Below are 215,987 nucleotides of genomic sequence, written 5' to 3' on the forward strand. Positions count from 1 at the left end.
GTGAATTCAATTATTGTAATTCAAGACATCATGATACACGCAAAAATTATGTCGAAATCTGTTAAAGAATTCCAGGATCCTAAGGTTAATGAAGCCAGCAATCATATCTTTGGGCCGGAGAATAGCAATTACGTGAAAAGGATGTTGATATATATATATATAATATCTTTGCGTCAAGAGGGCATTTAAAATTTCGTTGAGTCGAAAGTCTGTTCAAGACTTTGCTACTAGGGAAAGAAGGGGGTACTATTGAAAGACACTTGAATTTTTTCCTCTCAGTTTCTTTTAAATGCCTTGTACGAAGTATTCAGGAAGTATTGTAATCGCAAAAAAGGAAGTATTGTAACATTTCGATTACCAAATTTCAACAAAAATACCCATTTTGACTGGTCTCGAATCCATCTCAACGATTTTTTCTATGACATCTGTACGTGCTGACAGAATAAAGGTCTCTTTTTTTCAAAACGGATTGTAAAATGGATTTAAAATGCATTCAGAAGGGAGATTTCTTTTCGTGACATCTGTACGTACAGGTACGTATCTCGCAGAATTCAAAAATAATTAGTCGTAGAATATTGAATTTTTGTATATTGAACTGTTATACCATGTAGTTGTGCATCTCCATTTTTCGTTGCAATCCGCTGCACCAAACTTGTATTCTAACCCTCTTACCCGGCTCGGTGAGTTCAGTACTTTTATTCTTATATGTTGGTAAATTGTTCATTTTTTGCTTTAAAAGTGGCTGAATTATGTTGTTCTTATGTTTCGGTTGAGGTTTTATACCTTTAATTAATCTTCAAGCAACAGCTGTAGAATTGTCAACAATTTAAATTTTTAGATGCGCTAGGCCTAACGAGGTCGCCATTTGTTACATTTGAACTCTTATTAAAAGAGTGAATTAAGTCAGTTGGTGCACCAACTGACTTAATTTAAGTATCTTTTTGCACAATGGGACCAAAAGTTAACTTTTAATTTTATGTACCGAAAATGTTGTCTTCTTGCCCTTCATGTCGTACTGTCATCTATATTGTACCCAAGTTCTTGGCCAAAGAATAAAATTTATGGATCTCTGATTCAGGTCGGGAGAATAAGTAACAGTAACAACAGAAAAATCATTATTATTCTTCATAATTTTCATCAAGCCTGAAGAAACACAAGCACTTAATGCCAATAACTTAATTCGAATTTGTTCTTTTCATTACCAAGGAACAACTAAAATCTGTCCACCATGAAAGTAGTTAGTTATTCGATCCACGTAAGTATTTATTCTGTTCACATTTAAGCAGGCCGAGCATTCAAAATGTCACAAAACTGGGATATAGCTGATCGGGTTAATAGATAATGGAACTCAAAACAGCAGTCGCCAAAAGTCGTATAAAACTAACACTCTCTGACAAACTTGCAGCTTTTTCTATTCTTCTAGCATTCCGAACATTTCTACTTAAAGTTATTTTCCTGTACTAGAAGATTCGATTCCCAACGCCGTAATGATCTGTTCAAATGCACGTACCTCATTAACTCATAAATACTAAACCTTCTCGCATCAGTAACTTAGTGCTTCTCCTAGTTTGTAAATTTTAGGTATATTGCGGCGGGGGGGGGACTGGGACAGTTCTGTATCTCCTGTTCTACTAGGCCGATTGACTAAATTCAAATTATCTTTGTCATGTCTCGAAAGCGCGATTTAGAATATATATTAGGTTTATATATAGCTTTGCTCCAACATAGGTATTATGACACAAATATATGCAAATTGATATGCTGTTTCAGATGGATTCTACGACTCAAATTATGCCTAGATATTAAATTTTGTAATTTCTGCTGAGAAATTTATGGAGAAATTTAAAAATTTATCTTGGTGATTTTTTTTTTTTTTTTTTTTTTTTTTTTTTTCTCCCCCGTTTTGCGCAAAGAATGGCGAACTTCTTAATTTATAGCAACTTATTTTCTTTTCCTTTTTCTTCATTATCCACGAGCGGAAAAAAAAGTCATCGTTCATACTTTCAAATAATTTTAACAAAAGTGCGTAAACCATATTTTCGTTATTATTGCTTGTAATAAATACGCCAAATTTCAAAACGCGTAAATTCGCGTATATCTTAAGAAATTTTGAATAAAAAACTCTAATTTTTCGCAGGTGTGCTTAGAAATGCATCTACTTTAAGATGATGGCAAAACTTTTATAGGTTATAATTCAAAATTGCTTTCGAAAAATTTATAAAAATTATTTAAAAATACAAATTTTTAAAATAAATCATAAAAAGTAGGCGAATTTTATTTGGAATGAACCTAAATTTTGAAATATGAAAGTTGTACCAAATAAGTTTAATAAAAAAGATATATTAATAAATATATATAAAATTCAATTAACATTGAGGAGCTAAAATTTTGAGAGTTAATTTTTTAAAAACTGCTTTTGCGATTTTTACAAAACTTGGCAGTTTGGCATATTTGAGTCGTAGCATCGAAATATGGAAAATAGTTGGCATGTCATTTCCGAAAAAGTCCGATTTTGTGTCAAAATAACTATATTAGAACAATGCTATATAAAAATCTAATGCATATACTAAGTCGCGCTCTCCAGATATGAGAAACTCAAGTTGAATTTCGTCAATCCATCCAGTAGAACGGAAGATATAGAACGTTATTTATTCCCCCCCCCCGCAGTGTACATTCGCTGATACCATCATAGTTTTTTTAACTAAATGATATTTTTTGAGCAGTTCTTATAATGGCATTTTGATTTTCACGTTGAATATTTCGCCTTATACTTATTTCTGAGTATTGTTCTATTGTTAAACTATGGTTTAAAAAACTTAATTTGGAATATGCATTTTGTTGTAAGTTTACTAAATGATAAAATTTCTTGGTTAAATACGTTTCAAGCTTAAATATAAAAATTTTAAGTTACTCAACTTTCTATGATTAACAGAATATTGCACGTAAAGAAGGAAACAAAATTCTATTAATCTTCTGACTATAATGTATAAAAAAAACAAGCAAAAGAAATTCTTACTGAAAATTATTGGCTTCAACAAACTGAAATTGAGATTAAGGCAAATGTGAATAGAATGAAAGTTGGAAGAGGAAAGCTGTGAAGAATATTATATGGATATGTATCAATGTATGTACCAAAAACGTATAATAAAAAAACAAATTACGAAAGATAACGATCTACGCCAATATTCCAGCTTAAAAATTAACAGAGGTAGAACTCGCATCGCAATAGATCATATATTAGATTAATTTAGGAAAAAATGATAATAAAGTGTAAAAATTCGTTTAGAACTTTAAAGACTTGAATTTCCCAAATTCGAATGGAAGCAGAGAGTGCACTTCTTCAGCTTGCTTTGGATCGAATTTGCATGCTCTGTTCAGAAGGTGCTTACTTATTTCTTATTGTCGTTGTATGTGCATTAAATTAAACTATGCCGCCCCCCAAATATTTATTTTTAAATGACACAAACGGCGCGATACATTGCAAAAGTTTTAGGATGAACTACTCGTATTATTCAGAGCAATAATTCCCTCGGCATCATTTTTTTTTTTTTTTTTTTTTTTTTTTTTTTAATCAGTATTCTTGCCGTAGCAATAGAAAATGCTGTTTATGTTGTAGCTGCAGGGATTTAATACCATCCTTAAAGCGTGGCTGAAGCTATTGTCAAACCCCAAAATACCAAGATAATAAACCTCTCTCTCCAATTCAATCGCTGTTGAACCACAGAATTACTCTTCGTGACAAAGAACGTGTTTCTTAGGTCCTTATATCATATATGATGATTATACCCCGTGACTCGATTTAAAACCTGCGGGTAGGTCTTCACGTCAAAACGAAAAAAAAAAAAAAAAAAAAAAAAAAAAAAAAAAAAAACAATCGTAGAAATTACATACCAGGTTTCACATTCGAATCGGGGGGGGGGGGATATAACTTGAGCGACGTAAGCGCATGCGGGAAGGGCTTGGCTTCCCGAAGAAGGACATCTGCGTTTCTGCAATCGTCAATCATTAAATGCGTTTTCTCTAAAAGGACAGTTCGAACCCAACACAAACAGAGACTAATTGACACGGCCACACCTTTCTTCCCTCCTACTTGAAGCGGCAACATACTTCGCGGCACCCCTTGCAGCAATTACCTCCCAGCAATTACTTCTTCGGTTGCCGTCATTAGGAGTCTGTGCCTTCTGAAGTCCTCAAATGAGGCATAATTTGCTTTTTTGTTCCCCCTCGCAGAATGGGTGCGTTCCCCAGAAACCACTTAGACTCTTTCTTATTTAACAAGCGCTATTCTTGATTTTGTTGCTCTTGTTACTTCTGAGGCACTATGGTTATTGGTCATTACAGTCGGCGGAGTGAAGGATACATTCGTTCTCTATTTTTTCCTGCAATTTTTTTTTTTTTTTTTTTTTTTTTTTTTTTTTTTTTTTTTTCCGCTATGCCTCCTGCTATCCTATCCGGTTTATGGATTACGATCCGACATGTGATAAGAGTAGCAGGAACATTCAGTTTGTCTCGCTTTAATAACTACGTGTTCATTTCGGAAACTTCGTTATTTTAAAGCCAAGCGCTGCGTCCTTCCTGACCGATTTACCATAATTCGATTAAGATTACAGATCGATTCCTTCTTTCACTGACGCCAGTGTGTTAATAATATTCTTTTTGAAATATAATTATTTTTTTTTCCCACAAAGCATATTTTTTTTTTTTTTTTTTTTTTGTTATCTCCTTTTTTTTACCTTTCTGTTTTGGACTTTAAGGTTTATAACACACCCTTCAAATGAATGAACATAATAATGCATTAATGAAATAAAAGCCATAATGTTTTAAAATTAAAGTTTATTATTATTATTATTAATATTAGAAAGACTTCTTGTATGGTAAAGAAAGATAAATAATTAAGATTCTTTTATCTGATTAAAAATTATCTAGAGAATGATTTCATAAAATACAATATTTCAATTTATTGGTTAATTCATTGCCTAATAAAGCAATCAATCAAGGGTGTTATTCTTCTACTCTGATCAAAGTATCGCGCATGATTCTATAAAACACAATTTATTGGTCAATAAATTGACCATTAAATTGAAATCTTGTGTTTGTCATTCGCGATAGTTTTTAATCAGAGTAGAAGAGTAACACTCTTAATATACTTAAAAGTATACTAAATATACTAAGCATACTTAAAATACCGTCGAGCAGGAATTTCTCTCGATTGATTGCGGAAGAGAAAGAGGAACGGAGCATCCTCAGATCCGTTCGCTGTAATGTCTTCCTATCGCCTATGAGGTGCCAAGCTCCAAGATAACGACAGGCGCAGAAGCCCACCAGCGCCAAAGTCGCTGAACGCTGGTTGTTTAGTCCGAGGTTCGAATACTACGAACGAGCTATCTGCATAGCCGTTTTCATAGTTTCCCCATGTATAACGTGTGTACGAGCCAGTTTTCCTTAGAAAGTCCTCCACGAAGGCATCCCTACTCCCAGATAGATAGCCTTAGTGTGCTTTGCCATAATCAACTTAGCCGAAACCATAAATCACTTATCAGATCTATCGACACGAAACTCAATGAGATACTTTTCTGAGAAACACGTTCTCCCAGAAATAAAACGATGACCACCCAGAAGTATACTATACAGAAGAAGGACATTCGTATCCTGCGCGAAGCAGAGCAGTTTTACCTCTCGCTTGCTGCGATGTAACTAAAAGTCTTCTCATGTCGTTGAAGGGCAGAGAGAAAAAGTAAACAATCCTTCGATAACGTTTCTTAGAAAAATTGAAACGGCACTGAGGGAAGAAAAAGTTATCATTTATTCGGGTATATATCAGAACACTAAGATATCTATGTAGAGAAATAACTGAAAATTGTTTAAGTAAACGAAAATCCTTGCTGTCGCTCAAACAGAGTCGTAGCTAGGGTTTTCAGCGCCCAGGGACAACTGAAGATTTCGCGCCCCCTACTGCTTGCCAAGGATAGAAAACATTTAATTCTAAAATGTCGTAGCATCAGTTTGGCGCCCCTTGGATTCCGCGCCCGGGGACAGATGCCCCCTTGCCCCCCCCCTCTAGCTACGCCCCTGCGCTCAAATAATACCCAAGCATGGAAGAATTAACCCATATTTTTCATTAGCCAAATCCTGAGCATTTATTAGAATATAAACATTTATACAAAACAGAAAAATTAAGTGAAGGCATACTACAAAATGCAGTCAATATGGTATGAAAAACGATATCCAGAAATAACAGTGTTTTCTGTTATGAGGAATTCCTTCATTTCCACTTCCGTGTTTTGAAGTGTGTTTTCGCTTCCAGCACGTCCACTTAGGAAATGAAAAATCCGTGGTTTGATTCTCGCGAGAGAGCAAATAATGTTCCATGTTTCCTACTTCTCCCTCGTTTGTGGAATTTACAAGTCAAGAATTAAAAAAAGTAACTATATTTTATCATGATTTCGGTAATTTTTGACTGCTTTGCCGATGTTAAGAATATTATTTTCACCAGCAAGTACAGTAGTTTTTAGAGAAACCCCACGACAGTCTCCTACGATAAAACATTGTAGGAGAAAAAAAAGCGAAAAGAAAACATCGCAGTCAAAAAAAAAGCTGTTCAAAAACATCGCCGTTTAGAAACATCGTCGTCGAAAATATCGTGGTAAAAAATAAAGCACCTACATATTATCGCATGACGATAACATCGCACACATGCGTTTTTCAAATTCCATACTCACATACTATGTAACTGACTTTCGTCATATCGACATCCAAAAAATTGATTGCACACTGTACATGAAAATGTTAATGACACTTTAAGAATAAACGGAAACAAAACAAAATATAATTTTCACTAAAACAATATCATATTAACAAAGAGAAAGAAAATAATTTTATAATTAACTAAGCAATTTTTATAGAGGTAAGGTCATGCAGTTGTTTATCAACCTTTTTCTAAGCGTTTTCAGACTGTATTCTTTATTAAAAAAAATTATCAGTAAAGCCTTATAAGAAAAAGTTAATTTATTAATGAGCATTGTTTATTAACTATGTAAATTTAAAATTCTATTCAGTTCTATAAGTTGCATTAATTTTCCACTCATTTTCAATTTTTAAATGCTTAAGTTTCTTTCTTATTTTTTCAGCGAAAATTTATTAGTTCATTCAAAAATATTAAATATAGAATTAAAAGAATCCCCCTTTCCTTCTTGCGCTCCCAAATCATTATGCGAACATGCATTTACAAATTTGAAAATCTGAAAATGCATGTGTGCAATGTTATCGTCACACGATGATTCGTAGGTACTTTATTTTGTACCACGATATTTTCGACTACGATGTTTTTTTAAACTGCGAAGTTTTTGAACCACTTTATTTTTTACCACGATGTTTTCTCTTTTCTCCCACGATGTTTTGTACACGACGTTTTCGCCTTGAGTTGTTTTCTCCGCGAAGTTTTCGCCGGTCACCGCTTAGTGCCTTTTAGCATTTGGGCTATTTTAAAATTTAACTTAGCTTAGTTTGAAATTCCTTATCTTTTAGTTACGGCATAAATGCTGGCTTGTTTTATAAGCATAAGAACAGCCTCCCTTCTTACGCTCTCTGTTTTATTTACTGGGTATAGCGATAAATCGCTTGGCACCATTTCAGCGTCTCGACTTAGTGTATGCTTCCCAAAAGGCTCTACAAACTTTTTCATCGAAATTAGAAAACTTTATTGAAATTAGAAGAAAATTCTAATTTTAATCAAACACAAGACAATCCAACGCTTATATTTCAATGGATCTCCAACTCACGGTAATGAAATTAGCAACTACCAGAAATGCATTAAGTCACGAAATAATATTTTTTTTTTTTAATCTGATTCTAACTTCGATTACAATTATATCTGCTAGGCAGCGTTTTGCATCGGAATGCTGAATATATGACTCTACTTTTGAACTATCATTATCACAAATCATTAAGGTCAGATCATACGATGCAAAAATTTCAAGATAAGATATATGGAATTAGTGAATAGTACAGCAAATGGAAACAAATCGCAATTGCTTGTAATTGGGGTAGACGAAATTCTGCTCTCGTTTACCAGTGAATTATATCTGCTCAACTAAGCTGTTTCTAGTATCGTAACTAAGATAATCTACCAAATCGCAAACATCGTATTCATCTAACTTAACTTCCCAAGCACGGACAATAACTACTGACGCAGATATTCCTCTGAACTCCAAATGGTCCAAAATTGTGTCCTTCAAATACCATATTTCCTGGCTTATTTTTATCGTCCGAAAATCAAGAGGGGAAAATTATGCCAGTAATTTCATTTCCGAAAAACGCGATTTTACTAAGAACATAACGAATGAAAAATAATCATGGTAACTATCACAATATTATTTCTTTAAAATACTGGTAACTATCACAATATTATTTCTTTAAAAGAAAACTGCATTTCAATAAAAATACATAATAGTATTAACATTACAATATCTGATATATACTGAGCCGAACGCATTGCGCACAGAGCAATATCTCTGGCTCAATTACTGTCTGTCTACGAGAAGAACAGCTCCTGCCACAGTGTGTTTCAGGTGGCGGTCGCTATAGCAACAGGGCTAGTATATTTCAAGTAGGGGCGAAAGAAGGGTTGCCAATTCATCTTTAAATACGCCCAGATGACAAACTGAAAATTAAATCTTCAAGACACCCCTACGGAAAAAGGGTCAAGACTCGTTTCTACGGCAACAGACAGTTGCAGACTAACTGGCGAGAGATTTTTTTTTTTTCCCCTCTAGACAGACTGTACCTTGCAAAGCCTCAAGAGCCGCTCACATGAGTGAGTCTTGATCGTAGTTCTCAAGAGGGATATCGGAACAACGAAGGGGGACGAACAAGATTCCAGATTACGAAAGCTCGAAGACATCAGCAATAGATAAGACTAAAATGAGCTGGAACATAAATTACAGAAGTAAGGTGTGTGTGCTTCGAAAGTGTTTCAAAGTGTCAGAACACCTGCCACGTCTGCGTAGCTTGACAAGAATCTCGAAAAATACGTTTGAAATAACAAATGCAAAGGAAAATAAAACAGATGAAAGGCTTAAACAAAAATGTGAATACAAAATGAATAATCAAGGAAATACAATTTACCAATAAACCAGCCCTCAAAGAGAAAAACAATGTGTGATAGGGAAAGGAGTAAATTGTGCGATTATTTTTAAAATTTTCAGAATATAGTTCTAAAAGCTAGGAGGACAATACTCGAGGAAATATGATAATCAAAAATGTTCTTCAAGAATAGCATATTCCATGGAGATCTCGAAACTGATATTATTGTTGAACATCTACATCAAAATATAAGCAGAATTTTTGCAACAAAGCAAGCAATTATTCTAAAATCCATTTTTCAGTAGTATACGAAATAATTGGCCCTTTAGGTTTTGGGGTCATTTGCTAAGTGATCGTAACTTTACCTTTGTTAGTGCCTTTTAATCAAATCTTCATTTGATCGATCATACGGGTGAAGATCATGCTTCAATCCTGTCATGACTAATCATTTTCGAAGGCTAAAAGTTGTTCCAAATGAAATAAATACCTAAGGTAAGATAGCATATCAAGAACACCCATGGAAAATACGTCCGCGCATTTTGTATATCATCAATATTTCAAAGCTCTGAAATATTTTAGATCACGAAATTCCCTTTTACTGACTACTGAAGGAGGAACAATGGGCTCAATCGCCAAATGCAGCAACCGCTGCGTCTCTCTTTCAATGGGCTGACCTGAACGACCTGGGAACAATAAAAAGGCGAGAAGCCCTTAGTGAGGCGGGTCAAAACACGCGTGATTCGCGCTATATCATGCCGAGATCGTAAAACAAGACAGTCACGCAGGCACGCGACGGTGGCTCCCCCTCTTTCTATCTGCCCCATCGAATAAAAGGATGACCAACTGAAAAAAAAAAAAAAAAAAAAATCGTGATGCCGTACATCCGACTACTCACGTCTGCAAAGTAAATAGTGGCTACCGTTGTCGTGGGAGTTCTTTATGAAAATTAAGGTCTAGATATACCGACGTTTCCTCCCTGAGTATAGGTAGGAAAATTAAGGTTTGCATATACCGCAGGGGACTCCTCCCCCTTTGAGTTACAGGTGAAGCAGTTAAATTATTTTAGTTTTCTTATTAAGCCTTTGAGCCGTTGTACTTACGTAAATGGAGATAAGTAAAAGTGTTTCTTCACTCTTCACGTTGCTAAGAGAAGTGACTTTTACTCGTCCTCAGAATAGCCCCCCCTCCCAGTTGAGTTACAGGTGAAACAGTAAAATGATTCTAATTTTCTTGTTAAGCTTTTGAATTGTTGCCCTTACGTGAACTCCCAGCGGGAACATATCTCTTTCCGTTGCTAAGAGAAATGATTTAAGAAAAACATTAATGAATTTTACTTGTAAATTTTTCTCAGAATCTTACGAGAAGTAAAGAACTTATTCAGAGTAGATGCTTTGTGACTTTCTGACCAGATCCTTGGTAATTAGTTAGCTATGAAAGGTTACCTCCGTTCTGCTCGAGAAGCTTAAATTAATAATGTATGAAAAATTCCTGTTAAGAAGTGCTAACTATTAAAATTATAAGTCTGAATTAGTTATAACAGCAAACAATGTAATATGTAGTAGTATTATAACTATTCAGAATAAGTTATATCATTTCATAATGAGTTCTGTCACTTCTCTTGATTTATATATAATAGTCTTAAAATTGCAAAATAATAAGTGCAAACTATTGAACCATTACTGCAACAGTTCTAAATGTTATTAACCCTCGTAATCATTCTGATTATTAAATATTGTGAATGTATCTCAACTTCTATAACCCTTTTATAACCTATATTTTGTAATTTTTAAGTCGGCAGCTCTAAGTATAGAAATCTATGATTTTCTGTCGAAGAATTTTTCAGATATGCCTTCTTTAAATATTCAGCAAAGAAACAATTGCAAATACAAAAGCATAGGGCAGTTTAAAATCGTTAACAAAAAGAATCTGATGTGTACACCACATGACTTTCTTGTACGGAATATTAAATTATACGCAATTTTCCTGCATTTCATTTAAACATACTGAATTAACATTTAAGGAATTTGGAATTAAATTTACTTCGTCGAAGAGCGCATAAACCACAATAGAATAAATGCACTCTTTAAAGTTCACTATATTTATTTACCATAGCCAGACTTCGGCGCTAGGTTCACTTAAGAGCTTTACATCTCATTCATTTTATAACTCAGAGTTATCAAAAATTATATCATCTGAAGAATTTCTATGTTCTATTGAAATACTATAATAAATCTAAAACGATGATAAAAGAAATTAAACAAATAAAAAAGAAACAGTTTTTCACAGACGATCCAACGCCGCTTACCTAATTGCTCATGCGCTACTAATTAATTCAGTTCTCACTTCGCGGCAAGACAAAAATACATAAAAATTCAAAATATTTTCATTAAAAATTGAAAGATATAGAAAAACATAAAGCACAGTTAAAACAGTCAAATAAAAAACAATTTTTACAATTAAAATTACAGTTTCTCCGCAAAAACAAGCTAATAACTTAAATGATATTTCCAGAATGAATTAAGCATAATTTAATTCGCAATAATAAAAGAAGATGTTACTTTGTTGTTGCCAAGCTTAGTTTCTCTAGACTGGCAACAAATCCACTATTCTGCTAAGTTTCAAATGTAGACAAATATGGCTGCTATGCTAAACAAAAATTGGGCTTAGCCGCACTTAAAAGACTTTTAAATTGTTGATAATTCCACAATTATTGCATGCAGGTTAACTAAAGGCATAAAAACCTTAACCAGAACATAAGAACAACGTAATTCAATCCTTTTTATAGCCCCCCCCCAAAAAAAACACAATTTACAAACATATAATAAAGAAACTGCGCTCGTTGAGCCGAATAACAGTACATATATTTATATAGTTTTGGTGCGGCCGATTGCAAACAAAATGGGAGGTGCACATCTACATGTTATAGCAGTTCTACATACAAAATTTCAACGTTCTGAGACTGCTCGTTTTTGAATTATCCGCAGACACCCGCGAAAACATCTCTTCAGAATTCATTTTAAATCAGTTATATAATTTTTTGGGGGAAAAGAGTCCTTTATTCTGTCCTTACGTACAGATGTCACGCAAAAGCATCGTTAAATAGCATTCGGTCAAAATGGATATTTTCGTTGAAAAATTATACCCGAAATTTTTTGCGATTACTATACTTCCCTTTTTAAGCGTACAAGGAAGTAAAAAAAAAAAAAAAAAAAAAAATTTATTTGTGACATAACGCCCAACATATAGTGTCAATAGTGTCAAACACTGAAATATTAAATTAACCACAATCACAACTATTAAATACATGTACCATAGGTCACAAATCCAGGATAATCAGATTCATCCTAAACTGGGTGTATATGTCCGCTCTGGACTGTAGCATGTGTATTATTGGATCACGAAGTTCAGAAGCAGAACATGAAGTTCGTAGATGTATATGGGCAATAGTGGTACGCAAGCATTTGCTGTAAATAAATTCCTAAATAAAGAAATCGTACGTTTCAGGATCCACCGAACGATGTGAGATGTTAATCTCCGTTTACCATATGTCCGATCTGCCGCTGTAGCTGGTTGTAGTTACTTCAAGAAGTAAAATACGGCCATATACTTTCTTGCAGGACACCCCATACAAAACGCTGACTTTCGAAAAATGATGGTGGTGCATCATTTTTAAACCATGCACGAAACGCAGAGCTGTAATCACAGATATAGGCATCTTGAACCACAGCAACGAAAGCCGGCTCGTGCTGGACATGATCCTGGAAACTGGCTTCGCAATAAACACGAACGCAAAGCCGTTTGAGTTCTATTGTAATAATCTTGCGTCTAGGACCTCGAAACTCCTGTAGTTCAGGGATAGGAAAAACAAACTTTTGAAGAATTGTCATATGAGGTGGGCAAAAGCCTAAAATATCAGACCTATATTGTGATCTTTTTGTGCCTAAGGGGTTATCATGCCCCGCTTTTGTACCTTCCTCGACGATGAGGATGCTCAGCAAAGATCATCCTCAGTTTTAATCTTCCGATGAAGATCGAGATAGCTTTCGGATAATAAATGGAGCAGCAACATTTCAGGAATATATGCAGTTTTGGCTTTTGCTTCTTCTTTTCATTTCTGCATACATGCAAAAATCAGACGACTCTTATTCTGTATGAAACTGCCTTATTTTTAAGTGTTGTACAAGTTACACGTAATGTGTATTGTTCAGCTGGGAAAAGATCAAGATTTTAAAACTCGAAGTACGATTTCTATTGAATATGCTTTAATATTTAGATCTATTTAAGTTTTTAATCTTTAAAATATACCTTTACTGAAAACCTGTTTCGTTTAGAAATCTTTTCCCTCTAGGCAGCCTTTAAGTGATTAACGTAATTGATTATTGATAATACTAATGTTCATTTATGCTTTCAGAAATAGTGGTCACTTTTAAAAGTACCATGAGAAGACGCACAAGGTCCTCTCATGGTCATTTCTAAATTAAAGAATTTTGTTATAAAAAATATATGTAGCATTTTATAGATTAGCATAGGAGTAAAAGGGGTTTAAATGATTGGGAAAAGAAGCATAACAGTAAAAAATACTAGATAAATTAAAAATTTTGCAAAGTAAATTAAAAAAATATTAATACTTTTGCGTGCGTGCGAGTTTGTAATGGACTGAATGCAGACAGAACCGATTATAGTTTGCTAAAATGTATAAAGCTTTTATTATTAGCTTGATAAAAAAAAACATTTTACCGTTCTGGAACTTTCCACAAAAATACTCGTACAGCTCTTCTTAGTATCACAGAATACAATCCATAGTTACACTCCGAACTACTAAGAACGTTAAACACAACGCAAAGCGTATCTAAAGAACGAACCTCACACGGAGCTATCTCAATACTCCGTAGTCGACTCTGAATTGAGAAACGGAAAGCAGATGCTCTTTCTAGTCTTATGTAGTTTTCCCATGGCAGTCGAGAAATCTCTAGTACCTTCACTTCTAGAAATTAGTGGAAGGCATTATACGGTGAAAGTTACATCTAAGGGCAGGATCCGGCTATTGTAATAACTGTAATTGATGATTTTATGTAATAGGGATCAACTGGAGTTATACGTGGTCGCAGTTCAGTACTAGTTACAGCCAGTCACCGGGCAAATTCAATTACAGCACCACTTACAGTCGGTCACCGGTCCAAAATCTCTTTAAATGGTCGCCGTCTTCGAAAGTCATTTAACTCAAATAGACTTGCCCTTGTAATCTTATTTTTCCAGCAGAGCTTCACCTCTTTTAAGTATTTCACATTACATTATACAAACAATATTACAGTTTCACTAAACTTATTTCATATGCGACAGGATAAGATGCTTTCATTATTGAGTAGAAGAGATAAGAAAATAACGGCTTTAATTCTATCAAATACAAACATGTTTTGTTTGCTTGACATTTCGGCCATGATTCAGGTATTTAAACGCCCACAAAATATGATGCTTTCCAATTTGTTTCAAATTTCATATTAAGGATAAAATCAGCACTTTTTATTATAAGTTGGACTGTAGAGACATTAGGTATTTTTTGGAAGCAGGCAAGATGAAAAATTAGCAAACGTTTTCGCCGGGAATCGAACCACGGACCACTGGAATACCGGCCCAGTGTGCAAAACCACTACACCACGAAAGCCTGCTAGGAAGGCGGGAGAAATACCTTACATAATCCCCCTTTTAAAGAGCGAATGGGGTTTTTGGGGAACCCAATCGCCAAATTTTGAGTGAGGAGAATTCATCATTCAACACCCTTTTAGTTCGGGCGCCACTGTAGAGACATTAGGTTAATTGGAAAAGCCGGAGAGATGAAAAATGAGCAAACGCCTTCGCCGGGAATCAAACCACGGACCTCTGGAATACCAGCCCAGCGTGCAGAACTACTACATCACGAAGGCACTCTAGGAAAGCGGGAGAAATACCTTATATACTCCCCCTTTTAAAGGGCGACTGGGGTTTTTAGGGGACCCAGTCGCCAGATCCTGGTTGAGGAGAATCATCATCCAACACCCTTTTAATTTGGGTGCCAGTGTAGAGGATTTTTTTTTTTTTGGAGGCCGGAGAGATGAAAAATTAACAAACGCCTTCGCCGGGAATCGAACCATGGACCTCTGGTATACCGGCCCAGCGTGCAGAATCACTACACCATGAAGGCACGCTAGGAAAGCGGGAGAAATATAAATTCATTTACTGTTACCGTCACTGGACTGTATAAAAATTAATTTATGCTGCGCATGGGCGATTCGAAAGTTGGGCACGTTAAAATTTCAAAATCTGTGAAAATTCCAAATTAGATATTAATGGCAAATTGTATCAATTGGTCACAGCACTGTGCTCCTACAAGCAATATGTCACTTCAAATTTCAGTTGCGATTTATGCTGTTAGCTGTAAAAATCGTTTGCTTCGTGCAAAAGATAGAGACGAATTATTCCCAAACAGAATAAATTTTGATGAGTGAGCATTACTTCGCACCACAAGCGAAACAACTGAAACTGTTTAAAAAGATATTTAAAGATGTTCGTAAACCTAACAAGACAATAATTATCCGCTTGATAACCTGATTTCGAGAACTGAAAGCATTCGCCATAAGAGACGACATGGCATCGATCTCTTCTGAGAGTTCAGATAGAATGGACAAATTTAAGAATAAAATGTTGCAGCCAATAAGAAATCAAAGTAACAAGTAAATTATTATTTTTTGAAAAGAATTTATTTAATTTTCATATGTGACTTTGATGGAATGGATACATTAACTTATGTAATTTTGCATTTATATTTCATTTTGCTACTCTTTTAAATTTAAAATTTAAAAAAATTCTCATCTTAAATCGTGTTTTACCACAACTTCCATTTATCGAAGTTTTTCGCAGGCTCCTGCAACTTCGTTAAATAGAGGTTTGACTGTAGTTGCTTTCCTTTATGGTCACTCCCGATATAAACTTGTCTAGAATCAGCTTATACTTGACTCGTATGAGAACAGATCAAATATCCCCTTTTGTCGCTTCTGGAAATGATGTTCACAATACTACAAATGGATAGCTGATACGTTGGAAGAGAAAGGCATGCGCACTTGTGATTTCTTCTCCAACAGCCATCTATATTTCGCTATGGACACTATTTATTTTTCGACTAAAGGTGACAAAGCAACTATACAATTAAATCGTTAGAAAATTTAATTTTTGTGAAAGGCCCAGACGGAGCAAGAACAGCAGCAATTTAAGATAGCTGGTTAAAACAACTAAGTATTAAGTACAAATAGAAGAAAGAAACTGTTTATACACATTTACCTCAAAAACCATTAATTTTATCTGCATGCCCAAACTTTACTTTGAATGAAATGTAATAAATTTACAACAGCTGTTTTTTTCCCGAAAGTAAAGACATTTTCACGGTCGTGCCATCATATCCGCTGATTCGGTATCAGCTATTTATGATAAAACGTGGAAAGGGCACCATTACTTATGTTTCTAAATGCACTCCAAGTTACACTGGCTAAACATACGAGATACTCAGATAAGCCGCTCAAACACATCCAAAAATAGGACTTATCATAGAAAAGAAATTCGGAAGATTTCGGAACGACGTAATCAGATATGAGGGTTGAAAATGCTCACTTGCACAGAACTTTACGTTTATCCTCAACTAACAAATAAACCCTCGGGTTCGAGGGAGGGCAATATTTTTCCTCTCTCGTATTCCAATTTGACAGCTAGAATGCAGAGATTTACAATAAAAATATGTTGAAGTCATCTCTTTGTTTCCGAACCTGTACAACTCAATTAAAATTTTTCTCTCCAAAAAAATCCTTTCTCTCCAATTACTTTTAGCGTTTTCTCTATTCTGAGTAGAGATGCTTTAACCCTTTTAATCTTTTTTCACTGGTTTGCTAAAGAAAGAATGATTTAGAGATTAAATTCAACCGGAGGCCGCTACTGATTTTCAGTTTCTGACAAACCATAATTCTGACCCGAGATCTAAATAAGATGAAGTCCAATAAATGTGGGTTTCCCCATGTGTAACGTGCATACGAGCCAGTTTCCCTTAAAAAGTCCTCCATGAAGGCGACCCTCCACTTACGTAGCTAGCCTTTGAGGGTTTGCCGTAATCACATAACCCAATATATGTATTTTATCACTTAATCTATAAAATTATTTGAGTCTATATTTTATTGAATTTTAATTATCTATTTTTGTTCACCTTTCTATAGGGTTCCAGCACTCATAATTTTAGATATTAAACCCCTATACCATACATATATATGTTTTTAAGAGACCTAAAGCCACCAGGTCATCTCACTTTCAAAATAAGTAACCTCAAGTTTGACAATGGATTTTCATCTCAATCCATCAATAAAATTTTAGTAAAAACTCATTTCATCAAAATATCTATCTGACTACAAAAACTTATTAGAAAAGTCGGACTAGTAAATACATCACTTTACTGCCTGCTTCATAAATTACCAGTTTCCACTATTTTCGTATTAAATTGAATTTGCAAATTACATTCATCATCCAATGTTGTACACACATTCGAATTTGCTTTTTGCCCAACAGGTACTTTGGAAAAAAGTATGACAATTCTTTAGCTGCCATTGTGTTTCATCTAGCAAATGCTTATTTATGCTGGTAAACACTCCTCCAGCAGAAAACATATGACAGTAGTTTCTATTTTACGCAGCTTAATGCTCAGCTCATTTATTGTTTCAAAATACTAAGCCACAAATGTTCTTAAGATTTGATATTTAAAAATACACATGATTTACAATAATTTTCATTTTAAATACTTACAGCTCTCTTTTTCAAAATTATGGTTACACTACAAATTAATTCATTTTGCAAGGTTTATTTTCTTTTAACTCCATTTATATGCCTCAACTCAGGTAGTTAGGGACTAGGAATGGAATGCAAAGAATATAATGCTTATTAGAACTGTGAAGGATCTTCAGCATAAGCTGGAAGAAATCCAGGCTGCAACTAAGCATTGGTATTCCATTCAAGTGAGGTAAACAGAATTGGCAGATCTGTCTGATGACAATGTCATGTATTGTTTCAGATGCAACCTCAAGATGAAAGAAAAACAACCGCATTAAACAAGTTCTTGAAACTAGACGTTCCAAAAAACCAAAAGCAGATGTATGAGAAAGTTGAGGACAGTTTAGTAGAAGACTGGAAAGACTCAGACTAATGTAACTGAAACGTTTTGAGAATATGTATATACAACATATGTAATTAAAAACTTTTACCAATTTCTAGCATCTTAAACAATGGTGATGTTTTGAATATTCTGCAGAACTTTTCCATGATGCTTTGCAATTTGGATTATTCTGCAACAGATTGTATTCATTACATAAGACAGCCATTGTACATTAATTTTTAACATAATCACCATGCTAGAATAAAACATTAGAAAAACGATGGTCTGCTAAAGACATGGGCATGTAAATTTGTCAGTCATAAGGTTCTTGAATGTTTTCTGATACAAAGAGAGATAGATTAGGAGATTGCTCGATACCATTCCACATCAGTTTCTTGATCTAAGCTCAGAGGAGGACTTAATAATAGTACTTGCATCTTAAGTCACGCATACATTTGGATAGTGCTAATTAACACGTTGAGCCCAGCGGCAGTCACCTGGGATTGGCAACGGAATTTTCGTTTGGCTGGCGTCTGTCTTCAGGGTTGATGGTATAAACATTTGCAACCACGAGCTTTGTCATGCACAGATAGGGCTTGTATGTCAGTAGCTGGCAAAGCTCACCAACAGATAATCTCTACTCAGTGCATGAAGTCTCGGATCACCCTGCAACATTGCACCGCTTGATCGCTTGCACCGGCTGAACGGAAAGAATAGCAAATTCGACGCTGGGCTCAACATGTTAAGTAACAGTTTTACTCTATAGCTTTTGGGTTACATGACCCTGCGGGAAGTTTTATTCAATACTTTTGTTGAACCTTTGAAATAGTATCTATCTTTGATACAGAAAGGTTGTCAAATAATTAATTTTATTTTAGACAGAAAAAATGAAAAATTACCCCATGGTTTGATTCACACATTTATTAAATCAAATTTCAAAAAGTAATTTTGCTACAAAAAATAGACTTCTATTACATATTTTTCAGATAAATGTGGTATAAAACATGTTAGAAAATTAGAACTAAGACAGAAATGAAATATAAAAATGAGCAGAATAGACAAAGGATTTTGGAATAATATTACTACATAAAAATCTATAAAGGAACAAAGAAGGAATGAGATAACACATGCACACAAGTTCAATATAATATATCACTATCAAAAACATTGCTGCAGTACATACATTGCATCACCACATTCCACATCAGAAAATAGTCATTTATAACATATCTTTAAAAGGAACAACACTCACACTTTATCAGTACTGTAAATAAATTAATAAAACTTAAAATATATGCACATATCTATTATGACTAGCACCAATATAAGAATCAAGATTACACACCACACACTGCAATTCAAGCATGTAATAATTGTGCTTTTTGCCATATGCATATATTTCTTATTGCACATACAGTTAATATTTTATGAAATTATCAAAATCAAAATTAAAAATTCATATGGAAAATGCTTTTAAAGATATAAGTTTCTAAAGTACACATTTGAACAAAAAATTCCACACTTTGAATACGCATTCAGAAAACAAATTTCTTACAAAATCATATTTAGTAAGAAGAATCTTGAGCTGAAATCCAATCTATTGATCAAAGTAGAAGTAAATTTCTAGCAAAACGTCAATTAAAACAAATACTGACATAAAATCTATAACTATTATAAAATAATATTTTAACAAGTATATATATACAGTACAAAGTCCGTAATCCGGACTCGTTTCGATTTCGGCGATTCCGGATTATAGATCATCAATTTAAATCTAGTAAGATGGCATGCAGAAATTATACAATTAAAAATATGAAATCATAATTTATGAAATAAAGAGCAATTATGATTTAAACGGTATCAAAATTTACAAAAAAAAGTGTAATATTTATTTGTTTACTTTATTAAACATTTCTATCAATGTAATATATTTGAGTGTAAGTTGTTTAAGTTGCTTTGTTTTTTTGTGCTTTCTTTCTCTTTAATTCTATAAACAGACATAATTTTTTGTTCAGTTAGAAAGTTCCACTGTTCGAGTCCTGTAATTGCTGTGTCGAGAATACCGACTAACTTGTCAAACGAAATTTTTTCGTTTTCAATAACCTCTCTGTCACTTTCTTCACTATCGGAAGCACGAGGGTAAACGCTTTATGTACATGCGTAATTTTGTGGCTTTGAGGTCCGGATTATAGATCATTCCGGATAATAGACGTCCAGATTACGGACTTTGTACTGTATAAGTACTAGAGGAAGTAATGAGAACATAATTAATGGCCCGAAAAGAATTCATGCAGAATATTTAAGATTATTTCCAAGGGAGAAGATTTATGCTACATAACCCAAAAAGAAAGGGGGTATTAGAATAAATTACAAAGCAATTAAAAATCATAACTAATCTTTCCTTAATACAGTATAAAGTCCGTAATCCGGACTCGTTGGGACTTCGGCGATTCTGGATTATAGATCATCAATTTAAATCTGTAAGATGGCATGCAGAAATTATATAATTAAAAATATGAAACCATAATGTATGAAATAAAGAGCAATTATGATCTAAACCAAATTTACAAAAAAAAAAAGCTTAATATTTATTTGTTTACTTTATTAAACATTTCTTTCAATGTTTTCAATAACCTCTCTGTCACTTTCTTCACTATCGGAAGCGACCCACGTGCGCATACATATTGGAAGCGCGCATTAAACGCGCATGCGCAAAGCATACAAAAAATTTTTTTGCGGCTTTGTGGTCCGGATTATAGATCATTCCGGCTAATGGACGTCCGGATCAGGTACTTTGTACTGTATGTCCTTTTTGATAATATATTAATAAGATAAAAATTAAGATTTAAATTAACATTTTTTAATTAAAAGGGGAGAACCTGTCAGAAAATCAATGTGGACAAAAAGTCATATTCAAAGCCAATGATATTTTTCTTTTAACTGATGTTTTCCTGTGGATTTGAAAAGAATTAAAGCAAAAACATCTCGAAATTTTGAATGGTCTTATGAATCTCCAATAACTGAGCTTTGAGTGAAAGTTTTCCATTGCTTTTAATACCTTAATATATATATATATATATGCAATAACTTGTAGAGGTTTCTTGTGTAGATAGAACAGTGACACTTTCAGACTTGCTGTAGATTCAAAATAATTATATATATATACAGTCAAAAGTCGTTAATCCGGACCTTTACGCATGCGCATAATACGTATAACGGACGGTATAAGCTAAGCTAAAATTATCTAATTATCTATTTCAGTTGATGTTCCAGATTGCGTTGTTCCTTAATCTTCGAAATGGACCCAGCTTATTATTTTTTGCAGACTGTTAGAGCAATTTTATATAAGTAAGCTTGAACTTTCGATTATGTCAAATAGAATTTCCGATGCTGGAGCTGCCAAAGGATCTACAAAGCGAAAACATGTTTCGATGTCCATCAAATAAAATACGGAATTGCTGCAAAAAAATGGATAAAGGCATATCTTTTGTTTCTCTAACCATTCCGAAATCTGTTTATCAATTTCACGTTGCTCTGCGGGGGAGGGGAACGTTGCGGCACGCAATGAACTGGAAGTTGATCTGTCAGCACTATCTTCAGGGCAGATGTTTTTATTTTATTCGGCTTATAATTCATTACTAAATGTAGAATTTCATCTTGATGTACTCTGATATGATTTAAATCAAATTCATTATAAACATTACGGATACACATCAAATAGTTTTCTGGTTGCAATTTTCTAATTTCGATTATGCGTAAGGTATGCTTTACGCATGCGCGCGTTGAAAGAAATGTTTAATAAAGTAAACAAATAAATATTAAGCTTTTTTTTTTGTAAATTTTGATACCCTTTAGATCATAATTGCTCTTTATTTCATAAATTACGGTTTCATATTTTTAATTGTATAATTTCTGCATGCCATCTTACCAGATTTAAATTGATAATCTATTATCCGGAATTGCCGAAGTCCCAACAAGTCCGGATTAAAGACTTTGTACTGTATCTTATTAGTTTAAGTGATCAATACTGATTTAAAAATAACCATGAATCAATAAACAGATAAGCAATCAATAAATTTCCAGAATATATGGAAACATTAATATGAAATATATATTTTTATATGAAAAAATTGCTGCACATTTTTTATCAATTTAAGCAATTCACATGAAAGATCTGCAAGAATTTTCAACATCTGAAAATGTATTGCTCAGCACAGTCCTAAAAAATGGACTTGAAATGATCCATTATGTTAGCAATTTAAATGATACAAAACAGAAAATGGAAGTATATACTAATAAACAGCTCACTATTATTAATCTAAATAAATTTTTAAATTCTAATACAGATATAAACATTTATTATTAGCAATATTTTCAAGAATGTTTTTACCTTATGCATACTTTTCTGAAAATACTGCTGCATAACAAAATATTATTTATGTTCTCAGCATTTCATATCATTGGTATTATCTTCACCTATTTACAATGACTGATAATGATACAAAAGAAGATGAAATAAATTTTGCACATGTATTTTTTAAACCAAAATTAAAATTACAATGAGCAATTTCCAACTCTGAAATGTTCCAAAGACAGAAGAAAACACAAATTACTTAACTCACAGCAGTACTACGCAATTCATGAGCATTTAATATAAATAAAAATTGAACATCTTGGTGGAAATAAGGCACATGCAAGAAAGCCATATTTTACAGAAGGAAGAAAATGTGTGAAAATCTTTGTCTCGTAGAAATATGACAATAACAGAAATTCAGCATATTGCTGATTCTGAATTATATAGTATAGATGATATCCTAATTACCAATTATTAATAAGAAATTCATACATACATATAGCATAAGAAACCCATTACATTTACTACATTTATATGAAAAATATGTATTCATGCATATAAACCAATCATGTTCTAGGATTTTAAGTTTAAAACTAATAGAAATATGACTTATCACATGATCAAGAACAACTTTCAATACAAGTAGAATTAGGTTATTTTCTTAAGGTACTACTTGTGTCGACTACTTATATTACTTCTAATATTTTACATTATAACTATTTTAAAAGAATTTCTTTGTTACCATAAAAATAATTGTAGGTCACACTGATATGATTTAGAAAAATCTTAATATTTTTCAGTTCATTTTAAATTCAAATTTATCTATATTTTTTCTTTTCTTAAGTTTTTAACTATGAAAAAGTTATAAATTAATTAATAATTATTTTACCTATTTTGTAAGCATAATTGATTATAGCACACTATAAATAGTCATACTTTAATATCAATACAACATCTATTAAATAAATGGAGAAAGATAAATTTCATCATTTAAATACAAATTTTGGCTTCTCATTTAACAGCTAATATTAAATTAATAAAAAATTTACATTACAAAATAACTAAAATAATTACTACAAAGTTTAATAAATTGTAATAAATAATAATTATAAAACAAAGAATTTTATTTAATTATTTTGACTCCTGCTGCCTAACATATCTAATGCATGAAAAAAATGAGTCAAAAATATTTGACAGAAATGAGATTTCATAATTTATCAGATGGATAAAATATTACACAAATGAATTAAGGAAATTCAATGAATTACACAAAATTTAATTTTGTGCTCACTGCTTTCCAACCTTTTAAACAACCAACCATACAAAATAAATACAATACCAGAACTTGCATTCTTCAAAAATTTGTACAAATATATTTGCACATTCATATGATAAAATGCATTTGTTTAACAGATAAATTTCTAATTTACTTTGAAATAAGTTCAATAAATTTTTAATTTCCCTAAAATATAATAACTGCTATAAAACATTCCTTGAAACATTTCTTTCTTCAAAATGCAAGAAAATTGTAAATGAATTCTTGTGCATAGAGTATGTACGTTTGCACAGCATATCACTCTGTCAAGCCTTTTTAACTTCATAGAATACCCAGCTAAGAAAACATGTTAAAGAAATATTTATTTTTGATTATGTAAATGCAAATTTTAAAAAATACATTCCAACTGAACAGAAACAAATTAAGAATATAAATAAAGCCCTTATGTTAAAAAATACATGGATATTTAACATTAATCAAAATGCTATGAAACATGAGATTGAGTGAATCAAGTAAGCGTTTGGAACTAACTCTGAAGTTAATCAAATGAAATCAAACTCTGTTATCATCCCAGTTATGGTTGGAAAATAATGCAGTATTTGCTTTTGTATTTCCCCATTACAAAACATTTAATGCAAATACCCCTTTCTTCAACCCTCTGCCCCCAATTTTCAAAATAATTTTACTTTCACTATGCAAACCACAATCTAAGATTGTTAGATTTTTCTGTGAAGGTCAGGCAGAAAAGCTTAAAAATCTCCTCATGCCACATGACTCTTTTTTTTTTGGGGGGGGGGGGAGTAAAATAAAACAATTTTTTGTCATTAAAAAAAAAAAATCCAGGACTCTTCCTATACTCAGTAAACACATTGAGGTATGCAAAAGAACATTGCTTAGCTACAGTAACCTCTTCCAACAAGCTTTCAAATTTTCTATGGTTCAATTCTTGTGAATGCATGAAAATCATTGTACTTATTACAATTTTTATTAAGGCATATTAATTCAAACATCAAGATACATGTTAAGCAAATTTTCTTGGTAAATGATACAGTGAAAAGCACTACGATATCTATTAAACTATATTTTTGTTTTAATATAAATTAAATCTGTTTTCAGATGCTTTAATTGAAAAATATGCATCTGTCCACATATAAATTAATCTCTTTATAACTTATTATATATCAAGCCATCTTATAAACTTTTGTTTAAATATTATCAATTAGATATGCTACTGCAAAAAGCAAATTAGTTGTATGTAATAATAATATTAAATGGTTTTGTTTTCTGAAACATTTAAAAAAATACTTTTAATGTGTATATCAGTTGTATTACATGTAATAAAATATTTTGGTAATTAATTTACAATTCTGGGCATATTTGTTAGCAGGTGGCAACAAAGAAGAGCTACAAATAAACCATTTCAGAATGCTAATGTACTCAAGAGTGTTATGCTGCAATACCTCTAAAAACTATAAATAATCCCTTAACAATTTTAAACCAATTCTACAACAATGCAATGAGCAACATATTAGCATCCTACAAGTTACAACTGCTATGAGACCTCATGAAAAGCTCTTTATGAAACTAAATAAAAACTGTAATCCATTGTTATATTAAAGTACAAAATTGTAAACTTCTATGAATGTTGGCTTTGTTTTATTTTTAATTCTACATCAATGTATTATAAAGCTACTTATTTTGCTGTGTTTATCGATATAATTCTTTTCCAGAAATATATAAGTAATATCAAGATAATCATAGGATATTTCAAAAATGTTTCAGAAATTAAATTCTGCTCCTATAAAATGAAACACAGTGATATTGTTGAAATGTTAGAACTAGAATCATGCTAAAATTCATACAATTTTTTTAAATTGTCTATGATGTAATCAGAAATACGTTTGGCAGTACTTTCAATGTGCATAATATAGGTAGAAGCTGAGAGCTGCATATTTTTACTCTGAATAATAATTTTGTTTTTACAGTCAAAAGTCTTTAATCCGGACTCGTCGGGACTTCGCCGATTCCGGATTATAGATCATCAGTTTAAATCTGGTAAGATGGCATGCAAAAATTATAAAATTAAAAATATGAAACCGTAATTTATAAAATAATGAGCAATTATGATCTAAAGGGTATCAAAATTTACAAAAAAAGAAGCTTAATATTTATTTATTTACTTTATTAAACATTTCTTTCAACGCGCAAATGCGTGAAGCATACCTTACGCATAGCCGAAATTAGAAAATTGCAACCAGAAAACTATTTGATTTGTATTCGTGATATTTATAATGACGAGGAATTTGATTTAAATCATATCAAAGACGGAGTACATCGAGATTAAATACTACATTTAGTAAGGAATTATAAGCCGAATAAAATAAAAACATCTGCCTTGAAGATAACAATAGTGCTGACAGATCAACTTCCAGTTCATTGTGCTCCGCATCGTTCTCTCCCCCCCCCCGCACAAAGCAGTGTGAAATTGATAAACAGATTTCGGAACGGTTAGATAAACAAAGGATATGTCTTTATCCATTTTTTGTAGCAACTCATTTTTTGTTTGATGGACATCGAAACATACTTTCGTTATCTAGATCCTTTGGGAGCTCCAGCATCGGAAATTCTATTTGACATAATCGGAAGTTCAAGCTTACTTTTATAAAATTGCTCTTACAGTCTGCAAAAAATAATAAGCCGGATCCAATTCGAAGATTAAGGAACAACGCAATCATCAACATTAACTGAAATAGATAATTAGATAATTTTAGCTTATACTGTCCGTTATACATTAAACGTGCACGCGAAAACGTATTCTGCGCTTGCGCAGACGCATATGCGCAGTCGTAAATGTCTTGCACGCACGAGTAAAACGTCTATGCGCATGCGTCAATGCGGCCCATGCGCAGAAAGATTTTAGCTTTGAGGTCCGAATTAATGACTTTTGACTGTACTACTAAACTTATAAAATAATACATTGGAAGATGCCAGTTAAATGATTTCCTGTGTTTTCCAGGTACATACTAAATTTCAAATGCTGCTCTTTTGTGAAATCACCATCAACCATAGGTTTTGTTATTTTTATAAAAATTTCTGATATATGTTAAAAAGTGGCATGAAATTAATTGTATTTTATAATATAATGGCAGTCAGTGTTGCGGTTTTTTAATATCACACTTTCACAACAAAGTAAAGAAGCTGTCTAACCATGTTTATTTTGCACAACAAAATAATGTGGAAGCCCTAGGAGTTTGAAATTTCTGAATAATACAGAATAGGCAAAGAAAGGATTTTTATGTATCACATAGTTTGTATTTTATTCAAAAAATATAAACTGAGAAATACCAGGAACTAAAATCAATGGCAAACCAATAAATACTACATTTTTTTTATAGTGTCACAAATCCATATATTCAAATATTCTTATATTTTCTGATTATTTGGGTATAAAAAATATTTTTTTTTACCAGAAGTCTTTATCATTATTGTAATAAGTACAAAGATTTTTATCATTACTGTCTTAGCATCTTTGTTCATTGATTTCTATTCTATTCGATGGTACATCAAATGTCAAGGATACCTAACCCATGCTTCCTATTTGTACTATTTAAAAGCACTTTTTTTTTCCCAATTTATGACATATTTGTAGAATTCCATAACTTTTCTTTTGTATTCAAGTGACAGTTTTTATGCTATTGCGGTTCTAGTACGCATGCACAGACCATTTTTCTTCATGAATCTCTCGCACCATGATGCTCACATCAGCAGCACACATGAAATATACAATATGCATATATACAAATATCAGCATACATATATCAAAATCCACAGCACATGTATTTATCGCTGATTTTTCCCTTCAGTTACAATCATTTTTGTTGAAACAGTAATCCCATTCTTCTTGTGATTTGTAATCCAATTCTTAACCTGTTCCTCAAGCCATTTAAGAGCACATAAAGTTCTTTTACTTTATGTTAAAAAAATAAATATTCTTATAAAGAATTATAAGTATTATTATAAATATTCTTATAAGAATTCTTATAAAGTTCTTTATCTGTATTCATTAAATCCATTATCTGCTTCTTCCATTTTCATACTATCTTCTCAGTCGGGGATAAGTCAAAATGCCTTTCGGCTGCTCCGTTTCTGTGCTCTAAAGCATAATCCATGATTTCAAGCTTAAATGCAATATTATATCACAATCTTCGGTATTCTCCCAATGCAATCCCAATCCAATATGCAATGTACCTAACATAATTGTGTAGTTACTTTATGGATCAATAGATGACACCATTAAAATTATTGTTTTTACACATTTTTTCTTCTACCATTTTATTCAAATTTACACGAGCAAATTTACCATTATTTAATATTAATAATTTTTTACCTTTTGCAAAATATTTCTTTTGCTGTGTTTTATGCTGCAAAAGAAAAGTTTTTTTGCTTCTTACTTCAACTCTCTGCAATGTAACGTGAAAAAAAAAATTCTATTCGAGAGTAAATTGATAACAAAGTTTCGAAGATAGCCTTTTAAAAACTCTTTGTAAATTCAATGGAAAAATTGCACGTGAAAGAAACAATAGGCATAAACACTGTTTTTACAAACAAAATAGTCTGAAAAAGAAGTGATAAAACTGATGAACTAACTAATAAAATTTGGTAGATCAACAGTTGAGACAATACCCAATCTTTTCTCCTTAGATCACATGAGGGTATTCTATTTTTAACATTTTATGCAATACTTAGTTTAAGCAGATATGTACACTGAAGAGAAAGAAACTTATTATACATTGAATGACACTACCATACTCCTTACGCCTGACTACTGGTAGACTTTGAGTTTACCACAAGAGATATTCCTAATGCCAATGAACCAACTAATGAGACGCTTACATTTTCAACTAGTAGAAATTGGCTAACCAAAACAGCCCTTTTATTCTGAAGTGCCAAGCACAATGTAAATGTACAAATGTCAATTGTGAGACATGATAACCCCCATGAATTGTTGCTCGCATTTTAAAAGGTAATAGTAAAAAAAAAAATATTACCATTTTTAAATGTAACTTGGCTAAAGTGAGTGACGGCACAGAACGGTGGAAATAATTAGATGGTTTTGAAAGTGAAACTGCTTCCGCACCACTCATGGGATTGGTGGCTGTGGTTTATAATATGTCTTGTTATTAATGCAGCATGTTTTCAAGCAGGAAGTAACACTATTTATTTTTTAAATTTAAATTTAATGTGCATATTACTAAACCAAAACTTTTTATAAAAATGATGCATCCGAAAGAAGTTTGGGATCGCCCCAAATTAAATGCTACAAAAGTTATTTCCTAAGGTATTTTCAGTGTCGTGGCTCACAGTCTAACATGCGAGATAAAACTACACTGCATTATGCTATATAGTTTACATACATAAATGCTACATTATATGTAGATATAAGATTTATTTGTGAATTGTTTTAGGAAATACTTTCAAGGAAATATTAAAACTCTATTGCTTTCTACTACTGAAAACAGTGTTATTATCAATTTGCAATAAAGGCAACCATTTCCTATGATGTGGAGAAAAGTGTTTAATAGTGTTCTCCCTTGCAAATCAGCTAGCATCTTAGAAGCAAAGTTATAACTCGGTCCATAAGATGTAGCCTGAATTTAAGGATCACTTGAGTGAAAAAAAAAGTGCTACTTAAAGCCAGGAAATAGAATACATTTTTGATGTAGAAATATACATTAAAAATCTCTTTCCTTCTAATTATAGACAATTAAAAAATGTTAAACTATTAAATACTTAAAACTAATGAAAAAGGATACTTTTCCATGAAGGATGGCACATAAGCTGAATGACTTTCAAATGTCACTTTAATTGGTAAGTTAGAAAGCACGTTTTCATATGTTTTCAAAGCTTCAATACAGCTTTCTCCTAGAGCCTAAAAACAACATTCATCACAAAATAAAATTACAGATCAAATTATGACTTTAAAAGAAAAATGCATAAGAATCCATAACACCACGAAAGAAATTTTGCAGAGTTGTGAAAATTACAAGGGCATTAGAAGTAAGTGCTACATAAAAGTTTTAACAAAATGAGATCATATTGATGGAAACAATGCTTTCATTTAATTCCTTTGTTCATTGTTATACTAATGACACTGAGTACCTATCATCATAAAATTAGGAAATTAGCAACCTTGTGTAATTTTATGTTTTACTTTAGTGTGTTTCTCTCCCGTCTTTAATCATTATCATGTTGGAATATATCTCAGATGCTCCTTGGCTATATGGGCAATACATATGGTTTCGCAATCATCATACCATACTTTCATATTGTCTGAAATGTATTCCAGAGGTCATATGAAATGCGGCCTAACACCCTTACACCTCATACTATACCAGTCCCGACGGGTCTGGATTTCGGACTTTGTACTGTAATTATTTAATCATGAACTGGCACATGAAATGCCTTCGGCACGACAAAGCACCATTGCATCAATTTCAGGAGGCCATGCCATTTGATGCAGAATTTGGTGCCTCAAAATATATGCTTCATTGGATAGCGATTCCAGCACAGGTGCACAGAGACTTGTCTGTTGCAATCAGGAATTCCATATTCATGATGAATATCTGCTTACACCACGTTTGTGAAACCTTCGATTCTACTACCTCTGAGGGTTGTTGATGAATGACAATTTTCCTATGTGGTTGTTTTATTAGTTTTCTATCATGTTATGATTGTGTTTCTGACTCTGCATTACTAAACGATACTGATTCATTCTCCCAGAAGTTTGAACACTTGGTAGTGAATCTGTTTACATATATATCATAGCTGCCAACCTTTAAATATGAAAAATCACGAGACTTATGCCCCAAAACTGGGAGGTTTTCATTTTGCATGGAATGCAATTTCAAGAGAATGCAAAACTGAGTTAAATTTACTTTGTAATGCATGATTCAGGTTATTGAACTAGTTATAATATGATTTTGATGTAAAATAAATTTATACTTAATTAGATGTCTATGTTTAATGTTCTTTGGCTGATTTCATTTTGTAATACCCTTATTTCTTTTTTCAAGAATATCCTGAAAAGGGAATGAAAGCCTACATTTATCAAGATATTTTTAAATACGATGAAAATAAAACTAGCAACTAATAAATATCTAACATTGTGTGGATAAACTTAGTTACGTACCATATATTGATGCAAAATAACTTTAAATACACATTTTAGCCGATTAAACTTTGCTTGAATCTTCATAAAAAGTTCTAAAAATATATACAGTGGATTAAAATAATTCAAATCTAATCAAATTGAATAAGAAAAATTATGCTGAAAATCACTAAGGATGGGTAACGGAATCTGAACACTTTCTGTTTAATTAATTTTCAAAAGCTCATTTATTGCTGGGAAATGTTTTCTTTAATAATGACTAAAAATAAAAAACTGGGAGAGTGGAAGAAGCACGGAAAAATCGGGAATCTCCTGCAAACAGACAGTTGGCAGCTATGATATATAATGTCTGTGTGTGTGTGTACAAATTAATTAAAAGTTAAAATACATCATCATTAATACATCACATTAAAATATTATTTCACCACAATGCAATAAAATAAAAGTTTTAAGATTAAATGAAACAAGATAACACAAAGTGGACTCAAGCAACTTACATGATTCAGATAACTACCATCATCTTTCAATACTGCTAAAGACATATTCACTATTTTCCTAACAAAATCCCATAATTCACCTGCAATCAGTATTCAGGTAAATTTTCTTTTAATGAAACAAAATGGTATCAATTGAGAGATTTATAAAAATTAAAAAAGGGATACAGAATACATGCAAATTACATTAAAAAATGTGTTATAAGTGTTTCAATTGTAGTTCAAATTACTTTTACCTTGAGGTGAAGTGGCTATTGGAATGTCAGTTAAATCATTAATTATGACATCAAATTTTCTGCCTTCTGCTTTATATTCGTCAAGCTTCTTCAGACAATCATCAACAATGACCTAACATTGTGGAAATATTATTAGCATGTTGGTTTAAATTTACAAGCTATTACATAATTATATGCAAAACACAAAAGAATAAGAAAAAGTTAACATGCAATTTACACATGTAAAAAATAATCACACAATGAAATAATATTCTTGCTTTTTGAAATCTCATTTCTACATACAGTTTTCCAACCATTAATTTTGTGAGATATTTTTGAGGAAAAATAAAATTTGAGTATTTTTCACACTGAAAATACATAACTAGATACATTATATGCAGTACACATACAGAGAAGCAATAAAAGATTGTCCAAGAAGGGATGAATGACTAGAGTTCCTGCTGGCATAACATCCCATTTCAAAAATTCATCATGCCCAATTTAATAAATTTCTAAAACAAGGAATGCAAAGGTTTTTAATGTAACTGACCATAACTTGAAACCTGAGGTAAAATGTGATGCTGCATTTGAAGATATATTAATGGCTCACAAATGTACAGAAAGTAATTTCACTGAGAAAATAACCCAAAACAGCTTTAAGATACTCAAATCTTCCAGAGCAGCTATAGAAGGTTTTGATTACGATTTAAGCAGAAAAAATACTGAAAATAATGAGACCAGTGAATTGCAGTATTGGGCAGAGAAAGCCATACATAAAATTAAGGATTTGTTAAAAATTTAAAATTGACACAGTGACCAGCAAAGCTAATTATCCCACTCAATAGCTTTTGTTTGATTCTTGTAAGTACCAATTATCACCATTACTTTAACTTTACACATTAAACAAAAATGGATTACTTTCACACACTTTACTGAGAAAAAACAGCCAACTGTTTGGAAAATGTAAGTTAAATTTTAAAATATCAAATCTGCATTTTTTCACTAAATTACAAAACACTCTAAAGAAATAAATAAAATTTCCACATTTTTTACACCTTAATTTTTGATTGGCATGCAACTGAAAAAAAAAAAAAAAAAAAAAAAAAAAAAGTGCATAAAACATATAAATGTGGTATATTACATTAATCTACACATACATTAAAAACACTTTTTATAGCTTTTAGATTGCTATTTGTGAATAGGTAAGAGATTGCTTTTTAAACACCTTCATTTTTATTAAATACACAGGCAACCTGAATTAAAATTTTATAAAATAAATTGCAGAGCAGGCTTTTACTCTACGAAAATGTATTCTGACTTGAGTGTAATGTTTCCTTTAAAAAAGACCCTTATATTAAGTTTTTGGTAAATATGCTTACACAAATTTTGTAATTACTTTATATGCCTTGGAAAGCACATAAAAGTAGGCTAGAAAATAATCTATAAATGCTGATAATTAAGTGTTATTCTTCATTTAAGGAAGACATGAAATGATTTAAAACTAAGATTATAATTTCATTTCACATTATGCTGAAAAATTATGATAAAAAATGATCCTATGATCATAAAAAACCTTTTAATTAGTTAAGCTATTTCTATAACTACAGGTAAGTGCTAGTAGTTTAAGTAACTAGTAGTAAACATTTTAAGAATTTATTATTTTTTTCTGTATGTGGAAATCATGAAATTACTATTAGTCTATAATATGAACTAGTACTAAACTTATGTATCAAGATTTTAGATTAAACTGCATGACAAACATATAAAAAACAAAACATGTGCTTACTTTATAATTTGGTCCCTCTAACTTGTCTAAGGAATCACCACAACAACCTCTAAGATGTATACGACAAGCATCAATAACCATTTGGTCTATTTGTTAATGTTAAGGCATAAGTTAAAATTACATTATTTCATTCATATTCTTTGTGACTGAAGTTTCGTTTATTACAACAATTATTTATTTTTATTTCAATAACAGAAAATTTAATAAAATTAGTAAGTAACAAAATTGAATAGTATAAAATTAAATGAAAGCATATTTGATGCACAATAAATTTTAAGGAATTTAGTCAAAAATGCCTAAAAAATTTCCCAACTTTATGTTGGAATTTTTATGAAAATAAAAACACTACATCAAATAACATACCCTAAAAACTTCAAAAAATTGTTTCACAAAGTTTTTTTAAACATATTTGGAACGAGCAGATGTTTTACTTTTTATTATGGCAGAATACTGAATACCAGCAAAAATAATGAAATTCTGAAGTTGGTTGCCGAAAACTTGTATCTTTACGGTTAAGATAAAAACTATAAAATATTTTTTGACATATCAATGCTGGAAATATGTGTTGTTTAAAAAAAAAAAAAAAGATTTTCATAATTTGTATGCTAGCTTTTATTAATCTTACATATTTAATGTCTGTATTTGAAATATGAATTGGTCATTGACTAATCAATGGTAAATTATGCATAGAAAAATAAGAAATGAAGTTTAAAGCATAGACTTATTATAGCAAAGTTTAAGCATATTCAGCATTGACAATTATATATCTTAAGCACAGATTAAAGGATATATCAACCATAGTAACAAATTTTGGATTTTCTTTAAGAAGTTCATGCAACAAACCACCATCACCACCACCAAGAATTAGAACTTCTTTCCCAGTATAAGAAATAGAGCCATACTTCATCACACCTCTAGTATAATTCAAGTCACTTTCTGCAAGGTCTAAAAAGATTATTAAAATTTTTACTTTTTTTAGCCAAGACCAGCTAAAGTCATTGTTAGTATTAAAATGCATGCATAGCAACCAAGCATTAAAAATGTTTAATTGTGTTAAAAAATAATGATTTTATAAGAAAACTTTTAAATGAATAAACAAAAACACTGAGTTTACAAAAAAGAATCATGAATAGGATAATGTACAGGCATTATTTATCATGTTTGAAAAATGCAGTATATGAAAAATATGGACACAAAAATACAGAATTCCTTTCCTCTTTATATCAAGTTTTAAAAATATAATAAAAAAGGGGAAAAATTAACTTCCTTAAACTTCAGTGTCATTTTAAAAATTTTATAGTTGAAGATTCTTCTTTTGAGTAATATACATGGTGATTCAGTTAATCATGTATAAACTTTTGGGAGGGGATAGGTTACACTAAGACAAACCACAATTATATACCAATAAGGGTTCAAAAATGCTATCATCATACAATCATATATTAGATGACACTGTTCAGCTGCAAGATTTTTTTAATACTCTTAAGGATACCATCATTTGTAAACTATCTACAGAAGTAGTAGGATGGCTGAGTTCATGAACATGAAGATGGCTGATGAGTACCTTACATACAAAGCAATAATCAAGTCACTATGCAATCATACCAGAAACACTATCTAATAATGCAACTGCAAAACCTGATGCATTTATATGATTCATGAAGGGCACTGATTTTTTCCTCCCCCCCCAAAGGTCTGCTAGGAATAAGAGCTATGGATACACACTTTCAACTTCAAAGTCATTCAGCTGACACTTTCAAATACCAGCAAATGAACCATTAAATGTCCACTGGCTTTGTCTCCCTTGGTCCAGTAAATACCAGATTCTAAATGAAAATCAACAAAATAAAATTTGAGCACCATGCTCAAAACAAGAACTGAAGATTATCCTCCATACTGCATTTGCTTAATGATATATGTAGAAAAGTATAGCATGATCCATTTATCCTGCTTCTGTATTATTTACACAAAAAGTATGCTTTGAAGTTAGTTCAATCCCCATAATTTGCCTGATTAGGTGATAGAAAGAATCCTCATATTGCACAAAACCAATTTGCTTTTAATCTTTGGGCTGACTTAATAAGGACCTTTTAACTCACATATACACTCTTTCGGGGGGAAAAAAAAAAAAAAAAAAAAAAAAAAAAAATCGAAGCAGCATGATGGAAGTGGTTGTTTTTGATGAAATTGAATATGTGTATAGCTCATACACAGATAATAAAATGATTAAAAACTCAAGGTCATAGTATTTGTTCATGGCTCCCAATCACCCACTGAGTGTTCAAATTAGTAGTTGGTCAAAATACCCCTTGCGGCAATGCATGCTTGAATTCATCGAGGCAAGGAGTGGTAGAGGTTCCTAATGTCATCCTGCGACACATTCTACCAGGCATTCATCAGCTGTCGCTCCAGATCTGCAATATTTTGTGGTGCCGGAATCTGGCAGCCTACCATGTCTCAGACATGCTGCCAAAGATTATCAGCCACATGGAGACAGTCCAGAGATATGCGAGCAGTATGTGGCCTGGTATTATCTTGGAAAATAGCCCCAGGATGGCAGGTCATGAAGGGTAATGCAATCAGCCGCAGGATCAACATATTGTTGAGGTGTTAAATATGTATGGAGGATGACTAAAGATGACCTCCTTTGATAAGAAATAGCACCCCACACCATAACACCAGGGGTTATGGCTGTATGCTCTTGTAAAACAAAGGCTGATTGGGACCGCTGACTCCGTTCTTCCCAGACACGAACATGGTGGTCTTCTGCTTCAAGAGTGAAGCGGGATTCATCACTGAACACTATACAATGCCAGTCTGATGGCAGCCATGATCATCGGTTGTGACACCAGACGACTCCCCCAATGCTGTGGGGTCAAAGGCCTTTGTGAGCATAACCCCACCTCAGACAAGCATCGTGAGATGGTGGACGGTACCATGGGAGGTATAGACATGGCTTTATTGCTTTGAATAGTCGTCAATGATACTGTTGGGACGGTTTGGGCCTAGAGTATAATCATCCTATCTTGCCTCGCATTTGTGCTCCTTGGCCTTCCAGAGCCTTCATTTTGTCGGCAATTTCCTTGCAGCAACCACTGCTGCCAACATCTATACACAGCAGTGTCTGTACGCTGCAGGTGGCGGCCTATTGCTCAGTATGACCACTCAGCTTCACACAACCCTACAATGCAACCATGTTCGAAGTCGTTTAGTTGTGTGTAAGTTCTTCGATATCGTTGTAATGCCGTCTTTAGTTGCTTCTTTACGGAATTACAATGGCAGCAACAAAAAGAGATAAATTTTCAGGCTCTGTTACTGGTTTTATACTTTGCAAATTGCGCACTAGAAATGTGTGCTATGATCGCAGTTCGTGTTCATTTGCCTTGAAACTTTGATCATTTGAACATTCAATCAAGATGTTTTTGCATACCAAATTTTGTCATGATTGCAAAAGTCCTCAAGGAGCTTCAATTTTTTTTTGCAAAAGAGTGTTTATTAGGTATCAACATCTGTCTCAGTATCAGCGGATTGGGTGAGCTAACTCCTTTCATCGACTTGCAAGACCACAGTACTTAACATGCCTTGAATATTTTTACTAAATTACATCAAAGGACCCTTGAAAGTGATGAGGACTTTGTAGCATGCATCTCTACAACTACTTGAGAAGTTTTAGGCATACCACATATGTTTCAAAATGTGTATAATTTTATTCATTAGCATTTTCAAATGTAACAGTTTGTGGTCAAAATTTTGAACACCTTTTGTAATTTCAGTACATTTTTCAAATGCCATCTAATAAATAAATAAATAAATAAACTGTTATTTGTGATCTTTTATTTGTTGTCCTCTCCTAATAATAACACATGAAAATGATGTTTCCAACTTACAATGCTACATGATTTCAATTTGTTCTTCATACAACCTACACCTCGAAAGAGTTTGCACATATTTAGATGAATCACCCTGTATATTAATATAAATAAGATTAATTACATTATTATGAAAAACTGAAAATTACACATGCAGTGTGATGTCTTGTACACTATGCAGAATTTTTTTAAATAACTTAAACTTGGCCCCATAAAAAAAATCATAGCTGCCTCAAAGATCACATTCTTCAGAGAGAACATCATCATCACAATTACATAAATTTTCACTTTTTGCATACCTGTATATGAGAGAATAAAAGCATCTAAGTTTAAATTTTAAATTAGAATGAATAGACAGGCAACATGGACATTTTTGTGGTTTTCTTGGGTAAAATGTGAATTAGAGTAAACTTTTTCTGAAAAGAAAGACCTTTTCAAAGGCATTCATTATGCAGATTGCCTTAGTGTGCTCACCCCCAATCAAATACCAAATCCTTCATTTTTCAGTAAAATTTGGTTTCCCAGAATGTCAGGCACTTGCTTGCATTATATAATTCACTCCCATAGAATCAGCACATATGAAAGGAGAATATCTAACTATATGAGCTACGAACATGAAATGAACATATACAAACTTTATTTTCAGAAGTTTTGAAGAAATAAAAATCATTTAATGAGTCTAACAATAAAACCTGTGATGTAAGATATTGAAGTAATTGTGATTCAGAGCTTCAGAATAAAGCTATATCTGAGAATGATCACTCAATTGGATGAGAAATAAATGAGAAATTTTCCATATGAAAATACGAAAGAGTAGAAGACTGAAGAGGAAAATAAACAAGTTTCTAAATATTTCTTTTTTTTTTTTTTAATTGAATAATGCAAGGAGTGTGAAAAATCTGGACAATACACAGTCCCTTACCGTTAATGAAAATTACTAGAAGCATTAATACATATTACTAAATTAATGTGTGAACATTTACATTATTAAAGTCAAGGGCAAATGAGTAAACACTAAGATGACAACATAAAATTAAAAGTTTCCAATGATTTATTCTTTTAAAAGAGACTTAAAAACCATTTCATGCGAATGCAAAAGTTATATGAGCTACAAATGATGCTCACTAAGAAAATAAAATAAAAATAGCTGAATATTTAGCAGAATTATATTTATAAATAATTCTTTTTATTACCATAAGTCAGAATTGTTAAATCGATGTAAATAACAGAAAAATTAGTGTGGAATCAGACATCCCTTTATGTTCATAGTGTATATGTATCCATCTACCATTCTGACTTAAATAAGCCAGTCAATCATAGGAATGTATAACATATATGTGTATATGTACAGTACAAAGTCCAAGATTTGGGATTTTTCCAGATATTTGATCATCAGTTTTAATCTAGGAAGACAGCACGTAGAAATTATAAAGTTAAAAACATGAAATGGTGATTTATGAAACAATGAAGCATTTATGAACTAAAGGAATCAAAATTTACCAAAAAAAAAAAAAATAATAATATTTCTTTATTTTACTGAACATTTCTTTCAATGCGAGTTCTTTAATTTGCATTTTTTTTTTTTTTTGGTGCTAATACTTTCTCTTTAATTATAGACAGACATAACTGGTAGTTCAGTTACTAAAGTTTCAACATTCAATTCCTGTAATTGCCATGTCGAGATTTCCCACAGTTGAAATTGAATTTTTTTCATTCAATCGTCAAATTCAGACAAAAATTTTTCATTTAAAACACATCTCTGTCACTTTCTTTGCTATCAATAGAGATATTTTCTGGATTTAGAACCATATTACAAATTTCCATAAGCTGACTGATGATTGGAGCATTGTCATCACCATGAAAAACTTCTGTTACCTCAACTTCATTTATTACCACTTCTCCACATTTCTTCACAAATTCCATTAACTGGAAAAGTTTGCTTTTTGTCTGCAATATCTGAAAACCTTCAGATTTGAAGCTGATGAAATTAAGCCTGAATTATATCAATTTAGTTATTTATTATACTTACAACTATTTCCTGCACATACTTAAGGCTTATGCGAGTTCCAAATATATAAATTAAAACATATACTTAAGGTTTATCCAGGACCAATGATAGACATTTTTCAACCTAATGTAATCGCTGCAAGACCAAAATTCTATTGCCAAGTGCCTCCCTAAATTCTAAACATTTTGCCAACCTTAAATTTTACATCTCAGTGCCTTCCCTAAATTCTAAAGATTTTGTCATCCCTTAATTTTGTTGCTCAGTGCTTCTCTAAGTCCTAAATATTTTGCCTTCACTAAATTCTGCTGCTCATTGCGGCCGCACCACCTCTGGCAAGAGCCCTGGAAAGGTTTCTGGCAAGAGTCCAGATCAGTTATTCTCATTTGAAACAGCACTAAATGTAATCTTTTGGCTTACAAGAATCATTATGAAAAATATATTTTGCATACAGGAAAAAAATTCTGTTAAATTTCTGCTCATTAATGCACTGAACACTTTGCAGTGGAATTAGCTTAAGTTTATAATCATGGATGGTCAAGTGCAAAACACGAAAGATTACCATGCTCTTCGGTATAAAAACAGGAATATTAAAATCTAAAAATAATAATAAAATTGTTTAGACATCGTAGCGTGAATAATTTTTCAAGCTGCGAAGTGTTAATAGGCATGCAGTGGCAGACAAAAGGGAAAAAATTTGCATCACCTACAAAGGGCAAATAGCGTGTTTCACATATGTTTTATGTTAAAATCATATTATTACGATATCATGCATAAGAATCATTTCAATATTTAGCAGATCCTCCATGAGATGTGATAACAGCCTTGCAGTAGTCCCGCACAAAAGATAACAACTTCTGAATGCAATCCTGGCCAATTTAATGGAACTAAACCCTAATAATGCTTTCATGCAGTTTAATCTTAGTAACAGGCTTCTTAGCATCAACTCTCGTAGCCATAATATGGCAGCAATTTTTAATAAGATTCAGATCAGGGCAATTCCCACGCTAGTCCAAAACTTTAATTCCAAATTTTGTCAAACATGACTGCACCTCAAGGGCAGAAATAAGGAGAAAATTACCCTTATTTTACCCTACCAAATGTTCATCTTTGAAGATGAATACTTGCAAAATGAAGCAACAAAATCATGCATAAGTTAGATCGTTGCGATTTCCAGCACCTATAAAATGATCATAAATAACTGGCTTTAAATACTCCTCCAAGATCTGGGTATAAACTGATGCGTTTACAGTTCCAGTAACAAACAAATTTCAGCCATCTAACCACTTTCCTGGATATGCATGCCCAAACCATTTGGGTCACAGGGAATCTCACATTGGGTAATATGGATCTAGATAAGCTTCACTTTTAAGTCTCCGAACAAACCACTTATTGCTCGACCTATGTAGGATGAATTTAGATTCAATCAAAAGTGTTACAAAGTCCCAATGAGGCTTTGCCCTTTTGGGGAAGAGGGGGTAAGTAAAGGCTTTTTTGGAGGAATTCACACCACAAGGCATCTTTGTACAGTTTTGCACTTAAGGCCACAGTCTTTCTCAAATTCAACTTTTAAAACAGCAGTACTTGCATGATGGTTATGAAGAGATATCTATTTTAGATACCGATCATCAGATTTTGTGGTCACTGTCTTTTGGCCTGATTGAGCATGTCTCTCAACATCACCAATTTCATGCTTCAATTTAATTGCTCTCAAGACTCAACTGATTGCAGCCAATTTTTTAGTGATCTCACACTTTGAATATTCTTTAGCTAAGGCAACTGTTGCACACATTTCCCTTTTTGTCAAATTAACATACAGAGGCATCATTTTATCGCTCAAAGGACAAGACCAATGACCAATGACCAATTTCCCCTTTTGCTGTGCTAGTTACACTAATTGGCTGACACAATATATTTGGAAACATTGTATGATGCAATAAAAATGTGGAATGATCTCGCATCTTGCATTGCAGCAGTTAAGATAATCTTTTTGAACAAAATAATGTGTTAACATTATAAAATGTTTGTTTTTCTAGGTGATGCAATTTTTTGTCTGTTGTATATATAGAGAGAGATTTATGTAAACGGTTTAAAAGTAACTAGTACAACCAAATAGAATTAGTTAAGAAATTCATACAATTTCTGTCTATTCAATGCAAATAAACTATATTCTGTTTTATTCTCATTTCATAAATTTCATTTATAATACCAGTAAAACAATATAAGAAGCATAAAGTATTCAACTAAATATGAAACTATGTTCAGAAGAAATCTGTTAACTAAGCATTATTAAATTTCTAAAATAAGATCTTAAGTTTATTTGTTTTCAAACTAGATATGCTCCTGATGAAACTTTATGCATATAACATATTTAAGTGGAAAATGTACAAACAACTAATTGGTTGAACAAATATTTCACTTACTTTGTAGATCATCTAAAATTAAGCAATTTCCAAGAGTAGGCGAATGTAAGATTTTAATATTTTGATAAGGAGAATCTTCTTGGAAAATCACTTTATCAAAATCATATTCTAATAAACGCTCATCAGCAGTTGTGAAATATAATGGTACTTCGGAACCTCTTTTAACAATAGGTATCCTAAAATTAAAGTAAAATCAGTAATAAGAATGTATTATAGAATCTATAACATGTTCAAATTACATGACACTGAGGAACACTATTTATTTGATGACCAATCATATATCAATAATAGAAATATATTATTTTTAGCATTAATATATTTTAGGTTTGAAGTAAAGAATAAAATTTGATCATAGACATAATTAAAAATAAATTTACAAACAAAAATTTAAAAAGTTATACTTTATAAAAGGTAAGATGAACAATTTCATAAACTACTTTTCTATACATAAAAAAGTCAGGAGTTAGGACTAGAGATGTGCTTTCTACTTACAAACTGATTCACTTTACGGACGAAGCAAATACATGATTCATGAAAAAAGATACCGTAGCTCTTTTGCAGTTCATTTACTGAAAGCTTTTGCTGTAAGCATGCCAGGAAAGTTTGATTCAGATTTTAGGCAAGAAAAGAATATTTATACTCCCATGATTAATGTATTTAATTTTTATCATTTCCAAAATTTTTTAAATTTTATTGTTGGCTCTATGTAGAAGGAAAGTTTTAAAGAAAATCAAAACAATAGTTGAAAGAAATCACTTCAAAGGATTAGTGTTTAATTGAGTCAATTCCACAAATCCCACTGCTTATTCGATTCTTTTCACTCCATCATCGCTAATTGCTCTTGATTCACTTCTCCTTCCTGAAGTTTTTCATCAAGGTTAATATTAGTGAGCAGCGAATCATAAAAAAGAACTGATTCAGTTCAACAAGCAAATGGTTCAGATCTGATCCCATAAAAGAACAGTTTTGCCCATCTCTAGTCAAAACTAGTACTCATGTTTGCCATATCATTATAATTAAATCAATAACAGGATATATCAATTATATGGATAAGCTTCATGGATCAGATCAATCAAAAGCATTAATTATTTTAAAAACAACAGTTTGTGGCGAGCAAGTGGCAATCAGCAGGTACATGCGTATTTGCTTACGTGCTTAGAATATTCTGAAATACTTGAAAAATGCATATCTGCATTACACATGAGAAAAATTATAGAAAGTCCCATGCAAGCAGTCTGCTCACCAGGATTTGAAATAGTGTTGAACTACCAATACAGTCAAAAGTCGTTAATCCAGACTCATCGGGACTTCGGCAATTCCGGATTATCGATTTTTCCGGATTATAGATCATCAGTTTAAATTGGTAAGATGGCATGCAGAAATTATAAAATTAAAAATATGAAACCGTAATTTATGAAATAAAAAACAATTATGATCTAAAAAGTATCAAAATTTACAAAAAAAAAAAGCTTAATATTTATTTGTTTACTTTATTAAACATTTCTTTCAATGTAAGTTGTTTAAGTTGCTTCGTTTTTTATGTGATAATACATTCACTTTAATTCTATAAACAGACATAATTTCTTGTTCAGTTACAAAGTTCCGCTGTTCAAGTCCTATAATTACTGTGTCGAGAATACCGACTAATTTGTCAATCGAAATTTTTTCGTTTTCAATAACCTCTGTCACTTTCTTCGCTATCGGAAGCGAATTATAATGACGAGGAATTTGACTTAAATCATATCAAAGACGGAGTACATCGAGATGAAATACTACATTTAGTAAGGAATTATAAGCCAAATAAAATAAAAACATCTGCCCTGAAGATAAGGAAGTGCTGACAGATCAACTTCCAATTCATTGCGCGCCGTGGCGTTAAAGATAAACAAAGTATATGCCTTTATCCATTTTTTGCAGCAATTCCACTTTTTTTAATGGACTTCGCTTTGTAGATCCTTTACATATTAGTAAATATATATCAGAAATTCTATTTGACATAATCAAAAGTTCAAGCTTACTTTTATAAAATTGCTCTAACAGTCTGCAAAAAAAATAATAAGCCTAATCCAATTCGAAGATTAAGGAACAACGCAATCTGCAACATTAACTGAATTAGATAATTTTAGCTTAGCTTATAACGTCCGTTATACATTAAACGCGCATTCGTAAGTGTATTTTGCGCACACACGTATTCGCAGCTGTCAACGCGACGCATGCGCAGAAAGTTTGCAGCTTTGAGGTCCGGATTATGGGTGTCCGAATTAATGACTTTTGACTGTACTCATTAAATTTACAACTTAACCGCTTATAAGTAAATACTGTACATCAGTGCACAGAATCAAAAGTGTACAGGTTTAATTCAATTTTTTGTTATATTAAACTTTAATCCAGGGCTTCTTAAATTTTTTCATTCATAATTCCTTTTTATCATCTAGGTTTTTGCCAACCCCTGGTATTAAATATAAAATACTGGTATAAAAATTAATATTTTTAATTCCCTGGTAAACAATACACACATAAAAAGAGGTAGTTTATTTCAGGTATGCAAAAATTATTGCTTGCAAATAAAATTGCTTAATTAAAATTTTACAACTGTACTTTGTGCGCAAGTTCGTAACCCAAAACCAAAAGAAATCATTACATATATACAGAAAAAAGTAAATACAATATTAAAAGATAAAACAAACAAAAACTGTATTTCTTTTCACTGTAACTATACAAAATAAAATGGATGGCATAAGTGTAAAATGATGTGGAAGATATTGTTTGGATGTGAAATTCCCTTCCATAACAACTTCCAAGTTGCTGCCTTTAACCCACGGGAAGGCGCGTGGGGTGTATCATACCCCAACCCTACATTAAAGTGGAATATTCCTAACTTGTGAAACTGAAATTCTGTGCTGCTTTCAGTAGCTGAGTTTCTAGTTGTGGTTGACTTTTAGAACTGCTTTTTCTTTGCCTGTGTGTTTCAGAAAAAGATTTATCGGTATTTTGTTGGAGCTGGGGTATGACACACCCCATGCGCCTGTCCGTGTAAGTGTTTTTCTGACTGAATATTTAGTTCAGAAATTTATTTCTAGAGTGTAACAGTAAATATTTCTACTCGCAAGTGATTTTAAAGTACTTGACATTAAATTCTTAAAATTTTTTAACTGCATTATGGTAAAAAGAATGAGTCCCTATGAACTGGAGATGCAACACATGTGAGATTTATTAGAAATATTTGAAAGCGATAAAGATTGCATTTCGGAAACTGAAGATGAAACTAAGAATATTTTCTACAATGTTTTGGTTTCGAAAAAGATAAAACATTAATTCTTGATGTTCCTAAAAAAGGAAAAACTGTTCTTATGCTTTCAACATTATATAACGATCATACTATAGATGATACTATTGGAGAAAATAAAACGTCAGGAATTATATGTTTTAATAATATGACTAAAGGAGCAGTGGATATGGGGGATGAAATATCAGCCAATTATTCAATTGCCAGAATAACAAGAAGGTGGCCAATGGTAATTTTCTTTCCTGCACTGAATATTGCTGTAATAAATGCTTGAATTATATTACATTCAACTGCTAATCCACCAACAAGAAACAGAAGTCTGTTTTTGAAGGACTTTTAGCATTACAATTAATGAAAAAAAGTTAATACTTTTCCAAGAAATTGACATACTGCATGCAAAACAAAAGCAGAAGTTTCAATGAAGAAGTAAAACGAATACATGAAATTCGAAACAACTAAGTATGAAAGATGTGTTAAATTTTTTGCCCTCGTGCCAAGGACAGAAGAACGTGAATGCAATGTTTAAAATGTGAAAACATTCCGTGCCAAGTACACATGAATGTATTTCGTTCAAAGTGTGAAGAAATAAAATAAGCATGGTGTATTAGAGATGCAATGAAACTTAGAGGCATAATGTTTATTATTTTCATTTATCTTAATTTTAACTCTAAGATTATTTCGGAAATTAATTTTTTGGAACCCAATTATTCTTCACTTATTTAAAATACACGAGAACAAAAAAAAAAAAAAAAAAAAAAAAAGTTTTAAAACTAAATAATAATATTTTTATTGTATTTTAAATATTGGGGTATGTGATACCCCACGCGCCCACTCAAGTAACTTTTCTTGGTGCGACTTCCGCCGAGTTAAGGAACATTATCTTTTAACTTTTCTTTATCTCTAAGTACCATTCGACTATACTTGAGATTCCTCTGTTTCACTCAAAGTTTGTCCAATGCGATGTTGTTCATATGTTTTAAGATATTGCTTAAAATGTATGCGCATGAATGTATATCTTTTAAGCACAATGTATATATTTTAAGCAAAGTGAGACGTGGTACTCTTGTTGAAAATGTTTATGTTGTAGCTTATTACTGCTTTATCAGGGTAAAATATTTAACACCCAAAAAAAAAAAAAAAAAAAAAAAAAAAAAAAAAAAAAAAAATGCAGTTTCTCCAATTTTGCACAAATTTCACAGACCAGGTCATTTTTCTTTCTTCCTCTTTTGCAGGCATTTTTTCTCAAATTGCCTTTTATTGCTCCTTCTAAAGCTGTAGTTCTTTCTTTTTTACATCATCTTTGTGATCCTCTAGTCACTTCTCCATGTTAACCTCTTAGTACATGGTTTTACTTAAAAACACCATATCAAAGCTAACAAACAAACGAAAAAAAAATGGTGTCTTGAGGCATCATTTACCATCTGCAGCGTTTTTTCTTCAGATAATTTGTTTGTGATCCGAGATTCCTATTCCTTGTGCACTGTTCAATTCTTTTGCTAATTTTGTTACAGCAAGGGCCTGAAAGGTTTCAGATTTTAACAGCTGCCAAAAAGGGTTTGCTAAGGTTTCTTATACAGTCTCTAAGCTCGCAGTCTGCTTTTTACTCACTCCTAATAACTTTTTTTTTTTGTCTTTTTAGCTTTTATTTTCTTTGTATTTACACCACATACAATTAATTCAACAGCAAAATTTTAAAAAAAAATTTAAAGCACCATTGTACAGTACAAAGTCTTTAATCCGGACGTCCATACTTCGGAATGATCTATAATCCGGACCTCAAAGCTACAAATTTTCCGTGCATGCGGAGCGTTTACGCATGCGCATAATACGTTTACATATGCACGTTTAATGTATAACGGAAGGTATAAGCTAGGCTAAAATTATCTATTTCAGTTAATGTTGAAGATTACATTGTTTCTTAATCTTCTAATTGGATCAGGTTTATTATTTTTTCCAGACTGTTAGAGCAATTTTATAAAAAGTAAGCTTGAACTTTTGATTATGTCAAAAAGAATTTCTGATTCTGGAACTGCCAAAGGATCTATCTACAAAGCGAAAGCATGTTTCGATGCCTATCAAACAAAAAGTTAAATTGCTGCATAAAATAGATAAAGGCATGAAGAAAGTGACAGAGAAAACGAAAAAATTTCGATTGACAAGTTAGTCGATATTCTTGGCACAGCAATTACAGGATATGAACAGCGGAACTTTGTAACTGAACAAGAAATTATGTCTGTTTATAGAATTAAAGAGAAAGTATTAGCACATAAAATAAAGCAACTTAAACAACTTGCATTGAAAGAAATGTTTAATAAAGTAAACAAATAAATATTAAGCTTTTTTCTTTTGTAAATTTTGATACCCTTTAGATCATAATTGCTCTTTATTTCATAAATTATGGTTTCATGTTTTTAATTTTAAAATTTCTGCATACCATCTTACCCGATTTAAATTGATGATCTATAATCCGGAATCGAAGTCCCGACGAGTACGGATTAAAGACTTTGTACTGTAGTATACATTTAGAATTCTCGGTGCTGCTTTAAGTGTTGCCATACATTTTTTTTTTTTTTTTCTTTTTCTTTTTCCAGTCCTTTCTCAGTTCATCATATCATTGTTCAGTTTTCTTACTAAGATGGCTTTACAAAACTTTATTTTGTCTTTTTATTAATAATTTGTGTGTTAATTTTATTTATTAAATATCATATTCTTGGCATTTATGCCCAAAACTTGATTCAACAGCAAAATCACGAAATATTTAAAAACAGCATATCCTTATAATTTCTGACAGACAATCTCACGCACTGGAGATAAAAATGTTTTTCGTACAATGTTGCCACTGCTTGCTTTGAAACCGTCATGTTTGTTAATAACAAATTCATTTAAATTTTAGAAAATATGAAACAAATTCAAGATTCAGGTTTCCAGGTGCCCATGCTCGGGTGGAGGACTACGTTATTTGAAATTTGGTGGCTCTAAGTACCATTGTTTTTCCACAGTGCGAGAAGTATACCTACTTTCATGCATATTCTTCATGAATAACTAAAGAGAAATATTAGATAAGATTAAAGATGGGATTAAAAAAATTACAATCTTTAATATGTTTTTTTTTTTTTTTTTTTAATTTATTTATTTAATACCACCCTGTTTAGTACAGCATTCTACAATGACCGGTTAACAATTATGCAAGAGATTGCTAAAATTAATGTCCGAATTTTAAAAAATGTAGTTATTTTGAAAATATTTATATCAACATAATAAAGGCATTTTCTATTTGAATCTTTAATAAAACAAAATAACAACTGAAAAGATATTACCTAAAGTTTGTGAATTTATCAATTCCCCCCCCCTAATTAATCATTTTACAAACATGATTTAATTTGCAGCAATGAATTTAAATGCTATTTACACATTTCTATAATTTTTAATACAAGAAATGGAGCAGTTTTTCTAACTAAATTCAAATCTTCAGTTTGCCATTTAAATCATTAATAATGCAATTATTAATTCAACAGCAAAATTTTAAAAAAAAATTTAAAGCACCATTGTACAGTACAAAGTCTTTAATCCGGACGTCCATACTTCGGAATGATCTATAATCCGGACCTCAAAGCTACAAATTTTCCGTGCATGCGGAGCGTTTACGCATGCGCATAATACGTTTACATATGCACGTTTAATGTATAACGGAAGGTATAAGCTAGGCTAAAATTATCTATTTCAGTTAATGTTGAAGATTACATTGTTTCTTAATCTTCTAATTGGATCAGGTTTATTATTTTTTCCAGACTGTTAGAGCAATTTTATAAAAAGTAAGCTTGAACTTTTGATTATGTCAAAAAGAATTTCTGATTCTGGAACTGCCAAAGGATCTATCTACAAAGCGAAAGCATGTTTCGATGCCTATCAAACAAAAAGTTAAATTGCTGCATAAAATAGATAAAGGCATGAAGAAAGTGACAGAGAAAACGAAAAAATTTCGATTGACAAGTTAGTCGATATTCTTGGCACAGCAATTACAGGATATGAACAGCGGAACTTTGTAACTGAACAAGAAATTATGTCTGTTTATAGAATTAAAGAGAAAGTATTAGCACATAAAATAAAGCAACTTAAACAACTTGCATTGAAAGAAATGTTTAATAAAGTAAACAAATAAATATTAAGCTTTTTTCTTTTGTAAATTTTGATACCCTTTAGATCATAATTGCTCTTTATTTCATAAATTATGGTTTCATGTTTTTAATTTTAAAATTTCTGCATACCATCTTACCCGATTTAAATTGATGATCTATAATCCGGAATCGAAGTCCCGACGAGTACGGATTAAAGACTTTGTACTGTAGTATACATTTAGAATTCTCGGTGCTGCTTTAAGTGTTGCCATACATTTTTTTTTTTTTTTCTTTTTCTTTTTCCAGTCCTTTCTCAGTTCATCATATCATTGTTCAGTTTTCTTACTAAGATGGCTTTACAAAACTTTATTTTGTCTTTTTATTAATAATTTGTGTGTTAATTTTATTTATTAAATATCATATTCTTGGCATTTATGCCCAAAACTTGATTCAACAGCAAAATCACGAAATATTTAAAAACAGCATATCCTTATAATTTCTGACAGACAATCTCACGCACTGGAGATAAAAATGTTTTTCGTACAATGTTGCCACTGCTTGCTTTGAAACCGTCATGTTTGTTAATAACAAATTCATTTAAATTTTAGAAAATATGAAACAAATTCAAGATTCAGGTTTCCAGGTGCCCATGCTCGGGTGGAGGACTACGTTATTTGAAATTTGGTGGCTCTAAGTACCATTGTTTTTCCACAGTGCGAGAAGTATACCTACTTTCATGCATATTCTTCATGAATAACTAAAGAGAAATATTAGATAAGATTAAAGATGGGATTAAAAAAATTACAATCTTTAATATGTTTTTTTTTTTTTTTTTTTTAATTTATTTATTTAATACCACCCTGTTTAGTACAGCATTCTACAATGACCGGTTAACAATTATGCAAGAGATTGCTAAAATTAATGTCCGAATTTTAAAAAATGTAGTTATTTTGAAAATATTTATATCAACATAATAAAGGCATTTTCTATTTGAATCTTTAATAAAACAAAATAACAACTGAAAAGATATTACCTAAAGTTTGTGAATTTATCAATTCCCCCCCCCTAATTAATCATTTTACAAACATGATTTAATTTGCAGCAATGAATTTAAATGCTATTTACACATTTCTATAATTTTTAATACAAGAAATGGAGCAGTTTTTCTAACTAAATTCAAATCTTCAGTTTGCCATTTAAATCATTAATAATGCAATTAGCAACTCACTTAGCAGAAAATTTCAATATTATTATTTTTCACTCAATAATCAAATAATAGAAAGAACACATTGAAGGATATGACAAAATATATTTTACAAAAAGAAATAATCACTATATTAATCTGTGTTTATGTTTCTATAACAAATAAAACTTACTTTTCAGTTCTGAATTTCAAACTGTTATGTAGACTTTTACGCAAATCTTCCAATTTCTAAAAAGGAAAAAAAGAAATTAGTCTACGTACAGACTTTATGCCTATATATAAAATCAGCTATAAGAAATACTTACTGGGTTTGTAAATGCTGCTTCTTCTAAGCAGTCTTCAAATGTTAGAGTTATTAAACCAAATGGGTATGTTTTCACTATGCAAGTTAAACTAAAAAGGAAAAAAACTATTAAATGTTGAAATATTTAAAATTTGAAAAAAAAATCACTCCTATAGTTTCTTTGCATAAAAAAGATTGACAGTTTCCTGTTATGTACCTGCCATGCCTTTTTGGCAGAATTCAAATACATGTGAAGACTAAAAGGTTTAGAGGGCTGTGCACATGTATACATGCATGTAAACAAGAATAATTAAACACGTGCATATTATTACAATAGTACTGCAAAATGGCATGGCAAATGCATAATGGAAAAGTACCAACAAAATTAAGGTGAATCTTTGAAATATGGTAACTTGGCGATTTTCTGGCGAAAATTTGACGACCAACCCTGCTACAGCAACCTGCTAGGTTTTTTTTTTTTTTTTTTGGATGCCATTTTGTTTTCACAAAGTAAAGGCATTTTTTTTTTAACTCAACATTTTTTCCAAAAATCTGCTAGCCGAATTACACTTATGCTAGAACTTTTATGGAACAAAAGTGCTTAATCATGACGAAGATTAGGTGCGAAATTGGGAGAAAGTGCAGAATCACCACTGCTTGCTGCGTTTTTAAGAATTGCACATACACAGTATTCATGTACACGTCGACCTATTTTCGCTTAAAAAAACATCCCAGAATTACACAAAAGTGACATTGCGCACACTCTTGACTTTATCCATGTACACATCGACCTCTTTTCACTTAAAAAGTCAAAGAAAATTGACAAATATCCAATTATTACTTTTGTAAAAAGCGCCAAACAAATAAGTGGGCGATTCTGCACTTTAGCAGGGAAATTGTTTCTAAGTGCTTATTAGCTAAAATCACGATTGTAATTTTCCAGAAAATGTCACATTACATGTCTCATGTTCTCTCATTTCTCTGAGACAAAATAATCTGCGATTCAAACTTTGTACTTCTCAGATTATTGCTAAAGTCCTAGCTAGTAACCTTTATCGCCTTACAAAATGTCGCCAAACTACCTGTTACCATATTCCAAAGATTAGCCAAAATTAAATATAATTGCATTCATAAAAAATAATGTAAATATATATGAATTTATTATATGCAAGACATATTTTAAAAAACACAATAGCAACACATATACATGATGTGAGGGGCAACCAAATTGTTTCCATTGGAGTGCGTCGCTGCAGTATATATGCAAAACTTGTTGCTGATGTGAGTGAGTATATAAGCATTGGCATCTTGGTATGGGATTATGGTGGCATTCGTCTATTTCCAAAGAATGTATGGAAAATGCCCGAATGTTAACAATGGTGACGTTATTACCAATGCATCCAGACAGGATCAACATGCTGTTATTCTTTTCATGGCTGCTGAAGAACAAAACCAGTAGATATTGAAGAATGTGTAAGGAGAAGCATGCCTGTCGAAAAGCACCATTGTGGAAAGGTGATTTATGTACGGTGTTGAAAACGATCTTTCAGCAGTACATGTTGTTACAGGCAAAGCCAATAAATTTTTAGAAGTTTATGGATATCTAAGTTGCACTCTTGTAAAGCTTCTATAGCAGTTAATCTAGTTTATTATGCCAGCAATTTCTTTTTCCGTAGCTGATATTCTGCAGTCAAAATACTCATACTACAATTTGACAAATTTGAACAATATGTATCTTTCAGAATTTCTAATTTATTTTCATCCGCAGATATGAAGTCATTCTCCAGTATGATTAAAATATTTAATGAACTCAAAATTGCTTTATGTTTTGTAAATCTTTAAGATGTAAAATTAGAGCATCCAAAAATTGATTAAAAATTGTCACCCTAAAATAATATTTGGATGATTCTGGTGGAATATTAGAATGATTTTTTTGGGAGGGGTGTTGTTTTCATGGCTAGTCATGGAAGAATTCTATAGTCTTCATCAATTTTTTTTTTTTTTTTTTTTAAACAGCTTCTTACTTTAGGAAAATGGAAAATAGAACTGAAACCCATCTCTAACTGTGAGGTCCACTGCCTTACCTGCAAAATCCTAAATTAGAGCAATGTACGAGCATCCTAAATTAGCACTTTTTGTATCGAAAATAAAGTAATGGCAAAACTGGAACTCCTTAATGAATTAAAAAGAATGTAGGCCCTGGCAAATGAATTTTTATCAAACAAATTTCCAATTAATTCAAGAGCATGAATCAAAGAATGGATAAATTCTACCATCACCATATCCATCTACAATAGCTAAATTTTCAGAATGAAAAGTTCAATGTACATGTAATTTTGTTTTCCTTTTTTTTTTGGCTTGTACACCATTAAATGCACTAGACAGGGCAGCAGCACCATCATATCATTGGCCTCTTAATATATCTTAAATTCAAACTAAATTATTCTTATGTTTTCAAAATTATGTTTGGTAGATCTTCTCCTATGTTGAAACTACTAACTAGCACAAATGCCACTGCTGCAAGTCAATATCATATTTACTTATGCTTTTCATAAAAGTGTTGAATAAGTATATTTTTCATTGATATTGGTTCTAGTGATGAACAAAATAAAATATCTTCTGTAATAAGATTCTTTGCATCACATCTTATGAATGTTATGAACTGATATATCTGCTACATATATTAGAATATTTGTCTATCTGTACAAAATGCATTTTTTAAGATTTTTCTAAAATTCGAGTTTTAATATCTTCTGCTATACCACTTATTCTTTTTTTGAATGGTATTATTTAACAGTGGTATTGCTTTTAATTTTGCAGCCTCCTTTTTCACCAAACATTATTTGCACCATTTCAGAAGCTGCTAGCAAAATAAGATCTTCAGCAATTGTATGTGGTTTACTGGTTTTGGCAATGCAATATGCTACTCTAATTAGCTTAGTAATGCTTTCTCATTAGCAGTAGTTGCTGATGGAAAAAGTGTCTTGCTCCTTGTGAAAGAAATTTAACTTTCTTTCAAAAAATTCCGTGTGTTTTTCTTTTTTGACATTAAAGGAGCATCCAATTCTACACAAACAAAAAATATATAATCTCAATAAAGTGCATTTTAATCAAGAATTAATTAACATAAAAAAGCACTATGCGCTACTATCGCATCTACGTGCTACACAAACGAAATATCCACTTACCTTATTTAGAAATTTCTATGTCTTTCTTAATATCATCCCAAAACCAAAATTCCTTAATAACATCTAAAAACCAAAATTCCTTAATAGCATCCAAAAACTTTCCTCAAACCATGTTCCTTTTCTAATGGAATGCTTTATATGGTGAGTATTTGAACCTTTCTTTGCGACAAACCCATTCAAAGCCATCTGAATGATCTTTACGTTCGACCATATGCATTTCTGTCATACAAAGAACACACTTATAATTCCGTTGAATTACATCCAATAGAACTTCTTTTCTTCAGTCCTTAACCACTTAAAAAATAAAAAAAAACCCTCCGCTCTCTCATTCTATACCACCAAACACCCATTCACCACCAGCAGCCATTTTTATGGTGCATAGCACACAATACACAATGTTGATCTAACAAATATTTTTCCATCAGTCAAATTCACTGGAATCACACAACCAGTCACGTCATAATAGGGTTTCCATAACATTCAACTACTCAGGGTTACCATTAATGAAACAAAACTTGGAGATAATCCAAGGTGCACCCTAAAATAAAGGCTAACCCAAAATTTTAATAAATAATAATAAAACTCACCTTCCATTTTCATTTCCATATATTAATACTACAGTATCACCAAAAACAGTTTCGTGTTTCTTTTGTATAAAAAGTGGTAGCAAAATTTCATCAATACTCTTCAGAATGTTAGATCTCTTTTCTGCAATTAATAATTCAGCAACAATTAATAAATATATAAATGAAAATACATATATTATCAAACCACAAAATCAAGAATTAAAAGCCAAACACTGATTTTAAAAACAACACAGTAAAAATATACAAGTGAAGAAACACTATATATATATGAATTTTAAAAGGTTAGGATTAACATACTTACAAACACAGTATATGTATATATATATATATGAATAAGTATTAGATATATATATATATACATTACAACATTTTTAATCATCTTTTATTTGACATCATTTACATTATCAATAGCACCAAGTGTGTCATAAATATATCTGCCTGGTCACATTTCAAAATCTTGGACAATATGAAATATTTTAGACTTGAAATTTTAAAATTTCAGTTTGCTTACCTCTGGAATATAAATCTCAGTTATATAATATCCATTCAGATTCATATGAAATAATGGTACTTTTCCGTTTTGCCGGCGCAAACTATAAAGTCGCCAATAATGGTACAACTGATGCCAAACGGAATATCTTCGCTGGTAACCTTTTACACCTCATTTTCAGAACAAGTCGCAGCCATTTCTTATTAGATTGATTGTTTTTTTTTTTTTTTTTTTTTTTTTCCAATACTGGCATACAATTTTACATAGAATATTTACAAAGATAATTAAATTTTATGCCTTAAGACCATCCTCGGTAATTAAGTCCATTAGGATGCAATCACACTGCTCACCCGAAGGCGAAAATATAGAAAAGACAAAATCAAGGGTTAAATTTATCAAGTCTAATGAGAATGCACTAGCAAAGTAAAGCATTGCGGATTTACATAATTTCTGAGTAAGCTATTCGTATAAATTGAAATAATTCTTGCATTTAAACTTGTATTCCAAATTAAGATTTAACTTGAAATTAATGTAGAAAATTACTGAGAGAATTAGATTTTTGTAGCGTAGTTTACGTGAGATGAGATCACTTGGGGTCACGTGATACGAACCGGCGAGTCAGGATGTTGAATCATGATAGCATAGTAAATTCTTACATTAATGTCTTTTTAAAAGTTTATTGTCTTTATTTATTCGATTTTTACAAAATTTTAAACCATATTAAAATGCTTATGCCTTCAGAATAAAAAATTCTTAGAACTAACATTTGTTAACATTTTTTATGTGTATACTGTATGTTGTTGCCAACAAAGTCTGCTTGGTGAGATTTGCGCTAGCGAAACCGAAAAGTACCAAAATAATCAATGCATTTCATTTAATTTAATATTCAGCACTTTGTTTCAGAAAAACCAATGGAATGGTTTTTCTGAAACAAAGTGGTATTTCTGGTATTTTAGTGGCACTTTTCGTTTTTAACAGAAAATCTCTGTTTTTGTTAAGATCAGCCCAATACCTCCTTTAGATTTTATTCCACTTTCATGGTATACATAAGTCATTTAATAACTGCTGGAAAAAAATTTCTCTTATTGATGTCACTCTTTCAGTATTATGCAGGGAAGCCCAAAATCATTCTGCAAAAATGAAACTTTTTCAAATTTATAAAACTTCAGTAAAGCACCACAGTGAAACTCCAAACATAGAAAAGGTGTTTAAGTTAAAGATGCTATTAAAGAAACAACTCAAAGGAAGTTTCATCTTATGTCATACATATTACATTCTATAATTCTTATTACCTAATTATATACACTCATTTCAGCTAATTTTTTCTTAAATGTACAAAAAAAGAAAATAATTCTAAAATATTCCAATCAATATACACATAATAATTATTAATTCTGTTACCCATATTAAAAGAAATGAAATTATATTAAAAATATCAATATTTCTACATTTTATATCATATTTTACTATAAATTATTTTCCCTTTCTTTCAGCTGCTTTTTAATTTTTTTACAAATTGTCTTGGTAAATTTATTTTATAATCAATATTTAAGGCTGATTTTAAACCCCTGTACTTTTCATTCATGAAATTAGGTTTTACATACATTGACAGAAAGGAAATGTAAAATCTAGGTTGACTTTTGTTCAGTTTGATAAACATTTACAGCTGCTTCTTATTAAAAATAGCTGTTTTGTATTTGTATTTACTGCTGGTTTCTGTAATTTTCATCTCAGAAATTTTTATGTGCATTAAAACTTTGTGTACATTAAAAGAAAAAAAGGCATATGAAATTCAGGCAAAATTTTATTCAGTTTGATAAATATAATGTAATATTTTTAAACAAATTATTGTCCAACTCAGAGTCTCAAAACTAAATGAAAATTACATACCTGCATCTGATAAAATAGATGAATCGATATGAAGATCAATCATAGATGTTCTTGCTTCCTTCATTTTGCTAAAAGCTCTTTTAAACACCGCCGTTATTTTCCAGGTATTTTTCTCAATTATAAGAAGTATTAATTAGAGCTGAAAAAGAAAATAAAAATGCAAATGGATATTTTACGTAAAATATAAAGGTCGAGAATTTTTTTTATTGCACGAATGCATTAATAACTTTCCAAGAATAATTGAGCATCAATTTTCAGATGAATGCAAATAACTCGGAAAGAGCAATTTATGTAATATTTAATTATGTAAAATCTCTAAAATATGATCAGTGGGATATGCATAATGAATCCAATGGCGTTTCCCTAATCTGCTCCAAACACGTGCAATGAACACTTCAAAAATTTTTGATTTTATTGTCTCCCTTTTACCTCTTGCAAATATATATTTTATGAATTACTCCTGTTTCTTTTTAAAAATAAACAAAAAATTATTTTAGAGTGCCTTCCTAAATATAAAAATACTCCTTGTTTTTTTAAATCACTAACCTTTCAAGTTGCCTTGATACATACCGCCAAAATAACAATGCTGATAACAAAAGCAACTTCTATTATTAACCTTTGGATGGTGGCGTCATCTACATATAATGAAATGAACTATGTTTATTTCTCTTGGAAAAAATGTTGCATTGATTAGCGACTTGTATTTCCTTCTGTAGTCACGTTTGACCCCTACTGTGAATATCCTGAGGGGGAACTTTAAAAGTAAGTTATATATATATATATATATATATTTGTGTATGTTTAATTTCACAGAATGATCAATTAAGGTATTGCAACATTTTGGAACAATTGATGATATAAATCTCCTAGATTAAAATCGTTAAATTATGATCCCCACACTGAAAAGAATATATTTAAAAACTCCCATTACATCTATAAATAATTCTAAAATCGCTTAGCAACTGATCCATCATACATTTGATACAACAAAAGAAATTAAGCATAAATCGTTTATGACATTAAAAAAATAACTCATACGCTTATGAAAGAGGTGTTAAAAAATACACTACGAAACTAAAAATTAGGAAATAAGTTAGTACGCTAATATTTAGCGCAAGTATTTTTACGACCGTTTCCTTATGAAATGATAAGTAGAAATATATGTTACGAAACAGGTCTAAAAAGGAAGTAAATGTTCTAAAAATTAAATATTATTTAAAGTTTGGTACAAGTGCCAGTTTTATAGTTGCTAGTTAAATGTTTTTGAATTTTTTAAACAGTCAAATAAAATACAAGTCTTCTTAGTGCGATGTACGTTTGCAGCGTAATTTGGACGACGGGTGTGATGTGTTACAGTGGTGGCACCATCTCTCGAGACAGCAGACACATGAGCCAAAGTAGTATAGCAATTAGGATTTTTAGTAGTATAGTATAACAATTAGGATTTCTTTTAACAACCGAATTTCTTATAAAGAGCCATGTTTTTAGGAATCGGTTTAGAATAATTACTAACATTAAATAAAACAAGATATAATAATAATAATTTTATTTATCAATAAAAGTATGACAAAACACATATTTAATGTGAACAATGACACTGGATTTCTTTGAAAAGTCTGGTTTATATGTCGCTTTTTTATTTCAAACAGGATTCTCGGTTTCATAAATAATATATCTCAATTTACTTTTGATGAGTTTCATGCTTGAAAAAGAGTCTTCGCATGAATATGTACAGTTGTTGGCATCTACTCCGGTAAAAGAAAAAGAAAAACGCGATGAGGTCTCATCGAGTATACACTAGTTGATTTAAAAGACACGAAATAATTTGCAACCTTCTGATATAATTGACACAATATTTTTGATCAATCGGACGATACGTGATAATATTTTGTTGTGCTATGGATGACGATAAAATTTCCCAGTCGAATGCTGAAGCTAGCAAGGTTGTAGTGACATTAGTTATTTCGAAGCAGGAGACATGAAAAATGAGCAACGCTTGCACAGGGACGCATATAAGAATTCTGTACCGCGCCACGCGCATAGGGAAAACTACTATAAATGGACTTGTACTTGTAAATGGACATTCTTTCCGATGACATCAATTGCTCTCGGCGTAATGACACTTAGACGGGATTCTTACCATTTTGCTCTCGATGAATGACTCGCATGAATGACACGGAAGCGTGAAAATTACCGTTTGTTTTCTTTGAAACGAAAACATTTAGCTGCAATGTTCTAAAGATGGCTTCCTGTTTCGTGGAATTATGAAATCATAAAATCTTTCAAAGATGCTGTTAATATCAGAAGCAATCTTAAGCGTTTAGATTATGTAAATAGCTGAGTTCTTAAATTTAGTGCAAAAACCAAAACAGGACGGTCTCAATCCAACTATAAAGGCATTGTGCGCTAACAAGTATATTATTATTATTGCAACTTTGTTGCATTCTGTTCCTTACACATTGAAGAAAATATTTCCTTTGCAAATGTTATGTTATTTCTATGTTAACGTCCATGTCATTTCTAATGTTCTGTTGCCTTAAATAAAAGAAAAAAAAAGGGCATTCAGTATTGTCGCTGAATTTAATACACATGCACTTAAAAAGGAATTTCTATTTCTGTCAAACTTTATTTTTATGCAAAGGTAGAAAAGATGTTGCACAGTAAAAAGGGCAATATTCATAAAGTAATATTATTCAATTTAAAATAGGTATCTCTGTTTATCTGTTTCAAATCTATATTAGTTTAACTTCAAAAATACATTTTGTGAATTTACTCTGTACTATGTTAGCTTCCAACGTCGTCTTTGCTATGTCCGAAAAGTGACTTGTCTTATGCTTTCGGTGGCTGCATCTGCAGAAAATGGATATATAATAAACATGAAATAAGGACTTAATAATCGTGACACTTTTAAGATGAAGGGTTTTAAATTAATACATCCATTAAAAATCTCTGCACTTAATATTAACGCACATTTACCGGAGTTAGCGCAAGAAAAAATAATACTTTTTCTCTCTAGGGGGGGGGAAAGAAAAAAACCCCTCATTTTTTATATTAAATTCACAACAGTGTTGTAAATGTAATCTCATAGTAACAAAAATACAACGCACGTAATGATCTTTCCGGTACTGCTATCAAAATGTAAACAAACGGTATGCAGTTGTACCTTCGAGCTCAAGCAAAGTCAAGGCGTTCCTAAGCGCAAAAGAAATGATGTCATCGGAACTCATATCCAGTCACGAGGAGGGATTTTTCCCTATGTGTGTGGCGCGGTACAGAATGCTTATATGCCACCGGGACGCGTAATGGCAAACCGCACATTGAGTTGATCAATGTTAGGGGAATTTCGCTTACTGCGCATGCCCAGAATATAATTTGGTGCAATTACAACTTTGGCGCATTTTTAAAAGAAGATAAATTCGGTATATGGTTCATATTGTGTTATCTGGGCGTAAACAGTTCGGTGTTTTAAAACTTGTTAGGTTGTAACTTGCTTCATTATATAGAGTGTACACTACGGAAATTTTAGTTTAAGAAATATTACAAAACAGGAAACATTACAAGATATAGCTGAATGCTTACTTTTTATAATTCTGAGGAATAAAAGCAATTGAGTATTTATCATACGTTCCATTTCTATATACTTTAACAAATTAAGGAATTAAAGTCAAATAACTGATATTAAATGTAATATTTATAAATAAAATAAACCAAAATGAAATGAAACAGGAGCACACGCAATAAGTACACACAAATTTACGGAGTATTTCAATTGTAAACAGTAAATCCAATATGACAAACAGGCTTGTGTAAGGGTTGCTTATGCCCTTAGTCGCCAGTATTTCCTCCCACGCTAACGTTAGACCATTGAGCATGCGCAGTAAGCGAAATTCTTTTACATTGATCAACTCAATGTGCGGTTTGCCATTACGCCATCGGGACTGGAACTACGGACCTCTCAAATACGCATCGAACGCGCTGACCATTACTCCACGATCGCATGCTAAGAAGGCAGAAAAAATACCTTATAAGGTGAGTGTGAAAATTCCGCCGTTTTGGGTCGAAAGACTTGAGATATGGTTTATCAGGTAGAGGCCCAATTTCAAATTAGTGAAATCAAGAATGAAGAAATGATGTTTAATTATTTGGTCGCCCAATTAGAACCTAGATTTGTGGAGAACATCTGGAATATCATAAAAAAACTCTACGAGCAACAAATATTCGGCTGCTAAGGAACGATTACTCAACACTTTTAAGGAAAGTGAAAATCTCCGCATTAAACGTTTGCTCACGGGGTTGGAACTTGGCGACATGAAACCCAGCCAGCTCCTTCTCAGAATGAAATCTCTGGGCGCAGACATGTTGGAGAAAACTTTGAGATCTCTCTGGTTGGAAAAGATGCCAGATGCTGTGAAAAACATTCTAGTGATTAGTGATGAAACGCTGGACAAGTTGTACACAATGCCTGATAGAATTGTGGAACTAAACTGACGCCAGGAATCAGCTGCCGTCAGTAAAAATACAATGTGGAAGAACTACAGCAGAAAATTACCTCATTAGAGCTCCAAATTGCCAGCATGACTGCCCGGAACTCCAGACCACGGACTCGCAACTTCATTAGGAATCGTTCGAGGTCAAGAAAGAAATTTGAGGAAAAAGGTAAATATTGTTATTACCATTTTAAATTTGCCACTAAGTGCTATCCTGAAAAATGTAAAGAACCTTGTGAATGGAAACAGTAGGGAATCGTAAATCAGCAGTAAACTCCGGGGCCAGTTCTACTGCAATGAATTATAATTGCCGCAAATTCCGACTATATGTCACCGACAGAAAATCGGGATTACGGTTTTTAGTGGACAGGTGGAGCCGACGTAGTACTGATACCGGCAACTACAGCAGGAATTATGCCTTGTTCCTATACATTATATGCTATCCATGGCAAAGAGATCCCAATTTATGGTGTAAGAACTCTAAAGGCTCGTTTCCACTACTGCGTACGAACGCGTTGCGTCAATTGAAGACACGCCTACGGCATCCGTACAAGCGTTTCCACTGCTGCGTATCCGTAAAATATTTTCAGTTTACGCCGCTAGGTGTCATTGTAATATTTTGGCGCAAACAAGCAGTTCGCGAGTTACGACGCTGAACTTCTGAATTTTTCCCGCTTAAGCGAGTATTGTTTGTTTTGGATTTGATATGGATCCTGACTTAAAACGCAGAAAAGCTTTGTTTACTAAATTCCATGTTATTGGAAATTTTTATTTCTGCTTATGACCTGCGAAAGCAAAGTACGCTAGCAATTTTTAGATAAGTAAGGTTATAAAGCACATTATGAACATCACTAATTCCATGGAAGCTGAAGTAAATTTAAAAAAAAAAAAATTGTCTTTCTAGAAGCCTTAAATATTATGAAATAATATATATATATTATTAAAACTAAAATGTACTGTTAGTGAAAAAGTAAACAAATAAATAAATAAAACAAAAGAGTTAAAGGAATTAAAAAATAGTTGGTACTTTAAAAGTACAGAGCAACTGTAAAGAAAGGTTCACAATATTTACACAAAATTTGCTATGCTTGTATACCGCTGACTTCAGGGTCATAGCTGGATAATTTATTAAAAATCTCGTTTGTTTTAAAATGCACTATGGGCAGTTATATTTTATGCATAATCCATAACATATTATTTTTAATTTAAACATTTTTAATTCATATCTCTTTTTATAAAAGAAGTTATAAAAATAAGATTTTTCTCTTTATATATATACACATTAGGTAAAGAAAATGGAAATATTTAATTAATTAATTCCTGCGCTTCTGCTGGAGAGGACTGAATTTAAAAGCAATTATTATAGTAATTTTTTGTTAAAAAATGTTTAGTGCATTAATACTGTCTCATGTTAACTGGAATGAAAGTTTAGAATCGTAAACATCCCAAAGTCTGAGCACATGTATATACATTCACATAAAAGTGAAACGAAAAAATATATATATATCTGCAGGGTTTCAAAATAAATTAAATTTAAATAATTCTCTTGCGCCATTGCTGCAAGGAATGAAATTTGAATTTAACAAACATTTTCTATTCGTAAAAAGCAAATTTAAAGTTAATTGAATTTAAATGAAATTTAATGCAAACAAATAAATGATTAATTATTGCTGCGAACTAATATACAATATCATTTAAATTCTGAGAGCATATGTAAATCAAGTGCAAGTATCAAAATCCATGAATAAATATATATTTCCAAAAATTTATTTATCCTATTATTCACTTATGCATTTTTATAAATTTTTTAGGATTAAATCTATTCTATTATTCATTTATGCATTTTTATAATTTTTTAGGATTAATAATCTATCCCATTATTCACTTATGCATTTTTATAATTCTTTTAGGATTAATAAATTTTTGGAATTATATATTTATTCATGGATTTTAATACTTGCACTTGATTTACATATGCTCTCAGAATTTAAATGATATTGTAGATTAGTTCGCAGCAATAATTAATCATTTCTTTGTTTGCATTAAATTTCATTTAAAATTAATTAACTTTAAATTTGCTTTTTACGAATAGAGAATGTTTGTTAAATTCAAATATATATGTACAGGATATGCTTTAAATTAGTATTATATAATTTTCAAACTTTTTTTGCGGGAAAAATTTAAATAAATAAGAGCATAAATAAAACAATATATTTAATGCATATAATAATAGAAATAAATTATAAAACACAAATATAGAATCAAATTGGAATAAAAAGCTAAAAAAGTTGCAGACAGGGTGCAAAAAGCTTATGGGATTCGAACTCACGACTCCAAAAAGTGAACATCGTTACCATCAGCTTTACCGCTAAGCTAGGATTGCACGTGAGCCTTATGCATATTTTGGCTTATATACATCATCAAGTGAATCAATTCTTAAAATTTAAGTTTTTTGGTCCTATTTCAGTGTGCTATCGTCTGAAAAATTCACCAGAGTTTGTTCTTCAGCTTCTAGTACATTTTTTACAAAAATCATTATCTTTTAAAGTGGCGTTCCGATTGAAGTTAAATGGGCTGCTAAAAATATATTTCATGTGCTTACAAATATATGTTAGCCAAAAAGATATATTTATAAAGGGAAATACAAATTTAACATATTCTTCAATAAACTGGAGTATTTAAAAGGCTATCAAATTTAATTTATAATTAGTGTTTTTAGTTTTTACCTGTTTCAAAAGAAAAAAATAGCAAATCTTTTAATCATATCTAATTTGCTATAGCAGTTTGATATAGTCAGACATTCATTTTCATTAAAGCTAAATGAGTATGCAGAACTAGGAAATGATTATCAGAACAAATTTTGCTATTTCATGGACTTGGAATTATAATTTTTGCCGCTGATTTTCTTGAACGAACAAGTACTGTAGTTGCAGTTATCTTGTTTTTCTTATCTTTTTTTAACTAAATTCAGCTGATTGCTATCTTTTTCAGCACGCAGATTTCTCGCTATAATATTAATTCAGAAATAAGTATTTTTTAGCAAAACGTTCTTTTCCTAAGCGAGCGTTCATCGCTCTTCTGCCGCCATTAATTTTTAGTGACTACACATTATTGCTCCTTTTTCACCACGTGACCCCAACGCATCCGCAGACATACGGATAGAAGTTGAACATTGTTGAACTCCATCCGTATGTCATCCGTCACCGCACCCCAACTGGGCTAATATAAGCATAAGCAATTAGCATTTAAGCATTTAAGCAAGCCGTCACCGCACACCGACCGGATTGCAGATGTCAATCAAAGTGAATTCGCTCGCTGATTGGAGAAACGCATACGCACCGCAACGCATACGCAGCAGTGGAAACGGGCCTTAAATCTTGAGTTGGGACTCAGACGACAATGGCCATTTATCGTCGCTAAGGTTAATAAAGGTATCGTTGGGGCTGATTTTCTAAATCATTTTCAAATACTTATTGATATTCATAACAGAAAATTGATCGTGCTGTTACTCAGTCATTCGTAAAGGCTGCAGTTAGGTCTTTTTCGGATGAACACATCATCAGCCCACTGAATAATAATCATAAATCAAAGTTTTATGAATTATTTAAATCATACCCAAATTTAACTAAGCTATATGTTTTCAATACCTCATCTAAACATCATGTGAAGCACCACATAGCAAACAAAGGGATACCTGTGCATTTACTTGCCCGTCAACTCGATCCTGAAAAACTTGCCGTAGCCGAGCAAGAATTTCAATTCATGTTGGCGATGGAAATCATTCGACTAGCAAAGTCTCAATGGGCTAGTCCTCTACATTTAGTCAGAAAAAAAGGATGGAATAGTTAGAGCCTACGGGCAAAGAATCTCTAAGGAGAAGAAGTAAAGGTTCCCCGAGGCAAATGTGACTCCGTCAGACCGAAGAGACACATTATGTATATCCCTGAAGCTTACTTTAAAGGGGCAAACCATCCCAAAGCTATTCACTCTCCGTACCTCACTGCGCATGTGCGAAATAACATCAGGAGGCAACAAAGCAGCATGCCGTCGGCCATATTAGCAATCTTTTACCACGTTGTTCAAAAAGGTTCTTTGTTGTTGTAGTCAGAGGTACTTGGTTTTAGTTATGTGAAATTCTTTTAAAGACTTTTTAAATGTAATGCTGTAAGTGAAATGGTTTTGGCTATTGGGGGAAAACTTTGCTCTTGGTTTTCAAGATGGTCATTCCAAATAATTGTCTAAAAGTTTTCATGGTAATTTGTTTTTAAAGTTGTCAGATATAATGTATTTCAGTGTTTTCAATTTATTTAGGGGTGCCTTTAATTATTTTTTCTGTTTCAGTTAGTTATTGCAAATTTTGCTTTTAAAATTTCACTGTAAAATTTTAACTATGGATTCATAAAAATTTATTACGTTTTGTATGGCATGTGTTTCCCCCCCTTTTTAAGTGTACACAAGAAAAGAATTAAGAAATTTATTTCATTTAAATTTTGTCTTCGTATGGCTCGCTGTTTAAATTGAAAGTGAAAATTGGGCAGGATTTCTATAATTCGCCCAAAATTCCAACTAACATCCTTTTGCTCATAAAACTCCAGAAATTTATGAAAATAAAACATTTTGAGTTATTTTAAAGTAAAAAATTTACTATCTCCTCGAACTGCGCTGTTTAAATTCCACCCTGCGCTGGTGTTTCACTGTATAGCCGTGGTTCTTCGGTACAACGGCGCAGAGGCGAAACAGGTTTACATTGCGTCTATGGAAGCTTTCATTCTTCTCCTTAGAGATTCTTTGCTACGGGGACTATAGACGATTAAATGACCAAACCATGGCTGACCGTTACCCGATTTCCAGAATCGAAGATTTTCATCTTATCTTGCGAGGTAAAAAGATTGATCTAGTAAAAGCATACTATCAGATAACAATCACTGAAGAATAAAAACCAAAGACCGCCGTAGTTACCCCTTTCGGATTATTTGAACTCAAATATTGTGAGTTTCGGACTCAGAAATTCACCGGCTACCTTTCAGCGTTTCATTAACGAAGTGTTCTTCAGTTTGGATTTTCTATTCCCATACTTAGACGATGTGCTAATAGCATCATCATCCGAGGATGAACACAAAAAACATCTTCAAATAGTTTTTGAGAAACTGAGCAAATCTGGCCTTCTCATTAATGTATAGAAATCCATTCTGGGAGTAGATCAAATTTAGTTTGTGGGTTATCCGATTGCTGTTAAAGGCTCATGTCCTCTGCCTAGCAAAGTTTAAGTCATCTTAGAATACCCACTGCCTGTGACCCTACAAGACTTGCGTACCTTCTTGGGTACGATAAATCTTTATCGCAGTCTTTATCTTTATATACAAGCACCACCGCACGAGTTTTTAAAAGAGGCAAAAAAGAAAGATAAAATAAAAGTTCCATGGACTGCAAGCATGATTTAATTAATGCTGCCCTTTTATGTTTCCTCTGACTTGTACGTCCGTTATTATTGTGCACTGATGCATCAGCCTGGGCTATTGGATTACTGCAGCCTGGGCTACTGCAACAATTTGAAGGAGGAAACTGGAGGCCAATTGCTTTGTATTCAAAGAAATTTAATGACTCTCAGAAATCTTACAGCACCTACGATCGTGAATTCTTGGGTGGTCCTCCTTTCAGTGAAACATTTCAAATATATGATAGAAGGTAGAGACTTTGAAATTGTAACGGATCACAAGCCATTAACCTTCGCTTTTAAGGAAAAAAATGAGAAAGCATCTCCGAGACAACTGCGTCAACTACAGTACATTTTGCAGTTCATCACAGATATTCGGCATATTAGTAGACAAGAAAATGTGGTTGCGGACACCCTATCACGAATTTCTATTATTGATTATGAACGAATTGCCGTAGAACAAAATACGGATCCAGAATTTAAAGATGTAATGGAAAGTGACACGACAATTAAATTTAGGCAGTCCGTACTTCCATCTTCAAAAGTTTTATGATGTGATACCTCACGAAAGAAGATTCGCCTTATATTGCAGCTAGTTTCAGAAGAAAACGTTTTGATCAAATTCATGGTTTATCACATCCTAGCATTAAGTTTACCATTAAACAGATGACTGCTAGTTTTGCGTGGCCTGGAATGAAAAAAAAAAAATAATAAATAAAAGACTGGACCCAAGCATGTATCAGACGCCAAAAATGCAAAGTTACTAGGCACACCAAATTTAAATTTGCGCAATATCCAGAACCAGATACCCGTTTCAGAATAGTGCATATCGATCTCATTGGCTCATACCCCCTTCAAATGGATATGTATATTGTTTAACCTGCATCGACCGATTTACAGGCTGGATGGAAGTCATCCCATAACCATATATCACTGCAAAAGTTGTAAGCAAAGCCTTTTATAAGTACTAGATTTGCAGATTTGGCGTTCCATATAAAATTATTACGGATCAAGGAACCCAGTTTCAATCACAGTTGTTTAGTTGTTTGGCTGTAATATGAGGGGCTACAGTCCTTCGCACTACAGCGTACCATTCCCAATGCAATGGGAAAATTGAGAGGCTTCATAGAACGTTGAAGACTAGCATAATAATAAGCGCTTAATAATACTCAGTGGACTGAAATACTACCAACAGATCTGCTGGGTTTTAGATCTGCTTTACGATGTGACACACATAACTCGATAGCCCAAATGGTATATGGAACAAACGTTAAACTACCTGGTGAATTTTTTTATCCACCCAGTTTCAAAGTTGATCCTGCTACCTTTCTGGGTAAGCTGCTTAACTACACGGATAACTTAAAACCGATAAAAGCACGGTGTGCTATCCACCAGAAAGTTTTTGTCCACAAAGTTTTAAAGCCACGCTCGCATGTTTTTGTGAGAACAGACAAAGTGAAAAAGCCACTTGAACCAACTCATACGGGACCGTTTCAAGTATCTGACAGAAATGAAAAATATTTTTTTTGTGCTAGTTAAAGGCAAAACAGTTAATATTTCTGTTGACAGACTAAAGCCCGCACATATGCTAGCTACTGATTCTGATGCTGTTACTGACAAAGTGATTGTGGATAACAAAACTAACCCACATTCAATCGAAAAGTTTTCTCAAGCTATGGAGGACAGCAAAACTCTTACAGCCCAGACCCGTTCCGGTAGACAAGTATTGCCCGTCCGGTTTCGAGATTGAAATTAAGCCAACAACTGTCTCTCCGTTACTTAGCGTCGTAACTTAGTTACTGGTGAGGGAATAATGTTCGGAGCTACGCTGGTAAAAGGAAAAGAAAAAAAAAAAAAAAAAAAGAGGGGGGGAGAAGAAAACAGTTATTTATTCAAGCGTTTTGGCAACAGAGAGAAACCAGACGATAATCGTAAAACTAGCATTTTTTTATTTAGAATTCTAATTTGAAGTCGATTTTTGGGAACATTTGAATCAGCTGTAATCGAATATTGTTGTTTAAATTATTATTCTTTTAAATGAAAAATGCAAATAATATTATGTCAATATAAAACTAAGAAAAGCTAAGTCATGTCTATGAGTACTGCTACGTGATGAATGATTTATTGAAAAAGATGTTAGTTTTTTCCTAGGAACTATCCGGAATGTTATTCATCATCAAGAAAATCATCAGAAGGGTAAGTCTTGAAATTTATTGAGCCTTTATATTAATAGATTTAATACAATAGTATATACTATTTCATTTAAAAGACACGCAATAATCTGCAAACTTCTGATATAATTGCCGCAATACAGTCAAGAGTCAAAGTGCAAAAGAACAAATGTTATTTTTTTTTTAAATGATCATATGAGTCAGGAATATTATCCCAGGTGTTGAACATTATCATGTTTTCCTTCGACGAGGCCTTTCAAAGCAAACTACTTTTGCTGTGAACTAAGATCGCATTTATTTTTCTCCATTTTTCCATGGTAGATTTATATAGCATTAAGGTCTTAAAATTTAGAATTCCATGATTTTTTGTTTTTCAACTCCAATAATTGCATTTCAAAAGCACCAGTCTCAGTATTAAATTGGGAAAAATTAAATTTTGCTATGTTAACATTCAGAGATTAAAAAAAAAAAAAAAAAAGGCTAACATCGCCACGCTATTTTTGAATTCCTAAAACTTCCATGGAAAAGTTTCCCTCATATTTAAAAGTATTATTTCGAAATAGTAAATGTCAATTACTGAAGGAGTTCCTCGGCGAATCCTTCTGTAGGCCTGGAAAATTAATTATTTTCTTTCAAAATCGTGAGTAAAAATGGATAATTGTTTTTTCGAATGAAATGAATTCTTCCAACATCGAAAAATTTCCGCTTTCTTTTTACTTCCTTGTACGAAGTAAAAAGGAAGTATTGTAATCGCGAAAAGTTTCAGGCAGCATATTTCAACGAAAATATCCATTTTGACCGCTATCGAATGCAATTTAACGATGTTTTTGCGTGATATCTGTACGTAAGGACAGAATAAAATACTCTTTTCCTTCAAAAAAATTATAAAACTGCTTTAAAATGAATTCTGAAGAGAATTTTTCGTGGCGTCTGTACGAACGTATGTACGTACGTGCGTACGTACGTACGTACGTGCGTACGTACGTACGTACGTATCTCGCATAACTCTAAAACGAGTAGCCTCAGAACGTTGAAATTTTGTATATAGGACTGCTATAACATGTAGATGTGCACCTCGTATTTTGGTTGCAATCGGCCGTACCAAACGTATATAAATATATTTATATATATATCTACTCTATTACCCGGCTCAGTGATCTCAGTTTCTTTACTCTTATATGTCTGTAAATTGTACATTTTTTGCTTTAAAAATGATTGAATTATGTTGTTTTTATCTTCCAGTTAAGGATTTTATGCCTTTAGTAAATCTGTGTGCTATATTTTTAGAATTATCAGCAATTTTAAAGTTGTTTAATTGCCGCTAAGCCTGTTTTTAATGGCGGCCATTGATGTTTACATTTGAAACAGGAGACTAGTGGATTTGTTGCCAATCTAGAGAAACTTAGCTTCGCAACAACAAAGATAACGAATTCATTTATTATTGCCAATTAAATCATGCTTAATTCTTTCTGGAATTTTTTCGAGGAAATAAGCGTTTGACATTTACTTCGTAATTTTTAATATAGATATTTTGAGTTTTTATGTATTTTTGCCTTCTCGCGAAGTGAGAACTGAATTAATTAAATGAGAAATACTCAATCGTCTGTGAAAAGTTTCTTTTTTGTTTTGTTTGCTTAATTTCTTTTATACATCATTCTAGCTTTATTATAGTATTTGAATAGAACATGTGGCAACGATTAGATAATTCTTTAAATGATATACATTTTGTGCATTCTGAGTTATAATATGAATGAAATATAACACTGTTAAGTAAACCTAGCGCCAGAGTGTCGCTATGGTAAACAAAGTGAATTTTAAAGAATGCATTTATTCTATTGTGGTTTATGCGCTGTCGGCGAAGTAGGTTTAATTCAATCTAATAAGTTTAAATAAAATGCAAGAAAAAATGCGTATAATTTAATATTCCGTACAAGGAAGTCATGTGGTGTACACATCAGATTTTTTCCTGTAGTTTACGAGTAAGATTATGTAGATAAGACCTAACGTCTAACCTAAAATAAAATTTTTGGATTAATTGATCTCTTATTAGTTAAGATAGTCAACACCCTTCTCAAGGATAAATGCTTTAATTTTTAATACTAAGAAAGCGAATTAAAAGATTTCTCCTTGAAAGCCAACCTGCCTTATTATGCAGTAAATTATCTGTGTATTCACTCTTTAGCTCAAGTAAAAATTCTTTAAATTGGGGATGATAAAGAAATTTAACTGCTATAATATGCAGTTGTACAATTCCCTTTTTCGTTGCAATCGGCTTCGCCAAGCATATATTCTCACACTGTTACCCGGCTCGGTGAGCTCAGTATTTTCATTCTTATATATTAGTAAATTGTGCATTTTTTGCTTTAAAAATAGTTGGATTATATTGTTCTTATGTTACGGTAAAGGCTTTTTATGTCTTTTGTTAATCTGCATGCAATAGTTGTAGCCGACCAACAAGGATAGAGGTTAATGACTCTGCCATACCGAAGGTTCGGCTCGAGTCCCGGAAAAAGCATGGATGTTAGTAAATGTATAGCGTCTGTGCGGCATGGGGGCACTCTAAATATGTGGCTATCCAAACGTCCTCTCGAGAGGTTGGTAGCAGGGTAAGAGGGGTGGTAGACCCTAGGACCAGTATTCCACCCCCGTGGCCCTCTCCTTCAAAATTGGGGGCGGAAGTGAAAAAAGTCGTACTGTCACCTGTACGATTTCCAGAGTTCTTGCCAACGACAGGCGTAATTTTGTCTCCTTGCCACGATGAATTTAGTGGACGTGTTTTGATATCAGACAAGCCAGATTAGTCACAACATCAACAATAACTATAATCGTATTGACATTCTTGACCACCAATTCCATAATATCGCAAATTTCTCTGGAAATGTCTGCGCACAAAGGGCTTCTTAATGAATTATGCAATGGTAAACAAGTATTTCGTAGTTAATTTTTTCCTTCAAAATGGAAACAAAACCTTTTCTCATCCTCGCTACTTGTTTTACTTTCAGTGGCAATAATCCTAAAAGCTCTTCTTTAGGACACTCGGATGAAATAAATTGAACAAAAAGTGAAACTTGCGCTGTGATATTTATATCACAAGCTTCGTCAACAGCTATTGATGAAGATGAAACCAATAGGATCTTCGATGCGCTGATGGATTATATTCGAAGACAATTGGATAGTTTTAACAAATTTTAATGTATTCACCGTCTTTGAATGGTTTGCTTTCCTACCAATCTCTCGACTAACAATAATCATTCCAATATTAACATTGTTGAAAGACTGCATCCAATCAATTAAATGCAGAACTTGGTTTTACTTAACTATTCTGAAGTTCTTCAACTGTTTTCTAATACCTCGCGTCACCGCCGGAATATTTGCTGTCAAACATATATTCAATTTAATTTTAAATGGGTCTAAAGGGTCTGTCTAAATTTGATTTATTATTATGCGCCAATTTTTCTTGACAAATAAAACAGATAGGAAGGGCATTTAAGTTTTGTAAAAGCGCGGAAAGTTCTGTTCATTTAACTTTAAATTCACGGTTTTTTGTCTAAACTATGGTCTACATAATCATCGTTGCCTGTTTTCTGTTCCTCGAATTGCTGCAATTACTGGTGAGTTCTATCACTCGAGGATACCAAACATTTTTGCAGCCAGATTTGGAGAACGTGTGGTTCTAACAACTCGGTGCCCCATGTTATACTGATAACGCCACTAACCAACATGTTGCAAAGCAAGTTAATTTACCGGAGAAGGAAATAATAGAGAGAATAATTTCACGAAATGCAGCTGTTAATTTACCTCCCAAAAGGTGTGCTTTAACTCCAATGGAATACATTTAGTGGGCTTGTAGGGTTTATATTTATTTTAACTAACATTTATTTTAAGTTTAAACTATCTTTCCTGTCAAGCCTTACTTTCCCCTGGAATTGCCAATGCCAGAATATGTAAATTTGAGTAGAACGCGCAAGCATTCAAATTATCAGCGGAAGTATTATGATTTAAATAGAAGGGAAACGAGTTCGATGTGTGAGATTCTTACTTCACGAGCGCGGAGGTAGTTTGCGAGAAATTGAAGAACCCCACGTTTCGGCCTATGTGCTTGGCGGGAAGTAGTGTTAATCGTTCAAGTGAGCTTCAAGTCTGCTGAATTAGCAGCGGTATTGTAAAACGCGGTGAGTTAGGTATTTTAGAGAGCCTCGTAGTTAGAGTCTTGTCTTTCTTTTCAGGTTATTATTTTTATTTGACCGCCGAGTTGGCGCCGTCTGTAGGCGTCAAGAGCACGCAATTGTAATTTATTACGTTGAATAAAAAGGGACTTAAACCCTTTACAAGACTCTGTGTTTTATCCTGTTCTCACAGTCACCCCTTGGTTGCGTGCAAGTTGGAGGCGCGCAACGTTACAGGCTTATTTAAAATCAATAGCCTATGCAAACAAACCATATCGTATTTAAACGAAAATATCCATTTTGACCGCTCTCCAATCTATTTGAACGATTTTTTTTCATCTGTAGGTACGGACAGACACAGTATAAAGGACTGTTTTTTCCAAAACGGATAGTAAAATGGATTTAAAACGGATTCAGAAGGGATTTTTTTCGTGACGTCTGTACGTATGTACACTTACATACACGCTTACACTTACATACATATACACTGACTACCAATAAGTATTTGAACACCTTTGATAGAAAAGAAAAACTAACTTTATTCAAAATCAATAGTTGGTAGAGCCTCCACGAGAGATAATTAAAGCGTGGACCCTCCGGGGCATACTTTCCACAAGTCTTTGTATGACAGCTAGTGGTATTTTCTTCCACTCAGCTTGGAGAAGACATAGAAGTTCCTTCACCGATTTTGCACGGGTAGTGCACCCCTGAAGTCATCCAAAATAGTGCAGTAGGCATCGGAGTTGAGCTTACCATGAAATGGAAACCAAGGGTCCCAGCCCATACCAGGAGAAACACCCCCAGACCATAATTCTACCTCCGCCGAACTTGACTGTTGGCACAATGCATTCTGGCAGGAGACGTTCTCCAGGTAGACGCCAGACCCAGACCCTGCCATCCGAACGGTAAAGGGTGAACCTTGATTCGTCACTCCAAAGAATCCGTTTCCACTGATCTACGGTCCAATTTCGATGTGCTTTGCACCACATTAACCGAGCAGCGCGGTTGGACTTTATGATCAAAGGCTTATGGGCAGCAGCACGACCATGAAAACTAAGCAGATGTGCTTCCTTACGGATGGTATTCATTGAAACAATACTCCCGGATGCCTGTTGAAACTCCTCGTGGATGAGGGCCATCGGTTGGGTGCGGTTCTTCCGAATTTCTCTGGACAGCACTCGTCGCTCTCTATCTCCCAGTTTCGTTGGTCTGCCGATTCGGGGCACATTCCGACAATCACCGCTCACCTTCCACTTCTTAATCACATAGACCACTGTCGATTTTGGGTACTTCAGATCGCTAGATATGTCCCTTAAGGATCGGCCACATGTGTGATACCCGATAATTATACCTTTCGCGAAATCAGAGAGCTCCGAACTGCGAGGCATCTTGCATGCGATCCCTTCTGAATCCCTTCTGAATGAAAAAATCCCTTCTGAATCCGTTTTAAATCCATTTTACTATCCGTTTTACTATCCTATGCCGTTTCCTACACGATATATACCGGTGGAGTCCGTGACGTACCTTAGGACCGCAGATATCGTCATTTGCATAGGTGTCCAAATACTTATTGGTAGTCAGTGTATACATACACGCTCGTACGTTTGTATGTATATGTACGTACCTATGAATGTATCTCGCATAACTCAAAAGCAAGTAACCTTAGAACGCTGAAATTTTGTATATCGGGCTCCTATAATATATAATTAGGTAACTCCCTTTTTAGTCGCAATCGGCCGCGCCAAACATATATTAAATGGCTAATTATGAATTAACCGTTGTTACCGCTGTTAATTTACCTCCCAAAAGGTATTTCGCCTCTGGCTTAGTATATTGAATATTTTAAATATACGTGAGACAAAATTATTCTAAAAGTTGATATTTTATCCTGAATAGATTTTGCCATTTGTTATATATGTGCATTTTGTATTATATTGGAAGATATACTTTTGAATGAACCTAATAATTGTATGCACTTTCCCTCACGTGCGGGTCTGTCTCGCCCGTCGTTGATCTCGCCAGATCATCTGTGTCCATTCGATCGTTCCAGTTCCTTAATCGATCTGAAATCGTTCCGGCCCACCGGGCATCTGCCCGGTCGCCCGCCGGCCCTATCCGCCACTGGTGGGACCTAAAGTTAGCTTGCAATTCTGTACACAGAAAATTTTGTCTTTCTTCCCTCTGTCCAAATTGCTTTTTTAAGGGTAGAAATTCTATTTTTTTTAAAATCTGTTTTTAACTGTATTTCATGATTTAGGTTTTTCTGTATTTTACAATTTTAAATGAAGATATTTTATGTATTTTTGCCTTGCTCCAAAATGAGAACTGAACTGATTGAATGAGAAATATATCTAATAATGAAATTCAAGGAAATAAGTGCAACAAAAATGTGTGTAATTTATTAGGCCATGCAAGGAAGTCATGTGGTGTCCAAATCAGATATTTTAAACTAATTTTATCATCCAAAAATCGAGAGGGGAAGAATTATTATGCGATAGTTTAATTTCCGAAGAACACGGTAACAGTAAGAACATAACAAATGAAAATTAGTTATGGATAAACTACAGGTATCTATCACAATATTGTTACGAATTTGGTATTTAAAATCTAATGTTAGTTCAATTATAAATTAAATGGTTTTATTTCTCGCGCAGTGCAGCGCGTGACGAATATTAAAAGAAAGCTAAGCCGGAAAATTGAAAATACAAGAGCGCGTGCATTAAATAAATAAATAACTTTTTTTTCATTTCGAGAAAGTACTGGAAAATTCTAGCGCGTGATTTTAAAATGTTATAAAAGGAGGAAAACATATCAGTTTGTAGTAGTTGCTTAGTTTGTTGTTGTTTAGAAAACTGCTCTTGTTGATTGTAGCGAATTCGCGGATTAGCGTTCTTTAGCTGTTTTGAATTACGTTCTATTGGACATTTGAGTAGTTAAAAGATAACTACTGTGAGATATTGTAATACTGCATGACAATTTGAGAAAATTTAAGCATTTTTGTTGTGATAATAATAAATTTTTGTTCATTTTTCATCGGACTTGTGCATTCATTTCATAACGAACCCGTACGCACGCAACAATTTTTGGTGTCAGAAGTGGGATTTGAATGCCAATAACAAGAGCGATGGAAGAGTACTTAAGGCAGTTGATATCAGCCTTTGCCTCGTTTAAAGAAGAAATGAAAGAAGAGATGTAATTTAGCCAAGGAAAGATGGAAGGGGCCGTCAACTCCGTTAAGGACGAAATGAAAGCCATTCAAACTGGTCAAGAAGAAATGAAAAGAGAAATTACTTGCATAATAGAAAATAAATTTGAAGCTATGGAAGGCAGAATTGACGCAGTTGAAAATAAAGTTGGACAAATTGAAGAAAAAGTTTCTTCCGTAAAAGATCAAATTGAAGAAAGAGTTTCTTCGGTGAAAGAAGAAATAGAAGAAAGAGTTTCTTCTGTAAAAGAACATATAGAAGGGAGAGTTTCTGCTGTGGAGGAACGAATTGAAGGAAGAGTTCGTGCCGTCCAACACCAAATCGAACAACAAATTGATGAGAGAGTTTCTGCATTTGCAAAAGAAATGAATACTTTAAAGAAATTCGTAGCGTCGGCAGGGAGCAGGAGTGATGATTTTAAATTCTTACCAATGCCTGCTCGTCCACTCTGAAGCTATCCACATATGATGGGAAGACCTCCTGGCAAGTGTATAAGACACAATTTTCTATCGTGGCGGATGCGAATGGATGGGATTCCCAAACTAAGGCCTGTCATCTCGCCGCTTCTCTGAGAGCAGACGCAGCGGATATCCTGCAGACACTTCCCGAAAACAAAAGGTTAGATTTCGAAGCTCTATCCGGCGCATTAGAGCTGCGCTTTGGCGAGAAATGTTTAAAGGACTACAGCAGGCTTCAATTAAAATCCCGTCAACAGAAGCCCACCGAATCACTCCAAGAACTCGCCACGGATGTTGAAAGGCTGTCCCACCTCGCATTTACGGAGTGCCCGAGAGAAACGAGGGAAATTCTGTCGCTGCAATATTTCATCGATAGCATCCGGGACCCTGAAATACAGAAAGCACTGCGAATGGCAGATGTAAAGGATGTAAAAAGCGCTCTGTTGTACGCCGTGAAATTGGAGGCAGCCCAGCAAGCAACTCTTAGGGATCGCTACCCAGTCAGAGCTGTGCGAGTCCACGACCCAGGGGACCAATTGATGGCTCGTTTAGATGATTTATCCAGACAAGTCGATGCTTTGATACGGAGTAGCAGTGAGAACAAAGTGGCTGTAAGATGTTGGAGATGTGGTTCTGAAGGTCACCTACGACGGCATTGCAGAATACCCCAGGGCACGGATAATGAAACGGATGAGTTGACAAGACCAGTGAATGCTTTAAGACGGAATAGTGGTGAAACGAAACCGACCCTAAAGTGCTGGAATTGCGGTGTTGAAGGCCACCTACGAAGGAACTGCAGAACTCCCCAGAGCACGGAAAATAAGGCATACGATTTAAACAGACAATTAAATGCCACGGGAAGTAAAAGGACTGACAAGAAACCAAAGTGCTGGAACTGAAGGCCACGTACGAAAGAATTGCAGAACACCCCAGGGTACGAAAATTGAGACAATTTCTGAGCAACGACGCAGGAAACAAATTAATGACCATATCAAGGAACGGAGGTTGCCAGATAATGAAAAACCCTGTTTTAAAGCGCTTAAGATCTCTATAGTGAGTGGCAACAATAACAATAACGGACTGTCCATTAATTGGGAATATCGATGGAGTTCCTTGCAATATGATCATTGACACAGGAGCTAATGTTACCATCATTAGGAAAGATTTAGCTGAAGAGTTTAAAGATAAACTTATTTGGACGCCATCCTGTGTTACCCTTCAGACTGCGTCTGGTGATAAGATCGATATAACTGGGAAGTTAAACGTAAGCATCACGTTTGGAAGTGCCGCCTACCATCACACGGCCTATGTGGCGGATATCACAGATCCATGCATACTCGGATTGGACTTTTTAAGGAAATACAATTTTTCCTTAGACTTAAAAAACAACAAACTGCTTTCAGCATCTGATGGCATGATTATCCATCCTCAAAAAGGATGCTCGCCTGGAAATGCCGACGCCTTGTCCGAAAGATCCAGCTTGGGATGCTGCCGAAATCATACTAGGGTCGAAAAGAAACGCAAGACTATCAGCTCTTCTCCAGCCCAGATGCTCTTTGGTCGAGACCTTCGTCTGCCTTGTGACCGCCAGTTTGATCGCCGTACGGATGCGCCTTCATCGCCTGAGGAACACATCCAAGATGTCCAGGCCCGTTTTGAAGTGATGCCCCGTCTCGCACGAAAGCGAGTGAACTTGGCGACGGAGAAAGTGAAGACCAGATACAACACGAGAGCTACTGGACATAGATCCAACGAAGGAGACAAGGTGAGGTTGTGGAACCCGATTCAACGAAAAGGACTCAGTCCTAAACTACAGTCACCTTCGGATGGTCCATGTACAGTGCGGAACAGACTGAATGACGTCTCCGTAAGTCTTCGAACTCATACTATAGCCATAGCTCATTACTATGGCCATAGTACGTAATGTAAATAATTGTAAATAGTATAAGACCATGGTCCTTTTTGTTTTTAAATTTGTATTTAGTATTTGATTTGTATTTGATAGCATTTGATTAAGTTAGTTATTGCATTTATTGTTCATGTTGTTTGATATTGTAATGTAATGTTTATGCCTCAGTTGCATTTATGCCACAGTTGTAAGTTTAGCTTCCTTTCCAGGGATTGTACTGCCCGGGACGTGCAGTCCTTGGGAAGGGAGCAGTGTTACGAATTTGGTATTTAAAATCTAATGTTAGTTCAATTATAAATTAAATGGTTTTATTTCTCGCGCAGTGCAGCGCGTGACGAATATTAAAAGAAAGCTAAGCCGGAAAATTGAAAATACAAGAGCGCGTGCATTAAATAAATAAATAACTTTTTTTTCATTTCGAGAAAGTACTGGAAAATTCTAGCGCGTGATTTTAAAATGTTATAAAAGGAGGAAAACATATCAGTTTGTAGTAGTTGCTTAGTTTGTTGTTGTTTAGAAAACTGCTTTTGTTGATTGTAGCGAATTCGCGGATTAGCGTTCTTTAGCTGTTTTGAATTACGTTCTATTGGACATTTGAGTAGTTAAAAGATAACTACTGTGAGATATTGTAATACTGCATGACAATTTGAGAAAATTTAAGCATTTTTGTTGTGATAATAATAAATTTTTGTTCATTTTTCATCGGACTTGTGCATTCATTTCATAACGAACCCGTACGCACGCAACAATATTATTTCTTAAAAGACGTAAGCTTGTGTGTAAGTATTCAACTGTATGACGATCGATTAGACTATATATGTTGTCAACTACATATGTTGTTGACTACATTACTAAGACTAAATATGTTGTTATTTATATTAACTATATAGAAATGTATATATTGTTAACTATATTACATTCACAAAAATAATTCTTCTTCAGTTTATTCAGCTATTAACAGATTGCTATGATGGCATTTTATCGATTCTGGTAGCCTTTCATCATATAAGAAGACTGGCCTTCAGGGAAAAGGAATTAGAAATCAGAAGGTGATAGGTCAGGATAATATAGTACAGCATGAACAAAACTGAATCTTGAGATTCCGATAGAGAAGATTAGTTTGCTCGTGAAAGTAAAGAAAAATACATTCATGATGGCATCCTATTATCTGGTAGCTTTTCTTTATAGTATTTGATTAAAAAAAGCAGTTGCTGTTAAATCAAGAGAGCTTGAACGCGATAGGACCCTAAGGCTTCATTGGAGAGGACCATCTTGGGCAAAGCTTGAAGGAGATTGCCTCCATTGGAGAGAGCCATCTTGAACGTGAATGCAACAAATGATAGTGAAACCTTATTAATCATATGTTCTTTATCGTGATTCTTGGAATAGGAATCTTGATTTTTAGGTAAAATTTCAAAACTAACAGCTTCAGAAAAATAGGATAGACCTTTAACTGTTCAACATTTTGTCCGTGAGTTTAAAGAACAATGGATACCGGATGACGACATGCCGGTCCCAGTAGATTTCTTTCATGCATTAAAGCCTTGAAATTCAGGAAAAAATCCAAAATTTTCTGGGAATCTGAATGAGGAAAATACGAATACCATAGAATTTGAACAAAACTGAATCTTGAAGCTCCAATAAAGAGGATTATCTCACTCTTGGAATCAGAGAACAATGGAACCGTGATGGTATTATGATTCTACTAGATTTACCTCACATAAGAACATTCACCTTTACAAAATGCCGAAAATCAGCTCTTGTTACATCGAAAAGATAGGATAGACCTTAAACAAGACTGAACCTAAGGATGCAATGGAGAGGACCTTCTCACTCGTTAGCGCAAAGAATAATGAACCCATGATGGCAGAATATCGGTCTTAATAGTTCTTTCCTGGCACAAGAACCTTAATTTTCATATAAACTCGAAAATTAATTTGTGTTAGCGATAGAAATAGAAAGTTTGATAGAGTATGAACTCTGAGGCTCCAATGAAGAGGACATCTTGTTCGTAAAAGTACGAGTAAAAACAATGGAACGAAGATCGCAACATAGAGTTTTGGTGGTTTTGACTTAGTACATTCAGGGAAAAAAAAAATTAGAAATGAGTTGCTATTAGATCAGAAAAATGAAGCGGAACTTGAATGAGATTGATTTTCGAGGCTTCAAGGACAGAATCCTCTTGTTCGCAAATGACAAAAACTTCTGAACCTTCTTCTAAAATATTTAAAGAATATTAAATGAAATCAAGTTAAAAAATGGGAAAAAAATTCTGAAAGGTTTCAGATTTTAAATTACCACCAAATGGGGCGTTCTTTTAACATTTTGTGTGTTATCTTTATTTATTAAATATCATGTTATTCGCACTTAAACCATAAAATTCCATTCAACAGCAATATCGCAAAATAATTTTAAATTGAGCATATTTTTAGAATTTTCGATACACAGTTCTGCGCGCTGGAGATAAAAAGGTCCCCTTCCTTAGAGTGTTGCCATTGCTCGCTTTTAAACCGCTGAGCTTGTTAATCAAAAATTTTTTCAAGTTTTACAAAATATGAAATCAGTAATAAAATAAATTCCAAATTTTGTCTTCCAGATACCCATATTCGCAGGAGGATTACGTTACTCAAATTTCGATGGCTCTAGGTACCGTTGTTTTATCACAGTGCTAGAAACAGACTTACATTTATGCAGATTCTTCATTATTTAATTTATTCAAATATAATACAGGGCGATAATATTTGGTGGCAGCAGTTTGAAAAGTGAAACGGACATTCAGAATGATTCGACGCAAAATCGCAACACGAAAACAATAGTCCCTCAGGGACAAAGCCCTTTTGGACTTTTATTAGTTCAAAAGAAAAGATTATTTGGATATCTAAATTATTTCTGAAAAATAAGACAGGCTTCTGGATCTTCTGACTTATTTGAAAAAATTGCAACTAATCTAATGCATTAAAATTTAAACTAAATCTAGATCGATAAAAGTTTTTATCACAGAAACACAAACATATCGGATTAAGGAGCAGGACTGCTTTTTCATGAAATCGTTCTCAACAAAAGTAATGAAAAACACTGGAATGACAATCTAACATCTTTGTCATGCAAATAGTATTACACAGCTGCCTTTCTTGAACCGCAATAAATTACACACGGTAATTGTAATATGAGTAATATGCTTGATTTCAACCATTATTGTCTCAGTAATTGTTTAACTGTGCTTTTCTGTAAGCTATTTGTAAACAGATTTGAAGATTTGAGTGTCATTATTGTTTGTAGAATGCGTGATAAAGTTTTCAACAATAGTTTCAATTTATCTATGTTTTTAAATGTAATCTCATGAATGCATTCCAAGGACGGGATAGTGTTTTACATTTCCGCATTTGGAAGATGACATTTCTTAGTGAATTGTCCGACAGTATAACTTTATTGGTCCAGTGGTCTTGCATGAGAGCATTTACGTCAGACCGGATTTCAGTATTTTGCGAACGAAGGTCAGGACAAACAGAAGATTTATGCGATCACTGTCAAGAGGGATAAAGGCATATTTTTAGTTGAAATTTCATTGTCAGCCCAGAAGGAAGTTATTAAAGCCAACAACAACACAGAAAAAACATTTTTGAGCATGCTAATGAAATTTGCATTTAAATGTTTTTTTTTTTTTTTTTTTTCCCAGTTGCTGAAAAATTTTAGAAGAATCCAGGTTTAAGTCAGTATTCTTGTTGAAATTTACTATGTGTGATATTTCAGATAGTTTGAATTGCAAATTGCTTAGAAATGCAACAGAATTATAATCGCAATTAAATTCTCATAACTTTTATTCTATAATGTAAGAGGTTATTATGAAAAGAAGTTACAGTGTCATTCCAATAGCACGAAATTATCTAAATTTATAAATTCTAAAATATCATGATGGTATTAGTTGATCCTTTGTCTACTTATACTCGAATGAATTTAGGTAGTTTAAGTTTCAGAATTATCTGGTCTAAATTAACTACGTAAGTCTCATTCGATTCCAGGTGAAAGGGCCGGCTGCATGGGCGTTTTCGTGGTTTTCCAATGTGTAACATAAATGCGAGTCAGTTTCCCTTAGAAAATCTTTTACGAAGACATTTCTTCCTTTGAGCAAATAGCCCGAGCGTGCTTTACTGTGATTCAATAAACTAAACCATACTTAGTCTCATAGTATAGTTGTAGAGACATTAGGTATTTTTTTTTTTTTGAAGCAGAAGAGATGAAAAATGAGTAACGCCCTCGCCAGGAATCGAACCACGGACCACTGGATTACGCGCCCAGCGTGCAGACCACCACACTATGAAGGCATGCCAAGAAGGCAGGAGAAATACCTTATGTAGTCATTGACTCTCATAGTTTTAGTAAGTACAGTAAGCGTTTTCTTCATTGCCACTAGATAACAACTAATTTCATTTAATTTCAAAAGATGAATAAATAGAACAACAATGAAATCTTTTGTTGAAGGAAAGAGAAATCAACAATCCCGTTCCAAAGCAACAGGGAAAGAGGAAGGGATGGAAAACTGTTAACACAGAATTAAATTGCTTTGCTTAATGTTCCTGACTAGATATTTTACGTTTAACAATAAAAGAACGAGAAATAATTTAAAACAACCTCATAAGAAACCATTCAAGATAGATCCTTAAAAAAATTCAGTGTTATTAAAAATACTGAGAAAATATCTTTTGGAGAAAGCAAATTTTGAACAAATTATGGTTACCTACATTTGAAACGATTTCAGGATAAAACCTTAGGATATCCTCAGGATAAGAATGTCTTTCCAATTTTGAGAAAGAATAAGCAACAGCTTTCACTTTCTGAACACATTTCTATAGAATGTGATAAAGAATAGGATTAGGGAAAAAAAATTAACATAAATTTCTGCTAATATTTACAATCTGAAACTGTATGATATACATGCACATATTTTAAAACACGATTTAGTTAGATTTTGAAAAGATTTTGAAAGTTTGCGAAAAAAAATCAAATAAAAGAAACTCACAGATTATTACACTGACTCTCAAACACAGAATATTTACACACCGAAAGCGCAAATATTATACATAATCGATTTAGAAAATTAAAAAGTTATGAAATATCACTAAAAGTCAAATTTTACTTAAGAATTAACTAACTAGTATTTTAAACTAATTATTAAAATATTTTAGACCTTCAATCTCAAAATAAAATAAGCTGCGAAGAAATAAATTTAATATCATTGACAGTTACTATGTAAAGTTGCTATCATTAATAGCTATTTTAAGTTATATTCACAGTGTTATAATATTCAGATTAGGGATTCTGTTCTGCGAACAAACAAATAAACATACATTCTTCTTCATATGTATAGATATTGTAAAACTTAACCTCCTTGAATAAAACAGATTTTCATCTCCGGCTTGCAAAACTGTTGCCACTCAGAAAAATGAGGAAAATGATGGTTTTTCCGAGTTTTTAATTAATATCTCTGTTTTTGTTTTTTGGGGAGGGACGTTGACCTTTTCCAGGACCCAGAAAAGATTTCCAGAAAGTTTGACGATGACAGTAGTGACTGAGTTATTAGAGGACAAATACACGGACTTCTTTATATATATAGATAGATAAACGAATTGGTATGGCTTTATGCTACTTTAAAATGCATTTCTTAGAATCGTCTTACCTTCTGCTCATGTTGTGATTAATATCGCTTGTCTGATATCAGCCAAGCCCACGAAATTCATCATGGAAAGAAGGCAATATCGTGCCTATCGTTGACAAGAGTCTTGGGAACCACACAGGGGACAGTACGACTTTGCTCAGTTCATCTCCCGATTCTGAAGCAGAGCACCCCGGAGGGGACGGGCCCCATGGTCTTCCACTCCTTGTCCGCTATTCCCAACCTTTCGAAAATACTTTCGGCAAGCCGCATATTTTGAGTGCCTCCATGCCGCACAGACATTATGCATTTACAAACATCCATGCCTTCTCTGGGATTCGGATCCAGTTCCTTCGGTACGGTAGTCACAGTCAGTAATGACTATCCCGGCAGGACGGCTATCTTACCTTCTAAGAATACACAAATAGAATAATACACTTAAATGAAGGTTTTGAATAAACTTATACGTTAACATATCAATCTGACGATTATACATATCTGATACAATAGCAAAAACTCAATATACAGATTACTTGAGGTAAATGTAGGGTTACTCAATTAAAAAGCAGATTAAAATATGAAATATAAAGTAGTATGCACCTCAATAAGTTTTGGCTTGAGCTGTTAATATTCACGAAGCAGATGCGGCTTCCGAAATTAAAGCCGAGCATTTAAGTCAAGTAGAAGGGAAGCATAATCATAGTAGCGGGTCAACGAGGTTGCCTAAAGCTTTCTCAAGAACTCTGTTCTAATGCATATTAGTTAATTCTCATTCTGATGAGCGTTAAAGAGCGTAGAATAAATAGTAAAGCCAAACAAATAAGATAGCTGACTTAATTAATAACAATAAATTCAACCACCCGTTTCATAGTATTATTATCTATTCATAGCGGAATACAAAACATATTGTAAAAAGTAGAGAAAATTTCCTTTTACCCATTGTTACTCTTTGTTTTATTTTTATTTTACTTTATTCATTTATTTTTTGCATTTTTTTTTTCAAGTATTTTAACCAAACTGGAAAAAAAAAAAAAAAAAAAAAGAGAATAAATAAATGCTGCCCATGCCTAATGCCCATGCTGAGTCATATCACACGGCTAAGCAAGAAATGGCTACTTCTTACTATTATACATTTCGCGCTGTCGAAGTTTGTTTCTCAAAATCTGGTTACTAGTAAACTCAATTTTTTAAGATCGGTTACCATTGACCAAGGATATTCTCCCTTGGTCATTGATAAGGTCTTTAAAAAATTTTCACCTTATCATCAAAGAAGACATTCCGCTATTAAAAACTGCATTAATAACCTTGTCGTGCTTCCTTCTCATCTTCTGTCAGTTATAAAATATCACGGGATTCTCCAGAACTTCAGTTTCCAAATCAAGTTCTAGCCTATCAATAATATCTGTGGTACAGTTCTTTCCGACTTTAATTCTTGGGGAACTTATAGCATACTCTGTCAATGTGGTTTGAGACATATCGGCCAAACTAAAAGGAGAGTTAAAGTTTCGCATGAAGGAACACGAATCTTCATCATCAAGGAGGTCATCATCTTCATCAAATCATCGAGGAACATGAAAAGGCGAAATTAACAAGTCTTCGATAGTTAACCGTAGTTGACAATTTTATCATAATTTTGAATTTGAATCTTCAAAGATTATTCAAAACGCTTCTTCAATTGGCGAATACGGTTTATTCGAAACTTTTCACTTTTGAAAAGATTTAGCTTGTTTAGTTAATGATATTAAATGAAATCCAGTCCTTCCTAACGCTTTTAAAATTCTATTATCTTAATTTTTCAATATTATTACTATTTTTGCTGATAAATGGCGCTACCTTCTCGTTCACATTATTGGCGTAGGCTATAAATACAACCGTTGCGCGCGCTGCTTTCCCAGTCTCGCAGATTTCTTTGCTTCTGATGAAGAGGAATCTGTACCTGTTTGCCCTCGAAATCGATTGAGTTCTTGACTAAATACACTCCAAACACAAGGCTGTTGCTTTACTGATGATTTTATATTTCAATTTGGCGTGTTTCTCATCTAGTTTGACTATAGGCTTCTGTTTAACAATGAATAATATTAGAATTTTGCTGGTAATCTGTAGGTTTTTTTCCTTCCTTTTCCAAAGTCTGAAATTCAGGTGAGAAGACCGCGTCTCTTAGGTCTGAAATAAAGGAATAAATAATTTTAGCTCAGAATTATGCCTATCGTATAAGGAGTTTTAAACTGTAAAAGGACGCTAAAGAAAGGAATATCCTGAAAAGAATTTTCCTTCTAACAGAAATTCCTTAAATTCATTCATAAATTTGAAATATTTATTTTTTTGAAAATAACCGCAAAAAATTTCGATTTTATTGGTTCTCATACTGAGTATGGTGTATTATAAAATATGTCTGCCTTATACCCTATATAGAATGCATATTCTTTAGAAAGGGGTAAAGCCGTTGCCTCATGGAATCGAGTTCTTAAAGAACTGATGTTTCCAGAGTAATCAGTAAATAACCCACAACATCGCCGGGAAGCTATTGAGAATAAAACATCATTGACCAGCTGTCGGTCTGTCCGTTAATTACACGTCAGAGCTTAAATTGAGGGCACCGGCACTTCTTTTATGTAAGTGAACCACAATTTTATTTTATCAGATAAATTTTGTTTTAATAGTAAACATGCCTTAAAACAGTGGTGCCCAACCTTTGGCCTCTCGCGAGCACATTTCCAAAACATCAATATTTTTGCTAAACATATTTCCAATCTTATGTGATATATCTGAAATATTAATTTCGGCAAATGGCTTTGAGATGAATAATAATATTGGTTGAACTTTATGGAAATCAGAGAAGCGGAGTTCAAAATTATTTTTCAGTGCATTTAGGTTTTTCGAGTATTTCTCTGTTTCAATTGCCTTGTGGTTATTAATATGGCTCGATAAATTCTGAAAGTGGGTGAAATTTGTTTCTTTCATCTGATTTATCCACAAATTTAACTTTATCTGAAAAGCAGTTACAGTCCCAATCAAATGAAAAAGGGTTTTTTCTTTTCCCTGGAGATCTTCGTTCAGTTTGTTCAGTTTAGCTGTTACATTCGTGAGAACATGCAGATCGGACAACCAATTATTGTCGTCCAATTCTTTATAACTTTCGTTTCCGGATTCCAAATGCTGCTTTATTGGCGAAAGAAGTTCTACAAATCGTTGAAATACTTTTCCTCTGCTGAGCCATCTAACATCGGAATGAAGCTGTAGGGTTTATATTTATTTTAACTAACATTTATTTTAAGTTTAAACTATCTTTCCTGTCAAGCCTTACTTTCCCCTGGAACTGCCAATGCCAGAATATGTAAATTTGAGTAGAACGCGCAAGCATTCAAATTATCAGCGGAAGTATTATGATTTAAATGGAAGGAAACAAGTTCGGTGTGAGAGATTCTCTTACTTAGCGAGCGCGGAGGTAGTTAGCGAGAATTGAAGAACCCCGCGTTGCGGCCTATGTGCTTGGCGGGAAGTAGTGGTCATCGTTCCAGTGAGCTTCAAGTCTGCTGAATTAGCAGCGGTATTGTAAAACGCGGTGAGTTAGTTATTTTACAGAGCCTCGTAGTTAGAATCTTGTCTTTATTTTTCTTTTCAGGTTATTATTTTTATTTTGACTGCCAAGTTGGCACAGTTTGTAAGCGTCAAGAGGACGCAATTGTAATTTATTACGTTGAATAAAAAGGGACTTAAACCCTTTACAAGACTCTGTGGTTTATACAAGCTTTCACAGTCACCCTTGGTTGCGTGCAAGTTGGAGGCGCGCAACGTTATATTGGCGCCCGAACACTTATCGAACTGAAATGGCCGAAAACTGGATGGAAGCCGCTGGACAACACCAAGAAATGACAACGCAGTTAGAAGGATTTGTATACCTGGTCCAGACTTTGAGAGCATCAATCAAGCCAAACGTCTATTTCGACGGAAAAAATTCGGTGTCCGTATTTTTAGAAGGTATAGAAAACCACTTTCAGCTCTACCCTGTGCCTGAAAGACAAAAAGTTGCCATCGCCACATCAGCACTAAGAGGACAGGCCGCGCTATGGTGGAAAATATAGGCAAATTTCTTCTAGGTGAATTTGGAAGCCCGACGTATACATTTGAAAATTTCAAAAAATCGTTAGTAAAGGCCTTCCCCATAGTGAAAGATCGCGCACGGCTGGAAGCCGAGCTATATAGTTTCTATCAACGGGATACAGCAGATTTGACGGACTTTATTTTACGAAAAATCAAGCTAACGGATATGCTGTATGGAAAAAACCCGATGCGGAGATTATTGAAATAATATTACCAAGATTGTTACCCGCTGTCCAAGACTACTTTGAAATTAGAAACCCAAACACATTGCAGGAACTTTTCGAATTGGCGGTGAAGTTTCAAAATCGCAGAATAGCGGAAAAAGCGAGAGGGGAAACATATTCTCAACATACCCGAAGGAAGGAGGAAACCAGAAATGGAAATCGCTCATATGGGGGAAAGAACTATCAAGCTAACGCATCGAAACTCAAAGGTCAAGGCCCAAAAAGAAAATTTGAAAATAAGCATCCGCGTACCCAGAAGACACAGATTGAAAGGAAAGCTTTAAACGACTAGAGGGGCCTGTGAAAGGGAGGGTCCAGACCCCGGAAGTTTTAAAAAAAACCCTCAAATAGACATTTAAATACAGTCATCGTAAAAAACTCACAGCTACCAATTATACAAGTCCTGGTTGGCGATGTACCAGTAGAAGCCCTCATCGATACAGGAGCAGAAGGAAATTTCATGAGTGAAAAGTTCTTCAAAAAGAATTTTTATAGGATACGACTCTTTAAAACCAGAAATACGGAAATTATAGCGGCGCAAGGAAAAACATGTCACTGTATCGGGAAAGTATCATTAAACGTACAGGTAAAAGAGGAAAATCTCAAAGTATTAATTTTTGTGGTGAAACACCTGCAACACTCTCTTATTTTAGGTATGGACTTTTTAAGGGCCGCGAGGGCCAAATTGAATTTTCAAGATAGTTCCGTGGTGCTGGAGATGGACCAGAGGGTGGTGGAACCTGTGGAGACACCTGAATTGGACCTTAGCCATTTGAATGACCAGGAAAGTAAAGCAATACAGCAAGTGGTGAGTAATTTTTCTCATTTGTTTTCAGAAAAACCAGGAAACTGTCAAATCGTGACTCACAAGATTCAATTAAATGCCGAAAAACCTTGTAGGACTAAACCGTATCGCTATGATAAACAAAAAGACTTAATCATCGAAGAACATATTCAGGAGATGTTAAAGAATAAAATAATAACGCCCATAAATAGTGAGTACGCGAGTCCAGTCGTACTATGTAGGAAAAAGAACGAGTTTCCTCCTTCAGATAAAAGGGCTTGGAGGTTTGCTATCGATTATAGAAAACTAAATAGTATCACTAAATTTCCAGTTTACCCTTTGCCGGTTATAGACGAGATCATTAGACAGATCAAATCGACAAGATATATGTCTACTTTGGACTTAACGTCTGGCTACTATCAAATAGCTATGAGACCCGAAGATATACACAAAACCGCGTTTATAACAAAATCGGGCACTTATGCATTTTTACGCATGCCCTTTGGGTTGTGTGGGGCCCCATCAACATTCCAGAGAGCTATGGACATTGTTCTAAAGCCTGTCCTAGGAAAATCAACTTTAATTTATCTAGATGATATAATTATAACGAGTAGTACGTTGGAACAACACATTAATGACCTCGAACAAGTTTTTAAATTATTAAAAGAGGCCGGTCTTACAATTAACGCCTCAAAATGCAAGTTCGCAACTAAAGAACTCAAATATCTCGGTTATAAAATTTCGCAAAAGGGTATAGAAACGCAAGAATCAAAAATAAAAGCTATTAAGAATTTCCCACCGCCCAACACCGCCAAGAAACTTTCGTCTTTCCTTGGATTATGTTCTTACTATCGATCTTTCATAAAAGATTTCGCTAATATTGTTGAACCACTCTTAGTAATCAAAAGAAAAAAGAGTAAATTTACGTGGACAGCGGAAGCTAACACAGCTTTTGAAAGATTAAAAGAAGCGCTTATTAATGCCCCTGTTTTAAAATTCCCTGAGGGGGACGAAAACCTGGAAATTGCGGCAGATGCGTCAGACTATGCGGTGGGTGCGGTTCTTATGCAAAATAACCATCCGCTGGCATTTTTTAGTAAAACATTGAATCAGACACAAAGGAATTATACAGCTACAGAAAGAGAAACATTAGCCGTATTAATGGCTGTACACAAATTTCGAGTTTATTTCGGCAAATCGCCAGTAACAGTCTTTTCGGATCATGCGGCTGTTGGTAGACTTTACTCGGGAAAAAACCTAACGCCCAGGTTAATAAGATGGGCTTTAAAACTCCAAGAATATAATATCACAATAAAATATAAACCGGGTAAGGAAAACAATGTAGCTGACGCACTTTCTCGTATAAAACTGGACGACGAAGGAAATGAACTTAAATGCGCTGTGTTGACTTCAAAAATTTTAGATTCTAGAGATACGGTTATTACTGAACTGAAAGCTGATCCTGAATTTGGAAATATCTATGCTTATTTGAAAGACCCCGAAAGCTTTGAGCACACAGATATCGATGCGATAAGAAATAGAGCAAAAAACTATGAAATAATAGATAATTTATTATTCTATACGAAAACAACAAACGAAAATCTTGAGTATAAGCCAGTCATCCCAGCCTCGCTTCGATTAAGCATTTTGAAGGAGTTGCACGAAAAAAAAACAGCGGGCCACCTCGGGGTCAGAAAGACTATGAAAAGGGTACGCGAGGCGGTATATTTCCCGCAATTATACAAAATAGTAACGGCGTATGTCAGGTCCTGCAATCAATGTCAGTTAATAAATGATATTAATTACAGCCCGGCCGGGTACTTAAATAGCATTCGCGCTACATTTCCGAATGAAATTTTAGGCATAGATCTCCTTGGTCCCTTACCCCAGAGCGAGTTAAATAAAAATCGTTTTCTTTTAGTAATAGTAGATCATTTTTCAAAATGGATAGAAATTGTTCCTCTTAAACGCGCGTCAGCCAAAACAGTCGCAGATGCATTCTTACACAGATACATTTTAAAATACGGTGCACCGATAAAAGTCATTAGCGATAAAGGAAAACAATTCATTAGTCAAATATTTGAAAACATATGCAATGGACTTGGCATACGCCATATCAAAATGGTTCCGTATAGACCACAGGCTAACATAGCAGAAAGAGTTAATAAAAACATTGTAAAAATAATTCGCAGTTACGTTAGCACACATCACAAGCGCTGGGATGGCTACATAAATGAATTAGCTTATGCTTTAAGAACGGCACATCATGATACTACGGGAAAAACTCCAGCAGAATTATTTTTAGGCAGAAAGTTAATTACGCCTTTATATAAATTATTCTTTGTGCAACAAAGAGAGCAGGAGTTTAAACAACAAGATGTGCAAAAGTTGATTGATCAGGCGCTTAAAACCTCGGATACGGCAAGAAATAGACAAAAGTTATATTATGATAGAAAACGCCGTGAAGCAGATTTTAAAGTTGGGGATAAAGTATTGAAGCGGAAATTTTCTTTATCAAGTGCGCCAAAAGTTTGAAGGCCCCTATGTAATTCAGGAAATCAAAGGGGTAGTATTATATCTTAAGAACGACAGAGGGGAAATCTGTAAAGCAAGTCCCGACCAGGTGAAAAAATAATATAATCCAAATGATTTTGAAATCCTTAAAAGTTTCTTGCTGGACTCAAGTCTAAACGAAATAGAAGGGCCAGAGACTGCAACAACTATTCCACCACCCAAGAAACGGAGAACTGAAGAGAGACCTAGCACTTCTACAACCCGGACGTCGGTATCAAAAAGAAAAAATGATTTTCAAACTCCGGCGTTTAAGAAAAGCAAAAATACAGATGAACCGGGTAAAGAAACCGTGGTAAAGACGAAAATACCACCTACAAAGGATGGCAGGAGAAATTACACATCAAGGAGAACGCGCACACGGCCACAGAGTCAGGTGCCAGCAAGGCCGCCGTTCCGGAAACTGAAACGACAACAGGAGGCACAAAAATACGACGAACAGAAGAAATTCAAGAAGGACTCCAGACCGGAGGACGTCAAGACCAGCCGTCCCAGGCAGAAACGCAAAGGCCAACAACCAGACGATTACTCCGTCAAGAGGCCAGCATGTAGAGGACGCAAAAGAAAAAGCAACGGGGACGACACTCGGAGATCAATAAGGAGAAGATTGACATCCATGAAACCTCTAACTTGGGATCAATTTTGCCAAAAACGGATGACGGAATTTCAAGCATCGAAAACTCAAAGATAAGTTAAAACCTTCTATAAATATTTTTCTCTTTTGTTCCGAAATGTTATGCATAAGTACGAAGTTCTATGTTTTGACGAAAGTCAATATGTCTCGGTTGAGACTTTGTTTTGTTTTACTTTATTTAGCTAAGGCAAAAGTATTATTTTCTTTAAGTGTAAAAGCTAAAAACAAGCATTTTCTGTTGGTCGAAAGACTAATTCTGTTATGTTAAAGCCAAAATTTGGCCGGAGATAAAAATAACTTCGTATTCTTGTATTAATAAGAATTTTACTTTCAGTGCCGCCAGCTTGGCGAAGAATGAGTAAAGTAAAAAATTTATTTTCTCTTATTCATTTTATGGTAAATTGTAAAAAGCATATGTATAAAATTTTGTAAATGTAGGTAAATACTTGAAGGTTATGTAAAAGTAGAATTTAGTCTAGAAGCATAAAATTGTAGATGCTAAAAGTGAATGCTTAAAAGCAATGAAGTCAAAATTTAAGTAGTAAATTGTAGATAAAGTCATGCTTTAGAGCGAAAGCCTGCATGTTTAAAGATGAATGAGGGGGAAGTTAGAATGAATGTGTTTTGTAGGGTTCTCCACCTACATTTGAATTTTTAAGAATATTAAAGTAGCTCATTGAGTTGTAGAATGTCGAGTAAGGTGTGTCTATTTGGTTGTTGAATTCTAACAAATCATGGTGGTTAGGGGAAGTGTTGTAAGACTAAAACACGAATATTCCCGTTTGACACCACACACGGTGGAGAGCCAGGGTAAAGTTAAATTAATGCTTGAAAAATTGAATGAATGTGAAGTAAGCAATAACTAAGAAAAACGAATCGTTTAAAAACAAAAATTTATTGTGTCAAGAAAGTGTAAATTATAATGTATGTAGAAAGATACTGATACTTATTCCTTCCAGATGCTGGAAGGAAAGACCAAGATTGATTGATGAAGTCCAGGAAAAGTTGCTGTAAGAAGAAAGCTTTGTAACGAGTAACAGAATTTTAATATATAATTGTTACATAAGATTTTTTTTTTTTTTGTAAACGAGGTTCTCGCCAGTTAGTTCAGAATTAGATAAACTTACAACAGGTCGTTTGTAGGACCTGCTTCCAAGTTTCCAAATTCTGGCAGCGGCAAATGTAGGGTTTATATTTATTTTAACTAACATTTATTTTAAGTTTAAACTATCTTTCCTGTCAAGCCTTACTTTCCCCTGGAACTGCCAATGCCAGAATATGTAAATTTGAGTAGAACGCGCAAGCATTCAAACTATCAGCGGAAGTATTATGATTTAAATGGAAGGAAACAAGTTCGGTGTGAGAGATTCTCTTACTTAGCGAGCGCGGAGGTAGTTAGCGAGAATTGAAGAACCCCGCGTTGCGGCCTATGTGCTTGGCGGGAAGTAGTGGTCATCGTTCCAGTGAGCTTCAAGTCTGCTGAATTAGCAGCGGTATTGTAAAACGCGGTGAGTTAGTTATTTTAGAGAGCCTCGTAGTTAGAATCTTGTCTTTATTTTTCTTTTCAGGTTATTATTTTTATTTTGACTGCCAAGTTGGCACAGTTTGTAAGCGTCAAGAGGACGCAATTGTAATTTATTACGTTGAATAAAAAGGGACTTAAACCCTTTACAAGACTCTGTGGTTTATACAAGCTTTCACAGTCACCCTTGGTTGCGTGCAAGTTGGAGGCGCGCAACGTTATAAAGCAATAAGATTCCATGTTCGCTATCAAGTTCATCAGTCCAGCAATCAATTATTTTATAATGTCTTGCAAGATATCTCTTATGACTATAAATGCTTACCATAATTTTAACAATTATGAAATATGGTTATTTTTAAAATATTTTTTGTTCATAGTACCTAATCGGGCTGGCGAGCACATACAAAACGATCGGCGAGCACACTTGTGCTCGAGAGCACAAGGTTGGGCACCGCTGCCTGCCTTAAAACGTCAATTCTAACTTCTAAACGCAGGCCAGTCTTTCCCTCGCACTCAAGCCTTGCACAGCTGACAGTCGAGAGTTCCGCAACTATCCGGGGCAACACCTCATGGGCCCTATAAGGGCATACATTGATCCTGCATAGATGCTTACATAGTTCATACATACACATGCTTATATAGTTCATAATATATCCTTAGATGGTTACATAGTTCATAATATATGCTTACATAGTTACATAGTTCATGGCAGACATAGTTCATAGTACATGCTTACAGAGGTTGAGACTTTTAAGGAAAGAAAAGCCCCCCAATTATATGTCAAAGGCCTTATTCTCCAGGATATGCAATGAATTTATGAGAGCGGGTGAATTTTGTATTCCTCAAAGAACTAAAAGTGATATCCTGGTCGTTTAAGTTGCACGCTAGTGACTTCCTATTGCAGAGCTCATGTAGACTTCCTGAATGATGTGACCAAACGAGGGGGGGGGGCATTACTTGTACAGAGAAGTCTTACGTTTATTCTCACGTTGTATTCAGGAAAACTTATTCATGCATAATATTCAGGGAAAATTTCTGCTTGACGGATAGAATTATATCGACAGGGCATCGCGATCAGAAAGTCTTGAATTTTTCCCTATTTATTTTCAAAACTACACTTTTCCATTAAATTTCTTTCTATATCCTCATACTGTTTCTAGAATTTTCACTATTCTTCTTAATGGAGCTTTAATCGTTTTATCTTTTTTCTTGGAGTGTTGCAAAAAAAAAAAAAAAAAAAAAAAGTGGTACCTGTCATTCCTTGGAATAGAACATTATGCGTATAATCAGGGCTTGAACTCAGACGGAGATCGGCTGAGCTGCTTATTAGCATCTAAGCAGAATTGTAATTCCAGCCGATACCTCAAATAAGACAAGGTCCGATACTTTTTTTTTTTTTTTTTTTCTATTTAACTATTTAAAATTAAATTAATAATTTATTAGATTTCTCTTTATCACGTTACATTTTTATTCATTTAAATTTATTATTTATAAATCTGCTATTTAATTATTTTTACTTTTATCTATTTTATTATTTACTTTTTTTTTCCTTTCCTTCCTCACAGTCTTTCATAGCGTTTCGGCTTTTCTAATTTTACAAATTAAGCCCTACTACACACCATTCATTACAATAACTATTTAAAACCAACTTACTGTTGCAGAAATATGCAAAACTAATGAAAAGGGATATTTACACATGCATCCAGCAGGTGAATAAAAATGAACGAATAAAAAATGTATCTATGAACAAAGAAATACAAATAGACACCAAGGCATTATTATCAAACGCTTGGGCGCTAACATTACGTGATGAGAAAGTTTTGAGGATTTTTGAGAGAAGGATTTTGCGTTGCATATTTGGTGGGTGTGAAAGAAGAGTGGAGAAAATCTAATTTAGAGCTATATAAGACTTATAGACAACCTGATGTCGTAAAATTTTTCAAACTGCAGAGACTTAAATGGGCTGGTCATTTGGCCAGACTGAGCGAAGATCGGTGCTGTAAGAAAATATTTCTGGCAAAGCCCATGGAAACCAGACATCGGGGTAGAAGCAGAGATACCTGGAGTAGACTTCTGGAGAAGGATAGGGCCTACCCTCGGCTGTCGAGCCCATGAAGATGACGAAGAAAATATTATAAAATAACAATTGGTTAATTTCAAAATATTGTTACGTTTTTCTTTTCTGACACGTTCGTACGGGGTTCGTAGATTTGGAGTGCATAACGACGACACTTGATGAAGTATCGAAACACACTTTATTTACCAATATTAAACAGATAGCTCCAAAATCACTTTTACAATCGTCGAATTGTTATAAACACGCTGACACGTTCAGCGACACAGTCTTCACACTGTCGGGCAATAACGGTGCTCACTGCAAAGCACCCGAGTACAGCTCCCAACTCTGCTTGGTCGTCCTCGGAACTCCTCGTACTCTCGAGACTCTCCACGCGATGCACTCAACGTTACACAAAAATATAGCTCTCGACTCAGCACAGTCTAAGACAAAACTCGACGATGCACTAATTCGCGACGCACTAAAAGACTCTCTCGATGCACTCGACGACCAACTCGGCGCTAGACTTCGAGACACTCGCTCAATGACTGACCTATCAGCTCGCTAGACGAGGCACACACACACTAACTGACTACGGAACCAGCAGGGTTTATATAGCTTTCGGCTTGTGTTCGAGAACATTCTGGGCTAAACCGGTAAGAATTCGTTCCAGAAGTTTCTCCCTTCGTCCATGACATATCGCCAATTTTGACGGCAAATATTGCCAAATGGGCGATTTCTCACCAAATGTGGCAAACCTGCCTTTCCTTGCCTTTTTATGGCAACCCTAAAACTGCTTTGCGGGGAAGCTATCTTACCGCGGCGCGCCTGTACATTTCGTAACAATATAATAATTAGAACTGTATATAAAGAAACGAATGCATGGCGAAGACCGGAAACATAGTAGGGGCCACCTAGTAGGAGAACGCTGTACACTATGTAGCGGATTTCTTGCTGAGCTGGTTCCCGGTGGGACGCAGTATGCCCCTTAATGACTGCTATGCTAGAACAGTAGTGCAATGGAGCAAAACCTGTAAATCCGTAGGAAAAGTTCTAGTGCTCCGTCCTCTTTTCCTTACGCTGTTGAGTTGAAAATAATTCTCTCCAGTTTTCTACTTTGCATAAGAGCTGTTTCAATTAAAAAAGAAAATGGTACTGGACAATACAACCATAAAAATGTTTCCTCTTTGCTCGCAAGCAACGAAAAAAATTCACATTAAGATAAGAACAAACTGTGAAAATATTTTGTTAATTTAAAAAGCACAAAAAGCACAAAAGAAATAGTAAAAGGATTTTATGAGTATTTCTGACCTGCGTAATGGCAACAGGCTTTTTAAAATCAGGCAAATAGATGGATTTTATGCAGTAACACATTGCAAGGTTCTCGCCCTTGATCCTTGATATGCGAAATAAATATTACTTGATGCAAGGCTTGGATATTGAGAGTTAATAGGTCAGGTTTTCCTCGTTGTCCTTGGACTGAGGATCATATTTAATATTTTATCCTCAAAATTCTCAGAACAAGAGGAAAACAGCCGTCGGGTTGAAACCTTCAATACAAGGTATCGTGAGGTCATGATGAAAGCATCAATAAACAATCATTTTATGCGTGCAATTAAAGAATAATAAAGAAAGAAAAAAGAGAATTTAGAAAGATCTCAAGAAATTTGAATAGTGTCGTTTTTACGTTTTTCAAGGACCGTTCAAAAAAGACGTATAAACTAAAAAAGTATGTAATATAAATTTTAATTAAAAATATGATAAGCATATTTTAGAATGTTAATACTACTACCGCTATCTTACTGGTGTTATAAAAATTTAATTTTATCTTTCTTCTGCACCCCAAAAATTCTGAATTTATGATGTTATCAGGACTGTCTTCCGTATTTCGAGAACCGCCCACTAAGTAGAAGAATGGAAAAGAATTTTAAACACCGGTAGTTCAACATAGTTCGAATGCAGGTGGACGGATTGGCAACATGAGATTTTTCAGGGCTCTTCATATTTATAATACAAAATACGAACCAGTCTTCCTGACAAGGAAAGTCTCACATTAGATTTATTTACATATTATATAAATAAACTTAATGGAAAATTGTTTATGTATATGTATACTTTCAGTAATTTTAAAAATACATATACACACATAACTTATTTTAATATTATTGTAATTTAAATAAAGTTAATATGCAACTCAACTAATTCAGAAGTCTGAAATATAAAAGTCAGATTGAACTAATGAATAGTAACCATTAAAATACTATTAAGGTTTGCCTGAACATATGTATGATACTTTATAAAAATATACAAATGAAAGAGAAATGTTAAAAAAAAATTTTGCAATGGAAAATAAATGTAAATATCTTATGTGGATACCATATGACTTCATTGTACGGCCTATTAAATTATAGACATTTTTTGCTGTTCAAACTTCAGTTAAACTTATATCCTCTAATTTCATCAGAAATATATTTATAATTCAATAAAGTCAATTCTCACTTCGCAGCAAGGCAAAAATACCCCAAAACTCTATCTTCAATAAAAACTGTAAAACAGAAAAAAACCTAAAACACCAAATACAGTTATAAACAGTTAAAAAAAAAACAATTTTTAAAGTTTCTACTGAGAAACAAGCAATCCGGCTAACGCGTAAGAAGACCGAATTTTCGGTGGACAAAACTGAAAATTAACTTTTGGTCACGCTGGGCAAAAGACACTGAAACTGATGCACCAATTAACTTAATTCACTGCTCTATTAAGAGTTCAAATGGAAACAAATGGCGGCCTTCATAGGCCTAGAGCCACTCAAACTTTTAAATTGTTGATTATTCTACTACTATTACATGCAGATTAACTAAAGGCTTAAAAGCTTTAACCGAAACATCAACATAATTCAACAAATTTTAGTGAAAAAAATGCACAATTTACCACCATATAAGAAGAAAAATACTGAGCTCACCGAGCCGGACGTTACAGCAATCCCCATATACAAAATTTCAACGTTCTAAGGCTATTTGTTTTTGAGTTTTGCGAGATACATACATAAATACGTAAATACAGACGTCAAGAAAAAATTCTCTTCAGAATTCATTTTAAAGCAGTTTTGTAATTTTTTTTGGAAGAAAAGAGTCTTTTACTCTGTCCTTACGCAGATGTCACACAAAAACATCGTTAAATTGCATTCAATAGCGGTCAAAATGGATATTTTCGTTGAAATATGATACCCGAAATTTTTCGCGATTAGAATACTTCCTTAACTTTGTGCAAAGAAGTATAAAGAGGGGGAAAAATTATTTTCTAAAAAGGATTTGTCATTAGCCATTAATCATCTCGTTTGAAGAGTGAATTTGTTTGATGATATTTTAACCAAAAAATAAAATAAAAGCTGAATAAGTTCAAATTTTAATGTTCGCTCAAAAGGGTTCTTTTAGAATTTAATATTGTTTATCAGTAGAGTCTATCAATAGACACAGATTGGAACAACAAAACATTTTATGTGTAGATATTAGACGAATATGGATTTAGACTAACATAGGAACGGTACATATCTTACGTACATTTAAAAAGTGAAAAATACGTAAATAATATAATTCTATAAAAGCTCTTTTGATTAGATGATATTTTTTATTAGATATATCATAAATTAGAGGCACTTCTATTTAAATCAATCGGATTAAAATTTTAAAAATTAATATTCTTCTGAGCTGCATCTATTGCTTTTAAATAGATTAGTTTGTTAATTAATAACAGATTATATATGATAGAATAATATATTACGTTTTTACCGAATGGCAAACAAACTCAAAAGTGAAACAACGCAGAATCACGTGTCAAGAGTAATAACTCCTTTTTGGAATAAGTTGCATTTATTTATTAATTTTTTTTTCAATTCTTTGGACGATGGTCAGAGAGAAAGAAATGCTAAGAAATGATTTTCATCCATTCTGCACAGGTGTCCTGCCCATTTAATTCTCTGAATTCTTATATATTTTACTATATCTATTTCTTTAAAGGATTTATAGAGTTCAGAGTTAGTTCTGCTTCTCCAGATATTGTTACATTTTATGTCACCAAAAATACTTCTCAACATTTTTCTTTCAAAGACAGAAATGATACTTTTAGCTTTTTCTGTCATTGCCCAGCTCTCAGCAGGGTATGTAAGAATGCGTCCGATTAAGCTTTTGTAAATTAGAATCTTCGTTTTTCTGCTAGTGAAGTTAGACTTCAAGTATTTTTTGAGACCGAAAAAACATCTGTTAGCATCTGTTACTCTACTAGGGATCTCGGGCATTAAATCATTGAGAGTATCAACTTCTGATCCTAAATATTTAAATTTGCTAACAGTTTCAAATTTGTAATTCCCAATTTCAAAATAGGAGCTGCTGTTATTACCACATGGCATGTATTTAGTTTTATTTTGGTTGACTGTTAGATGCATTTTGCTGGCTGCTGCCTCTAGAGATGTAAAAGCCTCTCTAAATGACTTTGGAGTTTGCGAAGTAATGTCTAATCATAAAAATTTGTTCTGCTTGGAAAAACGATGTACCGAGATCTTGCACTAAATAAACGATTTTTAAAGCTAACTGTTTTAAATGGTAACTAAATTTTCAAATGATATATTACTTGTAAAAGGCTGCCCATACGGGAAAGTGGTTAGTGATTCTGAGTGCCATATCAAAGAGTCCGGGCTCGAATCCCGGAGAAGGCATGGATGTAAATTGTCTTTGTAGGAGGCAACGGTGCCCCACTATAGGTGGCTCCATAAAAAACAAAAGACCATCGCTTCCGGCCTTAGTAATGGTTAACGCTTATACGCTTATACGACTAGAGTCCAGCATTGGAAAAAAAAATTACTTGTAACAATATAGAGGCGTTATTCTCTGAAACAATTTGCTATTAATATCCATTTTGGGACTTCCTCAATTTCTGAAAATTTTATGTGCGCAAATTTTGAATGATCCTGCACTTAGAAGTGTCAGCAAAAGTATTCTTGAATGTATATGTATGGTTTGACTGGTTATAGAGTTGGATGTTATAGCAATTGCCCGAGGGCCCCGAGTAAAAGGAACAAAATTTTCGCAAATGTTTTACTATTGTTGGAAAATAATGTAGGTAAAAGCATCAGAATAGTACACAAGCTCACATTTATGTTGAGACGGCTCTGTACAGGCCAGTTTTTAAATACAGAGGTGCCTCTGGAAACGAGTGTATTTGCATACTAGGTTTTTGGGATATGAGCCAGCATCCGAGCACAAGTTTTGTTTCTGGATACCAATAAAATTCGGAATATGAGCCTAAGCGAGAGGTTCGCTTAGTTCTTGGAGTTGCTTTGTACTAGAACATCACTCTAATATTTCGTGCTCACTTTCTCGCATTCTTCGGGGATTTGGGCAGTTATTTTGCCATTAAGCTACATTCGTAATTAATGTAAATGTATATTTATAATTATTATTAAGATACCTTTATAACAATCGATTCTAATAAAGTGAGTAAGAGGAAGATGTGTCTAGAATTACGTTATGAAATCACTGATAAACAAGAGCAAGATGAAAGCAAGCGCAAGAGCAAGGTGTGAGTGTAGTCGACTTGGTCAAGCAATATGAGGGTAGTACAGTATTTCCATAAAAGAATGTCCCAGTTATAAGTTTTAATAGTATCAACTGTAAGCCTTGTAGAGTGTTAGTTAAAGGTCAAAATTAAAGAGTAACTCAAACAGTTTTAGATATTTACGTGAGCGCCGCTGTGTTGTTTACTCGCTTGCAACGTCAATGTAAGCAAAATGATGACTCTTGAGCGTAAAGCGTTTTGTGTTCTGCAATTTGCTAAGAGTGAATCTGTAATTTCAGTTCAACGCGTGTTTCGTTTAAGGTTTAATTGTGATTCTTCATTTGGCAAAAACATCCGCCGATGATATAAGGAATTCTAAACGACCGAATGTGTTTGTAAAGGAAAAAGCTTGGGATGATTAAATGTGGACCGTGTAAAAGCATCTTAGCATCTTACCTTCGTAGTCCCAAGAAATCAAGTCTAAAACTTGATTAAAAAAAAAAAAAAAAAAGTTTGGAAGGTTTTTAAGAAAACGTTTATATATGTATCTATACCGATTACAGTTGGTACATGCATTTAAAACCAGGACTATGCTATACATTTACCTTTGCAAGTGAAGTGTTAGAGCGGGAAGATGACTTTATTGATCGTGTGGTTTTCAGTAATGAACCATCTTTTCATCTGAGTGGGCATACCCATAATGTTCGTATCTGAGGGTCAGATCATCCCCATGAACTTGCAGAATACCAAAGGGATTCCCCCCCCCCAAAAAAAAATTCCCAATTTATTAAATGTTTTCTGCTCTGTGTTCTGACCATTCTATTTTGCTGAAGCTACCGTAACAGAGATGGCTTATCCGGATATCTTACGAGAAGGGCTGCTTTCCCCATTAGTAGATGGTGAACCTGTAAGCTTTATTTGGCAACAATATGGAGTCTCTCCCCATTGGAGTCTCTTAGCAGTACGAAGAGTGAACGAACGTCGAAGTCCCTGACCGAAATGGTCAAGACGACAGAGGTCTTTCTTCGCCGGCATACACATTCACCTGACGTAATGCCATGCGAATTTTTTTCTTTTGGAGCTTTATAAAAGATCTTGTCTACATTCTGCCGCTAGAACTGAGACACAATTGAAGAAGCTATTGTTTCCATTAACCGGGACTATTTAATGAAATTGTGGGTAGAATTGGACTATGGGTTGGATATGTGCAGTATGATTAAAGGTGCGCATACTGAACGTTTGCACAAAAAAAAAAAAAAAAACTAAATTAGTTTACCTTCAATTTGATGTATGATTTGTTATAAATAGTCTAAATTAAACTGTTATAACGCACTACTGAAACTGAGACTTTCTTTTACGGACACCCTGTATTTCTACGATATGTACGATATTGAAGTTGAAGGAAGAAATAAAGACTATAGCGAAAGGCCAAAGGGCATTACAAACAACATCGAAACAGCGGGCTTCTGTAAATGAAAAGATGGAGAAGTTGCTGTTAGTTGGATGAAGTAAGAAGTAGCTGAAAAGAGATTCCGTGACTGAGGCGATCATCTGAAAAAAAGGCACGAGTTATATATACACTGATATGCTTGAGACGGCTCAAGGCTCTTCGAATAATAAATCTGATGAGATATTCAAGGTAAGGCATGGCTGGTTGAAAAAATTTAAAAGGCGAACTGGAATTCACTCCATAGTCAAGCATGATGAAGCAGAGAACTCAAGAGATGAAGGCAGTGGAGGAGTTTCTCGAAACATTTGCGGCAATGATAGAAGCCGAAGGGTACACCCCTCCCCCCCCCCAAAAAAAAAAAAAATTCTTAATTACCCCAAGGGCGTTGCGTCGATTCACTTTTCAAACTTTAGCCACCAGATATTCTCGCCATGTATCATAAACTAAATAATGAAGAATCTCCATGAATGCATGAATGTTTCTCGCATTGCGAAGAAACAGCGGTATCTAGAGCCATCAGATTTTGAATAACGTAGTTTTCCAACCGAACATGGACACCTGGAAGCCTAAATTTTAAATTTCGAATTTGCTTCATTACCAATTTCATATTTTGTAAAACTTTAACGAATTTTTGATTAACAAACTCAACGATTTCAAAGCGAGCAATGGCAACACTGTACAAAAAAAAAAAAAAAAAAAAAAAAAAAAAAACTTTTCATCTTCCGCGCGCGAGCCTGTGTATCGGAAATTCTAAATTTGTTGTTTTTAAGTATTTTGTGATATTGCTGTTGAATTGAAATTTATGGTTTAAGTACGAAGATCATGATATTTAATAAAGAAAGGTGACATACAAAACGTTGAAAAAAAGCCCTTTTGGGCGTAATATAACATCGTAATATAGCTTTGAGATTTTTATTTATTTATATGTTTGGATTGGATTGGATTGGATTGGATTGGATTTTATAAAGTTGCTATTAACTTCCTTTCAAATACAGTGCGTTTACTCTTATTTAAAAATATAACAAAGAAAAAACTGAGAGGGTTATTTGGGAAAATGGAACGGTTTAACAATATTTAACGTATATTCTGGCGTATGACGCGTACTTTAATACAAAAGTAAGATCGAAATTTACGGGTATAAGTTATATATAAAAATAGTAAATTAAAAAATAAGGAAAAAAAATCAGCATACAAAAATTAGATTTTTACATGGACCTAAATGCTGTTTATTTAAACGAAATGACATACCTTATATGAACTTAAAATTTTTCACTACCGGATAGCATGAAAAATTCGTCTTCTTCCGTTACATCTTCAGGCACGTCACCGAATTCTGTTTCATTTTCACTATCATTGTTACTATGATCCATAAAATAAATAATCATCATCCCTTCAATCTTTCATCAATACCAAACATCCTTCCTGCAGCACGATTTCTATTTTATTTCGCAATCTAAATGACTTTGCACTTGAAACCAGTATTGTGTTGTTTCGCTTCGCAGGAGCCATTTCTGCTACTAAAAGGAACACTGTATTTCAACTAAAAGAAATGCGATTTAGATGTTCGCTTCAAAATCACGGCTTCAAATGGCCATAGAAAGAGTTCCACATTTGACTCCTAATACCGCAAATTCATTCGGGTCGGAAGAGCATTCTTACCCTGTTCAAATTTCTCAAAGCGTTAGAATAATATTCTTGTGCACCTTTCCATTGAATACAACCCACCGTCTTTTCAGAATTATTTAATTCCCCAAGAATTTCCTCCCACACACATATTGTTCCCCTTACCGCTTGTCAGTTCAGCATACCATTGTTCGTAGACAGGGAACATTTTTCTTATCTTTTGTTCTTATCAAAAGATAAGAGCGTCGCACATGTACCTTTTAGGTTTCTTCGTAAAGAAAAGGATACGTGTTATACTTCGAATATACATAAAAATTAATAAATATAACTCGAAGTTATAGGGGCGAGTAACAGGTAGGCATTATACGCCGTAATACATGGTAAATTTATTTCAAAGGAAAAAATTGTTTCAGGATACGAGTAGATCGATCAGCTTACAAGTTCGATCAGGGAAGAATCAAACTCATATGCTGAGGTAAAAATGTTTATTTTTATTGTTTAAGCTGGTTTAGGTAAGAATCTCATAAGCGGTACAAAAGCCAAGCCCCCCCCCGATTCTGCTGAATGTCTCCAGTAAGGCCCTGTACAGAACCCCCCCATGATCTTGTACAAGTTTCTCCTTTGGTTACTTGATCGCACCTCTTGCATTAATGCAAAACATCGTATTTCGATTAATACACATAAGAGTAATTTCCATGATTTTTCCATTAAAAAATGGCTAGAAAAAATTATTACAAAGTTAAGCAAAAATTTCATGAGCTAAAGGGCAAATCAGTGAAGGTTATTAATATTGCGGAATATGCGGAAGGAAATCTGCAACGCAGAAAAGAAAGTGAAAATTCCCAATCGAAAGTAGCATTTTCGTAATAATAACCAAAATGCACCTTAGAGTGCTTTCTGTAGAACAGGAACCTAATGGAATTAAATAGAGAGACAAAAAATCTGGTTACTAATATGGTAGAAGTAAGAGATTTATTTAAAAAGAAAAGATGAACTTCGACGAATTTTTTTTTTTTTTTTTTTTTTTTTTTTAAATCAATTGAGGGCTTTATTTGAGGAAGATGAAGTTGAGGCTTTTAGTTCCTTGAATGTATGTATCGAATAACTTGCCCCTTTATTTCATCACATCGATAAGATTTGAATAACTAGGAAGTTGTCATTCGAGTCACTCTCATGCGTAACGAGGATGAAATGTGGTTCTTATCACATAGGCCATCAAAAATCTCTTATTAGATGACGCACTTCCATTTTTCTCGGCATGATGCAGATGATCGATTTCACTTTTGCTGTCAGAGATTTTAAGCAGAAATTCTTATTGATACGAAATGAAAGGTGGTGTGTTTCCAAAATTCAAGGAATTTAGTTCTAGTTCAGTTCCTTTCAAATTCATAGGCAAAGCTATCGGCCAGAGACAAGTCTTGATATATTTATTCAGCTATCCCCATCGCAGCAGTTTACATCCCTATTTATTTTTTTGACTGATGCAGACTTAGTTTTGTAGCACTGTTTTTGCAATTATGAAAGGTGCGAAAAGCAATCATTTTATTTATTAGTTCAAAGGGAGGATTTCCTCCGAAGAACTATTCATTTCGTTTTGGCATTTTGCGTTGATTCACTACAAGCAATGATTCGCTTTTCAAATTGTTGCCACCCAATATTACCGCCCTGTATTATAATTTAAGAAATTAAATTATGAAGAATATGCATAAATGTAATGTATGTTTCTCGCACTGTTATTAAAACAACGGTATCTATAGCCATAAAATTTTGAATCCCGTAATCCCCCTGCGAATATGGGTATCTGGAAGCCCAAATTTGAAATCTGGAATCTGTTTTATTAACTTTAACATATTTTATAAAACTTTAACGAATTTTTGATTAACAAACTCAAGAATTTCAAAGCGAACTATGGCAACGTTGTACAGAAAAAAAAAAAAAAAAAATCTCCAACGTGCGAGATTGTGTATCGGAAATTCTAAAGCTATGCTCATTTTAAAATTATTTTGCGATATTGCTGTTGAATTGAATTTTATGGTTTAAGTACGAAGAACATAATATTTAATAAGTAAAGGTAACAGACAAAATGTTAAAAAGCCGTCCCTTCGGAAGACTTTCAGATTTATTATTTATTTATTTATTTTAAGGACGCTGTAAAACTTGAAAATGTGTTCAAATTCTGGAAGGAATGCTCTTGTTCCCACCTCTGTTTCCACATTTGAAAAAAAATCTTTACCGGGTATTCGATTATGTCATAAATAGGTGGATTGAGGAGGCATCGAAAAAGTTCTTTGAAGAAAGAAGTCTTAAAAAAAATTAATTTTCATTTAGGATGAGTATATTCGATTAAATGGGGATTATGTTAAAAAAACTGCATTGAAATATTGATGAAAACTGACGACATAAAAAAAAAAATATACCTAAATTCCTACAGCTTTGAAAACATGCATCGTATACTGAAAAATTAGAAGTTTCGAAATGAAAAAGTGTGCATTTAACATGAAATCTGCTTACAAATCACATATCATCATATGACATATTTTCTTCCCCCCTTTCCGCGTGCCTTCGTGGTAAAGTTCGAAGCATACTTGACGCGTATTCGAGAGGTGCAGTGTTTGAGCCCCGGCGAGAGCATTGCACATTTTTCACCTCTCCTGCTTCAAAATAACCTAATGAATGTACAAGTGGTGCTCAAACTGAAAGGTGGCGGCCGATATATCGTCACCACCAGGATTTGGCGACGGGATCCCAACGACGGGAATTTACAATTCTACAAAATTTTTTTGTAAGAGCGGAGGAACAAATGCTTACTTAAACGTTTCAGGAACTTACATACATATTATTGTGGGGGACAGCAGAATAATCAATTCTTGAACGTTTACTCTGTCAAACATGATCACAATAGTTTTCATTTATTATTTTTCGGTCTTGTAAATTTATACACTATGTCACTCCAGAATCTTTCCAAATCTGAAGAATATTTGCATGCCTATGTGAATAACTTCAGTTTCCTAAAGCTAAATAGCATTCGAAACGAATTTTCTTGACTTCATTCCTTGCAAGTCCTGCAATTTATTTCGCTCGTCATCTAATTACTGACAGCAAACAAATAATAGCATAAAAGTCTTGGTAATACTGATGTTATCTGAATGCTGAACAATGATAGCAAATGTGACAATTCGGCAACTGAAGAATATTCTGAATAATCAAAATTTAAAGAATTATGTCTTTCATTCATGGGATCAAAGTGACTACGTAACCCGCAGGAAATCTATCATATTAACAAACAAACGATAGGAAGACTCGGAAGACAGAAATTCAACAGAAATAAATACATAAGGAAATACACTAATGTGCTTCGCTAGCAAAGGAAAAGTGTTCCTGAGCGTCTCAAAGGACAAGAAGAGCGCACGTTTTGGAAACTTTGTGAATATTCGATGACATCACGAATTCCTAAACTTCGAGGAATGTGAAGGTGTTCAAAGATCTATGTTTGAAGTCGTAGTTCTGTTCAGAAAAAAAAAAAAAAAAAAAAAAAAAGAGAGAGAGAGAGAGAGAGAGAGAGATTATAAGATTATGTGTGATGCTCTAACTTCTCGAAAATCTTCACCTATATTCTGTTTTGGGCTGCAGCATTGACAAGTAGGGAAAACAATTGGGATATATGAAATGGATTTAAAATAAGTTTGACGGTAGCCTCTCTCTTTTAGTTTAAATAGCCGGTGGTGTTTAATGCGTAGGATTACTGAGGATTACTAATGAAAGTTTGAGAATGTTATAGAACAAATAAAAGATTTTACACGCGGGAAAAAAAAATCAGTCTAAAGGAGCAACTTGTCCTGAAGGACTATTATTTTCGTTTTGAATTTTTGCTTGTTTCACTATAAATGAAGGTTCACTTTTCGAATTGTTGCCATCAAATATTAGAGCTTTTTATTATATTTAAAGAAGTTAAATAATGAAGAATCTGCATAAATGTATGAATGTTTCTCGCATTGTGATAAAACAACGGTACCTACAGCCATCCAATTTTGAATAACGTACGTTTCCACCCGCATCTGGAAGCCCAAATTTGGAATTTGGAATTTATTTTATTGTCGATTTCATATTTTGTAAAGCTTTAACGAATTTTTGATTAACAATAAACGATTTCAAAGCGAGCAATGGCAAAACTGTACTCAAAAAGCAAAAAACATTTTTATCTGTAGCGCGGGAGACTGTGTATCGGAAATTCTAACGATACGCTCACTTTAAAACTAATTTGCGTTATTGCTGTTGAACTGAATTTTATGCAAAGCACATAGTATTTAATAAATAAAAGTAACTCACGAAACGTTAAAAAAAGGTACCCTTGGGCGTAATGTAAAATCTGAATGTCTTTCAGATTTTGATATTATACTAGCAGGCAAGCCCGCCTCCCGCTTTTCATTGTTCGTTTTTAAAAGAATTCCCATGTTAAAATTCGCCGGTATTCGAATGTTGGACCAAAATACCAGTGTTCAGCGATTTTACCTTTGCTGCACCCGCTTTATTAACGTATGCATTCACAAGCTACTGCATACACGATACACATGCATAAAATCACGAAAACACCCATGCAGCTAGCCTGTTCGCCGGTATTCGAAAGTTGGGCCGAAATACCAGTGTTCAGCGATTTTACCTGGGCTGCGCTCGCTGTATTCACGTATGCATCCACAACATATAAAATCACGAAAACACCCATGCACCCAAGCTGTTCATCGGGAATCGAAAATTGGACCGAACTACCAGTGTTCAGCGATTTTACCGCTCAGCCGCTAATGGGTGCTTGTACGAAGTGTAATCACGAAAAATTTCGGGTTTGATATTCCAACAGTAGACTCGTTATTAAATTTCCTTTATTTAAATTCTTTCGGTAAACTCCAACTCCTGTCTATAAAATTTATATTTAACACCGCTTTTGTAATTATGTTACATAACAGTAAATTATGTTACATAACAGTTTTGTAATTATGATACATAACAGTACCTTTAAATGTTTGTAAAATGGTAGACAAACATTTAAAAGCGTTATTTTACAATTTTTTCATTCTCGGAAGTAATACTTTTTACTGCGAGCAAACCTTTGATCTTAGTCGTAACGGCAACTGCTTTCGGCGCGTTTGTTTACATTTTTCAAGCGTGGGTTTTAGTGCTCAACAGTTATCTTTGTTTACCTTCTAAAAATGTTGTTCTAAGACTCTTGATAATATTTTATTCGTGAATTTGTTTTATTTTGATTATACTGGTAAATTTCTTTCTTTTTTACTTATGCTATCATAATGTATATCATTTTTACGTATGCTATTAGCAAGTGGTATCATAGACCCAAAGCATCAGCGGGTCTAAAAAAAACTCGTGCGTGTGTGAAGAATATTCATCTGTACATGCTGTTACTCCAGAAAAAATTGCTGACACTTAAAATAAATTTCCTTTAGCGGATATGACCACTAAAGTCCAGCGTCAAAATCAATTGTGAATACAACTGCGTGTGTAAGCGCAGCTGAGTTGAAAACAACTTTCCAATCTGCATCAAATTCTACTCAAAATGTGAGTGAAAATTGTTCCTATATTTTAATGAACAGCGGAATGTTTGTTGCATAATGCTACAACAGTTCTTCAGATGCAATTTCAAAGGGAATGTTTGGCTATTGAAGTCATTTGCAAATTGTGTAAGAAGGTGATAATTTTTAAAAAAATCAAAAATTGTAAAACCGAAACTTGCAGATTATAAAATTGCTGGTAAACAGCAGAATGTTAAATAATATGGGTAATGTTATGAAAATTCTAAGAACAGATAACAATTATCAAAATATTTTTAATAATTAGGCAATGACCACAGGAAGTGTCATTTTTACCTCCTTGTGTGATGCAGCGTATTCAGCTACGGCAAAGCACTTGAGTGCAATCTGCCTTCTTGTCGGCTTTTTAAGGGAAAGTGGCTCGTATACACATGGGGCAAAAATCACGAAAACACCCATGCAGCCAGCCCGTTCGCTGGGATTCGGACGTTGGGTATTTATAAAAGACTCAACTTTGTGGAACATACTCATTTGCTCATTACAGTCCTATCCCTTGAGTATATTAAATATCATGTGAATCATGCCCATGTCTTGCATCTGCTGCACACCTTGTCCCATCACTGTGTGGATATAGCTCGTATTGTGTCAATAGTTTTTTATGTGTCAAATATCCTCTGTATATACATTTGAAAATGAAAAAATATATACATACATATAAACAAAGTTAATTACTTAGTCACCTGTTTTTATTGCATTCAAAATAAATAAATAACAGAAAATGATTTTTTAAATCTACCGAGTAAGTATTCCAGATGGGCAGGCTGCACCCACTCAATTCATTGCTGGTGTCTAAAATAGTTTCCATGTGAAATTTGTGGAAATATTTTACATTTAAATGAAAAACAGAAAAATAATTTTAAATCTATGATTATTTAAAATATATATACAATGAAAATCGTTTAACACGAAACTAAAGGGATTGAAGTATTTTTTCGTGTTCCTGCAGGATACTGGGGAAAAAACATATTTTCAACAAAATTAAGTTTATTAAGTACATTTTATTTACATAGATATGCATATAGGCATGTATTTAATCAAAAATCAATGAAACAAAAACATCCACAAGAACTGCATTATTCATTTCATTTTTTTAGTCGGAATCTGCATCAATGATATTTTTTTTAGTTTTGAACAAACTCTAAAATGTCCTTGTCTGCCATTATTGGGGCTGTACGCACATTATCATCAACTACTGCAAGTGTTGTTCTTTGGATAACACAGTAGGGTAGTCCATTAATACAGAAATTTTTTCAAACGTTTCATAAAGTGTCGGCTGCGTGAACCAGTAAAATATTTTACTCTACCTATGTCTATAAAAGAAATAACTTTGGAAAGACATATTACACTTATTCACTTATTACAGACCTATCCCTAGAGTATATTAAATATCATGCAAAACAATTTTTTTTTATATGAATGAAATCAGTTATTGCGTCAATAGTTCAGAGAAAAACAGAAAATAATTTTTAAAATCTACCGAGTAAGTACGCCAGATGGGCGAGCTACAATCTGTATTTATCTGAAATGAAATAATAATAATAATTAATTAAGTTATAAGTTTATACTGAACTCAAAAACTTGCACAGAAAATAATTGTAAACAGAAAAAAATTGGTGGGCTTTTGACGGCATGAACTGCCTGACACCTGAGGTCTCGTCTGCAACGTCATTGACTAGGGGGTTATTTTTTCTCCCAGGTATCAGCCCTTCCCTGGTCTGCTGTTACAGAATCATAGACAAAATTGCATCAATATATGTAAATATGTATATATATTGATACAATTATATATATATACACACAATTAAGGTATATATATTTGTGTGTGTTTACAAAAATGCATGCAATGAATAAGAAAAAGTATTTACATCTGAAAAGAAAAATTTACATTTTCTATGTACACCAGAAAAGAAAAACATTTTAATTTGAATCAAATCATTTCTATATACACCTGAAAAAAAATATTTTTATGAGACTGAAATCAGTTCCATAAATACCTAAAAAAGAAAATACATAAAACTTTTTAAAATTAATGACCGTAATTGCATGTAGACCTGAAAAGGAAAATTTATAAAAAATATTTACAACATTGAAAAAATAATACAGCTTCCTATTCCCTAACTACTCCAAATTCCACTTTGTAACGATAGGCATAAAAACCGACTAATGCATAATTCTCAAACTGTTTCAGCTTCATCTTGACTTGCGGCCCACCAGCGGCCGAGCGGTAAAAGTCGCTGAACACTGGTAGTTCGGTCCGAGGTTCGAATCCCGCGAACGGGCTGGCTGCATGGGTGTTTTCGTGGTTTTCCCCATGTGTAACGTGTATACGAGCCAGTTTCCCTTAGAAAGTCCTCCACGAAGGCATCCCTCCCCTTAGGCAGATAGCCCTAGTGTGCTTTGCCATAATTAAATACACCACACCACACCATCTTGACTTGCTTCAATTTATCCCAGTCATCCAAAAATCTCAAATCTTTTTCATTTTTACGTTGGCTTGATTAACTTCATTTTGTCTTGCAAAAATCTCACTGTTTCAATGTCTCGATTAATTTTTTTACTGCAGAACCTTCATGTAAACAATATTTCTTGTGAATACTTTAGAACATGCGGGTATCAAACGGCCTTGCTTCTTGGTGTCTTTCGCTAAAACACGAACATTCCTCATAGACGAACATCTTGAAAAAGCTACATAAAGCATTCCATGACTGAAAACTGGTTGCGGTAAATTAATTCCAACTTTCTTAAGCGTCTGTCCCTGTGACTTATTAATAGTCATACAAAACGCAAGCCTGATAGGAAACTGTCTTCGCTTCAGCCGAAAGGGGAGGTTTGAATCTGATTGTGAAAGTTCAACACGTGGAATGAAAACTCTTGATCCAGCATTCTGTCCAGAGATGACTTTACAATCTAAAACGTTTTGCATAATTCTCTTCACAATGAGCCTTGTTCCGTTGCAGAGTCCAACCGATGGATTTAGATTCCGTAGAAGCATAACTATAACTCCAACTTTCAAATTCAGACGATGAGGTGGCATTCCAGAAGGCGTCAGGCTGTGGATGAAATCCAGCTGATACATTTCTTGTTCTTCGTCGTCATCGCAAATAACCGAGTCTGCACTGTAGTGTGTGAAAACTTGACCTGGAAACATGGAAACAATTTCTTCGTTAAGTTTCAGAGCTTCCTCGTTCTTTGGACATAAAATCGCTTTACTGGCCAAGTCTTGTAAGTCGAATTCATTACCGCAGCCAAACATTTCTTCTACTATTGATCTGTTGACAACACACAAAGATGGAATTTCGATAATGTCTTCATCCAAGCCACTGTCATTTTTAAGACGACCATCTCCCAACTGCAGAAGCCATTCTGAAAATTCTTGTTCTTCCGGACGCAATCGCATATTCGTGGAAAGCGTGCACTGTTTAAAATGTGTCCACAAAAAGGAATTCCTGAGGCAGCTCTCGATCGCAGAAGTTCGGTTTCTGTGTGCGACAACCGGTAATGTTTGTCTCCAGTCACCTCCTAAAACTAAGGTTTTACCGCCAAAAGGAACATCCAGTCCGGTCAAGTCTCTCAGCAATCTGTCGACAGCTTCCAAAGCGTAATGAGGCGTCATGGTGCATTCACCCCATTTGAAAAGTTTCGCAGTCTTCAAGTCTGCAGAGCTATCTTGAAATCTTCAGAGCTATCTTGTCTGACATGGCACGAAGAATTTTTCAGTAGCGGAACGGGCAACTTGAAAGTAGAGTGTACAGTTCTTCCACCGGTCAACAGCACAGCAGCAATACCTGTCCACGCAACGGGAACGGAAACGTGGCCCCTTCCCCGAACAGCATGAAAAATCGTCCTAAAAAGGAAAGTTTTTCCAGCTCCGGCAAACGCATTAACACAAAATATCTTCGGTATGTTAGGATTCTCATCTCGCACAGCTTCCAAAACCAAGTCGTAAACAAATTTCTGTTCAGGATTCAACATCCGGTTCAACACTTCGGCTCGTTTTCATACTGGACATCAAACTGCGAGATGTCGAGAAAAACAGCATCAGTCAATATTGGCTGCGGGAGACCAAGAGACAACAACGAAACGCTGTGCACTTCTAACTGGTCTTCTATGCTTCTCAGTGCAAGGCTGAAACTGTCTTCTAAGGAGTAAGATCTTGCAAAATCTTCAGAAAGGGACTCTTTGAATTCATTCCACAAAGCGACGGGTTCCGCAGGGTTGCAGAAAACACAGATGAAGCAAAAAAGCTGTCTTAGCTGAGGTGGCATTCGAAAAGCCGATGCTTCTGCCAGAGAATTTTTCCATTCTTTATCGTCTTGCAGCAGATGCCTCGCACGGCAGGCTTCCTGGAACGTTGAATATTCCCCACCTTCCTAAGCTCTTAAGTCGGCAAAACTCTTTGCTCCTTTAACGTGATACAGCAGCAACCTCAGATGGAAACGCTCAACATCTTTTGGGCTAACAGAAAACATATAAGCATCTGCGCACACCTAAATTTTTTTGCTTTCAGACCATTATGAAAAAACGTTATCTTACGCTTAAAATAAATAGTAATTTTTTTTTAATATTTTGTGGTGTTGCGTGGCTCCAACTTGCCCGCAACAATAGTAGTGACTGCTATGAACTGGAAAGTACACAAACTCTTAAGAAGGGTTTAACTCCCTTTTTATTCCACTTTAGAAGTTACAGATGCGTTCACTTGACGCTCACAAACTACGCCGACCCGGCGGTTAAATAAAAATAAGAAAGTACAACTAAAAGTGAATAGATAACAAGTCACTACCTACGAGGATCTCTAAACATAACTAACGTAACCGCGTTTTAAGATACAGCTGAGATTCAGCAAACTTTCGGATTGAGAAGTTGAAAGTTTCAACTAACTGCCGGAGTAAGCACACAGGCCGAAACGCGCGGTTCTTAAATTTCTACCTAGCAACCTTCACGCTCGTGAATCCAGAAAAGCACACTTACGAACTCAAAACCCTTCTATTTTAACTCAAAAATACTTCTGCTAAAAATCTGAATACTTTGCGCGTTCTACTAAAATTTACATACTCTGGCATTGGCAATTCCAGGGGAAAGTAAGGCTTGACAGGAAAGATAGCTTAAACTTAAAATAAATGTTAGTTAAAATAAATATAAACCCTACAATTTGACTGGGAATAAAATTTCATAGGATCAAAAATTAACCAAAATTATAGAAAAGTATTTGTATAAATTATCTTGAGAGTATGTTAGGAATGTTTTCTTTTGAGTAAATATAGCTCAAATTTACCAGATTAGTAAAAAAGTATTCAAAAGACGTATGAATTGGATTAAACCCTCGTTACCTAATTGTGATTACACCTATATCAGAGAAAATTAAGACAAATTTGTTTTTATTTCCAACCTTCTTATTTAAAGTTATAATAGGCTGAAAGCAATACAGGGCTTAAAAAAAACACTTGAAAATTTAGGAACTTTCAGCCTTAAAAAAACGTAAAAGCAGATAATATTTTCTAAGTGTCCAAGATGTTATGGATGAGAAACTTCCTTTCAAGGAAACCATTTTTTGAAATATGATGATATTAGTTACGTTTAAGATTTGTGCTTCAAAATTTAGTTGTGATGCAATGAAAAAAGTGCTAAAGGTTTAAATGAAGGTACTCGTAATAAGTGTTTCAAAATAAATGACTAAATTTCGGAAAATTTCACATATTTTTCTAATTCAACTGTAATTTTGCTAAGTTGATGGTGTTTCCTAACTCGAGCGTATATTAGATATAAAACGCAATCGAAAGGGAAAATTGTAAACATTTCACTCTGAACGCATAATTCTAGCTGTAAAAAAAATTAATTGTTATTTAAACGACGGTTGCAAGAAATCAAATGGTACAGCCTAGATCATGCATAACGGAAAAAAGTTTCTACGTAAATATTAAAATTAACGAAGAAACCTAGGAATAAAATGTAAAGAAATGTATATTTCATTGATTTAGGTCTAGAAAGCTTCAGTTTTAAAGTTTCAAGAAAATCTTTTCTGTCCTGAGTGAAAAATCTCGTTCGACTTTCGAAATGAGAAAAGAAAAAAAGAAAAAAAAATCATTTAGATTTTGCATTTTTTCTAAAGTGTCAAAATGTAAGCAGAAAATTTACACTTTACAAAATCGGAAAAAAAGAAAAAGAAAAAAAAAAAAAAAAAATCATTTAGATTATTTCTAGGCCGAAAAAGTTTCACTTTTATTTTTTAGGGAGAAAAATCTCCATTTTTATTTTGACTACCGGAAAACCCATGTTAATTTCAAAATGCAAGGAGAAAAATTTATACTTGAATTTCACAAATTCGAAAAAAAAGTCATTTTTTTAGATCGGAAAAGTTTCACTTCTGTTTAAGTCGAAAAATTTCGCTTACTTCCCCCCCCCCCCTCCCAGGATGAAAATATTCCATTTCATATTTCATTTTACTTTTTTCAAAGACGAAAAACATTCATTTCAACTTCCTCTAAGACCAAAAAAGACTTTTTAACTCTAAGATGTTTCACTTTGCATGTCTTCTAAGACGAAAAAGTCTCTTCTATATGTTTTCCACGATGAAGATGTTTCCCTCGCATTTTCTCAAGGAAAGCACCGTTTCATTTCAGTTTTTTAAGGTTAAAGAAAAGTGTATATATATATATATTAAATCTTTATGACGAAAACATTTTCCTTTTATTTTATTTGCTTTGCAAAAGATAAATGGAAAGTACGTTTGAAATAGTTCATTGTTTAAATATCATTCTTTAATTACTACTCTCTTTTACAAATAAATATGAAGCACGCTTTTACATAAATGTGTGTGTGTGTGAATATGGCAAAGCCTCAAGGGCTATCTGCCTAAGAGGAGGGATGCCTTCGTGGAGGACTTTCTAAGGGAAACTGGCTCGTATACACGTTACACATGGGGAAAACCCCGAAAACGCCCATGCAGCCAGCCCGTTCGCGGGATTTGAACCTCGGACCGAACTACCAGTGTTCAGCGATTTTACCGCTCGGCTGCTGATGGGCTTTACATAAATGAGATTATATGAAGTTTGTAGATAAATAAAAAAATATATTAAACTTCAGATATAGTAGAAGTTAAACTTTCTAATGTAACGTTTTTGAGTGATTTAAACGGAAATCACTTTAAAAATTATCCATATGAATCAAATCTTTGTCTCAGTAAATACTAATTACCCGGATTTCATTCACAACAAAAATGGTTCATTCTGAAGATAGTTGTAGTTATATTTCAGTATTTCATTGTCGTAATAACACCATTTCAATACAAAATTTCACCCAAATAATATTCCATTTTCTTGCAATTGGTGTAATTTAATTAATGTTACTAAATATTACTTTTCCAGTACGAAATCTCCAAAGACTAACTAAGCCATTCGAATTGTCCTAAATTACTTTAGTACAGAATACCCATCTTAGAATAGTTTTCTTAACATAATGTTAAAAACTAAATACGAAATACGTATGTTTCAGTGTTTACTGTTTTACTCAAATGAGGAAGGAACATTTATCGAATTTAATTTACTATTTACTCAGAATTTCCAACAACTTTTAGAAAATGTACTATAAAAAGCAAACATATGTACTTAAAAATGAGTCAGAAAACCTGAAATTCACGTTGTAGAATCATAAGTTTTTTGTTTTGTTTTGTTTTGTATGTGGGAGACGTGAAAAATGAGCAATGCCTTCGCTGAGACCTCTCGAATACGCGCCAGTGTGCTACCGTTGCACTACAAAGGCATGCTGGAGAAAGAGAGAAAATACCTTACATACTACTTCTTTTAAAGGGCGACTGGGGATTAGGGGACCCAATCGCCAAATCCTGGTGGTGACGAATTATTGTCTACCACCTTTTAATTCGGATCCCACTGTAGAGTCATTAGGTTTTTTCTGGAAGCACGAAACGTGAAAAATGTATAATGCCCTCGCTAGGACTCGAACCTTGGACTTTTCGCATATGTGCCGAGTGTCCTACCGTCACACCACGAAGGAATGCTGGAAGGAGGGAGAAAATAACCTTACAACTTTATCTAGCCTCATCATTATACACCAAATTACGAATCATTTAGCACGACCATCAGAACTTTAGATACATTTAATACTAATTCAATTAACTTTAATTAACTTTTAGTTAGGATTTTTAAAAGATAAGCATATTTATGTTACATATTATTAGATTAGTTCCAAGTATTATTTGGAGAAAATGCAATAAAATACCCAATATGCGCTCATTAGGAACAGTAAAACTGCCTATTTTTTAATGAACTATAAAAATCTTGTAATGCATTAGTATAAAACTGACCGAGTTATTAAATTTCAAAACTTGCGATATTTGACATCATTTCGAATTTTTATTGAGTTGTCGGTTAATAAACAAATTAGAATAATTCGAGGTTAATTATTTTTAATTTTAAATGCCACTCAGTGATATTTTTTAAAGATCTACCAGCGTCTTTAATTTATAATTTTGCTACAGTTAGTTAAGCCGAAAGAATTTCATACATGTAATACTATATAAGTTCTTAAAGTCTCTAAAAGTACTTCATGAATATTTTTATGGAATTTTATTATGTTAGAATTATAAGCTAGTAACCGTGCAAAAATTCATTATGCTACAATTTTTTTAATTAATGAAAATGTTATCACAAGTAGGCTGTGTGCCAATATTGAAGCCTACCAGTTCTAGAACACGAACTGTGCAAGATTCTGTGAATAAGATCCCCATTTTGAAAACAATTGATACTGATTAATATTTTTCACAATAATCAGCATTGAAATGCACGTTATTTAAACTTATAAGATTAATAACTTTTTCCTAAACTGATATTTTGTTTAGTTACATGTCGTCCAGACGGGAACACTGACCACCGTACCGAAAAGCCCGGGTTCGAATCCCGGAGAAAGCGTGGATGTAAATTGTCTGTCCCTTCATAAAATGCAGTGGTAGCCCACTTATTAGGTGCCTCCATTGGACACCATTGGGCGTTGCCCGCCATTGGGGGAAACAATAAAATAAAATTCTGACACGTTTCAGATTTTACATTACGCCCCCAAAGGAGCATTTTTTTTAACGTTTTATGTGTATCTTTATTTATTAAATCTCATGTTCACTTAAACCATAAAATTCAGTTCAACAGCAATATCACAAAATAATTTTAAAATGACTATATCTTATATACCAGTGCGCGATACACAGTCTCGCGCACTGGAAATGTTCCCCCTCCCCAGTACAGTGTTGCCGTTGCTCGCTTTGAAATCGTTGAGTTTGTTAATAAAAAATTCGTTAAAGTTTTATAAAATATGAAATAGATAATTATACAAATTCCAAATTCCAAATTTGGGCTTCGAGATGCTCATATTCGGGTGGAAACGTACGTTATTGAAAAGCTGATGGCTCTAGGTACCGTCGTTTTATCACAATGCGAGAAACATAAATACATTTATGCAGATTCTTCATTATTTAATTTCTCTAAATATAATACAGGGCTCTAATATTTGGTGGTAACAATTTGAAAAGTGAACCGGCATTTATAGTGAATAAACGCAAAATACCAAAACGAAATTAATAATCCTTCTGAGCAAATTGCCTCTTTGGACTAAAAAAAGAAGAAAAATAGTTACGTACAAATACACACATTACAAACTCGACTGAACTGAAATCGGTTAGAAAGTTTTGTCTTTTTTTGCCGGACTTTTCATAAGGTCAATGATCTTATCATGCGAAGAATCATACAAGCTCTTATTAATTATCTTCCCTTCCGTAAATTGGGAGTTGTACTGAAGAAGTACATTAATTAATACATGTGCAACGCCACACTAGTTAATATATCTTTATTTTATTCATCTTGCTGTTTAATCCCTGACGTGGACATTTTCATGTATGTCCAAAATAAACCAAGTTTTCCACCGCTTAAAAATGACAAATATGTCATCACATCCGGACTTACTTCCTTGTTTACCATATTCAGAAACACAATGCAAAAGCTTGATAAATAATCGCTTCCTTTCGAAGGAGTTAACTAGATTAAATTAAAGCAGTGAGAACAAGCTAGAGGTCTCACTAACTATAAACTGTGTGTTTACTTAAGATTAGCTATCCATTTTTAAAGTAAAACACGAAGTATACATATATCTCAAGACCCTGGACATTCGGTCTTATTCGACTGCGCAAAGCATTAGAACGCGTCACCTATCTCCTCAAAGTTTATAAAACGTACCTTTCTACCTTAAATTATTCTAGTCTATAAAGAAATATACTACATGTCTTGTCCACAGCAAGAAAACGACTAAAAAAGTACTGCAAAAAGATATTTCTCCATTTTTTAGACATTATGTGTCTGAATGCATTCATATTATATAAAAAAATAATGGAACATTGTAGCGTATCAACTTTTTGCTCAAATTTATTGAAGACACTTTTGCGACGTATCCAATTGAAAGAAATAAATCGACACAAACACGGCCATTTAGATCTAATACAAGCCAAACGCGCAGGTGTTCGCATTGCTACAAACGTAAGATCAGGAAGGAATCGCGTTACTGAATGCTTATAAGTTTCTTCATTCAACTAAAATTCAACTAACTTTCTCAGAGGAGATAATATACTCTAATTACATTAGCAAATAAATTATTATACACATATATATGTATATTTTCCCACTCTGTTACCCGGCTCGGTGAATTTTTTTTTTTTTTTTTTTTTTTTTTATTCTTATATGTTGGTAAATAGTGACTTTTTTGCTTTTAAGTTATTGAATAATGTGGTTTTTATGTTCCGGTTAAGGTTTTTATACCTTTAGTTAATCTGCATTCAACAGCTGTATGATTATCAACAACTTAAAAGTTTAAGTGGCGAGTGAAGCCTAACGAACCGCCATTTGTTTGCATTTAAAACTCAGTAGAATAGTGAATTAAGTCAGTTTCTGCACCTTCAATTGCGGTGTGGGACCAAAAATAAACTTTCAGTTTTGTGCACCGAAAATTCTGCCTTCTTGCCCGCCGGCCGAGTTGCTTGTTTTTGTCTAGAAACTCTAATTTTAATTGCAAAAATTGTTTTTTAAACTATTTAACTGTATTTGGTGTTATATGGTTTTCTGTATTTTACAATTTTCAATGAAGATGTTTTGAGTTTTTGAGTATTTTTGCCTTGCCGCGAATTGAGAACTGAATTAATTGAACGAGAAATATATCCCTGATGAAATTCGAAGAAATAAGTTTAAATGAAGTGTAGCAAAAAATGTGTATAATTAAATAGGCCATAGACAGAAGTCATCTGATGTCTACAACAGATTTGTTTTTTAATTTGTTGCATTTTCCTGGTGACTTCTCTTTCGGTTTCCCGACATTGCATGGTTGTTATTCAACTCTCTGCACGAAATTAGCAGACATTTTTTGGAAGTATTTCAAAACTCATGGTTTCACTCATACTAACCCGGAATTAACAGCCTTAAAAATGTAATTCTTCAAGTGACTGGGAATGTTTTTCAGGAATTTATACATCGCATCACGACGAGTGCACTTTGAAAATGCCATTGATTATTTTACAGGACATCTCCAAAACGTTGCACTGAAGGATAGAAGCCTGTTTTATAAGTCCATGACACTGGCTTACCTAAGCGCATTCAATGGTTTTTATTGATGTGTTATACAAATATATTTTAAGGTTTGTAAAAAAAAATGGGCAACGTTACATTCTGTTTAATGCTAGTATTTCTCACATATCCTTGCTTAACTACAGTCATCGCAGAATTTTGATATTTGCTCTATCGAACACAAAATGTCTTTCGACTTATTAACCATAGCACATAAAGCAATTAAAAAAAATTCTGCAATAAACTTACATTTTATCTATCCACTATTTTTGCTGAAATTTAGAATATTGAAAAATGATGAAGGAGTTAATCTCGAATAGGAGACACAGTTACTTCTAAAACATTAACACATGCATTTCAAAATCAGGTGTGACATTTTCTTGTTCAAAATGGATTTATGGAATTTACTTAGACATGGATTTTGTATGTAATAAACACAAGCAACACATATGAAATTGAATATTATATGCAAATTTTATATTTGATTTGCATTATCATTTTCATTATCATTTTCCAGTATTATACTTTTTATAATATTTCGATTAAACTATTATTTAAATTATTTATATGGGTACATAATAATTTAATTAATTAATTAATTAAAAATTAATTTTAATTAATTAATTAATTAGATTTAAATTATTTATATTGGTACATACGTATTAAATCAATAATCTCAGAAAAAGACGCCAAATTTTGAAATTGCGCCAGACATCTCAGAAAAAGACGCCAAATTTTGAAATTGTGCATCGTCGCTGCAATGCCAGGTTGCCTAGGCATTGCAGTGACGATGCACAAAACAATTCTTCAGGCAACCATGCGCATAAAAATTCTTCACTGTTAACAAGAAATGAGTACGCCAACGAAACAAAGGTCTTTTAATGCCCTTATTAAGATTTCAAACTCTAAGTTTAAGAAGCCAAATTTTACATTCCAAAAAGGTAAACCTAAACTAATATTTAAAGTATCATGCATTACAATCTTCTGGCAAGAACAACAATTTGTAATTTCTTGACACAGATGTTTTTCTTTCGATCACCTGGAAGGAAAATACATTAGTACAGTGGAGCCCCGAAATACAAGCACTTCTATATACGAGAAATTCCAGGTAAGAGGAAAGTATGAGGGGAAAATTTGTTTCTAAATACGAATATTGACTCGAGTAATAAGCAATGAGCCAGGCTGTTGGTATGCGTGGCGCCCTTTCCTGATCCGGCTCGACTCGGGGAATCCTATCGTCAGATCACTCGGTGTTCTTTGATCTACGTGTTTGTGTGCTTGTGAGTTAATTGATTATTACATTTACATTTACGTTCATTTATTTCAAGATGCCTCCCAAGACAACTGTTACCTCAGATACTGCTGCAAAGAAAAACAAGGAAGCTATGGCTGTTGAAATTAAGAAAGAAATCATAGATAAACAGGTGTGGTGTTAGAGTGACGGAGCTGGCGAAGACTTACGGCCTTTCGACATCGACGATCTGCGCTATTCTGAAGATGAAAGAAATTCAGAAACTTGATGTAGGCAAAAGTGTTACGGTTATTTCTAAGCACCGTCCAAAACTCCTAGACGCTGTTGACAAGCTGTTGTTGGTGTGGATTAACGAGAAGCAGTTAAGGTGGGTGTCAAAAGTTATCATAAAGGTAAGCTACGGTTATATTATTCAGTGTTATTTATTAGAAAAATTGATTTTTATGTTGATATTTTTGGGGGTGTGGAATGGATTAACTGGATTTCTATTATTTTCAGTGGGGAAGTTAGTTTCTAGATACGAGAAATTCGCTATACGAGCTCAATGCTGGAACGAATTAAACTCGTATCTCGAGGTTCCACTGTATTTCTGCTCAACATCGTTTACAATGATTCTTAATTACATCAAATTTTCGAAAACAAGTCATTTGACTCCTAATATTTCATTTCAATTTTCACTCAGTTTCATTAATTGGAATATTAACTTAAATTCCCTCAACGCTCCGGGGAAATGTTCTCTAAAATGTTTCGCGCATGTTACTGAATGTATAGTGTTTCAAACACACTACCTCCTGAACCTCCTCCTAAGTGTTAAAAACTTAGTAAACACACCAGATCTGGATAACACCTTAAGTTCAATCTATACCTAATATGCTGGCGACATAGGTGATTTAAAACTTTATAGTAATCTGGAGAGTCCAACTTTAGAATTCCAAATATACTTCTAGCTTGCTTTGCATTTATTTCATTTAAATTCCTCTGAGACAGTTAGCTAATCTTTTAAACATTTCTCATTCTCCTTTAACTGCTAACTTCACATAATGCACTAAGAAATTTTAAATGGCCATTTACACTTTACATTAACCGTACATAGTTGTTTTAGCATTTTTTTTACAAAATTTTGCAGTTCTCAATTTCCTTCTCAAAATCTGAGTCTTTTAGACTAAAATCAGCATCTCCAATAAATTAAACACTTCGCGAATACTCGAGAAAACGATTTCAAAGCTTCTTGCTTATAAGCAAAACCTAGCAATGATGAACTCTCTTGAGATTAAACTAAATTACGTAGAAACTTCTGTACACGATATAAATTTAAACTGACTTTTCGAATCAGAAAAAGAAAAATACAATTATCTTTTTTCTCTTTCGAAGTTCGATATTCTGTTGGTGATGAATTGGTCACAAGTGGGCTATATGTTCAACTGTTGAATCCTAAGTCTCCTTTGGGAAAGAGCTTCTGAATCTCGTTGGTTGATTTTAGTCCCTCTTGTTGACGAATTGTCCGACCTTCCGCCGTCGTTGCGGGAATTGAAATTCCGGACCCTTTTTTCAGGCCCGTGTCTAGCTCTAGCTGTCGCCGTTTCTAGTTGGCTTTTCTATTGAACTTTCTCTGGGACGGATTTTCTCTGTTTCCATGTTCTCGCCTGTGCAGGCGTCACCTCAGCTGGCCGCTTGTGCGGGCGGGAACGTCGGTGACTGTTGGAGCTGGAGCTTGATCTTTTGCACATCTGCCTGGAAGAAGCTTTTCTGATTTCTCGCCCAGTTTTCCGGATTGTTTCCTCTTTCGTTGATTTTTTTATTGCCGTCTCTGATTGTTTTGGCCTTTTTTGCCCGTCCCTGGCTGAATCCATCTTTGCTTTTTTTTTTTTTTTTTTTTTTTTTTTAAAGCTGCTCTGCAGTTGAAGTTGCCCTTCTTTGGCTTTCCGGGGGCGTAAGCTCTTGAAATTTCTATCCCACTAGTATTAACTTCACTACCCATTTCCCGCAACAAATCCTCAAACATTGAAAATATCTTTATGATCGAAATATGGCTTGACCTAGCTCCTATTTGCCACACTTTGTTGGCCATTTCTTTCTCTGAGATATAGAGTCGTTTGTCGAACTCTCTCAATCATGAATGGAGCTTCAAACTTCGGCAAAAATTTAGTTACTCTACCTTCTTGAGCACACGATAACTCGTGCTTTACTTTAAGAATTTTATCTCACACCTTATATTCCTTCTGTCTTCGTTTTTTGATTTAATATAACTTCTGTTCCCCCTTGCCATATTTGAGCTTTTCACCGCTTCCTTAATAATTGTTTGAATATCTTAGATTCTGAATTACGCCTCTCTTTGCTGTGAGAAGAATAACTTGCCCAAAGGAGTTAACAATTTTCTCCAGAAAAATAGTTCAGCAGGAATTCTGCCAGTAATATCATATTTTGCTGCTCTGAACGCAAAAGCTAGCTCATTAATACAGTGTTATCCCAGCGACTATGGTAATTTTTCGCATAACTACGAATAATTTTTACTATACTTTTATTTACTCGTTTCGCTTTGTTAGACTGCGGATGATACCGGAGTATCTTTAAATGCCTTATGCCAAGCCCTGCGCATAAGTTTTCGAACATTTGGCTAACAAACATTTGGCCATTATCTGAAATTACTTTAATAAGGTTCCATATTTAATATATATATATATATATATATATATATATATATATATATATTGAATAACGAATCAGAGACAATTTTTTCTGAAGTTTTTTTGAAAGGAACTGTCTCTACCTATTTAGAAAAAATGGTCCACGATAACAAGCAAGTATCTATTTTTATTAATTTGGATTCGTGGTACGGCCCCAATAAGTCGATTCCGACTAATTCATTAGGGAAGGTGCTCGTTATGCTTTTTAAGACCTGGTCGGCCTGTAATTGATATCATTAACCAGCTCACACGTATGGCACGACCTGACATATGCACTTCCAAATTTCTGTAATTGCGGGAAATATACCGCCTCGCAGGCTCTTTGTACCATTTTTCTTATGCCGAGATGGCCTGAAATAGGCGAATCATGCAATTCCTACAAAATACATAGCCGTCAACTAGCTGGGATAACTGGTCTTAACTCATAGCTTTCATTAGTTGGTTTGGTATAGAACAATAATTTATCGATGAGTTCACAGTGCGCCGCTCTATATAAAATTGCTTCAGTACCTGTATGCTAAAAATTATCACAGTCTTCGAGATAAGCATAAATATTTTTAAACTCGAGGTCTGCTTTCAATTCCGCAACAGCTGTATCTCATGAGGCAGTTATCTTTGAGGTCAACATAATATATTTAATTGTGTTTTCCTTTTCATTTACCTTTATTCTAGATAATGCATCAGCGACCACTTTTATTTTCCCGGTGTATGTTTAATAATTAAACTATACTTTTTCAGTTTAAAGGCCCATATGATAAGTGTTGGAGATGAGGTTTTACCTGAATATAACTGACCGACATAGTCGGAAGCATCTGCTGCGATTTCCAAGTTCTGATCCCCCTCCGAGAATTTCAACACCGGAGCCTGAATTAGCGCTTGTGTAATTTGTTAGAATGTCGATTAGCTTCTACAGTCCGCTTAAATCTCGGTTTTTTTTTTTTTTTTTTTTTTCTTCTTCAAAATTAGTAAGGGTTCAACGTTTTCGCTAGGTCCTTTATAAACGATCTATAATAACAGCACATGCCAAGAAATGATGACGATTTTTGCAGTTTTTTGGGGGGGGATTCTTTGCAGTGTTTGGTGGTGGATAATTTTTAATGGCTATTTTTGAATTCTCTGCTTCAATACCTTTTTGGGAAATTTTATACGTTATAAGGTATTTGTCCCACCTTCTTAGCGTGCCTTCGTGGTGTAGTGGTTCTGCACGCTGAGCCGGTATTCCAGAGGTCCGTCGTTCGATTCCCAGCGAAGGCGGTTGCTAATTTTTCCTCTCTCCGACTTTTCCAATTAACCTAATGACTCTACAGTGGCGCCCGAACTAAAAGGGTCGTGAATGATGATTCTCCACACCAAGGATTTGGCGATTGGGTCCCCTAAAAAAACCCAGTCGCCCTTTAAAAGTGGGAGTATATAACATATTTCTCCCATCTTCCTAGCGTGCCTTCGTGGTGTAGTGGTTCTGCACGCTGGGCCGGTATTCCAGAGGTCCGTGGTTCGATTCCCGGCGAAGGCGTTTGCTCATTTTTCATCTTTCCTTCTTCCAAAAAATACCTAATATCTCTACAAGGTAACGAAGTTCTTTTCCGGTGAATTTACACTTCGAGGCGTTTATTTCGAGACTAGATTCATTTAACAGTAAAAATACTTTCTTTAAATATTCAGTGTGTTCAGCAGTCGTTTCACTAATAGTAATTTATCGTTCAAGCATATGAATGTACTCTGTCTTAGAACGGACCTTAAAAGTATGCCAATAGCCCTTTGGAATGTTGCCGGAGCTCCACATAGTCCAAATGGCATCCTTAAAAAGGTATATATGCTTCATTTAGTGATGAAAGCCGTTTTTTGGATATCAGCGGGCCTTAAGCTGATTTGAAAATAGCTAAAAATTAAACCTAGAATGGTTATATACTGCATGGATTTTACTTACCGTATGATTTCTTCTATTATTGGCAGCGGGTATATTGTATATTTAGTAATAGTCTTTAGTTCACGATAATCGACAGCAAATCGCCATGATTTATAGTCCGAAGGTGGAAGATTATTTTTCTTACGGCTAAAAGAGGTAGCGACATCTAGCGACGGTCCCTGCTAGATGGAACTTTTCTGAGAAACGAGATTATAGTATTATTGGTTTAAACGGGAGGATTCCTAGAAGAAAATGCTCCGCTGGAAACGAAATCCCGCCTAGCTACGGAAACCATGTCCCGGCTACGTGGGATATTTTGAAACTTCGCCTAAAATGTACTGTCTGCAGCTCTGTCCCGCGTAGAAATCAACCAATCAGACGAAAGTTCTGCTTTTGAAGGATCACGTGATCCCAATTTCAGCGACAATCGATTGCTGTTTGGCGTCCAAGTCTTTGTACTAAGCGAGAATGGTAACCTAACTACTTGGGTTTCGTAGAAATGTGCGGATTTTTGGAAATGTCATTTTCGACATATGTGATAGGGGTAGTTTCGAATGAATAGTGAATTTGCAATAATAATCAACCAGAGAGAATATAGAATCTCCTTATAAGTGGACACAAGAAGCATAAGCCCAGTTTTAGCGTAAACCAGGCTGTACTGAAAGATTCTATTAATTAACGTTAATGCAACTACATGTAAGAAATCCGCATCGTAGTCGATAACAATGTAGGAACAACTTTCTAGAATCAAATATCTCCAACAGTTAGCAGTCTCTTGTGATACAACGTAAGCTGTAGTTAAGAAACTTCATATCTTAAAGATCTAAGGATTAATTATTTCGAAATGCCTTTGGTGTGGTACCAACTACCTCCACATCGTCAACATTAAACAGAGACCAGAATTAAGATAAAACAGATGATAGATGTTAAGGAAAAGTATAAGAGAAAGTCAAAATGAGTTGAGAAAGTTTAAAGAGGAGAAATAAAACTTTTAAGCATACTTATAAGTTTGAAAAAATTAATAGAGGTTAGAAAAATTAGATCCCGGAATCCGACGATAACAAGTTTGGCACCTTAACTACTAAGGTATGAAGGATAACGGATATTATTAGCCCAAATAAGATGTTAGCTCCGGATGGGCTATTAGTCGCGAAACGGCATTTTGCATCGAAACACTTAAATGTGTTGTACCAATTTTCAAACTATTGCCACCAAATATTATCGCCCTATATTATACGTAAAGAAATTAAATATTTAAGGATCTGCATGGAGGTATGTACGTTTCTCGCATTGTGAAAAGACGACGGAATCTAGAGCCATCCAGTTTTGCATAATGTAGTCCTCCACCCGAGCATGGGCACGTGGAAGCCCGAATTTTGAATTTCGAATTCGTTTTATTATCTATTTCATATTTTGTGAAACTTTAACGAATTTTTGATTAATAAACTCAACAACTTCAAAACCAGCAGTAGCAACACTGTATGGTATAAAACATTGTTATTTCTATTGCGCGAGACTGTCTATCCGGAATTCTGAACATTCGCTGTTTTTAAATATTTTGTAATATTGCTGTTGAATCGAATTTATGCGGCGCCAAGAACGCGATATTTAATAAATAAAATAATCCCACAAAACGTTAATAATAAAAACTCAACAGAAAAATTTTTTAAAGCCATCTTAATAAGAAAACTGACATCGATATGATGCACTGAGAAAAGAACAGAAAAATATATGCCAATACTTAACGCTACGTCGGGAATTCTAAACGCATACTGCTATCTTGCTTTTGTAATTTTGCGGTTGGTTTTATTTGGCGTAAGTGGGAAGAAAGTAAATAAAGCAAAAAAAAAAAAAAAAAAAGAAAAGTTTTAGGAGTGAGTGTAACAGCTGGTAACCTGCGGGTTCAGCGAGAGCGAAAAAAACCTTAAGACGCCCTTTTGGGTGACCGTCAAAATCTGAAACCTTTCAGATTTATTTAAAAAAAATTTAATGCTAAAGCTAAATATAAAGCTGCAGATGGGAAGTATCTTACGATTAATAAATTTCTTGATCGCATGGACATAAAGGCACTGTAGTTTCTCTAACGCGAGGAAATATCCAAGGCAGAATTCAATCAGAAGAATTAATGTGAAAATAGTGTTGTAAAGATTGATGATAATGGATGATGAAAAAAGTTATGATACAGTTCTGGTAAAATATCTATTATCAAGAATCAGGAGCTATGGCAAAGAAGTCCCTCACTGAATTTCAGATTTTTCCTTACTTTCACGTAATAGAGATTTGCATACAACGTATGTACTTACGAAAGCCAAGGAAAAATAGGACAGTGCGAGAACTTGAATTATTAACTGTTAGGAAATTGAAACATAATTATCTCAAACTGCAGATTATGATATCTGTATTGACATCACCGCAGTCAGCAATCGAAATAGTCTTTCGTAACATCTGTACGAACAACAAGTACAAGTAAAGATGGTACAAAAATATTACTTGGAAAAAATGTAATTCACTGTTAAAAAGGAATTAAAAATTAATGCTATTTATGCAAATATTCCCTAACTGTTAAGTTTAAAATGGTTAGAGTCCCACAGCAGGCCATTGCTATATAAATTGATAAACACACAAAGTTAATTTTTTTGGATTCTTTTAAAATTCTTACTGTTAGTTTTTTAAGTACATATTTTTCAGTGTAGGGAATTTTCATTATGGGGAAAAGACATAGATAGTAGTTTTGAGATCGAGTGTCCATCTTTTCAGATAATGTCCTGTGCTTATTTTCGGTATGCTTGCATGATTAAACACCATTATTCATCTATGAAAAAGAAATATATCATCATACATTTTTCACATCATTTTTTAAAACTAATTATAGATTTCTAAAGAATTACATTAATTCAATGTATAATTTATTTATTGCAGAAAACTCAATACAACTCCAAATATCCGATCTAAAATTAACCATATCTTATCCGGATATTAAAAAAGTAGTATAATTGTTTTGTCTACCTGATTTTTATTTATTAGTTTTGCAGGACAAATGCGTATTTACTATACAAATGCCAGTATTTTGCTTTTTTGTTCGTACTATTTTATTTTATCAAAGATTTTACAGTTAAAGAAATAAAATATTCTTATATTTTTGATACAAAATACGGATTTTTCGTAAGAAAGAAAAAATTCAAAATTAGTTTCATTTGCAAAACACGGTCATCTTTTGCATAAAATAAAATTTTGCTATGAAATAAAATTCCATTCACATAAGCCTTAAAAGTAAATATATAAGAAATTATCGCCATTCCCATCTCGCGAATGCTTTAATGGTGTACGTGGTTAACATGTCCAGCTAACAATTGGCAAATTCATGGTTCGAATTCTAGCGATATTATGTCCACATTTAAGTTTTTACCTTATGCAATTATAACATCATTACGGGTGTTCAGAAAGCAGAAGGTTAGAAGTTACGACCCAATGAACTACGCATTCCATTGATAAGAATGAAAGAATGAATGTTCTATGACAGCGGTTCTCAACCTTTTGACTAAAGCGTCCCATCTAAGCAAAAATTGAAAACTTTTAGTACCACCACTACAAAGTACTACCACCACCACCCCTCTTTAACAAAGTTCAGATCGCATAAATTTACGAGTGTTAGAGAAAAAACTCAATCAGGATGTTGGTGATTTAATTTTTGAATTTAATAGTTAAAAATACTTTGCTTCTTTGCGTACCACCTGTTTTTCTCAACCGCCGGTTGAGAACCCCTGTTCTATGAGATTCAGCCTGAACTATTACGTTTAACCAATGCACTGGTGAACTGTAATCTTGAAACAGCAATCCTTTCAGGTTTTATGGTAATTTTTGTTTTTAAGAGTGTGGATATGCTGATTTTAGATTAAACGTCACATTTAGTTTAGTATGGATAAACTAGATATCGCGCAAATGACGGAAAACAAATCATGCGCTTTATACGAAAACAGTTCAAAATGTAAGCTAATAAGCCTTCTCAGAGACTTTATTCCATAGGCAGACGTGTAGATACGCAGTAGTAAAAGGGCATTGATAAACATTAATTTTTAACATGCTACTATGCCAGCATGCTTACTAAGTTACTATGCTTGTAAACCTTTGTTCCAATGGTAAATCAAAGCACTGTTTCCTTACAAAAGAAATCAGCGTCCGGTCTCGGAAATCACATCATGATGTCTTCTAACGTCTGTACTGGTTGTGAATCGCCTACCACACAAATAATTTTTCAAAAATCCGAGGACGAAGTTCGAATCCCGCGAACGGGCTGGCTGCATGGGCGTTTTCGTGGTTTTCTTCATGCGTAACGTGTATACGAACCAGTTTCCCTTAGAAAGTCCTCCACGAAAGCATTTCTTCCCTTAGGCAGACAGCCCTCGAGGCTTTGCCGTAATCACATAAACCAAACGAGAAAACCATTCAACTGCACACTCTGATGGACTCAAAAGACAGGTGACACAATTTTCTTCACGAATGGAACTATTTTGAGTTCTTGGAAAAGACTGATGAATGTTCCGTTGATTTTCATCCAAATGGCCGTGAAGACTACGATGCTGAAATACTATACTTTTCAGTGGTGAGTCTCGTTTTTGTCTCAGCAGGCATAGTTGAAGATTGATTTGGACAGCAAATAGCCAATGCTATCAACAGGTCTTCGCAAAATGACATCCGAGTCTTCTCTTACAATAACAGTGTGAAGTGCCATAATATACATATGGTAGGTGGACACATAATATATATATATATTGTAGTTTAGTTTTTCTTGTTGGTATACAAACGGCTCAATGTTATATTGTTTTAATTGTGGAGCCAGTGGTTCGGCCATTCCTCGGGAGCGCCCCAGGAGCCAACGACTCCTGCGTTGTTAATGCGAAAACGCTAACCATTGCTTGCTTATGTTGGAAAAACATACAGGGATTTGACATGCTGACGTAATTTGCTGCATCTCGGAACACGTCACCCAGGAAGCACGTTGGCTACTTGCAAAGGAAGAGTTATTTGTTACTCTTAATGCTCTACATGCCTGTATGTTTACACCGTAGTTAAACATACCACAGGCAATGATTTGCGCAGTTAGTCAGAGTTAGCATGCCAAGGCGTGTAATTGCGTGCACTTCCTTGCCTGTTGCATTCCATACTAATTATTTTAACACTACGTTTCAAATTTTTCAGCATTTGCATATGATTAATATGTGTACCGATCTTGTGAATTTCAAATATCCACGGGCTTTCCTTCTTGATGAGGCGATATAAATGTTTTTTAGGGGACCCAATCGCCAAATCTTGAGTGAGGAGAATCATCATACAATACCCTTTTAGTTCGGGCGCCACTGTAGAGAATTAGGTTAATTGGAAACACCGGAGAGATTAAAAATTAACAAGCGTCTTCGCCGGGTATCGAACCACGGACCTCTGGAATACCGGCCCAGCGTGCAGAACCACTACACCACGAAGGCACGCTAGAAAAGTGGGAGAAATACCTTATAACGTTTAATTATTATTTTGGTTCTTAGTCAGTTTGCTTTCTAAATTTCTCAAAATTCCTTTTGTTTAAAATTTATTAGTAATTCACTACATTTGGTTTATTTTTGGTTTTGAATATTACTATACCCATGCCTATATGGATGACGAAACACGAATTGAGTAATTGAAGAATTAGGTTTGGAGGCAACTTTCCCCTGATAAGATCTGTCTCCTGCCTGCTCAACAATTATGCACTAATGCAAATTAATTTAGTGTTAAAGTTTTTTTTAAATTTTTGAATTAATTTTTTGGAATATTATATATTTATTCATGATTTTAGATATTTGCACTTAACTTACTACATATGCTCTCAGAATTTAAATGATATTGTAAATTAGTTCGCAGCAATAATGAATCATTTTTTGTATGAAATTAAAATTTCATAATTTAAAATTTAATTTTAACTTTAAATTTGCTTTATACGAATAGAGAATGTTTGTTAAATTCAAATACACACACATATATAAATATACTATATTGAATTTAAAAGTTTTATCACTGAACTAAGGTTCCCTTTTTAAAATCCATGAGTTATTTTCGCGCGAAATATTTCGATTTTTAAAATGAAGAAGAAAAAAAAAATCATTGGAACTGTCCTTTCGCGATCTCCAAAGTTGATCGTTAATTTAACAAACACGTGCTGCGGATATCATCCTAATTCTAAGAGAGCGCGCTTTGAGAAAAGCAGCAGAAAGTTACGCGGATGACGTCATTGCGCAGTTTCTATGGAAACGATGCAGCTGCAATGCCGCTTCCTTATCTGCACGTGATCAACTGCACTGCGTACTACTGACCTAGAGCAACTAATAAGTAGTCGCATGCTGAATAGAACAAACATCTAGGCATAAGGGGTGCACGATCTTGCATCCGTTATTAATTAGCACATGGCGAACATGCAGCTTCGGTAGGTTACCGTAACGCCCGCACTTAGCAAGGAATAAAACGTCTGCTTTTTCGCTAATTACTCCGAGCGTTACCTTACAAGCGTATTTAAACCTTTCTTAATATTATGTGCAACGCAAATTTTTTTCAAAATTTTAAATATTTTTAAGCATGCTTTAAAAATATTTGCTTTTGTGCAAATATTAATATGTTTGAAACCATTTATTCTTTCATGGTGGGGCAGAAGAAATAAGCTACAAATAATCAAATTTTTAAACCGTAAAGAATGAAGAATTGATGGTAAAACTGCACATTGTCGTGCAAATTTTAGGCATTACTTTCTGTTGCACAAAATCTCTTCTTTGATATTAGAAAAGACTTTTCATAAATCTTTTCAAAATTTTTTAACCATTACATTAAATTACCCTTGCATTTATTCCCTATTTAACTTCTTCGCACCGAAAATAAAAAATCTAAAAGATGTTCTAACGTCACCTGTTATGCATCTTAGAACATAACTGAGTGATTTCACACATTTTTTAAACTGAAATTTACACGTTTGAAATCGCGAGTGACTATATTCAGGTACTTCCGTGTTTGTATCCATGAATTTCGAAATGTCTTTTCTTTTTTCTCATTGCAAAAGATATCACAAAGCCCCTAACATTACAAATGCATTATTTCAGCCATATTTTGTTTTCTTTATGACAAAAGAAATTCACATTTTATGTAGTGTCCGAAAAATAAGTTGTATTCTTTAGGGAAAAAAGCCTAACTTTAATACAAGAAAGTAAACACTAAAATAGTATTTACGTAATAAAGACGTGAAAAAAGGCTATAAGGCAAAAATAGATAATTTTTACTCCTAATATTAAATTTGCTTTTTTCTTTTTCTTTCTTTCTTTCTTTTTTTTTTTTTTTTTTTTTTTTTTCCCGCAGAGGTATTTTTAAAAAGCTAAAATAATGACGCTGATTTCAGTCCTTTACTCCTTTACTTAGAGACAACTTTTCGACATAAATATTAGTAGAAAAAGCAAAAAGAGATGTAAAGTTGCCACCCAATAAAATTAAATTAATGAGTTAACTGCGCTTTTAAAAGATTATCACATTTCAAAATTCTCTTTCAGTGCAAATGAAAATAATAAATTCGCTGTATTGCAAAAGAATTTTCTTATATTTTTCCCCAATAAAGTATTTTTGTTTGAAATCTATTAGATAAAAACCTAGTGTCTATTTAAGAGAAAATACCCGGATGATAGTAGCAGCGATAATAACCACAAAATGGAAGGCAGGAAAATAACATAAGTGCGGGATACAAGTAAGAAGTGCTGTGTGTATGCAAATATTGGATTACCGAAGTTATTCGTCACGTATTAGCGCTGATAAGAGATACAAAGGATTTGACGCTTACTGATCGTTCTTGTTCAAAAACAAAATTTAACGGGAAGCATATTTCACAAGTGCACATCTTTGTAGCCACCGAAGGAGTGTCTTCTAGGATGGACCAATGGGTATCCGGTAATATTTCTGTCATGTCACATGACCTTTCGCGTGCTTTAAGCAAGATGTTTGAAAATATATGCCGTAATAGTAGAAAATTTCGTAGTGCTTGCAAACAACACTGAAGCTTACTTCGAATTCCTCGTATTGCGAAGGCAAAATAATTAACGCATCACCGATTTCTTCTGAAAATTTTCATTGCGAAGTTAGATCAAATATAGAGGATTTCACTATCTGATTGAAAGAATTTGATATAATAAATAAAAACACATGTTGGATACTCCGCAAAAATATCCATGTGAAATATTACTTAATAAGTAGTAAATAAGATGAAGAAAGAAATATGTGATAAACATCTGAGCCCAAATGCTATCTTTACATAAAACTATGCATTATGAGAAAAATATTTACTCCAATTATATATGTAAATAGAAATCAGCTCTTTTTATTGCAGTCTATATGAAAAAGATGTTCTATAATAATAGCTAATGCTAGTGAACTGTACTAATTTGCATTCGTATACATTTAGTGTGTTAAATTTCACATTTAATAACTGCTCACTCTTAAATGTACTGTCTACATAAGAAATGCTCATCAAACAGAATGAATTTATCTTATTCACAACGAATATATTCACACATAAATTTTAATGTTAACAATGGATATAATCAGATCATACACAATATGTATTCTGAATCTTACACTTTAAAAATCAAAAGAATGCAAGCACTGGAATAAGAAAACATTGGATTCATTGTAACACTTTCATTCCTTCTCAGCTCAATTGAAAAAAAATATACACTAAAATTATCTTAATCCACGGGTGTTAGTAAATGCATAATACTCGAGGCTCATTGTAGCTTGAGTCATTTTCTCGATGTAAAGAGCGATAATATGCTGTGAACATCAATCCAAATATTAATGCGTGATAAAAATCGAGAAAGTGAAATGTCAGAGATTAATTAAAATCAGAAAACGAAAGCACTACGAGATTTTCTATTATTACGCCATATATTTATAATTGCGAAACAAATCCAATTTAAAACGTAATCAACATACGCTCACATGCACGAAGATTTAGCGTCACAAGAGCAATAGAAGCTCACTCGTCCATTTTCGAAATCCTTCCCTCAGTGGCTACGCTGATGTTTACTTGTGAAATATGCTAACGGGAAAGAATGTTCCACAATGGAATGGTCAATTGACGAACTTACAATTTTCAGTATGTCTTCCCGCCATCACTTAGATGATTTTACGCGTGGCCGTAATGTTGGCAAGACTGAAGAAGGGCGAAAAGTAAGAGATGATACTAAGGAATTCGAAGTAAGCTTCAGTGTTGTTTCAAGGCTTTGGAAACCAAGGTTATGATCGTAGTAGGACGTAGGCAGATGATAGGTACGTAGTGCTATCGACAAAACAGTTACTAAGGTAGCAAATCAGTTACTTGTTGCTACTAGCAGACGAATCTCCTAAAAAACTGTAGCCAGACGTTGCATCGAGGAGGACCATACGTCCACCGTCCTATTACGTTCATTCCATTGTCTAGACGTCATCGTTCCACACGTTTATATTGGTGCCGTCAGCACTGCAATTGGAGGGAAGACAAGTGAGCTTGTGCACTACTCTCAGATGAAAGTAGGTTCAGTGTCTCGTCTAATTGTGGACGACAACTAATGTGGCGTGAGAGGTATACTGCATATAGTCAGGCAAACATACAGGAAAGGGACCGATATCCTACATGTAGTGTCATGGTATTGTCTGCGATCACGATCAAGGGCCGTACGTTGCTCTGTGTGCTTGAAACTAGGACTATGACTGGCCACTGATACATTAATGATGTTCTGCTGCCTCATGGTCCTATGTTCTATGGTGCTGTCGGCGATAAATTTGTTTTCATGGACGACAACGCAACATGTCATCGAACAGTAGCTGTATAAAGAGCGAGAATATTCAACGCCTAGTATGGCCAGCACGTTCCCCAGATCTGAATCGCTTTGGAAATGTTTGGGATGCTTTGGGAAGGAATTTTCCTGGTCCACAATGGCCTCCAATAAACAAGTACACCCTCATCCGTGCATTGACAGAGAAATGGGATAAATTACCTTAACAGCTGCTGGATAATGTTGTACAGAGCATGACATGACTGTGGAATCTTGTATATCTCTAATTGACATCTTACGCCAGAATGACTGAGGAGAGTAATTGAATTTTTTTCACTTTTACCTATTCAGCACAAAATGACCATTTTGTTCCTTGAACACTTTTCAAAGCTTTCTAGATTTCAAAGTACAGTAAATTATCTTTATTTTTATATCCTAGTATTCTGAGCACTATTTTACTTCATTTGGCAGCGAACCACACTTACTTTTTTACGCTCTATATAGCCGTTTGTGATCCGTCCTTAGCAATTGTCCACCAGTGTAATAATAATAGGCAAACTATCAGTTTTCTTGAATATTGTGTGTGCTTTTTCCTTTTAAAAAATCAATAATTTTATTTTGTTTTTGAAAACGTTTAAAGATTTGTCGAATTTCCCTGTGAAATTTTTCGAAGTGCTGTTTTATCATTGAATTAGAATCTGCTTTGGTCGATGAAATCCAGTAGAGTTTCAACAGAAATCGTAGCTTTCTTTTGACAAAAGTAATTATCAATACTTTCTTCGCTTGTTCTTTCAATATCAATCTCTGTCTCTTCTGTTCTAGTGACATTTGAAATGATATCCCACTCAAGCACTGAAATCCCAGCTCAGCCGAATCGTCATCGAATAATTCCTCGATGTTTTCGCAATCGACATTTACGTCGCAGGAATTAACCAAAAAGATGCCTTCGACTGTTAGATAAAAGGGAGGAACACCACAAAACTAATATTCCAAAAAAAAAAAAAAAAAAAAAAAAAAAAAAAAAGAGTATGTGAACACTTTTTACCGTATCGGGTGTTTTAAAGACATGCTGTTTTTTTTAAGTACCAAATTTACCTCGCGTATCTTTCCCCCCTTTTCCTACTAATTATACCGCTTAAAAACTGGGGAGAGAAAAATACGCGGTGCATACTGTTTCTAAAGAGGCCGCTCAAATGATAAATATAACATAAAAAAGCACATATAAAGACACACCAATATTATATCACGCATTTCAAAAAACATCAATTTTGATAATATTCCTTTTTACTTGCTATAATTCTTACCATAAATTAGAAAAAAGTTTCTAAATCATATACCGAAAAAACTAAATACGCGAAAATCAGAAATATGCCAGTAAATACGATATTTTGGGATTTTTCTGTTGGATTTTATGTGGCGTTTGGTTCTTTTCACGTTCTCACTTTTCCATCTTATATCAAAATAAATTTCCAACTCAAATATTTATTTTAAAAATGATTTTATTAATAGCAACCGTCTATTTAACCTCTTAGCAACTTTTGCATTGCTTTCCAAAGTACCCCAGTTTTTGAACTACAAGATATTTTTAACTCAGAAAAATCAGTTTAAAATATAGAAAAGTTTTATGGTCTAGTAAAGCCTGCTGTCATTATAAGACATATTGCTTCAGGTTACAGAATGAATTCAATCAACGATTCTTAAAAATAAATAAATAAAGAAAAATGTTATTAGGAATCTAACTGCATTTTTTGCAGATTAATCTAGATTAATCTAGATAATTAGTTCCCTGGGTTACGTAAATTTAATTAATATTTAAAAAAGAATCTGAAAGCTCTCATATTTTACATTATGGACGGACTTTTTTAACCGTTTGTGTGTTACCTTAATTTATTAAATATCATGTTCTTCGCACTTAAACCACATTAAATTCAATTCAACAGCAATATCACACAAAATATTTAAAAACAGCATATCTTTAGAATTTCCGATACAAAATCTCGTACGCTGGAGATATAGTTTTTTTTTTTTTTTTTTTTTTTTTTTTTTTTTTTTTTTTTCGTACGGTGTCGCCATTGCTTGCTTTGAAATCGTTGAGTTTGTTAATAAAAAATTCGTTAATGTTTTACAAAATATGAAACAGATTAATAAAACAAATTCAAAATTCGGGCTTCCAAGTGCCCATGTTCGTTTGGACGACTACGTTATTCAAAATTTGATAGCTCTAGGTACCGTTGTTTTTTCACAATGCGAGAAACATTCATGCATTCATACAGATTCTTCATTATTTAATTTCTTTAATATAATAAATGGTGATAATATTTGTTGGCAACAGTTTGAAAAGTGTACTAACGCAAAAAATGAAACGACGCAAAATGCCGTTTTGAGACTAATAATAACCATTTGTGTCTAACGCCTGGGCTAAAAAACATAGAACTTTATTCCTGGTATTTTAAGTCTTTAGGTTACCTACAACTTTAGATATATCGACTGATAAACCATTTAAAGATTCTACAAAGTATGAGAGGTAGGAATGAATCCCCAAAATAAATCACAATTTCCCAGCAATAGGAAGAACGAAACTATCAGCGATATCAGAGGTGTGTGCATCTAGGTACAAAATTCTCAAGACATAAAAATGAAATAAATCTAAAAGGTTTTAAGAAAAATCTAAAAGGTTAAGAAATTTGCATAAGTACCTCTTGGATATGATACCGGAGGTGACTTCGTATTTGAAGAAGATGATACCTTATCTCGGATAATTATAAGATAAGTGACAGTAACAAGATTGAGAAGAGTGAAAATAGCCTAAATGGCACTGATTCAAGTTATAGAAATAGTAATTAAAATATAAGGAGCTTCTAAGTACTTCAGGGCAATAAAATACTGTTTATAAAAAATTGCATAATAAATCTGGGATGCGTCTTATGATCTGGTACGATTTATTTATAAAATTTACTGAATCTGTTGAATTTTGTTTTCTATAGTGCAGGGTTTCTCAACTGCGGGGGGGGGGGAGGAATGCGCTCAGCCTTTTATTTACCTGTTAAGTATTTAGTTTATGAGGTACTAGCCGCTACGCGACCAGCCTTCGTCTTTGCAGGTACATTTCTTCCACCTGGTATATTTAAAGCCAGACGAAGGCTGGTCGCTAACACCGAACATTAAATTTAAAAACTGCACAGAATTCTATTCTGCAGAACAACTTCATATATATATATATAAAACACCCGCAAACTTCAATCAAAATGTATTACATATAAAAAAAATTACAATGAAATAAGCAATATCCCTTACCAGAGCCGTGCCTACATATTTTTTCACCTGAGGCAAAGCGGTAAATGTGCGCCCCTGTATACAATGCAAGATTATTTATTTACCTATTTGTGGGGGGATGAGAATAAATTAATAATAAATACTAAATGATGTTTGAAAAACATAACATTATACATTATTGATTGTTTAAAAGTTTTGGTTTATTACATTTATTAAATTCTTTGTTGCATTTATTAGATTATTTGAAATTTATTAATTATGAATTTCAAAAATTTTCGTCTTTGTGAAACATTAGTTCTAAATTTCTTACTTTATATATACTATAATCATACATATAGAACAAATTAACTATATTTCTATATATTTTATGCTCCTTAAAAGTAATTATTTCTAGTGAAAGTACAATAACTCTTAGAGTAAAATTTAATTACAACTTTGTATATTCCACAAAGTGAAACATATATAATGATTAACAATTTTGAAATGGAAAACATTAAAAATATGCTTTTTGAAAAATGGCAAATAATATTAAGTATGAATAAAATATCTGCTCAAAAATGTATGGCATAAACATTTCAAGCATATTTATAATTTAATTTTTCTTGCTTTTAAAGAAGCAAAATCATCAGTAATTTTTTCAAAATCTATTTGATTACCTAACTCATGTTCTATAGAGAGAATGACCATGCTTGAAAGTTTTTCTGGGCCCAGTGAAGATCTCATATAGTTCTTTATTATTTTAAGTTTGCTAAAGCTTCTTTCGCCACTAGCTACAGTAACTGGCAACGTTAAAAAATTTTTTAAGGTTGCTTCTAAATTCGGATAGGACTGAACTAAATTATAATCGTAAAATATTTATTAAAGTTCTAAGCTTGTAGCTGCTTTTGTGTCGGGAATTATTGAAATAGCATGGTTTTTAAAACTAGGTATTTCTGGTTGAATTTCTTCAGAGTTCATATCATTCGGATATTTAAGTGCTAAGTTATAAGCTGCTGCCTTTAAATTACTTGAATCTAATGACATTAATTGTTCACCAGTTAGAAACTGAAAATTGGAAGAGATTTCATTTAATCTTTCGTATCGCCATTTCAATTGTGAAATTGAAACGTGGAACACTTCTTCAAATTCTATAAAAAAAAAAAAAAAAAAAAAAAAAAATTCTGAAAAACTACAATTTGTATCAATTGATTTCTCACAATTTGATTTATTAACTTTTCGTTTTCGTTTCTCTTCAAATTCTGATGATATATTCATCTCTAAAGCTGAAGTTTGCAAAAAGCTCAGTTTTTAAAAATGCATTGAGAAATATTTTCTCTCATTTTCTGTAATGAAAGACATAGTCCCTCTATTAAGCGTGCAGATTTATAAACAGTTATAGTTTTTGACTGCAAGGCTTTATTTACTTTTTCGATTCCTTGAAGTATTAAATTACACGCAGATAACAAACATAAGAATTTAAAATTGATTTGTTTCAAAATGCTGTTTCATTTCAAGGAATTGTGATTTAATGCCATATCTTTCAATAATTTATATACTTCTGTTATTTGTAGATCTAATTCCTTAACAGCATTTGCTCTTGATGACCTTTTAATGTTGTTTTCAAAATGGACGTAAGTGCATCCCATCTACTTGTTGAAGACACAAAATAATTATAAATCCTCTGTACAGTGCCAAAAAATATTAACATAATTGAATTTGTTGAAAAAAAAGAAAAGAAAAAATGAAATTGCAAAAAGGAAAATCTGAAAAGTTTCAGATTTTAAATTAAGGCAAGTTTCTTGTGACTAAGTAAAGAGCTTAAGTCCAACTTAAAGGTACTTTCAATAACAAATTTTAATGTTAAAAAATATTATATACACTACCGTCAAAGCTCATGTCTTTTGAGAATTTTTAATGTTAAAAAATATTATATACACTACCGTCAAAGCTCATGTCTTTTGAGAATAAATTAATGCTATAGCGTTTTTTTTTTTTTTTTTTTTTTCTTATGCTGGATAGTTTACTGTTGTATTCCGAAATTAAAAGTTAAAAATCATAAGTTTTAAAAATAAATTTCTGATTGTTTTGATCGAATAACTAATTTGGCGCCCTTTCTATTTGTTCATCCGAGGCAAGTGCCTCACCTGCCTCACCCTCGTCCCGGCCCTGTCCCTTATTACGAATATTAATTATCTTATTAAAGTAAATTAACCAACTTCCCGTTGCCTTCTTTCGACAAACGCCCAGTATTCAAGAGAAACATTAAATTAAAAAACTGTACAGAATGATCGCCCTCATTTTTCCGAGTGGCAACAGAGCTGATATCAGCAACAATGGCAACAGTGATATATCAGCCACAATGGCTCGCAGCCATTGTGGCTGATATAATGAGAGAGAATTATCGATTTGATGCGATCATCAAAAATTTATAAAATAAAAATAATAATAAAAAAAAAAAAGATAAAAACAAAATCTGAAATGTTTCAGATTTTAAATTACGTCCAAAGGGACGTTTTTTAACATTTTGTGTGTTACCTTTCTTTATTAAATATCATGTTCCTCGCACTTAAACCATAAGATCCAGTGCAACAGCAATATCGCAAAATAGTTTTAAAACGAGCATATCTTTAGAATTTCCGATACAGAGACTCACGCGCTGGAGATAAAAATGTTTTTTCTGCACAACGTTGCCATTGCTCGCTTTGAAATCCTTGAGTTTGTTAATCAAAAATTCGTCAAAGTTTTAAAAAATAGGAAATCGATCATAAAAAAAATTTCAAATTTCAAATTTGGTCTTCCACATGCTCATATTCGTTGGAGGATTACGTTATTCAAAATTCGATGACTCTATGTACCGTTGTTTTATCACAATACGAGAAATATACATACATTTATGCAGATTTTTCATTATTTAATTTCTTCAAATATAATGCAGAACTCTAACATTTTGTGGCAACAGTTTGAAAAGTGAACCGACATTTATGAGTCCGACGCAAAATGCCAAAACGAAACTAATAGTCCTTCGGGATTCAAATCCCTTTGGACTAAAAAAAACTCATTCGAATTTTGAAAAAGTCGCTTCGAGGTCCACTGGCTCTTGTCTAGATGCACCTAATGTGCCAAATTTCTCAGCCCTGCGTCTATTAGCTTACGCGCAGCACGAACGAAAGACACACACATACACAGACAGACTCTTCCTTTTATATATATTGTTGCGTACATACGGGTTAGTAATAAACAGAATGCACAATTCCGATGAAAAGTGAATAAAATTTATTCTTATCACAACGAATAAAAACAAAACGCTGAAATATCCCCAGAGATATTAGTACAATATCGCAATATCTCACAGTAGTTATATTTTAAACTACTAAAATGCCTCACACAATTCAAAACACAAAAAACTAATCCGAACTTGCGGCGAATTCGCTACAGTAAACAAAAGCAATTAGGAGATACTATCTGTTTATTAAATGCGCGTGCTCCTGTATTTTAACTTTTCCGGAGTAGTTTTTTTTTCAAAACTCAAGTCTCGTGCAGCATTTCACGGGAATATAAAACAATTTTAATTACAAATACTCCTTAAAATAGCTAAATAAACACAAAATCCGTAACAATATAGGTTTTGTGCGTCTTTTTCGCGTGCCTTCATGGTGAAACTGAAAGGACGTCCGACTCTTCATCCGGAGGCACGGAGTTCGAATCCTGGCGACAGCACTGCGGATTTCTTCAGTTTCTTGAAATCGAAAAATTTTAAAGAACTCTACAAGTGGTGACCGAATTATAAAGCGATGAACAGCAATCCGTCACCACCAGAATTTGGTGACCGGGTCCCCTTCTCCCCAATCGCCCTTTAAGACGGTGAGTATATAAGGTATTTTCTCCCTCCTTTCTGCATGCCTTTGTGATGTAACTAGAAGCAGATCCGACGCGTAATCTGGAGATCCAGAGCTTGAATCCTAGGCTAGGACATTTCACATTTTTCATTTTCCTGCGTCGATATAACCTAATGACTGCGCAAGTTTTAGTTTATGAATATAAAAAATTACTTTAGAAATGTTGGTATTCATAAATATTTTCTATACTTTTTTTAATTTATAAAACGTATTAAAATTAATCTAAATATAAATAAATGTATATGTATTTTTCGAGTTTTGGTAAGCAGGAATGGGAATGATCGTCTAGCGATGGTGAAACCGGTGCATGAGGCAAAAAAGGCTGAGAACCACTGCTATAGTGTTAAAACTGTTCCGCATTACTTAGTTTTATTAAAGGGAATTAATATCTTGTAAGAATGCATTCAGGGCTTAATTTATAGAAGTGCCGTAGCCCTATAGAAGATCGTCAGGAAAGAGGAACAAGAGTAAATAAATAAATAAAATGACTACGAAAATCATTAATAATTTAAAAATTAAATAGTTTAAGAGTATCGTATTAATCATTTAATTCATATTAATAATTAATGTTTATTAATTATTATTTAATTGATAATTGTTATTTAATTAACTCATAATTAATTAATTATTATTTATAAAAATAACTCAAAATTAAAGTAATTAAATAATTAAAATTACATAAAATGTACAGAGATAAAATTTAATAAGCGATTTTTAATATAATTTTTATTATATTAAAAATAACAATATTATTATATAATAATATTACTAATAAAATATGTAATAATATATTTTTTAAATTTTTAATAATGAATTATATAATAATAAAAATAATAATAGTATTATAAAATAATAAGCTTATTATATATATTATAATATTTATTATATTATTATTACTAAAAATAAAATTTTCGACATCAAATTTCTACTGCAATAATTGTTCAGTTACATAAAAGAAGTGCCGGGGCGTTCTTATTTAGGGCTCAATTGAAGGTATAATTTACAGATGTTTTGCTTATTTGAAACTTAAACATAGGAAGAAGTCCTAATTTTTAATAACCTTTTAAGCAGAAATGAATAACACAATGAGTTTTGCTTTTTTCTCATACGACAGTCAGGACAGTGAAAGCCTGAGTAGAATCAACAGCCGATCATCTTTAACAGTTTCTAACCAACAGAAAAATGGCAGGCCAAGTACAAAATTGTTCAGCACAATCAATAAATTTCTAATATGAGATATTTCACAGCTAATCTAGCTGTATGTCATTCCTCTCGGACAGCACTGACGTATTGCTTGATTGATTGAAGATCTGATATCACAATCTCGGGAGAAGTGTATTACACATTTTCGAGATAAGTGTATGACTCCGTTTTCTGGGAAAATCCAAGCAAAATTTTGTGAGAGTTTACTGTTATAATTCTTTTTGCCGGGTTAAGTTCAAATATGTCTTCAAACAGTTGATATATTTTCGGTTCTTTATATAACATTAACATTATGACTACACAATTGTAACTAGCATTGTTTTAAATTAAGTTTTATCAGTTTTAAAAATGATTAGTGCTAGCTTCTTTCGCGATGCGACAAAGGTCCAGTTTAAAATTCATCTGATCAAATAACTCACACTTGGATGACTATAGTGTTGCCTCATATTAAAATTCGGGTATTTCCACTGGTATCCAAATTTCGTATGCCTCTCCGATTCGTTTATTTAGCAATTGTATGTCTTTATGTGTACTTACGTAGTATCCTGTCAACCGTGAAACTGTCATCTAGCAGCAGATTAAGCGCCAGTTATGAATAAGAGTGACGTCACAACACACTCATAACACCTGTGGTTTTTGTTTGATGTAACCTCGATTGATAAACCACCTTTTGTTTTTATGAACGACTATATAAATTATCTACCGTATATTCCGGCGTATAGCGCGCACCTATAATTCCAAGCTACATTTTTTAATTTTTAGGCGTAGTCGCCGTATAACGCGTGCTATTTTCTTTGTGAAGAAAGCTGAGAGATATACAGGTTGTTTCCGAATTCAATGGACAAATTCAGTGTGGTGAAAGTAGGCATCAAGAGGATCAAAAATTGCCGTAGAACATGGGATCGATAACCTCGTTTAATGGATGAAAATCGCAAAAATATTTTGAAGGGTGTGACGCCGAAACAAACGGAACAAAAAGAGTCAATAATAAACAGAAAAACATTTATTTGAAGTTAAGCAGGATTACGATGTATCGCAGTTCAACGTGAGAAAGAATAAGGCGACCAGACACTTTTATAGGAATTGCTCTAAGTTGAGGCCGCGAAAGTCATTGCACAGAAGACACTGTTTCTGTTTCACGTGTGCGCACACTGTGTTCTTGCTCTGTATTATTTGGAATGACCCCGTCTATCAATTGTTTGTGAAGATGTGTTTGATGTTTGTGTGTGTTGTGAACAGCGCTCCTTCGCCGCTCTTGGAATGTCCTCTGACCTAGGCGTCCATTGCCATCCGCTCGGTTGTAAATCAGATGCAAAATCGTATATTCCTTGTTCGTATAATCTGAGATGGTGCTTCTGAAGGAAGTTTAATACCGCAAATTCTGCAATGCCCAATAATGAATACTTGCTCGCTTCTTTTATTTTCCCCTTACGCATTGGAAATTTGCAATTGAAAATGTTTCTTCTTCTCTACAGCAATGCTCCTGATACTCGCATTTACTTGGTCACTCAGTCTGTTCTCTCGGCGTCTATTTTTGAGATTTTCAGAACATGTTCTATGGTAATTTTTTCTCCTCTTGATGCCTATTATCATATTCCCCCTCAATATGTCGGTCGAGTTCGGAAACACTCTGTAGTGTGCTGCTCTTTTTTTGAAGTTCCTTCGGAGATTTTTCCCAGGCTTTCGAAGAATGGTACACTGAACTGACAAGCGATAAGAGGAAATACATGTGAGTTGGCTAAATGCTTGAGAGAGGAAATAATTCTGAAAAGAGAGTGGATTGTATTCAGTGCATATATGCACAAGAATGTCATAGAGTTTTGAGAAAAGGCGGACATAATTTGAGGTAAGAATGCATTTTCAACCCAAATGAATTCGCGAAATTGGCAGTCAGATATTTACTGTTTCTGTACTCATTTGAAGTTGCGATTTTGAAATGAATATAGAAGATATTAGTAAATCGCATTTGCTTTGGTTCAAATACAGTTGATCCAATGTTCCTTTTAGTAGTAAATATGACTCCTTCCAAACTAAATAAACACAATGCTGATTTCACGTACAAAGCGATTCAATTTGCGGAAGAAAGTAGAAATTATATTGCAGCAAGGATATTTGATGTTGGTGAAAGCTTCAAATGTTAGTGGAAGAAAAATAAGACCACAATAACTAATATGCCAAAGAATAAATGTGCTTTGCGTAAAGGTGTAACGAAATGGTCCACCCTAGAAGACAGTGTTTGTGAATTGTGTTCTAGAAAATCACCAGGATAGATTAACTATAAGAAGAAACAACGTATGTTTATTTGCCTTAAAGTGGTTAAAAAAAAGAATGCAAATGAAAGTGAAAAGTTTATAGTAACTTTGAGTTGGTGTGGTCAATTTATGGCATTGAATAATTTAGTTCTACGAGAAAAATGAAGGCTTCGCAAAGACTTTCAAAAGATTTGGACAACAAATGGATAAATTCCCAGAAGTATGTTATTAACCTAAGAAGGCAAAAAAATTGTTTGCTATCACATATTGGAAAAAAACGAAAGACACACACATACACGTAGACAGACAGACAGACTCTTCCTTTTATTATATGTAGAGATAAAGTATTAGTTTCTTTCTACCTCTTTGGTGTACTTTAAAAAAGATGTCTGTGAGCCCGAAACTTGCAACAAGTGATATCACTCTTTTCTATCCATCTTTGATCGAGTGGTATCAAGTGGTCCTTATTTACTTCCCTGGCAGAGCTGCTGAGTATTTCATCAACATATTCCGCAAGCCGTGGAATCTACAAACTGCCAAACTCCAGCAGAGTGATAGCTTAAGTAACAATTATTGAGAGACTAATATGTTACACAATAATTATACGTGCATAGGTCAAGACATACCAATGTTAGGGTTTATTCTTCTTCTTCCTTTTTCACTAACTCCCTCTCTTGAGAGATAATTTTTGGATCATATGATTTTCGAATTACTCTGACAAAATGTTGTCCACATGCAGAACTGACTTATCTTTCTGCGGAAATTTTGAGCCCTTCATAAGTTTTTACAGTTTGCTAAAATTTATACAATTTCATTAACCATTATGTTAATTTGCATTTTAGTCCTTCTAGTTTTCCATTTTTCACCCGGAATGTAAATTTTCAGCTGGCGCGTATTCAAATGAGATAGAAAGGAGACAGTACTTAAAGGAAGGTTTTAATGTAGAATTACAGCGTACTCCGCCTCCTTAAGGACACGTTCCTAATTTGATTCGCTTGGGAGCTGTATTCTTCAGAGTAGCGTTATTCTTCTCATTTAGGTTTGTCGCACCTACTTAAGTTAGAGCCAACTTGCGTCTTTTACTTTACTTTTGTAAATTCATTACTTTTAAGCCATAAATGCTGGCTGTATTGTGAGCACGAGTGATGCTTTCTATTAACTTTTTTGATTTAAATAAAAGGATCATTTACATCCTTTTTCAAACTTTGTGGTACTTTACTTGTGGTAAGGTCTTATACCTTAAGTGCCTTAAGTGCACTTAAGGTATAAGACCTTAAGTACACCTTAGAAGTTTCATACACTTGATGCTACCAAAGAACACGAAATTTTATAATTTTTTAGCATAATATAAAGTTGGTGTCACTCATGCTGAAGTCTCGATGTGATGGCAGCTCATTATGTGGAAGACAAACTTATGACACCAAGAAATTTCGCTCCTTGAAGTGTAGCCTCCCTTTGTATTGCTCTTAAAATGCATAAAGATTTTCTTTAAAATCAAAGCTAGTTTAAGGTTAGATATTGCTAAATTTTTAACTTTTTAAATGTCTAAAATTACGATTTTCTGTGCACGCAAGTCAAGCAGCAAAAATTTTTTATGCATTCTTTTGCAAATCTGAAAATATTAAACATTTAAACAGTTAATTAAGTGTGGTTAACCAGTGTGGCGCTCTCGTTTAAGAGTCCGCACCGTTTTGTGTCGCCAGAATCGAACCATGACGAGTATATTCGTCAATCACAGAGTAAGTTGCGCTGGTAAGATATTGCATGAAAAAAATGGGTTTAATTTCATAAAATTGAAAATTTTATTACTAATATTTACTTATTTGGTTAATATAAGTATATATTACATACATATTAAACTAAAAACGCAATCAATTAAATTAAATACATATAAAAATAAGAATTTAAATTCCTGCTGTGGAGTGATATTCAGCGAAACAGGGTACTATACACAATGGGACTTTGCAAATCGAGCACCAGTAACGCGATTCCTTCCTGATCTTGCGTTTGTAGCAAAACGAACACCTACGCGTAGGTTTTTTTTTTTTTTTTTCCCGAAGTTCCGAGTATATAATCCGGAACATGATTCCCGCCTAATTGGCTTATATTAGGTCTAAATGGCCGAGTTTGTGTCGATTTATTTCTTTCAATTGGATACGTCGCAAAAGTGTCTTCAATAAATTTGAGCAAAAAGTTGATACGCGATAACGCTCCATTATTTATTTTTTTTTTTATATTATATGAATGCATTCAGACACATAATGTCTAGAAATGGAGAAATATCTTTTTGTAGTACTTTTTGAGTCGTTTTCTTGCTGTGGAGTACGCTATGATAATTCCATCGCTCATATCCACTCCACCCATTTATATATTATAATCAATCACTAACTTCGGTTTTTTTTGTTATTATTTTTCTTTTCTCTGTTTCTATTACGTTATCATTATCCACAGAACTTCTTTCCCGCTGGCCGAATTGCTTGTTTTTGCGTAGAAACTCTAAATTTAATTGCAAAAAATATTTTTTAAAGTGTTTTTATGTATTCGGTGTTTCATATTTTTCTATATTTTTTAATTTTTAATGAAGATGTTTTAAGTTTTTATGAATTTTTCCCTTGGCGCGAAGTGAGAACTGAATTAAATGAAGGAGAAATATATATCTAATGAAATTCGAGGAAATAAGTTTCAATGATATGCAGAAAATATGTGTATAATTTAATAGCCCATACAAGGAATTTATGTGTTTCCCATATCAGAATTTTCATTCTTACGTTCTATTTAAATCATAAGAAGATAAGACAATTTACAACATTTTCTTCGATTCCTGCCATTGATGGTATCAATAACATCTATTTGATATGCTTTAATAATTAATATACAAAATTTTAATAAAATCTATTTAATATGCTTTAATAAGAATTTAATAACATCTATGTGGTATGCCTGAATAAACATCTATTTAATATGCTTGAATACATATCAGTTTTTTATGTCATAGAATACTTATAAAACTAAACAATTTTAGAAATAAACTCACTTTACAAAACTTAGTTGTAACAAAGGGAATTTCTGTTCTTGCAACAAAATTCAAGAACTATAATTTCAAAAGACGGAAATTATTGTTTTTTTCCAAGATTTTTTGCTATGCAAAAAGGAAATTAGTCATCTGCATTTTATATTATGGACGATAACGTTTCTACATATTAGAATTTTACCAGCGGAACTGGCAAGCTACAGTTAGATAAAAACAAGGTACCATTACGAAATGAGAAAAATAGTTGCTATGGTTACATAACCAAACCAAATGTTCCGAAGAGAGGAAATGTTAGAACAAAAGTCATTAGTAGAAATGGTAAAACAATGTTAGTATTTCCGACAAATAAAGTTACATTTCTTGTGTCATTTTAGCTGTATAGTTTGTAAGTTTAATTTTCTTTCTTTAAGGAGAATCATAAAAAAGATAAAAAATGAAAGTACGAAGTGATTTAGGAAAATAGCCATTCTAAAAATGAGTGGACCCCCCCCCCCCAAAAAAAAAAAAATTAAAATTCAGAAAATTTATATTGACGTAAATTTTATACAAAATCCCAAATACTTCGAAAAACGGATCCTTATTCGAGCAAGAACAATAATATGAAACTTTCGGCTGAATATTTTTGTTATTTGAAGAAGAGAGACGTGTTTTAGTCTTTCTTGAGATTTTTATTTAGGATTTTTATTTCAAATATGTCTATAAACACCTTTTTAATAATAGACTTATATAATTTTTAATTAACATTTTGGAAAAATATGAGATTCTAAATATACACCTCTTTTTATTGACATTTATGGAAAAAACATTGCGCCTCAAAATCGATATTACGTGGTCAATACTGCAAAATTTCTCTTCCCCGATGAAAGAGAATATTTTCAGTCAAGAAATTTCAAAAAGTAATATAATTTCAATATTTATTATGTAAATTACTAAAATACACTAGTTATCATAAATTAAAGAGGAATCACAAAAATAGCGATAACTCCCTCAAAAATATGCCAAACCATGTAAAATTTGAATATGTTGCCAAGTAAGAGTAGCTGAGTAAAACTGCAATATTCAAATTAGTGGCGCTGCACTCTGAATACGTCATCTGCGAGGAGAATAAAAGTCCATGTTTGAGAGCAAGCCCACATATTTCACTGTGATAGTGACATCAGAAATCTGAGATAGCCAATTCGTAACAATGACCTCCAGGCATCATTTGCCTGCAGAACTACGATGGAGAGCCATTGAGAGACTAGAGGCAGGATAAAGTCAAACAGAAGTAGCCAAATGTCTAAATGTGAGTCCTTCTGTGGTTCAGAGATTTTGGAGGCGATTTCAAACCACAGATTCGGCCTCTAGGAGGTTCAGCCAAGAACGGCCAACTGCTACGACGAGCGCTGATGACGGATATTTGATATTATATGCACGCAGGAATAGAACCGCTACTCCGACTCTTCTTAGACGCTCCCTTGCTGTAGCCACCGGAAGGTTGGTGTCAACGTCAACTGTGCGTAGAAGGCTTCACGAAGGTGGTCTGTATGCGAGACAACCAGGCATTTGCGTGCCGCTCGCGTCACGCCATAGGAGGGACCGTTTGCAGTATGCACGACAACATGTCCACTTGGACGCTTGATCAGTGGAGGGCTGTTCTCTTTACGAATGAGTCCAGGTTTAGTCTAGAAAGGGATAGTAGGCGTTATTTGATATGGAGAGAACCTAGAACCCGTTATCATCCGTCAAACATCCGTTAAAGAGATGCATACGGAAGAGGCAGTGTTTGTGTTTGGGGTGGCATCTCTTTGGGTGGGCGCACAGACCTCCATGTCTTTCCAACGGAAACCGTGAATGCTCCGGTTTATAGAGATGACATCCTTGATGCTTATGTGCGCCCATGTGCCGAAACAATAGGTGATGCTTTCCTGTTACAGGACGATAACTCAAGACCACACAGGGCTCGCATCGTAGATGATTATCTTCAACAGGAAACAATTATGCGTATGGAGTTGCCAGCTTGATCCCCAGAACTGAATCCTATCGAGCACGTTTGAGATTATTTAGAGAGACGTCTATAGCTGCTCTCAGTCTGCCCCCTCAGACCCTTGCCGCGCTTGCAACAGCTTTGCAAGAGCAATGGCTCTCGTTTCCTATGGAACTGATAGACCGCATAATTGAAAGCATCACGCATCACTGTATGTGCTGTATTGCTTCTAGAGGCGACCATATTCCATATTGAAGTACTTTTCCTATAGCAAACTGACACCTTCGATTTGTTCATTTTATACATGTGCTAATTTCTATACTACCATAATTGTCTGGTAATTTCTTTTTATGTTATTTGATACCTTACTATGTGTTGTATATTGTGGGTAAGTTTCATAAAATTCTACATATAACTTTTTCAGTAATCATGATTTTTATGATTTTTCTTTAATTTATGATAACTAGTGTATTAAATGTATTCCAGAAAAATTTTAATTAGTTATCAATGAAAACACGATTTAGATTAAACTATGGAAAAAAAGCAAGAACAAGTTTTGCTTAGTAAAGTTTTATCTTTTTCTTGTCTGTAGTATCTAAAATCAGGGCACTCAGGGCTTAATTTCTAAAATCTGAAGTGCCGGAGCCCTATGGAAAGTCGTCAAGAAGAAGGCAAAAAATAAATTAATAAGATAACTAATAAAATTAGCAAATGGCTAATAATTAAGTAATTAATTTAAAATTAAAATTTAATAAAATATAAAGATATAAATAAAAATTTAATAAATTATCAAATTCGTGATAAATAGTTAAGTAAAAGGAATAAAATATCGGATCTCTTTTATTTGGAGCACGGGCGGACTTACAATATCATTCAGAAATTAAGCAATAGCTTAGCCAGCCTCCGCCTGAATTCGAGCCTTGAATATATGGTATAATATACTATTTAAAGGGATATAACACACTGTGAGGGAAGATGGTGTGTTCGTGTATTTAATTATGGCAAAACACACGAGGTCTATCAGCCTAAGGGGAGGGATGCCTTCGCGGCGGATTTTCTAAGGGAAATTGGCTCGTATACACGTTACATATGGGGAAAACCACGAAAACGCCCATGCAGCCAGCTCGTTCGCGGGATTCAAAACTCGGACCGAACTATCAGTGTTCAGCGACTTTGCCGCTCGGCCGCTGGTGGGCCACTGTGAGGAAGGAAGATAACACACTGTGAGGCTAAGGCCAGGTCAGTGGTCTTCCTTGGTGACGCTCACTCACTCAATATTTAAAGGGATGAGAGGAAAAAAAAAAAGAGCATTCTTTTTCCAGCACACTAATGAAAAAAAGTAAAACAATTAAAGCGACACTAAGAGGTTATAACACGTGGCTAAAGTCTCTGCTAGACGGGACATTTCTGAGAAACGAGATTCTGATAGCACTGATTTAAATGGGAGGATTTTAAGAGAAAAGAGCCCCGCCTGAAGCGAAGTCCCACCTAGATACGGAAGCAATGTTGCGGCTACGCGGGCTTTTTTTCAAACCTCACCGAAAATGTCTCGGGTCCCGGGTAGAGACAACCAATCAGACAAAAGTTCTGCTTCTGAAGGATCACGTGATCCCGGTTTGAGCGATAATCGATTACTGTTTGGCGTAATCAATTATCGCTCAAATCAATACCATTCTCACTTACTACAAAGACTGTAAGTCTTTGTAGTAAGTGAGAATGGTAACCTAGCTATGTGTGTTTCCTGGAATTGTGCGGGTTCTGAGAATTGTCCCTTTCGACGTCAAGTCCCGGGTAGCCGAAACATAATGTGATTAGGACCTAATGAGAGTATAGAGAATGCTGGAAATAATATGAGAGTACAGAAAAAAAATTAATGGAGAAATGTAGCTTCGAAAACATTTCTGACCGCTATATCCTGGCTATATAAGTCTAGCTGTCAAGAAGAATTCGACTGGACAAAATCCTTTCGTCCGAATCCGATCCTTTAAGTACATGAGAACAAGGTAAGCCTTGAATGTGCTTGCAGTATTCCCTCTAGGGCAGCCTTGAGTCACAATAAATTACAAGTCTGCTGCTTTATCATTATCATTTAAGTAATGCTTTATCATTATCATTTAAGTAATGCTTTATCATTATCATTTAAGTAATGCTTTATCATTATCATTTAAGTAATGCTTTATCATTATCATTTAAGTAATGCTTTATCATTATCATTTAAGTAATGCTTTATCATTATCATTTAAGTAATGCTTTATCATTATCATTTAAGTAGATGTATTCTCAAGACCTCCTGGATTGCTCTTAATTCATATGTGAAGTAAATTCTCAGGACCTCTTTAATTGGGCGGTGGTTACCTACAGTGACCACCTTTTCTATTGAACGTCTTACTCACTCGTGTGAGTGGTTTTCAAGACTGACCGTTTCTGAAGTTCTCTTGTAACTCACTAGATGCCAATCAAGAATCATAAGCCAATCAAGAAACATAAGCCAGTAGTTGATGCAGCAATTCGTCTTCAAGAAAATAAGCATCAGCCATCGAAGACAACATCACGACGATGTGCACTCTGCAGCACCAAGAAAAAGCCTGTAAGAACAGTGTGGAAATGCAGCACATGCAAAGTTGCACTCTGCTAGAAAAAGAAAAACTGTTTCCATGAGTACCATAGAGAATGAGTTGTCGGGATGTGTTCTGTGGGCGGTGGTCACCGGTCACCGACACTAACCACCAGAAGTGGTCATTTTTTTCACGCGTCTTGGACAAAATATGTGTGATTCTCACAAATAATTTCATTGTAAGACCTGATATAGTAAATAAAACAAATTTTTTGCTGAAAAAGTTAATTGCCTTTTCCTGCCCCTCAAAGAGGTAATTCACATGTGAAGTTGGAAGCGATGTTGCCTGCTCCATAGCTTTGAACTATAATTGCTCCATTTGGTAGAGTAATGTGAATACCGGCTCCACCCTGTTGAATAGTCTCATCGGATGAACCATCTGTGTAAATGCTTACCAAATCAGCTCCCAGAAAGGACTCAATTGTTCGAGTACTTTTGCCTTGATAACGGCTTCATTTTCCTTTTTTGTACAACGCTCCACCAAATCGAAATTTATTTTGGTGTTAACAGGGATGTAAGAGGGCAGTTGTTTAAGTATCTATGTCCGAAATTAATGCGTTAAACTCCAAACTACTTCCACTTTAATTGATAAGTGGGGGTACGAGACAGTTCTATAGCTCCCGTTCTACTAGGCCGATTGACGAAATACAGTCTGCCATTTTCATATCTCGAAAGCGCGACTTACAATATATTGTTCCGTCATATTCTTCCTTCTGACGTGCGGATTTGGAGTGAATAACGACAACGCTTGATGAAGTATTGAAACACACTTTATTTAGCCAATATTAATCAGGACAGTTCCAAAATCACGTTTTACAGTCGTAGAAGTACTACTATCAACACGCTGACACAATCAGCGATACAGCCTTCACACTATTAGGCTATAACGGTCGACACAGCTTCGCTGCAAAGCACCAGAGTATAGCTCCCGACTTTGTTTGGTCGTTCTTGGAACTCCACCTACTCTCGACACTCTCCACACTACAACTCGCGATGCACTCGACAATACACAAGAGTATAGCTCTCGAATCAGCAAAGTCTAAGACAAAACTCGACGATGCACTAACTCGCGATACACTAAAAGACTCTCTTGATGCACTCGACGACCAACTCGGAGCTAGACTTCGAGACACTCGCTCAATGACTGACTATCAGCTCGTTAAACGAGGCACACTAACTGACTGCAGACCAGCAGGGTTTATATAGCTTTCGGGTTGTGTTTGAGAACATTCTGGGCTAAACCGGTAAGAATTCTCCATCCGTCCATGGCATATCACCAGTTTTGTCGCCAAATGAGCGATTTCTCGACGAATGTGGAAACCCTGCCTACCCTTTCCATTTTATGGTAACCGTAAACTTTCTTTGCGAGAAAGCTATCTCACCGCGCCTGTACATTTCGTAACAATATATTAGATTTAAGGTATTTCGACACAAAATCAGACTTTTTCTGGAAAGACGTACCGATTTTTTTCCCATATTTCGATTCTAAGATTCAAACTATGGCTAAATATTAAATTTTGTAAAATTTCGTGAGAAATAAAAAAAATTATCTTGGCGCCCTTTTTTTAGTTTGCGCCAAGAATAATTTACTTGGCGAAATTCTTAATTAATGGTAACTTATTTTCTTTTGCCTTTTTTTACTAAGAACGAGTGGAAAAAAAGGTGTATCGTTCATTCTTTCGAATAATTTAAATAAACTGCGCAAAGCACATTCGGCATTATTATCATTTATAAAAAAATATGCCAAGTTTAAAAACCCGCCATTATAAATACATCTACGTTAGGGTGATGGCAGAAACTCTGTAGGCTATAATTCAAAATTCCTTTTGAAAAATTTATAAAAACCACTAAAATATACAAACTTAGAGAACAAATCAGAAAATACCTGCGAATTTTAATTGGATTGAACGTAAATTTCGAAATGTGAAAACAGGAATCGATGAAATTTAATAATAATAAAAGAAGAGATATTAATAAATAATATGGTAAATTCAATTAAATTTGAGGCGCTACAATTTTAAAAGCTAATTTTTTAAAACCTACTAGTGTGATTTTTACAAAACTTGGCACTTTGGAATAATTTGAGTCATAGAAACGAAAAAGCGAAAAAAATCTGTGTATCATTTCAGAAAAAGTCCAATATTGTGTCAGAATACTTATGTTAGAATAATTGGCTACGCGTAAATCTAATATATATCCTAAGTCGCGCTCTCGAGACATGAAAAGCGCAAGTTAAATATTTCGGCAATCGGCCCAGTAGAACGGATGATATAAAACTGTCCGTTTTTTTTTTTTTTTTTTATTATTTATTTATTTTTGTTGTTTTTGTTGTTGTTAAGCAGAGTGTACACTGCGCAAAAAAAAAAAAAAAAAAAAAGGGGGGGGAGAGGGGAAGTTTTATATGTATAACCCAAAAATTTAAAGTGCCCGATCATTTGTGTGAGCCACTGTATATACATGCATACCTGCGTAATAGACCTCACAAAAAATCCCTTATGAATCCATTCTGTAATCTGTTTTAGGAAAAGGAGTCCTTTATTCTATCCGTAAGTACAGATGTCAGGTAAAAATCATTCAAATGCTTTTGAGATCGGTGGAAAATGGATATTATCATTGAAATATGATACTGAAAATGTTTCGCGATTACAATAAATCCTTTACTTCGAACAAAGAAGTCAGGGGAAAAAAAAAAAAAAAAAAAGAAAAGGAAACTATACCTTTTTATTCTTCTAGTTTATATTATCGTCTTTTTTCCCCTTTTAAAATAATTGAAAGTCGAAAGGGAGTTTTACGACATTGAATTCTTCTCTTACATCTCTAAATTTTATGCTCAAAATAAATATTTTTAGAAGGTATTTTATAGGTAGAAAGCTTTATATGCAGCAGGCAAGAAGATATATTTGCTGCAACATTTAACTAAGTTCTCCTACAATCGAATTTCTTACCCAGACAATAATTTCTGGGGGGGGGAAGTTCAAGACTTACCTTTCCCTTTTTCCGATGAAATGCGGTACCCTACCCCGCAATGCACCAAATTTAGCAGCTACAGCTATATGAAGAAAGAAAGTACCATTTTGAGCAGAGCTTCCTGAAGGGTATACCGTAGCTCCAGTGGGGACCGATAAAAAACAGGGTATCTGGAACAAACGCGGATATAAATCTTTGGAAAAAAATTAAATTGTTATGGGCATTATGTGAGGATATTGTTTATAAGATACGAAAAAATTGGAGATATGAAAAATTGGATGTAAAAAATTACTATGCAGAAAAAAAATTAAACTAATTTATTCCATGAAAATAAATGTAAAACTGAAAATTTTATCCAGCGGCTGCTTGTCATGAAACTTATTTATAGTCTATAAGGGACAATTTGCCAAGATGGGCTATTAATTTCGTTTTGACATTTTGCGTTGTCCACTATAAAACGGCGTTTCACTTTTCAAATTGTCGCCACCAAATATTAAACCTTGCATTATATTTAAAGAATAAAGAATCTGCATGAATGCTTATATGTTTCTCGCAATGTAAAAAACAACGGTACCTAGAGACATCAAATTTTGAAAAGAGTAGTCCTCCACTCGAATATGGGCATCTGGAAGCCCAAATTTGGAATTTGTTTCTTATTATTATTTCAAAGATTTCAAAGCCAGCAATGACAACATTATACGGGGGGGGGGATTATCTTCAGCGCGAGACTGTGTATCGGAAATTCTAAAGGTTATGCTCTTTTTAAATTATTTTGTGATATTGCTGTTGAATTGAATTTTATGCTTTAAGTGCGAAGAACATGATATTTAAAAAAAACAAAGGTAACACATAAAACGTTAGAAAAACGCACCTTTGAGCGTAGTATAAAATCTGAAATCTTTCAGATTTTTCGTTCATTCCTTACTTCCTTGTACGGAGTAAAAAGGAAGTATTGTAATCGCGAAAAGTTTCAGGCAGCATAGTTCAACGAAAATATCCATTTTGACCGCTATCGAATGCAATTTAACGATGTTTTTGCGTGATATTTGTACGTAAGGAACAGAATAAAAGACTTTTTTCCTCCAAAAAAATTATAAAACTGCTTTAAAATGAATTCTGAAGAGAAATTTTCGTGGCGTCTGTACGAACGTATGTACGTACGTGTATCTCGCATAACTCAAAACCGAGTAGCCTCAGAACGTTGAAATTTTGTATATAGGACTGCTATAGCATGCAGATGTGCACCTCCTATTTTGGTTGCAATCTACCGCACCAAACGTATATAAATATATTTATATATATATCCACTCTGCTACCCGGCTCAGTGATCTCAGTTTCTTTACTCTTATATGTTTGTAAATTGTACATTTTCTGCTTTAAAAATGATTGAATTATGTTGTTCTTATCTTCCGGTTAAGGTTTTTATGCCTTCAGTAAATCTGTATGCAATTATTTTTAGAATTATCAACAATTTTAAAGTTGTTTAAGTGCCGCTGAGCCTAATGATCTTTTTGATGGCGGCCATTGTTTGTTTACATTTGAAACAGCAGAATAGTGGATTTGTTGCCAATATAGAGAGACTAAGCTTCGCAACAACAAAGATAACGTCTTCATTTATTATTGCGAATTAAATCATGCTTAATCCATTCTGGAATTTTTTCGAGGAAATAAGTGTTTAAGATTTACTTCGTAATTTTTAATACAGATATTTTGAGGTTTTATGTATTTTTGCCTTGTCGCTAAGTGAGAACTGAGTTAATTAAATGAGAAATACTGAATCGTCTGTGAAAAACTGTTTCTTTTTTGTTTTGTTTGCTTAATTTCTTTTATACATCGTTGTTCTAGCTTTATTATAGTATTTGAATAGAACATGTGACAACGATTAGATAATTCTTTAAATGATATAAATTTTATGCATTCTGAGTTATAATATGAATGAAATATAATACTGTTAAGTGAATCTAGCACCACAGTGTCGCTATGGTAAACAAATAGAGTGAATTTTAAAGAAAGCATTTATTCTATTGTGATTTATGCGCTGTCGGCGAAGTGGATTCAATTCAATCCAATAAATTTAAATGAAATGCAAGAAAAAATACGTATAATTTAATATTCCGTACAAGGATGTCATGTGGTGTACACATGAGATTTTTTTCCTTTGTTTTAATGTTGAATTTAATTCTTTTTAAATTAGTGATGTTCCAGAAAAAAGGTGTATATTTAGGTATAAAAATGAATCCTAGAAAAAGAAGAATATTTTATTCAAAAGTTTAAACAATACCTTAGTAATGAGCGGGTGGATGAAACAGCTGAATATTGGTAGCTGAATCTAGATCAAATCTCGGCAAAAGGACTTTTCTACATGCCTAATACAACGAGCAAAATATCCTCCACAAACACACCACCACACCCTTTTCCTTAGGTAAGTACAGCAAGCTTCAGATTTTCAAAGAAACATTTTTACATCGAGCTCGAGTTTTGAGCAAGAAAACGGATATAGTGTTTGTTCTTTGCGTTTCCATTTCCAATAAAAATTTTAAAAATAACTGTAATCATTTCATGAAATTTATGTAGTTTTCTTGGAGAGATATTTTTCCATATTTGAACCAAGTAAGGAATATGATCAGCCAAAAATATTTTTTGCAAATAGTTTACAGTTTGCTCACCTTTCTTATCAAAGTTAATAAACATATCGTTTGCAGTTTATTCTTGAGTCAGAATTTGCGAGCAATGGTGCAACCGGGTTAGCAAATAGATAGAACAATAATTTTTCTTATGAAAGAAGGACAAAATATTCTACTTATCAGTGCAAACTCGTACTCTTAAATCTATTGCGTATTAAAAACACAAATCTCACTTATCCATTAGAAAATAATCTGAAAATATGCAATATCAGATACAAAACAAATACAACAAAATGAGGCTAAATGTAAATCAGATTTTCCCTTCTTCAGACTTAAACTAATTTATGCAACGATAATAATAATAATAATAATAATAATTTGAAAGTTTTCAGATTTTATATTACGCCCAAAGAAGCGTTTCTTTTAACGTTTCGTGTGTTACCTTTATTTATTCAATATTAAGGTGTGGTGTGGTGTATTTATTTATGGCAAAGCACACTAGGGCTATCTGCCTAAGAGGAGGGATGCCTTTCGTGGAGGACTTTCTAAGGGAAACTGGCTCGTATACACGTTACACATGGGGAAAACCACGAAAACACCCATGCAGCCAGCCCGTTCGCGGGATTCGAACCTCGGACCAAACTACCAGTTATTCAATATTAAATATCGCAAAATAATTTAAAAGGAGCATATCTTTAGAATTTCTGATACATAGTCTCACGCGCTGGAGATATATATATATATTTTTTTTCATAGGGTGTTGCCATTGCTCCCTTTGAAATCGTAGAGTTTGTTAGCCAAAAATTCGTTAAAATTTTACAAAATATGAAATAGACAGTAAAACAAATTCCAAATTAGGGCTTCCAGATGCCCATATTCGGGTGGAGGATTACGTTATTCAAAATTTGATGGCTCTAGGTAACTTTTTCATCACAATGCAAGAAACATATATACATTTATGCGGATTCTTCATTATTAATTTCTTTAAATATAATGCTGTGCTCTAACATTTGGTGGAAACAATTTGAAAAGTGATACGTTGTTTATAGTGATTCGATGCAAAATAGCAAAACGAAATTAATAGCCTTTTTGGGCTAACGCCCTTTTGGCTAAAAAGCTTTAAGCTTATTAAAGTATCTGACGTGGTATTATTATTATTATTATTATTATTTTGCTGCACTTCATTCATTTCAACTTATTTCTTCGTATTTCCTTAGAGATATATTTTTTATTCAATCGATTCAGTTTTGACTCCGTGGCATGGCAAAAATACATGAAAACTCAAAACATTTCATTAAAAATTGTAAAATACAGAAGATCTTAAAACACCAAATACAGATCAAAACAGTTTAAAATAAACGTTTACAATTAAAATTAGAGTTTTTAAGCAAAATCAAGCAATTCGGCCAGCGGACAGAAAGAAACTTTTTCGGTAGACAAAATTGAAAGTTAACTTTTGTTCCCAAACAGCAAAAAGATACTGAAGTTGGTGCGCCAACTGACCTAATTCACTATTCTACTAAGATGGTTTGATTTGGTTTATTAGATTATGGCAAAGCACTCGAGGGCTATCTGCCTTAAGGGAGGGATGCCTTCGTGGAGGACGTTTTAAAGGAAACTAGCTCGTATACACGTTAAACATGGGGAAAACCACGAAAACACCCATGCAGCCAGCCCGTTCGCGGGATTCGAACCTCGGACCGAACTACCAGTGTTCAGCGACGTTACTGCTCGGCCGCTGGTGGGCTATTCTACTAAGAATTTCCAAATGTAAACAGATGGCGATTTCGTTAGTCTTAGTGGTACTTTTAAATTGTTCCTAATTTTATAACTATAGCATGCAGATTAACTAAACGCATAAAAACCTCATTCGGAACATAAGAACAACATACGAGTAATTCAATCACTTTTAAAGCAAAAAAAAATGAAGAATTTACGGTCATATAAAAACAAAAAAATCGAGCTCAGTTATATATATATATATATGTTTGGTGGGGCCAATTGCAACGACAAATGGAGGTGCACAACTAGATGTTATAACAGTTCCATAGACAAAATTTCAACGTTCTGTAGCTTCTCGTTTTCGAGTTATTCGCGATACATAGGTACGTACGAACATATGTACGTAGGTATAGACGTCAAGAAAAAAATATTTTCTGAATCCATTTTATATTCATTTTACAATCCCTTTTGGAAAATAGAGTCCTTAAATCTGTTCGTACGTACACGTGTGACTGCAAAAACATCTTTCAAATATATTCGAGAGGGGTGAAAATAGATATTTTTGTTGAAATATGATACCCGAATGTTTTTGCGATTAAAATACTTCCTTTACTTCGTACAAGGAAGTATAAAAAAAATTAAACCATAGCAAACATCTTTTGGTAGCCATGATGGCATAGTGTTAGGGAGTCGGCTGCTGCAGCCTCGAGCTCGGGTTCGAATCAGATGAATGACTGCATAGGTGTTTGTAAATGTATAGTGCCTCTGAGAGTGTATAATGCCCAGTATGATGGCACTTAAAATGCTGCCAAATCGAAAGTACTTTAGAGAAACTGATGGTAAGAAGACCATCGGAGTGTTTTGCATCAAAACTGGGATGAAGGTAGGCTAACTCTTAGTGTTACAAGGTGAGTGCCTGATGCCTTGTCTAACAATAGACGGTATTCATTATTTCTTTACCGCAATAAAATTGCAGACTTGATCTGGCAGAATTTCAGATCAGGGGAGTTAATAACAACGACACCAAACACTCCTTGAAAACTTAAATGACATCAAAAGAAATAATGATATGATAAATACATGGACTATTTAAATAGAAATAAATACAGTATAGTTTTGAACTCTGGAATGTTAAAGAGAGTGGAAGTTTCAAAAATGGTGGCACTGTGGATAGCGCATTGTATAGTTCGAAATTCAGTAGCCGATAATAGCTCGAAAAAAAAAAAAAAAAACAACGAAAGAGGAAAACATTGTTGCACAAAAACCTTCTGATAGGGTATAAAAAGCAAAATTTTGCAATTCTAAAATACCGTGGCACAAAACATCCTGCTTGAAAATAAAGCGATGATAAAATTTCGCACTTTCAAAAAACATCGCTGAACAAAATATCATGATAAAAAATAAAAGTCTGATGTAGCCAGCACATAATCTCCTAATAATTCCATGTTTTAAATGGCAAAGAGCATCACTTCCGGTTGATCGTTTGTCAAAAAATATAATTCGTTATTCTAATAAAGAAAAAGGTCTGTAACACGAAATGTTGGATTCTGTTTCATTAGGTATAGTTGACAATGTATAAAATCTGAATTTCCTAAATTTATATGAACATAATCGAATGGTTTTTCCCCTTTTACTGAATTTTATTGATCAGCTGAATAACATATCATTTAACTATTTTTAATGAAAAAAAGTTAAATGTTACGATATTTATAAATAAATACTTTAAAACAAACAAATAAATAAAATCTGGAAGATTTCAGATTTTACACTACGCCCAAAGCGGCGTTTTTTTAACGTTTCGTGAGTTACTTTTATTTATTAAATATCACGTTCTTCGCACATAAACCATAAAATTATGTTCAAGAGCAATATCGCAAAATAGTTTTAAATTTAATAAATATAATAAGTTCTTTAGAATAAATAGTTCTTTAGAATTTCCGATACAGAGTCTCGCGCCTTGGAGATAAAAATGTTTTTTCTGTATATAGTTGCCATAGCTCGCTTTGAAATCTTTGAGTTTTTTAATCAAAAATTAGTTAAAGTTTTACAAAATAGCAAATCGATAATAAAACAAATTCCAAATTTCAATTTTGGGCTTCCACATGCCCATATTCGTAGGAGGATTACGTCATTCAAAATTCGATGGCTCTATGTACCGTTGTTTTAGCACAATGCGAGAAATATACATACATTTATGCAGATTTTTCATTATTTAATTTTTTTCAAATATAATGCAGGACTCTTATATTTGGTGGCAACAGTTTGAAAAGTGAAACGGAGATTTATAGTGATTCAACGCAAAATCGCAAAACCAAAACAATAGTTCTTCAGAGACAAAGCCCCTTTGAACTAATAAATAAAATCTAAAAGATTTCAGATTTTACATTACGCACAAAGCGGCGTTTTTTTAACGTTTTGTGTGTTACTTTTATTTATTAAATATCATGTTCTTCGCACTTAAACCATAAAGTTTAATTCAACAGCAATATCGCAAAATAATTTTAAAATGAGCATTTCTTTAGAATTTCCGATACAAAGGCTCGCGTACTTGAGATAATTTTTTTTTTTTTTCGTAAAACGTTGCCATTGCTCGCTTTGAAATCGTTGAAGCGAGCAATGGCAACGTTTTACGTTGCCAATTCAAAAATTCTTTAATTTTTGACAAAATATGAAAGAGGTAATAAAACAAATTCCAAATTCCAAATTTGGGCTTCCAGATGCCCATATTCGAATGGAGGACAACTTTATTCAAAATTGGATGTCTCTAGGTACCCTGGATTTTTCAACAGTGTAAGAAACATACATATATTCATGCAGATTTTTCATTATTTAATTTCTTTAAATATAACACAGGGCAATAATATTTGTGGGCAACAATTTGAAAAGTGAACTGGCATTTATAGTAAACCAAAGAAAAATGCCAAAACGAAATCAATAGCCCTTCTGGGCTGACGCTCTTTGGGCTAAATAAGAAATATGAAACGAGTATCCAAATTAATTTTTTTGTTATATTATTTCTATAGCATCAACAAATCTAAATTGGTTTTGATCTGCACGTGAATCCCTGAGATATTTAGGTATCAGTAAACACAATTCGTTAGTTTCTTGGAATTACAGTTGAACAGTGACTAAAATGCGTTTCGGGATCACTGAGAAGTAAAGCAATTGGTGCTTTTGAATTTGCTATTTTCTTTTCTGCCTCGTCATCATCATCAGTGCAAGTAAATAATAGGTAAATTTTTTTGGTAACATGCCTGCATTACAAGAGTTTTGAAGTTTCCTAAAATGAAAAGCTGTCACAAAAATTTTCTCTTCTACGTTCCAATATAAATAGTATTAAGAAATAGCTATAATGTGTATGGCTACATTAATAACCCAAAGGGTCAATTTGACCAGAAGGGCTATTAATTTCGCTTTGGCATTTTGCGTTGGTTCCCTATAAACGGCGTTTCACTTTTGAAATTGTTGTCACCAAATATTAGAGCCCTTCATTATATTTAAAGAAATTAAATAATGCTTTAGTAATTTAATTTTGCTATTCGTCTTCATTCCCCCCCCCCTTTTCCTTCTTTCTCTTCTATTATACCGATCTCGATCTTCCTCCTTTTTCTTTTCATTTCTTGTAAAATATTCTAAAATGCACCTTGTTGTTTCACTTTTTTTTTTTTTTTTTTTTTTTTTTTTTTAAGCCCAAAGGACCGTTAACTCAGTAGGGCTATTAATTTTGTTTTGGCATTTTGCATCGATTCACTGTAAATGTCCGTATCACTTTTCAAACTGTTGCCACCAAATATCATCGCCCTGTATTAAAAAAAATAAATAATGAAGAATCGGCATAAATGCATGCATGCATGTCTCTCGATACCTAGAGACATCAAATATTGAATAACGTAGTCCTCCACTCAAATATGGGAATGTCCAAATTTGGAAATTATTTTATTATCTATTTCAAACGTTGTAAAATTTTAACAAATTTTTGATTAACATACTCAACAGTTTCAAAGCGAGCAATGGCAACACTGTACGAAAGAAAAAAATATTTTTATCTCCAGTAAAATATAATCCAAATAAAATGTAATAAAAATGTTAATGTTCGTAACACAAATATTTACACTTAAAATTTCAGGCAGCATTAACTGTGCTGCCTAAATTAGACTAGGAGCCATAAATTGTTACTGTTGTCACCAGAAAGCCGAAATTCGAAAATTTAAAAAACACTAGCTTAGAGGAATGAGAAAATTAATTTTTGGATGAGTTAAAAAGAATCATTTGAGTTTTGATACATGTGTTCGAGACGCAACGGTCATAAATTAAATAGAAATTTAATAATAAAATAAAATGTATTTTTTTACCTCACATGTTTACAGATTTTCAACGAGAATTCTTAGTATGTTTGCCAAACTCCACGGAGACTTTTCTACTTTGTAAATCCTATTAGAATCAAATACAGCTTCAATTTAAATAATGTTTTTCTGAGAACTGCGATAAATACCTTCTCATGCATCTCGAATCATGATAACTGGAATTTATATCTTTTGGATAACTAGCCTGCTCATTGTATCACAAAGTATTAAATTCTGTTCCCCCCGTTAAAAAAAATAATATCATGTAAGAATATTCCTGAAACTATGTATGTTGTATGCATGTATGCATTGATGTATGTGTTCATGTATGCATATATATATATATATATATATGTATATACACTGCGAAAAAAAAAAAAGGACACTTCTATATCTCCCGTTCTACTGGGCCGATTGACGAAATTCAAATTGCGTTTTTTATGTCTCGAAAGCGCGCCTTAGGATATGTATTAAATTTTTATACAGCATTGTTCTAATATAGTTATTTTGACACAAAATTGGACTTTCTCTGAAATGACATGCCAGTTTTTTCCCATATTTCGATTCTACGACTCAAATTATGCCAAATTGCCAAATTTTGTAAAAATCGTATGATTGGTTTTTAAAACATTAGCTCTCAAAATTTTAGCTCCTCAATGTTAACTGAATTTGATAGACACTTGTAGAGACATTAGATATTTTTTTTAAAGCAGACGAGATGAAAAATAGCAAACGCCTTCGCCGGGATTCGAACCACGGACCTCTGGAATACCGGTCCAGCGTGCAGAACCACTACACTACGAAGGACGCTAAGAAAGTGGAAGAAATACCTTATACACTCATTTGCAAAAAAAATAGAAGCACCAAGAAGGTGCGATCGTGACGAAATTTGGTATGCAAAAGCATCTTGATCGAACATGCAAATGATCAAATTTTCAAGGCTAATGAACTGGAATTGCAATCATAGCGCGCTTTTCTAGTGCGCTATTCGCAAAGTATAAAACCAGTAACAGAAGCGGAAAACTTATCTTTTTCTGTTGCTGCCATTGTAAATCCGTAAGGAAGCAACTAAAGATGCCATTACGACGATATCGAAGACCTTACAGACAACTAAACGACTTCGAACGTGGTCGCATTGTAGGGTTGCGTGAAATTGGGTGGTTATACCGAGCAATAGGTCGCCACCTACAGCGTACAGGCATTGCTGTGCGAAGATGTTGGCAGCAATGGTTGCTATAAGGAAATTGCCGGCGAAATGAAGGCTCTGGAAGGCCAAGGAGTACAAATGCGAGGCAAGATAGGATGATTGTTCGCCAGGCCGGAACCGCCCCAACGGTATCATTGTCGACTATTCAACGCACTACAGGCACGTCTATACCTCCCGTGGTCCCGTCCACCATCTCACGGCGCTTTGTCTGAGGTGGGGTTACGCTCACAGAGGCCTTTAAGACGTTTGCCTTTGATCCTCAAAAAATAATTCTTTGATAGAGTAGAATCCATAAAAAAGTTCCATACCGCTGATTTATATTATGAATAGTGCTATGAACACCTTACTAAAAATGGCTCGTTTGTGTATAAGGTATTTCTCCCGCTCTCTTAGCGTGCCTTCGTGGTGTAGTGGTCTGCACGCTGGGCGCGCATTCCGTGGTTCAATCGTCCGTGGTTCGATTTCCGGCGAGGGTGTTGCTCATTTTTCATCTTTCCTGCTTCCAAAATACATAATGTCTCTACAAGTGTTTCAAAATGACTTCTGGTCACTAGTAATTAAATTCGAATTGAATTCCTGGCGGCCCACCAGTAGCCGAGCGGTAAAGTTGCTAAACACTGGTAGTTTCGACCTGTGTTCGATTTCAGGCCACTGGCTGCATGGACGTTTTCGTGATTTTCTCTACGTGTAACATGTATGCAAGTCAGTCTCCCTTAGAAAGTCCTCCACAAAGGCGTCTCTTCCCTTAAGCAGATAGCCCTCGCGTGCTTTGTCATTATTAAGTGAACCAAACCAAATCCCGGATTAATCAGACCCGGGTTTAAATGCCAGCAAACGTTTAGCTGGTTGCATGGGAGTTTTTGTGGTTTTCTCTATGCGTAACACGAATACTGTCCAATTTCTCTTAGAAAGTCCTCTACGACATCTGTTCCTTACGCAGATAACCCTCGAATGTTTTCTCCGAGTTAAAACACCACTCCAGACAATGCAATTATGCTAATTAGCTGGTCACATCGGTAATTTTGTGGTTTTCCTCCATACGTGATGTGAATACGGATCGGTTTCCCTTAAAAAGTCCTCCAAGAAAGGGACTTCTATCCATTAGCAAAAAACAGTCCTTGTCTGCTTGGACATATTCATCTAAACAAACTTGCAAAAAGATGTGGGACTACGTTTTGTAGAGCATTAAACATCAGGCTTTTTTACTTTCTTCTACGAAGTAAAAAGGAAGTATTGTAATCGCGAAAAGTTTCAGGTATCATATTTCAACGCAAATATCCATTTTCACCGCTATCGAATGCAATTTAACGATGTTTTTGCGTGACATCTGTACGTAAGGACAGAATAAAAGCCTCTTTTCCTCCAAAAAAATTATAAACCTGATTTAAAATGAGTTCTGAAGAGAATTTTTCGTGGTGTCTGTACGTACATATGTATCTCGCATAACTCAAAAATGAGTTGCCTCAGAACGTTGAAATTTTTTATATAGGACTGCTATAACATGTAGATGTGCACCTCGTATTTTTGTTGCAATCAGCCGAACCAAACGCATATAAATATATTTATATATATATCCACCCGGCTTAGTGATCTCGGTTTCTTTACTCTTACATTTTTCTAAATTGTGCATTTTTTGCTTTAAAAATGATTAAATTGTGATGTTCTTATCTTCCGGTTAAGGTTTTTATGCGTTTAGTAAATCTGTATGCAATATTTTTAGAATTATCAACAATTTTAAAGTTGTTTAAGTGCCGCTGAGCTTTTTTTTTCTTTATGGCGGCCATTGATTGTTTACATTTGAAACAGCATACTGGTGGATTTGTTGCCAATCTAGAAAAACTTAGCTTCGCAACAACAAAGATAACGACTTCATTTATTATTGCAAATTAAATCATGGTTAAGCCTTTATGGAATTTTTTCGAGGAAATATGTGTTTAAGATTTACTTCGTAATTTTTAATATCGATATTTTGAGTTTTTATCTATTTTTGCCTTGTCGCGAAGTGAGACCTGAATTAATTGAACGAGAAATACTGAATCGTCTGTGAAAAACTGTTTCTTTTTAGTTTTGTTTGCTTAATTTCTTTTATACATCGTTTTAGCTTTATTATAGTATTTGAATAGAACATGTGGCAATGATTAGATAATTCTTTAAATGATACAAATTTTGTGCATTCTGAGTATATATGAACGAAATATAACGATGTTAAGTCAATCTAGCGCCAGAGTGTCGCTATGGTAAACAAGTATAGTGAATTTTAAAGAGTGCATTTATTTTATTGTGGTTTATGCGCTATCGAAGAAGTAAATTTAATTCAATCCAATAAGTTTAAATGAAATGGAAGAAAAAATGAGTATAATTTAATATTCCGTACAAGGAAGTCGTGTGGTGTACACATCAGATTTTTTTTATAAATCTAGACAAAAGACTAAATTGTTTCAAATATGAATAGAATTTACCGAAAAAAGGCAATATAATATTAAAAAAGAAGTATAAAAATTCAGTTTTATACTATAGCACGTCATTCTGTGACAAAGAGAAAAACATAGTTTCTATTTCCGCAACTACTAGAATTCACACGTAATTATTCTGAAAGAGCCGAATAAAATGTTCAGGAAGGAAGTTCATGCTCTACAAAAATGTGTTCTTTTTCCATCCATCTTTAATAAAAATAAGGTTTATAGCAGACATTAAGTGTGGAGAAAATTCAACACTTCCGAGAATAAAACGAAGTAATTATTTATCAGCTTCCAGGGATTTTCGGTGTAAAATGTTCTTAAACTCGTATAGCTCCCACTCAAAGAATCATAACAATTTTCCACCTTCTATTAATGACCTTTTGAGACGACAAGCGAAGTTTACGGTCACAGGTAAGCATGAGTAAATATATAATTAATGTTTATCCTTGGCCTCGAGGGTTGGAAGATACGTGATACTTAGTTCTAATGATTGTGTAAATAATAAAAGAGGAAGGAGCCATCAAATGTCTCCTGCAAAGAATGGGATAAAAAAAGACTTCTTGAAAAGATGAAATTGTAGATGAGGTAAAAAGCTCATGACACTACAAACTCACATGACAGCTAAAAATGTTTTTTATGTCTATTTGATAAGATAGAGGAAATCGGTGAGTTGTATAGGTGGGTAATCTAATTTGTATTGATTTTTGACAAAGGTGGGATTCAAAAATGAGAAAAGGCAATTTTTTGAAGAATAGGATTTACCTCCAACATTGATAAAGGTCGCTATGCCCATTTGAAAATCATTTTCTAGATATGACACTTGAAAGACGTAAGGATACATTATACGGAAAAATTTTTAATTTGAACCACTAAAATTAATATGAGGAAACGTAAAAGGAATTATCACTTTCTCCGATGAGTGCTTTGAAGATATTAGTAAGCAGTTAGCACGTCCGGCTAGAGAAAGAAATATCTGTGGCTCGAATCCCGCCCTGAGGGCACGGCTAATTGTTCATATTTTCTGCTCTGAAAAAATATATATATATATATATATATATATAATATCTACAAACTTGCCTTCTTTTAATTTTTTGGGAAATTTTGATGTCATTCTTTATTTTGTAGTGCGTTGTTGCCTTGGGCACCATATATGTAACAAATGCGACGTTGCTCAGTTTCACTCTCAGTTTTGAAGAAGAGTACTTCGGCGGAAGGATAAGAGGGTTTGCCACACCTTTTCCATTACCACTAATCTCGTGAGAGGACTTTCGGTTGGCCGTATATTTTGAGCGCTCCTCATGCCGCGCAGACACCATACATTTATAAACATACATGCCTTCTCTGAGATTCGAGCCCTCGCCCTTCAATACAGCAATCACTAACCACTAACCACTATTCCCGGTTAGGCGACATAAACGAGAATATTATAACTAACCTCCGGCAAATACCAACTACGTATAAAAGGTTTGGATTCTATCGAGAGAAGGACAACATGGTTTTCCATGCGGTATGTAATACCAGTGTATCCGAGGACTTTTCTCAGAGCGATTGAGTCACGCGGACTCGTTCGTAGCTCCTAAGCGAATCTAATAAATAAAATAATCTATAAAATAATAATCTATAAAAGGTAATTTCTTCCTCCTTTCCGCATGCCTTCGTGGTGTAACGATAGAACACTCGACGCGTACACGAGAGGTTCAGGTTCCAGTCCCGGCGAGGGCATTGCACATTGTTCACATCTCCTGCTACAGTGGCGCCCGAACTAAAAGGTGGTGGATGATGATTCTTCACCACCAGTATTTGGCAACTAGGTTCTCTAATCCAAGGGGGAGTATATAAGGAATTTTGTATCTCCTTTCTGCATGCCTTCGCGGTGCAATGGTAGCACACTCGACGCGTATTCGAGAGGTCCAGGTTCGAATCTCGGCGAGATTGCTAATTTTTAATGTACTCCTGCTTCTAAATAACCTAACGACTCTACACGTGTATGTATAAGGAACTATAGTTTAGTAACTATTTCTTTTTGTTATTTGTTATTAGCAAATACGCACTCTTTTTGGAAGATGAAACCAAGTACACAGAACTGAGCACTGCGAAGAAATTGTAATCAAGTAACTTAATTTTGCATAAAAAATAATAGTATACTCTCACACTTAACTAATGTGGAAACGAACTTATGAAGATCGGACTTATCCATAGCTAGACCAATTCGTTAGACACAGAGTAGATCACCAAATATATTTTATTGTTCCTAATTCAAATGCACACTAAAATTTGTAATCTAGTTCAATAAAATTCTAGATATATTATTCATGCAGATTTTCGAAGTTAAAAGGTTATTTATTATCAAATGGATGCAAACGGCCGAAGACAGATAGAACATTTGTTACGCTACACTAAACGAACGGTCTGGATTGCAAATTTCTGTCGTTCGCCACACATTAACATATTTGAAAATAGTAGACAGTAAGAAAATTGATATATCAAACAACAACATAATTTTGCGTTGGTCAACATTCCTTTATTAGCCTAAGAGAGACGTTATTAACGAATGGGATATTAGTCTCAAAACGGCATTTTGGATCGAAGTATTTAAAATGCGCTGTATCACTTTTTAAATTGCTGCCACCAAATATTACCGCCCTTTATTATATTTAAAGAAATTAAATAGTGAAAATCTTGCATGAATGTATGTATGTTTCTTTTACTGTGAAAAAGCAACAGTACCTAAAACCATCAAATTTTGAATAACGTAGTCCTCCACCTGAACATGGACACATGGAAGCCCGAATTTTGAATTTCGAATTTGTTTCATTCCAAGTATCTATTTCATATTTTGTGAAACTTTAACGAATTTTTGATTAACAAGATCAACAATTTCAAAGACAGCAATGGCAACACTCTACGAAATAAAATATTTTATCTCCAGCGCGCAAGACTGTCTATCGAAAATTCTAAGGATATGCTATTTTTAAATATTTTGTGATTTTGCCGTTGAATCGAATTTTATGTGGTGTAAGTGACAAGAACGTGATATTTAATAAAGTAAATACACAAAAGGTTAATAATACAGACAAAAAAAAAAAAAAAAAAAAAAAAAAAAAAGAAAAGAAAAGAAAAAAAAGGTTTTATAAAGCCATCTTAGTAAGAAAACTGGATATTTATATGGTGAACCGATAAGATACTGAAAAAACAGAAAAATGTATGCCATCACTTATGCTTAACGCGACATCGGGAAGTCTAAACATATGCTGTTTTTATAATTTTAGTGATTCTTCTGTTGAATTGTATATTGCGAAAGTACTATTCGAGAGGTCCAGGTTAAAAAATCTTAATAATAATGGTAAAAAGACCAAAAAAAAAAAAGGGGGGGTAGCAGGAGTGTAACAGCAGAGTGGTAGATTGCTAGATGAGCAAAAGTGTAAAAAATCTAAACAAACCCATTTTTGCAACCGTTAAAATCTGAAACCTTTCACTTTTTTTTTTAGTTACTATTTCTTAGTACTGCTACAGTACTTAGTACAAATCTGCAGTTTGCCTTCATTTATCATGCAAGAAGTTTTGCAATAAGAAACTATTTTTCGCATACGATTCGATTATAGCGCGACACATACATATTAAATTCAACAGCCACGTTTGCCGCTAGAGTTTTCTTCGTTAAAGTAATCATCTTGTTTAATGTCCTCTTGTTCTTGTCAGTGAGTTTCATTTTCATCCGACTGCTGTGTTTTGTAGATAATATTCTGTCACGCACACTGTTCATTGTTATGATTTCCGACAAATTACTTCTTTTTAACCTCGCCAATAATGTTGCAACCGATGACTCAGTATACCAACTACACTAAAATTTCTCTGTCAGACAGCTCATTTTATCCTTATTTTGAACTAATTTTTGCAGACGTCTTGTTAAGATGTACCGAAACATAGCTTTGAAATATAACAGAAAAAATTGTTTAAAAAAGCCAGATAATAACTTCTAACCAATAACTACTAGGTATTATTTTGAATTTGTAATTTAATTATTTTTAATTCAAATAGTTTCCAGACTACAAATTGTAAATGAAATAGATCCGACTCATATCCGCTACTTTATACAAATTGTACCTATAGTATATTACTTTTTTTACTGAAATACATTATATTGAAAATGAGTGACATCAAATAGTAATTGAAATAAATAAATTTTCAGGAGGGGCCAAAATTTGTGGAATTTTTTTTAATAAATGCTTACAATCGAGAACACTGACGGTTAAATTCTTGAGAAAATGTATCTGACCTGATGAGGTTAATAGATAATCTCTTGCAAAAATAAATTAAAAGCTTTTACCTGCAATTCTTATCTACAGCCGAGGCCACCAGCGGCCGAGCGGTAAAGTCGCTGAACACTGGTAGTTAGGTCCGAGGTTCGAATCCCGCGAACGGGCTGGCTGCATGGGCGTTTTCGTGGTTTTCCCCATGTGTAACGTACATACGAGCCAGTTTCCCTTAGAAAGTCCTCCACGAAGCATTACTCCCCTTAGGCAAGTAGCCCTCGAGGCTTTGCCAAAATCACACACACTTATCTACAGTCGAACCCGGCTGTAACGAACGTCAAGTGACTGGAAGTTTAGTTCGCTACATCCGATCTAATCAGAAAAATGAACTATTTCACAAAAACTTGTAAAAATTTAAAGCTGCATTAAAAAAAAAAAAAAAAAAAAAAAAAAAAAAAAAAAAGCAATTAACATTGACATATAAACCAAAAGAAGTGAAATAAAAATAATAAAAAAGAAATCTGAAAGTTTTCAGATTTTATATAACATCCAAAGGAACGTTTTGTATGTTACTTTACTTATTAAATATAATGTTCTTCTCACTTAAATCATACAATTCAATTCAACAGAAATATTTAAAAGAACTTATTTGTAGAATTTCCGATACAGAGTCTCGCGTACTTGAGATAAATTTTTTTCGTACAGCGTTGCCATTGCTCGCTTTGAAATCGTTGAGTTTGTTAATCAAAAATTCTTTAATGTTTGACAAAATATAAAAGAGGTAATAAAACAAATTCCAAATTTGGGCTTCCAGATGCCCATATTCGAATGGAGGACAACTTTATTCAAAACTAGATGTCTCTAGGTACCCTTGATTTTTCAACAGTGTGAGAAACATACATACATTCATGTAGATTTTTCATTATTAATTTCTTTAAATATAATGCAGGACTCTAACACTTGGTGGCAACAATTCGAAAAGTGCCAAAAGCGAAATTACCTTAACGAATTAAGGAAATTACCAAAAACGAACCATCTAGGCAAATCGCCTATTTGGGCTAAAAATCTGATTTAAAAAAATTCCTGTTAGGATTTAATTGCAGTTTTTGCACGGTGTTTAATTTGTTGTTCGCTCTTTTCCAGCATTTGAAAAGTGTCTAGCGTATTCATTTTCCTTTAATTGAAGCACTTGTCCATATATTGACAAATACGGCTTTTTTTTTTTTTTTTTTTTTTTTTTTTTTTTTTTTTTTAAATCGCGAACCATTTAAGTATTCCTGTGCTCTATCTTTTCTCAAACGTTTTCCTCGGATTCAAGTTGTTTTCGAGCAGAAATTATACAGATTTGATTTTTTCATTTGGTACCAACAGGGTAAATTTTGGTATGATTGCACAAATTGTATTTCTGGCAGATATCGTTTGGACTGCATCCATTTGATATTTTTCGAATAATATTAATCTTATCGTCAATGCAGAAGCTTTACTTTTACAGTCGTCATGTGAATGAATTTTTGGTTGGTGCATTTGATGGCGTAATAAAGAAAATGGTGAAAATGCGCTAAAACAGCGATGAATCCATTCCAATTTGTTCAATGCGACAAGAAAAACATAAAACTATACAATTATACTAAGGACAGTTTTTTAAGGGATGAAATTTTGACACAGAAACAGAGAGCAGAGAGTATGGTCGAAGAACATGTGCGAGTTTCTCTTTTCTTGAAAAGATTAAGAAAAGAAAGATAATTGCGCCACCTAGCGTCTTATCCAATTCTCCACTACAACCCAATAATTTCCTCCAAGATATGTACAGCTGAAGCACAAAGAATCAACAACTATTTTAAAAAGTATGTTATGTTTTTCAAAAGAACTGAAGAATGCGAAACTCCTTTCCGAAGGATAGAATTCAGACAGCAAACAAAATAAATTGATAAGGATGAATAATTTTCATTCCCTAAAAGAAGCGTCAACTGTAAAGCCGCAAGCTCATATAGTAAGGTATTTCTCCCGCCTTCCCAGCGTGCCTTCGTCGTGTAGGAATCAGAGAACCTATTCATAATTTTTTTGGCTCAATGATCATACACACTATAAGGAGTCCTAAGATGTGCTTGTTCTATCCTCCTTCTCTTAAGGACCGTTCCCACAGGGGTTTATCTGAGCTAAAGGACACAGCTGACGCGGCTGACCCATCTCCAAAATCAGTTTTTTCCCATAGGGCAGCAATTTGAAAAATCTGAACTGTAGGCTAGTCGACACATGAAACTGACTCCGTTAGCTGAGATAAATCCCTAAATTTTGCAAAACGATATTAAGAATACAAAAATATTTCAATCGAAGATACCCATGGATTCAGTCGAAGATGCCTTTTGGATTCATGGCTATCTTCAGATTGTATGGATACAATCCGTATATCTGATTTTCTTACTGTTGGGGGTTTGCTATAACAGTACACAATAATTAATTAAATTGTAGGGATTTTAATTAATTAAGTTGTAGGTATTTATATTTATTTCGAATAACCAGTTAAGTTTATGCTTTCTTTCCTATAAGCTTTCATTCCTCTAATTGTCAATACCAGGATATTTAAATTTGGTAGCGCGTGTGAAGGAATGCTAATTCTACGATGAGGAGAAAAGGTTTAAATACTGAGTTCTAAGGAGGTAAAGGGGTGTGGGCTTCTGATTTTGAATTTAATTGCTCGTTAAAGTAGCGTAAAAGCTATTACTTTGCTGCCACGAGACTTTGACGCGGTTTTAGGTAGTAGAATTATCTGAGCCTTGGAAGAAATTCTACTGTTTCGTTAATATCTTTCAATTTTAATTCTTGTTAACTGAGTTACCGCCCGAGCGAGGCGTAGTTTGTTCGCGTCGAGTCTACGCATTGTGAATTTTAAAGAGTTTAATAAAGGGTTCTGTCATACCAATAGCTTAACAAGTATATATTATAACGTATACAATAACAATTAAGTGTATGAAAAAAAACTGGATGGTACCAAAAGGTTCATTCTTTGAATCCGAGGTTTCGCTATAAGCCGGGTTTGTTATAGCTGGTTTCGACTGTAGAAAGCAAAAGTAATGGAAGATTTTATTATGTCTTGCATTTTATGAGACACTGAGAGAAATTGACGTTTATTATTTTTATTAACTCTCGTCTGTTTTAAGGCCTCCGCACATCTTTTGATTGTTTTGTTTATTTATGGCAAAGCACCCAAAAATATCTATGGTAATGGAAGATGTGCCTTCTTGGAGGTCTAGAGAAATAATGGCTCGTATTCACTCCACACATGGAAAAAATCATGCAAATTCTTATGCCAGATAGCCCTTTCTCCAGGTTTTGAGCCCTGCTTTCCAGAGTTTAGCGATTGTTACTTTCCGACCACTGGTATGCTTCACTTTTATTAAATAATGCCGCGTAAAATTTCGATGTCTCATGTAAATGTAATGTATGGACAAATTTCGGCAAATATATGTGAAAATGTAGTACGATAAAAAATGTATATTAATTTATTATAATGTATAATTAAGTAAATGTATATTTAAGAAGTAGTGAAAAAAGGTGCGGGTTATAAGCAGGAAGATTGTGCTTGATGTACAGATTTAGTTATTTCACAGTTGTATGCAGACCTTAGATATGTGAATGTATGATGGAGAGAGATTATAAGGATACCCAGACCCCGGGGCGTTCTTTTAAATTTTCAGTCATTGAAGCAAAAATCTAGTACGTAAAACCTGTTAATCCGGCATCCAACGCTATACCCGGGCAATCCAGAATCCTTTTCTCTCACTTGCCGTAAAATGGCGCTACTACCATTTCATTCTTTGATATTCGGTAAGACTCGGCTGTTGTTTCCGGTCTAGTTGCGATTTTACAATAGTCCTTTTTTTAAAACTTGACGTTTTTAAATAGTTCCCTTTCTTTATTTTTATTCACTTAAAATGTTTTACGTGAGGCTGATTAAATACTGAATACAGTTGAGAAATTCGCGCCAAAGCTAAAGTTAAAAATATTAGAAAAATGAAAAAAAAAAAAAAAAAATCTGAAAGGTTTCAGATTTTAAATTACGTCCAAAGAAAAGTTTTTTTTTTTTTTTTTTTTTTTTTTTTAACGTTTTGTGTGTTACCTTTATTTATTAAATATCCTTTGCACTTAAACCATAAAATTCAGTTCAAGATCGATATCGCAAAATAATTTTAAATGGAGAATATATTTAGAATTTCCGATACGCAGTCTCACGCGCTGGAGATAAAAGTGTTTTTTTCTGTAAAACATTGTCATTGCTCGCTTTGAAATCCTTGAGTTTGTTAATAAAAAATTCATAAAAGTTTTACAAAATATGAAATCGATAATAAAACAAATTCCAGATTTCCAATTTGGGCTTCCAGATGCTTCTATTAGCATTAGGATTACATCATTCAAAATTGGATGGCTAGGTGCCGTTGTTTTATCACAATGCAAGAAACATACATACATTTATGCAGATTCTTCATTATTTAATTTCTTCAAATATAATACAGGGCGATAATATTCGGTGGCAAGAGTTTGAAAAGCGAAACGGATATTCAGAGTGATTCCTCGCAAAACGAAAACAATATCCCTCAGAGACAGAGAGCCCCTTTGGATTAATAATGAATATTCATATACTGTTTTCTTTCTTTCTTTTTTACCTTTTTCTTTTCCTTCCTTACTTTTTCCTTTCCTTGTTTTTTTTTTTTTTTTTTTTTTTTTTTTTTTTTAAGTGGATACAGCTAATGAGCATTTCATAAGATTTTGTGCATTGGCAATAATGATGATTTCAAAGAAGAAACAGATTAAATGATAATTAATTTATAAATAAAAATTTTTATTAGTAAATTTTTCTGATTAAATGTGTTTATGAATTTATTGCATTCTTTGTTTTTAAAATTTTTCTTGTGTATTCAATAATGAGAAAAAAATCGTTTCAAGGCATTATGCACAACATCTACACCATCTGGTACAATCTGTCTCCGGCCATCTATCAAGGACTTGTGGCATCCATGCCAAGGCGGGTTGAAGCTGTGTTGAGCGCCAAAGGTGGCCCAACTCGTTATCGACAGGTGGTCATAATGTTTTGGTTCTTGAGTGTATTTCTCGTTCAATTAATTCAGTTCTCCCTTCCCGGCAAGGCAAAAATAACAAAAAAACTCAAAGCATCCTCATTAAAAATTGGAAACGACAGAAAACATAAAACACCAAAATTACAGTTAAAAACAGTTAAAAATACAATGTTTACAATTAAAATTAGGCTTTGTACGCAAAAACAAGCAGTTCGTTTAGTGGACAGAAGACAAATTTTTTGGCCGACAAAATTGAAAGTTTACTTTTGGTCCCACTAGGCAAAAAGACACTGAAGTTGGTGCACAAACTGACTTCACTATACTATTAAAATTTCAAATGTAAACAAATGGCGGCCATGTTAAGGTTAGCACCACTTAAATTTTTAAATTGTTGATAATTTTACAACTATTGCATTCAGATTAACTAAAGATACGAAAACCTTAACTGGAACATAAAAACAACATAATTCAGTCACTTTTAAGGCAAAAAATGCATAGTTTAGCAATATATAAGAATAAAACTCTGAGCTCAACGAGCCTAGTAACACATATGTGATAAATATATGTGATAAAAAAGAGAAAAAGAGGTAGCAGTGTTGTTAGGCCTCGAACATAGATCCCTATTGAAGAGGAAGAATACCGCTTGCGTAGAATATGAAATGCCAATCTTTAATAAATAAGAAATTTAACAGTCGAAAGCAGATTTAGTTCCATTTTTATTTAAATTCTTATTTAGAGCCACAGTACACTTGGCACTTTAATCCTGCCTATTTTCACAACAGTTACATTTTTTAATACAATCGCGACAGAAACAGAGCGCAGCGAAATAACGTCCAAGCAGCAACAGAGTTACAAGCGAAGTGCATTTATCCAATGTGGCAGCTCACTAAAGAGGAAGGTTTTTGTTTACAAAGGTTTCAATTCTCAAGAATTTAGGTTCCGAAATAACTACGTCATCAGCGTTACGCAAGCTTCGTGGCATAGGTTAATAAAAACTAGTGTCCAAAACTTAAGCAACAATGTAAAAATTTAGCAGATAGCCATCAAATTGCAGAAAAGGAGGTCTGGAGATCAGTACAATGAACACGTAAGTCAGTAGAAACGTCATGAATATGCAAATATCAAGAACGAAACGTCAGAGGCGACGTGAGCGTACACAAAACGCGTGATGTCGGCGCGTGCATCTCAACAGTAGAATAAAAGGAAAGACCGAGACGCAATATGGCTAGAAGAAATCACCTGGACGACTTCACACGTGGAAGAATAGTCGGAAAGCTGGAGGAGGGGCGTACTGTCACAAGTGTATCTGCAGAGTTCGGAATCAACAAAAGTGTCGTTTCGCGTGCTTGGAAAGCGTTCCAAACCACAGGTACAGCTGTTAGAAAGGTTGGTGGTGGCGCCCGAGGACAACAACTGCAGGGGATAACCGATATATCGTCTTGTAGGCGAAAAGAGGCCGACAGCAGTCAGCAAGCGCCATTGCTCAGCAACTCTGTACAGCAACTGGGCGACAAGTGTCGCGGTTTACTGTGGCCAGATGCCTTCACAAAGGGGGGCTATTCGACCACCGTCTTGAACGCTGCCTCCCGTTGAAAGTTGGCCACAGACGCCACCGTTTACAGTGGTGCAGAGAGCACAAAAACTGGACAACTGTTTAATGGAGTCATGCCCTCTTAACGGGTGAGAGTCGGTTCAGTACCAGAAGCGATTCTCAACGCGTTTTGATTTGGAGAGATGTCGGGACCCGGTTTTATCCCAGTAACATCAAGGAAAGACACCGTAACGGTGGTCCTGGAGTTCTTGTCTGGGGAGGCATTATGCTGAACGGGCGAACTGAGCTCCACGTTTTTGACAGAGGGTCTGTAACCGGGGATCGCTATTGTGAGAAGGTACTCCTTCTCTTCCAGGCCTTTTGGACTCGTATAAAACAATACGAAGTTCTTTTTACTCTTCTCTGGAAACCGAAATTGCCCCCCTTTCTATATACCTTTCCTTCGCACCTAAGCTTGATTTTTCGCCCATCGGTGCAGAAAGACTTAGCGGGTGCAAAACAAGACATCTGTCTATTTTTGTCTGTCTGCCCCATGTGCGTCTGTTCCGAAGTGCCATTGGCCGAGACTTAATTTTTATGGATGACAATGAACGGCCACATCGGACTCTTGCTGTTGAGGAGCTACTGGAAAGTGAAGATATCACTCGAATGGATTGGCCAGCATACTCCCCAGATTTAAATCCCATCGAACATGTGTGGGATGCTTTGGGGAGACGCATTGCAGCACGCTTACATCCTCCGGAGAACACCCAACAACTCAAACAGATGTTGATTGAGTAATGGGCACTCCTACCGCAAGGAATATTGCACTAGCTGGTTCTGAGTATGCGGAGACGGTGCGAAGCAACCATTGCAGTGAGGGTAGGGCATATCCCATATTAAGGAACATCTGCTTGTTGTTCTTCCTCTTGGATAAACAATCATGAGTCACGATACTATGCGTTCAATAAAGCTTGTTTTTATTTGATTCCATACCGTATGCATTGTATTCCTTTTTTAGCTCCGATGCTTTCTTCATCCTTTACGTACATAATACTCTCCTTCATTTCTGCATTTCATGTCTCTCAGTTGATTCCTCGTGGAGTTATGGCAAAAAACCCTGCTGTTGCTTAAGTTTTGCACACCAGTGTAGAAATGAATCTGTACAGAAATGGTATTATTATTTTTAGAATAAAGAAGAAATAACGAAATTAAAAAAGAACAATTGAAAATCTATTACTAAATTAAATTAGAAAGCTGATTTATATATTTTTTATCTTACATATTTATGTACATATATGTGTGTACAAAATAATATATACCTATATACAAAAGTTCAAAGTTCTAAGGCTACTCGTTTTTGGTGAAGCGAGATACACATGCATACGTATGTACGTACAGACGGGGGGTGTCACAAAAAAATTCTTCTCAATCCATTTTAAATCTATTTTACACTCCGTTTTGGAAAAAAGAGTCCTTAACTATATTGGTACGTAGAGGTGTCACGCAAAAACATCGTTAGGATGGATTCGAGAGCGATCGAAAAGGATATTTTCGTTGAAACTGATGCCCGAAATGCTTCGTGATTAGAAGACTTCGTTTACTTCACACAAGGAAGTAAAAACGACAGTATTACCCAAAGTCTCATGCATTTTTGTTTTTCAAATGAACTGAAGTGCAGTAAAAAGTTGACGTTAAAGTCTTATCACAACTTGGAGCTTTTTCTCCCGGGACGATTTCTGAGAGTCTACCCTTCTCGATACACAAAGGAAAAGCTAAAAAATTTTAAAACGGCATTATAAGGAAAAAAAATTAGAACTTTTATGGTGATTATTCAGTAAAATTTTAATTTCAACATTTTAAAATTCTATTTCGCTTGCTTTTCTGCTCACAGAACCATTCATGATATTTTAGAGAGTCAAGTTCATTGCGTCAGTTGATATTTTGAAGACAGCACCGAAAAATTTCTTGAATTCAAAATATTAATTTCTTGGTCTTAAATACTTGTCAACTTGACAAACATGACTTTTATTCAGAAAACTTTTCTCACAATCAGAGTATTTCCAGCTACTGTTAGGAAAGTTCGCAGGAGTATTATAATATTTTTTAATTTGTTCTGAAAATTGTAGTTGAGAATAAATCGTAAAAGTTAAAGAACTGTCTTTCCGCAACTTTGTTTCATCTTTCTTAGCAACAACTATATTAAATATTTGAAATATTTTTCTTTCAAGCTGGAATTCTTTCTCATTATTGTCATCGTATTCATAATGTAACTGATATTTGTATTTTCTTTTACAGGTTTCGACGGAGGCAAAAGAATTGCGAACGTTTCGACGGAGTAAGGAAGGTTTAGCAAGAGCATGTGGCAATTGAAATCTCTTAGTGATTTCTTCTAATATTCTATATAGTGTAAAAACCACTTTATTTCTCAGTTCAGTTCTACCTAGCAATTTTTATCTCATTATTTTTCAACTACTACAACCATTCACAGACTAACCTCTATAATATAATGTTTCGCGTGAAAAATGCCCCTTCCCACCTAAAAAAAATATGCCTTCCGGAGTGCCCCCTATGCCACTCCCCTCTAGCTATGCCACTGAGGTAGAGTTTTACCTTTTAAACTCAGAAATCTTGAAATTTGTCCATTGCGAAAATACAAAATGTCGCAATAAGCAGAAATCGACCCCTAAAGAAAGCACCTATGTAGCAACTAACATCTACTCGACTTCTCAGTTCATTCTATATGCATATTACTACGGTACGAAAAGTAGAATAGAGCTTAAAGGAAAGCATACTTTCGTTAATGCTTCCAAAGAAGTTTTTCAATGATCCACAGCGATTTCAATAAATTAGCACCAGAGCTAATGCCTTTTAAAACCCATCGACGAACACTCTTAGATGGCACTAACAGTTTGGACTTCTGTATTTCTGCAACACTGCCAACAGCTAAGGAATGTTGTTCTATGCTAAGGAATGCCCTATGCTTGTTTGGGAATCCTAAGCGTCAAATAGTGACCACTTGACGTCTTAAGCAGGGGCGTAGCTAGAGGGGGCAAGGGGGGCATTTGTCCCCGGCGTAGAATCCAAGGGGCGCCAAACTGATGTTACGACATTTTAGAATTAAATGTTTTTCATCCTTGGCAAGTAGTAGGGGGGCGCGAAATCTTCAGTTGTCCCTGGGCGCTGAAAACCCTAGCTACGACTCTGCGTCTTAAGGATATTTATTTGAGGCACGCAGACAAAGTCAGATTCATTTCTGTTGGATATTGGGGATAAGTTTTCCGTTGCTACTAACTCCACAAATTCATCTTTCTGGCTTTGCCAAAGATTTTCGCTGCTAAATCAAACTGCAAATCTGTAATCAGGGCCGGAGCCACAGCCAGTGAAACCAACATCTCCTACTACTAACAGAGTTAGTTTTAGGAGGTGTTGGTGAAACAGATGCTGCTACTCAGGCAGCACAACTTCAATGGGCATTAGAATATAGAGGCGGCGAAACTTCAGAGGGATTTGCTGACACTGCACCGGGCGGCAAGATGCTTGCGTGTAATTCGCTCTTGCAAATATTCACAGTCACAGTTTAGCTTTCATACCACACGAAAAGGCTTGGTTTGCTCCCCGAGTAATTATTCGAAAAGGTTACGCCTTTATTATATGTCACAGCCTAAGCTATTTCAAAAGTAGTACGTTATCTAATTCTGTAATCCTGATGCTCCTCAAAGACAAAGATTTCTGTAATTTAAACTTTTCCACGCTTTCCTTCGCAATCAAAAATCTTAAAAAATCTCCTTTTAGTGAACTTTTTAAATCCTACCCTTAACTTTTCATTAAGTCATACATAGCTGACACTACATAGTATTCCTATAATGTCTCAAAATAAAGCTCATTTACGAGCCTTTTTAATAGTTTCGCCTTTTTAAAAGATCCTGATTAAGACAATCCATGGCTCTAGCTACCTTTTTTTATAGCTACCTTCTTCATCCGTTTTCCTTGCATTTATGAGAAAAAAAACAGAGTTATGAGGAATTATTGAGAAGATTTCAGAGGTCCTAAGATATTAGGTCCCACATCTGATGAGACTTCTAGATCCGCTTCTTAAACACCTTTCTTTTAATGAGAAATATTAGCACTATCCTCTGTAGTTGTTAACCTTCAGCCGTCACCCTGAAAGACTACTAAACAGCTGAATTAACATAACTATAACGGTTTTTAAATGTAGATAATGGATTATGCTTGCGCTTGTTAGCATTATCTTCTGCAGTTCCTTCTTTAGTTGGTAGTGTAATGTAATATAGGTGAAAATAACGAATTAACAATACTACAAAACTAAGACGTGCAGCTGCGACGGAGGTATACTTCGAATTTCAAAACTTTTCGCAATCCACAGGAATTGTATCTCAACCTATTTCTAGTTTGTGATTCATAACGGCAACTGCCGCTTTACACAGAAAATTAATAATAATAACGGAATGTCCAAGAAAGACAGTACTAATTAAAAAAAAAATTGGAAATGTTTAATAATTAGATCATTGATTTAATAAGCAGATGGAAAAATGGAGGTCAAAACATAGCAATAATTAAAATCCAAGAAAGAATAAAATTTAACTGAAACCTAAAATTTGAGGTGAAACATACAGAACTGGCCCACCGGAGGCCGAGCGATAAAGTCACTGAACTCTGGAAGTTTGGTTTGGAGTTGGAATTCCGGCGAACGAGCTGGTTGCAAGGGCGTTTTCGCGGCTTTCCCCATGCGTAACGTGAATAGGAGACAGTCTTCCTTAAAAAGTTCGAGCGGTAACGTCGCTGAACACTGGTAGTTGGTTCGAGGTTCGAATCCCGCGAACGAGCTGGCTGCATGGGTGTTTTCCTCATGTGTGACGTGTTTACTAGCCAGTTTCCCTTAAAAAGTCCTCCACGAAGGCATCCCTCCCTTAAGGCAGATAGCCCTCGAGTGCTTTGCCGTAATCTAATAAACCAAACCAACCGAGGTTCGAATCCCGCGAACGGGCTGGCTGCATGGGCGTTTTCGTGGTTTTCCCATGTGTAGCGTATATACGAGCCAGTTTCCCTTAAAAAGTCCTCCACGAAGGCATCCCTCCCTTAAGGCAGATAGCCCTCGAATCCCGCGAACGGGCTGGCTGCATGGGTGTTTTCGTGGTTTTCCTCATGTGTGACGTGTATACTAGCCAGTTTCCCTTAAAAAGTCCTCCACGAAGGCATCCCTCCCTTAAGGCAGATAGCCCTCGAGTGCTTTGCCGTAATGTAATAAACCAAACCACCCGAGGTTCGAATCCCGCGAACGGGCTGGCTGCATGGGCGTTTTCGTGGTTTGCCCCATGTGTAACGTATATACGAGCCAGTTTCCCTTAGAAAGTCCTCCACGAAGACATCCCTCCCTTTAGGCAGATAGCCCTGGTGTGCTTCGCCGTAACTGAATAATCCACTAATCCCTAATCCTTAAAAAGTTCTCTACGGGGTATCCCTTCTTTTCGCAAATACCATTGCGTGCGACGCCGTAAAAAAAAAAAAAAAAAAAAAAAAAAAAAAAAAAAAAAAAAGAAAAGAAAACTGTAGAACCAGTAACTGTACAATTGCAGTAAAATTCTCCAAACTGTAATTTAAAATTTGCAGTATTTTACACCGTGTAAAGTTTTACAGAAATTTATGAAAAATATATTATTTCGTAAATCTTAAAAACGCGGAGTTTATTAATCTAATCACTAACCTTCGCCAGAGCATTATAAGTGACTGATTCGGGCCTTTTGTTGTTGTACGTTGTTGTTGTAGCTTAAATTAACGTTACTTATTAGAGAAAAGGGAAATATAGGTTTACTCATAATTCCGTTAAGCATTTCAAAAATTCATCCTGTACATCTTGGTAAATGGTAAATTCTTGATAATGGTTTATGGTAAATTATGATTGAGATATCATCATAATAATTAATCATCATAATAACTCTTGATAATGGTTTATGGTAAATGGTGTCTGTTTTTGTAACTTATTTTGACGGAGGTATTTTCGTAAACGATCTCGGTAGGGGTCTCTGTTCTGACGTGAACAACTGTCTTGTTAAAAGAAGTAATGATCACTGCTTTAATTCAGCTGGTGACTGCTTTCATCCAGTGATTTCAAGTAAATATTCGCAATGAAACAAAGATATTTATCATCTCAAACAAAGTCGGCATATTGAGCGTTTATTAAATATGTGATAAAAAAAAGTAAGTTTATATATATTTCAGTATAGTAAAATCTGGTATCGATTACTTATTTATTTCAGTATAGTAAAATCTGGTATCAATTACTTATTTATTTCTTAGTTTGTATTTTCAAAGCATGTATTATTACTTCAACAAATGCAAAAATTTTTATAACAAAATGTGTAATGACAGAAATATGTAAACCGTGTAATGATAGAAACACAGTTTCTTTCATATATTGGGTATCTGAATTTAAATATGAAATACACGATCATTAAGAGCATGGAAATACATTTAAAACTGCAAAATAATAATGATTTGCTAATATTCGATACCCTTTATAATGAAAACGATTAAAATCCCTGCTAGGAAACGAAGCGATCGTTTGGTTGAATGCAGAATAATATCCAGATAAAGAAGAAATTCCGAGAAATATTGCTTATCGCGTTTAATGAAAAAATAAGCAAAACATGTCCAACAGAACCTAAATAAATTTAATTTTAACGCCCCTTACGTACTTCTCTTTGCCTTAAAGAGTTCGAAAACGATTACTATAGAAATTTCGGACTCTTTCGATCTTTACAGCTGCAATTTAAATTCGAAACAACGGTAATATTTAACTGATCTTTATCGTAATAAAAACAGAAGTTACCTTGATATCCGTGCTTAGTGTTGTTGATACATTTCAGACGTTCAGCTGGTACTTATTATAATAAAAGTTACAATTTAATATCAGATAAAACAGTTTTTCAGTCTCTATTCAAAATTGTTAAGCTCGTCTTCTTTTCTTTCCATTTTTATATCACATCAAATTTATAAATTTTATTTCTTAGTAAACATGTAATCTGTTTTAATAGTTTTGTAAAATCTAGAGGACTAACTAGCAAATTATGTGGGACAATTTGCGCAACATCTTGTGATATAGTCTAGCATCATTTTGCATTTCGATTTGATGACACTATTTTTCCTCTTCCTCCTTTTTTTTTTTTTTTTTTGCGTGTGTAGGGGGGGGGGAAGTTGGATTGATTTAAATTTTTGCACAACTATCATCTTTTAAGTCATGTATCCATTTTATTTTTTTTGTTACGAAATTCATTCCGAATATACGAATTAAATTTTCTAACGTTATTCCTTAATAATGCATTTTACATGAAAAAGGAAAAATACATATAAACAAAATTAAATTAACAAAATTCGCTAATTGCGACAAAAATGGAGAATTGTGATCTCTTTATATTATATAATGACTGCTTACGTTCGTTTATATATAATTAACAAAATTAAAACATACATTTTTAAACTCATAAAATTATTCACAAATAGAACTGTTTATAAACAAATCACTCATAAAATTGTTTATGGACAGACTTAAAATGAATAATTTTGATAAAAAATTGTTACAATTCCCCGACAAAAATGTGATTTTTTTTTCAAAAATTATTTTCCAAAATTAAATTAAAATGCTTTTTTTTATTAAAGATTTAATTAAGAAAAATTATTCAATAAAATCATACGCACGAAAACGAAATTTACGGAAAGTTTCAGTTTTAGTTTTAGTACAAAAGTAATAAAAGGGAATATTTAACAAAAATAAGCTCTTTCAGCCCGATGAAAATAAGTATAAGATAATGAAGAGTAGTTAGTATAAACAACAGAAAATTATGAAAGGGAATAGAAACATTTCAAAACGGGGGAATACCTAAAAGTAACGCGCTAAGGGAGAGATAAATGCCTACCACCCATCGGAGAGCAGCGACACACTTTGTCTGACCACTGCAGCGAGTCAGAAAACATGACGCATTGCAGGTAGAGAGAAACCAATAGTATGTAGGCTTACTTACGGCGCTGCTGAAGGGAAAGCCCGCGCTTTTAGTAAACAGTGCGATGTGAAAACGGAAACTTTCTGCAGTGAATATCTGCTCGTGTTTTCAGATTCTCGTTTAGTTGAAAACATTTTAACGTCACCCTTCGCAAATATATAATTTACATTAGAATTGTGTTTTCTCGCTTGCGCTGCTACCTCATTGGCAAATTTGAAAACTGAGCTGGAGGATTTAATTCGCTTCGGGTGCGACTCTCGCTCTCTTCAGTCGTCTGGTGTTAACGCAGTTAGCTATTGGCATCGAATTCTGCTTGTGTGACAGTTTCGAATCCTATTTTAATCGAGCATGGTAAGATGTTATTTGAAAAATAAAACTCGTGCTTATGTTGGATAATTATTCTGCAATATCAAATTGATTAGATTTTTTCAAGAACTTAACTCTGTTTGCGCCAATGCGGGATCCGTTAGCACTAAGCAATGGCCGTTTCCATAAGTGGCGTGTTTCCACGTTTAGTTTTGTGTTTCATAATGGGTAATTGCTAAATGTTTATGAAGTAAAGATAAAATTTTGTTTGAATATCATTATTTATGATGTTAATTTTTTATTTTGTTGATCTTTTAAATACGTGAGATTAATTTCATGGAATATAATTGTAATAATAATGGATATTTTATTGAAACGCTTGCAGTGATATTCATTTTGTGCAATATTTTGATAACAAATTAGCAATAATTTTATAGTTTGAAACTATAATATGTAAAAAAAAGTTGCAATCATAATTTTTGCAATTTAATGCTTCCTGATAAACTTAGATTCAACTTATCCATTTTTTAATTCACGAAATCTTCTTTCAGGCTGATCAACTAACAGAAGAACAAATTGCGGGTAAGAATTTATTTCATTTTGGAAGATTTAATATTTCGAATTATGTGGATAATAGATAAGTATGCTAAAAATCAAGTTTTCATTTGCCTTTTTTAATTGTTGTAAGCTGTTAAGAAAGCTGCTTACCTTTCCGACAGTCCTATAAAATTATATGCAAGATTTTGTTAGCAAGCATTCCAATTAAAACTTACTTAAGTTGCTGATATAAATTTAAAATATTTCTTTCTGTACTTATTTTGCGATATTTTTTATGTGGGAGTGTTAGAAACAGCAAAGCATCAGTTAGAAATAAGGGAAGCTAGTGAAATAAGAAACATCAGGATATTTATCATGTTAATTTGGTCTAAATGTTGGTATTATACTCAACCAGAAAAACATGTGTAGTTGACATTTTTACTCGCCAACTTGAGCCAAGCAGTAAGCATGATATTTTGTAAATGTTGTTTTTAGTGTATGTAAATTCAAGTTAGCAGACAATGTAGTAAAAATTCACGGATAATAAGTATGTAGATGTAAAAGTAACAGGTTAAACGTGATATACGAAAATAAATTTGTATTAAATTCAAGTTAGCACAGAAAACAATGTATTAAACATAACGGGATGTAAAAATTCATTTAAAAAATAACAATTAGTATTCTTATACATACGTTTACATTATACTTGTATGTATTTCCTCTAATTTATATAGAATACTAATATTTCTATTACAAGTGTCTTTTTTTTTTTTTTTATTAAGTACTTTGCCTGTTGATTGATGTATTTCGGTAAGAGCCATGCCCATGTAATAAATTAATGAATGCATGACCTATCCATTTTACATAGATTTCAGTATTTTTTTCCAAGTTACTTGCGTACAGCTTAAAGCATTTTATGTTGAAACAAATACCTGTCCTTTTTCATAATATATTTCACAATACAAATAACCTTCAACAGTAATCAAATTTTCTTCAGCAGCATTGTTAATAAAACTAGAACTTTATACATTTTAAAATTATTATAGAGGTTGGAAACCTCATGGTTCTATGTGCTTACAGCTGTTAATAATTAAGAACATAACGTGAACAGCCATGTTACAAATTAGCATTCACCCCTCCCTCCATATTTTCTTCCTTTGATCCCGAACTGACGAGCCGAGAACTGGCATTTTAGACGAAAACTTCTTTAATTATGCGAAAATATTTCTATCTATTTGTTGTTAAAAAATTCAGAAAAAATAATAATAAACAAGAGAAGAATATAAATCTCCAAATGCGAACAACGACAACCTTCGCAAAAGCGAATAGGATGAATTAGCGAGGTTACCAGGTTTGAACTATTATCCCCAAAGTTGGCAATGTTTACATTTAACGGGTTCTGTGTGGAAGTGCTTCCAAGTTTTCTTCATGAATACTAAGCAAGAAAAACGGTCTGTCTAAACCAATATCAAAATTGTCTTTCACGATACCAAACATTGTCATTGTGATGTAACTACAGTGCTTGACAATTGTGAAGGAGCAACAACTAGTTTTTATTCTGGTTAATGTTCAGCAGCTATAAGAAAAGAACTAAACAAAGTGCTGTGTTATAAATTTTATAACTTTATGAAGGGCAGACAGTCGTGAACTGCTATTAATTTGAAGTAAGGTGCAGTGATGCTATATAGTGGAAATCTTGTTTGTTTGAGATTATATTTTCCCGAGGAATGCATAAAGCCATATCAGTTGTAAAGTTTTCCCACAACATTATTGAAGTGAATATTTTAAGTGCCGATGAGCAGTTGAATGCCTCAGGGCAGTGTAGTTACTGAATTCTAAATGGCAGTTGTTGTCTCGGGAAAAATTATTAAATCCAGAGAACAGCTATATATAATACGGTGGTAGTACAGAAAGAATATAATGATATAATTGATAAATTTCTGCTTTAGCATAAAGAAACCAAAATTTTAACACTACAAATTATTGTGAATCTGGTATTTATCACTTGGCAATGACAAGAATTGAGAACTGGCATGTTTTAGACTTCGCAGGAAATGGTGACTGATACACATGAAGTGCAGAATCGGCCAATTATTTGGTGCTTATTCCAAGAGTAAGAAGAATTGGATTTTTTTCTTTTAAAGTGAAAATACATTGATGTGTACGTGGACAAAGTCAAGGGAGTGCGCAATGCCAAATTTGTGCAATTCTCTGATTTTTTTGAAGTGAAAATAGGTCAATGTGTACATGAATACCGAGTTTGTGCAATTCTTAAAAACGCACCAAGCAGTGGGTGATTTTGCACTTCCCCCCAACTATTGTTCGAAGGGTATTAAAGAATAATTTCCGAACTCGCTGGAATAGCTTGAAAGAGCAGCAAGTCGGTAAAATTTTAAGAGCAGAATAATATCTCATAAAATTAAGCACTAGTATTGAATTTTCGAATACTATATCAACTAATTATTAAAATGAAAAGGAACTGTAGGAAAAGCTTACTCTAGGATTTTCATTTTGAAGAGGGGGAAGAACTTAGAATTTTCATTTTAATACCCATCCTGGATTTATGAAATGGTTGTAGAATAAAATTTTGAAAAAATAGTCCGGTCTGGATAACAAGAGTACCAAAAAAATCCTTTTTTTTAAAAAAAATATTTTGTGATTTTTTATCCAGTGACAGAAGAAAAGAATGATTTTTAACTCGTGAGGATATATACATGCTCTACAAGCATGAGGATGCATGAACTGAAGAAAAGTCTCGAATTCAGCTTGATGCACATGTGTTAAGTATTGTGAATAAATGGAAAGTCAAATTAATTGGTATAAAAGAGCTGTGATTAAGGGTTGCCATAATGATGCAGCTTCAGAGCTAAATAAAATTGGTAATTTTTAACTCGAGTGTCACTATAATTGACAGAGTACCTGAATTCATACTTATGCATGAACCATCTGCTGATTGATTTTGTGTAGTATGAATGAGCCTCCAGATGAGATAGTGATTAGTGACACTGACTGCTGAATTCAAATCCTATAAAAGACGTGTGTTTGTAAGTTCTAGTGTCTGCAGCAAGAGCTGGTGGTAGAAGACTGTTAACTCTCTCTCTCTCTCTCCTGCCTGCTCTGGAATTCCATTAGAGCAGAAGAGAAGCATGGTCTTCCAAGGCCTGGCGATGCTTAATATGTCTATGTGGATGCACAGTGCATGCCTTTCTTCATCCTGTACTTGTTGTGTAGATGGCTACGCTGTCTTTCAAAACTGATATAGTAATCTTGTCTGTCATATCTTTGGACTTGGGTTTAAATCCCAGAGAAAGGATGGATGCTTGTTGGTATACAGTGTCTATATGACGTGAGGCCCTTCAAAATGCATCACGAGCCAAAATTTCTGTCAAGTGGTCCAGTGGGAGGGGAACAGAGATGGAAACTTTCAAACCATCCCACGGGATATTCTGCTACAAAATTGGGACAGAGCTTAACAGTAGTGCTATGGAACTACACCTGTATGACCATGATGAGTTTCTGGTCTTCTGCCCCATTATACCTAAATTTGTTATATTGATGCAAGCCTGAGATTGTAAAGATGTAGGAGGCTTCATCATCTGATATGAGTCAATGAGGATGTTTTGCATGAATCTGGTTTACTGATAAGAGTGGTTTGAAAAAACAAATCATATGGCAAAAATGGGACTTTTTGAAAGTGATATGTCCATATTATTCATTATGATCATTATTATAAAGGAATGGGCAAGGGTCATGCCTGATACCAGAAAAAAGCTTTGCCTCTTTGTACATTAAAACCTGCATTCACAAAATTAATTCATTCCTGAAGACACTTTATGAGCTAACATGTTCATAAACTAAAACAGTTTTTTTCTATAGGAATTAATACAAAATAGAGTAATTTGTGTCTGGACCACAGATGATTGTCTGTTTAAAATTTACAACAATACTAAGTGCACAAGTTTATAATCCCAAACCAATGAAATCATCAAATATAAAATAAAAAAAGATAAATATTAAACAGATAAAATACATGTAAATTTAATTTTGGCATATCTGGATAAATGAGCATGGACAAGCAGAAAATCATGGAGAGGATGTTATTATTTGGATGCAGAATTCATGATTATTATTTTGATAATAATAATATTCATTCCTTATAATAATATTCATTCATTATTATTTGGATGCAGATCATGACCACTGTATCAGGCTCTGTCATGGTAGAAAAATACTGTGTAGATATACTTTTGTGTTCATTTTTTCATTAAGCAATGGTTCTTGGCTTCGCATGGTTAATAATGCTCATCTGTGCAATCCAGACAGTCTGATACCTATTAGAGAGAGGGAAAATAATTGTTAACAAATATTTAGCTTTTATGTAATTGTATACCATTAAGTGTACGTGAGTATTAAAAATTTATAAAAAATAATATACTAGAACTAGAGGTGAGATGAGGTTAATATGATTACTTTTGAGATAATTATGTCTCGGAATATATCTGTTGAATAGTATTAGATAATAGATGAATCCTCCTGAAAATTAAGAATTTTCTTCAGCCCAAACGTAATGTTCTCTCATATAAAGTGTTACATATGCGTACAAAGCAATTACTATTACAGTAGTCAGATGCAGAGTATATTGTTTCAGATTATAGCAGTTAATTTTTGTATATGAATTTTTGGTTGTACTTATTATAACGCCCCTCCCCCAAGATTGATATGCTGATCAGTTGAGATATTTGGTCGAAATCTTGCCATGTGTTTTTATACCTCATTGCATGTTTCATCTCGGTTGATTAGCCATTAAATTTGATGTCTGCTATAATAAGGAAATACTAGGTATATTATGTGCATTTGTACTTCATCTGTTTTAGTTTATTTGTTAAAGTTTGAATTATAATAACATGCCAAATAACAGTTATTGGAGGAGTTAAAACAACAAAAACCAGCTTAGTACTCAAATTTGCGGGACTAGTTTCAAAGATTCTATATTTAAACCTTGAAAACTAATCATGCAAATTTATGAATAAAATACTGATTTTTGTTGCTTTAACACCTCCAATAATGCTATGAAAGATTGTGTTATCTGAAAATGTTTATTGAAGTGGGTGTTAAATCTGAATATATGTCATTTTTTTCTTGTTTCCCTCATCAAGATTTTTCTTTTCTTTTAGAATTCAAAGAAGCATTTTCACTTTTTGATAAAGATGGAGATGGTACTATTACAACCAAAGAATTAGGAACAGTAATGAGGTCACTAGGCCAAAATCCAACAGAAGCAGAGTTGCAAGACATGATAAATGAAGTTGATGCTGATGGTATGTTTATCTGTCGAATATTATGTTAGATTTTATAGAAACTGTTTTCGGCCTGAAAAACAAATATTTAAAAATATAAGTTCAAAATTTAAAAATAGTAAGATTGTAAAAAAACGAGAAATTAAATGAAAATGTCTTAATGAGATTAGAGAAGTCGGATATTTTAACTGTTGATTGTTATGGGTCCTTGTTGACAATTTATAACTATTAGGCAGGTGGAGGAACTGTTGGATGTAATAACTGTTTGTTTGATCCAGTCAGGATCTTGGAACTACTCTTATATATGCCTTTGGTTGGCAAAACTCCACTCCGCCATATTACTATACTCATACCTGCCAACTTTTACGAATTTTTCGTAATTTTTACGAAAATGCGCTTGTCTTTACGATTTTACGATCGTAATCCATTTTTTACGATTTTTTCCTTTTTCAAGTGTTTTTAGTGATTTTTGTCGAAATTTTAGAATTTTTCCCCAATTCAGCGATTTTTGCCAATTGCATCGTGTTTTACTGACTACTTCGAATCCTGCGGTTTCTCCCAACTCGCCGCTTAACCAGCCAATCCAATGCGCTGAACTTGTTTCTCCCACTCTTTTCTTTGTGGGCGCCAGATTATTTTTTTCGCGTTCGCTTCAGCAGCAAGGGAATTACTCAGCTCGGACTCAGCGAGCGTGGATTATCGCATTCTTTTTTTTTTTTTTTTTGTTTGTTTTTGTTTTTGTTTGCGCGTGCTACGAATTTTCTTAATACGTCGTTGTTACGAAATGAGTTAAAAAAAAACGTAATCTCAATATTTTCGGCCTGCCTACAAAGCCGAATTTCCAACAATTAAAGAATCCTTCAAAGAAAATAACTATGCATTTTGCAACGTGTGCGTGTGTGACTTCATAATTCATGGTGGAAGAAGCGACATTGTGAAGCATGTTAAGTCTAAAAAGCATGAAGTTAATGCTTCGGCTTCGACAACGTCAAAGAAAGTGGATGATTTTTTTTTTTTCAAATTCAGCTACGAATTCGGATGCCGATGTCATTTTGGCAGAGTGTTTGCTTACTGCATTCCTCATCGAACACAACGTGCCGCTAAGCGCTGCCGATCACGCCGGTCAACTTTTCAGATGGATGTTTCCCGACTCCAAGATTGCTCAGAAATGTGCTTGTGCTCGCATGAAAACATCTTCTATTGTGAACGAAATTGTTTGCGATGCACAAAGTAAAACGATAGCTGCACTCCAGAATTCAGCATTTTTGGTGTCAATCGATGGCAGCAACGACAGCGATTGGAAGCTTTACCCCATCGTTGTCACATATTTCTGTGATGTTTCTAATGAAATGAAAACTCATCTTTTGCGTCTCCCATTGTTAAATGGAGACGCTACGGGGGAAAATATTGCCTCCTTGGTAATTATAATAAATTTCCATTTTTGTTAACAATTAAGGAAAATGAATGCCATAATGATACTTTAGATGAATTTCAGAAACAATTTTCTGCTGCACAGTTTGAAGACTTTGCCAGTTCTGGAGAAGATAGACTTAATGTCCTCGTTGGTACCTTAAAAAGAATAAAAAGAGCTGATGGAACACCAAAATATGATAGACTAGCAAGAGTTTTATGTGCTATTCTCGTAATTCCACACAGTAATGCTGAGTGCGAGAGAGTCTTCAGTGTTGTGAAGAAAAACAAAACTATGTTTCGTTCTTCAATTTCACCAAAAACTGTAGAAAACATTTTAATTGCTAAATGTTATGAGGAAACTAATTGTTATGACAGGAAATTTTCCAAAGAATTTTTGGCTAAAGCCAAAAAATGCACTCTAAATTCATTGTAATAATTTTTTTGTGTAACATTAAGTTCTTGTTTTACGTTTCCTAATAAATTTTTTAGTTACTACTTAATTGAGATTTACTAATGTAAGTACCATTTTCCTTTTTCTGTTTGTATAAATTGTTATTTTTTTAATATCAAAGCATGATATTAATTCTTCGTGTTCTTCTGAATTTTGGAGAAATCTTCTGAATTTTTATCTTTAGAGGTTGGCAGGTATGCTATACTAAATTTTTTATCTACATTTCGAACTTTAAGCCTAAAATGTCTGTAAAAACCATGTTTTTAACACACAACTCATGCCAAGAATCTAAAGAACAAAAAATTTAGATAGCAAAAACAAAGGTTTTAACCAAAAATATTTCACAAGAATCCATGTACACAGCAATATGTTGTAACCTAAAAAAAATCAGAATTACAGAATTTATTCAGTGAAGAAAACTAGGAATTGTGCACCCCTCGCTAAAATAAACTAACGTAACAACCATAAATTTCAAACAATACCATGTATAACAGCGTTCTGCTTAAAAAAAAAAAAAAAAAAAAAAAAAAAAAAAAAAAAAATCAGCGTATTGCTCAATCTAGGCATTGCATTGCGCACAGATCAATAAAATAAATTGCAAGCAATTCAAAAAGCAATAACAACAGAAACTCGTAAAAAAAAAAAAAAAAAACATAACATTCTGCAAAATAAGAACAAGAATAAAATAAAATGCACTTACGATTGTGTGACAGCAGAAATACCAATTTCAAACATCAGCAAAAACAATTCAAAATAAAAAACCCAAGCACTTTCATCAAATATTCTACAAACAAATTTTCAATTATCTCGCTCAACAGGTCTTACAATTTCCACAAATTTGTTGAAAGGATCTTCTCCTGTTTCAAAACAGTAATGGAAAAACATAAACCACCAAATAAAACTTAAAATCGCATTTCTGGTTTTAAGTAGGCAATGTAGCTTTAACATGCCGCCACACACTCTCTATCGTATTTCTACAAACCTCCTGACTCCCACAGAAATTCAAAAAATGCTCTTCGATCCACATAAATACACCCGTTAACAAAACACTCATTAACAACTCCAACATTGTACCTTTTTAATACTAAATTTACTTTACACACAATCCAAAGTACGCGACTGAAATTTTGCCATCATATCTTTCATTGCAACATAAGCCATTTCAAAACACCCACCAAACCAACCAACCAACAAATAAAACTGTTAGAGCAAAATCAAGCATCAACGTCAAAAGGGTTGCTATACAAACAACATCACGCCAAAAACCATCACAGAACACAGTTGCGCCAAAAACCAGCACAAAACACATATTGGCACATTTGGCGACCCGAGTCCGTATATAAGAGTACCAAAATCTTTTTTTTCTGCTAGATTGTCTTCATTTTCCGGCACTTAATTTATGGAAGTTTGGTTTAATTAGCTGCATTATCTCTAAACCTTCCTTTAACTTCACTATGAGCCAGTTTAGAAAGGTGAAATGAACCATGTATTTTTATTTGTCTGTGTATCCTTTCTATGAGTTTTGCTTTTAGTATTATTTTAGATTTTGTTATGTGTAAGTTGATACGATTTTTTTTTTTCTGGATTATCTTGGAAATGCATAAAAAAGTATTCCCTACATAAATTAGTTTTAAATCATTTCATCTTAAAATTTGACAGGTACATTCTGCTTTCCTGAAGGCAGTATAGAGGGTGTTAATAAATGAATGGTGCAGTTTTAAAAATTAACAATAAATCGCTGTATTACTTTATATCGACAAAATCTTACAGCATAAACAGGGGCAACTGTCGAAGTTTTTCATGTATTCAAAATTCTTCAATATGTGCACCCCTAGTCATATGACACACATCTACACTGTAATCAAATTCTTTCCATACTCGGTGTAGTATGTCGAATGTGACGGTGCATGCTTTATCCGACCACAAACTTCCTCAAGAGACACGGGCATTGGCAGAACAAACACTTGGTCTTTACCAAACCCCCAAAGAAAAGAAATTGCATGGTGTTAAATCCGACGAATGGGGTGGCCAGGGGAGAAGGTTATTGTTTGCTGTTTCAGCATATCCAATCCAGCTTTGGTGAAAAATAAGATTAGGAAGCTGTTGTACATTCCTGTAAAAATAGGGTGAAGCACTGTCCATTTGCAAAATGTAATTATCGTAATTGGTATTCAGCTAAGGTAACGACCAGGTTTCCAGTATCTCTAGGAATGACTTGCAGATCAGTTTCTTGTTCGAGGAAAAATGGGCTGTGCACTTTCTCGCTAGACACCCCACTGAAAACAGGCATGAAACACACGCTACACTGAAGCCGCATATCTGTACTCCTCAACACTGAGCATACAGAAATCCTTTTCCTGTTGTGGCGCTGTCTTGTGTAGGCTGTGGCTGGGCAGTTAAGCATAACAAGCAAATATCTGATAGTACATGAGAAACTTGGACAGTTGCCAATGCTTACAGTGTTGGTTTTTGCATGTATAAAGGAATACATTTATTAGTAATTTTTAAAACAGCACCATTCAGTTATAAACACCCTTATAAATGTCATCATCCTTTTAAGTATGTTAAAAAAATTCTTTAAAATACATTAATAAAAAATTTTTTTTCTCTCTTTTGGAAATAGTAACTCTGCCTTCTCTAACACATGTGGTCAAACTAAACTTGTTTTTAGCAAATAACATTTTATCTTTTAAGTGTAAGTAGAGTTTAAACAGTATAGTACTTTTTAATAATTTGATTTTTAAATTATATTTCGCATACAATTTCGACCAAATTTCAGATTTGTACCATGCACTATACTCGGCAATTCTGTTTTCTCAGACCTGCCATGTTACTTCGGTTGCGGCTTAGGGTTGGTAGAAAAGACAATTTGCAGCAGGTTGCATCAACAATATATCTTAATCTTGCTGAATACTACAAATATGTGCAATTGTAGCAGTGGAAGAAACAAAATGCATATCAGGATCCTTTTTTTATTTAATGGATTAATTAAATAATTGAAAACCAGGAATTAACTCCATATATTCTAATGTTAATTATTATATGTGGATAAAAATTTTAACGCTTATAAATACTTTTAGGTTGACAGTCTGTTCTTCCTTTTCTTTTTCTCCTTTCTCTATTTTTTTAAAGGAAACTAAAAAATGTGAAACATCTTCAAATTATTGGGTAAGCTACCCTAAAATTTTTGACAATACACTTTAAAGCTTAATATCTTTATAATTATTTAAGCTATAATAGGAAATTTAGTATGCATGTTTTGATATCCTTTATATTGTGTTTATTACCTTTATTTTGTTTCACATATTAAAGTATTTTAAATAAAAATAAATTTGTCATTGATATAAAATTTAAACACACAATCATTATTTTTTTCATCAAAACATTTTTAGCTTTCCTTCCAAATAAGAAAATTAATGTGTAATTAAATGACCTGCTTTAAAAGTAATTGAATATTTTTTTAAAGTTCAGAACATAAAACTTGACTGTTTTTAATTTAAAATTGAACATAATTTCTAAAAGTTTATGTAAGAAGCATAATAATCACTGTATACCCATATGGAATTTACATGGTGAATTTTTTTTTTAAATTCTTACTAGGGTTCAGATAAATCATGCATGCAAGCAAGAAAATCCATATTTTTAACTAAACTTAACTGAGAAAGAAATTCCTCTGAAATCTTTGAAGTGCAAATTATTAAATGTATAGATAGATATGCTAATAAGTTTTGTATCATGTGTAGCTGTATATTAATAGGAAATTGAATACAAAAACATTAGCTATAGATTAAGGAATTTAATATGAATGATTGGTTAGAGGAGAGAGAGAAGGGTGCCCTTTGTTTTATCGTGAAGTTGTTTCATTTATGGTAGCTTGAGCAGTTGAATGTTATGGAAACCCTATTATGACGTAATCCGTTGCATGATTACGGTAAATTCGTAAGGGCTTGGTTTGGTGTTGATTAGGAAATATATTGCTTGTTTTGTGGTTTAGACGGTAAAATGGCTGAATGTGGTAAGATTAATTTGAAGTTTCTGTATGATTTGGAAAGAAAGGAGAAAAGAGCATTACCTGACTGGTGTGTAAATGAAGGTTTATTTAGTAGCCATTATTAGGTGTCCTGCTTGTAGGAACGAAATGCGGGTAGGACGATTAACAGCGTTTACAGAGAATAATTTTTACTCGTACTTTGTGAATTTATGTGGCGACATCAGTATACAGATAATTTTAGGAGGCTTTTGGATGCTGTTAAGGAATTGTGTTTGATTGAAGATGTGTTAATTTGTAAATAAGGTAAGTGGATATTTCCTTTGTGTAGTGTAAAGATGAATTTCATTGTTTGATTTAAAATGTATTTTATTGAGATTATATATTTTTGTTGGCTGCTCCTTTGATTTTGTAAGTGAATATAGTTCAATGTGTACGTGAACATAGTGAGTGAGCAGTGCCTAGTTTGTGCAATTCTCGAATTTTTTTTAAGTGAAAATAGGTTGATGTGTACATGGATAAAGTCAAGGGAGTGTGCAATGCCAAAGTTTGTGCAATCTGATGTTTTTTAAGTGAAAATTGGTTGTTGTGTACTTGGATACCAAGTTTGTGTAATCGCGGCATAAGCCAAAATAACAAGTCAAAGAATTGCACAAACTCTGTTTCCATGTACTGTCAAAAATTGCCAGTTTTCGCCAAGGGCGACGTAAATACATTTTTAACGAATGATTTACTGAAATGAAAATGTAAAGAAATCATCTGGCTCTTTAAATTATAAAAATGTAGAACTATTTATTATCAATACTTTAACTCTTGAACAGATTTTTTAATGGGATTTCTAGAATGGTTGTAGCGACTTAAATATATTTTTAACGAATGATTTGCTGAAATGAAAATGTAAAGAAATCACCTGGCTCTTTAAATTATAAAAATGTAGAACTATTTATTATCAGTACTTTAACTCGAACAGATTTTTTAATGCGATTTCTAAAATGGTTGTAGAAAATGCAGTTTTCATATAAAAGCATAAAAAATTAAGTTTTTTATTTAATAATTTAAATGTGCCTTATCTCTTAAAGCACTAAACAGATTCTGTTATCAAAACATAATTTCCATCTTTTGCCTGAAAAAGGATTATTTTGCATTTAAAACTCTAAATAAATGGCAGACCATCAGCGGTACACAAATGCAAAGGAGAATGCAAATTTGCTAGTAACAAGAAACTTTTAGGAAAATGTGTGCAGAAATATGAACATGATTTCAGTTGGAGTTTTAAATAGCTGTACATGGAAATAGATACCCAAAACAAAATTTGAATATTCGTATTAGTGAAATGGATGCTATTATTTGCTTTAATAGTCAAATATGTAATTTTCTTCCATGTATTCATGTTTACTCCAGGGTGAAAACTACTTTGGAGTATTCCTAAAATGTTTACCAAAATATTTTCTTTTATCGAAAGTTTCTATACAAAACATGACGAAAGGAATTTCTGAATTAACTATCACACAACCTGTAATAAAGTGGAATTTTTCACGAGCTAGATAAGTTGAGAGAATGTAAAGTAGAAGTCCAAGTTCAGAATTTGTAAAAAGAAATTTGAACCTCCCCCAAAAAAGTATTGTTAAAACATTGACAAAATGTTATTTTTGTGGCAAAACAATTTACTTATTTTGTTCAAAATGCTGTTTTCCTACTTTGACATACTTTGTGAAAAATTCATCTGAAAATTCATAAAATTTTATTTCAATGTAATATTATAGGCTGTCCATTCAGTTAACATAAATATTTGTTTGGGAGATTCATTATTTAGTTAGGATCTAGAAAAAATGCTGCTTTAGAATTATTTGAAAGCTAAAAAAAATTGTTTAAAATGTTGATAAGGTCTGGTAAGAATTTCATAGTGGTATATGAAATATAATAAAGTGGTGAAGAAATAGGCATTTGTAAACAGCCTAAATTTGTAGTTTTTCATTATGGCCTTATGTGTTGACCTAAAATTTTTGTTTTGTTTGTTGAAATGTTTGTACTACATGCACTGTTTGATCTTATTGATTGGCAACCTTAATTTGGGGAGGGGGCTAAGAATACTTCATTTTTTATATGAACAATTTAGTATATAATTAAAAAATGAAAAATTATTTTCTGAATGAACAGAAAAAAGAACAAAATTTATTCTTATTTGCTTGTTAAAGCTGCCATCACATAAGCCCTTAGCAGTGTTTTTAAATTTTCACATTCAGGCTGATTAAGTTTGTCAATTTTGGTGACCGATTATGGTGGCTGCTTTAGCAAAGAAGCATTGATGTATATGTAATTAAATCAGTGGGGGGAAGGGCATCTGAAATCAACATTAATTTTCTGTTAAAATGTTTTACTGTTTTAAAAGTATTTTAATAATTACAGCTTCCAGCAATTCTGTTTGAAGCTGATAAAAGATTTCTGAATTCTAATTTGAGACTTCTGTTCACCTAACTATTAACTAGCTTTGTTCTGATGTTAAAAAGTTATTGTGATATATGTACTGCCTTGAAGTTTGTATGTTTAATATTCACTGTTTTCGATTAATTTTGAAAGGAAACGTAGTCTTTCTTTAGAAACTCACTTTTAATAAGATGAATTATTATTAACATTTGCTTCTAAGTAAATTTCGACCTGTGTACACTGTTCAGAAATATAGTGGCTGTAGCTGAGAAATGTCATTAAGATGCTTAAAATGTTATTCCAGATGATTGAACAAACTGGCTGTATAGTTTTCCTTCTTTAATGCAAGCAGGGACCAGTTTTCATTAGATCTGTTTAAAGGCAGAAAACCTTAACGTGCGAAATAATGTGTGATTGTGTGATATATGTGATCACCATGACTAAAATATTAATGAAAAATTTTATTTTAGGAAATGGAACAATTGATTTCCCAGAGTTTCTTACTATGATGGCAAGGAAAATGAAGGATACAGATAGTGAAGAAGAAATAAGGGAAGCTTTCAGGGTGTTTGATAAAGATGGCAATGGTTTCATCAGTGCGGCTGAGCTGCGTCATGTAATGACAAATCTTGGTGAAAAACTTACGGATGAAGAAGTAGATGAAATGATTAGGGAAGCTGACATTGATGGAGATGGTCAAGTGAACTATGAAGGTAAATTTACTTCATTTTACAAAACTTGATATATTCTTATTAGAAATTTAAGACAACAGAGTAATTTATTAGTATTTTTACATAATAAGCTAGTTTTTTGTGCAAGTTTCTTCTTAAGGTGTTTAAGTTTACGTTATTTAAGATGCTTTCTTAATTTTTAGTTTTTATATGCATTAAATGTTGGCAAGCCAGAAAAAGTTGTCTTATTTTACAGAGTTCAATATCATAAACTGCATTATTGATAGCTTAACATTTTATATTTTTAGCCTGGGGAAATGGAGGGAAAGGGTTAACTGGATTTCTGTGGAGAAGGGGGAAAAAAACATGTCTGAAATAAAAAATTTTAATGAAAGCAAAATTTGTTTTTTAAAGCATAATATTTTAAACTATGTTTTTAAATGTAATGGTAAAAAGCATATTTGAAAGATATATCGGTTTCCTAGCAAAACTTATGGATAAATTTGTTAGTTCACAAGTAATGTAAATATACATTAAGTGTATTATTACAGTTGTCTTGCATCTTGTTATTCAATGATATTAATGTTACTGATATAGGATGCATTTTTTAATACCTATCCAGATACTTTTACAATAGCTGTACAACTTTGAAAAGGTAACCTACCATCAAACATCTTCAGAATTACAGTTGATTCTTTTCTTTGAATTGATAACAATGTTTAGCAATGCTTTGTAGTTTGCCTCTAAATCCTTGGTGTTGCTAATAGGAGAAAATTATCGATATTTATAATAATATCCTAATAATTTATTAAAAATGAGTCTGTTCAGTGGATCAAATGACACATGCAAATGATTTTTCGGGAGGCAGAAGAGAGTTGCATAATCTCTTCATGAAAATTAGTAAAATTTAAGATAATGTTCTCACATTTATTTTCCTATTTCAGTATTCTGCAATGTGCCATTGTCTAACAACTGAAATATATATTCATCATATTGCATAATATTAGTTGACAGCGAACTTGATATTTTAATGTATCATAATGTGCCTTCTGCCTTTCGTTTTATGAGTTCAATAATTTAAGAATTAAGTATTTTGCATATATTCTAATTAAATAAATAATTTTACACGTGGATGTTAAATATGTAAATTTTAAATATCGCTTTGGGGAAACCATTTGATTGCATATGGTGTGAGTTTACTCTATCTAGAAATCTGATCCTTTGTTAATAACAGGCCAGTTTAGTGGCAAACAATCAGCTAAAAGTTGTGTTAAAATACAGTATTAAATTTGTTGTAGGGCATTTGCTGTAGTCTTTAACTTTTATGGCTTTATTAAGTCCTAAAGAAAAACTAATTTAATGTTTTTAACTGAGAAAATTATAGTAGTAACATAACTATAATTCAATTTGTAAAATTTAACCTATGAAAAAACTTCAAGGATGTGTTTTGACGCAATGTTGTTAAATGATGCACAGGATTAAAATGGGCCATGTATCAAACAAATGGAAATTATTGTTAAAAAAGTATATCTGCGGGGAAAGTTCTTTCTTTTATGAGCATATGTTATAAATTGAAAATTTAAATCTTTATTGGAATTATTAATAGAAAGCTCGGATGCATGTAGTTTACTAATTAGCAAGCTATTTTTGTAAAGTTATTTTACCAATCATTTATATTTGAGAGCATGAGAGAATTTGTAATATGAATAAAATAAATTTATATTGATTTTTTAGGGCATTAAGATAAAAAGAAAGCCCTATTTCCTATGAAAGAAGTAAATGAAAATTAGTGTTCTTCAGAAGCAAACTGGGAAAATATTTTTAATTGTCTATATCAGTGCTTCTATGCCCCCCTTTTTTTTAATGCTTGCCATTTGTAGTTCATTCCTATAAATATTATTGTTCTCATCATTGCAAGTTTACAATTAATATAGTTGCTGCTGTTCTAAGTTCGTATATGAAAAGCTCAATAATAGAATGCAGAACCCATTTCTTAATAGAAAGAAGTTGTTATAATAGCAAAGGGAAATAGATGTTGAGTTACAAAATCCGTAAATAAATAAAACTCCTAAGACTTCTCATGAAACCTATTAAATTTGATATCTTGTGTTTGTTTTAAATTGCTGAAGTACCATTTTGTGATCAGCAGTTTTCTTTCATGACTGTAAGTATTCTGGTTTATATATTTTGGAAATACGTGGGAACCATTGATCTAGAAATTTGATTAGTTTTCATAGCTGTTAAAAGTACTCAGTGATTAAAAAACTCAGCTGCTTATTATTTTAATATTTTCTCAGTGATTAACAAACTCAGCTGCTTCTTATTTTAATATTTTCAGGAATCAAATACATACTAATCTATAGAAAAACCACTGTTTACTAAAATCATCCATGCCATTTTTAAAACTCAGCTTGGCAAAAGACTGATTCTTCAGTGCCGGAATATCCTACTTAATACTTTTCAAAGCTTTTCATAGTTTACCTGTAGTGTTTGTTTTTGTACATTCAATATTAGTATCTCTTCCTGCAAATATAGCTTTTAATATTGTCTTTCTTCTTCTTCTTTTTTTTTTTTTTTTTTTTCATTGCTTAACAGTCCAGGGTGGGCACTGGCCTTCTTCATGCATCTCTGCTTTTGGCAAATATTTTTGACCGTATGTTAAGGTCATTTTCAAAACAATCGATCCATCTCGCAGGGGATCTGGTTCCGATGGGCTTTGCCAGAAAGATTTTCTTACCACGCTTATCTTCATGCATTCTGACCAAATGACCAGCCTATTTAAGTTTCTAGTTTGAAGAATTTTACTACAGCAGTTTATCTATAGATTTTGTATAGCTTTAAATTGATCTTCTCCACGATCCATTCACATGGACCTCACTAAGTATGCAGTTGCCGAATCCTTCTTGCAGAAATCCTCAAAGCTTCCTCGTCATGTAAACTCAGTACCCAAGCTTTCAGTACATAAGAGGACCTCCAGATTCATCTCGCAGGAGAATTACCTTTAGTCCAAGCCATTATAAAAGCTCTCAATTCCAGAAATGATGTTCAGAAACTGATGAAAAACTGAATTTTTTAAAATGCAAGCACTTCGAAGGAGAACTAAGTCAATGTCTCTGCTAGTGGCCAGCCATGCATATTATAGCCATTACAGGGGGTTAACCTCTTAAAATTAGTAGTTACAAACTATTATGTAACATTTGGCTTTTATGGAGCAGAAGCTTCGTAAAATTGCAAACTAAAATGATTCAGACATCAGTTAAGTTATGAAGATTCATTTTTTGAATATGTATCAGTTCACAAAATTATTGAGACACTCGTGTGCTTTGCCATAACTGAATAATCCATTAATCCATTATTGAGACAACAACTGTAAAAACTGACTATGAAAGTGTTAGAAGAATTGCAGAAACTCAGCGAAAGTTATACAGAAGAAAAAATTATGACATGAATGATCTGTCAAATCTAGAAAGCACAGCAGATTCTAAGATAAAGCTTGAATTGAAAAGTACTGATACAAAAAAGCTTGTACTGAGTAGTAGCAGGTAGCACATCTGACTCTGTATAACGATTAGTACATTTGTGAGGTTGTGTAATACTTGCTGCATTTTAAACTCAAAACATATTTATTACAATTACAAGAAGCTATTTACAAATATATATATAATTTGTAAGTATCATAGAACAGTTATTGAAGTGAAGTGTAGTCTTTGTGACGTGAGAGTCATGATAACAAGGGTTTCTCTGTTAAGAGTTTGGGAGCATTCCGACGTGTTATTCTGATGGAAAAAAATTTTCAAACTGAATTATTAGCCATGCCTCCTTAATTTTGCAGTGGTATTTTACATCCACTGATTTGTTGGAACGATATCGGAGGAAAACCAAGATCATTGGCATGAAGTTATCCCTCTTGTACTGAAGACTGGAATTAATTATTGCATCTGCGATGTCGGAACCATGTCGTGTTACACACACACAGTAAAAGCTTGGAAACAGAGACTAACGGGGACTGCACACACAGTTTTCTCATCTCCATGTGGTCCGCTGCAAGCTATAAGCAATTTTATGAAATTAAGAATACAGTTGAAAAACTGTTGTTAAATAATATGAAACAGACGTAGAATAGTTGTTTGTAAGAGATGTAGCTGTATCAAAAATATGTTAAATAGTAAAATGATTATAAAAATATTTTACAAAAATTAATATATTTATATAGAAAATCTGAAAACTTCCAGCTTTTATATTATGCCCAAAATGGTGTTTCTTAACATTTTGTGTGTTACCTTTATTTATTAAATATCATGTCCTTCGTACTTAAACCATAAAATTCAGCTCAACAGCGGTATCGCAAAATAATTAAAAAAGAGTATATCTTTAGAATTTCTGATAGTCTCGTGCACAGGTGAAAAAAAAAAAAATTTCTCCCCCGTACATTGTTGCCATTTCTCGCTTTGAAATCGTTGAGTTTGTTAATAAAAAATTCTTTAGGTTTAAAAAATGTGAAATAGATTATAAAACATTCAAAATTTGGTTTTTCAAGTGTCCATGTTTGATTAGAGGACTACATTTTTCAAAACTTGATGGCTTCAGGTACCCTCTTTTTTTTTTTCCCCTCCACAATGCAAGAAACATCCATGAAGATTCGTTATTTGATTTCTTTAAATGTAATACATGGCGATAATATTTGGTGGCAGCAGTTTGAAAAGTGAAGCAATGCAAAATGCTGTTTTGAGATTGATCATCCATTGGGTCTTAATGCCCCTTTAGGCTAAAAGAGAATTAAATAAGTAGCATAAATAGTTTAATTTTTTGTTACTATTTTAGGATTAATTATTGGTTTAGCTACTTTACTTAAGTTAAAAAATGCAATATCCAAATCGCCCTGCATTAAATTCAGCCGCTTAACTCAGATATGTTTGGAACGGATTAATAAGTGGCAGGGTACATTCATAAAAATTGATGTTATTTTAACCCTCTCAGCGTTATGGCAAGAAAATTCCGTACAGAAGGCTGCCTTCCACATTCATTATACATGAAAATTTCTGCTAGCTTTTGATGTATCCGATTTCAGTGTGGATGTATATTGGAAGAAAAGGAATCAAGATACTAAAAAGTCATTTTTTAATTAAAATCAAGAAAATATCACTTATTCATTACATTTTGAGGAACTTTAAAATTTCAGGGCTAAACCCGTAACTCTCAGAGGGTTAAGAGTTTGGTAATAACATAATGTGGATGATTTCATGTGCCAAGCAAAATTATTTTTGAAAGAATTTTCTTGTATAAATGTTGGGCAAAACTGTCAGTATTTGTAATAAGCAAATCTGAAAATCTCATCAAGGACTTATACAGTGGCTACTTTTAGAGGAAGTACCAGTTATTTATGCAAAATTCATGTGTCAGTGTTTGCTATTAAGGCCTGAATTTGCTAGTGTCCTTTTAATCTGAAGATTTTAGAAAATATGTAAACAATTTAAATTTTTGTATTTTAATGTAAATAAATATGTTTTGTTCCTTTTTACTTTCTTGCACGAAGTAAAGGAAGTATTGTAAATGCAAAACAATTCAGGTATTGTTTTTCAACGAAAATATCCATTTTCACCGTTCTCAGTTCCATTTGAACAATGTTTTTGCATTTTATCTGTACCTATGGGCAGAATAAAGGACTCTATTTCCCCAAATGGATTGTGAAAATCATTTAAAAATGGATTCGGATATATATATACCCACTCTGTTACCTAGCTTGCTAAGTTCTTTTATTCTTATATGTTGATAAATTGTCCATTTTTTGCTTTGAAAGCGATTGAAATGTTCTAGTTAAGGTTTTTATGCCTTTAGTTAATCTGCATGCAATAGTTGTGGAATTATCAATAATTTAAAAGTTGTGCAAGTTCCACTAAGCCTAAGGACATGTTCATTTGTTTACATTTGAAACTTGGTAGCATAGTGAATTAAGTAAGTTTCTGCACCAACTTCAGTGTCTTTTTGCCGAGTGGGGCCAAAAGTTTTGTGCACCGAAAAATCTTGTCTTTCTGCCTAATTTTAATTAATTTAAACCTCTTAATTTTATTTGTAATTTTTGTAAACTCTATTTGGTGTTTTATGTTTTTCTGTATTTTATTGTTTTTAATGAAGATGTTTTGAGTTTTTATGTAATTTTTCCTTGCCATGAAGTGAGAACTTTACTGATTGAATAAGAAATATATCTAATGAAATTCAGGGAAATAAGTTTAATGAAATGTGCATAATTTAATAGGCTGTACAAGGAAGTCATATGGTGTCCACATTTAAATTTTAGCATATAAAATGACTTGAATTTTATCGTGTTAATAAAAAAATAAAACTGACATGATGTTAGACATTTTATGCATTTTAGGCAAAGAGACTTTTTATATGTTTGTCCATTTCAGTCTTGTAGTATCATGAATTTTGTTAACATGTGAAAATATGTAACAATTTTACTTTTAATAGTTTGTTTAGATATTAGAATTTGTAGTAATGTTAACTTTAAAATTTGCTTTTGAGAAATGCCATGCCTGTCATAAATGGTAAAAGAAAAATTTTTTATGACTAGTTATGATATAAAACATAGTACTTCAAGTGACTCATTTTAATTAATAATTATAAAATGTGATAAAATATCTTAAAAAATTTGCAGTAATTCTACATATTTAATTTGTAAATTAAAACCCGTAGATATTTTTTGCCTTTCATGCATACATAATACATTAAAAATTTTTTGAACTAATTTTTGTTAACATAGGGTTATGTTGATGCTATATAATTAATATTGTATCAGTTTTTATAATATTATTTATTAAATTCTTTTTCTCTTTTTCAGAATTCGTTACCATGATGACGTCAAAATGATTCTAGCATCACAATTCCTGTAAATTAATTTTGTTTTCTTGCTTTCCAATTTATGTATTTGTCCGGCTAGTTTGACAATTCTTCTGTTGTGGTGTTACCTCTGTAAAGACACTTTTGTACCATATTCCATCAGTGCATATTGGCATTGGTGTTAAATATCATGTCGATGTGTTGTGTTAGACCTGTCCTGTGCTTTTGTACATTTCCAACTTCCATTAAAGGTTAAACTCCAAACTGTGTTTTTTAATTTACAAAGCATACATTTTTAGTGAGTGAAGTTCATGAAAAGACAGCTTTTACATTTTAATATTATGTACAAATTTGCATATCTAGTTATTTTTTAGTGGGAAAAAATTGAGACTTTTGTTTGTATAATCAGAACTTTAAAGTTGCCTATTGAGTAACAAATGACATTTATGAAATTCTCAAATCATGAATTGCACAATTATTTTCACATGAGGGCACAGTACATAAGTTTTATATAACGTTTATAAAATGTATGTTTGCTTACAGCAAAGCAGCAAACGTTTTGAGAATAGTGCCTAACCATGATTTCAAGAATTTGATGCCATAGTGTATTGATTTAGTTGTCTGTCAAAAATTAAAACTAATTTCCATGTATGCCAGTTTGTCATAATTAGTGTTGATTTCATAGGCAAAAATAATACAACAGAATGCAGGAAAAGAACTTTGTGACACATTTGGCCCTCTCTGTGAGAAATTATGAAAAGTGTGTTTAAGAATTCAGCAAAATATTTTTACAATGTATGAGATCAACACAATCTGTTTAATTTCAAAGGCTAGAGCAATTATGATTGGCCAAATGTGTGATTTTTCAGATGCATTGAGTTTGAATTGTGTAAATTATTAATCCTTTGATTAATAACTTACTTAATTTTGATACTTGGGTATTTAATATAATGTCTATGGTATTTTACACTTGAAAGGGTGAAAGCTATGTTCAGTTTGTTGGTAATGCATTTTTGAACAATTCCCATATATTTTTCAAATAAATATTTTATATGGACTGGATCCACCTTGAACTAAGTGAATATAACTGCTGAACACTGATAATTTGTCTGGGGATTCAGAAAAACAGGTTGGCTGCATAGGCTTTTGGAGTTTTTCATGTTGTATAATAAAAACCAATTTTCTATTGAAAATCTCCCTTAGTCAACAAGATCTAGTGTGCTTTGCCATAATTAGATTACTATATTGAAAAACCGATGTATCCCTTCCGGCCCTCTCCCACTGTAACAGTTGATACTGAAAAATTGCATTAAAATTAAAAGTATATATGGAATGGTATTCCTTTCTGAAACAGTTTTTTTTTTTTTTTTTTTTTTTTTTTCATATGTACAGATTTGCTATGTTCATAAATAAGAATAAAATAATCAAGCAGATGAAGACCATCAGTCTCAGCAGAGGGATAGATATCTTAATGAAGAATTTTCTAAAGGAAACTGGTTATCATTTATATTAAAGGAAAAGTACCATCCTGCCTCCATTCATCTGCTAGGAGCTGAAACCAGAAAAAGCTAACAATATGTCACATGCTACATCAGTTTGCATAACATTTGCATATAGATAGCACAATTCTTATGTATATTTTCTGATTCTCAGCTCAGTAACTTATTCTGCTAGGAGCTGAAACCAGAAAAAGCTAACAATATGTCACATGCTACATCAGTTTGCATAACATTTGCATATAGATAGCACAATTCTTATGTATATTTTCTGATTCTCAGCTCAGTAACTTATTCTGTGTAGTTTAAAGTTTTTGTTTTTTTAATTGTGTATATTTGGTTTGTATTTTTAGAATTTCTGGTTTTTCTAGAATACTTTAAAATTTTTTGTAATATAGATTTTAGTTTTAAGAGTATGCTTAGCATGTTTTTTCTGGTTAGTTTCGTCTGAGCTGCAATTTAGCAGAAGCGGTTTTTCAGGTTTAAAAAAATCTTGCATATTATCCTCAAACACTTCAGCTATTTTGGTTGCACAAGCACCCATCATATGAGTCCCAACAATATGCCCACGTTCAAATTCATGTAGTGCGAACATTATGCACTCACAACTGCACTGAACACTGTCTCGATAACGAATGACACTTGTAATATGTTAAGAATATTATAGAGAAGGCATTAATGAGTAAACATCAGTGCTACCAACAGCTTCTGTAAGAATAAATATTTCAGTTCAGACAAGCATTTTACGTGGTTTTTCTATATTTTTGTTCATCCCCTTTATTTTGTAAATATATTTTTTAAGTTCTGTTTATCAAAAATCATTTAATGTGAATAAGTGTATATTTTATAATTCTTATTAAGTAGGAATAAAATTAAAATGAACTTCATTTTACTTTAATTTGGCTAATTCATTACATCTATATAATAATTTTTTAGTATGAATTTTAATCGAACTTTAACAGACATCTTCTGCCTAAACTTCCTTGTACGAAGTAAAAAAGGAAGTATTGTAATCGTGAAAAGTTTCAGGCAGCATGTTTCAACGAAAATATCCTTTTTGACTGCTATCGAATGCAATTTAACGATGCTTTTGCATGATATCTGTACGTAAGGACAGAATAAAATACTCTTCTTCAAAAAAATTATAAAACTGCTTTAAAATGAATTCTTAAGAGAATTTTTTGTGGCGTCTGTACGAACATACGTACGTTACGTATCTCCCATAACTTGAAAACGAGTAGCCTCGTCGAAATTTTCTATATAGGTCTGCTATAACATGTAGATGTGCACCTTGTACTTTGGTTGCAATTGGCCACACCAAATGTATATAAATATATATATATATATATATCCACTCTGTTACCCGGCTCAGTGATGTCAGTACTTTAATATGTTTGTAAATTGTACATTTTTTGCTTTAAAAATGATTTAATTATGTTCTTATCTTCCGGTTAAGGTTTTTATGCCTTTAGTAAATCTGTATGCAATATTTTTAGAATTATCAACAATTTTAAAGTTGTTTAAGTGCTGCTAAGCCTAATGATTTTTTTGATGGCGGCCATTGCTTGTTTACATTGGCAACAAATCCACTATTAAAGTAGGAATAGTATGGCATGTGAATAGCATTCATATGCCTTCCAGCCACATACATGCACTTTAAGGAAGAAGTGTGAACAATCGTAAGAAGACGAGAGAACTGTTTATACTGCAGGTGAATAAAACTAGCAAGTCATAAATGATAAATGGTTTCTAGACCAATGCTTTATAAAAGAAAAAGTCGAATTCGCTTGTCCAATGTTCAGTTTAAAACAAAAAGGTGAAAAATTGGCTCATCTAGTGTTCAATTTGTTCTAATTTTGATACAGTGCATATAATATCAAACATCTGTCACTATTTGATTTATGTAAATTATAAAGACAAAAAATTCACTTGTGACAATTGATGTTTCTGTTCAAAATTTTATAATTAAAAGATTTGTAACAGTGTTTCAATTCAGCATAATTGAAATATAAGTAATTACGGTGGAAAATTTAAGGCACTAAGCTAATAGTTTTATATATTAGATCCAACCAATAATTGATTAAAGAAAAAGGAATAAATGCTGATTCTAGACGTAACCAGGATAGGAGTAATTATTGTATTAAAATTTGTTTCTACATGAGTGACTGAGTGTTTAAGCGCACTGAATATTGGGAGTTCAAACTTGTGTGACTGTATGGTTGGCTTTTGTGATTTTTCCCATGTGTAACATGAATACAAGGCAGTTTCCCTTAAAAAGTCCTCTAGGACAACATCTCTACTCTTAGATGGATAGCACTTGTGAGATTTGCTGTATTCAAACAATTTAACCTAATATTTGTTAGGTTAAATTATTTGAATAAGGCAAGTGTGAAGAAGGTAAATTATTTAAATGGCTATGGGCATTTAAAAATTTTTACA

At 33.5% G+C, this 215,987-nt stretch overlaps 2 protein-coding genes and 1 long non-coding RNA gene across 10 annotated transcripts; 2 read left to right on the plus strand and 1 right to left on the minus strand.

Annotated features, from left to right (window-relative positions):
* Positions 1-19,144: 19,144 nt before the first annotated feature.
* Sms (spermine synthase) lies at positions 19,145-190,127 on the minus strand. Of its 4 annotated transcripts, none has more exons than XM_085825881.1 (12): positions 190,008-190,127; positions 56,872-57,010; positions 54,492-54,612; positions 50,739-50,826; positions 50,606-50,661; positions 41,829-42,004; positions 34,319-34,476; positions 33,532-33,618; positions 31,767-31,878; positions 31,534-31,613; positions 29,682-29,797; positions 19,145-24,204 (listed from the first exon to the last, which is right to left on the minus strand). In XM_085825881.1, the coding sequence occupies exons 2-12, from the start codon at positions 56,933-56,935 to the stop codon at positions 24,174-24,176; spliced, it is 1,089 nt and encodes a 362-aa protein (XP_085682007.1). In that variant the 5' UTR covers positions 56,936-57,010; positions 190,008-190,127; the 3' UTR covers positions 19,145-24,173. The 4 variants fall into 4 exon arrangements, with proteins under 4 accessions (XP_085682007.1, XP_085682008.1, XP_085682006.1 ...); XM_085825882.1 differs by lacking the exon at positions 190,008-190,127 and adding an exon at positions 104,490-105,003; XM_085825880.1 differs by lacking the exon at positions 190,008-190,127 and adding an exon at positions 57,418-57,471.
* On the plus strand, positions 57,530-184,520 carry LOC146995206 (uncharacterized). 5 transcript variants are annotated; one of them, XR_015043642.1, is made up of 4 exons: positions 57,530-57,633; positions 68,933-68,988; positions 123,396-123,711; positions 184,409-184,520. It is a non-coding gene; the product is annotated as an uncharacterized LOC146995206 (long non-coding RNA). The 5 variants fall into 5 exon arrangements; XR_015043644.1 differs by having other exon boundaries at positions 123,396-123,686; XR_015043643.1 differs by having other exon boundaries at positions 57,559-57,633; positions 68,944-68,988.
* Positions 190,128-190,207: 80 nt separating the features above from the next.
* Positions 190,208-212,316, plus strand: LOC118185740 (calmodulin). The gene is made up of 5 exons (XM_035355640.2): positions 190,208-190,479; positions 190,986-191,016; positions 196,146-196,289; positions 205,015-205,257; positions 212,054-212,316. Exons 1-5 carry the CDS (start codon positions 190,477-190,479, stop codon positions 212,080-212,082), a joined length of 450 nt encoding a protein of 149 aa, XP_035211531.1. The 5' UTR covers positions 190,208-190,476; the 3' UTR covers positions 212,083-212,316.
* Positions 212,317-215,987: the final 3,671 nt, after the last annotated feature.

Source organism: Stegodyphus dumicola, chromosome 10 (assembly GCF_044657685.1).
Source record: "Stegodyphus dumicola isolate Sdum_Otavi_A_Nest chromosome 10, ASM4465768v1".
Classification (NCBI taxonomy): Eukaryota; Metazoa; Arthropoda; class Arachnida; order Araneae; family Eresidae; genus Stegodyphus; species Stegodyphus dumicola.

Coding starts and splice junctions, on each gene's coding strand:
- Sms (XM_085825881.1), bottom strand. CDS start 56,935: ATGAAGGAAGCAAGAACATCTATGATTGATCTTCATATCGATTCATCT. Junction 33,619..34,318: donor TTGTTACTATGGTTGATATA/TCCTTTAATCTG, acceptor CATTAACAAATA/GACCAAATGGTTATTGATGC. Junction 31,879..33,531: donor TAGAGGGACCAAATTATAAA/GTAAGCACATGT, acceptor CCACAATGTTAG/GTCATTGTTGATGATTGTCT.
- LOC118185740 (XM_035355640.2), top strand. Junction 191,017..196,145: donor AACAGAAGAACAAATTGCGG/GTAAGAATTTAT, acceptor CTTTTCTTTTAG/AATTCAAAGAAGCATTTTCA. Junction 196,290..205,014: donor AAATGAAGTTGATGCTGATG/GTATGTTTATCT, acceptor ATTTTATTTTAG/GAAATGGAACAATTGATTTC.